Here is a 288,358-nt window from a genome sequence, read left to right as displayed (position 1 = left end):
TAGTGGTCTACGGAGATCCGCACTAAAGTTGTGGGAATATGCTATAAACAACGACCTAATCATCAACCAGGAGAAAACTCAGGTGATGGCTTTTTCAAATAAGAAGATAGCACGACCCAGACTAATTCTGCATGGAATAGAAATTAAATACACCCAACAATATAAATATCTAGGGGTCGAAATAGAGGCCAAACTGGGCTATAACACCTGCATACAAATAAGAAAACACCGGGCAGCACAAGTAACATCGATGATTAGCCAATTCGCAAGGCAGAACTGTGGAATGTCTCTACATGGAATTCGTCAAATCTACACCCAGGTACTTACCCCAATGGTGGTCTATGGACTAGAAGCGCTACTACAGATGGATCTAAGTTGGCTGCAAGTGATAGAGGGGAAATTCTGGAGAAAAATCCTAGGTCTCCCTCAATGTATCCCAATGGCATTGTTAATATTGGAAGTTGGGGTTTCCTCTTTGGGGTCTATCGTCCTAAAAAGGAGAGCAGAACTGTACTTAAAGATGTCTAATCAACCAGAGTCTCAGCTATTAAAAGAATTTAGCATGGAAAGTACAAAGGAAACCACCAGATGCCATCTGAAAAAGGAGATTGAAGCCCTCTTGAGGACAATATGTTGGACCATGAGTGGAAAGAAACTTACTGATCCTCAAAAAAAAGCACTATCAAAAAAAATCGACCTTTGGGACTGGCTAGAAAATTATGCACATCTTGACAAGCTTTCAAAATATAAATGTATTCATTACGTGCTCTATACATTCAAACAAATGCAGCCATACCTGTCCCTCAGTCCCTCTAGCAGACTTAGACGATTTCTACTCCTACTGAGGATCGATAATCTACCGCTACTGACTAACAAAAGCAAATACAACGGTTTAACCCCTATAGAGAGATATTGTAGACTTTGTAAGAATAAAGGTTGCAAAGAAACAGCTTGTCATGTATTATCCAGATGTGTAAATATGATGGATACTTATTCAGTAAATTTTGGCAACTTTGTCCATGAAATGGAGTTCATTAGAGAACCTGCCTTCTGGCAACGTCTCATGAATACTCAGAGTATGCAGCTGCAGATCGCCACCTTCAGAATATGGTTGGTAATTGAAAGAACTTTGAAGATCTCAATATGAATTACTTAAACAGTAGGACATTGATTATGGTAGTGGTTTATGATCTCTGCCACATGTGTTTTAGTACTCTCAGTGTGTGCAATCAGTATTAAGTTTGAATGATTTGAAGAATTGTAAGGGTAATAAGTTTAAATTATGTTGTGCCTAATGGTAACAATTGATTAGTTGTTTTAGCTGATTAGAACTAATATGTAATATGCAATAAGCAATAGGATGATTTTATATGATTTATCAACATGTGTAAAGTTTAAATATAAACTGTAACACATTATTAATAATATATATTTTTTTTTTTATGTTACACTGCACAGGTACGTAACTCACCCAATTATTACCAGAAGAAAGGTTGCATTCAGTCAAGGCTTGCTTTACTATCCCATTGGCTCTCTCTATAACATCATTAGCTTGTGTGTAATAAAGATATAGAGAACCGCCGAGTACAACCCAGCTTGGCACGGCCTATCTTAAGGCTTTGCCTGAAAATGCTGGCCCATTGTCATCTTGGAGTGATTTCAGTGCTGTCATAGCTACCAAGGACAATTAGCCCAGGGACCGTGTTGCCCAGCAAGGGCACAGTCCTGTAAAAAGGGCCCTGCAAGGCATGACTTCTGCCTACAATGCAGCACGAGGATCGCGCTGCGGCAAGAAAAGCACGGCAGGTAGGAGTCCGTTGGTATCGACTGATGAGCCGAAAACTGCTCATACCTTTAATTGAGTGAGTCACATGGTCACAGTATGTGACATTAGCACGAGCCCTGGGACGGATCACTATCCCAAAAGGGGTGTCCCACCATGCTCCTCCTTTTCCATAACAAAACAAAACAACCAACATCAACGTACATCACAATAAACCAAAAGTCACGAACAGTAATACTTTCTCCATTTGGGAGTCATTGGTTGGAACAAAAACAGAGAATCAGACACTTAGACTCAGGTAGTTACAAACATGAAAGATACACTGAGCATTCTGTACATGTTGAGGGTGATAGTAAGGGTTGGTGGACTGCTGGTGGCACGTTGGTAGTTCTTCCCCTATTAGAGACCCTTTATTTAATCTGGGGGTGAGTGGAACATCAGCCACTGAATGACACCATTGTCAGCTACTGGCACCATATAGAAAGGACTCCTTTCAGCATATCCATGACACGCAGGCGAACTACATCAAAAGGCACTTTACTGAGTCCACTTTAAGCATTATCAGAGCTGCAGAAGACCAGTTCATCGTTGCACCAGCATCAGTTCCGGACAGTCAAACTCACCGTTCGAGGGCCGGCCAAGCCGCACCTGGGGGCACCAGGGGACACATTAGCCTAGTCCATTGACCTGAGGGGGCTAAATAGGAATTTGTTACCAGACAGGTGTCCATTGCAAAAGATTGATTGTCTGTTGTCAGAAATTGAAGGGGGAAAGGAATTTTCAACAGTAGATTTAAAAGCGGCTTACCATCAGGTCAAGCTACACCCTTCTTCTATGGATCTTACAGGATTTATAATGCCCTTTGGTTTGTGTAGGTGCAGGAGGATGCCATTTGGTCCGATTTCTGCATGTAGCGTATTCCAAAGAGTAATGAATATATTGCTCAAGGGAATAGAAGGTGTAAGGTGTTATCAAGAGGATATCTTAGTGTGGGGAAGGGATGTAGAGGAACAAGACGAACAATTGAAAAGTGTGTTGGAGAGGATGGACAAAGCTAATTTGACTATATGAATGGAAAAATGCAGATTCAGAGTGAAGAATGTACAATATTTGGCACATGAGATATCCACGGAAGGAATAAAGCCCAAAGTTTCTACGGTAGAGGCGATTAGAATGATGAAACACCCAAGAGACACGAAGAAGTTATCTTCATATTTAGATCTAGTGGAGTATTATGGTAAAGTTGTTAAAAACCTGGCAGAAAGAACAAAAGCAATGGGAATGATGGTGAAGAAAGGAGCAACATGTATTTGGTGTGAGGAATGTGAAAGGGAGTTTGAAGATGTAAGACGTTGTTTGCTGCAGGCACCCATCTTAAAGGGATTTAAAGAGGATTGGGATGTGAAATTGTTTACAGATGCCAGTGAGAATGGTTTAGGGTGTGTGCTTATGCAGCAAAATGCAAAAGAATTGGAGACCGTAGTATTTGCGGCAAGAGTATTGAAGGATGCAGAACAGAGATATTCCATCATAGAACAGGAGGCGTTGGCTTGTGTGTGGGGAGTGAAAAATGTAACCAGTTTTTATGGGGGAGAAAATTTGTACTGGTTACGAATCATAAACCGTTTGTGGGTGTTTTTGGAAAAAAAGGTTTTGATGGCATCTCGAGGAGAATTGCTCGATGGATCAGGGAGCTGCACGGTCTGAATATGGAAACACATGAAGGGTGAACTTAATGTGATTGCAGAGGGTTTATCGCGAAATGCAGTAGAGGATGAGGAATGGAAAGGGGGTGAGGAGGATGGAGAAGTGTTCACAAATTGCAGAGTGGTGGACGAAAAGGAATGGAGAGAACAGTGTGTGAGGGACGATGTGTATACTGCGGATGTAAAGTATATGCAGGAGGGTGGCCGAAGGAAGACGCTGAAGAAGGACATTAAAAAGAATATAGAAGAGTAAAAAATGAGTTGCGTGTTGAGAAAGGGATTTTGACCTCAGGAGATAGAATGGTGGTACCAGAAGGAATGCGGGGAGTGGTACTTGGCATAGCCCATGAAGGGCATGTGGGTTTGTGTAAGAATAAGGAATTGATTCAGCAAGATTTTTGGTGGGCCGGATTGGATAGGGAGGTGGAGAATTTTTTGAAAGAATGTGAGGGTTGTAAAAATAGTGACAAGATTTTGGTTTGCAGGATGCCACCAATGACTGATTGAACCACCCAATTCTGTCTGGGGAGTGGTTGCTGTAGATATTCTGGGTCCAATGTCGGCAAGAGGACAACAAAGTGTTCATGTAATAGTGGTTATGGATTTAATGTCCAAATGGCTGAATGTGTGCGAGGTAAAGGACATAAGTGCGCGCAAGGTTGTGAGTTTTTTGGAAGTAGTATTTTGGAGTAAGGGCTTTCCCAGGAAATTGGTATCAGATAATGGACCACAATTTGTGGCTAGAGAAATGGAAGAATTTAAAAAATAGAATGGAGTGGGGCATACCACAACAGAGCTATATAATCCCAAGAAAAATGCCACTGTGGAGAGATTCAACAGGACTTTCATGGAAGCTATACAAATTGCTATAGGGACAGGCGGAGATTGGTCACGGGCTGTGATGGAGAGGGTCATGCAATACAGAATGGCACCCCAACAAGTCATGGGAGTTTTTCCATTTGAGGTATTGAGAAGGAGATTACCTAATACTAGGTTGAAGCCAGGATGGATGGGGAAATTAGGTGGTGATCGCAACATAGTGCCTCAAGAGGTGATACGAGAGAGGGTGATACATGACCAAATAATATCTAAAAGGCGGTATGATGCTATAATGTGGAAATCGAAATAATATTATACCTCCAATCGCATTGTTTTGAATGTATGTTGGCCTACGTCAAGTTGTCTAAAAACATCGTGTAAATAGATTCCGCGGCAAGGTCTTGACCTTAATGTATTGTGTAAATCGCCATCTTGGATTTAGCCGCCATTTTAGGTTCTCTTGTAGTGTGGAAGTCACCCTGAGCAACAAAATGGAGGCTGAATGACATTTTGAGTGGGATTCTGGCCGTTGTGACCTCCGCACACATGAATAAGTAATATGCCCGCAGGCCACTTGTTGGGGTCGCAAACTGAGATCTTGTCCTATCCCTCACCTATGTGTAAATGAACAACTGTATCAGCAGAACTGATCAAATGCATACAATATGGGATTGACCTGGCAACAAACCCTAGGCCTGGTTCTAAGAATGGTTAACCCGCGATAGGGTTGGCCAGAGCAGGATAAAAAGTATAAAAACCCGAGTTTTTACCCCAATGTACGGTCTCTCACACTAACACGGCGAACTACCGTTGATAGTGCGTTCTGTTACTCTGAGGGCCGAATAGCTATCCGCTTGTCAATTGACTTTTGGTAATTGTTGTATCTTTGAATAAAGCGCTTTGTATGTCCTTTGTAACCTGTGTTGGTGTGTTTCCTTTGGGCTTCCCGGCCTCATATCAATTTTTCTGTTTCCACAATAAGGGAGCGTTCAATGTAAGAGGGTGAAGGTGAAGAGTGGAGGGAGAGTTCAAAAATGATATATGAGGTATTCCAGCCCTCTAAAGGTGGTGAGAAATTTTGGAACTACAGTACTTTAGAGCAATGGTAAAAAAATGGAGTAAGGAGAGGGTTGCAAAATGTGGAATGAGGAAATCACATTAAGGAAAGGTCCTTATGCATATCATTACATGAAGGGAAGGAGGTGTGTTTTATCAGGTAAATCTGTACATATGTAAATACATTGTTCTCCCATTACAAACATGTGTAAATATGCTATTTTGCCATTTTAACCTTGAATGTGTGTAGCCCATGGAGTGTGCAGTATAACACATTCCATTCTGGAATGGAACATTGGGGCACTGTTGTTGGAGAGAGATGTTATGTCTTGAAGGAAGAAGGAAGACTGATGAAATGGCAGGTTGGGGCTGCTTGCTATGTAGCCTGATGAGAATTTGTTGGACGTAATACATGCTTACAATTATTTCAATGTGCTTCAAGTGTGCATCTCATTACTAACTCTTTGTATACAAAAAGGTACCTTAAGAGTGTGTTGGTGTCAGCCTCTTTGAGCTTCTTTTTGGTCACCCTGTTAGGGGACCACTGGCATAGTGAAGGAAGGGCGGGAGTTCCCTACTCCTCCTGTCACTACCAAGAGAACCTTGCTGAGGCAGTTATCCCCCTTGTTCTCACTAACTCCTGGTTTGACACCTTGGTGCAAACATGAAATTAACACAGGGGATAGTGTACCTACCAAATGTAGGAGATACAGGATATCAGACAAGGTGAGATCCTACATCAAAACTGGGGTCCACAAGATGTTGGATCTTGGGGTGATTGAGCCCTCCAATAGTCCATGGTCCAGCCCTGTGGTTATGATATGATAAGTCATTTATAACGTACCTGCACACAAGTGTTTCTAGATCTGACAAGACAAGAAAGGGAAGACCGAAGGAGGACAAAACAACGATTTAATTAGGTATTGTGTCATACAGATCACGCAAGTGTGGAAGGAGGAAGGGAGGAAGAGAAGTGCCAAAGGGGCCAGGGGGAGGGGAGAGTGCAGAGGAACTCGTAAGTGCTGTCAGGGAGGTAGCTCATAAGTGCAGAGAGTCAGTGAAGGCCGATTCATGGAATTAATGTGCGCTGAAATTTTCGGCGCAAGCGTGCAAAAGTGTGTGAATCGCAGTGCAAAATCGCAGCGAAACCTGCGTACAGCGATTCATGGAAGTCTGTGCGTGTGTAAATCCCTGGATGTGCGCTAAAACTCTGCGTGGCGCACGCTGGCGCACACTTCTCCAAACAGTGTGCGCTAAGCACACAGCGAAAGCACATATAGCACAGTGCACACAACAACAGTAGGCGGAACAGGGTGCGTAACACGCGGAATGGGGAACAACGCATGAAAATGTGGGCGTCACGGGGGAAGTACAGGAGGCAAATGCGTGGAACGCCCACACGCACGTCCACAACACGTATTCATGGAATCGAACGGGGCTAATGCGTGCGCCAAAAAAGACGCGCTAATCCGGAAACACGTACGCCAGCAGGAAGCAGGCGTACGTGGACCCGCGCAGCATAAAAGTGTGCGCAAACAACAAACAAGCTCAGACGCCAAGATCAATATACCATTCCTAGCAGCAGTGGTCGTGGGATACCGCAGGAGGCGGAGGAGGATAGTCAGGCCCAGAATTTTTACACCCAGAACCAGCCTTTTTGGGATGCCTGATGACCAGGTGTATGGGAGGTACAGGTTTCCACCTCACATAATACTCGACCTGGTGAGTGAGTGGGAGGATGACCTCACATCACCCACCCTGTGCTCCCAAGCACTCAGCCCCCTGGAGAAGGTCCTCAATGTACTGCACTTTTTGGCCACTGGATAATTTCAGCGGACAAGTGCTATAGTGGGGGGGTGTCACAGGCCACGCAGTCCCGCTGCCTACACCAGGTGTTGGTCATCATGACTGCACGCCCATCAGTCCGCAGGCACATATACCTGCCCAGAACACCTGCAGAAAGGCAGACTGCCGTCCAGGATTTCTGTGGGGTGGCACAATTCTCCAAAGTGCTAGGTGCCATTGATTGCACCCATGTGGCTCTACGTCCCCCCAGGGCATCTGAGCACATCTATAGAAACCGCAAGCACTGGCATTCCATCAACGTGCAGATAGTATGGGATGCCAAGGGAATCATCACCTCAGTATATCCCAACTATCCAGGGTCCACCCACGACAGTTTCATTTACAGAATGTCAACCCTAAACCAGGACCTAGAAGCTGGGCGGCATGGCGATACATGGCTGCTTGGTGAGTATAAATGCCACTGCACATGCATGCATGTCAGATACTGAGTAATGTCACAACCCCACTAATGATACCCATCACTACCTCCCCAGGGAACAGTGCCTACCCTCTGAGCACCCACATGATGACGCCAATTCGGAACCCCACCACGCCACCCGAGGTAAGATACAACACAGCCCATATTGCAACCCGGGGCATAGTGGATCGCACATTCGGAGTGCTCAAGTCACGCTTTCGCTCCCTTGACCACTCTGGTGGGCAGCTATTATATGTTCCCCGAGTAGTGTGCAGGATCATAGTGGCAGCATGTGTCCTGCACAACGTTGCAACACGCCGGGCCTGCCGGTGGACATGGTGGTGCCCCCACATCCCCAACCACATGCCTGCCCGTTGCGCATGGGAGGGGAAAGGGCACGTGGTGAGGCAGCCCGTACGCAGCTGGTGGCTAATTACTTCACATAAAATCACACCCCTGTGGAGTGCACACAGCCCTGGCACATACCAGCTGACAATCAATGATGATGACATAAGGGACACTCAACTGTCACAACCATACCAGCCTGAGATTGGTAACCTGGAAGTGTTACATTGTGTGCATCTCTACCTACCCAAACACCACCAATGCTGTGTCATCAAAAGACATACCTCTATGCTGATAAATTCATTAACCCCTTGCTAAATACAACATGACAACAGCGCCATGTCACCCAACCCCTCCCCAGCTCCACCACCAAACACACCATGGCATGTCATGCAATGTGAAAGCAGAAAAGCAATGCATAAGACCTGACACAAGTGTCACATAGTACACTGTCCCTAATGGAAACTGCCCACACACAATGTGCTCCCAGTAATGTATAACTAACAGCACACATTACTAAATACTTACCACCAACACAATGCTGCAACACACCATGGAAAAATGCAAAAACATGACAGTACTAAGTTCAAGTAGTGGTAGTCTTACAACCTGAATTCGCCAGCACACCGACCACTTACAACTGTAGAGTGTTGCTGCCACGCAAATGTCTCAGTGTACTGCATACAACATGAACTGCATCTGCAAAGTAGACGGCCTTGTGAAGACATGAGGAAGGAACCTGCAGATTAGGAGGAAGACATGGATGCACAAGCACATATCAATACACCATGCAGTGTACAATACAACAACAATATCCACTAGGGATGTCTAAACAGTATTGACTACAGACTGCCCACACAGCTCATGGGAGCCCAACGTCACTGTGTAATTCACTGTCACTTGGTCACACCCTTTGCAAGCCCATGGAAATGGGAAGCAGGAGGGGTGTATGTCTCACGAACCCAAGCATCTAACCCAAACTCAGGACAAGTCTGCATGTGCCCAGCTGGAATACATTGGATGCCCACGGGAGCCACACAAGGCAACACACTGTAAAAAAAAAATCAAAAATGGCCATGTGGGGGCCAGAGGGGCTGGGGGAGGCCACCCAGGAGGTTCAAGGACAGGGTGCACACCAACACCCACCTGCGTGGATGTTGCGGAAAAATAAATACCTCCTTGGGCTCATGGCCTGCACGGCTATGCCATTGTGGGAGAACTGCTGTCGCTCTGCTCATCCTCTGCTGCTGCATCAGGAGGCGTTGGCACTATGGGAGGCAGCCCACACAAAGCACTGGTATGGTCCTCCATGGCAGCAAGCATGCAGGTCTGGAAGGTCTGATTCTGGAGGATTAAAGTGCGGAGATCCCCATGCAGCACATCATGGGTTGCCTGCATTTCTGCACGCATGCCCTGATCTCCTCACGTGTTGCATGCAGCTCAGCTGAGAGTGAACGTGTGAGCTGCTCCAGCTGCTGTTCTGCCCTTAAATTACTGGAAGCCTCAAGTGCAACCAGAGTTCCCTGTGGCCCTGGGACTCTATTGATATGGATTTGTGCAGAGTCTCCAGTGCTGTCCATCTGTCCCTGTTGGACGCCAACATGTCTTCCCTGTTTGATTGGCAAATGGAGTCTGTTGCCTGCTGTTGTTGCTCCATCTGCCTTTCAGGGGGGATAATGGAAGTGGCCTCCCTCTCCATTGCTTGAGCCATCATTTCTACTGATGCTGCCTGTTGGGTTGCCATACTGTACATGGAGTTTTCCCATACAGTATTGCCTGGTGGGGCACGGCCAACGCATCGACGGGCACCACACATGTTTGGGGCAAGGCGATCTGCACCTTGCTGTGCTGGCACTGCCTCAGGCTGCAGGACTGCATTCCCCCTCTGATCTGCTGGCCCAGGAACAGGATCAGATGCTGTGGAGTGTGACCCTGCATCCGTAACCGCCAAAGGCGGACCTACCAACACTGACATCCCCATAGAGGGTTCTCCCCCTGGTCCAGGTGGGTTGGACAGAACAGAATCCCTGCCAGAAACACTTACCTGCAACTGCACATAAGTCTCATCATCCGACTCAGCACCTGAATAGAGGTCTGGGGAGGTGCACCCAGAGGCACCCCTGGACAGTATGGTCTGCAGTAACATTGGGTTTTCACCCACCACCACACCACGTCCCCCACTGGTGCCCGGTCGTGCCTGAGATTCCTCCTCGGTCTGCACCATCTCCTCAACCTCAACAGCACCAAGTGCGTCATCACCTGCAAAAAAATGAAAGACAACAAATGGAAACAGGCATGAGCACCATAGCACACACATAGGCCGTGACAAGCCAGAGATCCAGTACATGAATTACACATGTCCCAAATTACTATAACCCTGCCATGCATGCACTGTCAATGAGTTGGAAGTGGAGTCAAAAAGGCAGACACTGGGGAGAGCAAGATGGATATGCAACACATTTGCAGCATGTTGGGTAGCACTGGCATCACACATCAGGCTGTGAGTGGCATGTCCAATACACATACATGACACATGCCACCACACAGATGTCATGTAGCATAGCCACGGTAAATTACAAAACTACAGCAATATGTCAGTGAATGAGTACTGTCACACATCCAAGTCACATCGATATGATGCGAAGATTGATGCTGAATAGTGTTTCAAAATATGCATGTGCCACACACTGAAACACATCCAGTGTCCAATAACACAGTCATTGTGGGCTGATCAATGGTTGGTCACTTTAACATTACAGGAAACATCTGTCATCTTCCACATGCAAACAGGCCCTAATAAAAAGTTTCTGCAGCCCAATACTCCATCGGCCTGAATGGTGTAATCATTAACATAACCAGGTAAAAGTAGTGGCCCAGTGTGGGCAGTAAACAATGACTAAAGCATATTACATATGTTGCAATAGGGCAGAATAATACGTAGTAAAAATGGGAGAGTGGAAACAATCAGCCTGAATGAACACTTACAAAATCTGAACAATGTAGTTGCAAGATGACAGTTCAAGGTAAAGTGCACTAATGTGGTCGTAATTGGCAACTGTGGGCAGAAGGGATACAGTCATACCCAAATCCAAGGCACGTGAATGTATGGGAGGAAGCAAATGGGTGACCCATAACACTCAGGAGTACACACCCTCACCCGGCACTCAATCAGAACCCGTCACCCAAACAGCATACACATGGATTACACACACACGCATGGGAACTCACCGGACAATGCGTCGTAATCAAGTAGTTCTCCCACACCTTCGATCTGTGACGAAGGTCCCAGCAACAGACTCATGTTCAGTGAGTTTGTTGTCCTCTTGTGGAGACCCACCGCCAGACACCAGAGTAGCGGCATGATTTGAGGCCAGCTTGTTCTTTGCTCTGTGTTTCAGGTCATTCCACCTCTTGTAGCAATCATCAGCTGTGCGCCTCACAAATCCAAGGGCACTTATGCGGTCCGCAATGGTCTGCCAGTGTGCCCTACATTGACCAGGTGTGGTCTTGCACCCTGCAGTCACCAACATTTCACGGATATGTGCCGACACATAGCTCACAAGTGCATCAAGTTCGGGGTCATTTAAGCTAGGCTTCCTTGATGTGCCGGACTGTGTAGCATTGTCTGGGGTCTCAGCCTGTAGTGCCAGAGCATCCTTCTTCCTCTTCTTCAAATGTGGAGCTGAGCCTGAGTGGCTTGCGCCACTCTGGTCAGTAGGGGCAGAAGCGCAGGTAGACTGGGTACTGGGAGTGTGCGAAGGCACAATGACCATGGGTCTTGGTGCAAGCATTGGCTGAAGTGTGATGTTGGCAGGGGCAACGTCAGTTTGATGGACCAGGACCAACACTGTCCCGGCTGGGAGACTCAGAGCTGGGGTGGATAGATCTGCAGCCGCCCCAGATCCACGTGGCCTGGTGAGACCATCTTGCACCAACACACGTGGCTTAGACTTGCTGACCTGGAAGTCAGCCTGGGAGTCATCCTGTGCTGGCTCAGGTGCCACAATGGGCTGGTCCAACAAGGGCTGAGCTGGGATGGTGTCAGCCACGTTTCCCTCAACCGGGGGGGGGCATGGGTGTCCCTGATTGGTCCTCCACACATGGGGGTCTAGGAGCACCCTTCAAATCCTGGCCACGTCCCTTACCGCGCCCACCACGCCCACCTTTTGGAGGTCGGCCACCTTTGCCTCCCTTACCGCTAGGTCGCCTCCCAACCATGGCACTGAAGTTGTTGTGCGTATGGGAGTTGCAGTAAACAATTGTCCTGGGCAATTGGGGGTGAAAGGGGTAGGGTACTAGATGGAATTCGTACCCTAGTGCTCTAGCAAGGCTGTCTGTGACCCCTGGGGGAAGATGACGGGTCACACAACGCACCGGCACCCCAAAAACAAAACGTAACGTGCATGCAACCCCTCGTAGACCACGTGCGTGGAAAAATGAACCCGCACTACGGTGTGGCACCCAGAAACACAAAAACAAGCATATGCGTGTTACACGCAGCCTACAATGACCTCTGAAGGGGTACGCGACATACGGGGAAAGCACAGTTGGTAAATGCGTGTGCGACTCACCGTCTGCCTGGAAAAATAACATGAAAAAAACGCGCGTGTGCGCGTAGGCAACACCCCCGCCAAAAGAAGAACTGTACGCTGTCTGAGGAGACAGGACAAAAGAAGAAGTGAACGCTGTTTGAGGAAACAGGCCCAAAAAGAAATAAAGAACGCTGTCAGAGGTAACAGGGAGTACGAACTTGAAACGCTGTGAAGTAATCGCGTGTGAACCGACAAGAAGTACAGAATTCACCCACTCGCTCTCCACGAAAAGCACGTACAAGGGAATGGGGTCCTACACGAACCTTTTAAAGCGGCCCACACATACAGCATCACTTACGCGTGTACGCGCTAAGGCCCTTTCCTCCAATTACACGAGCTGACACTCAGACGTGCAGTTTTTGGACGTGTACGATGAACATGCACCCGTGTTGATGGAAACGCCCATGCGCGTCACGTCACTTACGCACGTAGGCCCTTTCCTCGGATTACACGCAGCCACACGCGGATGTGCAGTTTTTCCATGTGTGCTGAACCACTATGCCCATGTCACGAGGGAAACGGCCGCGCGAGTCACTTCAAAGAAGCGCTTACGCACTAAGGGCCTTTGGTCCAATGAAACCACGTACGTGTGCTGACGCACTTACGCGCGAAGGGCCTTTCCTCGAATTACACGCTGACATACAAGATTTTCACGTGCCAAATCACTCCGTATCAAGCTGGCCACGCAACAACACACGGAAGACCACGCTCCTGCCCAGAAGGCCAAATTACTGCCCCCCAGAGCCCCGAGCACGCTCCAACCTGCCATATGCTGCTGCCTGACTGCCTGCTGCCCACGTGTCCTGCTATTTGCTGCCTGCACGTCAGCCAGGGGTGCAGTTGCTGTGTCCACCTCTGCTGGAACCGAAGACTCCCGACTGGGATACCATCGCTCCACAGCCCAGCTCCAGGACCCAGTTGCCCACCCACTCCTGCCTCTGGGGTTGTCATGTCGGGCAGAACACCATCTGGCACCACTGGCAACCCCCAGCCAGAGAGGCAGAGGGCCACCAGCTTCAGTGCCAGGGAAGTTGGTGTCCTGGTGGAACAAGACCTGGGGCAGTATGATGCCCTCTTTGGAAGTTTGCGCGCCGACAGGACGGACCAGGATCTGGATGGACATCATGACTGCCATCAACGAGGAGGGGGTGGCAGTCCGCGACTTACACCATGTCAAGAAGCGCTGAGAGGACTTCAGGTCCAGGACCTCAACAAGGCCCGGCACCTCTTGAAGGCAGCGGAGGCCAAGGGGCGCCGGGGCCACCTGTCCGACCACCAAATGAGGCTCCTGGAACACATATGTCCAGCTCTCCATGTCCAGGTCCTTGAGACGCAGACCCGTCTGGAGTCGAGCGGTAAGTGTACATGCATACTAATTGGACGCTGTGCGTGTGGTGGTGTGCCAGTAGTGTGCAGGTTGCACATGTGTTTTCGAAGGGCCATGTAGGGGTGTGTATGAACAGGGGCGTGAGGCTGCCACATGTGAGTCCTCTTAGGTGTGAGACACATCGATGGTGTATGTGTTGGTAAGCATGCTGTGCAAATGCAGGTGTGGTAGCACACATGTTTGAATTTCTGTGTATGTACGTTGGCATGGTTGTGGTGTCACACATGGATGGTGGTTCCTGCTGCATGTATCTGCACTGTGTAGATGTGCATGTGTGTGTATTTGACAAGTGTGCAACTGTGATGCAACATGGATGCACGTGACACTGATATGTAGAAGGCTGAATGCCAGATGTGAAATGTATGGCGATCGCATCACTGCGACAGTTGGAGGAGATGTAGACATGCATGTAAGTGTGGTGGTGTGTGTGCGTGTCTAGTGCACTCCCTGTGTTTCATGTGATGTCAGGCTCACCTTCGGCTGTTCATGCTGTTGTATGTGTATGGATGTTGCTGCCTGGTGCAATATTGCTGTGGAAATGCTCATCTGTGTGAGTTGAAATGACATGTGTGTCGTGGAGTGTGATGCCATGTCTGAAGTTTGACACTGCCACTCATGTGCAACTGTCATGTGTGTATCAGTCCATTGTACAGTGCCCTGATGTCTGTGTTTTATCTCTCCCTGTCTGCAGCTTCAACTGATGAAGAGGGCAGAGAGGGTGCTGTGGAGCACAGCGGCATCTGCAGCTTCAACTGATGAAGAGGGCAGAGAGGGTGCTGTGGAGCACAGCGGCAGGGATCTCACCACCAGCCGGTGACGCAAGGCCCGGCTCCCCTCCCAGATTGTCATCTTGTCGGGGAATGAGGAGTCTGGTGCTGCGTCCCAGGCCGCAGCTGCTGAGGGTAGGTCCAAGAGGCAGAGTTCGGAGGTGGACGCCTCGGCAGCAGAAGGGGCAGCTGAGACCCCACAGGGTCCAACGGAGGAAGATAGCACGGAGTCATCCAGGTTGGTGGGGGGTTTGGTGGAGGAGGAGGCCGCAGAAGGGACACACATGGGGTCTGGAGGTGGGGATTCCAATGGTGCTAGTGGTGCAGTGCAAGGACAGGAGGCAGCAAAGGCCGCAGCAAGGGTGCCTGTGTGTAATCCTGTCCCTGATCCTGTCACTGCATCATCTGGCACCAGCAGGGATGCCTACATCCAGACCCGTTTTCAGGGAGGGTATGAGCGCACAACAACTGGCCTTCCTCTCCCTGCGGACGTGGCTATCCGGGACCGTGTTGAGCCTGTCCTGAGTGGGATAGTGTTGCGTCAATGGGGCATGTGAGGTGACCTGCAGTCTTTTCGTGGAGAGACTGCACGTTGTCTTGCATGCCTCTTTGACCACGTTGACCTACTGGGACGGGTCACCGGTGCTGGATTCCTGCGTGTGCTGGACCTTCTTGTGACCCCCTCCTCACCTGAACCCCCTACGTGCCGGTCATCCTCCATGCCATCTTCCCACCCATGTGTCACCTGGGTACCCTGTGGAGCTGCCCCTGACCCAGCGGCCAGGCTGGTGGAGGACACATCCCTGCCACAGTCGGGAGTCGGACATCCAGCAGGGGTCGCCACCACGACAACTGCACACCAGCCGGAGGAGGACGTGCAGGCAGCAAGAGCCAGGGTGCAGGCACAGGCGCAGCAACATGGTGGGAGCAATGATGACTCGGGCCATCAACATCGGAGGGGCAGGCATTGGCCATAGGGCAAGCGGACCCCAGATTTCAAGTGTCTTCCGTGTGGCAGCAGTTGGACCATGCCATAGATGCGGAGCGGCAGCGGGCCGAAGAGGCACGGCTCACAATGGTCAGGGCTGAGAACTCCACGCGGAAGGCCCTGAGGCGGGCCGAGTGCCTCGAGGCAATTCGCAGGGAGTTGGAGGTGAACATGTCGTCGTCCCTGCGAACCCTCGGGCCATGGAAGAGGACCGCCTCCAGGACATTGAGCGGGAGTTCGATGATGCCCTGGCCCGGGACATCAATAAGTGAGCCGTCGGACTAGCCCGCTGCCATTGTAAATAGTTAGATAGTGTTAGGTTTCCTTTCTGTTTTTTTTTAATTTTCGGCCGCTTGGACAATGCACCACATTTTTGTATATAGTTCATTATTAGGTAGGTCTTTTTTGTAGGTTTCATTTCATTTGTTGGGCTCATGGACACTGGATTGGTGATTTGTATATAGTTGAACAGTGGATGTTTCTTGTTTTTATTTTAATTTCACCATGGCGCAATGGATTTCATATATTTTTTCCCCTTGGATTTGCTTTGTTGGACTGAGACTTTGGACAAATTTTCATTTGGAGTTTTTTGGATTCTGATTTCATATTTTTTATTTTTTTCCGGACATGCTGCATTTTATTTCTTATTTCCATTATTGATTTTTCTTTTTCATTACATTCATGTTGTGTTCAATACATTTTTGTTTCATACTTCGATGTGTGGTATTCTCTCATTGGTTTCATGCATGTCATGATATGGGTTTTCACATTCACTTGCACACATTGTGTGTGTGTAACGGACATGTGTTCATGTACATACTTGCCATTCGGGTTGTATCATGTAATGGCCATTTCTCTGTGGGTGAATGCAATACTTGTTTGGGTCTTTGGGCTGGGGTGGCGTGGGGTGTGGTGCGGCCCATGAGGCCCATGATTGAGGATCGTAATGACGTGGGTGCTGGGGGACATGAGTGGGGGCCTGCTGGCAGGTGCCCCTGACTGCTGGGGGGTGGGGGTGCTGGGGAACATGAGTGGGACATGAGTGGGGGCCTGCTGGCAGGTGCCCCTGACTGCTGGGGGGTGGGGGTGCTGTGGGACATGAGTGGGGGCCTGCTGGCAGGTGCCCCTGACTGCTGGGGGGTGGGGGTTCTGTGGGACATGAGTGGGGGCTTGCTGGCTGGTACCCCTGACTGCTGGTGAGTGGTGGTGCTGGGGGACATGAGTGGGGGCCTGCTGGCAGGTGCCACTGACTGCTGGGGGGTGGGGGTGCTGGGGGACATGAGTGGGGGCCTGCTGGCAGGTGCCCCTGACTGCTGGGGGCTGGAGGTGCTGGGGGACATGTGTGGGACATGAGTGGGGGCCTGCTGGCAGGTGCCCCTGACTGCTGGGGGGTGGGGGTGCTGGTGCTGGTGAACATGAGTTGGTGATCACCAGTGCAAGGAGACATGTGGCTTGGCTGGGGGGCATGCCTATGGTGGATGGGCTGTCTGTGGGACATGACCAGGGGTACAGGGTAGTCCCCTGTGGTGTGGGCTGCCTGCAGGGGCCATGGAGGGTGTAGAGGGAACACCTGGGAGGACCCACACTGCCAATTCACGTGTAGGACTCCCAGCGAACCCCCGAAAATCACGTACCCCGCTCTGACACCAAAATCGCATGTGAAACTTCCTGCGCACCCCAGGAATTCGCGTACCCCACTCGCACAGGGCATTTCGCATGTGAAACTTCCCGCGAACCCCTGTTATACACGTTCCCCTCTCCAATCGCGTGTGAAACTTCCCACGCACCCCAGGAATACACGTACCCCACTCGCACAGGGCATATCGCGTGTGAAACTTCCCACGCACCCCAGGAATACACGTACCCCACTCGCACAGGGCATTTTGCGTGTAAACTTCCCGCAAACCCCTGTTATACACGTTCCCCTCCCCAATTGCGTGTGAAACTTCCCACACACCTCAGGAATACACGTACCCCACTTGCACAGGGCATTTCGCGTGTGAAACTTCACGCGCACCCCAGGAATACACGTACCCCACTGGCACAGGGCCTATCACGTGTGAAACTTCCCACGCACCCCAGGAATACACGTACCCCACTCGCACAGGGCATTTCGCGTGTGAAACTTCCCGCGAACCCCTGTTATACACGTTCCCCTCTCCAATCACGTGTGAAACTTCCCGCGCATGCCAGGAATACACGTACCCCACTCGCACAGGGCATTTCACGTTTGAAACTTCACGCACACCCCATGAATACATGTACCCCACTGGCACAGGGCCTATTGCGTGTGAAACTTCCCACGCACCCCAGGAATACACGTACCCCACTCGCACAGGGCATTTCGCGTGTGAAACTTCCCACGAACCCTTGTTATACACGTACCCTGCTCCAATCGCATGTGACACTCCCCGTGCAGCGGGGTACATGTATTCGGAGGGGTGCGCGGGGAGTTTTACAGGCATTTTCGTGGTTGGGGGCCTGTGCGCCATGTACGGGATTTGTGCGCTGTGCATGGCGCACGGGGAGGGGTTGGGGCGTAACTGGCGCTGCTGCAGGGTCGCTGCACCAGTCTGCGCCACGGCTGGTTTTGGAAACTAAAATCCATGAATACGCTGTGCGGGGAAATGGATTTTAGCGCATGCGGCTGGCGCAGAAATTCGCACGCGCACACTGTGCGCCAGCCGCATGCGCCACTTGTGCGCTGAATTCTATGAATTACCCTCTGGACTGTAGGGTTGCAGATATAGTCCATAAATAGTTGGGAGGCCCGGAGGTAGTGCAAAAGCCACTGGCCGTCCAGAAGCCTGGTCCCGTAGGTTCAGTGGGTTGCCAGGCAGCCAGTATGCATTGCACAACAGGGACATCAGCAAGGGAGAGCAAGAGAAAAAGTGGAAGTGAAAAGGAAGGTCTTGAGTTGCTTCCGGAACCTTAGGTGGCCCTGCTCAAATTTGAGAGAGGCAGGGAGTCTATTCCAGGGGGAGGCCCAGCCAAGGACCGTGATCTACCCCCCACTCTCTGCCTGGAGAATTTCTGAACCTCATAGAGTTGGAGGTGGATGAGCAGAGAGCTCAAGAAGGAAGATGCTTAGGAAGAGAAATTTGGATGTAGTGTGGTCCCCAATCCCAGAAAGCCGTGTGGGCGATGCAGAGGGTCTTGAAGTTGATCCTTGCAGCCACAGGGAGCCAAAGGGGAGATTTCAGGGCTGGAGAGATACGATCCCTGTGTTTGAGGCCAAGGACAAGTCTCACAGTCCTGTTCTGGATTAGTTGTAAAGGGCGAAGAGTAGAGGCAGCCAGATTTAGAAAGAGGCCCCGACCGTAGACCAGCCTAGAGAGGACCAGGGCTCTGGAGACAGTGAGCTACTGGGGGAAAGTGAGAAAAAGGAAGAATACATCTGAGGAGGTACAGCTGATAGTGAGACTTCATAGAGAAGTCAGAGATGTGAGGAGAGAAGGAGAGGGTGGAGTCGAAGATGACACCAAGGTTCTTAGCCTCACACGAGGTGCAGGTAGAGGGCCCAGGGCTCTGGTGCTAAAGTCAGGTACTTCTGAACTGAGGCTTGGTGTGGACCACAGGGCTCTGAATGTTAACACCGGGACAGATGCCTAGAACTGATGAGCTGGTGGATACCTTGGGTGCCTCCAAGTACCTCAAAATATTTGACCTCACTGGCGAGTATTGGTAAATAGCCCTAGCAGAACATGTCAAGGAGAAGACAACATTCACAACCACTGAGGGCCTTTACCAGTTCAGGGTAATGCCTTTGGATTAGAAAATGCACCTGACACTTTTCAGAGCCTTTTGAATCATGTACTAAATGTGTTGGATGAATTCTGCTTAGCATATCTGGATGATATACCAGTTTTCAGTGCCACCTGGGAGGATCATGTAAAACACCTTAGAATTGTGTTGCAGGCTCTTCAGAAGGCCCACTTGACCATAACGGCCAGTAAGTGGCAGATTGGTCAAGGTTCAGTGCTCTACCTTGGACATAAAGTAGGTGGAGGGAGGATTCAGCCTCTACCCAGTAAAGTACAAGCAGTTCAAGACTGGCCTACCCCCACTGCTCAAACCCAAGTGAGAGCCTTCTTAGGTCTCACTGGGTATTACTGAAATTTCATGGCAGACTATGGCACCATAGCTGCCCCTCTGACTGCGCTTACTACTCCGAAGAAACTCAAGAAGGTATCTCGGTCTGACAAGTGTGAGAAAGCCTTCAATGGCTTAAACAACTCCATGTGCCAGGCCCCTTTTCTCAGGGCCTCTGACTACAAACGTGCTTTTATTGTTCAGACAGATACCTCTGACACTGGGATAGGTGCTCTACTATCACAGGTAGATGAAAAAGGCATGGTACACCCGATCGGATTAATTAGTCACCAGCTTAATAACAAAGAACGCAGGTGGTCCACTGTAGAGAAAGAATGTTTCTCTGTCGTGTAAGCCCTAAGGAAGCTGAGGCCCTACCTCTGTGGGACCCACTTCACTGTGCAAACTGACCATAAGCCCTTAAAGTGGTTGATGAACATGAAGGGAGAGAATCTGAAGTTGCTCACGTGGTCCATAAGCCTGCAAGGGATTGACCTCACCATTAAGCACCGGCCATGTGTCCAACATAGCAACACTGATGGGTTGTCCAGAATGTTTAGTCGACCTGAACATGAGACTCATCCAGGGGTGGATCAATTCTCCCTCTCCTTGGTCTGGGAGGGGTGAGCGTTGGGAAAGATTTCCCTTAGGTGCAATATTCCCTCCATTTATGCACCCCCCAATCCTTTTGCTTTTGTTTGGCTAACCTAACCTGACTTTAACCAGTGGAGCACAGCCTTCAGTTGCACTCCTCTGTGCTTTTGCCCATCTGTTATGGGGAAACTGACACATCCTTCAGACTTTGAGTACTGGGAAACTATATTTCCCTTATTATTTGACTATGTTGCCTCTTCTTGGTAACTTTCTATCTATGTGCGTGGAACCACCGTGGTCCACGATTGGCCCACGCTTGGCGTGAATGCAAGAGAGCAGATCTTTGATTGGTTATCCCAGATTTGAGCGTGAAATGAATCTTGTATAAGAGAAGGTGCTCTGCATCCATTCCAGGTCGATAGCCTGACGTTCACACCGAACTACAGAAAGAGCCAAGTATCCTGAAATTCTAAAGCAGACCAATAGAACCGCCAGAGATGTGCTGGAAGGTTTGGCACCCTGAACCCGCTGTTGTCACGCTGGACCCCTGTTTTTGCATCCATCACTGCAGGCCTACAGGGGCGCTTTGACCCTTTGGAGTAGTGGGAACAACTACTCTCGGCATCTCCTGATAACCCTCCAATAGACCCACTTTGGAAGTGTTCCTGGGCCATCCAGTGAACTGACCAGCTTGAACCCGGGGTATCACCTAGATGCGCTGCCGTCCTGAGTTGACACTCGAGACTTAAGGAATTTCCAGCTTGCAATCCTGGGCCCTCCTCTGCCAAATTTTCGGTCCCTGTGTCACCTTGCTGTGGTGACGGTCATTGTAGGAGCTTTACGTACCTGCCCCCGTGCCCTGAGACATGCTGCACTGGAACTGTCCTCTTTTCTTCATGAGAGCTGAGAAAGGCTACTGTCCCGCCACAGATGATCGTCCTGTCCCACGGCCTCTGAGAAACAGAGCGATGTGCAACTGCAGGGGTTGAACCTACAAGCGACTTGGCCCAGACTGGCAAAGGTTTGCCCCGACTGTGCCCAAGGGTCAGTGAGTACTTGCATCACTTACTGGTGGCCCCCTGGCACAGCAAAAACAAAGAGGTGATGGCTGGAAGGTTTAGAATGAATCTTAACCACTGGCATTGCTCTGGGCAACCCTCCAGACCATCTTTCTTCGCCTGCCAAGCCATTACAGAAAGGGAAAGACCATATGCAAATCAGGCTTGGCCCCACCCCAAAAGGGGCAATCCAGCCCGAACTGCTAGGTCACATCCCTCTGCACGAGACCACAGGCATCCCCAACCATGTTTCAGCCTTGTTGGGCCTCATCAGTGAGGAGTAGCTTGGGTCTCTAGGCCCAGCAGGCACGGGACCCACGTCTGGGCGTACCCGTCCCACTCAGGGTGACAAAGCAAAAACAAAGAGGTGATGGCTGGAAGGTTTAGAATGAATCTTAACCACTGGCATTGCTCTGGGTAACCCTCCAGACCATCTTTCTTCACCTGCCAAGCCATTACAAAAGGGGAAAGACCATGCACAGCCATTGTTCTTTATGCCTGAGAATCCCATAAAAAGATACTCACCTTAGCTGGGCTAGCCTGCGCACCCTCGCTATTGCCGAAACTCGAAAGTTGCTCTGCCTGCAAGGTTAGACCTTCCACGACAATGTTTTTCATCACCTCAAACCCCTTCCTGAACTACTACAGCTCCCTGAAGAGGACACGCTTTCACTCTTAATGTACAACTGCACATTTTCAATGCGCTACTGTACTTTTGAGCCTAAGGCTCCCCCCTTTGTAGGGCTGGACTGCTCAAGTTAGGGATGGACTCTGAAGAACTGCCTAATGCGATATTTGTGTTTACTTACCCTTCTGGTGCAGGTTGTGGTTGTGTTTTCCCCATTACCACATTAGGTGAAACATAATTGTATATATGGTAAATGGTGAAAGGCGTGTGTGGTAACTGTTTGATATTACTTTGGTATGTTCGTGTTTATTTATTAAGGCCTATAACAAATGTATATGTATTTTTGTATACACTTGTCTAAGTGTATTCTGTGTTGTTTTACTGTGTGTGCTCATTGTGGGCATTCGATCGCTCTCACCCCTCCTGAGACTTAGGCCCGGATTCATGGAATTATTTGCGTTTAAAATTGGGATTTGCGTGCCATTCTGCACACAAATCTCTGCTTGATGAATGGGGATTTGTGGGCAGAATGGCACGCAAATCCCTGTTTTACACGCAAATGATTCCATGAATCAGGGCCATAGTCTTGCCCGCCTGCCAAGCTACCGTAGATTGGTCTTGTTTGTCCAGAGGTTTCCCCTGTTGCACTAAACTAGAGTGGCCTCCTAAACTTCTGCCAACCAGGTCAGAGATTAGAAATCCATTTTAACACCAGACCTTATCAACTCATTAGTCTCAGCTACCTCGGGGAGGATTACAAGATGCAGAGATCTAGGGAGAGCCTCAATAATCAAGTCCTGCAAGCATGCAACATTCGTAAGAGACCGTACAGGCTTAACTAAGTCCAACAATTCTGAGAGAGCTCGTTAGACACTTTGCAGATGGTGTTACATTTGGCAAGTATTACATTTAACAATTGTTCTAAAGGTAGGAATTGAGTGAATAATGTAGAAGAAAACTTAGAGGATGAACCATGAGTGGACAGGTGTGCAGTGGCAGGAGCAACAACAGCAGCAACAATAGCCACCTCCATCTGCCCAGAAGGCATCTACTTAATCAGAGGCTGTGCACTAGATGGTCTTCCAGGGATTTGAAATAATGGGTCAATAAAGTTGGCTCAGGGCTATGCAGCAAACTTTTGTTTATATTAACCCAGTGGCCACCATGCACTTACATTTCATCACCAGCCACCGTGCGAGCCGGCTTACATAAAAAGGGGCTGCCGGATGAGACCGCTGCTGCGGCAATGTCCGTCGTCTATATGCAGAGGCCGGGATAAGTTTGATCAATGTTAAATCCAAAAGGCTGTCAGTAGGATCCATAACCACTTCACACAATTTAAACACAGAGTCCACCAGTTTGGAACCAAGATAGCTTAAAGAAGCAGACTTTTGATGGATCAGGATGGAGGAGAAAGCGCAGAGTCACTTGAAGGACTTTCAGGAACAAATTTATGTATTTTTCACGTGGTCCACAACTAGCTTCACTGTAGGGGCCTTCATGTTTTGAGTGCACCCTCTGTATTGTCACAATGCATATGAGTGGGAAGCGCCAGCACCATCTCCAACCGCAGCGTCACAAACCAGTAAAGTTAAGTAGCAGATCACAGGTGAGGTGCTAAGGAGTCAGATCACTGGGGTGATCGTCACAAAAGGATATACCTGCCTTTAGTCCCAGTCCATTGAGAGAGAGGTTAAAGGATCCATGATCTCTGCGGAACGCCAGGGTCATGCTTTTACTAGAAACTCTTGGTTTTTCAGGAAAGTAACGTCTGCCACGGAGGATAGTAGCTCCAACAACATGGATGGAGATGTTGTTTCTGTGGACAGCAGTTGTGATTAAGGGCAAGAACCCGTCATCTGAAGAAATCGGTCTCAAGGTGTTGTCAAGAAACCATCCAGATGCAGTAAAGAGATGGGATAATACCTGTTTGTGTTCATTTATCTAAGGGAGAGATGTAATGTCCTGTCCTGTTTTCAGATCCACTGCACTGTTGCAGGCAACACATGTGACAGGAGGAGGAGGAGGAGTCAGTATGATATAGAGAAGGAGTACAGGTAGGTGTATTACCTTACTCCTACGTTGCGTACTTATTATATCTGTGATGATGTCCACTATAGTCCAGAGAGAGGGGTAAAATACCCTGGACATCCTAGGGCGAGCCAACCCCTAGGTGCGGGGCCCAGAGACAATATTATTAATCAAGGGGGAGCTCGGTATGAAAAGGTTTGAAAACCACTGCCTTACAGTAAGGGGCCAAAATATATGGCCTATTTATATGGCCACGAGTCGCTCTCTCAAAAAGCGCCTATTTATTTATTTATTTATTTATTTATGTTTCAGTTAATAAAAACTTGACACATACATTTACACGGTATAATACAAGGAAAAGGAAACTAAAGACATTACACATGCATTGCATTACAAAAGTACAAACTATACATCTTATATAATAACATAATTTGAAAGAAACATTGTTCATAATCATATTCTCATCCAGTTCATCAAATTCATAACATTCATAAAACCATTACATTTCAATCATCCTGATTAAAACTGCATACATTAATTTACATTTAAAATATCACTTTCAAATCACTCATCGCCTAGCTTCTGTGTAAACGTTAACCAAACCCTGTAGAGCGCCTTCTTCAAAGATAAACTGGGCGAGTTTAGGCAACGTGAGCAGAACACTGTACCTTTAATAAAGTCCGAGTCAGGCCTCATTACGACTCAGGCGGTAAGGGGTTTACGGCGGCGTAAACAGCGCCGACCCTTACCGCCTGATTCCGAGGTCCCTTAGCGCCATGGAGGTTTTAACATCTGCTTTTAGCAGGTGTTAAAATCCATGGCGCTAAGGGACCTTGATGTTAATTACACCACCGTAATTTACGGTGGCGTAATTAACGCCTTCCCCACTCCCATTATGCCCTATGGGGCAAAAATGGGAATGGGGAAGGGTAAATGGGGATTGGGGACTTACCGCCCCGCCAACCTCGGAATGGGGCGGTAAGTCTGCCAACCACCATGGCGTAAACATAGTTTACGCCATGGTGGTAAAGGTACGACCCAGGCGGTAACTTACCGCCTGGGTCGTAATGACCCCCCAAGTGGCCCAATAAACAACGTATTCAGTGCCCATTACTTTGCACTCAGTTCACACATATCCACGCGTTTCAAGCATAGCGGTGTTCAACACAGTCTGACGAATCTTTCACTTTCTGGTAACTTTATGGCATGCCCCATAGTCGTTTTTTATGTTTTTATTTTATTGGTCATTTGTATAGCGCCTATACACAGAAGCAGAGTTTCAAAGCACTTCAAGGCAGGTGAGGGAACAAGGGACCATGCAGTAAACAAGCATTCCTACTAGGCCCCGAGTCGTTCAGACGCTCACTTGGTGAAGTGATTACGCGATTTAAGCGCAACAATAAGTTACATCTTTGCAGGTTTTTTGACAGACATCATTTCAAATACAATCGGGATTGTTTATATGAATAACTTAGGTCAGAAACAAACCCATATGTGTTTAGTGTAGTGAAATGAGAGAAATGACATCTCCAATCCCAGTGTTCCAACCTCTTTTCTAGAGTTCTTTTGCTGTCATAGTAGTTCTCTACCCAATTGGGGGACCACTCATCCCCTCAAAAAGAGCACTCATGTTGCCCATATACTTAGGGCCTGATTCATGGAAGTGTTTTATAATGGTGCAATCCCATAGGAAAACGTTCCATGAATCAGGTTAGCCTCCTGGCGGCCGACATCATGTCACCCAGTGAGTGTTGGAGTTACCCGTATTCTGCATTTCTAGCTTTTAAATATAGCATGGTCCGTCTTCTCAGCGCAATAGCCTCCAGGGTGATGAAGCCCAGCTCTAATCGAATAATTGCCACAGCCAATATTTTGCCTCCAGTTTCTGTAGCCGATCCCCAGTATCACGAGTAATACAATATAGTCCATATATCACTGCTGGAACCGAACATGGATCATACAGGGCCCGAACCCCCACCTCTGCATATCCACCCGCAGGATTAGCAAACTCAAACTGTGTGAGCAGTGCAGTCATCTGTCTTGCCTTACTCTTCGTTGTACTAATATAATCCGTAGAACCCCCTTTTGGGCTCCAGTCAACTCCAAGGAATCCACATATCTGATTGGCAGGGGCCTCTCTCTGGAACAGCCTCCCACCCTCCCTGAAACTTGAGGAGAGCCATCTCCGGTTCCGGAAGCACCTCAAAACCTTCCTCTTTGCTTCTGCTTTCTCTCCCCCTCCCCCCTGCTGAATTCCTGACCAAAACTGCACTGGTTACCTGCCCACTCTTTCTGATCTCTGGCCCAGGCCCAGCCAATTGCCCACCTGCACTGCCTCCCTGGCAACCCCTGCACCTGGGGACCGTTTTTCTGTATCCCTACAGTCCCCCTACCAGCACTTATGTCTGCACTTCCTTGCACTTTCCACCAGCTGGCCATTTTATTTATCTTATTTATTCCACTTTCCCATGCACTGCACTTTCCCCTCTCCCTTCCCCCCCACACTTTTCCTTTTTCCCCCCTTTCCATGCACTTGCGCGATCTGAATGACACCTGGCCTAGTAGGATCATTGTCTGTCTTCCCTTTGTTCCCCCCATTACCTCGTCGTGCCTTGAAACACTTGTGTATAGGTGCGTTATGAATGCCATATCATATCATATCATTGTTACTTCATCAAAATGTATACTCTGTCTCGCAACTTTTCCTCTGCTAATTAATATTGCTTGAGTTTTATTCATGTTTATCTTCAAATAATTATCGTCAGAACATTTCCACCATAACTTGGCGGATCTAGTTAGGCCCATTACAGTGTGGCCGAGGAGGGAATGCGGTTGGAATCCAGTGGCTGAAATGTTCATAAATATAAAAGATCTAAAGTAATTTTTCCAAAAATAACTTTCGTTCGTCTCTCACCTGAACATTTCAGACTTTGTCCCGGCCGCCATCCACACCCACACACCCCCACCTCCCTACTTACCTTGCGGTGACACACTTCGCTGCCGCTGTCTCGCTGTGTCCCTGCAACGCCTGTTCCTTTTCACTTCCGTGATCAGGAACCAGCGCCACAGGATCCTTTCCTTTAATTAATTTTTTTAATTTCTTTGAACTTTTTATAGGATTGGCTGCGGGGGAAACCCTGCAACCCCTACTCACAGTACAGCGAACAAGGGTGCAGGGACATCCTTCCACAACCCCTGCAGCCCTTGCCACCGAATGGGGGATTTGGTCGTTCTTTTTCCTGCTGTTCGGAATTTTCGAATGGCCGAAAACTTCGGCCAAATCTACCATTTAGTCTTTTATTTTTGTTCTTTCTGGACGTTTCCGTCAAGGAGTACTAGATCATCAGCGTAGCCAAGGCATGGACAATGCTGATCATCTATTTTAGGAGCACAGCCTTTTACCTCTGTTAACATGAGACCCAAATCATCCCGGTCTATGTTAAATAGTAAAGGGGCCAAGACACAGCCTTGTTTGACAGCCCTTTCAATATTCATCGGGCCGGTCCCAGCCCATTCACCATGCATCCTAACCTGTGCAGAATTATTCAGATGCAAAACTCTCCAAAAATGCAGAATACATCCTGAACAATTTAATGCTCCAACTTTGCCCACAATCTTTCTCGGCTCACTGAGTCAAATGCAACTTGAAAGTAATTGAAAATGGCATATAAAACTGGGTTACCCCTTATTCGCGCTTTCTCCATCAACATGTCCATCATTCTCATATTGACCATAGTGCTGCCCCCCGGCCGAAAACCCGCTTGAAACCGATTTAACAGTCCTATTGACTGCACCCATTTCTGTAAGTGCTTCAGAATAAAGGAAGCAAAGATCTCACCAGTGTTGTTTAACATGGACAACAGGCAGTAATTTCCAGGATTGAACACATCGGGCCTCATTACACGTTATGCGGTAAGGGATTACCCCTTACCGCCCTACTACGAGGTCCCTCAGCGGGTCCCGTCCTTAACGTGTGGTCAGACCACACATTAAGCACGGGACCCGCTGAGGGACTTCAGAGCAAATAACGGTACCGCTAATAGCGGTACCGGTATTTGCTCCTTCCCATTCCCATTAAGCCCTATTCCCATTGAGCCCTATGGGGGCTCAAATGGGAATGGGGAATGGTAATTGGCATGGGGACTTACCGGGTCCTCCAGGGTCGGAATGACCCGGTAAGTCCCCATACCGCCTACCCGGACCCAGAAGGCGGTCGGGGGTAGCCATGGCACTAATAGCGCCATGGTTACCTCCTACCGTGTAATGAGGCCCATCCCCTCTTTTAGAAATTGGAATCAATATCGCCATTCTCCAGGAGGTTGGGATAAGCCCAAAATGGAGGCCCATTGCTAAGGCGCTTGCTTTAGTATGACATTTGCAAGTCCATTCGTACCAGGCGCATTACAAGCCTTTCATTTCCTTATTACATAACTATATAGGGCCTCATTACGAGTCTGGCGGTAAGGCGTTAACGGCACCGCTAAGGATTCCGGTGACGTTAACCCCCTACCGCTGCATTACGAGGTCCCTTAGCGGGTCTCACTAAGGCCGGCTGGTTTTAGCAGCCGCCCTTAGCGGGAGCCGCTAAGGGCCCAGGGTGCTAATGACGGGCCTGCTATTTGCTGGCCCGTTAATAGCTCCTTCCCCATTCCCATTGAGCCCTATGGGGGCTCGAATGGAAATGGGGAATGGTTTTTAGATGGGGACTTACCGGTTCCTCCAAGGTTGGAATGACCCGGTAAATCCCCATTTCGACTACCCGGACACGACTTTGGCTAATAGCACCATGGCTATCTCCAAACTCGTAATGAGGCCCATTATATCTTTGCCTTCCATTTTTAATGCTGAATTGTAGTTCTATTGGACGTCACTCTGTCCAGTACTCATTTTAAAGTCCCAGTTTCCAAATGACCTGGATATGTGTTCACTCCACTGGGCCTCACTAACAGGGAAAACTGTGCTCCTGCTGCTGGAGCTTTTAGCTACCCCCAATACATTCCATATGTTCAGAGTATTTCTAGAACTTGAAGCTAGTATCATACGCTACCACTCATTATTCCTCCCTTTAAACTTCCACCATCGTATCCAGTTCCTATATTTAGTTTGTATTGTTCTAAAGAATTTAAGCTTATCCGTAGGGGGTAAATGGCTGGTTTTAATCTCTCGTATCCCTCACCCTTTTGCCCTTTTTTGATTCATTATCCCTCTGTCATCCCGTACAGCTATACTATCCTCCTTGATTATTATTCCAGATTTATGAAATCCACATTTTACTGAAAAATCTAAAAAAACTATTTTCAATTTCCTCAACATTCGTCATCTTAAGATCTTTAAGTAATAGTAGACCGTGCTCTTCCATAAACGTCTTCGACTCCTCTCCAAATTCTTCACAGACCCTTTAACTCGATTACCCGCATGGTTAGAGCTCAGACTACCAATGTTAGCTTCTCTCTCTATAAGATACATAGCATGGTATTTCAATGTAACAGGGCCTCATTACACGGATGGCGGTAAGGGTTTACCGGTACCGGTATTTTACCGGTACCGGTAAATCCTTACCGCCTTACTACGAGGTCCCTTTGCGGGTTGGGGAATTTAACGCCTGCTTTTTGCAGGTGTTAAAAACCAACCCGCAAAGGGACCAGTGGAGCTAATTAAGGTACCGCAATTTGCGGTACCATAATTAGCGCCTTCCCCATTCCCATAGAGCCCTATGGGGCAAAAAGGGGAATGGGGAAGGGCAATGGTGGAAGGGGGAATTACCGCCCCGCCAACCTTGGAATAGGGCGGTAATTCCCCTTTCCACCAAGGCGGTGCCGGTATTTTACCGGCATGAACCATGGCGCTAATAGCGCCATGGTTCACCGCCATCCGTGTAATGAGGCCCACAGTCGCATGAGCACTTAATAATTTCTGCCGACTTTCAAACTAACAACATCTTTACAAATTGCAGAGTTGACAAAAAAGTAGTCTACTGTTGCCTTTTTCTTACCCAGAAACCAGGTATAAGTCCGGTCTTCCTTAACCCTACCGTTCATCATATACAAGTGCCATTACCTCCGGAAACTCACCCGGTTTCAGCCCGCAGGGCGAGATTCATGGAAAAATGCATAGAAATCCTACAATGCCTGTGCGCCAAGAACATCACTGCGTGAGCCTGCGCGTAGAAGTTATTCTGCGTGCTCTGAGTATTTATGGATTTGTTTGCGCAAAATAACTGTATACACAAGTCGCGGCCGGAACGCCCCCAAGCAAATCAAAAAACAGCCAGAACCAGCTACTTTTGCGCGCTCCCCAGTTAAAAATGCATGCACCATTTAAATAGTGCATGGTTCTCCCACAAGCAGGCTTGCATCTCGGGGACCCTGTGCGGGGTCCCTCGTACCTGAAACAGGCACCCCGACAACCTCCGTATGACTAAGCGTGAGATGTGTAATATTAGGAATATCTGCATGTGAACCCCTGTAAAAGGGCCGAGCACCCCACTATGCTGCATATGTGCATCCCTAATCCATTCGGAACTCCATCTGCGTGCGCACACCAATAAATCCAACATGTGAACTCACCTCCGCGCTGCGATTCCTATGCTCAAGTGTCCTTACGCCTGCCATCAGGTGGCGGAGAGATTGAGGGATTTGCGTGGGCATTTCGCAGGTGAGAGTTTGAGCAGTCACATCCATGAATATGCTTTGATGTGCACATTTGTGGGCGTGCTATGGACCGTCCCTTGTAATGCTCACTTCTTCCTTTGTTCTTCCTCATTTTCGTGTTCTAACCCCCCTCGCCCTACACCGACTCCGACCAGGCCTCTCTCACGCTCTGCAGGGTGTATCTTCTGCAAGGCACTCGCACGCTTGCAGAGACATGCAAACTCTGCACGCAACTCCTGGCGAAGTCGAAAAGGGTTTTGCGCGCAGTTTTCCACACAAATCCCGATTTCCCCGATTTCCCCGATTTTCCATCCAAATTATTCAGTGTTGTTTATATTTATTTTGTTGTTTATTTATAACGCGCCTAATACCATACCTGAGTTTGGTTTCTAAGCACGGATGCGGACTCGAACCTCTGTTGCTCTGCGTGGTCTTGCTTCCAAGACCAGCGCATTGCTCCTGTGCTATCCTATGGTTACTTTGTTCTACCTCATTTTACTCCAACCATCCACGTGACTAGCACCCTCTAGTAACAGAAGATGGAATTGCGCACTCTCCATTTAATTCCATGTGCTGGCACAGGAGCATTTTCATACCCACTTTGAAATGCGATTATCTTCCAAACTTATCAAATGATGCCACAGAGGCAATGGGGATGCAGGCTTGAGGGGGAGCTGCCCCCTGTGAATCAATTGCATAATGTGGCCACTGCAATTCAAGATGCATTTGCTTTGTTTAAACCATTCTAAAATAGGATAGCATGAGGCAATATGCCCAGAAGCAGCAGACCGACCCTGACGGTAATGGCCCGCCGCCCAAGTTAAGAGTCATATCACCAATAGCACCCGTGTAGTTATCTACATGTGTGCTAATGGTGTATTATTATTTTGTTTTAAAGAAACCTTTTTACTGTGCGCCACCACCCTGCACAGTGCTGTCATCCCTGAAGTCCATTTTCAATTTTGTTGACTGATGTCATCAACAATGACATAGGAATACGGAGACAACAGCACTGCACAATGCCAGGCCACGCAGCAAAGGTATATTACTTATTTTATTTAAAATAACACATTCTTAGCACCCCTGTAAAAAACTGTGCTGGTGCTAAGAAGTGATGGTTTAGGGGGAGAGAGGAAGGGAAACAGCGCTAGGTGCCCAGGCTGCTGGGAACACAGGCTTTTACCATACAATTTAGCCCGCATTCGGCCAATTGTTGTATCTGCCCCTCATTGTCTTGGATTCCACTTACAGGTTTGGACTCAAATATATAGGGCCCGATTTATGGAATTGTTTGCATGGTTCAAAGTTTGTACTGCAAAAAATGACCATGCCTTGACTTTGCACGGACTTTGGACTGCAAAAATAGATTTTGCACAGTTCCATGAATCAGGGTTTGTGTTGGCAGTGCAAAGTCACTTTTTTTTTATTGTTTATGGTTTAACAGGAAAACCTTTACAAAATGGCAAATACAAAACAAATAAAAGAAAAAAAATGTTTTACGTTTCAGAAAGGAATAAATACAATTTCTTTAAAAAACACATATAAAATAAATTTCTATCAACATTACACATGACAACACATAATACACAGAAATACATAGAAATCAATTCCTTATCCTTATAAACAACTAAATATAAGAACAAATAAAATGTTTCGAGCGTTGAGTTGGCCATTCAAAATACAATAGAACCCATTGCAATACAGAACATAAAAACCTTGCTCACAAAAGCTTAATACACAACTCACAACCTCACATACAGTATAAGCTGCCAGGAATATCTTTCAAAGAGACGAACACCCCCCCCCAATCTTGAGGATTGTCTTGATTATTCAAACAAACAGACATCAGCTGTCGTCGCATCTTTAAACACCTTATATTTCAAAGACAAAACAGACTCAAGAGGAACCAAAAAGTTAATCAGACACAGTGTCAATCATTGGCTTGAACCCCACATCAACCTTTCCCATAAAGACTCTTTCCAGGTAACAGAATCATTATACAGGTAGGACCCAAATGCAAACTTTCGTCACTTTTCAGTAGTGCAAAGTCACTTTGAACTGTGCACAAAATTCCATGAATCGGGCCCTAAAAATTCCATAAATCAGACACTCTGGGGCTGATTCATGAAATGTGTGCGCCGAAAAAACGGGGATTTGTGCGCCATTCTGCCCGCAAATCCCTATTTGTTAAACAGGGATTTGCGGGCAGAATGGCGCACAAATCCCCGTTTCTCGGCGCACAAATTCCATGAATCAGCCCCTGTGTGGAGGGCAGCCTTGGTCGGAAGAGGAGCTGGAGGCGCCTGCAGGCATATTGCTGTTACTAGAGGGCAGTGTCTACACTAAAGAAGCAAATGTGCAGTACTTTCTCTCTTTACTAGAGGGCGCCTCCTCAGTAGAGGAGCTGAGGGTGCAGTGCTCTTTCTAGTTACTAGAGGGCGCCTCCTCAGTAGAGGAGCTGAAGGTGCAGTACTTTCTCTCGTTACTAGAGGGCACCTCCTCAGTAGAGGAGCTGAGGGTGCAGTGCTCTTTCTAGTTACTAGAGGTCGCCTCCTCAGTAGAAGAGCTGAAGGTGCAGTACTTTCATTACTAGAGGGCGCCTCGTCAGTAGAGGAGCTGAAGGTGCAGTACTTTCTCTCGTTACTAGAGGGCGCCTCCTCAGTAGAGGAGCTGAAGGTGCAGTACTTTCTCTCGTTACTAGAGGGCGCCTCCTCAGTAGAGGAGCTGAAGGTGCAGTACTTTCTCTCTTTACTAGAGGGCGCCTCCTCAGTAGAGGAGCTGAAGGTGCAGTACTTTCTCTCGTTACTAGAGGGCGCCTCCTCAGTAGAGGAGCTGAAGGTGCAGTACTTTCTCTCTTTACTAGAGGGCGCCACCTCAGTAGAGGAGCTGAAGGTGCAGCAGCGCTCTTTCTCTTTACTAGAGGGCGCCTCCTCAGTAGAGGATCTCAAGGTGCAGTACTTTCTCTCGTTACTAGAGGGCGCCTCCTCAGTAGAGGAGCTCAAGGTGCAGTACTTTCTCTCGTTACTAGAGGGCGCCTCCTCAGTAGAGGAGCTCAAGGTGCAGTACTTTCTCTCGTTACTAGAGGGCGCCTCCTCAGGAGAGGAGCTGAAGGTGCAGCGCTCTTTCTCATTACTAGAGGGTGCCTCCTCAGTAGAGGAGCTGAAGGTGCACTGCTCTTTCTCGTTACTAGAGGGCGCCTCCTCAGGAGAGGAGCTGAAGGTGCAGCGCTCTTTCTCATTACTAGAGGGTGCCTCCTCAGGAGAGGAGCTGAAGGTGCAGTATTTTCTCTCGTTACTAGATGGCGCCTCCTCAGGAGAGGGGCTGAAGGTGCAGTACTTTCTCTCATTACTAGATGGCGCCTCCTCAGGAGAGTAGCTGAAGGTGCATCGCTCTTTCTCGTTACTAGAGGGCGCCTCCTCAGGAGAGGAGCTGAAGGTGCAGCGCTCTTTCTCATTACTAGAGGGTGCCTCCTCAGGAGAGGAGCTGAAGGTGCAGTATTTTCTCTCGTTACTAGATGGCGCCTCCTTAGGAGAGTAGCTGAAGGTGCATCGCTCTTTTTCGTTACTAGAGGGTGCCTCCTCAGTAGAGGAGCTGAAGGTGCACTGCTCTTTCTCATTACTAGAGGGCGCCCTCCTCAGGAGAGGGGCTGAAGGTGCAGTACTTTCTCTCATTACTAGATGGCGCCTCCTCAGGAGAGTAGCTGAAGGTGCATCGCTCTTTCTCGTTACTAGAGGGCGCCTCCTCAGGAGAGGAGCTGAAGGTGCAGCGCTCTTTCTCATTACTAGAGGGTGCCTCCTCAGGAGAGGAGCTGAAGGTGCAGTGCTCTTTCTCATTACTAGAGGGCGCCCTCCTCAGGAGAGGGGCTGAAGGTGCAGTACTTTCTCTCATTACTAGATGGCGCCTCCTCAGGAGAGTAGCTGAAGGTGCATCGCTCTTTCTCGTTACTAGAGGGCGCCTCCTCAGGAGAGGAGCTGAAGGTGCAGCGCTCTTTCTCGTTACTAGAGGGTGTCTCCTCAGGAGAGTAGCTGAAGGTGCATCGCTCTTTCTCGTTACTAGAGGGCGCCTCCTCAGGAGAGGAGCTGAAGGTGCAGCACTTTCTCTCGTTACTAGATGGCGCCTCCTCAGGAGAGGAGCTGAAGGTGCAGCGCTCTTTCTCATTACTAGAGGGTGCCTCCTCAGGAGAGGAGCTGAAGGTGCAGTGCTCTTTCTCATTACTAGAGGGCGCCCTCCTCAGGAGAGGGGCTGAAGGTGCAGTACTTTCTCTCATTACTAGATGGCGCCTCCTCAGGAGAGTAGCTGAAGGTGCATCGCTCTTTCTCGTTACTAGAGGCGCCTCCTCAGGATAGGAGCTGAAGGTGCAGCGCTCTTTCTCGTTACTAGATGGCGCCTCCTCAGGAGAGTAGCTGAAGGTGCATCGCTCTTTCTCGTTACTAGAGGGCGCCTCCTCAGGAGAGGAGCTGAAGGTGCAGCGCTCTTTCTCATTACTAGAGGGTGCCTCCTCAGGAGAGGAGCTGAAGGTGCAGTATTTTCTCTCGTTACTAGATGGCGCCTCCTTAGGAGAGTAGCTGAAGGTGCATCGCTCTTTTTCGTTACTAGAGGGTGCCTCCTCAGTAGAGGAGCTGAAGGTGCACTGCTCTTTCTCATTACTAGAGGGCGCCCTCCTCAGGAGAGGGGCTGAAGGTGCAGTACTTTCTCTCATTACTAGATGGCGCCTCCTCAGGAGAGTAGCTGAAGGTGCATCGCTCTTTCTCATTACTAGAGGGCGCCTCCTCAGGAGAGGAGCTGAAGGTGCAGCGCTCTTTCTCATTACTAGAGGGTGCCTCCTCAGGAGAGGAGCTGAAGGTGCAGTGCTCTTTCTCATTACTAGAGGGCGCCCTCCTCAGGAGAGGGGCTGAAGGTGCAGTACTTTCTCTCATTACTAGATGGCGCCTCCTCAGGAGAGGAGCTGAAGGTGCATCGCTCTTTCTCGTTACTAGAGGGCGCCTCCTCAGGAGAGGAGCTGAAGGTGCAGCGCTCTTTCTCGTTACTAGAGGGTGCCTCCTCAGGAGAGTAGCTGAAGGTGCATCGCTCTTTCTCATTACTAGAGGGTGCCTCCTCAGGAGAGGAGCTGAAGGTGCAGTATTTTCTCTCGTTACTAGATGGCGCCTCCTTAGGAGAGTAGCTGAAGGTGCATCGCTCTTTTTCGTTACTAGAGGGTGCCTCCTCAGTAGAGGAGCTGAAGGTGCACTGCTCTTTCTCATTACTAGAGGGCGCCCTCCTCAGGAGAGGGGCTGAAGGTGCAGTACTTTCTCTCATTACTAGATGGCGCCTCCTCAGGAGAGTAGCTGAAGGTGCATCGCTCTTTCTCGTTACTAGAGGGTGCCTCCTCAGGAGAGGAGCTGAAGGTGCAGCGCTCTTTCTCATTACTAGAGGGTGCCTCCTCAGGAGAGGAGCTGAAGGTGCAGTGCTCTTTCTCATTACTAGAGGGCGCCCTCCTCAGGAGAGGGGCTGAAGGTGCAGTACTTTCTCTCATTACTAGATGGCGCCTCCTCAGGAGAGGAGCTGAAGGTGCATCGCTCTTTCTCGTTACTAGGGGGCGCCTCCTCAGGAGAGGAGCTGAAGGTGCAGCGCTCTTTCTCGTTACTAGAGGGTGCCTCCTCAGGAGAGTAGCTGAAGGTGCATCGCTCTTTCTCGTTAGGTGCTGAAGGGGCAGAACTTTTTCTCGTTACTAGATGGCGCCTCCTCAGGAGAGGAGCTGAAGGTGCAGTACTTTCTCTCGTTACTAGATGGCGCCTCCTCAGGAGAGGAGCTGAAGGTGCAGCGCTCTTTCTCGTTACTAGAGGGCGCCTCCTCAGGAGAGTAGCTGAAGGTGCATCGCTCTTTCTCGTTACTAGAGGGCGCCTCCTCAGGAGAGGAGCTGAAGGTGCAGTACTTTCTCTCGTTACTAGAGGGCGCCTCCTCAGGAGAGGAGCTGAAGGTGCAGTACTTTCTCTCGTTACTAGAGGGCGCCTCCTCAGGAGAGGAGCTGAAGGTGCAGCGCTCTTTCTCATTACTAGAGGGCGCCTCCTCAGGAGAGTAGCTGAAGGTGCATCGCTCTTTCTCGTTACTAGAGGGCGCCTCCTCAGGAGAGGAGCTGAAGGTGCAGCACTTTCTCTCGTTACTAGATGGCGCCTCCTCAGGAGAGGAGCTGAAGGTGCAGCACTTTCTCTCGTTACTAGATGGCGCCTCTTCAGGAGAGGAGCTGAAGGTGCAGCACTTTCTCTCGTTACTAGAGGGCGCCTCCTCAGGAGAGGAGCTGAAGGTGCAGCACTTTCTCTCGTTACTAGATGGCGCCTCCTCAGGAGAGGAGCTGAAGGTGCAGTACTTTCTCTCGTTACTAGATGGCGCCTCCTCAAGAGAGGAGCTGAAGGTGCAGCACTCTTTCTCGTTACTAGAGGGCGCCTGCTCAGGAGAGGTGCTGAAGGGGCAGTACTTTTTCTCGTTACTAGATGGCGCCTCCTCAGGAGAGGAGCTGAAGGTGCAGTACTTTCTCTCGTTACTAGATGGCGCCTCCTCAGGAGAGGAGCTGAAGGTGCAGCGCTCTTTCTCATTACTAGAGGGTGCCTCCTCAGGAGAGTAGCTGAAGGTGCATCGCTCTTTCTCGTTACTAGAGGGCGCCTCCTCAGGAGAGGAGCTGAGGGTGCCTCCTCAGGAGAGTAGCTGAAGGTGCATCGCTCTTTCTCATTACTAGAGGGCGCCTCCTCAGGAGAGGAGCTGAAGCTGCAGCACTTTCTCTCGTTACTAGATGGCGTCTCCTCAGGAGAGGGGCTGAAGGTGCAGCACTCTTTCTCATTACTAGAGGGCGCCTGCTCAGGAGAGGTGCTGAAGGGGCAGTACTTTTTCTCGTTACTAGATGGCGCCTCCTCAGGAGAGGAGCTGAAGGTGCAGTACTTTCTCTCGTTACTAGATGGCGCCTCCTCAGGAGAGGACCTGAAGGTGCAGTACTTTCTCTCGTTACTAGAGGGCGCCTCCTCAGGAGAGGGGCTGAAGGTGCAGCACTCTTTCTCATTACTAGAGGGCGCCTGCTCAGGAGAGGTGCTGAAGGGGCAGTACTTTTTTTCGTTACTAGATGGCGCCTCCTCAGGAGAGGAGCTGAAGGTGCAGTACTTTCTCTCGTTACTAGATGGCGCCTCCTCAGGAGAGGAGCTGAAGGTGCAGTACTTTCTCTCGTTACTAGATGGCGCCTCCTCAGGAGAGGAGCTGAGGGTGCAGTGCTCTGTCTCATTGCTAGAGGGCGCCTCCTCAGGAGAGGAGTAGAAGGTGCTGCACTCTTTCTTGTTACTAGAGGGTGCCTCCTCAGGAACTAGAGGGCGCCTCCTCAGGAGAGGAGCTGGAGGTGCAGCGCTCTTTCTCATTACTAGAGGGCGCCTCCTCAGGAGAGGAGTAGAAGGTGCTGCATTCTTTCTTGTTACTAGAGGGTGCCTCCTCAGGAACTAGATGGCGCCTCCTCAGGAGAGGAGCTGAAGGTGCAGTACTTTCTCTCGTTACTAGATGGCTCCTCCTCAGGAGAGGAGCTGAAGGTGCAGTACTTTCTCTCGTTACTAGATGGCTCCTCCTCGGGAGAGGAGTTGAAGGTGCAGTACTTTCTCTCGTTACTAGAGGGCTCCTCCTCAGGAGAGGAGCTGAAGGTGCAGTACTTTCTCTCGTTACTAGAGGGCTCCTCCTCAGGAGAGGAGCTGAAGGTGCAGTACTTTCTCTCGTTACTAGATGGCGCCTCCTCAGGAGAGGACCTGAAGGTGCAGTACTTTCTCTCGTTACTAGAGGGCTCCTCCTCAGGAGAGGAGCTGAAGGTGCAGTACTTTCTCTCGTTACTAGAGGGTACCTCCTCAGGAACTAGAGGGTGTCTTCTCAGGAGAGGAGCTGAAGGTGCAGTACTTTCTCTCGTTACTAGATGGCGCCTCCTCAGGAGAGTAGCTGAAGGTGCAGTGCTCTTTCTCGTTACTAGAGGACGCCTCCTCAGGAGAGGAGCTGGAGGTGCAGTGCTCTTTCTCATTACTAGAGGGCGCCTCCTCAGGAGAGGAGTAGAAGGTGCAGTACTTTCTCTCGTTACTAGATGGCGCCTCCTCAAGAGACGAGCTGAAGGTGCAGTACTTTCTCTCGTTACTAGAGGGCGCCTCCTCAGGAGAGGAGCTGAAGGTGCAGTGCTCTTTCTCGTTACTAGAGGTCGCCTCCTCAGGAGAGGAGCTGAAGGTGCAGCGCTCTTTCATGTTCCTACAGGCAGCCTCCAGGAGGTGAAATAATATCACGCTTGGTTGCAATAACTATAGAATACTATTCACAAATCTGAAAACTAATAATATCTCATACGTCCGCGGAGTGGTGTGTGTATATAGAGGGACAGTGTCTCGTGTACTCGCTTTATATGAGGGGCCTGCATCACAGCGTCCTCTCGGTGTTAAGCAGCGCTCGCCGGCTACAGAGCTCAGAAATAGAAGAGGGACTGGTGACTACGGAGGAGAATATTTGCATACCCATAATTCTTTGTCAGAATAGTGTTACCCGTGATCTTTTGAGGCTACAACCCTTATCAGTCATTCTTAAAGTGCACAGTCATTTCACTGTATGGAATTATTATGATCGTATGGATATTCTAATTAGTATGTAATAATAATTTTCGAAAATTACCAAGTCACCCTTCGACTTTTAGGTTACTGTAATTGATGCTTGTGTGTGTCACTCTCCTTGTGTCACCACATAGTACTGTATATAGGCTGGGAGTCACTTGCACTTCGTGTGGCAGGTGATGAAAGGTCTGTTACAGATAATTTTTGGAGGACTCTTTCGGAGTCTAATCATTAAGTGCAAAAGTCAGAAAACAGTAGTGGTGTGCAGGGACGTTATTGAAGATCCACTTTATAAAGGTTAGAAATTAGTAACGTTATATCATTTATACGTTTTATAATGGTTTAAACAAAGTAAAGGCAGCACAGCAAAAGTACATTGCTTCTTTTTTAAAAGATAACAGAATGAGCACCCGTGTAGGAAACTGCGCTGGTACTAAGAAGTGAGGGTTTAGGGGGAGAGGGGAATGGAAATGGCGCTGAGTACCCAGGCTGCTCAGAACTCAGGCTTTTATCATACAATTCAGCCCACATTCCTAGCATCCTGATTGGCCATCGCCCCCACGGCTGCTAATAGTTTATATGGTTTAAAGCAACCATTTATAGATTAAATAGAAAAGGTCATCAGTATGCAAACGATTGGAGCAAGCGTTATGGGTATGTATTGGACTTAGAGCCCGGCATACGGTTATGAAGGGCTTCAAAGTACAGAGTTACTGTTTAGACTTTCAAATTGTTACAAAAAAGTTCTATTGGAAGTGACCTGGGCATGTTTAAGAGCATTTAAATGGCCACATTTCAGCACCATCCAGTTGTCAAGGTGTCAGTTTAAATGTAAGCACCTCATTGGGTTGCTTTAGACTGTACCACCTATACATTGGGATAAACCTTTTTAATGCACTCATCTGCTGCAATACTCTACTTATAGACGTACAATGATCATCCCAGTGTAACTGATTTAATATCACTATTTATTTATTTATTGTGCATTTGTAAGGCGCTTACCCATCAAGTAAATTGTGTTTCATAGTGCCCACAGGGCAACAGGGAGTGAAGATGGGAATGAAAACAAATATATCATTGAGAGATAAAGGCGGACCTACTAGGTCTTGGGAACATTCAGAACGTGCAAGTGCAGAGAGAGAAGGGATGAATGAGTGGGGATAAGTGCCAGGTGAACCCAGAGGGAAGTACTTGGGAGTGAGCAGCTCCCCAAAATGCCTAAATCTGTTACCAACACCCCGGGGAGGCCAATTGTGTCACTGTGCATCTCCATCCTTGAACCAATTGGTCAGTACATAGATACATTCTTGCAACCATTGGATTGACAACCCGCATGGAACATCAACTGTTGAATCCCTATATCTCTTTTTTAATCCAAATTTTATCCCACACACTGCTACCGGCAGTGACTACTCGCGGGCGCCGGTACGCCCGCCAGGTCAGAACTGTCGGGGGCGGAAAGGCAACCGCGAGCAGAACTCGTAGTTTGCTGGTCCGGGAACTACGGTACCAGCAAGCTTACGGGTACCGTAGTTCCCGGACCGGCAAACTTGTAATGAGGCCCATTGTTTCTCACATTGGGCCTCATTACGACCCTGGCGCTAAGGGGTCTGCGCCAGCGTTAGCTGCGCGGACCCCTTACCGCCAACTACGAGTTCCCGGAGCGCCATGGTCATTTTTCCGCCCGCTTTTTGCGGGCGGAAAAATCCATGGCGCTCTGGGACCTTGGTGTTAATTACGCCACCGTACTTTACGGTGGCGTAATTAACTCCTTCCCCACTCCCATTGAGCCCTATGGGGCCGAAATGGGAATGGGGAAGGGTAAATGGGTCAATGGGGACTTACCGCCCCGCCGACCTCGGAATGGGGCGGTAAGTCCGCCATCCGCCATGGCGTAAAGGGACTTTGCGCCATGGCGGAAAAGTCCGCCAGGGTCGTAATGAGGGCCATTATGTTTTATATCTGGCAGACTTTGTGACTGCGTTTTCGACCATCTTCTATGCTCCCATCTCCTTTCCCTGAAGAAGGCCTCATGAGCCCCCAACTTTTCATTGTCACAACTACGGACGAAAGTGACTTTTTTGTGATCAATTCTCTGTAACTGTCTGAGGTCAAATGACTGCGATGTAGGTGTAAAACCCTCTTAATCGGCACTTCTTACAGAGTAACAGCACAGACTGCTCATTATTGACAGCGCTTGCTGGATTTGTATAACAGATGGGGGAGGTGACCAAAATGTTCAGCCCCCAATTGAGTTATCCTGTTTTTGGCTTTTTGCTTTTGTAATGGTTACTTTTCAACTTTCTGCCTTTTACATGTGACCTTTGCGGTAGTATTTGTTAGTATGAATGATAGGGTGGTTGTATGAAAGTTGGATAGTTGTAGTATCTCTCGCTAGATAAACAATACATCCTGGGAGGGACAGGCGAAGGAGAACATAATGTGTCACCTTCTGTCAACTAAACAAAAAAAGGGGAGACTCAGGGCATAGTGCTACATGTTCTTCCCTGGTGACTTTAGAGACAACTGCATGATCTCTAACACACAATTCAAAGAATTTCATAAACTGCTTTGTAATAGGTGTAATAAACAACCCAACATGTTTCTTTTCTCTTAAAATGTAAAGAAATAACCGGAAATTCTTCAGGGCGAAAAAAGCCTTCTCTGTTGTCCACAACAACCCCATTTTCAATTATGTATAGTGGTCTCCATCACGCTAGATAATCTGGAATTGCAAGGTGTCACTTCCTGTATCATGAAAACACACAAGAACAGCTATCAATAATGCTGTCTAAGTAACATGATAAGCACTGAATATAGAGACCCCATTCTGGTCTAAAATGAGTCCTTACCTCAGGCCAATTAATGTATTGGTCAATCACGTAACTAATGAAGAGTACATGCTTTCTATAAATACTCGTAAGAAAACACAAACCAAAAAAGCACCAATTGAAGCCTATCAACACCAAGGTCAGAGGTGTAACACAAGCCAACATCACTCTCTAAATGACAGATCTTCGTCCACTCACTTACTTGTGCAATTGAGTGCAGGTTCAGTCATTCAGTGCCGCAGTACAGGGATGAAGGGTACACGTGTGATAATCATTGTGCGTTCCACATAGTCTGACCCATTATTATACGGCAACAGGAAACACTGTATTAATCCAATTTAACGTGTCCCACATATTAAGCTGATAAACAGTTATGGATAACTTAACTATCTCATAGTATGGCCATTCAGTTTAAAGCATTACATTTGCTTCTAATTTATAATGAGTGACACATATATAGTAACATAGAACTGTCTGTTAGGTGCATATTAATCTAAGTCGTTCTATGCTACAACGTGAGGCACAATCTTCAAACAGGAGTTATACATTGGCAAAGAAAGTATCTCAATTCACTAGTCGTGGACTTCTCAACTTTAGGCTACATCAATAGTGCAAATAATAAAACCGGGGCTTATCAGGAGTAAACGGTAAAGCTCATTGAAGTAAATAGATCAAAGGCGCTGACACCCTTATTGCGCAGTGCACGGCGTTCTGGTTTGCTGTTAAGAGCCTGGCCATTAAAGACGTAGTGAAACAAATCATTAAGCTGACTGTAAATGGAACACAACTTGAGAAAGTAACAAGTTTTAAATACTTGGGAATCATTTTGAATAATAGCCGGGTAGAATCCCCAATGCACAAACACCTATTTGAGAATCTCAAATCACTGATCATCCAGTCGAAATGATAAACCGAAGGTTTGGACGATTTTCATTTCTCCCTATTGTGAACTTCTACAGGGCCAAAGTTGTGCCAACATTAACTTATGGCGTAGAAGCAATGCCGGGACTGCCTTCAAACTTATGGCCAAAACTCGAAGGGCGCTTCTGGCGAGATGTTTTAAACCTGCCTCACTCTACTCCAATGGTGGCGATAAGAAGAGAACTAAGTTTAAGTTCATTGAAAGTCCTGGTGACCATCTTGAAAACAATTAGAAAAAAAAGGAGAACGAAAAAAACAGAATGTTACTTGATTGGAGGTCCAGGAATTGCCTCCTAGAGAAAATTGGAAGTACGGAAAAGGTCTTGTTATTTAACCATACAAAGATAAACGTAAGACTCCTAAAAATGGACTGGATTGAGACTGGCGATTTAGGAGATCAATGTAAACTGTGCGCCGACCTTCCAAGGAACCCAAAAAAACTGAATGAAGTGATTCCCTATTTAGTAAAATGGCTCGACCAACATACACGACAAGATTTCCTTTGGATTAGACTGAATTTAGTTAATACGAAGGAAATCTTAGCAATCAGAGGAAAAGCAGCATCGAATAAATGTAGATTTTGCCATTCGCCCACTCAAGTAGACAAGAAGACATTTACTACTTGAATGCTGGGCCTGGAAGAAAAAAGACTTACCTGGTTGGGCCACTTCTTCAGGGATCTCCACTTCTACAGTGAGGATGACTGGTGGGCGTGCCTAATGAGTGGGGAAAAAACTAGTTGGGTGATCACTGTGGTGGGATTTTTTGGCCAACTGGGCCTGGAGGAGAAATCAGGGTCATTGGTGGAGCAATTATGAAAATCAACAGGAAAACCTCGGCCTTTTGAAATAGAGATCTTGGAAATGAGAATGGCCAAATTGATGGACTTTTCTTTCCACTTTCCTCTGCTTTTCATTTTCCACTCCTCCAGTTCCTCATTTGCCCTCGTCCTAGCCGTCTTCCTGCATCTTTTTGTTCATCTTCTTTCTTTCTACGTGCACAACTTGTTTGACAGAAGAGTACCATTTTCAATTTGTAAAAATTGTTTTGTACAATTAAACTAAACAAAAAAATGTTTTAAAAAAGAAACAAATTTGTCCCTATTTGCCTTATTCATTAGTTGTGTGTAGATGTGGTCGAATCGATCCATGTCTCTCGCACCCCTGCTACGCAGTATGTGTCATGTGACTCGAAATATTCATCAACTGGCAAGAGCATCACGTGGGTATGAACAAACAGCATTTGATATGCGAAGCAGACGGCCATTTTAACTTAGTCAAATAATGGACCACAAAAAGGAGTTACAATCATTACAATTACTAAACGGCTAAAATCAATAAATTATATTGATCAGGTTGTAATTGCTTTCACGTGTCTTAATGTCCCATAGTGTTAGTATAATGTAGTGGATCAAGTACTACCTTAGCAACTATCTTTAAGTAATAGAATACCAATCAATGTTCTCATTTAGCCCACGTATGGAGCTTCTAGTTAGAAAAATCAAGAGAGTTTCTATCCTGGATAATGCCATTTTATTATGTACAGAATTAAGTTTCACCAAGTTCGTCCATTTCAAATCATCACAAATATTTTTAGTACTTGTGAAGTGTCTAACCATGGGATCTGTTAGTGCGTTCCTGATACAGCTTTTATGTTCAGTGACCCTGATCTTTATTTTACGTTCAATTTTTCCTATGTAGATCTTACTACATGGGCACCAGATAGCATAAATCACCCAGCTACTATTGCAATTCGTCAAATTAAATTGTTGCCAAGGTTTAGTCAGGCCTATCTCAACCTCATGAGGTCTGAAAATTTGGGCACAGCACTTGCATATCCCACATGGGCTATATCCTGTTGGTCGTGACATGCCCCATGTTTCTGTTAGTGTCAATTGTGTAGTCGGAGCTTCATATCCATCATTTCTAGTAACCATTTCCTTCCGATGTTTACATCTTTTGAAAGCACATATAGGTTATTTTAGTGTTTTTTCTACTTTTGCTAAAAGGTGCCAGTTGTTAAGAATTATCGTTTGCATCTGGTTCGACAACGTATTGTAAGTATTGACAAAAGTGATGGTATCATTGTCAGACTGTTTTGCTCGGTATTCAAGTAGTTCTCCTCTGATTGTTGTATGCTCTTTCACAAACCTTCTTGATTATTTTGTTTGAATAAGGTCTTGCCAATAAATTCAGGCTCAACTTGACAGCCTCTTTATTTAATTCCTCTTTATTAGTGCTGACCCGTTTAAAAGGCAAAAATTGTCCCACAGGTAAATTTTGTCTTGTGTGCTTAGGATGGAAACTGCTGAAACACAATAAGGAGTTCTTATCAGTCTTCTCATGGAATGGTTTAACCTTCAATTTGTTATTTAACTGATCAACAAAAATCGCAAGATCTAGAAAATAAATTTTGCTATTGTTTTGGTTCTTAGTACATTTTAGATATGGATTCTATTGATAACGCCACGTAAAGAATTCTTCAAACTTACTGACATCACCCAGCCAGATCATCAAAACATCATCGATGTACCTTTTCCATAGACTGATGTCTTTTGTCTCTCTAGGCTTTCAACATATAGATTTGCAAGTGTAGGTGCTACTGCTGAACCCATAGCTGTGCCCTGTATTTGGTGGTCAAAAGTATTATTAAACATAAGTCAATAAGTGACTTTGTGTTTAGTTATTGCAATCAAGCATCATATTATTTCACCTCCTGGAGGGTGCCTATGCGGCTTTGTGTACGGTACGCACACAAAGTCAAGCCGCCACACGAGATGCACCCGCCATTGAGTCTGGCAAGCTGACAGAAGTGCCAGCCAGCCACAGTGTGGCTGGCTGGCACTTCTGTCAGTCACTGTAACTTCCCCTGGTGACCCCTTGCGTGAGGGGTCACCAGAGGAAGTTACTGTCCTTTTGTTTCCCCTCCCCAGGTCACTGAGGCGTCTTTAACCCTCAGCGAACCTAGGGACTTTGTGACGTATTTCGAGGTTTATAAAAGATGGCTTTAAAAGTACGCAATTCAAGCCATCTTTTCCAAAGCTTTGCCAACGGACAAAGACTCCTTTGGCCCTGATTCATGGATTATTTGCGTCGAAAAAAATGGGAATTGTGCGCCATTCTGCCCGCAAATCTCCATTTGTTAAACAGGGATTTGCGGGTAGAATGGCGCACAAACCCTGTTTTTTTTCGGCGCAATTAATCCATGAATTAGGGCCTCTGTCTGTAGTCAAAGCTTTATAAAAGATGGATCGAATTGTGTACTTTTCAAGCCATATTTTATAAAGCACAACATATGTTACATATTTCTATTTAAAAAGGAAGGCTTGAAAAGTGCACAAACCATAGTAAGGCACGGAAACACATGTATAAATGTAAGCATTTATATATTCATGTGCGCACCTAACTATGGTTTGTGTACTATGCAAGCCATCTTTTATAAACATAGAAACATGCAACATATTTGGATGTAACTTTGTAGATTAGTTAGTTGGTGTTGCAGCCCTATTGGAGTATGGTCCAGCAGGACTAGATCATCCACATAGAGTAACATCGTAATCGCTGCTTTACATAATTTAGGTGGAAATGCTCTTATTTCTGCATCTGAACCCTTGATGTCACCAATGAATGCCAGGAAGAGGGCCGGAGCCAACGGGCGCCCTTGCTTTACGCCTCGTGATGTTGGAATCGAGGCTGACAGTAATCCATTTTGGTCCAGGCGAATACGCATGCTAGTGTCGGTGTACAAGGCCTTGATTGGATCCAGCAGGGCTAGGGACAATCCCAAGCCTCAAGTTTTGACCAGAGTCTCAATCTTTCTACTCGATCAAAGGCCTGTGTAAGGTCGATGAAAGCGATGAAAATTCTCGTTCCACCTTCCAAAACTTTATTCTTCAGGACACTAAGTAACAGGATTTTAGCTGCTTTGCCTACATTTTTCTTAAATCCTGTTTGGAAAGGGCCTTCATAGGGAGCATTTTGTGCCCAGCTCTTAAATCGATCTAGTAGCAGAGAACCAAAGACTTTCCCCATTACGTCAAGCCATGCGGTCAGTAGTTCGCCAGGTCCTTTTTATTTCCTTTCTTGAATATCAGGACCACTGTTTCTGATTTCCATGAGGGCGGAATAGTTTTCAAATCCGCACATCTCCCGAAGATTTTGGTCTTGTCTTTAGGTCAACGTTAGTGACCCCATCTGGTCCTGGAGCTCTGGAGTTCTTCAGTGATTTGATCCGATCTAGGATCTCGCTTGGATCGTCCACTCTTACCCATGGTGCAGATTTCACCCCTGTCTGTATAATTGTAGTAGTTGCTGGAACTAAATACATGGTTTCAAAATGTTTTATCCAGGTGTGTTCACCAATGTCGTTTGTTATAGAGTTTTCTTGGCCCTTAAAAGATGTTCTCAAAATGCTCCAAAATTCTCTTGTATTGTTGCTGCTTATGGTGTTTAGGATATTTTCGGAGTCCTGTTGGTAAAGGTGTAGCCGATATGTTTTGACCCAAGATTTGTAATGCTTTGATGCTACTTCTGCTTCTTTCAGTGCCAACGGTGTTGCAATGAGTTTTGCCCTGCGTTGGATTTTTCTCAGCTCTCGTCGGTTATCGACCAAGATTTTGTTGAACACATGTCTTGGTTGCTCTCCGCCGGTCTTTTTCGAGGTCGAGGTTTTCCTGTGCGTTATTAATAATGGTGTATAGTCTGTTTAGTTTGAGCAGTTTGTGTAGGTCATGATGTTGAATCTATTTTCCAGCTCTATGATTGACTCCGCTGACAATTGTACTTGTTTACCCTGGGCATTGCTGTCTATCTGGGCTTCCATGTGATCAGTTGGTGGAACTATTGCCTCCCAAGTGGTAGAAAGGGGGTTATGATGGCTGGCATTGACTGGCTGGCATTGACTCTGGTTATTTCAAAGGATTTAGTCACTGACAAAATTGATTCTGATACCAATATGTATTTAAGTGTAGCCTTTGCGTCATTACTTTCCCACGACGGTGGACGATTTGAGTCCGGGAAGGCCTCATGCAAATTGTATAAGTTTCTTGAGTCCATCAGCTGCATCCACAATTTTATTGGCTTGCCCTTGATCAGCTCCTGTTGTTGTTGGACAAATGGCGTTTAGGTCGCTGCATATCAGGAAATGTTTTGACAGATGTCCTGCGCGGGCCTCATCTATTGATTCCTCTACCATTTCCAAGTAGGCTGTTGTATCCATGGTGGCCGGCTTGCAGTAGGTATTTACTATCGTTAGTGTTGTTTTTTTCACACACTGCCTTCTTGTTTCCTTCGTGTGTCCATGATGTTTTGGCCATCACTACAGCTAGAATGCTAATCAGTGGGCCTCATTCCGAGATTGGAGGTAGTCATGGCGCTATTTGCGCCATGACTGCCTCCAATAACGGTACCGGCACCGGTCTCGTTCAATGGGGACTTGCCGGTGTAGTCTGACCTTTGCCGGACCGGTAAGTCCCATTGAAAAAGCCATTCCCCATTCCCATTTGAGCCCCCATAGGGATCAATGGGAATGGGGAAGTAGCTACTAACGGTACCGCAATTTGCGGTACCGTTAATAGCTCTGAAGTCCCTTAACGGGTCCCGTCCATAATGCCTGGTCAGACCAGGCTTAAAGGAGGGACCCGCTAAGGGACCTCGTAGTAGGGCGGTAAGGGATTACCGGCACCAGTCTCATTAACGGTGCCCGGTATCCCTTACCGCCCCACTCGGAATGAGGCCCAGCGTCTATTCTAGTCAGATCCCGTATCCCTTCTTACAAGCAATCAACAGCCCAGATGATGGCCTTCCTAGTCGACCTTGTTTTGCTGGTGCCAGGACTAGCTCATATCCTCGCATTGAGGACTGGTCTGTCAATCAGGTCTCCTGGAGGCATATTAGATCATAAGACCCAATGTCCATGTCGCCAGCGGTTTGCAGGTGAGAATGTCCTCTCATATTCCATGAGCACATCTTTATCGTTTGGTTTAGATGGTTTAAGCAATGACTTTTTTGATAGGTGTACTCAAGGTCGATGGATTGCTGTTTTTGTTTCTGTAACATTAGGGCTTTTGGCAACCATGACCACATCCCTTTCATTGGCACACATTTCTTTATTGTTTCACTCTCTGTTTTTTTATTAGGGCCCACTTGTGAAATGGATCTTGTGATGGTAAAGTCTCTTTTTGTGTCGCTAGCTTTCCCCGGCCTAATGTTGTTGCTACGTTGTTTAGTTGTCGACCGGTCTGACACGACTGGCTCTTGTACCTCACGTTCCTTGTTTTTTAACGCGGTACATTTGGTGTTTTTCTTCATGTGATCTGATAAACTGTTACTTTCTTTCTCCCCATTCCTGTGGTTATCAGTTTGCCTGTCGCCCCGGCGACTAGCTATCTCGTAGAAGGTTTTGTTAGAGCTGTTGTTGGACAGCCTCTGCCGCTTCTTTTCATCTTAACTTAGTGATCTTTTGGTCGTGTTGTTTGCTGGGTATACATTTAACTCGTATCCCATCTCTAATAATTCATTCATATTGTCTCTGATGGTGTTCTTTAACATCTTTGAGGCGATATGTAGAAAAGTTCTAGCTTTCGTGTATTTATGACTGGGCTCCACCACTAGAAGGTCTTCTGTCTTAATGTGGTCCAGGTTTCGAAATATATTTAAAGAGTGTTAACACTGAACTCCTATTCAGTGTTATCTTATCGTTGTTTCCTTCAGCTTGCGTCAGTTTGATTAACCATTTTGCTTGCTCCCATTTTCTTGGTTGTTCGTTGTAAATTTGTGTCCTGGATCTGTAGTGTAGGCCCGTTATTCCCGATTCCGTTGGTGTCTGATGGGGCTTCCACTCATTGTGTCTGCTCTTGTCGGTCTTGGTTTTACTGCAATATCGGGTAGGCAATAGATAGTCTGAACTGTCTCTTTTTCCTTGTCGCCCTTTCTGGTTTGGAGAGGTTTCATGTCGCTGTCTCTTCATGGTTTTTTCTTTTGAGTAATCATGAGGCCTTGGGGAATTCCAATGATCTGTTCTTCACGAGATCTCTACGTGTCCCTTTCCGTTTCTTTTCCAGTTACTTTCATCCAATGTTTTGGGTTTGCTTGCCTCTGAGTTTCTTGATTCCAGTTTACTTTTTTGTTTGTTCTTTTACACCTATCCTCAAATGTTTGAGGGAGGCTATCCCAGTTCTCCTCCTTTTTACCTGAGTTAACCTCTGGTATGTTGGTGGTTTGTATGGTCGATGTCTTGCAGGTTTTCTTCGTGCTTGGTTGTATCAGAGATTGATCTGATAGGTGTTGGCTCAAGTTCATCAGCGCCTCGTTTTCGAGGAAGTCGTTGGTGGTTATAGGTGATGGAACCTCGTTGTTTTTAGAAGTTCCTAATGATTTGTTTTGCTGAACATTTGCATCACGCGCCTGAGTCTGTTGCTGTTCTTTGTGACTTCCTGGACATGTAAAGAACTGAAAAATTGCTTCTACCATTTGAATACCAGTTTTTTCCGGTATAAGCATAGTTGTTTTCTTCCCAGTGGTTTTGGACATTGTCCGTCGCTTTGACAGCCCACTCTGGGGATCTGTCGTATTTTCCGCTCTGCACGGGTTCCCTATGTTTCCACTTGGTCCCCTTGTGATCTCTGTGGTCAATTGCTCAGTAATTCCATCGTTTACTGTTTAGTTTGTTGTTAAGTCAATCATTGTGATAGTTTACGTACCTATCGTATTACAGACCGCCCCCTACTCTTTAGCCTGTTGGGGCTCTTGGGGATTGGTGGGAGGCTGTTCCTGGCAGGACACAGAAGTATTTTGCTTGATTCCAATGCCATAATATAAGCTTCTAAGAAGATGACCTTGCTGTGAATCATTGCTTATAAAGTTGTGTCGTCCTTGAGAGAGTCTGCTACAGATTCATAAAGCTTCATGAATGGTGCTAGCGCTATCGTCACAGCTGACATAATTGAAAGCAAGTCTATCTTTTTATTGGAAGTGTCCAATGGACTTGGCGACTGTTGATGCGCTGAGAGTCTCCTTATTAGAGAGTCAATTGTAGATGTTGCCAGTTTTGATCGATTGCTTTTTGCAGGCCAGTTTGTATCAAGAGAACTCCTTCTGTTCCTAGTCATGTTCGGGGTAGACAGATGGTTTTCACTCCCTCAGGAGCTTTGATGATAATGCTGAGGACGCCTCGAACTTTCTGTCGGGCGTTTTGCGACCTGGTTCAGCGGGGTTTGTAAGTCCTCTAAATTTGTCTCATCCAACAGCTCGCTCGGCAGGGATGCGATCAGAGGCAAGCCTCTTTTCTTGGACTCAATCGTATAAGCGATGTTTTTAGATGCGCCGTTTTCTCCTTCATGCGGTACATCCTGCTCTCCCTGTGGAGACAGTGGGGTTTCTTCGGATGTGATCAGTGCGCTAGGTTTCCCAAGAGCAGTCCCCCCATTTAGGTCTAACTGAGTGTTTTGCATGGGCAGGGTGTTTTTGGATGTATTTTCTCCCGTCACTGGCGACGGGTCCTTGTCCCTCTGCTGTGGGAACGTGTTTTTTTCCATAGATGCCAGTGAGTCAGGCTTCCCCAGATCGTGTCCCTCATTTGTATCTGGGTGCTTGTTTGGGGTAAAATGTAAGTCAGTCTGTTCTTGTGGAGCCGTTAGCAGGGGCGGAGGCTGCTTTAGCACCTGATCCCCCCTCTCTTCAAGATCTTGTTGTTTTGTTGTGCAGACGCTCTCTTCTAAGATCAGAAGTGATGTGAGATTCTGCGGGTTAGTTACACTAAAGTCCAGCCTTCGTTGTTTAGAGAAAGGTAAACATTCTCTAATAGCCTCAAGAATTTCCATATCAGAGAACTCCAGAGGGAGATGCCTGTTTTCAGGTCTGGCACTTACTCATGCAGGAAAGTAGTTTGTCACCGGGTTCCTCGCTGGTAGCTCCTCAGGTCTTTTTACCTGTTTCTCTGTTGCCATATGCGTGGTAGAGTTTGTTGGCTGCAATCTTTTGGCGCGTTGAACATTTGACTTGAGGTTGCTCGTTCGCAAATTTTTCATATTATTTCTCGATGTTTTCTTTGTTTTTGTATAAGCTGAATCCGGCAATCTTGGTCCTTTCCTCAGATTTGGTGCAGTAGTAACTACCCCAAAAGCCGCTGTACTGTCCTGCCCTTCCTCATTAGCAGAGGCCCCCTCTGCATCCATGTGGATTAGCGTCTTCACCCGGATTGGGGCTTGCCTGGGAGGAGGAGGTGTGGCCAATTCTTGCACGGCTGCCAGAGCTCGCCCATCACTCCTGGGCGTTTTCTCCTCCGAAGCTGCCTGGACAGCTTTCTCCCCATCTTCTGTGCTCCGCACCCCCTCTATATCCCCCTGTTTCCCACACAGACGGGGGCCCTCCTCCGATAGCCGCTGGCGAGTGGCACGGGGTGCACAAGTGCTCTGTGCAGGGTGTGTCCAGGTCGGGCAACAGGGCCGGAACTTGCTGCCATTGTCCTGCAGGCGAAGTAAGTAACGGCTGATGGTTTTCTTGTTCTCTATTATCTTCCAATGGCGGCGGCTGGTTTTGGGCGCCGCTCACTGCTAATAGTGGCGATGGTGCAGCTGGGTCTGCCTCGTTAGGGCTACCAACGGTAGGACTTGGATTTTGCATGTTTGCATATGCCTCAGGGTGGCCCGTAAGAGTCTTCACACGCGGCCGAGAACTCCTTAAACTCTGGCCTTCCTCCTCTTCTTTACTGGTCATATTTAAGTCCACTGGCCTGGTGGTCCTGGCAGTCCTGACAGCCATGACTGCAAGACTGCCACTCGTCGTCCACACCGCAGCCGCTCCACGGGTGGAAGGTGGTTTTATGCTGTGGGTCCTCCCACAGCACACAGCTCACAGGCACGATAGAAAGGAGAGACAGACTCTCAGGGCAGCGTCTCGTGCACAGATCAGGACTGCCACTCGTTGTCCACTCCGCGGCCGCTCCGCGGGTGGAAGGTGGTTTTATGCTGTGGGTCCTCCCACAGCACACAGCTCACAGGCACGATATAAAGGAGAGGCAGACTCTCAGGGCAGCGACTCGTGCACAGATCAGGACAGCCACTTGTCGTCCACTCCGCGGCAGCTCCGCAGGTGGAAGGTGGTTTTATAATGTGGGTCCTCCCACAGTACACAGCTCACAGGCACGATAGAAAGGAGAGGCAGACTCTCAGGGCAGCAACTCGTGCACAGATCAGGACAGCCACTTGTCGTCCACTCCTCGGCCACTCTACGGGTGGAAGGTGGTTTTATGCTGTGGGTCCTCCCACAGCACACAGCTCACAGGCACGATAGAAAGGAGAGACAGACTCTAAGGGCAGCGGCTCGTGCACAGATCAGGACTGCCACTCGTTGTCCACTCTGCGGCCGCTCCGCGGGTGGAATGTGGTTTTATGCTGCGGGTCCTCCCAGAGCACACAGCTCACAGGCACGATAGAAAGGAGAGACAGACTCTCAGGGCAGCATCTCGTGCACAGATCAGGACTGCCACTCGTCGTCCACTCTGCCTGCATTAACTCTTTCCACCCTTCCCTCTTCCTCTGTCATTTTGTCAACCTTGTACACTGAGTCCTTTGCCTTAAATCCTCCACTGCCTGACTGCCCGGCATAAACCAAGACTAGGGGGAAAGGGTTGAAGGCTTTGCACTGAGTGCAGCACATATGAAGCGAAAACCCGCTGTGATCAGGTTTAACACATGCTGCGTGTCAGTGGCTCCAGCAATACATGTGTTACAGACGCACGTATTATTATTATTTCTATGTTATTTATAAAAGATGGGTTGCAAACTACACAAAGCAAAGTAAGGTACACATACAAATATATAAATGTTTACATACATTTATATATTTGTTTGCATACCTTACTCTGGTTTGTGTACTTTTCAGGCCACGCCCATCATGCAAGACATGCCCCCAAATGAGGGCCCCCCTCAATTTCTTACCCCACTTAAAGCCCTGGATCTTACTTCAGAAGAGGAGCTACAGGTGCATTGCTTTTAGTAGAGGGCGGTGGGCCTCATTATGACTCTGGCGGTAGCCGTGCCTGTTATACAGGCACGGCTGCCGCCAAAGTCGTCCTTATTCTGGCATCCGGGAATGGGGAAAGCGGATGCACCAGCACCATTTGTGAATGTGCCGGTGCATCCGACGTGCTCTGCTCGCGGGTGCCTTTGCAGCCACCAGGTCAGCGGCTGCAAAGGCAACCACGAGCAGAACTCGTAGTTTGCTGGTACAGGAACTATGGTACCGGCATGCTTACCGGTACTCTAGTTCCTGGACCGGCAAACATGTAATTTACGAGGCTGGCGGTAGCCTTGCCTGTAATACAGGCACCACTGCAGCCGGAATGCATTTTTTTCCAGCACCCCGAAATAGATAATTACTGGGTCATTAGGCCTTGCCGGACCCGTTGTTTGCCCATTCCTGGCCACTGGAAAAATTCTTCCCCATGGCCATTTGAGCCCCATAGGGCTCAATGTGAATGGGGTAGCCGGATGCACAGGCACTGTTTATAATGGTGCCTGTGCATCCGACATGCGGTTCTCGTGGGTGCCTTTCATTCCGCCAGGTCAGACCAGGTGGAATGAAAGGCACCCGCGAGCACAGCTCAGAGTTTGCCGGTCCGGTTGTATCCGGACCAGCAAGCTCGTAATGAGGCCCAGTGTCTGTGCTAAATAAGCGAAGGGGCAGTGCTCTTTCTCGTTACTAGAGGGCGCCTCCTCAGGAGAGGAGCTGAAGGTGCATCGCTCTTTCTCGTTAATAGAGGACGTCTCCTCAGGAGAGGAGCTGAAGGTGCAGCGCTCTTTCTCGTTACTAGAGGGCGCCTCCTCAGGAGAGGAGCTGAAGGTGCAGCGCTCTTTCTCGTTACTAGAGGTCACCGCCTCAGGAGAGGAGCTGAAGGTGCAGCGCTCTTTCTCATTACTAGAGGGCGCCTCCTCAGGAGAGGAGCTGAAGGTGCAGCGCTCTTTCTCGTTACTAGAGGGCGCCTCCTCAGGAGAGGAGCTGAAGGTGCAGCGCTCTTTCTCGTTAATAGAGGACGTCTCCTCAGGAGAGGAGCTGAAGGTGCAGCGCTCTTTCTCGTTAATAGAGGACGTCTCCTCAGGAGAGGAGCTGAAGGTGCAGCGCTCTTTCTCGTTACTAGAGGGCGCCTCCTCAGGAAAGGAGCTGAAGGTGCAGCGCTCTTTCTCGTTACTAGAGGGCGCCTCCTCAGGAGAGGAGCTGAAGGTGCATCGCTCTTTCTCGTTACTAGATGGCGCCTCCTCTGGAGAGGAGCTGAAGGTGCAGTGTTCTTTCTCGTTACTAGAGGGCGCCTCCTCAGGAGAGGAGCTGAAGGTGCAGCACTCTTTCTCGTTACTAGAGGGCGCCTCCTCAGGAGAGGTGCAGCGCTCTTTCTCGTTACTAGAGGGCGCCTCCTCAGGAGAGGAGCTGAAGGTGTAGCGCTCTTTCTCGTTACTAGAGGGCGCCTCCTCAGGAGAGGAGCTGAAGGTGCATCGCTCTTTCTCGTTACTAGATGGCGCCTCCTCTGGAGAGGAGCTGAAGGTGCAGTGTTCTTTCTCGTTACTAGAGGTCACCGCCTCAGGAGAGGAGCTGAAGGTGCAGCGCTCTTTCTCGTTACTAGAGGGCGCCTCCTCAGGAGAGGAGCTGAAGGTGCAGCGTTCTTTCTCGTTACTAGAGGGCGCCTCCTCAGGAGAGGAGCTGAAGGTGCAGCGTTCTTTCTCGTTACTAGAGGGAGCCTCCTCAGGAGAGGAGCTGTAGGTGCAGCGCTCTTTCTCGTTACTAGATAGCGCCTCCTCAGGGGAGGAGCTGAAGGTGCAGCGCTCTTTCTCGTTACTAGATGGCGCCTCCTCAGGAGAGGAGCTGAAGGTGCAGCGCTCTTTCTCGTTACTAGATAGCGCCTCCTCAGGGGAGGAGCTGAAGGTGCAGTGCTCTTTCTCGTTACTAGAGGGAGCCTGCTCAGGAGAGGAGCTGAAGGTGCAGTGCTCTTTCTCATTACTAGAGGACGCCTCCTCAGGAGAGGAGCTGAAGGTGCAGCGGTCTTTCTCGTTACTAGAGGTCACCTCCTCAGGAGAGGAGCTGAAGGTGCATCGCTCTTTCTCGTTACTAGATGGCGCCTCCTCTGGAGAGGAGCTGAAGGTGCAGTGTTCTTTCTCGTTACTAGAGGTCACCGCCTCAGGAGAGGAGCTGAAGGTGCAGCGCTCTTTCTCGATACTAGAGGGCGCCTCCTCAGGAGAGGAGCTGAAGGTGCAGTGTTCTTTCTCGTTACTAGAGGGAGCCTCCTCAGGAGAGGAGCTGAAGTTGCAGCGCTCTTTCTCATTACTATAGGGCACCTCCTCAGGAGAGGAGCTGAAGGTGCAGCGCTCTTTCTCGTTACTAGATAGCGCCTCCTCAGGGGAGGAGCTGAAGGTGCAGTGCTCTTTCTCGTTACTAGATGGCGCCTCCTCAGGAGAGGAGCTGAAGGTGCATCGCTCTTTCTCGTTACTAGATGGCGCCTCCTCTGGAGAGGAGCTGAAGGTGCAGTGTTCTTTCTCGTTACTAGAGGTCACCGCCTCAGGAGAGGAGCTGAAGGTGCAGCGCTCTTTCTCGTTACTAGAGGGCGCCTCCTCAGGAGAGGAGCTGAAGGTGCAGCGTTCTTTCTCGTTACTAGAGGGCGCCTCCTCAGGAGAGGAGCTGAAGGTGCAGCGTTCTTTCTCGTTACTAGAGGGAGCCTCCTCAGGAGAGGAGCTGTAGGTGCAGCGCTCTTTCTCGTTACTAGATAGCGCCTCCTCAGGGGAGGAGCTGAAGGTGCAGCGCTCTTTCTCGTTACTAGATGGCGCCTCCTCAGGAGAGGAGCTGAAGGTGCAGCGCTCTTTCTCGTTACTAGATAGCGCCTCCTCAGGGGAGGAGCTGAAGGTGCAGTGCTCTTTCTCGTTACTAGAGGGAGCCTGCTCAGGAGAGGAGCTGAAGGTGCAGTGCTCTTTCTCATTACTAGAGGACGCCTCCTCAGGAGAGGAGCTGAAGGTGCAGCGGTCTTTCTCGTTACTAGAGGTCACCTCCTCAGGAGAGGAGCTGAAGGTGCATCGCTCTTTCTCGTTACTAGATGGCGCCTCCTCTGGAGAGGAGCTGAAGGTGCAGTGTTCTTTCTCGTTACTAGAGGTCACCGCCTCAGGAGAGGAGCTGAAGGTGCAGCGCTCTTTCTCGATACTAGAGGGCGCCTCCTCAGGAGAGGAGCTGAAGGTGCAGTGTTCTTTCTCGTTACTAGAGGGAGCCTCCTCAGGAGAGGAGCTGAAGTTGCAGTGCTCTTTCTCATTACTAGAGGGCACCTCCTCGGGGAAGAGCTGAAGGTGCAGTGCTCTTTCTCGTTACTAGATAGCGCCTCCTCAGGGGAGGAGCTGAAGGTGCAGTGCTCTTTCTCGTTACTAGAGGGAGCCTGCTCAGGAGAGGAGCTGAAGGTGCAGTGCTCTTTCTCATTACTAGAGGACGCCTCCTCAGGAGAGGAGCTGATGGTGCCATGCTCTTTCTCATTACTATAGGGCACCTCCTCAGGAGAGGAGCTGAAGGTGCAGCGCTCTTTCTCGTTACTAGATAGCGCCTCCTCAGGGGAGGAGCTGAAGGTGCAGTGCTCTTTCTCGTTACTAGAGGGAGCCAGCTCAGGAGAGGAGCTGAAGGTGCAGTGCTCTTTCTCATTACTAGAGGACGCCTCCTCAGGAGAGGAGCTGAAGGTGCAGTGCTCTTTCTCATTACTAGAGGGCGCCTCCTCGGGGAAGAGCTGAAGGTGCAGTGCTCTTTCTCGTTACTAGAGGGAGCCGGCTCAGGAGAGGAGCGGAAAGTGCAGTGCTCTTTCTCATTGCTAGAGGGAGCCTGTTCAGGAGAGGAGCTGATGGTGCAGCGCTCTTTCTCGTAACTAGACGGCGCCTCCTCAGGAGAGGAGCTCAAGGTGCAGTGCTCTTTCTCGTTACTAGAGGGTGCCTGCTCAGGAGAGGAGCTGAAGGGGCAGCGCTTTTTCTCATTAATAGAGGTCGTCTCCTCAGGAGAGGAGCTGAAGGGGCAGCACTCTTTCTCGTTACTAGATGGCGCCTCCTCAGGAGAGGAGCTGATGGTGCAGCACTCTTTCTCGTTACTAGAGGGCGCCTCCTCAGGAGAGGAGCTCAAGGTGCAGTGCTCTTTCTCGTTACTAGAGGGTGTCTGCTCAGGAGAGGAGCTGAAGGGGCAGCGCTCTTTCTCATTAATAGAAGTCGTCTCCTCAGGAGAGGAGCTGAAGGGGCACCGCTCTTTCTCGTTACTAGATGGCGCCTCCTCAGGAAAGGACCTGATGGTGCAGCGCTCTTTCCCGTTACTAGAGGGCACCTCCTCAGTAGAGGAGCTGAGGGTGCAGTACTTTCTCTCATTACTAGAGGATGCCTTCTCAGGAGAGGAGCTGAGGGTGCAGCGCTCTTTCGCGTTACTATAGGGCGCCTCCTCAGTAAAGGAGCTGAGGGTGCAGTACTTTCTCTCATTACTAGAGGGCGCCTCCTCAGTAGAGGAGATAGGGGTCCAGGACTTTCTCTCGTTACTAGAGGACGCCTTCTCAGTAGAGGAGCTGAGGTTGCAGCGCTCTTTCACATTACTAGAGGGCGACTCCTAATTGGAGGAGCTGAAGGTGCAGTGCTCTTTCTCGTTACTAGAGGGCGCCTGCTCAGGAGAGGAGATGAAGGTGCAGCGCTCTTTCTCGTTACTAGAGGGCGCCTGCTCAGGAGAGGAGCTGAAGGTGCAGTGCTCTTTCTCGTTACTAGAGGGCGCCTGCTCAGGAGAGGAGCTGAAGGTGCAGCGCTCTTTCTCGTTACTAGAGGGCGCCTGCTCAGGAGAGGAGCTGAAGGTGCAGTGCTCTTTCTCGTTACTAGAGGGCGCCTCCTCAGGAGAGGAGCTGAAGGTGCAGCGCTCTTTCTCGTTACTAGAGGGTGCCTCCCCAGGAGAGGAGCTGAAGGTGCAGTGCTCTTTCTCGTTACTAGAGGGCGCCTGCTCAGGAAGGGAGCTAAAGGGGCAGCGCTCTTTCTCATTAATAGAGGTCGTCTCCTCAGGAGAGGAGCTGAAGGGGCAGCGCTCTTTCTTGCTACTAGATGGGGCCTCCGCAGGAGAGGAGCTGAGGTTGCAGTGCTCTTTCGCGTTACTAGAGGGCGCCTCCTCAGTAGAGGAGCTGAAGGTGCAGTGCTCTTTCTCGTTACTAGAGGGCGCATGCTCAGGAGAGGAGCTGAAGGTGCAGCGCTCTTTCTCGTTACTAGAGGGCGCCTCCTCAGGAGAGGAGCTGAAGCTGCAGCGCTCTTTCTCGTTACTAGAGGGCGCCTCCACAGGAGAGGAGCTGAAGGTGCAGCGCTCTTTCTCGTTACTAGAGGGCACCTCCTCAGGAGAGGAGCTGAAGGTGCAGTGCTCTTTCTCGTTACTAGAGGGCGCCTGCTCAGGAGAGGAGCAGAAGGTGCAGCGCTCTTTCTCGTTACTAGAGGGCGCCTGCTCAGGAGAGGAGCTCAAGGTGCAGTGCTCTTTCTCGTTACTAGAGGGTGTCTGCTCAGGAGAGGAGCTGAAGGGGCAGCGCTCTTTCTCATTAATAGAAGTCGTCTCCTCAGGAGAGGAGCTGAAGGGGCACCGCTCTTTCTCGTTACTAGATGGCGCCTCCTCAGGAAAGGACCTGATGGTGCAGCGCTCTTTCCCATTACTAGAGGGCACCTCCTCAGTAGAGGAGCTGAGGGTGCAGTACTTTCTCTCACTACTAGAGGATGCCTTCTCAGGAGAGGAGCTGAGGGTGCAGCGCTCTTTCGCGTTACTATAGGGCGCCTGCTCAGTAAAGGAGCTGAGGGTGCAGTACTTTCTCTCATTACTAGAGGGCGCCTCCTCAGTAGAGGAGCTAGGGGTCCAGGACTTTCTCTCGTTACTAGAGGACGCCTTCTCAGTAGAGGAGCTGAGGTTGCAGCGCTCTTTCACATTACTAGAGGGCGACTCCTAATTGGAGGAGCTGAAGGTGCAGTGCTCTTTCTCGTTACTAGAGGGCGCCTGCTCAGGAGAGGAGATGAAGGTGCAGCGCTCTTTCTCGTTACTAGAGGGCGCCTGCTCAGGAGAGGAGCTGAAGGTGCAGTACTCTTTCTCGTTACTAGAGGGCGCCTGCTCAGGAGAGGAGCTGAAGGTGCAGCGCTCTTTCTCATTACTAGAGGGCGCCTGCTCAGGAGAGGAGCTGAAGGTGCAGTGCTCTTTCTCGTTACTAGAGGGCGCCTCCTCAGGAGAGGAGCTGAAGGTGCAGCGCTCTTTCTCGTTACTAGAGGGTGCCTCCCCAGGAGAGGAGCTGAAGGTGCAGTGCTCTTTCTCGTTACTAGAGGGCGCCTGCTCAGGAAGGGAGCTAAAGGGGCAGCGCTCTTTCTCATTAATAGAGGTCGTCTCCACAGGAGAGGAGCTGAAGGGGCAGCGCTCTTTCTTGCTAGTAGATGGGGCCTCAGCAGGAGAGGAGCTGAGGTTGCAGCGCTCTTTCGCGTTACTAGAGGGCGCCTCCTCAGTAGAGGAGCTGAAGGTGCAGTGCTCTTTCTCGTTACTAGAGGGCGCATGCTCAGGAGAGGAGCTGAAGGTGCAGCGCTCTTTCTCGTTACTAGAGGGCGCCTGCTCAGGAGAGGAGCTGAAGGTGCAGTACTCTTTCTCGTTACTAGAGGGCGCCTGCTCAGGAGAGGAGCTGAAGGTGCAGCGCTCTTTCTCGTTACTAGAGGGCGCCTGCTCAGGAGAGGAGCTGAAGGTGCAGTGCTCTTTCTCGTTACTAGAGGGCGCCTGCTCAGGAGAGGAGATGAAGGTGCAGCGCTCTTTCTCGTTACTAGAGGGCGCCTGCTCAGGAGAGGAGCTGAAGGTGCAGCACTCTTTCTCGTTACTAGAGGGCGCCCTCCTCAGGAGAGGGGCTGAAGGTGCAGTACTTTCTCTTGTTACTAGATGGCGCCTCCCCAGGAGAGGAGCTGAAGGTGCAGTACTCTTTCTCGTTACTAGAGGGCGCCTCCTCAGGAGAGGAGCTGAAGCTGCAGCGCTCTTTCTCGTTACTAGAGGGCGCCTCCACAGGAGAGGAGCTGAAGGTGCAGTGCTCTTTCTCGTTACTAGAGGACACCTCCTCAGGAGAGGAGCTGAAGGTGCAGCGCTCTTTCTCGTTACTAGAGGGCGCCTGCTCAGGAGAGGAGCAGAAGGTGCAGCGCTCTTTCTCGTTACTAGAGGGCGCCTGCTCAGGAGAGGAGCTCAAGGTGCAGTGCTCTTTCTCGTTACTAGAGGGTGTCTGCTCAGGAGAGGAGCTGAAGGGGCAGCGCTCTTTCTCATTAATAGAAGTCGTCTCCTCAGGAGAGGAGCTGAAGGGGCACCGCTCTTTCTCGTTACTAGATGGCGCCTCCTCAGGAAAGGACCTGATGGTGCAGCGCTCTTTCCCGTTACTAGAGGGCACCTCCTCAGTAGAGGAGCTGAGGGTGCAGTACTTTCTCTCATTACTAGAGGATGCCTTCTCAGGAGAGGAGCTGAGGGTGCAGCGCTCTTTCGCGTTACTATAGGGCGCCTCCTCAGTAAAGGAGCTGAGGGTGCAGTACTTTCTCTCATTACTAGAGGACGCCTCCTCAGTAGGGGAGCTAGGGGTCCAGTACTTTCTCTCGTTACTAGAGGGCGACTCCTAATTGGAGGAGCTGAAGGTGCAGTGCTCTTTCTCGTTACTAGAGGGCGCCTGCTCAGGAGAGGAGATGAGGGTGCAGTGCTCTTTCTCATTACTAGAGGGCGCCTGCTCAGGAGAGGAGCTGAAGGTGCAGTACTCTTTCTCGTTACTAGAGGGCGCCTGCTCAGGAGAGGTGCTGAAGGTGCAGCGCTCTTTCTCGTTACTAGAGGGCGTCTGCTCAAGAGAGGAGCTGAAGGTGCAGTGCTCTTTCTCGTTACTAGAGGGCGCCTCCTCAGGAGAGGAGCTGAAGGTGCAGCGCTCTTTCTCGTGACTAGAGGGTGCCTCCCCAGGAGAGGAGCTGAAGGTGCAGGTGTCTTTCTCGTTACTAGAGGGCTCCTGCTCAGGAGAGGAGCTGAAGGTGCAGTGCTTTTTCTCATTAATAGAGGTCGTCTCCTCAGGAGAGGAGCTGAAGGTGCAGCGCTCTTTCTCGTGACTAGAGGGCGCCTGCTCAGGAGAGGAGCAGAAGGTGCAGCGCTCTTTCTCGTTACTAGAGGGCGCCTGCTCAGTAGAGGAGCTGAAGGTGCAGTGCTCTTTCTCGTTACTTAAGGGCGCCTGCTCAGTAGAGGAGCTGAAGGTGCAGCGCTCGTTCTCGTTACTAGAGAGCGCCTCCTCAGGAGAGGAGCTGAAGGTGCAGTGCTCTTTCTCATTACTAGAGGGTGCCTGCTCATGAGAGGAGCTGAAGGTGCAGTGCTCTTTCTCATTACTAGAGGGAGCCTGCTCATTAGAGGAGCTGAAGGTGCAGTGCTCTTTCTCATTACTAGGGGACTCCTGCTCAGGAGAGGAGTAGAAAGTGCAGTGCTCTTTCTCATTACTAGAGGGAGCCTGCTCATGAGGGGAGCTGAAGGTGCAGTGCTCTTTCTCATTACTAGAGGACGCCTCCTCAGGAGAGGAGCAGAAGGTGCCGCGCTCTTTCTCATTACTAGAGGGCACCTCCTCAGGGAAGAGCTGAAGGTGCAGTGCTCTTTCTCGTTACTAGAGGGAGCCAGCTCAGGAGAGGAGCGGAAAGTGCAGTGCTCTTTCTCATTACTAGAGGTAGCCTGTTCAGGAGAGGAGCTGATGTTGCAGCGCTCTTTCTCGTTACTAGACGGCGCCTCCTCAGGAGAGGAGCTCAAGGTGCAGTGCTCTTTCTCGTTACTAGAGGGTGCCTGCTCAGGAGAGGAGCTGAAGGGGCAGCACTCTTTCTCATTAATAGAGGTCGTCTCCTCAGGAGAGGAGCTGAAGGGGCAGCGCTCTTTCTCGTTACTAGATGGCGCCTTCTCAGGAGAGGAGCTGATGGTGCAGCGCTCTTTCGCGTTACTAGAGGGCACCTCCTCAGTAGAGGAGCTGAGGGTGCAGTGCTTTCTCTCATTACTAGAGGACGCCTTCTCAGGAGAGGAGCTGAGGGTGCAGCGCTCTTTTGCGTTACTATAGGGCACCTCCTCAGTAAAGGAGCTGAGGGTGCAGTACTTTCTCTCATTACTAGAGGGTGCCTCCTCAGTAGAGGAGCTGAGGGTGCAGCGCTCTTTCGCATTACTAGAGGGCTCCTCCTCAGTAGAGGAGCTGAAGGTGCAGTGCTCTTTCTCGTTACTAGAGGGCGCCTGCTCAGCAGAGGAGCTGAAGGTGCAGGGCTCTTTCTCGTTACTAGCGGGCGCCTGCTCAGAAGAGGAGATGAAGGTGCAGCGCTCTTTCTCGTTACTAGAGGGCGCCTGCTCAGGAGAGGAGCTGATGGTGCAGGGCTCTTTCTCGTTACTAGAGGGTGCCTGCTCAGTAAAGGAGCTGAAGGTGCAGCGCTCTTTCTCATTACTAGAGGGCGCCTGCTCAGTAGAGTAGCTGAAGGTGCAGCACTCTTTCATGTTACTAGAGGGCGCCTTCTCAGGAGAGGAGCGGAAAGTGCAGTGCTCTTTCTCATTACTAGAGGGAGCCTGCTCAGGAGAGGAGCTGATGGTGCAGCGCTCTTTCTTGTTACTAGAGGGCGCCTCCTCAGGAGAGGAGCTGAAGGTGCAGTACTCTTTTTCGTTACTAGAGTACACCTCCTCAGGAGAGGAGCTGAAGGTGCAGCACTCTTTCTCATTACTAGAGGGCACCTCCTCGGGGAGGAGCTGAAGGTGCAGTGCTCTTTCTCGTTACTAGAGGGCACCTCCTCAGGAGAGGAGCTGAAGGTGCAGTGCTCTTTCTCGTTACTAGAGGGTGCACGCTCAGGAGAGGAGCTGGAGGTGCAGCGCTTTTTGTCATTACTAGAGGGTGCCTCCTCAGTAGAGGAGCTGAAGGTGCAGCGCTCTTTTTCATTACTAGAAGGCGCCTCCTCAGGAGAGGAGCTGAAGGTGCAGCGCTCTTTTTCATTACTAGAGGGCGCCTCCTCAGGAGAGGAGCTAAAGGTGCAGTGCTCTTTCTCTCCTTACTAGAGGGCGCCTCCTCAGTAGAGGAGCTGAAGGTGCAGCGCTCTTTCTTGTTTCTAGAGGGCGCCTCATCAGGAGAGGAGCTGAAGGTGCAGCTCTCTTTCTCTCGTTACTAGAGGGTGCCTCCTCAAGAGAGGAGCTGAGGGTGCAGTGCTCTTTCTCGTTACTAGAGGGCGCCTCCTCAGGAGATGAGCTGAAGGTGCAGTGCTCTTTCTTGTTTCTAGAGGGCGCCTCATCAGGAGATGAGCAGGAGGTGCAGTGCTCTTTCTTGTTTCTAGAGGGTGCCTCATCAAGAGAGGAGCTGAAGGTGCAGCGCTCTTTCTCTCGTTACTAGAGGGCGCCTCCCTAGTAGAGGAGCTGAGGGTGCAGCGCTCTTTCTCATTACTAGAGGGCACCTTCTCAGGAGAGGAGCTGAAGGGGCAGCACTCTTTCTCATTAATAGAGGTAATCTCCTCAGGAGAGGAGTTGAAGGGGCAGCGCTCTTTCTCGTTACTAGATGGCGCCTCCTCAGGAGAGGAGCTGATGGTGCAGCGCTCTTTTGCGTTACTAGAGGGTGCCTCCTCAGTAGAGGAGCTAAGGGTGCAGTACTTTCTCTCGTTACTAGATGACGCCTTCTCAGTAGAGGAGCTGAGGTTGCAGCGCTCTTTCGCGTTACTAGAGGGCGCCTCCTCAGTAGAGGAGCTGAAGGTGCAGTACTCTTTCTCCTTACTAGAGGGCGCCTGCTCAGGAGAGGAGCTGAAGGTCCAGTGCTCTTTCTCGTTACTAGAGGGCGCCTGCTCATGAGAGGAGCTGAAGGTGCAGTGCTCTTTCTTGTTACTAGAGGGCACCTGCTCAAGAGAGGAGCTGAAGGTGCAGCACTCTTTCTCGTTACTAAATGGCACCGTGCAGCGCTCTTTCTCGTTTCTAGAGGGTGCCTGCTCAGGAGAGGAGCTGAAGGGGCAGCACTCATTTTCATTAATAGAGGTTGTCTCCTCAGGAGAGGAGCTGAAGGGGCAGCACTCTTTCTCGTTACTAGATGGCGCCTCCTCAGGAGAGGAGCTGAAGGTGCAGTGCTCTTTCTCGTTACTAGAGGGTGCCACCTCAGGAGAGGACCTGATGGTGCAGCGCTCTTTCGTGTTACTAGAGGGCGCCTCCTCAGTAGAGGAGCTGAGGGTGCAGTACTTTCTCTCATTACTAGAGGATGCCTTCTCAGGAGAGGAGCTGAGGGTGCAGCGCTCTTTCGCGTTACTATAGGGCGCCTCCTCAGTAAAGGAGCTGAGGGTGCAGTACTTTCTCTCATTACTAGAGGACGCCTCCTCAGTAGAGGAGCTAGGGGTCCAGTACTTTCTCTCGTTACTAGAGGGCGACTCCTAATTGGAGGAGCTGAAGGTGCAGTGCTCTTTCTCGTTACTAGAGGGCGCCTGCTCAGGAGAGGAGATGAGGGTGCAGCGCTCTTTCGCGTTACTAGAGGGCGCCTCCTCAGTAGAGGAGCTGAAGGTGCAGTACTCTTCCTCCTTACTAGAGGGCGCCTGCTCAGGAGAGGAGCTGAAGGTCCAGTGCTCTTTCTCGTTACTAGAGGGCGCCTGCTCATGAGAGGAGCTGAAGGTGCAGTGCTCTTTCTTGTTACTAGAGGGCACCTGCTCAAGAGAGGAGCTGAAGGTGCAGCACTCTTTCTCGTTACTAAATGGCACCGTGCAGCGCTCTTTCTCGTTTCTAGAGGGTGCCTGCTCAGGAGAGGAGCTGAAGGGGCAGCACTCATTTTCATTAATAGAGGTTGTCTCCTCAGGAGAGGAGCTGAAGGGGCAGCGCTCTTTCTCATTAATAGAAGTCGTCTCCTCAGGAGAGGAGCTGAAGGGGCACCGCTCTTTCTCGTTACTAGATGGCGCCTCCTCAGGAAAGGACCTGATGGTGCAGCGCTCTTTCCCGTTACTAGAGGGCACCTCCTCAGTAGAGGAGCTGAGGGTGCAGTACTTTCTCTCATTACTAGAGGATGCCTTCTCAGGAGAGGAGCTGAGGGTGCAGCGCTCTTTCGCGTTACTATAGGGCGCCTCCTCAGTAAAGGAGCTGAGGGTGCAGTACTTTCTCTCATTACTAGAGGACGCCTCCTCAGTAGAGGAGCTAGGGGTCCAGTACTTTCTCTCGTTACTAGAGGGCGACTCCTAATTGGAGGAGCTGAAGGTGCAGTGCTCTTTCTCGTTACTAGAGGGCGCCTGCTCAGGAGAGGAGATGAGGGTGCAGTGCTCTTTCTCATTACTAGAGGGCGCCTGCTCAGGAGAGGAGCTGAAGGTGCAGTACTCTTTCTCGTTACTAGAGGGCGCCTGCTCAGGAGAGGTGCTGAAGGTGCAGCGCTCTTTCTCGTTACTAGAGGGCGTCTGCTCAAGAGAGGAGCTGAAGGTGCAGTGCTCTTTCTCGTTACTAGAGGGCGCCTCCTCAGGAGAGGAGCTGAAGGTGCAGCGCTCTTTCTCGTGACTAGAGGGTGCCTCCCCAGGAGAGGAGCTGAAGGTGCAGGTGTCTTTCTCGTTACTAGAGGGCTCCTGCTCAGGAGAGGAGCTGAAGGTGCAGTGCTTTTTCTCATTAATAGAGGTCGTCTCCTCAGGAGAGGAGCTGAAGGTGCAGCGCTCTTTCTCGTGACTAGAGGGCGCCTGCTCAGGAGAGGAGCAGAAGGTGCAGCGCTCTTTCTCGTTACTAGAGGGCGCCTGCTCAGTAGAGGAGCTGAAGGTGCAGTGCTCTTTCTCGTTACTTAAGGGCGCCTGCTCAGTAGAGGAGCTGAAGGTGCAGCGCTCGTTCTCGTTACTAGAGAGCGCCTCCTCAGGAGAGGAGCTGAAGGTGCAGTGCTCTTTCTCATTACTAGAGGGTGCCTGCTCATGAGAGGAGCTGAAGGTGCAGTGCTCTTTCTCATTACTAGAGGGAGCCTGCTCATTAGAGGAGCTGAAGGTGCAGTGCTCTTTCTCATTACTAGGGGACTCCTGCTCAGGAGAGGAGTAGAAAGTGCAGTGCTCTTTCTCATTACTAGAGGGAGCCTGCTCATGAGGGGAGCTGAAGGTGCAGTGCTCTTTCTCATTACTAGAGGACGCCTCCTCAGGAGAGGAGCAGAAGGTGCCGCGCTCTTTCTCATTACTAGAGGGCACCTCCTCAGGGAAGAGCTGAAGGTGCAGTGCTCTTTCTCGTTACTAGAGGGAGCCAGCTCAGGAGAGGAGCGGAAAGTGCAGTGCTCTTTCTCATTACTAGAGGTAGCCTGTTCAGGAGAGGAGCTGATGTTGCAGCGCTCTTTCTCGTTACTAGACGGCGCCTCCTCAGGAGAGGAGCTCAAGGTGCAGTGCTCTTTCTCGTTACTAGAGGGTGCCTGCTCAGGAGAGGAGCTGAAGGGGCAGCACTCTTTCTCATTAATAGAGGTCGTCTCCTCAGGAGAGGAGCTGAAGGGGCAGCGCTCTTTCTCGTTACTAGATGGCGCCTTCTCAGGAGAGGAGCTGATGGTGCAGCGCTCTTTCGCGTTACTAGAGGGCACCTCCTCAGTAGAGGAGCTGAGGGTGCAGTGCTTTCTCTCATTACTAGAGGACGCCTTCTCAGGAGAGGAGCTGAGGGTGCAGCGCTCTTTTGCGTTACTATAGGGCACCTCCTCAGTAAAGGAGCTGAGGGTGCAGTACTTTCTCTCATTACTAGAGGGTGCCTCCTCAGTAGAGGAGCTGAGGGTGCAGCGCTCTTTCGCATTACTAGAGGGCTCCTCCTCAGTAGAGGAGCTGAAGGTGCAGTGCTCTTTCTCGTTACTAGAGGGCGCCTGCTCAGCAGAGGAGCTGAAGGTGCAGGGCTCTTTCTCGTTACTAGCGGGCGCCTGCTCAGAAGAGGAGATGAAGGTGCAGCGCTCTTTCTCGTTACTAGAGGGCGCCTGCTCAGGAGAGGAGCTGATGGTGCAGGGCTCTTTCTCGTTACTAGAGGGTGCCTGCTCAGTAAAGGAGCTGAAGGTGCAGCGCTCTTTCTCATTACTAGAGGGCGCCTGCTCAGTAGAGTAGCTGAAGGTGCAGCACTCTTTCATGTTACTAGAGGGCGCCTTCTCAGGAGAGGAGCGGAAAGTGCAGTGCTCTTTCTCATTACTAGAGGGAGCCTGCTCAGGAGAGGAGCTGATGGTGCAGCGCTCTTTCTTGTTACTAGAGGGCGCCTCCTCAGGAGAGGAGCTGAAGGTGCAGTACTCTTTTTCGTTACTAGAGTACACCTCCTCAGGAGAGGAGCTGAAGGTGCAGCACTCTTTCTCATTACTAGAGGGCACCTCCTCGGGGAGGAGCTGAAGGTGCAGTGCTCTTTCTCGTTACTAGAGGGCACCTCCTCAGGAGAGGAGCTGAAGGTGCAGTGCTCTTTCTCGTTACTAGAGGGTGCACGCTCAGGAGAGGAGCTGGAGGTGCAGCGCTTTTTGTCATTACTAGAGGGTGCCTCCTCAGTAGAGGAGCTGAAGGTGCAGCGCTCTTTTTCATTACTAGAAGGCGCCTCCTCAGGAGAGGAGCTGAAGGTGCAGCGCTCTTTTTCATTACTAGAGGGCGCCTCCTCAGGAGAGGAGCTAAAGGTGCAGTGCTCTTTCTCTCCTTACTAGAGGGCGCCTCCTCAGTAGAGGAGCTGAAGGTGCAGCGCTCTTTCTTGTTTCTAGAGGGCGCCTCATCAGGAGAGGAGCTGAAGGTGCAGCTCTCTTTCTCTCGTTACTAGAGGGTGCCTCCTCAAGAGAGGAGCTGAGGGTGCAGTGCTCTTTCTCGTTACTAGAGGGCGCCTCCTCAGGAGATGAGCTGAAGGTGCAGTGCTCTTTCTTGTTTCTAGAGGGCGCCTCATCAGGAGATGAGCAGGAGGTGCAGTGCTCTTTCTTGTTTCTAGAGGGTGCCTCATCAAGAGAGGAGCTGAAGGTGCAGCGCTCTTTCTCTCGTTACTAGAGGGCGCCTCCCTAGTAGAGGAGCTGAGGGTGCAGCGCTCTTTCTCATTACTAGAGGGCACCTTCTCAGGAGAGGAGCTGAAGGGGCAGCACTCTTTCTCATTAATAGAGGTAATCTCCTCAGGAGAGGAGTTGAAGGGGCAGCGCTCTTTCTCGTTACTAGATGGCGCCTCCTCAGGAGAGGAGCTGATGGTGCAGCGCTCTTTTGCGTTACTAGAGGGTGCCTCCTCAGTAGAGGAGCTAAGGGTGCAGTACTTTCTCTCGTTACTAGATGACGCCTTCTCAGTAGAGGAGCTGAGGTTGCAGCGCTCTTTCGCGTTACTAGAGGGCGCCTCCTCAGTAGAGGAGCTGAAGGTGCAGTACTCTTTCTCCTTACTAGAGGGCGCCTGCTCAGGAGAGGAGCTGAAGGTCCAGTGCTCTTTCTCGTTACTAGAGGGCGCCTGCTCATGAGAGGAGCTGAAGGTGCAGTGCTCTTTCTTGTTACTAGAGGGCACCTGCTCAAGAGAGGAGCTGAAGGTGCAGCACTCTTTCTCGTTACTAAATGGCACCGTGCAGCGCTCTTTCTCGTTTCTAGAGGGTGCCTGCTCAGGAGAGGAGCTGAAGGGGCAGCACTCATTTTCATTAATAGAGGTTGTCTCCTCAGGAGAGGAGCTGAAGGGGCAGCACTCTTTCTCGTTACTAGATGGCGCCTCCTCAGGAGAGGAGCTGAAGGTGCAGTGCTCTTTCTCGTTACTAGAGGGTGCCACCTCAGGAGAGGACCTGATGGTGCAGCGCTCTTTCGTGTTACTAGAGGGCGCCTCCTCAGTAGAGGAGCTGAGGGTGCAGTACATTCTCTCATTACTAGAGGGCGCCTCCTCAGTAGAGGAGCTGAGGGTGCAGTACTTTGTCTCGTTACTAGAGGGCGCCTCCTCAGTAGAGGAGCTGAGGGTGCAGTACATTCTCTCATTACTAGAGGGCGCCTCCTCAGTAGAGAAGCTGAAGGTGCAGTGCTCTTTCTCATTAATAGAGGGCGTCTCATCAGGAGAGGAGCTGAAGGGGCAGCGCTCTTTCGTGTTACTAGAGGGCGCCTCCTCAGTAGAGGAGCTGAGGGTGCAGTACTTTCTCTCATTACTAGAGGGCGCCTTCTCAGGAGAGGAGCTGAGGGTGCATCGCTCTTTCTCGTTACTAGAGGGCGCCTCCTCAGGAGAGGAGCTGAAGGTGCATCGCTCTTTCTCGTTACTAGAGGGCGCCTCCTCAGGAGAGGAGCTGAGGGTGCAGTACTTTCTCTCATTACTAGAGGACGCCTTCTCAGGAGAGGAGCTGAGGGTGCATCGCTCTTTCTCGTTACTAGAGGGCGCCTCCTCAGGAGAGGAGCTGAAGGTGCATCGCTCTTTCTCGTTACTAGAGGGCGCCTCCTCAGGAGAGGAGCTGAAGGTGCAGCGCTCTTTCTCATTACTAGATGGCGCCTGCTCAGGAGTGGAGCAGAAGGTGCAGCGCTCTTTCTCGTTACTAGAGGGTGCCTGCTCAGGAGAGGAGCTGAAGGTGCAGTGCTCTTTCTCATTACTAGAGGGCGCCTCCTCAGGGAAGAGCTGAAGGTGCAGTGCTCTTTCTCGTTACTAGAGGGCGCCGGCTCAGGAGAGGAGCGAAAAGTGCAGTGCTCTTTTTCATTACTAGAGGGAGCCTGTTCAGGAGAGGAGCTAATGGTGCATCGCTCTTTCTCGTTACTAGAGGGCGCCTGCTCAGGAGAGGAGATGAAGGTGCAGCGCTCTTTCTCGTTACTAGAGGGCGCCTGCTCAGGAGAGGAGCTGAAGGTGCAGTACTCTTTCTCGTTACTAGAGGGCGCCTGCTCAGGAGAGGAGCTGAAGGTGCAGCGCTCTTTCTCATTACTAGAGGGCGCCTGCTCAGGAGAGGAGCTGAAGGTGCAGTGCTCTTTCTCGTTACTAGAGGGCGCCTCCTCAGGAGAGGAGCTGAAGGTGCATCGCTCTTTCTCGTTACTAGAGGGCGCCTCCTCAGGAGAGGAGCTGAAGGTGCAGCGCTCTTTCTCGTTACTAGATGGCGCCTGCTCAGGAGTGGAGCAGAAAGTGCAGCGCTCTTTCTCGTTACTAGAGGGTGCCTCCTCAGGGAAGAGCTGAAGGTGCAGTGCTCTTTCTCGTTACTAGAGGGCGCCGGCTCAGGAGAGGAGCGAAAAGTGCAGTGCTCTTTTTCATTACTAGAGGGAGCCTGTTCAGGAGAGGAGCTAATGGTGCAGTGCTCTTTCTCGTTACTAGAGGGAGCCTGCTCAGGAGAGGAGCTGAAGGTGCAGTGCTCTTTCTCGTTACTAGAGGGAGCCTGCTCAGGGGAGGAGCTGAAGGTGCAGTGCTCTTTCTCGTTACTAGAGGGAGCCTGCTCAGGGGAGGAGCTGAAGGTGCAGTGCTCTTTCTCATTACTAGAGGACGCCTCCTCAGAAGAGGAGCTGAAGGTGCAGTGCTCTTTCTCATTACTAGAGGGCACCTCCTCGGGGAAGAGCTGAAGGTGCAGTGCTCTTTCTCGTTACTAGATAGCGCCTCCTCAGGGGAGGAGCTGAAGGTGCAGTGCTCTTTCTCGTTACTAGAGGGAGCCTGCTCAGGAGAGGAGCTGAAGGTGCAGTGCTCTTTCTCATTACTAGAGGACGCCTCCTCAAGAGAGGAGCTGATGGTGCCATGCTCTTTCTCATTACTATAGGGCACCTCCTCAGGAGAGGAGCTGAAGGTGCAGCGCTCTTTCTCGTTACTAGATAGCGCCTCCTCAGGGGAGGAGCTGAAGGTGCAGTGCTCTTTCTCGTTACTAGAGGGAGCCTGCTCAGGAGAGGAGCTGAAGGTGCAGTGCTCTTTCTCATTACTAGAGGAAGCCTCCTCAGGAGAGGAGCAGAAGGTGCAGCGCTCTTTCTCGTTACTAGAGGGCGCCTGCTCAGTAGAGGAGCTGAAGGTGCAGTGCTCTTTCTCGTTACTTATGGGCGCCTGCTCAGTAGAGGAGCTGAAGGTGCAGCGCTCGTTCTCGTTACTAGAGAGCGCCTCCTCAGGAGAGGAGCTGAAGGTGCAGTGCTCTTTCTCGTTACTAGGGGACTCCTGCTCAGGAGAGGAGCAGAAGGTGCAGCGCTCTTTCTCGTTACTAGAGGGCGCCTGCTCAGGAGAGGAGCTGAAGGGGCAGCGCTCTTTCTCATTAATAGAAGTCGTCTCCTCAGGAGAGGAGCTGAAGGGGCACCGCTCTTTCTCGTTACTAGATGGCGCCTCCTCAGGAGAGGAGCTGAAGGGGCAGCGCTCTTTCTCATTAATAGAAGTCGTCTCCTCAGGAGAGGAGCTGAGGGTGCAGCGCTCTTTCACATTACTAGAGGGCGACTCCTAATTGGAGGAGCTGAAGGTGCAGCGCTCTTTCCCGTTACTAGAGGGCCCTCCTCAGTAGAGGAGCTGCGGGTGCAGTACTTTCTCTCATTACTAGAGGATGCCTTCTCAGGAGAGGACCTGATGGTGCATGGCTCTTTCGTGTTACTAGAGGGCGCCTCCTCAGGAGAGGAGCTGAAGCTGCAGCGCTCTTTCTCGTTACTAGAGGGCGCCTCCACAGGAGAGGAGCTGAAGCTGCAGCGCTCTTTCTCGTTACTAGAGGGCGCCTCCACAGGAGAGGAGCTGAAGGTGCAGCGCTCTTTCCCGTTACTAGAGGGCACCTCCTCAGTAGAGGAGCTACGGGTGCAGTACTTTCTCTCATTACTAGAGGATGCCTTCTCAGGAGAGGACCTGATGGTGCATGGCTCTTTCTCGTTACTAGAGGGCGCCTCCTCAGGAGAGGAGCTGAAGCTGCAGCGCTCTTTCTCGTTACTAGAGGGCGCCTCCACAGGAGAGGAGCTGAAGGTGCAGCGCTCTTTCCCGTTACTAGAGGGCACCTCCTCAGTAGAGGAGCTGCGGGTGCAGTACTTTCTCTCATTACTAGAGGATGCCTTCTCAGGAGAGGACCTGATGGTGCATGGCTCTTTCGTGTTACTAGAGGGCGCCTCGTCAGTAGAGGAGCTGAGGGTGCAGTACTTTCTCTCATTACTAGAGGACGCCTCCTCAGTAGAGGAGCTGAAGATGCAGCGCTCTTTCTCGTTACTAGAGGGCACCTCCTCAGGAGAGGAGCTGAAGGTGCAGCGCTCTTTCTCGTTACTAGATGGCACCTCCTCAGGAGAGGAGCTGAAGCTGCAGCGCTCTTTCTCGTTACTAGAGGGCGCCTGCTCAGGAAGGGAGCTAAAGGGGCAGCGCTCTTTCTCATTAATAGAGGGCCCCTGCTCAGTAGAGGAGCTGAAGGTGCAGTGCTCTTTCTCGTTACTAGAGGGCGCCTCCTCAGGAGAGGAGCTGAAGGTGCAGTGCTCTTTCTCGTTACTAGGGGACTCCTGCTCAGGAGAGGAGCAGAAAGTGCAGTGCTCTTTCTCATTACTAGAGGGAGCCTGCTCATGAGAAGAGCTGAAGGTGCAGTGCTCTTTCTCATTACTAGAGGACGCCTCCTCAGGAGAGGAGCTCAAGGTGCAGCGCTCTTTCTCGTTACTAGAGGGCACCTCCTCAGGAGAGGAGCTGAAGGTGCAGCGCTCTTTCTCGTTACTAGAGGGTGCCTCCCCAGGAGAGGAGCTGAAGGTGCAGCGCTCTTTCTCGTTACTAGAGGGCGCCTGCTCAGGAAGGGAGCTAAAGGGGCAGCGCTCTTTCTCATTAATAGAGGGCGCCTGCTCAGTAGAGGAGCTGAAGGTGCAGTGCTCTTTCTCGTTACTTATGGGCGCCTGCTCAGTAGAGGAGCTGAAGGTGCAGCGCTCGTTCTCGTTACTAGAGAGCGCCTCCTCAGGAGAGGAGCTGAAGGTGCAGTGCTCTTTCTCGTTACTAGGGGACTCCTGCTCAGGAGAGGAGCAGAAAGTGCAGTGCTCTTTCTCATTACTAGAGGGAGCCTGCTCATGAGAAGAGCTGAAGGTGCAGTGCTCTTTCTCATTACTAGAGGACGCCTCCTCAGGAGAGGAGCAGAAGGTGCCGCGCTCTTTCTCATTACTAGAGGGCACCTCCTCAGGGAAGAGCTGAAGGTGCAGTGCTCTTTCTCGTTACTAGAGGGAGCCAGCTCAGGAGAGGAGCGGAAAGTGCAGTGCTCTTTCTCATTACTAGAGGTAGCCTGTTCAGGAGAGGAGCTGATGTTGCAGCGCTCTTTCTCGTTACTAGACGGCGCCTCCTCAGGAGAGGAGCTCAAGGTGCAGTGCTCTCTTTCGTTACTAGAGGGTGCCTGCTCAGGAGAGGAGCTGAAGGGGCAGCACTCTTTCTCATTAATAGAGGTCGTCTCCTCAGGAGAGGAGCTGAAGGGGCAGCGCTCTTTCTCGTTACTAGATGGCGCCTTCTCAGGAGAGGAGCTGATGGTGCAGCGCTCTTTCGCGTTACTAGAGGGCACCTCCTCAGTAGAGGAGCTGAGGGTGCAGTGCTTTCTCTCATTACTAGAGGACGCCTTCTCAGGAGAGGAGCTTAGGGTGCAGCGCTCTTTCGCGTTACTATAGGGCACCTCCTCAGTAAAGGAGCTGAGGGTGCAGTACTTTCTCTCATTACTAGAGGGTGCCTCCTCAGTAGAGGAGCTGAGGGTGCAGCGCTCTTTCGCATTACTAGAGGGCGCCTCCTCAGTAGAGGAGCTGAAGGTGCAGTGCTCTTTCTCGTTACTAGAGGGCGCCTGCTCAGCAGAGGAGCTGAAGGTGCAGTGCTCTTTCTCGTTACTAGCGGGTGCCTGCTCAGAAGAGGAGATGAAGGTGCAGCGCTCTTTCTCGTTACTAGAGGGCGCCTGCTCAGGAGAGGAGCTGATGGTGCAGGGCTCTTTCTCGTTACTAGAGGGCGCCTGCTCAGTAGAGTAGCTGAAGGTGCAGCACTCTTTCATGTTACTAGAGGGCGCCTTCTCAGGAGAGGAGCGGAAAGTGCAGTGCTCTTTCTTGTTACTAGAGGGAGCCTGCTCAGGAGAGGAGCTGATGGTGCCGCGCTCTTTCTCGTTACTAGAGGGCGCCTCCTCAGGAGAGGAGCTGAAGGTGCAGTACTCTCTTTCGTTACTAGAGTACACCTCCTCAGGAGAGGAGCTGAAGGTGCAGCACTCTTTCTCATTACTAGAGGGCGCCTCCTCGGGGAGGAGCTGAAGGTGCAGTGCTCTTTCTCATTACTAGAGGGCACCTCCTCAGGAGAGGAGCTGAAGGTGCAGCGCTCTTTTTCATTACTAGAAGGCGCCTCCTCAGGAGAGGAGCTGAAGGTGCAGCGCTCTTTTTCATTACTAGAGGGCGCCTCCTCAGGAGAGGAGCTAAAGGTGCAGTGCTCTTTCTCTCCTTACTAGAGGGCGCCTCCTCAGTAGAGGAGCTGAAGGTGCAGTGCTCTTTCTTGTTTCTAGAGGGCGCCTCATCAGGAGAGGAGCTGAAGGTGCAGCTCTCTTTCTCTCGTTACTAGAGGGTGCCTCCTCAAGAGAGGAGCTGAGGGTGCAGTGCTCTTTCTCGTTACTAGAGGGTGCCTCCTCAGGAGATGAGCTGAAGGTGCAGTGCTCTTTCTTGTTTCTAGAGGGCGCCTCATCAGGAGATGAGCAGGAGGTGCAGTGCTCTTTCTTGTTTCTAGAGGGTGCCTCATCAAGAGAGGAGCTGAAGGTGCAGCGCTCTTTCTCTCGTTACTAGAGGGCGCCTCCCTAGTAGAGGAGCTGAGGGTGCAGTGCTCTTTCTCGTTACTAGAGGGCGCCTCCTCAGGAGAGGAGCTGCAGGTGCAGCGCTCTTTCTCATTACTAGAGGGCACCTTCTCAGGAGAGGAGCTGAAGGGGCAGCACTCTTTCTCATTAATAGAGGTAATCTCCTCAGGAGAGGAGTTGAAGGGGCAGCACTCTTTCTCGTTACTAGATGGCGCCTCCTCAGGAGAGGAGCTGATGGTGCAGCGCTCTTTTGCGTTACTAGAGGGCGCCTTCTCAGTAGAGGAGCTAAGGGTGCAGTACTTTCTCTCGTTGTCCTTCTTCCCCCACCCACTCCCTCCTATTCTATGGTGCTCTCTATCTCACCAATCTTTTCTAACTGCTTCTCCATTGACTATCCTGCTCTCCTCACTAAATCTGGTAGGAAAAAGTTTAAAAAGGACATCCTGGTCTCCAACCCAGGCCTCCCTATCGCTGACACCTACACTAGTGCCTCCTCCAAGGAAATTCTCACTGACATCCTCTTTTTCGTGCCTTCTCCTGACCTATGGACCCTTCATATGGTCTCTGTGCTCTCTCCTTTCTCCTCTTCCCCCATTAATGGTGGCACCCGTTGGGATGTCCTCTTGGCTTCCTTCCACTCCTCTAAGGCCATCATTAATGTCTATGCTAATGGGACCGTCTTGGTCCAAGGCCCTCAGGCCAACCTTCACCTCTTCGATAGACGCTTCCCACGCCTCATCAACTTCCTCTCCTCTCCTGCTGTGCCCCCTCCTCTGTCCTCGACTAACTTGCCTCTTCCCTCCCTCCCCACCCCCTCTCATGCTCCTTCTTCACCTCCGCAGTGCGTACCTCTGATCTGTACCCCTCCCCGGAAGTCCTTCAAAGATGGCAAACTTCTCCACATTGCCACTCTTAACTCTCGCTCTGCCGTCAAACATTCCTCTGATACCTGCCGCCTTCTTGAGGAACTTGACCTTGACGTACTCGGTCTCACTGAGACATGGTTCACGGCCAGCTCTGTCACCAGCTTTGACACACTCCTACCCGACGGTTACAAGATCCTCTCTGTGCCCAGGCCCAACCGTGCGGGCGGGGGGAGGTGTGGCCCTTATCTTCCCTGAGTGGATTCCTGCCACTGTTACTCCCATGCAGACCTACTCCTCTTTTGAATGTCTTGTCTGCCGACTCTCTCTCTCTCCTAGCCATTCCCTTACCGTGGCTACTATCTATCGGCCACCTGGTCAAATTTCCTCCTTCCTCTCCGAGTGGGCGGACCTCTCCTCCTCACTCCTGACCTCAACTACTCAACTCCTCTTTCTTGGAGACTTCAACATCCACCTGGATGCCTCCTGTCCCCCCTCTGGACTCTTTCGCAACCTCTGCGACTCTCTCTCACTCTCTATTCTCCCGTCTGGGCCGACTCATTCTGCAGGGCACACTCTTGATGCCCTGATCTCCTCTGACCTTCCCCTCTCTGTCCCTCTCTCCACTCCTCTCTCCTGGAGCGATCACTTTCTCCTCTCCTCCCACCTCACCCTCCCTACCCCACAGGCAAAGCCACCCCCATCACTGCCACCTTCCTTCTCGGTCATCCGACCCATGAAGCGCGTGTCAGTTGAGGCTTTCGCCGCCACCTTCTCGCCCCCCCAACCCCTTCGGCTGACTCCCACCCTGACACAGCCCTCTCCACTCTCCACTCCGCTATATCTGATACTCTTGATATCCTTGCCCCTGTCATGAGAATCCGCCTGAAGCCCAAAGCCAAATGTAACTCCTGGTATGACTCGGATCTCGTCACCCTTAAGCGCAAGTGCAGGGTGGCAGAGAGGAAATGGCGTGCTTCATGTTCATCCTCTGACAAACTGGCCTGTCGCCTGCTCCAAAGGCAATACCGGCTCTCCGTTCTCACCAAGAAGAGAGCCCTTATCCAAGCCCGCATCTCTGCGGCATCTAACAATTCGGCCGAACTCTTTAAAATCTGCAAGGAGCTGGCCAACCCTGCTGCAGTCTCTACCTCTCCTGTCCCCTCCCAGGCCCTCTTCACGGCACTGGCCTCTCACTTCATTTCAAAAACTCAGGACATCCTGTCCTCACTCTCCTCCTATAACCTCCCCCCCTCTATTCCCTGCCCTTCCTCTGGCTCTTCTGCAGCCACCCCTACTCTCTCCTTCTCTTCCTTTCCCCTTTTTTCTGCTGACGAGGTTTCAAGACAAGTCCGATCTATGAAAGTCTCATCAAAACAGGTCCACCCCTGTTCCTCCAAAACTATCAAGGACCACATTGACTCCTTGGCTCCTGCCCTTGCTGACTTCTGCAATCACTCCTTCGCCTCTGGAGTCTTCCCATCCCCTCTCAAGCACTCCCTTGTGCACCCCATTCTTAAGAAACCCTCTTCCGACCCTTCCTGCCCGGCCAACTATCGCCCAATCTCTATCACTCCCTTCCTGGGCAAGCTCCTGGAGAAACTGGCCATCTCCCAGCTTAATCTCCATGCTGAATGTGTTGGTAGTCTTCATGACCATCAGTCTGGCTTCAGAGCTGCCAGAAGCACGGAAACTGCTCTCCTGAACATCTGTGAGGACCTGCTCTCGAACCTTGACTCTAACATTCCATGTGTTCTCATTTTGCTTGATCTCTCTTCTGCCTTTGATACTGTCAACCATACCATCCTGCTCAACAGTCTCCGTGATAACCTCGGTATCACTGGTCAGGCTCTGGCGTGGCTGACCTCTTTCCTCTCAAATCGACCCTCCCAGGTCCAACTGGGGTCTTTCCTCTCTGACATCTTCTTCTCTACCTGTGGTGTCCCCCAGGGATCTAACCTCTCTCCCTGGCTGTTCAACCAGTATCTGGCACTTCTCGCCCACCACATCGCCGCTCTCTGCCCCTACTTTCAGTGCTATGCTGATGATACCCAACTCATTTTCAGGCTACCCTCGGCCTCCTCTTCTCCTTCCCTCATCTCTGACTGTCTTTCTGCTATCCAGGAATGGTGTGCCGCCAACGACCTCTGCCTTAATGCCAGTAAGACTGAGATTCTACTCATCGGCACTCCCACTCCCTCCTTCCCTGCTGCTCTCTGGCCGGCCTCTCTGGGCCCTCTTCCTACTCCTACCTGCAAGGCAAAAAACCTTGGGGTCATCTTCGACTCCACACTCTCCTTCTCTCCTCACATATCCGACGTATCTAAGAAGTCACACTACCAGCTACACCTCCTCAGAGGTATCCTTCCTTTCCTCTCCTTCCCCCAGAAGCTCACTGTCTCTAGAGCCCTGGTTCTCTCTAAGCTGGACTACTGTAACAGCCTCTATCTTAATCTGCCCGCCTCTACTCTCCGCCCTTTGCAACTCATCCAGAACAGGACTGCAAGACTTGTCCTTGGCCTCAAGCCCAGGGACCGTATCTCTCCAGGACTGAAATCACTACACTGGCTCCCAGTGACTGCGAGGATCAAGTTCAAAACCCTCTGCATTGTCCTCAAGGCCGTCTGGGGCCTTGGGCCAAAATACCTTCAACTCTCTCTTCCTAAATATCTTCCTTCTCGAGCTCTTCGCTCATCCGCCTCCAACTCCCTCAGGGTCAGCCGCTTCTCCAAACAACGAGTTGGGGGCAGATCCGTTTCCACTGCAGGGGCCTCCCTCTGGAACAGCCTTCCTACCTCCCTGAAACTTGAGGAGAACCACCTCCGGTTCCGGAAGCACCTCAAAACCTTCCTCTTTGCCTCCGCTTTCTCTCCCCCTCTCCCCTGCTAATACTACTGAAACTGCACTGAATCTGCAACTGGGCCATTCACCGTTCTCGGCCCAGCCACTCTCCCCTGCACTGCCTCCACGGCAACCCCTGCACTACGGGACTGTGTCTGTATCCATACAGCCCCTCTTCCCAGCACTTGTCTGCACTTACCTCGCACTTGCCACCAGCTGGCCCTTGTTATTTATCCTGTATGCTGTATGCTTATAACCCTGTACTGCACTTTCCCCTCTCCCTTTCCCCCATGCACTTTTCCCTTCCCCTCTACCCTTGCACTTGCGCGATCTGAATGACACCTGGCCTAGTAAGATCGTTGTCTGTCTCCCCTTGTTCCCCCCCCCTGCCTCGTCGCGCCATGAAACACTTGTGTATAGGCGCGTTACAAATGCCTTATCATATCATATCATATCATATATCACTAGATGACGCCTTCTCAGTAGAGGAGCTGAGGTTGCAGCGCTCTTTCGCGTTACTAAAGGGCGCCTCCTCAGTAGAGGAGCTGATGGTGCAGTACTCTTTCTCGTTACTAGAGGGCGCCTGCTCAGGAGAGGAGCTGAAGGTCCAGTGCTCTTTCTCGTTACTAGAGGGCGCCTGCTCATAAGAGGAGCTGAAGGTGCAGTGCTCTTTCTTGTTACTAGAGGGCACCTGCTCAAGAGAGGAGCTGAAGGTGCAGCACTCTTTCTCGTTACTAAATGGCACCGTGCAGCGCTCTTTCTCGTTACTAGACGGCGCCTCCCCAGGAGAGGAGCTGAGGTTGCAGCGCTCTTTCCCGTTACTAGACGGCGCCTCCCCAGGAGAGGAGCTGAAGGTGCAGTGCTCTTTCTCGTTACTAGAGGGTGCCTGCTCAGGAGAGGAGCTGAAGGGGCAGCACTCATTTTCATTAATAGAGGTTGTCTCCTCAGGAGAGGAGCTGAAGGGGCAGCACTCTTTCTCGTTACTAGATGGCGCCTCCTCAGGAGAGGAGCTGAAGGTGCAGTGCTCTTTCTCGTTACTAGAGGGTGCCACCTCAGGAGAGGACCTGATGGTGCAGCGCTCTTTCGTGTTACTAGAGGGCGCCTCCTCAGTAGAGGAGCTGAGGGTGCAGTACATTCTCTCATTACTAGAGGATGCCTTCTCAGGAGAGGAGCTGAGGGTGCAGCGCTCTTTCGCGTTACTAGAGGGCGCCTCCTCAGTAGAGGAGCTGAGGGTGCAGTACTTTCTCTCATTACTAGAGGTTGCCTCCTCAGTAGAGGAGCTGAGGGTGCAGTACTTTGTCTCGTTACTAGAGGACGCCTCCTCAGTAGAGGAGCTGAAGGTGCAGTACTCTTTCTCGTTACTAGAAGGCACCTGCTCAGGAGAGGAGCTGAAGGTGCAGCGCTCTTTCTCGTTACTAGAGGGCGCCTGCTCAGGAGAGGAGCTGAAGGTTCAGTGCTTTTTCTCGTTACTAGAGGGTGCCACCTCAGGAGAGGAGCTGAAGGGGCAGCACTCTTTCTCGTTACTAGATGGCGCCTCCTCAGGAGAGGAGCTGAAGGTGCAGTGCTCTTTCTCGTTACTAGAGGGTGCCACCTCAGGAGAGGACCTGATGGTGCAGCGCTCTTTCGTGTTACTAGAGGGCGCCTCCTCAGTAGAGGAGCTGAGGGTGCAGTACATTCTCTCATTACTAGAGGATGCCTTCTCAGGAGAGGAGCTGAGGGTGCAGCGCTCTTTCGCGTTACTAGAGGGCGCCTCCTCAGTAGAGGAGCTGAGGGTGCCGTACTTTCTCTCATTACTAGAGGTTGCCTCCTCAGTAGAGGAGCTGAGGGTGCAGTACTTTGTCTCGTTACTAGAGGACGCCTCCTCAGTAGAGGAGCTGAAGGTGCAGTACTCTTTCTCGTTACTAGAAGGCACCTGCTCAGGAGAGGAGCTGAAGGTGCAGCGCTCTTTCTCGTTACTAGAGGGCGCCTGCTCAGGAGAGGAGCTGAAGGTTCAGTGCTTTTTCTCGTTACTAGAGGGCGCCTGCTCAAGAGAGGAGCTGAAGTTGCAGCACTCTTTCTCGTTACTAGATGGCACCTCCTCAGGAGAGGAGCTGAAGGTGCAGCGCTCTTTCTCGTTACTAGAGGGTTCCTCCCCAGTAGAGGAGCTGAAGGTGCAGTGCTCTTTCTCATTAATAGAGGCCGTCTCATCAGGAGAGGAGCTGAAGGGGCAGCGCTCTTTCTCGCTACTAGATGGGGCCTTCGCAGGAGAGGAGCTGATGGTGCAGGGCTCTTTCGTGTTACTAGAGGGCACCTCCTCAGTAGAGGAGCTGAGGGTGCAGTACTTTCTCTCATTACTAGAGGACGCCTTCTCAGGAGAGGAGCTGAGGGTGCAGCGCTCTTTCGCGTTACTAGAGGGCGCCCCCTCAGTAGAGGAGCTGAGGGTGCAGTACTTTCTCTCATTACTAGAGGACGCCTTCTCAGGAGAGGAGCTGAGGGTGCAGCGCTCTTTCGCGTTACTAGAGGGCGCCCCCTCAGTAGAGGAGCTGAGGGTGCAGTACTTTCTCTCATTACTAGAGGACGCCTTCTCAGGAGAGGAGCTGAGGTTGCAGCGCTCTTTCGCGTTACTAGAGGGCGCCTCCTCAGGTAAGGAGCTGAAGCTGCAGCGCTCTTTCTCGTTACTAGAGGGCGCCTCCTCAGGAGAGGAGCTGAAGGTGCATCGCTCTTTCTCGTTACTAGAGGGCGCCTCCTCAGGAGAGGAGCTGAAGGTGCAGCGCTCTTTCTCGTTACTAGATGGCGCCTGCTCAGGAGTGGAGCAGAAGGTGCAGCGCTCTTTCTCGTTACTAGAGGGCGCCTCCTCAGGGGAGGAGCTGAAGGTGCAGTGCTCTTTCTCGTTACTTAAGGGCGCCGGCTCAGGAGAGGAGCGGAAAGTGCAGTGCTCTTTCTCGTTACTAGAACGCACCTCCTCAGGAGAGGAGCTCAAGGTGCAGTGCTCTTTCTCGTTACTAAAGGGTGCCTGCTCAGGAGAGGAGCTGAAGGGGCAGCGCTCTTTCTCATTACTAGATGGCGCCTCCTCAGGAGAGGAGCTGATGGTGCAGCGCTCTTTCTCGTTACTAGAGGGCGCCTCCTCAGGAGAGGAGCTCAAGGTGCAGCGCTCTTTCTCACTAATAGAGGTCTCCTCAGGAAAGGAGCTGATGGTGCAGCGCTCTTTCTCGTTACTAGAACGCACCTCCTCAGGAGAGGAGCTCAAGGTGCAGTGCTCTTTCTCGTTACTAAAGGGTGCCTGCTCAGGAGAGGAGCTGAAGGTGCAGCGCTCTTTCTCGTTACTAGAGGTCGTCTCCTCAGGAGAGGAGATGAAGGGGCAACGTTCTTTCTCGTTACTAGATGGCGCCTCCTCAGGAGAGGACCTGATGGTGCAGCGCTCTCTCTTGTTACTATAGGGCACCTCCTCAGGGAAGAGCTGAAGGTGCAGTGCTCTTTCTCGTTACTAGAGGGAGCCGTCTCAGGAGAGGAGCGGAAAGTGCAGTCCTCTTTCTCATTACTAGAGGGAGCCTGTTCAGGAGAGGAGCTAATGGTGCAGCGCTCTTTCTCGTTACTAGACAGCGCCTCCTCAGGAGAGGAGCTCAAGGTGCAGTGCTCTTTCTCGTTACTAAAGGGTGCCTGCTCAGGAGAGGAGCTGAAGGGGCAGCGCTCTTTCTCATTACTAGATGGCGCCTCCTCAGGAGAGGAGCTGATGGTGCAGCGCTCTTTCTCGTTACTAGAGGGCGCCTCCTCAGGAGAGGAGCTGAAGGTGCAGTGCTCTTTCTCGTTACTAGAGGGTGCCTGCTCAGGAGAAGAGCTGAAGGTGCAACACTCTTTCTCGTTACTAGAGGGTGGCTGCTCAGGAGAGGAGTTGAAGGTGCAGTGCTCTTTCTCGTTACTAGACGGCGCCTCCTCAGGAGAGGAGCTGAGGTTGCAGCGCTCTTTCGCGTTACTAGAGGGCGCCTCCTCAGTAAAGGAGCTGAGGATGCAGTACTTTCTCTCGTTACTAGCGGGCGCCTGCTCAGAAGAGGAGATGAAGGTGCAGCGCTCTTTCTCGTTACTAGAGGGCGCCTGCTCAGGAGAGGAGCTTAAGGTGCAGTGCTCTTTCTCGTTACTAGAGGGTGCCTGCTCAGTAAAGGAGCTGAAGGTGCAGCGCTCTTTCTCATTACTAGAGGGCGCCTGCTCAGTAGAGGAGCTGAAGGTGCAGCACTCTTTCACGTTACTAGAGGGCGCCTTCTCAGGAGAGGAGCGGAAAGTGCAGTGCTCTTTCTCATTACTAAAGGGAGCCTGCTGAGGAGATGAGCTGATGGTGCAGCGCTCTTTCTCGTTACTAGAGGGCGCCTCCTCAGGAGAGGAGCTGATGGTGCAGTGCTCTTTTTCGTTACTAGAGTACACCTCCTCAGGAGAGGAGCTGAAGGTGCAGCACTCTTTCTCATTACTAGAGGTCGCCTCCTCGGGGAGGAGCTGAAGGTGCAGTGCTCTTTCTCATTACTAGAGGGCACCTCCCCAGGAGAGGATTTGAAGGTGCAGTGCTCTTTCTCGTTACTAGAGGGTGCACGCTCAGGAGAGGAGCTGGAGGTGCAGCGCTCTTTCTCATTACTAGAGGGTGCCTCCTCAGTAGAGGAGCTGATGGTGCAGCGCTCTTTTTCATCACTAGAGGGCGCCTCCTCAGGAGAGGAGCTGAAGGTGCAGCGCTCTTTTTCATTACTAGAAGTCGCCTCCTCAGGAGAGGAGCTAAAGGTGCAGTGCTCTTTCTCTCCTTAATAGAGGGCGCCTCCTCAGTAGAGGAGCTGAAGGTGCAGTACTCTTTCTTGTTACTAGAGGGCGCCTCCTCGGGAGATGAGCTGGAGGAGCAGTGCTCTTTCTTGATTCTAGAGGGCGCCTCATCAGGAGAGGAGCTGAAGGTGCAGCTCTCTTTCTCTCGTTACTAGAGGGCGCCTCCTCAGGAGAGGAGCTGAGGGTGCAGTGCTCTTTCTCGTTACTAGAGGGCGGCTCCTCAGGAGATGAGCTGAAGGTGCAGTGCTCTTTCTTGTTTCTAGAGGGCGCCTCATCAGGAGATGAGCAGGAGGTGCAGTTCTCTTTCTTGTTTCTAGATGGTGCCTCATCAGGAGAGGAGCTGAAGGTGCAGCGCTCTTTCTCTCGTTACTAGAGGGCGCCTCCTTAGTAGAGGAGCTGAGGGTGCAGTGCTCTTTCTCGTTACTAGAGGGTGACTCCTCAGGAGAGGAGCTGGAGGTGCAGCGCTCTTTCTCATTACTAGAGGGCACGAGCTGAAGGGGCAGCGCTCTTTCTCATTAATAGAGGTAATCTCCTCAGGAGAGGAGCTGAAGGTGCAGCGCTCTTTCTCGTTACTAGATGGCGCCTCCTCAGGAGAGGAGCTAATGGTGCAGCGCTCTTTCGCGTTACTAGAGGGCGCCTCCTCAGTAGAGGAGCTGAGGGTGCAGTACTTTCTCTCGTTACTAGAGGGCGCCTCCTCAGTAGAGGAGCTGAGGTTGCAGCACTCTTTCGCGTAACTAGAGGGCGCCTCCTCAGTAGAGGAGCTGAAGGTGCAGTACTCTTTCTCGTTACTAGAGGGCGCCTGCTCAGGAGAGGAGCTGAAGGTCCAGCGCTCTTTCTCGTTACTAGAGGGCGCCTGCTCAGGAGAGGAGCTGAAGGTGCAGTGCTCTTTCGCGTAACTAGAGGGCGCCTCCTCAGTAGAGGAATGAAGGTGCAGTACTTTCTATCGTTACTAGAGGGTGCCTCCCCAGGAGAGGCGCTGAAGGTGCAGTGCTCTTTCTCGTTACTAGAGGGTGCCTGCTCAGGAGAGGAGCTGAAGGGGCAGCGCTCTTTCTCGCTACTAGATGGCGCCTCCTCAGGAGAGGAGCTGAAGGTGCAGTGCTCCTTCTCGTTACTAGAGGGTGCCACCTCAGGAGAGGACGTGATGGTGCAGCGCTCTTTCGTGTTACTAGATGGCGCCTACTCAGTAGAGGAGCTGAGGATGCAGTACTTTCTCTCATTACTAGAGGTCCCCTCCTCAGTAGAGGAGCTGAGGGTGCAGTACTTTGTCTCGTTACTAGAGGACGCCTCCTCAGTAGAGGAGCTGTGGGTGCAGTACTTTCTCTCGTTACTAGAGGACGCCTTCTCAGGAGAGGAGCTGAAGGTGCAGTACTTGCTCTCATTACTAGAGGGCGCCTCCTCAGTAGAGGAGCTGAAGGTGCAGTACTTGCTCTCGTTACTAGAGGACGCCTCCTCAGTAGAGGAGCTTGAGCTGCAGTGCTCTTTCTCGTTACTAGAGGGCGCCTCCTCAGTAGAGGAGCTGAAGGTGCAGTACTTGCTCTCGTTACTAGAGGGCGCCTCCTCAGTAGAGGAGCTGAAGGTGCAGTACTTGCTCTCGTTACTAGAGGGCGCCTCCTCAGTAGAGGAGCTGAAGGTGCAGTGCTCTTTCTCGTTACTAGAGGACGCCTCCTCAGTAGAGGAGCTGTGGGTGCAGTACTTTCTCTCGTTACTAGAGGGCGCCTCCTCAGGAGAGGAGCTGAAGGTGCAGCGCTCTTTCTCGTTACTAGAGGGCGCCTGCTTAGGAGAGGAGCTGAAGGTGCAGTACTCTTTCTCGTTACTAGAGGGCGCCTTCTCAGGAGAGGAGCTGAAGGTGCAGCGCTCTTTCTCGTTACTAGAGGGCGCCTGCTCAGGAGAGGAGATGAAGGTGCAGCGCTCTTTCTCGTTACTAGATAGCGCCTCCTCAGGAGAAGAGCTGAAGCTGCAGCGCTCTTTCTCGTTACTAGAGGGTGTGATGTATCTTGGTGTGGTATGACACAGGCAGGAATACTCAGGAACCACACCAGAGCCAGTATTATAGAAAAGGTAAGTCTTCTTTAATGTTACAGGTTACAGTGGGAAAGTAAGATAGGAGATGAGGTGATGTGCTTCTGCTTCCCTTGGCTCTCTCCCTGCCAGTCACCAACCGTCCTCTCTGGAATCCTTACACTAACACCATTCCAGGCCTCGCACCAACACTCCGAGCTCCACTACTCAATCACATAGTCACACAGCACAACATAGCATATATGATGCTAGGATACTACACATCCCCCTCCTTTGAAGAAAAGGAAAAGTATAAACATACATGTGTCAACAGGAAACAACCCTCGAGAAAACATTTCACCTTATGTCCTGGTCTGCCCCCCAGGACCTCAGGGCTGCCACCCCCAAGCACAACCTGCCGTCATGAGCAAATCACATCTAACTAACCTAACCAAACTATACAATAGCTTTTCTCCTTCTGTAAGGGCCTGCCACACCCAAACCCTGGACCTGCCACGTCCGGCACAACCTCACCCTAATACAGGACACTCCCGTCGCTGTAATTAAAGCATACTCACTACTTCCAACATCCTATAAAATTTCAAAGATAAAACACATGAAGAATAACTATGGTCTAGATGACACTAACCTTGCTAGTAACCAACTATCAACATCACCACCCCTCTCTTCACATATAAAAGAAAGGAAAAATAAAGGATAGCCACTCACAACACAAAGATCACAAAAACACGACACAACCACAAAAGGCGTGGTGCGAAAAAAGTGCACAGACACTACCGTGCACAACAAACCTTCAGCTAAAACTCCAACAAATTGTAAATATGTGGCACCTGCTAAAAGTTTCACCTACTGAAAAAAAATTCAGTGCAAGCACAACAAGGTGGAAAATGTAGTGCTTCTCCGATGTTAAATAAAAATATTTTATGATAGTAATAATTTATCAACACATTGTGTCCCCTATGACACTCAAAACTTAAATTCTACTGTCTGTGTGCCCAACTCGCAGTAACTCCAACCTATCTAGGCTTTAAACAGAAAAAAATTCTAACATTTCTGCCAACATTAACTATCAATATCTGACACCACAGACTTTAGGAGTCTAAACTACTCACTCCTAAACCCAACACTATAGCATTCTACAGGAGACAAAAACCCAAAACACTAAAAATTTTGTTTAGTGTAACCTAACTCCCAAAACTTCACGCGTACTACTTATGCCCATAGTCTCCTACTATAGTGTCCTACTATAGGAACTTCTTTCCTATCTCACAAAATTAACCTGAAACACAACTCCCCTGTTGCGTTCAACCTCCAATTACCGGTCTCCCTAGGGTCTCAAATAAGGTATCACACCTGGCCAGCATATGATCCTCACCCTCTACTTCATGCGTGCTACCTCTCACACGCTACTACCTCTTAAAGTACTTGCTCCCGATTGCACACTCCCAATGCAATCACTCCACTTCAAACGTGCTACTTCTCACACGTTCTCAACATACACATGTATGTCACTTCATACTTCCATATGCACGCTCCAATGCACACTCCTCTCCCAAAGCATAATAACATTTAAACTTCAACGTGCATTGTAACTTCTCCAAATTACATTAAACTTCACATATGCACTCAATATTTGTCCACTAACTCCAACTGTAAGAACGGATGATAAACACTAACAGACATGGTGTTGATCAGGCACCATTCTGGAAGTGTGTCCTCTAAAACAAATAATTTTAATTTTTTGAAAACAACTCTCAAATTGTAATTATATGTAAAAATTAAGTTTCACTTCTCCTGTAATTGCATCAGTAACTTCTGTGGACATTAACATCTTCCTAGAAATCAAAACATTATGGGCCTGATTCATGGAACATTTTCCTATGGGACTGCTCCATTATAAAACACTTCCATGAATCAGTCTGAACATTGCTAAAGCTTCATTTGAACCTCATATAAGAAAATCTTCTAAACCCTTTCAAACCTGCGCATATTCATTAACATTTTCTCCATAATTATGCCGTACAGAATGAATTGAAAACGTTGTGCATACTTTTCCTAAAATGCATTTGTCACTTCACTCCAACTTCATACACAAACTGCATTCCAACTAGCATTCCTTTTCTCAGATTGCTCACTTCACTTGATGAGTACACAATTATTAAATTGTCACCATTGCATCATTATTAACTACATTAGTCACAAACGCCCTCCTGAAAACAAAATGTTGATGAAAGTCCTCCTTAGAAAAAAAAAACATGTTCAACGTACATTTCAGAAACGCTTCATTTATAGTACAACCCTGTGCTCTGCAACACTGTGCCTTATGCCCCCAGGCACAGTCTACATGTGAGCACAAACTACATTTCACTTCAGGAACAATTCGTAAATCCCCTTGGACATGCGCTCCTTCCACGAACTCCAACCGCTCCTGAAATGTCAGCGATGCAAAATAAAATCACAGTACCTCGATCAATCCATCACTGTCTCATTTCCTTGCAGCAAGCTTTCATTCCTTAAGCGTTTACCCGAACACGATCCTTTTAACACTGCAAGAAATGTAGAATCCATGTCTCCGGACGAGAAAAAACGAAAGAATACCATACTGATGGGAATCACTCCACTTCTCCAACAACACGCACGTTCACTTGCTTTCCGTCTGTTGCAGGAAACGAAATAACAACGTGCGGAATGACATCGGACGTGCGCACGTTGAAAAGGGGCCTTTCTTCTAATAGTTTTCTCCGGACACGGAGACGGGAACTATGGTGCCGGGCCCATTCTCCTGCGTTCCATGCCAACGGACAAGCTGGAACGCACACTACGGGAGGGCCTGCTGGGCGCGCGCACCACCCACAGCCCTCCTGGACCCTGTCCATGGCCCAAACTCTGGCGCCGCGCACCTTTCCCCACAGTACCTCTTGTGCTGCTCATATGCAGCATGGACAGGCTGCTTCAAACGCCTGCATTTTCCTCACTGCCGTCTGGCGCCGCATCGCTCCAAGCGACCTGCTGCCACTTTTTCTCCAAACAGCATGAAAGTTCAAAGCCACATGTGGCTGCCCGCGAGGATGTTCTGCCACTGCTTCCAGCGCCCTGCAGGACTCACTCCGCTCCACGTCCTCAACACATTTCCAGGTAGCATGGACTCCTCTGCTTCCAACATGCTACGGCCTCCGCCTCACTTATATGGACTCTGCTTCCCACATGGTCCGACATCACCTCTGAGGCCTCTTTTCTCCGTCTCATCTGGATCTCCTTCTCCAGTTTTCTACTGCTTCCCCACCTTCCTCCAGGTTCTCAAGATCCTCGTCGCCAAATGATGTATCTTGGTGTGGTATGGAGGAGAGGACCTGATGGTGCAGGAGAGGACCTGATGGTGCAGCGCTCTTTCTCGTTACTTAAGGGCGCCTGCTCAGGAGAGGAGCTGAAGGTGCAGTGCTCTTTCTCATTACTAGAGGACTCCTCCTCAGGAGAGGAGCTGAAGGTGCTGCGCTCTTTCTCATTACTAGAGGGCACCTCCTCAGGGAAGAGCTGAAGGTGCAGTGCTCTTTCTCGTTACTAGAGGGAGCCAGCTCAGGAGAGGAGCGGAAAGTGCAGTGCTCTTTCTCATTACTAGAGGGAGCCGGCTCAGGAGAGGAGCGGAAAGTGCAGTGCTCTTTCTCATTACTAGAGGGCGCCTGCTCAGTAGAGGAGCATAAAGTGCAGTGCTCTTTCTCGTTACTAGAGGGAGGCTGCTCAGGAGAGGAGCTGAAGGTGCAGTGCTCTTTCTCATTACTAGAGGACTCCTCCTCAGGAGAGGAGCTGAAGGTGCTGCGCTCTTTCTCATTACTAGAGGGCACCTCCTCAGGGAAGAGCTGAAGGTGCAGTGCTCTTTCTCGTTACTAGAGGGAGCCAGCTCAGGAGAGGAGCGGAAAGTGCAGTGCTCTTTCTGATTGCTAGAGGGCGCCAGCTCAGGAGAGGAGCTGAGGTGGCAGCGCTCTTTCGCGTTACTAGAGGGAGGCTGCTCAGGAGAGGAGCTGAAGGTGCAGTGCTCTTTCTCATTACTAGAGGACTCCTCCTCAGGAGAGGAGCTGAAGGTGCTGCGCTCTTTCTCATTACTAGAGGACTCCTCCTCAGGAGAGGAGCTGAAGGTGCAGTGCTCTTTCTCGTTACTAGAGGGAGCCGGCTCAGGAGAGGAGCGGAAAGTGCAGTGCTCTTTCTCATTACTAGAGGGCGCCTCCTCAGGACTCAGGAGAGGAGCTCAAGGTGCAGTGCTCTTTCTCGTTACTAGAGGGAGCCGGCTCAGGAGATGAGCTGATGGTGCAGTGCTCTTTCTCGTTACTAGAGGGCGCCTCCTCAGGAGAGGAGCTCAAGGTGCAGTGCTCTTTCTCGTTACTAGAGGGTGCCTGCTCAGGAGAGGAGCTGAAGGGGCAGCGCTCTTTCTCATTAATAGAGGTCGTCTCCTCAGGAGAGGAGCTGAAGGGGCAGTGCTCTTTCTCATTACTAGATAGTGCCTCCTCAGGAGAGGAGCTGATGGTGCAGCGCTCTTTCTCGTTACTAGAGGGCGCCTCAGGAGAGGAGCTCAAGTTGCAGTGCTCTTTCTCGTTACTAGAGGGTGCCTGCTCAGGAGAGGAGCTGAAGGGGCAGCGCTCTTTCTCATTAATAGATGTCGTCTCCTCAGGAGAGGAGCTGAAGGGCAGCGCTCTTTCTCGTTACTAGAAGGCGCCTCCTCAGGAGAGGACCTGATGGTGCAGCGGTCTTTCGCGTTACTAGAGGGCACCTCCTCAGTAGAGGAGCTGAGGGTACAGTACTTTCTCTCATTACTAGAGGACGCCTTCTCAGGAGAGGAGCTGAGGGTGCAGCGCTCTTTCGCGTTACTATAGGGCGCCTCCTCAGTGAAGGAGCTGAGGGTGCAGTACTTTCTCTCATTACTAGAGGGGGCCTCCTCAGGAGAGGAGATGAAGGTGCAGCGCTCTTTCTCGTTACTAGAGGGCGCCTGCTCAGGAGAGGAGCTTAAGGTGCAGTGCTCTTTCTCATTACTAGGGGGTGCCTGCTCAGTAAAGGAGCTGAAGGTGCAGCGCTCTTTCTCATTACTAGGAGGCGCCTGCTCAGTAGAGGAGCTGAAGGTGCAGCACTCTTTCACGTTACTATAGGGCGCCTCCTCAGGAGAGGAGCGGAAGTGCAGTGCTCTTTCTCATTACTAGAGGGAGCCTGCTCAGGAGAGGAGCTGAAGGTGCAGTGCTCTTTCTCGTTACTTAAGGGCGCCTGCTCAGTAGAGGAGCTGAAGGTGCAGGGCTCTTTCTCGTTACTAGAGAGCGCCAGCCCAGGAGAGGAGCTGAAGGTGCAGCGCTCTTTCTCGTTACTAGAGGGCGCCTCCTCAGGAGAGGAGCTGAAGGTGCAGCACTCTTTCTCATTACTAGAGGGCGCCTCCTCATGGAGGAGCTGAAGGTGCAGGGCTCTTTCTCGTTACTAGAGAGCGCCAGCCCAGGAGAGGAGCTGAAGGTGCAGTGCTCTTTCTCGTTACTAGAGGGCACCTCCTCAGGGGAGGAGCTGAAGGTGCAGTGCTCTTTCTCGTTACTAGCGAGTGCACGCTCAGGAGAGGAGCTGGAGGTGCAGCGCTCTTTGTCATTACTAGAGGGCGCCTCCTCAGTAGAGGAGCTGAAGGTGCAGCGCTCTTTTTCATTACTAGAGGGCGCCTCCTCAGAAAAGGAGCTGAAGGTGCAGCGCTCTTTTTCATTACTAGAGGGCGCCTCCTCAGGAGAGGAGCTGACGGTGCAGTGCTCTTTCTCTCCTTACTAGAGGGCGCCTCCTCAGTAGAGGAGCTGAAGGTGCAGTACTCTTTCTCGTTACTAGAGGGCGCCTCCTCACGAGATGAGCTGGAGGTGCAGTGCCCTTTCTTGTTTCTAGAGGGCGCCTCATCAGGAGAGGAGCTGAAGGTGCAGCTCTCTTTCTCTCGTTACTAGAGGGCGCCTCCTCAGGAGAGGAGCTGAGGTTGCAGTGCTCTTTCTCGTTACTAGAGGGCGACTCCTCAGGAGAGGAGCTGAAGGTGCAGCGCTCTTTCTTGTTTCTAGAGGGCGCCTCATCAGGTGATGAGCAGGAGGTGCAGTGCTCTTTCTTGTTTCTAGAGGGCGTCTCATCAGGAGAGGAGCTGAAGGTGCAGTGCTCTTTCTCCTTACTAGAGGGCGCCTCCTCAGGAGAGGAGCTGAGGGTGCAGTGCTCTTTCTCGTTACTAGAGGGTGCCTCATCAGGAGAGGAGCTTGAGCTGCAGTGCTCTTTCTCGTTACTTGAGGGCGCCTCCTCAGTAGAGGAGCTGAAGGTGCAGTACTTGCTCTCGTTACTAGAGGGCGCCTCCTCAGTAGAGGAGCTGAAGGTGCAGTACTTGCTCTCGTTACCTCAGTAGAGGAGCTGAAGGTGCAGTGCTCTTTCTCGTTACTAGAGGGCTCCTCCTCAGTAGAGGAGCTGAAGGTGCAGTGCTCTTTCTCGTTACTTGAGGGCGCCTCCTCAGTAGAGGAGCTGAAGGTGCAGTACTTGCTCTCGTTACTAGAGGGCGCCTCCTCAGTAGAGGAGCTGAAGGTGCAGTACTTGCTCTCGTTACCTCAGTAGAGGAGCTGAAGGTGCAGTGCTCTTTCTCGTTACTAGAGGGCTCCTCCTCAGTAGAGGAGCTGAAGGTGCAGTACTTGCTCTCGTTACTAGAGGGCGCCTCCTCAGTAGAGGAGCTGAAGGTGCAGTACTTGCTCTCGTTACCTCAGTAGAGGAGCTGAAGGTGCAGTGCTCTTTCTCGTTACTAGAGGGCTCCTCCTCAGTAGAGGAGCTGAAGGTGCAGTGCTATTTCTTTTTACTAGAGGGTGCCTCCCCAGGAGAGGAGCTGAAGGTGCAGTACTTGCTCTCGTTACTAGAGGGCGCCTCCTCAGTAGAGGAGCTGAAGGTGCAGTACTTGCTCTCGTTACCTCAGTAGAGGAGCTGAAGGTGCAGTGCTCTTTCTTGTTACTAGAGGGCTCCTCCTCAGTAGAGGAGCTGAAGGTGCAGTACTTGCTCTCGTTACCTCAGTAGAGGAGCTGAAGGTGCAGTGCTCTTTCTTGTTACTAGAGGGCTCCTCCTCAGTAGAGGAGTTGAAGGTGCAGTGCTATTTCTTTTTACTAGAGGGTGCCTCCCCAGTAGAGGAGCTGAAGGCGCAGTGCTCTTTCTCGTTACTAGAGGGCGCCTCCTCAGTAGAGGAGCTGAAGGTGCAGTGCTCTTTCTTGTTACTAGAGGGCTCCTCCTCAGTAGAGGAGCTGAAGGTGCAGTACTTGCTCTCGTTACCTCAGTAGAGGAGCTGAAGGTGCAGTGCTCTTTCTTGTTACTAGAGGGCTCCTCCTCAGTAGAGGAGTTGAAGGTGCAGTGCTATTTCTTTTTACTAGAGGGTGCCTCCCCAGTAGAGGAGCTGAAGGCGCAGTGCTCTTTCTCGTTACTAGAGGACGCCTCCTCAGTAGAGGAGTTGAAGGTGCAGTGCTATTTCTTTTTACTAGAGGGTGCCTCCCCAGTAGAGGAGCTGAAGGTGCAGTACTTGCTCTCGTTACTAGAGGGCGGACAAATAATATCACGCTTGGTTGCAATAACTAAAGAATACTATTGGCAACGCTGAAAACTAATAATATCTCTCATACGTCCGCGGAGTGGTGTGTGCATATAGAGGGACAGTGTCTCGTGTACTCGCTTTATATGAGGGGCCTGCATCACAGCGTCCTCTCGGTGTTAAGCAGCGCTCGCCGGCTACAGAGCTCAGAAATAGAAGAGGGACTGGTGACTACGGAGGAGAATATTTGCATACCCATAATTCTTTGTCAGAATAGTGTTACCCGTGATCTTTTGAGGCTACAACCCTTATCAGTCATTCTTAAAGTGCACAGTCATTTCAGTGTATGGAATTATTATGATCGTATGGATTGTCTTACTCTTATGTGATCATAATTTTGTAATTTGACCAAGTCGCTCTTCAATGATTAGGTTACCGTCATGTATTATTGTGTGTCTCGCTGCTACATAGACTGCGAGTCACGTGCACTTTGTGTGGCAGGTGATGAAGTGTCTTACGATTCGTTTTTGGAGCACTCCCTTCTTTAAGTACCAAAGTCAGAAAAAAAATGTAAAACGTACTTTAATTATAAAGTCTTGAGTTTAGTAACCGTTATAAATATACGTTTTATTATTGTTTTAAACACAGCAAAGGCAGCGTGTCGTGTAATAGACGGGGACGCTCTACTTCAAGTCTGCGCCTCTTGCCTCTGGGACCCCATTTGATAAGTTTGGGGATAATTTAATTTTAAAGTGGCAATGAAAATGATGCTGTGCAGCCAATTGAGGTAAATGAGAGAGGGTGCAGTTCCATCTTCTGTTACTAGAGGTCGCTTTTAAATGCAGGAGGAAAGCTCTTCTCATTGCCTTAAGGGATAAGGTTTTTCTTCTTCTTCTTCTTAATTATTGGATGCGGGGGCAGACCCACGCAGGCGCTTCCCCATCCTATAGGATGATGTGCAGCAGACGCACCAATCAATACTTAGCTCACATAAACTCACAACTCCTCCCACCGCTCCGTTTGACTCACAAAATCCAACATCACACCGCTCCTCCTCCTGCCTCTCACCCCGTCACCTCGCAGCAAAGCCCTCCCACTCAGCTCAGCCACACCCAGAGCAGTCAACCAAACCCTCATCAATTCTCTCTCTTCAACATGTCTCTCACACCTAAGCAGAAAATGTCCCACAGTCTCAGGTACCCCACACACTGCACAATCCCTCGACTCACGCTTCCCCACTTGAAACAATCATTCAGTCCCGCATGTCCTATCCTCAACCGATTCAGCATCACCTTCTCCCCCCTCCTCCATTCCAGACTCCCCGCATCCACCTTCACCGACACTTTGCCACGAACACCAAACATCCACCTGCCCTTCACCTCACTCACCCACCTCTCCTGCCACTCATCCATTACCCGTCTCACCAGCACCGCCTTCACCTCATCCACACTCAAAGGTAATCTCACATCACCCGCTCCCCTTCTAAATTGCTTCTCTATATCATACTGGCTCCTCCTCTTCCTGTCACATGTGTTGCCTGTCATCATCCCTGCAACAGTGCAGTGGACCTAGAAACAGGACAGGACATTACATCTCCCCCTTACATAAATGAACACAAACAGGTATTATTATCCCATCTCTTCACTTCCTCTGGATGGTTTCTTGACCACTCCTTGAGACAGGTTTTTGTCAGATGACGGGTTCTTGCCCTTAATCTCAACTGCTGTCCACGGTATTAATATCTCCATGGATGTAGTCAGAGCTACTGTCTTGATAGTCCGATTGTTCATCTGTTATCAGCGTGTTAACCGTTACTTTCCTGAAAAATAAAGAGTTTCTAGAAAAATCATGACCCTGGCGTCCCGCCGAGATCATGGATCCTTTAACCTCCTCCACTGTCAATGGACTGGGACTGAAGGCCGGCATAGCCTTAGGTGACGATCACGCCATCACTAACCCAGAGATCTGACTCCTTAGCACTCCTCGCCTGGGATCTGCATCTGTTTTCATCTTTGATTTGTTAGCTTCATTTGTTTGTGCGGCTCTCCTGGCCGCCTCCCCATCTAGCTGATCCTCTGGCACCTGAGGTAGCTGGGTGCAGTCCTCACAATGGAACTTAAGCTCTGCTGGACAGACTCCTGTGATGCTGTGATTTATTCATGCCGTCCATCAATAAATTGCAGATGGCCTGCATCAATTACCTATTTGCATGTTCGCAGGATTCTCTTGATGTTGGCCATGAACCTCTCCACGGTTAAATTTGTCTGCTGCCACAGGGGGGACATCTTCCTATGATGGAACCCCAAGTATTCAGCGAATAGCGTAAACGTATATCCACTGAAAGGAGGGCCATTGTTAGATTTTACAATAGCCAGGGAGATTGCGTAGTCTGCAAACAGTTTATCTAATATTTTCCGCTCTTTTTCAGATAGTGCATCCTCGGATCTGGTCGATAGTCGCCACCCATTGGTCAGCACCCTTTGAGTTGACCAGAAATAAGCTACTGTCACACATAAAACAGTCACAATGGTGGATATGTCGAGAGACCTCGGAAGGGCATTATGGACGATGGAGTTAATATATTGATCGGCCTTCGTCGTCTGGGCACTTTCCAATGCCTGAAGGTGATACCTGGGCAGAATATCATCAGGATTATTATCCTTACCTGGTGCGTGCGCAATGTCAAACGGCATCTTGGCATTTGATTTGCCATAGATCGTCATGAGTACTTAATGATCTGTGACGAATGTGAATCGCTTTCCATACAGAAACAGATGGTAATGCTTGCATGTTGATACCACAGCCAAGCTTTCTTTCTTTGCCTTTTAGTACACACATTCTGTGGCTGACAAGCTGTGTCTGGCATACAACACTATGTTACGTGGTGAAGAGGATCCAGGTTTGAACTGTACCAGGATAGCCCTCAGGCCCACTGGACTGCCGTCACCATGAGATTGGTTTCCAGGTCCGGATCATAATAGGCCATGCACGCCACACACTATATGTGATTTATGATTGCTTGAAAGGCCCTGTCACATTCCGGCGACCACTGAAATTCCTGTCCGGTCACAGTGAGTAGATGTAGCGGTGTGCTGATGGACATAAAATCTTGACTATACCTGGTAAAGTAGCTGGCTATCCCTAGGAATGACTGTACAGCAGACGTGGAGGTTGGAACAGGCGTTGAGACCAGAGTCTGTACTTTTTATGGATTGGGTTGAAGGCCACTGTTGGAGAATATATGTCTGAAAAAGTTCAGTGTGGATTTTCTTAACACACACTTGTCTGCATTCAAAGTTAAATGGGCATCTTCCAATGGGCATATTCCAATGTAACCATATCCATAAGCTTGTAACAGCGCCTAGCTGCCTCTGGGCTTTGCTCCTAACAAATTTAACCATATCCTTAAGCTTGTAACAGCGACTAGCTGCCGCTGGGCTTTGCTCCTAACAAATGTAACCATATCCTTAAGCTTGTAACAGCGCCTAGCTGCCGCTGGGCTTTGCTCCTAACAAATGTAACCATATCCTTAAGCTTGTAACAGCGCCTAGCTGCCTCTGGGCTTTGCTCCTAACAAATGTAACCATATCCTTAAGCTTGTAACAGCGCCTAGCTGCCGCTGGGCTTTTCTCCTAACAAATGTAACCATATCCTTAAGCTTGTAACAGCGCCTAGCTGCCTCTGGGCTTTGCTCCTAACAAATGTAACCATATCCTTAAGCTTGTAACAGTGCCTAGCTGCCGCTGGGCTTTGTGCACTTTATAAATGGATACAAAAAAAAAAAAGAAATGCCATACAGACAGTCTCAGAGTATCGTCATGAGCTTGATTTACCCTGGACAGTGCAGGATGTGACATATGACCTTGTGGATTTTGTTTTGGAATATCTCAGCCACTGATGAAACCCCGAAGCTGAGTCTCTTATATCTGAATAACCCCAGATGTGTCGTGAAGGTTATGAAATACCGAGAATCTGGATGTTAATCTAGCTTTGTTCAAATCCAGAGAATACTGTGGCTCCATGCAATAGATGCATCATATCTGTCATCCTGGGTGATAAATGCCATTCTCTCTCTATTGCCTGGTTCGTAGTGCGCATGTCTAACCAAAGGAAAATGTGTCCACTGGCCTCCTTGTATGATACCGGCACTATTAGGGACCCCCATGATGTTGGTCCCTTTGCATTTACAATTATATCCTGTTCCAATAATGATTTTGTTTCATCTTCCACCTGAAACTGTATATTCTGCCAAATACCTCTGTACTATTGTGTCTCTGGTTTGGCAGTCACATTTATGTGTAATTTGACCTGTTTGTCCTTTAGTTTGCCAAGACCTTGAAACAGTGAGGGATTTAGCTCCATCAACATGTCCTTTGCGCTAGATGTGTATGCTGACATCATTTGACACAGGGTGTGGATTAGCCCCATCTGCATTTCTGTCTCTCCCTGTCTGCAGCGTCAACTGATGAAGAGGGCGGAGACAGTGCTGTGGAGCACAGCGGCAAGGATCCCACTGGCAGCCAGAGACGCAAGGCCCAGCTCCCCTCCCATGTCATCTCGTCGGGGAGTGAGGGGTCTTGTGCCGTGTCCGCAGTCGCATCTGCCGAGGGTAGGTCCAAGAGGCGGAGGTTGGAGGTGGACTCCTCGGCAGCAGAAGGGGCAGCTGAGACCCCACAGGGGCCTATGGAGGAAGATGGCACTGAGTCATTTAGGTTGGTGGAGGGTTTAGTTGAGGAGGAGGCCATGGAAGGGCCACACAGGGGCCTGGAGGGGGGATTCCACTGGCGTTAGTGGTGCAATCCAGGGGCAGGGACAGGAGGCAGCACAGGCAGCCGCGGAGGTGCCTGTGTGTAATCCTGTCCCCGATCCTGTGACTGCATCATCCCGCACCAGCAGGGATGCCTTCGTCCAGACCCGACTTCAGCTAGGGGATCTGCTAGCAACAACTGGCCTTCCTCTCCCTGCGGACGTGGCAATCCGGGACTGTGTTGAGCCTGTCCTGGCTGGGGTGGCGTTGCGTCAACTTGGCATCCGGGATAACGTGCAGGGTTCTCGTGAGGACACTTCACGTTATTTCGGATACCTCATTGACCACATCGACCTACTAGGATGGGTCACCAGTGCTGGGTTCCTCCGTGTGCTGGACCTTGTACCGACCCCCTCCTCAACTGAACCCCCTATGCACCAGTCGTCCTCCGTGCCATCTTCCTGGCCATGTATCACCTGGCCACCCTGTGGAGCTGCCCCTGACCCAGCGGCCAGGCTGGTGGAGGACACATCCCTTCCACAGTCGGGAGTTGGAGGTCCAGCAGGGGTGGCCACCCCTACAACTGGACCCCAGCAGGAGGAGTACGTGCAGGCATCAACAGGCAGGCCACATGCACGGCAGCAGCAGGCTCAAGGTGGGAGCGATGATGGCTTGGGGCCATCAACATCAGAGGGGCAGGCATCGGCCGGAGGGCAGGAGGACCCTGGATTGGGAGTGTCTTCCGTGTGGCAGCGGTTGGGCCAGCAAATAGATGCGGAGCAGCGGCGGGCGGAAGAGGCACGACTCACTATGGTCAGGGCGGAGAACTCCATGCGCAGGGCGTTGAGGCGGGCTGAGTGCCTCGAGGAAATTCGTAGGGAGTTGGAGGTGGACATGGCTTTATCACTGCACTGAAACAGGCCCGCCTCCAGGACGTTGAACAGGAGTTCGATGATGCCCTGGGCTGGGAAATCAACAGATGAGCCGTAGGACTTGCCTTCTGCCATTGTATATAGTTCATTAGTGTTAGGTTTCGTTTCTATTTTTCTTTCATTTGGGGCGCATGGACTATGCCCCACCTTTTTGTGTATAGTTATTCATTAGGTAGGGTTTTTTGTAGATTTCCTTTGGATTGTTGGGCTCATGGACCCTTGGATGTTCTTTTGTAAATAGTTTTCAATGTGGATTTCATTTTCTTGGACCCATGGTGGAATACTTTGCTTTTTTTTGAACTGTGATTTTCTTTTTATGGACAGACCCTTAGGAGCCATTTTACTTTGGATTTTATTGGTTGCAGCATTTATTTATTTTAAAAAATTTTGGAGTTCCGGACTTGGATTATTTCTTTTCATTATTGTGTGCTTTGGTTTTATTCATTTGGTTGATTCTTTAATATACTTTTTTTCTTAACTTTAATTGTGTGGTCTTCTATCATTTGTTTTGTGCATGTCACAATGTTGTTTTTCACAGTCATGTGTCATCATTGTGTGGGTCTGAGGGACATGTATTCATGGGCATGCTGGTTATGTATTTTCTGTCATGACTTTGTGAATTCAATGTGGGGTGTTTGGATTGGGGTGGCCTGGGGTGGGATTTGGGTGTCCATAAGGCCCATGGGTCTGGAGTGTGTTGACGTGTCGGGTGTAGGGACATGAGTCGGGGCCTGCTGGCAGGTGCCCGTCACTGCTGGGTGGGAGGGGGTGCAGGGGGACATGAGTCTGGGCCTGCTGGCAGGTGCCTGTCAGTGCTGGGTGGGTGGGGTTGCATGGGGACATGAGTCGGGGCCTGCTGGCAGGTGCCCGTCACTGCTGGGTGGGTGGGGGTGCAGGGGGACATGAGTCAGGTCCTGCTGGCAGGTGCCTGTCACTGCTGGGTGGGTGGGGGTGCAGGGGGACATGAGTCGGGGCCTACTAGCAGGTGCCCGTCAATGGTGGGTGGGTGAGTGGGAGATGAGTCGGGGCCTGCTGGCAGATGCCCGTCACTGGGGGTGGGTGGGTGGATGGGTGGGGGACATGAGTTGGGGCTCACAAGTGTGCTCACAAGTGCATGGTGTCATGTGGGATGCATGCAGGGCATGGTGAGGGTTGTAGGGTAGTCCCCTGTGGTGTGGGCTGCCTCAGGGCATGGGGAGAGGGGAAACCGCACACCCGGGAAAGCACACAATGCCACATCGCGTGTGAAACTCCCCACGTACACCCCAAATACACGTACCCCGCTCTCGCCTGGAGTATCGCGTGTGAAACTCCCCGCGTACACCTCAAATACACATACCTCGCTCTTGCCTGGAGTATCGCGTGTGAAATGTCCCGCGCACCCCCGAAATACACGTACCCCTCTTGCACAGGGCCTATCACGTGTGCAACTCCCTGCATACCCCCCAAATACACGTACCCCATTCGCACCGGGCCTATCGCGTGTGCAACTCCCCGCGTACCCCCCAAATACACATACCCCCCTCGCACACGGCCTATCGCATGTGAAACTCCCCGCGTACACCCCAAATACAATTACCCCATTCGCACAGGGCCTATCGCATGTGCAACTCCCCGCGTACCCCCCAAATACACGTACCACGCTCGCACAGGGCCTATCGCATGTGAAACTCCCCGCGTACAACCTAAATACTCGAACCCCACTCGCACAGGGCCTATCGCGTGTGCAACTCCCCACGTATCCCCCAAATACACGTACCCCGCTCGCACTGGGCCTATCACATGTGCAACTCCCCGCGTACCCCCCAAATACACGTTCCCCGCTCGCTCAGGGCCTATCGCGTGTGTAACTTCCTGTGCACCCCCAAAATTCACGCAGGCTGCCCATCCACCCACCCCATGCCCCACAGGCAGCCCATTCACCCGGGCCATGCCCCACAGGCAGCCCGCACCACAGGGGAGACTTTTTCCACGCTATTTACCTGGCACGAGCAGGGTACGTGTATTCCGAGGGGTGCGCGGGGAGTTTTACATGCGATAGGCCTGGCGCGAGCTGGGTACGTGTATTCCGAGGGTTGAGCTGGGAGTTTTACACGCGATAGGCCTGGTGCGAGCGAGATACGTGTATTCCGAGGGGTGCGCGGGGAGTTTTACATGCGATGGGCCTAGCGCGAGAGGGGTACGTGTATTCTGGGGTGTGCGAGGGGAGTTTTACATGCGTTTTCGTGGTTGGGGGGCTGTATGCTGGTCCACTGGTCTTTGCGCCATGTACTGGATTTGTGCGATGTTTTTGCGCAACTGGCGCTGCTGCAGGGTCGCTGCGCCACTGCGCCACAGTTGCTTATGATGTATAAATCCATGAATACGCTGTGTGCCTAGATGGGATTTGGCGAACACGGCTGGCGCAGACTGCCGCACGCGCACTCTGTGCGCCAGCCGCGTGCGCCACTTGTGCGCCAAATTCTATGAATTACCCCATTATTTCACTGGAGCAAAGTGCTCTACTTGGATTATAGCTCTGTGGCATGTTTTCAAGAGGTGTGACCATGCCCAAACCATGGCTTGTGGGATGGCATCCAGTGAGGTTTCCATGGGGTATCACCATGGGGATGGTGGCATTGGACCATTGAACCATTGAGCATTTAATGATTGATAGTGTTGTTTGAACACGTGAATTGTCAAGGCCAAACCCAATTAAATGCTCAAGTAGAGGTCTACAGCTTGGCGTTAAAACCAACATACATTAAAGGAAGTGGAATCCAAAGCTGCCTCAAACAAGCCCTGAAGGGATGTTACACTCACCACTAGTGGTGTGAGTAATACATTATGTATGCTAAATGTATATGTTCCTCCATCCACATAACTATACAATGCATGTAGAGCCAGCTGTAAGTCTAACACAACCCATCGAAATTGTTGGTGACTTTAAAGTGAGATGTTCTTCGGATGTTGAAGAGTAAGAGGATGATAGTAATCCTATATAAGTTGGCTAAGTTAACTCCCCCTTCCCCCGCCCGCCACGTTACAAACAATTTAAATGGCATATATTGTGTGCAAGACATTATTTGTTTAAAAATGGGAAGACTTAATAGAAGAGTACATGTTGATGATTTCCTGCAAATTATAACCGAATATCAGTAGCCATTATTGAGAACATATTTGTGTTAGCATGGGGTGTGTGCCAAACGTCTACTGGTTAAAGAAAGGAATGAACGTGAGCATTACTAATTGTCTATAAAATGGCATCTTATTGACCATCTAATTCTACCTATGGTATTAGCATAATTGACCTAAAAACATTTGACCTAAATCATTTGATCGAATTATTTTCCCTTTTTTCGGTCAAATGTAATTAAATATATATTTGTGTTGGGTAGGGTAGATTCGGTTGAGGGGAAGTGGGGCGGTTGCGGGGGGCCCCCCACCGCATTTTAGACCAAAATAAAGGTCAAATAAATTCGATCAAATGTGGTTAGGTCAAATGTTTTAGGTCAAATAGACCCAAACCTCTACCTATACCACTCCTGATAACTTTTGGACACGGGAACAGACACAAATAGGCAAATCTGGTGTGAGTATACATTATGAAAACTGAGTTGCCAGAAATGTGCCAAATGGCATTAATAGGTAAGCAACACAAGAGATAGACTGGCATGTCAGGTCTTGACCTGGTTCTTTAAAGGTGAATTTGTTATGTAGTAGTAAAGTTACAATAAGGTCAAAGGCAGGCAAAAGGCAACAATCAGGTGGGATTGGTACATAAAAGACGAGAGTTGTGAGCAGAATTGAGGTATTTAAATTTGCAGGGTAATTCAAGGATTCAAGCGCAGATGTGGCACACGCGGCTGGTGCACAGAGGGAGCGTGCGCCAGCCGCATGTGTCAAAACCCATTTTGACGCACCGCTTATTCATGGATTTAAACATCCACAACCAGCCGTGGCGCAGTGACCCTGCAGCAGTGCCAGTTACTCCCCAAACCCCGCCCGGTGCGCCAAACACATCCGGACAAATCCCCTACATGGCACAAAGGCCAGTGGACCAGCATACAGCACCCCAACAACTAAATTGCGCTAGAAACGCCACTCAGCCCTCACGCGACAACCCAATCGCGTGTAAAACTCCCTGTGCACCCCTTGGAATACGCGTACCCCGCTCGCCCCAGGCCAATCGCATGTAAAACTCCCCGCGCACCCCGCGGAATACACATAACCCGCTCGCGCCAGGTCAATCGTGTGTAAAACTCCCTGTGCACCCCTCGGAATACGCGTACCCCGCTCGCGCCGGGCCAATCGCGTATAAAACTCCCCGTGCACGCCTCGGAATACGCGTACCACGCTCCCGCCAGGCCAATCGCATGTAAAACTCCCTGCACACCCTTCGGAATACGCGTACCCCGCTCGCCCAAGGCCAATCGTGTGTAAAACTCCCTGCGCACCCTGCGGAATACGCGTACCCCGCTCGCGCCAGTCAAGTTGCGTGGAAAAGTCACCCCTATGGCGTGGGCTGGCTGCGGGGCATGGCCATGGGTGATGGGCTGCCTGCAGGGCATGGTCAGGGTGGATGGGCTGCCTGCGGTGCATGGTCAGAGTGGATGGGCAGTCTGCGGGGCATGTGCATGGGTGATGGGCTGCCTGGGGGGCATGATCAGGGTGGATGGGCTGCCAGTGGGGTATGGGGAGGTTGGATGGTCTGCCTGCGTGGCATGGTCAGGGTGGATGGGCTGCCTGCGGGGTAGGGGGAGGGTGGATGGGCTGCCTGCGGGGCATGGTCAGGGTGGATGGACTGTCTGCGGGGCATGTCCAGGGGTGATGGACTGCCTGCAGGGCATGGTCAGGGTGGATGGGCTGCCTGCGGGCATGTCCAGGGGTGATGGGCTGCCTGCGGGGCATGGTCAGGGTGGATGGGCTGCCTGCGGGGCATGGGGAGGGTGAATGGTCTGCCTGCGGGGCATGGTCAGGGTGGATGGGCAGTCTGCGGGGCATGTCCAGGGGTGATGGGCTGCCTGCGGGGCATGGTCAGGGTGGATGGGCTGCCTGCGGGGAATGGGGAGGGTTGATGGTCTGCCTGCGGGGCATGGTAAGGGTGGATGGGCTGCCTGCGGGGCATGGGGAGGGTGGATGTCTGCCTGCGGGGCATGGTCAGGGTAGATGGGCTGCCTGCGGGGCCTGGTCAGGGGTGATGGGCTACCTGCGAGGCATGGGGAGGGTGGATGGACTGCCTGCGGGGCATTTCCAGGGGTGATGGGCTGCCTGCGGGGCATGGTCAGGGTGGATGGGCTGCCTGCGGAGCATGGTCAGGGTGGATGGGCTGCCTGCGGTGCATGGTCAGGGTGGATGGGCTGCCTGTGGGGCATGGTCAGGGGTGATGGGCTGCCTGCGGGGCATGGGGAGGGTGGATGGTCTGCCTGCAGGGCATGGGGAGGGTGCATGCTCTGTCTGCGGGGCATGGACAGGGTGGATGGGCTGTCTGTGGGGCATGTCCAGGGTTGTAGGGGGCTCCACTGTGGTGTGGGCTGGCTGCAGGGGGTGCATGTGGCTCCTCACCACACGGGTGCACGAATATGGGGGTACGCGAGTGCACTTTTCACGCGATTCTGCTGGCGCAGGCGGGTACGCGTTTTCCGGGGGTGCGCGACAAATATTACACGCGATTGGGCTGGCACGAGCGGGGTACACGTATTCCAGGGGGTGCGCGAGGAGTTTCACACGCGATTGGGCTGGTGCAAGCAGGGTACGTGTATTCCAGGGGTGCGCGAGGAGTTTCACACATGATTGGGCAGGCACGAGTGGGTTACGTGTATTCCGAGGGTTGCGCGGGGAGTTTCACACGCGATTGGGCTGGCGCGAGAGGGGTAGGCGTATTCCAGGGGGTGCGTGAGGAGTTTCACATGCGATTGGGCAGGCGTGAGCCGGGTACGCGTTACTGGCGCACCCCCAGAATACGCGTACCCCACTCACGCCAGCCCAATTGCGTGAAAAAGCACACGCATGCTTGGATCACCCGCAAACGCATCTCGCTAGCAGGCCACGCCACAACGGAGCCCCCCATCACCCGTGAGCATGCCAACAGGCAGGCCATGCCACACCAGAGCCCTCCATCCCCCGTGAGCATGCCAGCAGGCAGCCCACACCACAATGGTGCCCCCATCACCTGTGAGCATGCCATCAGGCAGCCCACACAACAACAGAGCCCTCCATCACCCGTGAGCATGCCAGCAGGCAGCCCACACCACAACAGATCACCCATCACCCGTGAGCATGCCAACAAGCAGCCCACACAACAACAGAGGCCCCATCACCCATGAGCATGCCATTAGGCATGTCTCCAATCATGTTCACCCCCAGTGATGGCAACCTGTCAGCAGACACGACTCATGTCCATCCCACACCACCCCCACTGATGTCAACCTGCCAGCGGGTCCCGACGCATGTCCCACCACACCACCCCCAGTGACGGGCACCTGCCAGCAGGCCCTGACTCATGTCCACCCAACCAACACATTGTCACAACATACAGGCATGTAGCAAATGTCCACCCAAATCCCACCCACGCTGGATCCCCACAGTGCAACTCCACACCCATCCATTGTCCCCACTTCCCAGTAGAGGACCCATGGCATTTCATGCACCGAAGCACACATGCATGCACCCAAAGACATGTTATGTTATGTTATTTTGCATTTATATAGCGCCTTATATACCATTGGTATGGTCTCAAGGCACTGGTAGGTTGAACGCCCTCGGGAACCGAAGTTCAGGTCAGTAGAGAGAGTGAAAAGGTGCATGTGAGCACCGGATATGTGTGCAGCTGGTGTGGCATTCATGTGATAGCTGCTTCTTAGCGGTAGGTGTGGAGGTTGAGAGATCAAGAGTATGTGTTCGTTTTGGCAGGTTGTTTTCCAGACCGATTTTGGCTGTGTTAGGCCTGAGGAGAAACACCTAGGCTGAAGGGTGTGTGACCAGCAGTATTTAGTTAGAGTGATGGGGAGTATGTGGCAAATGATGGTATGAGAACAGCTATACCGAATGGTGTCATAGTATCGCTGTGTTCTATTTGAGTGGTGGTGTAAAGAAGAGAGTAAGCGTGGAGATGAGAATATGATGGTTTACATTTGGTGCTTCACACCAATAGTCCATGTACCCCATCCGTTTCAAGTACCCCATCCGTTTCAAGTACTCTGATCGTTTCGAGCAATTCAAACCGTTCCTTTCAATGCTCTTTCAAACGTTCCATGTTCTCCAAACATCCCATGTGCGCTCCAATCCGTTTCATGTATTCCAGTCCATTCCATGCACTCACATCCGTTCCATGCACTCGCATCCATTCCGTGCACTCGGATCCATTCCGTGCACTCCACTTAGTTTCAAGTACACCAACCCGTTCCAAGCACTTCAACTGTTTCATGCACTCCAACCAATGTATTCACTGCTCCTTTCATTCATTCTGGCCATGTTATCCTTCTCCATGCATCATTCGTCCACATACATCATCTTCATAGGTTCCATTCACTTAACTGTCTCCACCCAATTCATACGTTCTATCCACTTCACCCGTTTCACCCACTTCCCTGGTTCCACCCACTTCATCGGTTCCGTAACACATCACCCGTCCATCCACCCATTTCATCCGTTCTACCATTTCGCCCGTTCCAACATGCCCAACATGGCCACACAGCAGCGACAATGACGACTGACACATGCACCAAACTAATGAGAGCAGACAACACAAATATGTGAACTTATGAAAATGTATTAAAAAATAAAATCAACCGAACAAAAAGAAACCATGCCAAGGAAAAATAAATGAATGTGAACATAACTGAAATCCTCAAAGGGGTCCATGTCCAGAAACAAAAATTCTGAATCCAAAGGGTAAATAAAAGAAAACCATTCCATCATGGGTGTGAAAAACATAAAAGAAAATAATCCACAGGTCCAGCACGATTCATAATTAAAGTTGTTAGGGTCCATCATCCCAAAACCAAATGAAACATAGTAAAAACCCTACAAAATACAACTATGTACAAAAAGTGGAGCAATGTCCATCGATAAAACGAAAGGAAACCTAAGCCTAATAAACTATATACAATGGCGATGGGCTAGTCCTACGGCTCACCGTTCTTACCAAGAAACTTGGCCAGGGCATCATCGAACTCCGAGTTTATGTCCCGGAGGCGGGACTGGGCTCTGTCCTCGAGGGCTCGCAGGGACATCGACATGCTCTCCACCAACTCCCTGCGAGTCTCCTCGAGAAACTGTGCCCGGCTCAATGCCCGCCTCATGGAGTTCTCTGCCCTGACCATGGTGAGCCGTGCCCTCTCTGCCTACCGCCACTCTGCATCCATTTGCTGGCACATCTGCTGCCACACGGAAGACACACATAGTCCAGGGTCCTCCTGCCCTTCGGCCAATGCCTGCCCCCGTGATGTTCTATTCCCAAGTCCAGATGCCTCCTACGTCGAGCCTGCTGCTGCTGCTTTGATGTAATCTGTCTATGCGACCACGACTGGCTCTGGTATGCTGACGACCCCCGGGGCTGTCGTGGACATGCCCTGCTGGAAGTTGCCTGCACATCCTCCATTGCCAGGGATCCTGTTGCTTGGGTGACCACCTCTGCTGAACCTCCGACTCCCGACTGTGGCAGGGATGGGATCTTCACCAGCCGGGCCGCGGTGGATGAGGCAGGTCCACAGGGTGCCCTGGTGGCATCTGGGCCGGAAGACGGCATGGAGGACGACAGGCGCATAGTGGGTGCAGAGGAGGACTGCAACAGCAGGTATTGGAACTTTCAAGTTCACAGAGATCAACAACAGCGAAATGATCAAAGTACTGGCGACCATGAATCCCACTACCTGTGCAGAGAATATCATTCCACCTAAGATAATATTGGACAACATAGACATTTTCGCCCCCATCCTGACAAAGATCATTAATGCCTCTTTTAGAGATCAGGAAGTCCCTAATGCCATCAAAAAAGTCACAGTAACCCCTCTGGTAAAAAAACCCAATCTCGACCAACGCGATCCGAATAATCTCAGACCCATAACAAACTGCAACTTCATCCTCAAAATCATGGATAAGATCGCCACCATGCAGCTCCAGGCACACGTAGAGGAATCTAATTCCCTCCACCCACAGCAGTCTGGTTTTCGCCCCGCACACAGTACCGAGACGGCCATGTTAGATCTGCAGACCAAAATGCTCGGTATTATTGACAAGGGTAAGACAGGCCTCCTTGTTCTACTCGACCTCAGCGCCGCATTTGATCTCCTCGACCATAACCTACTCCAGAACGCGCTAAAAAAGACCACCAACTGCTCTGATGAAGCCATCAGACGGATAATGTCCTTTCTAAAAAACAGAATATCCAGAGTGCACTGGGGGGACAAGTTCTCCCTTGAAAAAGAAATCCTCTGTGGAGTTCCCCAAGGGGCCAGTATGTCACCCCTACTGTTCAATCTTTACTTAAAATACCTATGCCTTGTTCTAGACCACATAAACACCTATTTCACTAACTATGCTGACGACACACAGCTTGTATTCGAACTAAGTGGCAATTATCAGAAAGACAGCGAGCAACTTACCACGATATACAACCACGTGGAGCAATGGATGGACACCAATTGGATGTGCCTAAACGGAAAAAAAACAGAACTCATGATTTTCGGCTCATCCTCTGCTCGTGCTAAGCTACCCGCATCCTACACATCCTTCCACATTAAAGATACCCGCATTCCGGTCCTAAGCAAGGTTAAAACCCTAGGTATGCTGCTAGAAGCATCGTTGGGTGCGGACGCCCAAGTACAGTTCATCAAAAAAAACTGTGCCTACCACCTCCGTCTAATAAAAGCCATCAGACCTTTCATATCTGAGGAAAATTGTGCGACCATAGCAAGAGCCACCATCTTATCGCGCCTTGACTATGGCAACGCTCTAGTCCTGGGTGCCTCCAAGCAATGCCTACAAAGCTACCAAATTGTACAGAACAACGCGGTAAGAATTGTCAAGCTCAAAACTAAAACAGAACATATCAGCAACTCCAGAAGAGAGCTTCATTGGCTGAAAATCGAAGATAGGGTGCATTTCAAAACCTTAACCATCGTTCACAGATGCATCTACGGAAAGGCACCAACCTACTTAAAAACTAGGATCAAACCATACATTCCTAATAGAACACTGAGATCATCCCAACTTGTTAAAATTGCTACGTCACCTCACAAACTCAAAAGTGGCTTAGGTAGAGCCTTTCCAACCCTTGCAGCCAACCTTTGGAACAACCTACCAGACCACCTTAGACTGGAAACCAACTACTCGCGTTTTCGCAAACAGGTAAAAACCCATATCTTCAAATAAACGGCCATCACGGCATATGCCTCAGTTAGCTTAATTCTATGTGACTGTCCCGTCTGCTCTGTCTAATCACTATCTGTTCCGTCCGTTCTCGTGTCCTTGTTTCTGCGCCCCGAGGCTCGCGAGCTACCGGCGCAATATAAATATTAAATAAGAATAAGAAATAAGAATAAGAGGAGGGGGTCGCAAGAGCGGCCAGCACATTGAGGAACCCTGCAACAGTGAGCCGTCCTAGCCAGTTCAAGATGGCACACAGCTGTTCGTGATGATATGCGTTGTCCTTCCTGGAATCACGCACATCATCACGAATCACGCGTGTGCGCATTGAGACATCGACTAGGAAGGGCTCAACCCTGTCACGGATTGCCTCGTCCGCGGGTAGGGGAAGGTCAGTTGATGTGGACACATCCACTACCTGCAGACGGGCATGGAATGGGGCATCCCTGTTGGTGCAGAGATGCAGTCGCAGAATCAGGGACAGTATTACATACCAGCACCTCCGCGGCGACCTGTGCAGCCTCCTGGCCCTGTCCCTGGACTGTACCACTTGCACCAGTGGAATCACCCCCACCAAGCCCCACGTGTGGATCTAATACGGCCTCCTCCTCCTCCTCCTCACCCACCACCAACCTGGATGCCTCCGCAATGTCTTCCGCATTGTCCTGCCCCTGTGGGTTCACACCTGCCCCTTTCGCTGCCGAGGTGCCCACTACCAACCCTGGCCTCTTGGGCCACCCCTCAGCAGCTGCGGCCGTAGTGGCAGACGCAGCACCAGTCCCCTCGCTCCCAGAAGATGGCATAACCTGGGAGGGTGACTGGGCCTTGCGACTCCGGCCGGTGGAGGCATCCCCGCCACTCTGCTCCACAGCGCCGTCTCCGCCCTCTTCTTCACTTGCCGCTGTGGAAATGGAGACATTGAACACAAGCATCAGGTTACTAAGTCTGCTACACACAAAGCAAATGCACATGAGTGACACTGTCGTATGTCATAGCCATCATCACCTTCCACAACACACGGGTCTTTGCAAGGAACACACATGCACATACACCACCGCACAGTCATGCATCCGTCCGTGTCCACCTCCCATCACAGTGCAATCATGGACAGCTAGGCCACAACAGTCAATGCACGCATCGAGATGTGCATGTGTCATGCATCCATGACGTTTCCCAGTCACACTTTCACCACTCAGTAACATGCACATGTACACCATGCATGTCCATGAGGGTGACATCAGCATCCATGATTCACACAAAAGACATGGCCAGGTACAGACACGGGCATGCAATCATGTGTGTGTCATCACATGCAGGTGCACATCATGCATAGCAACACACACACCATTGTCGTTGCAGGCGCTTGACCGGACTCACATGCTGCACTGTCATGTCCCTGCACACAGACATCCATACATGGGGCATGCTATACATACGTCCAAGGTGCACGCACCTGACACACCTCATCATGCACTATGCTGGAGATGAACACACGGACACTTACCACTCGACTCCGGATGGGTCTGCATCTCGAGGACCTGGTGATGAAGCGCTGGGTTAATGCGCTCCAGGACCCTCATCTGGGTGGTCAGCTGGTCCCGAGGATCAACTAGGGCCGGGCCTTCCTGAGGGCCCTGGACCTGAAGTCCTCCGAGCGCTTCAGGACACAGTCGTAGTCGCGGGATGCCACCTCCTTCGCATTGATGGCACCCACAATGTCCTTCCAGATCCTCCTCCGTCCATCTCTGTCGAGGCGCAAACTTGAGAAGATGGCATCATAATTCCCCAGGACATGCTCCATCAGGATGCCAACTTCATTTTCAGTGAAGCTGGCAGCCCTCTGCCTGGGGGTTGCCACTGGGCCTAGATGGTGTTGAGTCGGACATTGAAACCGAGTGCGCTCTGCCCAAACATCAGAAAATGCACATTATATTTCCAAAATCACGTCATCTATGACATGTGCTATAGGGGATACATTGAATTGCGGTCATTGGACGAAGGGGACAGGACTGTATCCATGCTGTAGGGGTGGTGCTCCCAGATTGGCTAGCATAGAGCTGGTTACTTCGTGGAGCATGTGGATCAGCTGGGCTCATCGGGGTGGGGTGCAAGGTCAGGCGATGTCCAAATTGTGAAGATATAGACTAGCTAACATTTGTCCTTGAACATTATTTATACATTTTGAAATATAAAGATTATATTACTAGATATTTGACCTAGATGATAAAAGTGAGACTACATGGGTCCAGGAGCCTAACCTATTCACAATAATTCACTGATATATTCATCAAACATTTCCTTAGATCCCATAGAGAATGGTTTATTGTTTGTTAGTGTTTGTTAGTGTGAAGAGAATATATTGCCACACATGGGATTAGTGGTCTGGGGTGAGCTGGGGTGGCATACAGATGGGGGCATGCAACTGTTACATCAAAAGGCGGTGGGGTTAGGGGGCTTGTAGCCTATATTTCTTTAAATGGAGTCTAGGGGTGCGAGGCAGGTTTGCAGAGACATCATATATCAGGGGGGTAGGGGTTGGATACCCGGTGCATGCTCAGCAGAAGGTTGAGAAGTTACATTTGTTGCCTTAAGGCATCAGTAAGACACGGGCCTCTGGCCATCATACCATCATGAGGGGGAGAATGCTGGGGTCTGAGTGCGCGCTGTTGTGCGCTGTGCTGTTGGAGAGGGGAGGGAAGGCCCCGTGGCTCGTTGAGCTTGGCCCAGTTCAATTAGTGGGATACGGAAACCATTAGATAGAGTAAAAACATGTTATCGCCACTTCATTTACAACAAATAATAAGCAGGCTCTGATTACATTGTGGGCTATGCCTTGGCATTTACTGTGGTCATCGTGCTGCAGAATGGTTCTATTTACATTAGCCTCGTGGCCTCGCCGTTTATATTGTAGGCATGAGAGTCTTATAAAAATCAGTGAGCATGCAGATCATACATTTTGAGCATAACAAACGAGTCACCTTGCATGTCAAACATTTGCGAGAATCTTTGGTAGAGAACAATGTGTTGTCATCATTATAGGACACTAGCATATGGATCATAATTTCATGTTCATTGCAATTGATTTAGACATGTTAATAAATTATTATTCTGTTATAACTCATAGAATCATCCCCCTTATACACAACCACAGGAGGGGTTTTATAGCTATCACCCACAATGCTAATCCCCATTGTGGGTGAAACAGGCAGGGTGGCACACAGTCGTGGGGTGTGTATCTGCTACATCAAAAGAGGTGTGAGGTTGGGGGTTATCCACAGTACATGTCTTAAAGTTAGGGTCTGCTCTTGCCCAGTCATTCGCAGGTCAGTGATGGAAGGAGGAAGGCGAGAGATACAGTGTTTAACTTGTAGCTTGTTCGTGTCTAGTCTTCCGTGAGAACAATGCTGCTGCAGGGACACAGAGGGGAGGAGGTGGGAGTGGGGGAATAGCTGGCTAACTGTGCGCGGTGTCAGGGGAGAGCTGCAGGCCTGCAGGCTGGCTTATTATTCGGCCTGCTTTAGCATGTACAAAAATGGAGTCGGGGCTTAGTACAAACAAAATGTAGTTGATAATCAGCCCTCTGTTTGAGTGTTGCATCCGTATGTGTCATTCTGCGGGTGTCCGGTACCTCTGGCCACAGGCGTATGGGCAGCCACGGGATGAGCATCGCAAGCAAGTGGGTAGGAATGGCGGGGAGGGGGCCTAAAAGACCTCTCCTCCCATGCATTCCCCCCTTTGGTTAATTAATTAACAAATATTGTAATTCACTCAATCGTTTACCCTCTGCCTCCTCGGCTACTGCCTCATCCCATGCGGGTGTTCCCTTTCGTGGCATCCATGCTCTGCACACTGCCCTGAGGCTTTGCCCAGCCCTAGCATACTCATCTGGGGTGCAAGTCATGTAAATACATCCCCCATCCCCTTCCAGGTTGACCCATACCTCATTGTACCATACTAGTTCACAGGGTTATTTTATTGTTGTGTGATATAACCTGTCTACAATGAACCCATTGTTGTATATGGCCGTCAGCCTATATTTTTCTCTGAGTCGTCTCCAGTTTGTACTTGTGCCTCGTGCGTCATCTGTACCAGTCCTTTTGCACTGCCCATTGTCACCATCATCATTGCACTGTTAGGTACAGCATTTGCGCAGCATCTAAGGCCTAATTGGCACACACTAAAAATCAAAAGCAGGAACACGATGGTTGGTATTAATAGTTTGACAGTCATTCCGAGCCAGGAAGGTACCTACGAAAACATGTCGTCGAACGAAGTGCTGGGCTGTACCCCTCCTTCTTCCTTTATACGCTCGCCAAGGTTGTGCACGGCTGCTAAGACATGCAAAAGAGTTCCATTGTCCGTGACTGCAGAAGGTACGAAAGTGCAACATGCACTCCCGATTTTTTTGGCAAACAACTCCATCCATGGCTGTCAACAGGTCTAGAACATACTTGTTCTGCATCGTCATCAACCGCAGAGCCCTTAGCTCCACCTTGATTACATTAAACCCATCTTCTGTGTCATTGGCCAATTGGATCAGCTTCCAGCGGGTTATCTGGAGCCATTTTGCATTGGCCCACACCTGGATGCTTGGAACGAGGGAGGCAAAGAACGTTTCAGTGGAGTTAAACAGTCGGAACCAATCTGGAATCTGTGCCAAAAGTTCGGAGGATGCCTTGGAGATATAGTTTGACGATCTTCTTTTTCTCCAGACTGTGCTCTGTAGTTGTTTCTCGGATAGGGCATATACAGAGGTGTCTTCAGTTGCTGCCAGTGGCTCTGGATCTTTGAGTGCTGACAGCCCCTTCCCCCCTTGGATATGGCTTTCGGGTATCACCATCAGGGCGGAATGCAGCATTACCAGAGAGCACGTGCCCCTCCATGACTGTGGAAGGTGCAGGTACGCCTGTTTGCCGCAAACACAGTAAGTGTCCATCAAGGCAGCCGTCCCTTTCTTCGTGTCTGGAATTATAAGTGTTTTTCTACAGTTCTTATTAGTGCCCATATTCACTTTTCCTTCCCCATGGAAGCACAGCTCATAGGATATCTCCTTCTGCAATTTGAAAGGCTTTTCAAGTGCTATAACCCACATTAGCTTTGTGATGTTTTCAGTCCATATTGGGGCGCCTGTTCTCTGGATCCATTTTAATTTTTTGTCTGACAATCCTTGCAGTGCCTCTGCTTTGCATGTTATTTGCTCATTTTGCCACTTGCTTTAAGAATATAATGTTCCTTTAATCACTAAGAAAGGTTCTTTCTGGCATAATACTCCTGCGGGTTTCGCGTAACACGTCTTTTCATTCTGCAGCATTTCAAATGAGACAATGTGCACTTGAAAAGTATTTTTTATTCTGCATAGTGTAAGATGAAGGAGGCACTGTGCCTCTGCAACAGGTGACTCTTGTGGTAACAGCACTTTAGGAGTACCTGAGGCATGGGGTATCAGAGAGCACATATAACAGCTCTCATTAATTGTTTGTTTTGTGGTGGTGCTCATGTCTGCGTACCATTGGTTAGACTGGTGTGGGTGTTGCGGGTCTTCTATTGCATCCAGTCCCAGCTCATGATACTCATCATACCTTTTCCGTTCCGCCCCCCTTTTCCTCCTTCTATTCCCTCCCGGGTGCCCCAGAGCTTTCCTTGCGTCATGCTGAGTTGAGAATGTTCCACCTGCCCCCCTTTCTCCCATTCGTTATATAGGGCAATGTACCTCTCGATAGTAGTTTCATCATCTCATTTCGCACCCTCAGAGTATTGTGTGTATTGCCCATCTGCGTTTGGTACAACTGATACAGTTGGATCAAGATCATCATATAACCAGGGTCATTCAGAGGGGTCTGGGTCGTTCATATCATAGATACTGAACTCAGATTCTTTATAGCGGGTAGTGGGATATACTGGTACAAGAGTGCTGGTTGTGTGGTTCTCATCATGCGTGCCATTTCTCTGTGACCCGTGCGCCCAGATCACTTTGCACCCATCCCATTTGAGGTAGGCGCCCTGTTTTACCAAGTTTGCCCCCCCCCCCCTCATTTAGATCGACAGACATAAATGCTATGGCTCAGTACACCACTAGGCCAAACATCATTGAAAAGGAAATTACTGCACAGAAAAACAAACCGCATTCGTACGAATATTGTCTTAAATTAAATCCACTATTCCTATTACTATCTAATCTACTGTCGTTCACATTGGGAGCCCTACAGAATGAGACATAAAGGCCTGTTAAGCATACACAGATTTCTTTTTATATATATATATCTGTTACTCGCATTTCTGTATATATATTTTGTTCCACTTAATATTCTTGTGTCTATTCATAAACATTACTATTTATTCTACACCAACAATATGAAAAAAGAGAGAGAGGGAGAGCGAGAAAAAGAAAAAGAGAGAAACAGAGAGAGACACTTCCCATCATCAATGTTATTGCAATGTGATAACTTTTTCAATACATATTACTTCTACTTTTTTCATTTGTTATAATACAAAACTTACACCTCATTTAATTATTTTTCATTTCCCTTTTCCTTCTTTTTATCCATTGTGTCTGTTTTTTCTTTTTACGTCTGTGTTTCTTCTTCTAACCTATTTGCTTCTTCATTTTGTCCTACACTGTCATATGCTTTGCGTACGTCGGACAAATGTATCCAATATCTCAGGCCCTTCACCTTTACTGCTGTGGGTGTGCAATACACTACTTCATATGGACCATGGAATATGGGTACATTCTGCCGATGTATGAAGCTTCTTACATACACCATCTCCCCGGGCATGAGCTGGTAGTTTGGGCTATCTGTGGCTTGTTTCACCGTGTCACTCGCTGTTTCTTGTGTGACGGTGGTGCTAGTTGTTTTGCAATCATACGCGATGCTTTTGTAAGTTGCTTCAAATAATCGTGAAACTCTTCCCCCAGCACTGTTGTACTTCTGTGTGCATCTGATTGTCTTCGTATTGGGGAGTGTGCTGTGTGCATGTGTCTACCTGTCACTATCTTTTGGGGGGGGCAAGTGGTGGTCCTTAATGGGTTGGTTTCTCAATTCAAACAAGGCCAATGTTAAACAGTATACCCAATTCTTCTTCAATGTGTAACACAGTTTTGAAAACCTATTTTTAAGGAGTCTGTTTATTTTCTCAACAACATCATTGGATTGCGAGTGGTAAATCGTGAATAATTTGTGAGTAATGCCGAGCATGGTTGTTACTGCTTTGAACAGATCATTGACAAAATGCGTTCCATTGTTGGAACGTATGACATCGCATATTCCCCAGCAGGAGAACACCTCCCTCACTAGGAACTTGGCTGCACACTTCACGTTTTGGTGGGCGCAGGGGCCCGCTTCCACCCACCTTGAAAAGGGGCATACTACCACTATCATGTATCGGGATACATTACATCGTTCCCCCATATATGGATAATCTATGTGTAATTCTCGAAATGGTCCAATTGGCTTAGGCAATGTTCCTTGTAGTGTTCTCAATGTCATTCCCGAATTATATGTTTGGCATGTGGTACACTATAACCATTTTGGATATCTGTTCCTGTAGGCCTGGCACGAACCAATTCTCCTGAATTTCTGCTGCAATGTGTTGTTTGGCATTATGGGCCGGATAGTGAAGCTACTGGAATGCTATTTCTAGTAGTTTCTGTGTCATTACTACTTTACCTGTGTTGTTCTGTCTCCAGAGAAGGTCACTGGCTGATTCACTACACCCTCTTTTTTCCCATAGTTCTTTTTCCTCAGCAGGCGCATCCTGCTGTAATTCTAATATCTGAGAAATTGGCATGAAATTGTATCCCTCTCTTTGCTCTTCTTCGACATGCTTTTGTAATACATACTCACCTGTTGTTTCCTTAGGTAGGTAAGACGCTTCTTTGGCAGCAGGGTCCGCTGCCGCATTCCCTAATGAGATGACGTCATCCTTGTTCGTTTGGGCCTGGCATTTCACCAATGCTACAACTGTTGGCTCTCTTAATGCCTCTATTAATTCTGCAAGTAATTGAGCATGCTGCACAGGGGACCCATCTGCTCTTCTAAATCCTCTCCTTCCCCAGCGAGCTAATCCTCCATGCACCGTTGTGATCATGTATGCAGAGTCAGTGCATATTGTCACCGCACTTCCTTTTGCTGTGTACAGCGCTTCAATTAGGGCCACTAGTACGGCTGCTTGTACTGAAAAATGGGCGGGCAATCTTTTTTGGACAATCACTTCAAACTCTCCTTCCTCCAATCGTACCACTGCAGCCCCTATGTGTTTTTCTCCTGTTTCACAATTTATTGATGCTGATCCATCTACAAAATATATCTCTCCTTCAGTCAGTGCATCTTCATTGGCTGTGGGTGTACCGTCATCTTCCCCTCTGTATGTAGCACGAACGTGAATTTGCATATCTTCCACCGGGCATGCTTCTGTGTGAAATGTGGCTGGGTTCACTGTTTTATACCTCACTATGTGTATGTTTGCACTTGATAGCATTATTTCATAGGCTGTGTTGTTAGTGTACCTTTTGACCTTTCGAGTATGGCAAATAATGAATGCTCCACGTATAAAGTTACGGAGCATCCCATCACGATTGATGCACTTTTATTCAATGGCAAACGCCTGCATTCTGCGTCTAGTGTACCACTGTAGTATGCCAGAGGCTTGTGGCCCAATTATGTTTTTTGTGTCAGTACTGCTGTCATGAGTGTCCCATCACTATGTGAAAATAAATAGAATTTGCACTCATAATCTGGTGTGGCTAGGACAGGTGCCATTGATATCAGTTCTTTCAGTGTGTTGAAGGCAGTATGCATTTCTTGTATCCATTGTATTGCTACGTATTCCCTTTGTGCTTCTTTTAAGGCTTGTAGGAGAGGTTTTGTGTATGCTGCATATTCTTATATTCATGCATGGCAATAATTGCACATGCCGAGAAATTTCTGCATCTATTTCACTGTTTCAGGCTCGCTCACAGCTTGCACTGCAGCTACTTTGTCAGGTATTATTCTTTTGCCATCTTTTGATATCAGCTGGCCCAAATACAACACCTCTGTCAAACAGTATAGTAACGCTTCCGGGTCTACTTTGTAGCCATTGTGTGCCAATAATCTCAGTAGTGTTACGGAATCCTGTCTGCATTCATCCTCATTCTTTCCACAAATCAAGAGGTCATCTACATACTGAATGATTGTGCTCTTCGTGTCAATATTTCCAAGATCTTCATGTAAAATTCTGTTAAATATACTTGGGCTCTCACAGTATCCCTGGGGCAATCTACAGTGTTCATATATTTCCCCCCAGGGTGAAAGCTGTCAGGTACTGTGACTCGGGATCCAGTGGTACTGAGAAAAACGCATCCTTCAGATCCACCACGGTGAAACATGACGCATCCTTGGGTATACTGCACAAGATCGATGCAGGGTTTGGTACAAGTGGGAACTTTTTTCCAAGCCCCTCCCTTTGCCTTCTTGATGGGGTAGATACAAGTGTTACAGGAAGAATTTGAAGGTTCTATAATCCCTTGGTGTAGTAAGGCATCTATTGTTTCCTTTATCCCTTCTTCAGCCTCTCGTGACAGGGGCCCCTGGCTTGAGTTTTATTTTTACAGGTGTTACTTCACGCAACAATCCCACGTCATGTGGGCCAGTTGTCCACAAGTCTGCTGGTACATGTTGCATGTCTTCGTTGAAAAATGCTGGTGGTGCACTCACTATGGCCAGCGGAAGTGGCACTTGTCTGTTCTGAATCACTATGTCACATGGGATTGCTATCTCCATTATTATTTCCCCATCACTGTCTGAGTCAGTGAAAAGCTACTCATCAGACAAATCTTGCAAGGTTACATTTGCATTTATGCACAACACTGTTCGCCATTCACATCCATGTATATCTTTCGTCCAATTACTGCTATCCTTTGTGATGACACCTGCACCCCATGTAAATCTAGGGACACCACCAACCCTGGAATTATCTCGGTGCGTGCTATGGGCCGAAACACAAACTCTGTTGGTACTCTCCATTCTTGGCGTTTCAATTCGGGTACAACTCGCACCAAGATCTTAACCCTTGGATGAACATGTCTGGATCTACAGGTATGCCACGCACCTGCTGTGCCGTGGCTTGTGTGTGTATTACTAGCATGGCTCGCATAGCACATATCCCAGGAGTTGAGCGCACTATACCTCTCTCTGTAAATATTGAGCTTACTAAGGAGATCCCTCCCCAGTAAGTTTATGGGCAGCCTTCGTAATAAAGTAGGGGTGCTCGCACTGTTTCCCCCCCACTGTTACCTCCAATTCTTCTGTGTATGGAACCTCGACCACCACCCCAGAAAACCCATGCGTCTCCATTTTATGATTAGATAGCGGAAACCTGCTTTCTTGTAGGTATGATTTTTCTGCTCCTGAGTCTACCACATAAACAAACTGTTTGTTCCCTATCTCTGCCTCCACCAGTGGTTCCTCTGCTGAATTGAGGATCATTGATAGTATTGGACACGCAAGCGCTCCCTGTGGGCTGTCCTATGCGGAATACCTTGTGTCTTACCCACTGTCAAAAACGTTACCTGATATTACTGCTGTTCCTCTGAAAAGTGCGGTGGCACCGTTTGCTGTTGTGACTAAGGGATTTCCGCGAACCGGGGCCATGTGCTCTCGGAACTGTGGGTGTTGTTGTGCGTTTTATGGAGGCGCTCTGTGTTTATATACATACCTGGGATCAGCCTGCTCTTCTCTCCTAATGCCACCCATAGACAGCCCGTACGGGCTTCCTGGGTGTGGGTGGCCGTACTGTTGTTCGTTCTGATATGAGTTCATGGGACGGCTTAGACACTCTCTCAAAAAATATCCCCACCTCCCACAGTTCCAACATGCACCTTGTCCTCCTCCCCTGGGGCCTTGTCCTCCATGCCCTCCGTACCTGTCTCCGCCGCGAAGTGTACCCACTTCTTCCTCTGCAGGCGCTCTTTGCTTGCTATTGTGGGCCTCCATATTGTTCCTCACCATTCCACTGTTCCTCTCCATTCCCAGCACAATGTGCGGCCATACTTGCTTGTATGGCTATCTGCCCTTGCTCCTCCTCTCATTCTCTTTCTGCTGGGAGGGTGGCTACAGCTGCCATGACCTTCACTAGTTTTGTCTGAATTAATTTTGCCTCGTCTGCTAGTCTCTTTTAGGCTATCTCCCTTTCTCTTTCTTTTATTCTTTTGCAATGGTGTACTACAATACTCTGTATTTCGTGCCAGCCCTGGGCTTCTATCCCGGCTATTTTGTCAAGGGCCTTCTGAACTTCTTTTGGGAGCCTTCTTTTGATAATGAAATAGAACAGGGATATTGATTGATCCCAAACCGTGCCCGTCTCCGCCCTCCACATCTCCTGCACCCGGAGAATGAAGGCCTCCGCATCCTCCTCCTCTCCCATTGTGCACTGCATTACATACTGTAAATCTGGTGTATCTTGAAAAGTTTCTCTTAGTGCATCCCATACTCTTGCTCTTACTGTGTTAAAGGATGCCCCATCATGGCGATCGCAGTCCAGTGTTATTCCAGGGAAACCTGCCTTTGCCCACACCCTGTTAGCTTGATCACCTACTGTGGACACTAATAAAATGTTGACATCACCCACTGCCAAGGGAACTCCGGCAGTGTTTTTCTCGAATGCATATATCCACTTACTTGCCCCTCCCAAGAGCGGGGTTAGCAATTTTACTAGGTTAGCTTTATCCATCTGGGCCCAGGGTATATAATTGGGTCTTCCTCCCCCTCTGTGTATAAATGGTAATTGTAACTTCCTTTGTTTTGATTTCCCTGTACTTACCTTCGCTCCCTTTTCCCCCCAACACCGCCATCTGTCCCATCCTGTTCCTCAACCTTCCATACCACTCTTCTTCCATCACCCTCCCCAAGGGAGTCTGTTCTATTCCTGCTGCCACCCCACCTGTTGCACACCCTGTTAGGAAATATTTCATAATTGTAGGTAATTTTCCTTCCATGTGGCAACCCCCAAACCTTTTGCTGTTGTTTTACACCCTGATCTAGACTTTGCCAGAGAAGCGCAGAATTCCGCCGCACTCCTCTGGGCTTTCGCTCAATTCTTCTGGGGAAACTGACATGCCCTTAAAACAGTCAGTACTGGGAGACTTTGCTTCCCTTAGTCCTTTCCTCATGTTGCAGATTTTGAGCAACATGTTAATGTTAATGTTAATTTTAATGTTAAAGGACATTTGTACCGCGCACTATCACCACCGAAGTGGTCCCCTGATGCTCTGGCGGCTCTGAAAAAGGGGAGGAGAGGGGGTGGGTTAGTGGGAATAAGCTGGAAAAGTGCAAAAGAGCAGTGATGTGCTGTTGGCAGTGATGTAACTTACATTACCGCGCTCTTGGGTCTCTAGTCATTCCAAAGGCCCTAGAAACTCTCGCTGGACTTATTATGAAATGTGCAAGTGTGTCACGGATGTGACTGGTGGCAGCTATCCTTTCTTTGTGTTTTGAACCCCTTTTTGCCATGTTAACCGTGCTCCCGCCTTTGGCCCAAATGGGTGGCCTGGCCTCCAAAATGGCCATGCCACGAGGTTCTTTGTCCTGTCCACTGACGGTTTTGCCCCTTCACCTTCACCCAGGTCGAGCCAACCCAGGGCAGTCCTTATTTGGTCATGCACTTTCCAGCGAAACATGCCTTGTGTGTGCCTCCAGGATGTGGGCTGGGATGTCTGTTCCCAATACACATCCTGGGTGCCAGAGAGTCTAGAGTGTCCTGAATGCCTGGGACCACCGTGGTCCATGATAGGTCCACATATGGTGTGAGTGTTTGTGAGCGGATCTCCCATTGGGCCCTCTCTGTTTTAGCGCGAAGGGAACTTTGGATAAGAGGAGGCTGATAACACCACTACCATGTAGGTCTCCTGAGTTCTCACGAACAAAGGATAAGGAGCCAAGTATCCTGCAACTATGAAGCTGAGTCGATGAATCGCTGGTGACCCGCTGAAGGTTTGGCACCCTGCACTGCTGTTGTCCTGCGAGACCACTCGGCCTCTGATCGTACGAGAAGGTCTGCAAAGGCACTTCGACCCTTTAGAATAGTGGGAACAACTATTCTCGGCATCTTCACCAAATCCTGTACGTAAGCCTTCGGAAGCGTCCCTAGGCCATCCAGTGGACTGACCAGCCTACACAGGAACCTTGCTCTGTCACCGCCGTCTGGCTTACTGCTAATCCCGTGTCCTCGGCACTCTCACACGATTCGTACACTTGGTGTTCCCAGGTCTGAAGTGAGACGTTTGCTTTGGGATCGGAATACACGCGGTTTCCGAGTTGCCATGCTGTGGTAACAAACCTGTGCATGTTCGCTGCATCTGGGACACCCTCGACCCTGACTCCTGCTGTCGCGGAATCTACACGGCGTCGAGACATCCCTCTGATCGCATCTGAACCTGCCAGTACCGTAACTGAACCAGAGAAGCCTGGGTCTGCCTGCATCGGGGACCGGTGAGTAGTCAATACCCTAACCGGTAGCCCTCCCACAGGAGCCTGTGGCTTTCCATCGCTGTTGTAAACCGCAAACCCTTTCCCGCACTCACGCCCTGCTTCTGCCCCCAAGTGGAGGCCTTGCCTGAGTCACGGGGATTTGTTCACCATCTTTTCGCCCAGCTTTCTGAACTGCCTGATTTCCCTGAAGAGACTCTCCTTTGCCCGTTGGTACCCCCGTGTGCAGGTACTTTTGAGCACAAGGCTCCACTCTTCGTAGGGCTCGGACTTCCTTCGAGTTAGGTGGCCTCTGATGTCTAATTGGGTCTAAATGATTACTTGCACTGCCTGTTTTCCTCCCCATCTAGGTGGTCTGCATATTTCATGCTTCTAACTCTTTAGACCCCTCGGTCGTGTATATATATTGTATTGATTGTGATGTGTTGGTTTACTGGAGTTTTACCGTGATTCTTTACTATGGTCGATGTTACAAAGGTCTTGTAATAAATGTGTCTATATTTTTAATATAACACCTCTCTGGAGTAATTTGTAAGTGTCCTTGCTTTGTGTGCTCATTGCGGGCTTTCAGTCACTCTCACCCCTCTTGAGATCTAGTCTTGACCGCCGCCATTGCTACCCTGATTGGTCTTGCTTGTCCAGAGGTTACCCTGTTCCAGGAAACTAGGCTGGCCTTCTGAACCTCTGCCCCTCCAGGACAGAGTTCAGAAATCCATCTTAACACACACCCCAACCTTCTCTCTTATTCTTCTTGCTCTTCTATGTCGCACCAATATTCCTCCTCTCTGTGTGAGGCATGTCCCTCATTCTGCGCCCATCTCACTGGCAGCCTGATCTATTTCTATTATTCTCGTGGGTGTATCATTAATTCGGAACAATATTTCTCCCTTCTTCCACTCCTCCTCTGTTGACCTCTCAAGTCGTTGTGACATCTGCGTTTGTTCTGCTCTGGAGGTACTGGGTCCTCCTTGTTCACATATATCTCTTAATTGTGATAATTCAGTTTGGGCCATGGTTAATCGTGAGTCTAAATCTTGAGTGAATTGTTCAATGTCTATCGCTGGGGTACTCACCTGTCCATGTCCACTTGCTCTCTGACACTTATATGGGGGTGGGGGTTGGGCTGATGGTTGGGGTGTTGAAGGGGACATGGGTTTTGACACATACACTGGATCACTATACCCTTCTGCTGGCACTGGCTTTGGCAGGAGGGGATATAATCGTGTGACCTCTATCTTACCCTCCTTCTCTTCCCCCTCCCTTCCACTACTGTTTGCTGCCAGGGGAGATGTGTTCTGTTCCTTGCTCTGTTATTTTACCTTGCTTGGAGGTTCTTCCTCGAAGAGCCTCCATAAGTCTAATATTTCTCATCTATTCTGCAATTGTTTACCTTTGTACTTTACAAACAAGCAGGTGGCTACCAAGTTCAGGGCATTCTTATTGAACGACCCTCCTTTGGGCCATACCGGGATAAACCTTCCCCTTTCAATTCTGTCATCCATTGATCGTGATACTATGTGATCCGATCAGCGTATCCTGGCAAACTCTGACAAATATGTGACAAAGGTGTCTCTGCACCCATCCTTTCTTAATACTGCCTTCCCACTTCCCAACCTTGTGAGTCAGTATAACAATGCAATTCACAATACTTCAATTCTTTACTTCTTCGTGTGTAACCTCTGTGACACTTTATTTGACAATCTACAATCTGTCACACTTACTATCACAGTGTCTAAGAACAATTATTCAATACTGCTTTTTTGTCATTGCTTATCCATGTATATTATACACAACACACATAACAAGACAAGATTACACAACATTAGCCATTAAACATATCACATGTAACACTTAACATAAATCCTCCCTACCTGTCCCCTTTACTCTTACAATTTTTACCCTTAATATGCCGACACATTCCCTATCTTAATCCCTTACACACTACCCCCTCACCAAAGATGAAGTGTTTCTAAATACTATTCCGAGTCTTCCCCTTACATAAGACTCCTACTGTTTCCATTTATTCTCCTTGTTATATCCAGCACTAGTCGAGATAGCACTATGCGGCGCCGCCTTCCACCCCCTTACGGAGTTAGGTTCCCGTATCCCTTTTCACCTTGCAGTCTCCTTAACCGTCCTAATGGCCATATGCAGAAAGAAAAAAGAATAGATTAAGCCCACAAATTCTCCCTTTAAGCCCACAAATTCTCCCTTTATTATATGAACGTTTTCTCCCCTCTAGCTTCCCTCCAGTCTATCTGACTCCTTACACTACCTTTCCAGCCCTTCCCTAGTTCCTTTTAAAGTACTGGGCTGTACCCCTCCTTCTTCCTTCATACGCTCGCCAAGGTTGTGCACGGCTGCTATGACATGCAAAGAGTTCCATTGTCCGCGTCTGCAGATGGTACGAAAGTGCAACATGCACTCCCGATAATCGGCCCTCTGATTGAGTGTTGCATCCGTATGTGTCAATCCGCGGCTGTCCGGCACCTCTGGCCGCAGGCGCATTGGCAGCCAAGGGATGAGCATTGCATGCAAGTGGGTAGGAATGGAGGGGAGGGGGCCTAAAAGACCTCTCCTCCCATACACCAACTACAGCCCCCAATCATGGGATACAAGGATCCAGTAGCCAAAGTGGCCAGTGTTAGGTGTTTTAAGAAAATCAAAAAGAGAGAGCTAAAACCCACATTTTCAGGCTGTGGTGGCTTGCAGCAATGCTGTGGGGATATTATGGATACTTCTGTGGGTTGGGGGAGGGGTCGAGGTTAGGTTTTTTTGTTTTCATTCATTTTATTTACTCATTTATATACAGGAGGAACAATGCTCTTTTGATCACAAAAGAGCATACAATAGATGAGAAATCAGATTTGGCGGTAAGTAGTGAGCTTCTTACAATGGGGTGCGGTTGATGGGCATTCCTACGTGGTTGTGGATGGGAGTAAATGGAGCGGTCAACGGGGACAATGCATGTGTATACTTAGATAGATTAATGGAATAGTGCGTTCAGAAATATTATTGGCTAAAAAGATGGGCAATAATCAAAAATATATCTAAAAAATATATTTTTTAAAGTTCCTATGTAAAGTATTGAGCAAACTTAAAAATGGAAAGCAGTAGGAGGCATCCATTTTGTGAAATGGATGCGTCCTGTGCTTGCCCTTGTGGCACTAATGAAGCAAAAGCCAGCAAGCTGTAATAAACAAAAGCTACCACTGGGTGGCTTTTGCTTCATTGGTGCCGGAGGACGGAGACCAGACACTGCAGGCAGGAAAGGCAAGTTTTCCGAGCCGGAGGAGCCCGAGAAACTTAGCAAAAAAAACTGCAGCGTTTTTGAAACGCAACCGCGTTCTGTTTCTGCCTGCCGTGGCTTTCACTTTGAGTCTCCCGGGCTCCGCCAGGGGAGCCCGGGAGACTCAAAGTGAAAGTTGCTGCATGCAGAAACACAACGCGGGTGTGTTTTGAAATGCCGCAGTGCTTCTCACTACGGCGGCTTTTGCGTGGAGTCTCCTGGGCTCCCCCAGCCCTGAGGGAGTCCAGGAGACTCCAAGCGAAAGCTGCCGCAGTGAGAAATACAAAGTTGTTGTATTTGAAAATGCCGCGGTATTTACAAATTTACAAATCCTCCCTCAGGGATGGGGAGCCCAGGAGACTCCACGCGAAAGCCGCTGCAGTCAGAATAACAACAGTGTTGTATTTATGATTTTCGTGGTTTTCCAACCACGGCAATCACAAATACAACAACATTGTATTTTTAATTGCTGCGCCTCTGCTTTCTGCCTTCATTTTACGTTTTCCGTGCTTCCCTGGGCTTGGGGAGCACCGAAAACATAAAATGAAAGTGAAGGCAGCCTCCTCAGCTCTGCTCTGGCTGCAGTAAGCAAAAGCTCCCAGTAGTGCTTGTTTAGTGCCGCCAGGGCAGAGCTGAGGAGGCTGCCTGAAATGGAAAAATGGATGCTCCCATGTAAATGCTTTGAGCCTCGTTTGCTCAAAGTGTTTACATAGGAACTTTCATTCAAAATATGTTTAAACTATGTTTTAGACTATTGGCCATCTTTTTAGCCAATAATATTTCTGAGCGCACTATTCCTTTAAGGTCAACCAACATTGGACATTTATAAGTTATGTTGATCAATACCACACACCACTACTGTTAGGCAGGATCACCTGCAGTACCCTTTGGGAACACTACAGGCAATTAGGACTACAAGTGTAGGCACAATTTCACCTTTGGTACAAGCCTGTACTACACAGTAAAGTGGTAGCGATGGCTGAGCAGCCAGATGTATCTCAAGAGTTTAAGTGAGCAGTAGAACAAGTTACACAAAGGACCAACCAATACAGTGATTCAAGTAAACACTTACTCAAGGTTTCTTAGTAAAAGAATATACATTTATTTACTCAATCATTTATTAAATATTACACTAGCACAAGCAGCTCAATATCCCACACTAATACACCACAAAGATCGAACCGGTAAGTAATTAAACAAGTTTAGCTAAAAAAATGAAGTGTGAGTAAAATGGCAGTTTAGATACTTAGAAAGGGGGGGGAAAGAACAAGGTTATACAAATAGACACCCCAAATACAATCATAGGCAGGGCAAAGGGTTTAAGTTAAATACAACCAGCAATTCTTCTCAATAGTCCTGGGCCAAAGTCAATGGTTCAGGGTCTTTTGTATAGGATAGCACAGTTCTGGTATGTAACGGTTAAGTCTTTGCCACGGATTTCTAAAGGATTTGGCTAGGTGAAAAGTTTGACGAATGTTTAGGGAAGGACAAGCCTTCGTAGTTGAGGAAAGTTTCACGCACTTTCTCAATGGCCGAAAAGATTTCCGGACCGCGTTTGCACAGTACCTTTTAAATGAAGAAAGCTGTAGCTCAGGCAGTTGTTCCTGGCAGTTCGAGCATAATTCGCTGTTCATGAGCTTCAGTCGTGGGGACAAGAAGGAGGACGTCGGGAGGTTCCTGCACTGCCCAGGGAAGAGGCCAAAAGCTGTACCAGGACGTCGGTTTAAGGTGCGAGTGCCTTAAAGTCCCCCTGGTTTCCTTCCCTCTGGCTATCCGGTTTACAACTGCACTCTGAAGAAAATTCGACCAGAATTGGTTGGTGTCCAGGTGGCTTGCGAGTTGGTTGTTCCCACCAAACTCAAGGGAAGAAGTTAACCTTGAAGGGCTTCTCTGTCTTCTGAGTTTCAGGTAATTCAGACCTGCAGCAGGGCTTCACTGGTCGTCCAGGAGTTGCAGCAGTCTCTTCCTTCCTCTCCTCTTAGGTTCTTTCGTTCTAGTGGCCGACCTTGCTTTCCAAGTCCCAGAGACCTGCTTTTAAACAGTTATCCCCCCATTCATTCAGCCTGGCTGCCACTCACACAGCAGGGTGGCTGTCCTTGCCGGAGAGCCAGCCGGCCAATCACACCAGAGTGCATTCAGGTCTCCTAGGAGATTAAGCACAGGGAGTTTCGGGCACCTCCCTCACATCCTATCCACCCCAGACACTCTGGCACCAGAGGAGGGCTTCAGCACAGAAGCCCACCAAAGGGCACGATCAAAGGGACCAAACCTGGTTTAGGGTGCACAGAGACAAACACAAGAAGGACTTTTCCTAAAAGAAATGGCGAAAAAAGATGACCGGAGTCTGTTTTTACAGATAGGTCTGGGGCGCCATATTGAAAAACATGGCTACCCCTGATTTTGAGCTACCGTTGTGAGCGGTCGCGAAACATCACGGTAGTTGATCTAAACCACTGCCACCAGCCATTTAAAACAGGAAAAGGTATCATTTTACTGTTACATGAGTGTTTTGACTCAGGGGAAGCTAAGCAACCCCTCCAGCACTCTATAGTAAGATAGGGTGTGCTGGGTCAGTAAATTTAAAGAGACTAGTAAAGTCAATTTAACTTGCCCTGAGAGACAGTAGTCATTCTCAGGGAAGGTAGTTAAACCTTTGGGGAGTCTGAAATACACCCCTGTGCCACTGCACTGAAGGTGCTGTGTGACACACAGAAAAAGATGATGCCTATGGAGTTGTTTTAAAACTCCATAACCAAAGAACACAAAAGTAAAACACATTGAAAATGAAAACTTCAAAGCCCCAAAATATAGCAAAAGAGCTGGAGGACTCTAAGGTAGAGGGAATTAAGCACTTGTGTGAGAAATCTCCCCAACAGCTACCACCCAAAGGCAGTCTCCAGGCACTCAAGTGTAGGTAGGCGGTACGGCCAGCTGCGCTCAGGACACGACCATGATGGGTGAAGTGCTAGAGTAGAGGAAGAGAGGGACAGAGGCAGGTTAAGGGTGAGGCGAAAACGTTTGCTTGAAGCAGATAAAAGGTAGGTTAAGAGGATAACTTGGAGGCAAGTATGAGGGTCAGAAATGTGAGGCAAACAACTTTGTGAAGGTTTTTAAAAGATGCCATTTTATTAACTCAAATGGTTCCATAAATGCCGCACTATCCATAACCGAATGAGGATTTCCCTGCCTAAAATAAACTAAAGGAAACCCTCTAACAAAAGGATTCTATCCCTCACACGTGAACATGCGTAACTTAACAAGGCAATATTTGGCGGTTAAACAGCATCAAATATACCCGATACATTCACATCATAACAAATGTTTCTCCTTCTAATCTGGGTGAATCCCACTTTCCTAAATTCAAGCAGGCTTTTGACAAACAGTTCCAAAAAAGGTTAAGGAAATCCTGTCTCCTAACAAAGTTCTCCTTTTGGTTGAAATTGAAAACAAAGTTCCAATATGTATTCATCTAACAATTCACAAGCGTTCAACAAAAAGGTCTTTGTCAGGATATTTCTGTACCAGTTCAAACACTTGTTTGACAATATTAAATACTTCTGTAGCAGTTCACACAACACTTGCTTCAGTGAAATTAATTTGTCATGATGTTTCACCGTTACTCCACAAAACAACACTTTAGTGGTTTCTTCAACTATTTCAAGATGTATAACCACACAATAGTACTTTAGTGGCTTCCACCTTGTCCACTCACCTGCCAGGTGTGAGAAACCGGAGGGTATTCTCCCAGTAAGACCTCGAGAATCCCTTATTCAGGTGGCCAGGACATGGCCATCGCTGTTGAATCCAGTACCTGGGGGTGGATCATTGAGGTAGGATCACCTGGGTAGGAGAACCTGAGGTTATGTTAGGGGGAATACCCAAGGTGAGATGTGGTATTCTACCAAGGAGGAAGAAGAGGGGAATGAACCACCTGCAGTTTTCTTTGGTTATTCCATTTCTACCTCCCATCCACCCACAGAAGATCCCTTAGTAAAGTCCTATCAATCCTACACCTCTTGTAAACTAACTAGAAGTCCAGACCCAATGGCATCTCAAAACGACATCTCCCAGAATCTCTGTTTCCCTGTTTGATACCTGCATACTCCCGGCCATTCTTTTCCACGCCCTTCTAGTCAGTATTCCCTGCGCTTCCCATTTGCGCAGAAAAAACACTAGTGTTCCCAAAACTCCCCTTGTTTATTTTGTGAACTATATCAATCCCATCCCTTTGATTGTCATCTTCCGAACACCTAATCTGCTCAGAGAAAATGCTACCATTCCCACAAGCCCCTATGTTCTATCCTCCATACCAGTCATTCTCGCGCATTTCACAAATCCTACCCATTCCGTTCTTCTCAGACTACCCCTCAACCCCCATCTTACAATAGCACCATTTCCCAATCCTATCCCGTAGGACATTCCGAGATGTATACTGTTTTACTGACTGGTAATAAAGCTGTTTTACCTGACATGTCCCAACAAGGTCAGGCAATTACTTCTAATCCCACTCACATGGTGGCCCTTCCTTTTCTCCACAGGAATAAAAGGTGGAACAAGAAGGCACAAGACGAGCAAGGTAAGTACGGAAGAAAGCACAACGAGACGGCTAACACTCAGCGGTTCAAGAGAAGGAGAAAGACTGCAGGGAGCGAGAGGGTGGCAAGGAGAGAAGTGACCTTACCCTTTTCAACCCAGGCCTGCGGAACCGTCGTGGAAGAGAGCCTAAGACCTGCGAACAATAGTGCAAGTGTCCTGCACCAGATGTCACTGGTACATGAGGAAAGCCTATGCCGATAGGCAGCAGCGAGGGAAGCTCCTGCGGCTGCGGTACCGGCCTTGACTCCAGAGAGAAAAGCCAAATGGTTCATTACAACCAGTGAGTCGAAGAGGGAACCAAGAAGAACCGGGCTGTGTTGAGTGAGAACCGCAGGAGTGGCTAATTTGAATTGTTTTCCAAGAAACTTTGAGTGAAATGTAAAGTGTTAAGGGGAGACCAGCTACATAGTGAAACCTGCACCACGTGGGTGCTCAATCAAGAGACTCTGTTCGATATCCCCATGTGAAAGAACTACAGAAACCAGAAGGCCATAGAAAGGCCACCAAGGCAATCAACGTGGTCATACGTGAGGGTCAAGCAAAATCCTTGTACAAGCGAAAGACTTTGATCTAAAAGTTGGTTGAATGCAAGGAAAGTGAATCCTGTAACTATTGACGTGTGTAAAAAGTAAAGAGGGGTGAACCACTATCACCCTGCCCGAGAGCCACAGAAGATACAGTGAGGAGAGGCTAAAAATCAAGAAGGGTCGAAGCCCGGCAGAGGGGGATCTAAGGGTTAAAGGTTGTTGCCCCGACATAAAAGAAGAGTAAAAGCTTTCATGTAAAGAAACGGCAAGAGTGAACCCTAGGGAGGGATGCTGCAGATGGAGCCATCACCCAAGTACTTATTGTCAAGAGGGGTCCAAGCCCGAACGAGGGAGATCCAGGAGGGGTGGAGCTAGCATCCATATTTCAAGTTAAAAAGAAACTGAAATATATAAAATCCAAGAAAACAATATATTAAGGGTCAGCCCAGGAGAGGGGGACCCCACAGGTGAAGCTGTCACCCTATCTGAACTGTGAATTACAATTGAGAAGGGTCAGCCCAGAGGAGGGGGATCCGAAGGGTGAATCAATATCACCCTGCAGAACTTTCATTTGGTTAAAGGAACTTTTGTTTTATTGTTTGAACACTTCAGGCCCGAAGGGAAGAGACTTTCTAAGGAAATAAGACTTGGCCATCAATGGTCCCGAGAACTACCATTGGAACTGTCTTGTGCTAGAGAAGCCCGAGACTGTACTGTGCTCCAAGCTCCCATACTACCCCGTGCTAAAATGTGGGGAAGGGAAACCCAGGATACCGCCTCCTGACGTATCATTTGAGAACACTTCTTTCTTTCTTAAAACTCATCCCACACCCTTTGTATTTAGCGTAAGAAATTGGCAATAGGCTTTTCTTAGTATAGGCTCTCTTGTTTGACACAACACCACAAGGACCGTCTTATTTTTCATTTGATGGTCCCCATTTTAGGTTCATATTTTCTTTGTTCAATAAACACCCTTGAACTGTGATCATTTGTATCTGTCTTACTTGTTACCATGATTTGCTTTCATAGTCCTACCAGGTAAAACGCTCTGCTCTGGTGTACTCTCCTGTCAGAACAGATCCAAAATACTACAATGTTTTCCGACCTGGTGTATTCCCCTGCCAGGCCAGAATAAACTACTATTGCAAGTACTTCTGGGGTAAAGGTTAAGCTTAAACAGGTTATCAATGTCTTTTGCTCCACAACATCAAAAACAAGAAACTATTCAAGGGAAACAAGAACCACACTGGTGCTATTTGTTATACCTTTGTGATTGTCACACTGTCTGCAGGTCATGCGCCACTTCGTCTGAATGTCCTCTTCCAGAAGGGCAGGCTTCCTGCCACTCTGGTTTTTCCCCTTCCACACTAATCAATTGCTGATAAGGATTCTGTTTCACTTTCACACTTCTCTGGCTTTGGCAATGTGGGGTTTAAGACCGCCTTTTCATAGTTTTTACCAACATTGTAATTCTGAAAGACCTTCCTTTGGCAATGATGTTTTGCATTTTCTTATACATATATTGCCCTTTTGTTTGCTGGTTCTCGTTATGCCTCACAACGTCATAATCAAACTCTTCTCATATGATGATCAAGTTATTCTTCTGCCCTCTGAACCTTTTTAAATCAACTTGGTTCACAACAGAAGAATGCTTTACATTATTGCGGTATTCAAAATTATTCTTCCTCTTTAATGCTACTGTGTTTATGTCGTTTTTGTGGTTCAAATCGATGGACTTGGCCAGAGGGCAGTTACAGATCGCTCTGGGGTCACAATGTAACAGTGAACTCGCCAGGTCTGGCATGCACATTGGTTTGCCTAGCTGCCTCCAGGTGTTCTGCTTTAGTTTCCCTGCACGGTCCAGCAATATTTCCTTTGCAGTTTCTTCAGCTCCACGTCTGCCAACCTCAGAGCTCTCCTAGCTCCCACTGCTTACCGGCCCTCGTCTGCCAACGGTGCTCATCTGACAGAGGGGAAAACTGCTAAATGGAGCGCTTTCCGCTGCGCGATCTCTGCAGTTGAAAACTTGAGCATAGGAGATCCTCTGAGGACCAGCATTCAAATTACACACCACGGTGGACCCGGCATCTCGACCACACATTCTGCTACTGCTCTTCTCCACCTTTTCCCTTATGGCCTGCACCTGAGGGGGCTTTTTATGCCTCCCAGTTTCCATCAGGTGTGGATAATTTTTCCTAATTGCCTGAAACTTGCAGTCTTGTTTCTCTGCAGTCCTCTTCTTCATCCCAGGATTTTGGGAATGATGAGGCTTAAAGAGCACGTCAAATTCAGCTTTTTCAATGAATGTATCACCAGGTTCATAACTCTCCTTATATATGTATACTCCCCAAAGGAGCACCATAACGGTCCCATGAAGTATTACTCTCCTTATATATGTATACCCCACCCAATGTAGTACCATAAGGAGCTCATAAAATATTTGGCTTTACAGAAAAATTGGGTTTTGCCGTTTAACTTGGTAACATTTAAAGACTCCTCTTCCTTATTACCCTGGGACTCATACAGCTTTTCATTTCTATGAATGTCAGTAACTTTAAAAGTTTTTTTTTTCTCCTAATACATGACGGTTTATGACTGTCCTCACCCACATTCTGACAGTCCAAATAAAAGCTCTCCGACAGCATAAATTACATATTTTGGTGTCAGGGATATTTTCTTCCTTGAGGAAGACTAATCCTGCAAAATCCTCCTGTTCCCCTGGGGCCCTTCTCCTCCCAGTGATCTTCTGGGCTAATTCTGGTTCACATGGGGCCCTTCTCCCAGTGATCCTCTGGGCCAATACTAATCCTGCAAAATCCTCCTGTTCCCCTGGGGCCCTTCTCCTCCCAGTGATCTTCTGGGCTAATTCTGGTTCACATGGGGCCCTTCTCCCAGTGATCCTCTGGGCCAATACTAATCCTGCAAAATCCTCCTGTTCCCCTGGGGCCCTTCTCCTCCCAGTGATCTTCTGGGCTAATTCTGGTTCACATGGGGCCCTTCTCCCAGTGATCCTCTGGGCCAATACTAATCCTGCAAAATCCTCCACTTCCCCTGGGGCCCTTCTCCTCCCAGTGATCTTCTGGGCTAATTCTGGTTCACATGGGGCCCTTCTCCCAGTGATCCTCTGGGCCAATACTAATCCTGCAAAATCCTCCTGTTCCCCTGGGGCCCTTCTCCTCCCAGTGATCTTCTGGGCTAATTCTGGTTCACATGGGGCCCTTCTCCCAGTGATCCTCTGGGCCAATACTAATCCTGTGAAATCCTCCTGTTCCCCTGGGGCCCTTCCCCTCCTAGTGATCCTCCGGGCTAATACTAATCCTGTGAAATCCTCCTGTTCCCAGTGATCCTCCGGGATAATACCACCCCAGGGTCAGGAAGCAGCTGCCTTTCCCTCGCCCCCTGGGAGGATATTTTAGGTAGGGTTTTGGGAGGACTCTGCAGGATTCATCACATGAGGAGGTAGGCTTTTAAATTGCTTTTGAACAAATCCGTGTGGGCTGTTTCTCAGATGTCCTGGGGAAGAGAATTCCATGCAAGTGAAGCAAGAAAAGAGAGGGGAAGCAAAAGGTGGGTGACGAGCCTCAAGGTTAGTCGTGGATGCAGAACAGAAACTGGAAGAAGGCTTGTAGAGTTGGATAGATACAGTGTTGCTTTACTGTGGATAGATTTGTGAACCAGGAGAAGAAATGTAAATCTGGTCCTGTTTTGCATCAACAGCCATACAGCCTGGTGGCGGTATGAGGAAGTAGGTCTGAAGTAGTTTAAAGAGAGTCCTGGTAGCAAAGTTAATGATCTTGTCGAGTGGAGAAAAAGCATAGTTGAGGAGACACAAGAGGATGCTAGCACAGTTGTCCACTTTACAGAATGCACTCTCCCCAGCACCCTTACACGCCCCCTTCTCATTTACGCCAAGCTCTTTTTTAACCCCACTACCTTAGCAGGAACAGCACTGCTGGCTCTTCCCATGCTTCTTTCGATCCATTGTCACCCAGGATCATTTAAGGTGCTGACACCCCTGCCTTGCACCTACTGCTCTCACATGTTCAACATCTTCTGGTTCACTGCAATCTTCCTAACCTACAATAGGTTGCCTGCTGTTCTACTCTGTCACTACTTCTGATGGGGGGGTGTTGAGGGGTAGGGGTATAAGGGTAAATACATAACAGCTGATGCCATGAACTCTGCTTAACACATCATGTCTCACTTCTCAACTATTTCAGATATCAGGAGCACATGGTGCCCAGTTGCATTGTCATAAATTGGGATGCATGGACTCAGCATCACCCTCACATCAACATATTAACACCCAAATCCCATTTGAATTCCTCAATGAAACAGCACTCGCCCATGCTTCAAACTCCCTCACCACTCCCACCAGTCTCTCCGATTTCTGATGCCTTCTGCACTGTTGCCAACTATCAATCTTCACGTCGGCCGATTATTCTTCACCCTTGGATCCCCCTCAGCTGGGCTCCGATCCTTTTCTCAATGTTAGCCTCCCTCGATCTGGCTCAAACCATCAAGTCACTGTGGACATCCCTCAGTAGGGTTCATGCTTGTCATCACAATGTTCACGGGTATCTTACTATTTACCCCAATTCGCAGGCATCCCTCAGTCAGGTTCACGTTTGCCAATTATAACAGTTCACTTCGTTTTCACAACATGTCGAAGACTTTCAACTGTACGAGGGGTTTGGCTTGACCCTCGTATGACCACTTTGACACTTCACGCTGACCTCCGCTAGGCCTCTTGGTCTCTGTAGTTTCACTAGCCAAAAGGTTCTTAGTTCAATACTTCCTTTCTTTCAGGCGAGGGGTACCAGCGTAAGTCTTTCGAATGAGCACCCATGTGACACCGGACCACTCTATTAGCGGTACCGATTTCACTCACAAAATACTTCTATTATCTTCACATACAATGTTGCCACTGCAACCTAGAGCCGAACACAGTCTCGTCTACTATCCGCTTCTTCCGACTGTCATGACTCACTCCTGGAAGTTAACGAACATAGTAAGGAGGTACTAGGCGTCCCATCACGTTCAGTAGTGAGCGTGTGGTAACGCTCTAGCCTTTCCAGAGTTCCCTGCAGCACTTTAATTGGACACCAGGTGTTCAAGCCGGTGCGTTGCAACTCCACTGTGCAGTTACGCTTGGCAAGACAGCACTCCTGTTTCATGTGGTGTTAATTCTTCCTGTGCCTTCCTTGCCTCTGTGTGTGTTCCCCGCTGATTACTCTCCCTCCTTGCCTTTGCTGCTTGAATTTCCCCCCACGCCCTGTACAGCGCCTTATCTTGGACATTCCCTTGTTCCTGGCTCGGCACGCCTCAGCTTCTGATATATACCTGTGCAGCTTTTCTTTTTATCGGTGCCGCCGCGTATGCAGAAACGCTTTTGCTTGGACTAAGACTTCTCACAGCTACTCTTTCATTGCTGTCACCACATTACAAAGAAACGCTTTTGTTTGGATTAATCTTCCCACAGCTGCCCTGTCTTACCCATTTCTGCGCTCTGTTCTTACACTCTCTGTTCCTCCTGAACACTCCACATCTCCTGGCTGTTTTTGGGTTTCCTTGGATATTCTATTCATACTATTGCATGCTGGAACCTGTAGTCAAATAAGGAAATCAACTACAACTCTGCACTACCTTCAAGCCTACAACAGCATCAAGCTACGGCCACCTCGGCAACATCATTCCAGGTTTTTTTTTAAGCCAAAGCTTTTTTCCCTGGTTGGGATGGGCTCCCCGGAGTCCCCGCTGCCAGGCAGATAGTATTATTGACAAAGTGACCTCCAGGGGAGCCCGTCCATATCTCTTCAAGAAGAAAGGCAAGACAGTAAAGAAGAAGACTACGAGCGCCTGTAGAGAAAAGAGAGAGGAGACCAACTCGGACTACTCCAAATTCAACACAGAAACCTCAGGTGAGGAGTGGGCTAGTAACCAGGGTACAAAACCAAGAATAAAACAGACTGAATCTAAGAGATTGCAATGCCCTGATAACATGGTCAGCTTAGAGCAATACCAGGAACTGGTTAACGCAATCCAAACCCTCACAGTTGAGGTACAAAATTTAAGAGTGGATAACACTGCTCTAAAACAAGTAGAGAGACTAGCACAGAGGTGATTTGCCTCCACTGGCTTTACTATGCGGAAAGTTTGACGGTAACCCCAGAAAGATGAAAGAATTTTTGGAGGCTTGTACGATCCATTTCACCTTTCGCCCCAAGGCTTATGAGTCTGATCGGGCAAAGGTGGGATTTTTGATTTCAAACTTAGTGGGTAATGCATTAGCATGGCCCACCCCACTAGTGACCAACACAGACCCAACCCTCACCCATTACGGCACTTTTGTTCAATGCTTTAGGCACAGATTTGAAAGACCGAGGTATTACATTCCACCTATGAAACTCTTCTGGATATACAACAAGGATCAGCTGATAAACAAACGTATGTATCAAGCTTCCAAAGGGTGGCTACTGAAGCAGGCTGGCCGGAGACCGCACAACAAACTATATTTAGACACGGTCTCCATGAAGATTTGTACACCAGCACCACCTCCTCTTTACCCCACCTCCGCCCTCACTACCACCTCCCACCACGTTCACCTCTTTCCCACCCATTCACTGAACCCATTACCACCTCCTTCACGCTACCCCACCTCCTCAGTCATGACCAGCTCCCTACATGTTCACCTCTTTCCCACCCCCTTACCCCACCGCCTCTGTCACTACCCTGGTCATGACAAGAAAGTTTAAAATGTGGACAAAAACATTCATTCCAGCATAAATCTGGAATAGAGTTGGTCACCCCACTAATTAAAACAAATGAATCGCCTCTGTTCCAGGATGCAGTTTACACAAAAAGTCAGGGAAAAAGATTTAAGACAAATGGAGTCACTAACAATTTATTTTTAATGTTAACACAGTGACAAATTGGCTGAAGCTCAATATTCATTTCAGCAGCCTTTCACTCAGTGTATGAATCCCGGTGGAGACTTTTACATCAGACATGTCAGTTTATCCAAAACCAGCTTTATTTTATAAACATTTATGTCCACTATTGCTTCTTGGAATTTAGAGAACAGCTGTGATATCATTACACCCAAAACTCTCATTTCAGCCAGAAAGGCACCATTTCATTTCCAAATCTGCATGACTTTTACTGTCTCACAACACAGCAGATATTTCTATTCCATTTGCCCTTTCTACTCTGTTCACAAAATGTCACTTTTCTAAAATACATGTCCACATTATTTAACGGAACACTCGACATCTTCTCTGGGCACTTCTCATCAAACCAATTTCTTATAAGATAATGCTTTAATAGTGGGCATGCACCCTCCTTTGTGTAACCATAATCACACCTCCACATGTCGATCCCAGGCTAGGGAACCATTTACTAATCCTAAATGCTCCGGCAATAGTGTAATACAGTACAGGGGATCCTGTAGAGAAAAGAAAACTGTAGTGGTGTAGAGCATGCTACAAAAAATGGAAACACTGCAGCATTCAGCGAGGATGGCACTCCTGGTGAGGCATGCATTTCTTAGAAACGGGCTTCTACAGCAATATTGGAGATTCCAGTTTTATGGCTGCCATTCTCCATGTTTTCCCTTTGCAGAACAGTCTTTACACATGTGTTGTGTCAAGCTTCGTGTAACTGCCATATGAGAATATAGCTTGCGTAATTTTTATTATTCAGGAGGGCTCAAAATAATTTAAATTTGCGGTATTTTAATCCCCATGTGTTGATGTTGGAAGTAAAATTACTTTAAGGGGGTGTACAAATGTAATTCCCAGTAGAGGCATTTCTAATGGATTCCTTCCTGCCACAGATTATTCATTTATGATATCCATATCCCAGGGCAAATGTTCTCTAGAAACATTTCTGCCATCAGGGGGCTTGACATGGCTATGTGCCTAGTCCTTCCAAAGCCTCTATGCGAATTTTGCACCAGAAAAGACACTGAGGCCAGTGTAAGTAGTGGAGCCACGCCCCCATGACCTCCGTCCCTTTTTCCTCATTCATCACTAAAGGTAAGCACGCCAGCGACCAGATATCCAGTTCCATTCATAGTAATTAGTATGTATTGGTAAGCACATGAGCAATTTTCTAAGTTAAAGAGACACACCCATTTATTTATTTTAGAATCAAGACTATCCACTACACAGCAGAGTTACCAAGCGTTTGCATGAAAGAGAAAAGTTGAAGAGGAGCCATTAAGAATCACTGTAAAAAGGGAGTATAAAAATGTGAAAATGTTTGATTCAGTGCTGGTAAATAAGACCTACCTTATAACTAAACCAGTGCCCATACTCAACGCAGTTATGCATTTTTATTTTTACCTGCATGTATTCTCTGGTGGCTAATAAGATGTCCCTTCCAAGCAAACCCTTTCCCACATTCAATGCACTCATAAGGTTTCTCACCTGTATGTGTTCTATGGTGCTTTCTAAGAATGCCCTTTGTAACAAACCCTTTACCACATTCAGTGCATTCATAAGGCTTCCCACCTGGATGCGTTCGCATGTGGGTAGTAAGCTCTCCCTTTGTAGCAAACCCTTTCCCACATTCAATGCACTCATAAGGTTTCTCACCTGTATGTGTTCTCTGGTGGATAGTAAGCTTTCGCTTTATAGCAAACCCTTTCCAACATTCAGTGCACTCATAAGGTTTCTCACCTGTATGTGTTCTCTGGTGGCTACTAAGATCTTCATTCCGAGCAAACCCTTGTCCACATTCGGTGCACTCATAAGGTTTCACACCTGTATGTGTTCTCTGGTGCCTACTAAGATCTCCCTTTGTAGCAAACCCTTTCCCACATTCAGTGCACTCATAAGGCTTCTCTCCTGTATGTGTTCTCTTGTGGGTAGTAAGCTCTCCCTTCTGAACAAATCCTTTCCCACATTCAGTGCACTCATAAGGTTTCACACCTGTATGTGTTCTCTGGTGGATAGTAAGATATCCCTTTGTAGCAAACCCTTTCCCACATTCAGCGCACTCATAAGGTTTCTCACCTGTATGTGTTCTCTGGTGGATAGAAAGGTCTCGCTTTGTAGCAAACCCATTCCCACATTCAGTGCACTCATAAGGCTTCTCTCCTGTATGTGTTCTCTTGTGGGTAGTAAGCTCTCCCTTCTGAGAAAACGCTTTCCCACATTCAGTGCACTCATAAGGTTTCTCACCTGTATGAGTTCTCTGGTGTATAGTAAGCGCTCCCTTCTGAGCAAACCCTTTCCCACATTCAGTGCACTCATAAGGTTTCTCACCTGTATGTGTTCTCTGGTGGCTACTAAGATGTTCTTTCCGAGCAAACCCTTGTCCGCATTCGGTGCACTCATAAGGTTTCTCACCTGTATGTGTTCTCTGGTGCTTACCAAGATCTCCCTTTGTAGCAAACCCTTTCCCACATTCAATGCACTCATAAGGTTTCTCACCTGTATGTATTCTCTGGTGCTTACTAAGAGCTCCATTTGTAGCAAACCCTTTCCCACATTCAATGCACTCATAAGGCTTCTCGCCTGTATGTGTTCTCTGGTGGATAGCAAGCTTCCCCTTTGTAGCAAACCCTTTCCGACATTGAATGCACTCATAAGGTTTATCACCTTTATTCATTTGCTGGTGGCTTATAACTGTATCATGCAAATGGACGTCATTATCAAATTCAGTGCACCAATTAGGTTTTTCACCTATGCCCTCATGTGGGCAGTAAGTATGTTCTTGAGATGGCAATTGTTCCCACATTTTGTGCACGTGTAACGTGTCTTGCCAGTTTATTTTGTCAGGTGCCTTTACAATTAACCTTTTCAAAAATAAAGAGTACAAATGAAAAATGCTTTTCTTACTGAACATACCACATTGTCATTTTCATGCTAGATATACCTCTCACCCAGGATTAACAGAATGAACACACATGGTTACTGGATGTTACCACAAAGGGTTTGCATGGATGGAAGCCATCATGTATCAACAGGCTTTGCAATCCCAGTTCCTAAATACTCTGAAAAGGCAACCTGACCCCAAATGTGCGCACTTCTAAGATCCTTGGAAATTGCATGTTCCGAGAATGAAGCTTTTCACCGCGATAGTCCAGAGAATCGAACAATCACTGTTGTTGCATTTCTGGGGAAATGACCTATTAACATAAAAGAAGATGCACATTAATAGTTTCAATACGTTCACAATCGCAGGCGGCACATGTAATAAGACTCTACTCAGTAGTAGTGATGTTAACTCCTCACTGGCATCTATTGGGGAAAAGCACCCTAATAGGGGGCAGAGAAGTGGTGCTCCAATGGGAACATTTAGTGGAACAGAGTTAACATGCAGCTGGAATAATGCGATTCATTTTTATTTAGAAATGTTTTGCATTCAAAACACTAGGAAAAAAAAACAGGCTTGTTAAACAAACATTTTAAATGCATATTTTATATATTTATTCAGAAACGACTAAACACATGGAAGCTCTCAATTTCCATTCACAAATGATAAAGGCAGGCGTTTGCCACCAATCAGATGCCTGCTTGACTAGTCCATTGATGACTTGTGTATTAGCCCAAACATGAATACTATAAGCCAACAGCACAATCGAGGGAACAAGGACAGAATTGTGATTTAAAGGGAAAGCGCCAATCTCTTACCATGATGAGCACAGGCCATGCTGCCACTACATCCAAACATTGACTTTAAACCTAGATTAGCTTGTTTTTTCTGTCAATCCTGGAGATGAGGGATGGATTTGGCGTGTGTGTCATAAACCAAAAGAATAAAGTGTGTGAGAGACTCTGCGAACTCCACAATATCATCCCATGTGCTTTCCTAATTTTTTATATAAGTGCCCCGTTGCCAGGTACTAAATTTAATTGGCCAGATGGATCCCACTTCCGTTTCCCTGTTCAAAATACCAGTGTCATTTTCAGGAGGTGGTACACACTCTGTTTTACTGTTAAGGAGTGGGTGTAAATGAGTCTGTTACTTACCAGGCTCCCCTAACCTGACCCAGACCCCTTTTTGTGGATTCTGATCCTTGCATCTTAGGTTCAATCCCAGCATGCCCTTGCACCCTTTGTGCTGTGACCAAGAACTGCTTTCATCACATCCCTAGTAACCAATGGGGATGTTGCCCCATCACTGTTGATCTCCACAAATTGATGCCACCATGTGACTACACACATTATTCCTGTTGATCTACTGTGGAGATTCTACTCAACCTACTCAGGGGAATCTGCTGAACATAATCCCACAGATCCATGATCTGAAAGGGACGAGAATCCCAAAGCCAGCAACTCTTGCAACCCATATGGCAGTGACCATGGAATAAGATGCATATACGTGTGAATAGTATGCATAGCCACCCCACAATGCACGAGACACCAACTGTCCACCTGTCTGTCTGTCTGTCTGTCCGTTCTACATTTATTGTGTGTGTAGAGTAGGTATTGTGTGTCTGGTGTAGGTATATTTCACAACAGTATATGCAAGAACTTTTGAGCGTTCCAGTATGGGGGACAAACACTAGTTTGAGGTGACACAATGAAATCATTTTTTTGGAGTGTTCTATGCTCGGAGTGGATAATCCTTAAACAAGCTCCCCCCTAATCTGTTCACAGGTGCGTCGTCTGTGCAGCCACCACCTTAGGCTGTGTGAGCTTACCCACCCTCCAGAAGCCACACCTCTTTTTTTAGGATGTCATGGCCCACAATATTTAACAATCTTGACCTAACCATATCCTTGTGTGGCGCATATCAATCTCGAGTTCACTTTAAATCCAATTTCCATGCTCCCCGAATGTTGATCCATTTATCTGACCACAATGTACTATAATAAGCGATTACAATAAAAAGTAGAATGCCCTGCTGCACCTCAACACCCTCCCTCCTAGTCTCTATGCGTGCTTCTGAACTCGCTTAGTGAAAACTAATTAAAAACTCCATCATTCAGGTTCTTTACTAGGAAGCAGAATGAGCCAGATTCCTGCCCTTGACCCAGTACCCCTCCCAACATAGCAAAGATGGTGGGCTATTTATAGCGCGCTTAATACCCAGTGGTTTCTAAGCGTGGACTCGGGGATCGAACCTCTGTTGCTCCGTGTCATCTTGCTTCCAAGGCGAGCATGTTGCCCCTGTGCTATCATCCCGAGACAAAGACCATTGATTCTTTCATGAGACATATCTTTATCATCTTCCTCTAACACAAATGTAATGCACAGGTTTTCCCAGATCCTTGCATTGTTTCACAAGTTGGTGAACTGCTTTCAGCTGGGCTGTCAGGAATCTACAGCTGAACACTCCCACAAGTTGGCAATGTAATTCTAGCAGGAGTAAAGGCTGAGCATAGCCCAGGCCATCTGCCTCCCTGCATCTTAATATCGCATCAGCCCGCCGTGATACTGTGAATAACTTTGCCTGCCAGTGCTTGGTCTATTAAACCCCACCTTCCTGCTGCCTTCAGCCGTTCCACAATCTCTGTAATCTAGTGCCTGGCTATTATCGTCAATGCTTCCCTTTCCCAGGACGTCTGCCCAACGGACCATCCCGCCATGGTAGGGGCAAACCCGCAGGAAGCCTGAGCAACTGGTTGGTGGGAGATCTCTGGAAAGTCTAGATATGGATTGCTCATTCGTTCTCTCTTCGGCCTCACAGGTGTTGTGTTGTGCTGTTGCCTTCCACAGCCCTCCTCCTCTGTATGGGGTATTTATGAGGAACGAGGAATACCATATGATCCAGGTCCACTTGCCTTTCCGACATTCCCCTGCTGGGTAGTGTTGGAAGGTGTGGGAGTCTGTGTAGGCTCTCATGAGATGCCATTTTGGCAAGCATATAGTCTAAGAGACGGTGTACATGCAAAGCTATAATAGAATACAATAAGTGGCGAGCACTAACGTTACTTGGGAAACTAAAAACCAAACTGGGGTGACATCTGGGACGCAAATCACGTTAATGTTGGTCTCAAATTAATGTATTCTTATGCAAATTATATGGACTCCATACATTTGTTATGAGCAAATCTTTCCCCGTTGGCTAAGCCCACATTGGCTGGTTATTACTTACAATCTATTACTGTTGTGTGTTTACATTAGAAGTACGCAAGATAATGAATACAAATATTTCCTATAACCTAAAAACCCACATTACCTCAGTGTTTGGTTTAAATCATCCATTTTAATTGATACGCACTAGAAAAGGTAAAAGGTAAAGGTAAGCTCAGAACAAAGATCGAAGTACCTCGACACCACAGGTCCACCAACCACTTGTAAAACACAAAGTCAAGACACCTGCATTTTCACTGAATGATTCAATGATCTTTCAGTAATACAGCAGGCCCGAAAGCCTCAATTAATCCATAATTCTGGGATGAGCTAGATCAACCCTAACTTTCTCAAAAACACACAAACATAAGGCTAATCAAATAATGCCTAATATGTCAGCAAACCTCTATTACAAAATTACATATTTTATTTAGAACAAAACAATGTAAACAAACAAAATCTCGACAATTCAATATCATTCAAATACCATGGGAACCTATGTGTGCATCATCGTGCCAACTGTATAGCATAATAGACTTCACTGCAAATCAATGGACACATTTGGAGGACACTAATGAGATTGTTATATTTAATGTGACATTGATATCTAATCGGTTGTCTGTCGACACGCTGTGTTTCGGTCCACTTCGAGCTTAGTGTCTTATGGCTCTGGCTAGTAGGGGACCTTCATCAGGACAAAAACAAGCATTGGCAAAACCATTTATTTTGGCTTTTGTATGGACAAGGGCTCAGCATTTACCAGGCCCTTCCATAAGACTAGTACCTGGCAATAAAATGATAACAGCTGGGAAATGGTGTGACTAACTGGCCATATGATGTCAGTGTGTGGTGTGTGCCAAATGTCTATCCTATACTCAAGGCAAAAGTGCTGGCTTTGCCAGTGCTTTTTCTTAACAGAAACAGATGTGAAGAGATGTATTGCTTATAAATCAAGCATCTGAAGGCACACTCAGTGATATCTTTATTACACCAAAGGTTCCTTTACAGCTGCAATTGAGCCATTCTCAGATGAAAAAAACACTGGAAGGCCCAATATACACAGCCTAATGTTTGATGTTGCTGCTAGACAGAGCCATCTCAAATAGGTTTCAGAAGGATGTGTTTTGGGTGGGTAAAAAATATGCTAATTCCCTTCACCTTAGAGACCCCCAGCAACTTTGCTGGATTTCGAGGACTTTTACCGGGAGAGAGAGTGAGCCTTTTTTCCCACTCTCTCATGTATTTTGATGTGTGTTTTACTTGTGTTCTTTATTTATTTATTTATTTATTTATTCATATTTATAGAGCGCACGTCAGCCCGGAGGCATCGTGGCGCTTGTTACAGACAATATCTTAGATACATAGGATACAGTAATTACATAAAATACAGAATTTACAGTGGATATGTATACATTAGCAATGCAGTATATTTACATGGATTCCTGAGAGTTTCACAGATATTTCGCAAGGAATGAGGTTTTCAGTTTCCTGCGAAAAGTGGGGAGTGCGTTTTCCGCTCTAATGTCAGCAGGGAGAGCGTTCCAGGTCTTGGCTGCAATGTAGGGGAAACTTAGACCTCCGGCTTTGGCTCTTTTGATGCGTGGGATGCAGATTAGGTTGGAGTATTGCGTCCTGGTGGGACGGGAGGAGGAGGGTTTGAGGATGGTTTCTGATAGATAGGACGGGGCGGAGAGAGAGAGGCATTTGTGAGTGAGGGTGAGGATTTTGAGAGTGATCCGTTCTTTCACCGGGAGCCATTGGGCTGAGTGCCTGGCCTGGGTGATATGCTCTCTTCTTGGGATACTAAGAGCGGCCCGGAGAGCATTGTTCTGGGTGATTTGTAGTCTGTTTATGTTTTTGGCTGATGTGCCTGCTAGGAGTGCATTGCAGTAGTCCAGTTTGGCTCCAATGGTTGCCCTTGCTATAGAGAGGCAATTTGGTTTAGAGAGGTAGGGCTTGATGGCGTTTATGAGTTTGGTGGTGTGTGCGGATGCGGATGTGATTGCGCTGACTTGTCTAGTCATGGATAGTGAGGAGTCAAGGTATACTCCCAGAGTCTTTACGGCTGTGGAAACAGGGATGATGGAGTTGTCAATGGAGAAGTTGGCGTACAGTTTGTCAAGTTTGTCTAGGGTGTTCTGTTGACCTAATATCATGATTTCCGTTTTGTCACCATTGAGGCAGAGGCCATTGACAGCCATCCAGGCCTTGATGACGGCGTAGATTGTGTGGAGTGCCTTGGCGTCTTTGTTGTATGATCCTGAAAGGGGTAGAAGTACTTGTGTGTCGTCCGCGTAGTTTGTGTATGTGGTGCCGTATGAGTCAAGTTTGTCAAAGAGGGGCTTGGTGAACAAGTTGTAGAGTGTGGGTGCAGTGCAAGATCCTTGAGGGACCCTGCAGTGGATTGTTGTGGGAGTGGCGTTGGCGATGTCTGAGAAGACTTTCATGGCTCTTCCCTCGAGGAAGGAAGTGATCCAGAGGGCTGCTTCTTTGGAGAAGTTGGCTGAGTGTGTGAGGTGTGAAGTGAGAGTCTTGTGATCAACCAGATCAAACGCGGCTGAGAGATCTAAAAGGAGCAAAAGAGCAGGCTTGCCTTTGTCCATGATTTGGGTGATCTGATTCTTCAGATCTACCAGGGCTGTTTCCGTGCCATGTCCTTTCCGGAAGCCTGATTGCCTAGTCCTGAGGATGGAATGGGTTTCCAGAAAGTGTTGGATTTGGCAGTGTGCAGCTTTGTCCAGTAGTTTCAGCAGAAATGGCACCGTGGTTATGGGTCTGAAGTTGTTTGGTTGTAAGGGGTCGAGAGTGGGTTTTTTTAAAAGAGGCCGGACCCAGGCCTCTTTGAGGTTGGCTGGGATGATGCCTGTTTTAAAAGACGTGTTGATGAATGCGTGAAGAGCGGCGCAAAGCAGTCTGCGCAGTCTTTGACGAGTTTTGGTGGGCAAATGTCTCCTTTACAGGGGGAGGGTTTGAGATTTTTTAGTAGGTTAATAACTTCTGATTCAGTGACGTCTCTGAAGGAGAAGACGGGTATGGTGGGCTTGGGCGAGGTGGGTGTGGTGCTGGTGGGTTTAGTTTCTGTCTGTTGGGGAAGTGCTTTGCAGTGGTCTTTGATTTTTTTTTGGAGAAGGTCAATTTTGTGTAGCATGGCAGTTTGAATGCTGGTACACCAAGCTTCGTCTTTGATTATTTCGTCCGGTGTATTAGGGGGGGAGATAAGCTCATTAAAGATGGCGAAGATCTCTTTGGAGTGTGATTTGGCATTGGAGATACGCGTGTTGAAAGCGTTGGCTTTGGCATCGGTGATAGCTATCTTGTATTGGTGGGAGATTGAATTGAATTTGTTCTTAGTATTGGTGCAGGGGTCCGATTGCCAGTTTTTTAGTGCTGCTCTTTTGTGGGATCGCATTGAGTGCAGTTCTTCAGTAAACCATGAGTTGGTGTGTAGGGATTTCTTCTCTTTTTTCCATTCAAGTGGTGCTATTTCATTGATAGCTTTGGTGATGACATCTTTGTAGATGTCTGCTAGGATATTGGGGTCATTAGCGAATGGGGGAGCTAACTCAGGGGTATTGAGGTATGGGCGCAGGTTCTCCTCTATGAGTTTTATAGAGCTTCTGACTTGTGCAGCGCTGGCTGGGGTCAGAATATTGTGGTTTTTGGTGATGGGAATAGAGAACTCGATGCAGTTGTGGTCAGTCCAGGGCAGTGAGGAGTTAGAGGTGACAGTGGTGAGGCAGTTATGGTCTGCAATCCAGTCAAGAATGCGGCCTTTGATGTGAGTAGGACTTTCAACTTTTTGGGTGAAGCCCAAGTCATTGAGTTCCTTGGTGAGAGTGGCTGCAGGTTTGTCCTTTGGATCGTTGAATCCAAGATTGATGTCTCCTAATAGTAGGGTTTTGGTGGAGCTTTTAATATTATTGCTGAGGATGTGAATGATGTTTTCCTGGGAGTCTGTGGTGATGCCTGGGGGACGGTATAGTAGGTGAATGTTGATGGTGCTGTTGGGTGATAGTGTGAGTTTGGCCGATAGGCGGTCAGAGTTGTTCGTCGAGGCTTGACTGACAGGTCGGAGCTGAAGGTTCTCCTTGTAGATGAGGGCTACTCCTCCTCCTATTCGATCTGGCTTATCTTGTCTGAGTATGGTGAAGCCAGGTGGTAGTGCAAGTGCAACGGCGGGGCCTGAAGCTTCATGTAACCATGTTTCAGTAATAGCTAATAGGTCAATGTTATTGTTGGTTATGAGGTCATGGATATCAGGTGCATGAGCTGGGAGAGATCTGACATTGAGGAGGGCACACTTGATGTGAGGTGTGAGAGGTTTGTTTGTGGAGGTGCGAGTGGTGGTCGTGACCGATGTGTTATGTGAGGTGGTATTGTGAGGTGTGGTGAGGTTAGTGGGTGGTGGACTGTGGGGGAGTGGGTATCCCGTGCGGGGGCAGCATTTGGAAGTGGTGCGAGAACTCAGTCTATAGTTTCTGTATTCTGTGGGAAGGGGTAGTGTGCTAAGTTCTGTGGTCTGTGTGCGAGCCCTAAGTCTTTCTAGTCTGTGCATAGTTACGACACCTGGTGTGTGATGTGGCATGGTTCGTGTGGTATCTGGGGTAGCGAGATGCTTGTGGTAGGGGAGTGGGCTTGGTGGTGTGGGTATGAGGGGATGGATGGAAATATAGAGTTTGAGAGCAGTGAAAGTTGCGAGGAGAGTGAGCAGCGTGGTGGTGGCCACGTTGAGCTTGCAGGACGCTATGGGCATGGTTGTACGCTGGGCGGGGCTGTGTGAGGAGGAGGGCACAGTCGGATAGGGTGGACCTAGCCTGAGGTGGAGTTGAATTTGGAGCTTTAGACAACGCCTTAGGCATCATCTTTTCATGTGCGTCATACAGCACCTTCAGTGCAGTGGTAGAGGGATGTCTTTTAGACTTCCCAAGGTTTAAATACCTTCTCTGGGATAAACTACACCGCTAGCGTTAAATCGCAGGAGCCATGTTTTTTCAAGATGGCGTCTGAGCTCCCTCTGTAAAAAAACGGTCTTCTTTTTTCACGGTTTCTTTTTGGAAAGGTCCTTCTAGTGTTTGTCTCTGCACGCCAATCTAGGTGTGGTCCCTTTGTTTCATGGCCTTTGGCAGGCTTCAGGACTGAAGACCGCCTCTGGCGCCTGAAACTCCCTGTGCTTAGTCTCCTAGGAAACCCAAATGCACTCTGGCGTGATTGGCTGGCTGACTGTCCGGTCTGTCCGGCAAGGACAGCCACCCTGCTAGGTGAGTGACAGCTAGGCTGGAATGAATGGGAGAGAACTAAATAAAAGGTGAGTCTCTTGGCTTGGAAGGCAGAGTCGACCACTGGAACGAAAGAACCGAAGACGATCTGGAAGAGGACGGCTGCTGCAACTCCTGGACCGTTGGTTTGCCCGGTGGAGCCCTGCTGCAGGTCCCAATCGCCACGTACATCTCGACAAAGAAGCCCTTCAAGGACGACTTCTCCCTTTGAGTTGGTGGGACCAATCAACTCAACACTAAGCCACCTGGATACCATTCTCAGAGCTGGTTAATGTTAACCAGGGAGGATACCAGTTTGTGTGCTTGTCTACAGCTACCAGAATCGAAGGAGTGCCTTTTGCCAGCTTTGTGACCAGTCCCCGTGCAGTGCAGGAGTCCCCCGACGTCCTCTCTCTTGTCCCCACGACTGAGGCTCAGGAACAGCGAGATCTGCAGGAACTGGTAGGAACAAACGTCTTCAGCTGCATCTTTTCTTCAATGTAAGATACTGTGAAAACTCGATCGAGAGAATTTAACTCTGACTGCGAAAGTGCTTGAAACTTTGGCAACGTGCAGGTCTAATCAGCTTGTGACCCAACATATGATCCTTTCTTTCATAAACTACTTCTGAGAACTTTGGCAAAGACCGTTTAACTACCAGAACCATTTATCCTATACAGAACGCTAGCCCATTGATTTGGCCTGTCCTATTGCATTGAACCAACTCCTCTGGTGAACTGAAACTATTTGCACCATCTTATAAGTATTTTTACTAACTTATGCCTATTTTCTCACTTCTAAGTAACTGAAATGCCATTTTGCTCCTACTTCAGGGGAGCTTAAACTGTCTCAGAATCTTAGTGATTTGTACTGAAGTATATCTGTGTAGAATATTCATTTGCCTCCTTCTAGTGAATGTTTTATAACTGACTGTTAAATAAATGTATGTGTTTAACCAAGAAACCTTGAGAGTGTTTACTTAAACCACTGTCATTGAAAGACCTTTGTGTAACATCATTTACTGCTCACATTCCCTCTTGAGATAAGCCTGGCTGCTCAGCTCGCTACCAGAAACTGTGTGGTACCGACTTATACCAAAGGTTTGTTTGGCTTACACCTGCCGTCCTAATTGTGTGTGGTGGTCCCAGAGGGTACTTCAGACAATTCTGCCTAACAGTAGTGAATGGGAATGGCCATAGAGATTGGCCTGGCAATAGGCAGTCAATTGAGTCGGTAAAATGCCAAACAACACAGACAAGCTGTGTGTCCCTCACTCCTATTTGATCTCCCTCTTATCGATATTCTAAGGCAAAACATTTGGCTTCTAGCACCAGCTAATACCCAAAACTAAGAAGTGGTGTACAGATAACATGCAATCATCTGGTCAATCTCCTTTAGTTATAAAAGGGAAATAAAATGGTCGGTTTTTACAAAATGATTGTTCAATGTAGGTAAAGAAAGAGAAATGATTTTTCTTAGAGGAGAGAGCTAGTCAATAATTCAAGTGGTATCCATAGGAAATGAGGTGCTAAACATTTACGGTTTTGTTCAGTTGGTTGTACAACTATTGAATAGTCAAAGATGATCGTTGCACGAGACGCAACGGAGGGTGTGCTATAAAAGGGAAGGGTGGCATTCTTGGTGTTCCAACCGCATAGGGAGAAGTACAGAAAAGCCAACAGCTTTTGCGTAGTACAATTCTTTTTACAGGTATTGGTATCAAACGCAAAGTTAAAGACATCAGGTGGTCTATTCAAATGGAAGGCACTCAAATCATTATCAGGTAATGCTATTATGTGCGAGTTACTTGAACAATTTGGCACGAGTTTTCCTCGCTAGTGCACTCCTTCCCACATTTGGACACCTCTCACCCTTAACTTGTCATAGTCGCCAGTGCTCAGAGACGGGGCAGGATGCGAAAATGGGATGGCCCTGATGGGTCAGGAATAAGCAATTATTTCTCGCGGCAACCCAAGAACTTCCACTGGCTCGCGGGTGCTGCAAGGATTAAATTCAAGACCCTCTGCTTTTTCCACAAGGCTTTCTGGGACCCCACTACATCCAACTCCCTCTCACGAAATACCTACCTGCTAGAGCCCGTCGGTCACTGAGCTCCAACTCTCTGCAGATCAGCTGTTTCTCCAAGCGGACAGTAAGGTGGGGGTAGAGCTCTCCTCCAGAGGTGGCTTACGCTGGAATGGCCTTGTTGCCCCCCCTCATGTGTGAGCCGGATCTCCTTAAGTTCCGCAAGATTCTCAAGCCCCTCCTTTTCTTCTTCCCTCACTCTCCTACTCCCCTGCTACAGTGACTCAAGACCTTTCCTTTTATCCTCTTCCTTCCCTCTCCCCTGTCAATGTTACCCCTCTGCCCTGGTTCCTTCAGAGTCTTACAGGGCACCAGCCCCCCACCACCATGTCCAGTCCACCCATGCACTTGTTCTCCCCTGACCCACCACTTCCACCCTCTCTCCCACCCACCCCCGCCGCCTGCACCTGACTGGATGGCCATTCCTTCCCTCTCCATTGCACTTAGCTTTGTTCCCCTTCTCCTCCCCGCCCCTGTCCTTATCACAGGCCCAACTGCCCTGTTCCAGCACTGTGCCCCTCCTCTTGCACTTCTGGTTACTGCACTTGTACAATCTCAATGTCACATGACCTAGTAAGATCCCTTTATTCGTCTCCCCTATTTATCCCCGCCCCCCAGCCTTGTTGCACCTCGAAACACTTGTGTATTCAAATAAGGCGCATTACAAATAAACAATATCCAGAACTGCCGATTTGCTACTGCTATACTTACAGTTACATGAAACTACATTGGGAAATATGGTACCCCGACGTCACCAGAACAGCCAGGTCTGTGGCTCCGTGGACTAATGCATCCCCTAAAGGGGTCTTTGTTTGACCTCATGGTCACAGATTCGAATCCTGTCAGGTTCACTCAGCCCTTCTTCCTTCCAAGTTCGATAAAAGAAGTACCATTAGGTTGGGTAACAATAAACAACTGCTATTAGCCCCAAGATGCCCCTTCGCGGTGAACGTGCACTTTGTAAAATAACCGGTTTATTTATAGAGTTGCTAGCGCTATACTTAAGGTTACTTGGCACTACATAGTGAAATATGGTACTCCGCATAACCAGAACTACCGAGTTGTGTGGTGGGTCGGAAGAAGGAGTCGTGCACATTGAGGACATTATTCAATATCTTTAATGAAATTATAAATAAAAGGCCCATCTTTCCCCTGTACTAGAGGGAATACTCGTCAGTTGTCAGGAAGTCCAAAGTAAATGTGTCCTCTTTCCAAACTAACTCTCTGACCCTATCACTATATCCAACGATATAAATAGGCCAGGAGAGTTTCATATTTGCCTGGTCTTCTCTTCAAATAGTCTCTTTATTAATAACTTTTCTCTGTGGTACAGATATTTCTTAACATAGTCTCCTTGAATCATCTCTGAGATCAGTTCTTAGTTTTCATGCTTTCTTTGGTCCTATATTTAGAATGTTTTCTCTGGCGGTGGTTTCTCACATTCTTGTTGTCCCTTGTAGACACTTCCCAGTCTCTAATGTCAGGCTTTGGCGAGTTGGGGTATCTTGACCCCTTATCAGGCTTTCCTAGTTATGAATTGACTGTCTAAAAATCCCCCCTCTTTTATCCTGTTCATACAGTGTCTTCCCTACCTCCTAGGGGACTCGTTTCCACTCTCTGCATGTTCCCCTACTGGTTTGGGAAATGCCTTTTTATATATTCTTTTCACTTCTCTTGTTAACTGGCTTTTTACTATTTTGTCCTCAGGACTGGGACAAGGTCCTCTCATCTAATAATAACCCTCTTTCCTAAACGCAAACTATAAATTAGTTTTAAATAATTGATTAGCAGAGCAGACTTTTCTAATATGAGTCATTTATAGCGCAAATGTACACAAAAGTTTCTATGCACGAAAAGACAAGAAATGCAGGACAAAACAATCTTACTAGGCCTTGTGTCATTCAGAACATGCAAGTGCTGGGGATAGGGAGCATGAGAAGTGCAAATGTGGGTGGGGGGCTGGGGGAAGAAGAGTGCAAGTAACTAGTAAGTGCTGCCAAGAAGTGGCCCATATGTGCAGGTGGTCAGGAGACTGCATGGTTGCAGACACAGTCCCTTAAGTGGCTGGGTAGCCCGGAGGCAGTGCAGGGGCAACTGATCATGCAGGAGCCTGGACCCGTAATATCAGTGGGTGGCCAGATAGACAGTATGCGCAGTAGTTGGGGACATCAGCAAGGGAGAGGTAGAGAGAAAGCCGAAGTGAAGAGGAAGGTCTTGAGTTGCTTACAGAACCTTAGGTGGTCCTGTTCAAGTTTGAGAGAGGCAGGGAGGCTGTTCCAGAGGGAGGCCCCAGCCAAGGACAGAGATCTACCCCCAACTCTCTGCTTGGAGAAGCATCTGACCCTCAGAGAGTTGGAGGTGGATGAGCGGAGGGCTTAAGAAGGAAGATGTTCAAGAAAACGTTGGATGTAGTGTGGTTCCTGGCCCCAGAAAGCCTTCTGGACAATGGAAAGGGCCTCGAACTTGACCCTCTCAGCCACAGAGAGCCAGTAGAGAGATTTCACATATAATGTATGGTATATATTTTCCTGTGCTACACTTGGTTGTATTGTACCACATGTTTTTTTTTAAACTTCACGTTTACGGTTTCCAATATGGTAAATTAAATGTAAAAATAAATAAAAAAAGAAAGAAAAAATACAAAGATAATCGGGGTCGCCCTGATCCCTTCTCTGTTACATATAGGCTTGTTTACCTGGACAAGTCAGGGAAGTGCCAGGTGCCCCATAACATATCCCAAGAGGAAGTACATTGAATTGAAAATGATGGTTTGATACATTGAGCAGCAGATGTTGGCAGTAGCCTGGAAAAGTCAGCATCATGTTGCCATGACAGCACACTTCTTTTGCAGAGGGATATCTTGGAAGGTAACCATCCTGAATTTCTTGGATTTTACACATTTTCTTGCTAGCTGTTAGGTCCAACACTGGCCTTTTGGTTTGTCTTTATTGGGTACACGTAAATCGTGAGAAAGTACCCACTACTTACCAAGTGCTGGGACTGGTTCTATTGCTCCTTTTTGTAGCAGTGCCTTGACCTCTTTATAGAGATGTGAGAAAGGATTGTGTGGAGGCAGGTCAAGTAATTTTCTGACCGCGCTTAACATCCACTTGTCTGACAATCCCCTCCCATGCGTGGGTGAATGTTGTTAATCGGTCCTAGGAACCACCACTTCGCGGGACCCAAACCAGGGACTGAAAGTGACCACTGCATCCACGACACCTGGACCCTCTGCAACCGAATTAAGGGATCCCAGTGAATTTAGGAACCCTAGTGGTGGTTCTGAGCTTAATAGAAATAAGGGGGGACAAGCTTGCATAGGAATTATACTGCGCACACACCCAAAACAGGGATTAAGGTGTGGAAGGTAGTCACCCTACCTCTTCCTTGCCCTATCATGATTGGTGTAGTTCTATAGCCAATGCCCCAGATGCTTTTTTTTTTTTAAAGGATTAAGGTGACTGCTTTTAATGTAAAATATAAGCAGTAGAAACTCTGCTTACATTTTAAAGAGCCTGGGCCCCCCTGGTCATCTTTTAGGCCCCACCAAAGAGGAGGGGGTGACCAACTCATTTGAAGACCACTGTACTAGAGTGATTGGATTGGGAAAGGACGCCTATTCTCCCACACTTTACTGGAACAATATACTCATCTGTTGGCCACTGGGTTTGCGTAACTTAACAGGGAAAGGCTCCACGCTAGAGGGCTTATTTGTATGATTGGAGGATTTACCATGATGAATGGCTGAGCCCACAGGGTCTGCCCTGGTGACACATGATTCATCTGAAAAACTGTGACACTCTACTGGGTCTTCGTTAGTCACAATGTATTGCCTCTTGTATAAGGTTTAACGATCACCAAGAGCGAGCAAAGTGACCATTGTATCCTCAATCTTATTGAGGGTTGGGGGGAGTCTAGTACACAGGAGATGGTTGGCGACTGTTAGGAAAGATTTCTCTGTACGGCACCTTTCCTTACATCTTTATGGAACCCCCAAGCCTTTTGCTTTTATTTTTGATGCTGACTTACTCTTTTTGCAGTGCAGTGATGCCTTAAGCTTCACTGCACTGGCTTTCGCTCATATGTCATGGAGAAACCGGCAGGTCTTTCAGGCTGTTGGTACTGGAAAAGATTGTTTCCCTTAGTCGTGTTACAGTGTTACTACTGCTTTTGGTTACTTTTTTTATCACTTGTGGTTAACTTATGTACAATTCAGCTTACACTGCAGTACAATGGGGTACACTTTTTGGTTTTGCCCTAAACTAACACTCAGAGGATTTTTGGTTACTCTAGGTGTGCTAAAATGAATGGTGGCAGCAGTGACTTTTTCCCACTTTTTGGGACTTTTCGTTTTAGCCTTACCGTGTTTTTGCTACTAACTGTGGGTAGTGTCCAAACATGGCTGTGCCACATGGTTTTTCGCTTGTCCTTTGGCCATCTAGTTATTTAGCCATCTTCCTGGTCCGTGACGCCAGGAAAATCCTAAGGACTTCCAATGCCCGGGAAGGCGGCAGCTTTTGGCAGGCTACTGGAGGGCTGTGTGTGTTTGCTGGCAGGATGTGGGCTGGGACTGTCTGGCCCCAATCCACAAACTGGTTTCAATGTGTCCGAGAGCGGAGTTGTGAGGAGAGTTGTGGAGTCAGCAGGAGTCTCTACAGTTTACAGTCTTTCTACTCTGCTTACTACCACCAGAGTGTGGGAGGACTTAAAAACTCCACACCTGAGCGAAGCGGTGAGCGGAGTTGTGAGGAGAGTTGTGGAGTCTGCAGGAGTCTCTACAGTTTACAGTCTTTCTACTCTGCCTACTACCACCAGAGTGTGGGAGGACTTAAAAACTCCACACCTGAGCGAAGCGGTGAGCGGAGTTGTGAGGAGAGTTGTGGAGTCTGCAGGAGTCTCTACAGTTTACAGTCTTTCTACTCTGCCTACTACCACCAGAGTGTGGGAGGACTTAAAAACTCCACACCTGAGCGAAGCGGTGAGCGGAGTTGTGAGGAGAGTTGTGGAGTCTGCAGGAGTCCGCGGGATCCGCGAGGATAAAGTGAGGAATGGACTCAAACGAAAAATCGTCAAGGCAAGCTCAGCTCTTACAGACGCAAATGGTAAGAAAGGACCGACCACAAGCACAGTCTGAGGCTACTGTGATAGCTACAGCTTCAGACGCAGCTACAGACGGAGACATGGACACGGACTTAGATATGGACCATGACCTGAGTCCCTGTCGTCTCAGGAGCACCAAACACACCGAAAGCACCCAAAACATCAAAAACGCAAATGCAACCGTGAGATGGAAGGCGCGCACCTCGAAGGACTGCCACAGCGAACTCAGCGGCTTAGGGGAGCCGCTAAAGAATCTGCTTAAGAATCCACCTTCGGGAATGCTAACGGCGGACGAGGACGAAATCAAAACACAACAACAAAGAAACCAAAGCCTCGTCCAGCGAAACAACACAGAAAGCCACAAAGGAAGCGCCGGGGCTCAAACCAACTCACCTGACCTGACACGTGAGGCGAACGACCTGGCGTGCAGCGCGCAGCTAACCGCCGGCACGGCGAGCGGGTTTCCAACAGCGGCGGCCGGAGGGCGGCTCCTGTCGGTCCCTGAGCGGCACGGCACGCCGGTCTGGGATGCCAGCGGGAGGCCAGGTGCAGCGGTCCTCGCGGCATAGGCAGCACCAACTACCCCGAGAGGTGCGTCGACGCTGGTGCCGTCGGCTGCCAGCTCAGCTCCCAGGTGGGCAGAGCCGGCCCCTTGCGAAGGCGTCAGCCCCCTTGACGCTGCGCTGCAGGAAGGTGGAGGACGAAGCGAAAGCTGGCGAGAGAGTGCGACACGGCCCGGGGAGCTGGCCAAAGCAGACCCGACCACTGACGGGTTCCAGCAAAGTGAGAGGACCAGGACGAGCACCATCGCAATAGTGCATGGGGACCCTGGCCTGTGCTATGAGCCACTCAAGTCCCTACCTGAAAAATGCAGTAAAACAGCAAGGCAAAAGCCGGCTAGTGGAACAGAAGTAAATAATAAAGGGTCACAAGCCGCAATAATCGAGGAAAGTGATGATGCCTTTGTAACTGACGAGGACGCATCGAACGAGGAGAAAAACTCAGAGGCGGGTTCAGACCCGGAAGCCAAACAGTTGCTGACAAATGAGAAAACAAAAAATATAGACAAACCCATGAAAAAAAGAAAGGTACAAGCAGCCACGATAACGTCAAAATCACAAAAAAATAAAAAACTAACCGCAATCAGGCAGCAAAAACCTTTGAAAAGAAGCGCGGTGCACCCAAAATGGCTCCCCACACCGCTAATGTCGGGCACCTTTAGGCCTTCTTTTGTGGACATCAGAAAAGAAAGCTAGACACGGAAGCAGAACTGTCCGACGCTGAAATTTTAGAAGCTGTGCAAGACATCAAGCCAGTCAGCTAAGCCCGCAAAACTGACCTGCCATCTGGAAAAGTAGTGTCCCCATCGACAAGCAAACCCCACCTACCCCAAAAACCTCCAGGTATTGGGGACAATAACCAAGCACAAAAAGACATCACTTTGCTAGAGGCACCGGTAGGAAAGCAAAGGTATGGGGGGAAACAAGCTGAAGAGAACATTGCGACAAAAAACACAACACACACAGAACAGGATCAGTCAAGAGAAAGCAACAAGTCCACACAAGAGGAGGAAAGAGATAGACAAGGCAATTCATCAATCATAGAGAGGCACCCAGCAACACAGGCGGACCGCCCAAAAGCCCGCCAGAGAGAGGACCATCGGCTGGAATGGACCAAAATTCATATGAACAAGCGCCAAGACTCTTTGACCCCGGCTAGACGAGGAGCTGAGGACATAAACAACCATCTAGGGCAAAGCAATAGAGGACCCGCGAAAACGAATAACTCAGAAAATGACCAACCTGGAATGCATCCAAAGGACTATATACCGATGGAGGGGTCCCGAAACGCCGGAAGAGTAGAGTCATCGATTCCATCATCGAAATCCAGACGCCTCAGAGAAACACCTTCACTAATCTCAAAAGAAGCAACATCCAAAAACCCGGACAGGGTTACTGTCATGTCAGCTATTACGATTGCCCTAGCCCCCTTCTGTAAACTGTATGAGGCGATAAAAGAAGGAGTACACGACAACACTGCTATCTTAGCAAACCTAACAACAAAAATGACTTACATTGAAGGTTATATCACTGCCCTTGAAGAAAGAAACAACAACCAACAAAAATGCAGGGAGAATAAGGTAGAAGATTTGAAAAAAGAACTTAAGAAACTAGTAGACTCACTGCAAGCGGAAAAGAAAAGGCAAACGGGAACAGACCAAATGCAACGGAACCAAATTGAGATTAGATAAAGGTTGAAAGAATTGTATCTGCTACAGGAGGCAAAAGGAAACGCCAATGAGAAATCCAGGGACACTCCAACTACCAGTGCCCCGTCGATAGTAAAACCGGGAGAACTAAGTCTCCTAGATACAAGCAACCCAAGGGCACTTAGAACAGCAGTCAAGGACCCGGAGTGTACACCTTCACGAACACTGAGCGGAGGCATCCATAAATCGAAGAAGCTTCACCCAAAGATCGCGACCCAAGACAAGGAACGCCTTGAATTTGTGGGACCAATGAAAAGGAAACCCAACAGCACGGCCTCCCCAAAATCAACGGAAGAGTTTTGGAAAGATTCGCTCTTGATGAACCTCTCGCAACACTGGGATGATAACCCTGGGGACACAGATCAGGAGGCGTTCATTGTTGAAGAGGTGGAGGAAAAAAAAACCTCAGTCCTAGAACACCGGGTAAGCAGAAAAGAAGCGGGGGAAGAGCACGAAAACATGGAAGATACAAGCCCTAAAAAGTGTAAATAGCAAACCGCTAAGGCAAAGGAAAATAAGACACACTACGGTAGTATAACACACGGCATAGAGGAGAAGTACAGATCGAGAAGAAAAGAAACTCCAGAGCTCAGAAGAGCGGTCAAAACCGTAAGCAGGCATCAGAGCAAAGACATAAGAACTGACGAAGTGGAACGCGTCTTTAAAATTGAACAAACAAAAAGAATTAAAGACTACATAATCTTGAACAGGAGAACTATTCTAGAAATAATAAGCAAAACAACGACGTTAAAAAGCATCAAGTCGGAAGACATCAAACTAGTGGAGCCTTACCACAGAGGTAACACAGCAAAGACATATCTCCACATAAAGGCGGTTGGAATTCAATACATAAACCCCATAGCAGTCAGTGAACTGGAAAAAAGCGGTTTCACATAATCAGAAATAAAAACCATAACCAATACCGAAGAAAAAAGGAGCAAGGAAAAACACAGAGGAGAACAAACACAGCGATACTTATCTAGAACAGAAGAGCGATATAAATCAAACCGCCTGGGAAAAGAGTGGCGGGAAAAGAGGTATCCCAGCCCATCAAGACACAGGTATCAGGAAGACCTGGAGCAACGGCATCGCCACCGTACCAGCAAAATTGAAAACAGGAAGATCGGCGAATTTAGCGAAAAAACAGAGAAATAAAGAGTCATGAAGGACCAGCAAAAGTTCAATACACAGTCTAACCCAGAGGAGACGAAAAGGGTAAGAAACCGAAGCCCAAGAAGATCCACACGCAGGAAAGCATCAGAGGCAAACGAAGAGAGAAACTGGGATCCAAACAAAGGTCTCCTCAAAACCACAAGGTCCACGGGCATGGTTAAAATCAACTCTGAACCCGAACTCTCGGAGATAGCAGCGAACTACAAGCCCGGCACAATCGCACACAGGATCGGTGAACATAATGATCGATGCAGGTGCTGAACGATTAACCTTAGGCTCATGGAACACACGAGGGCACGCTCACCTGACAACGGTGAGTGACGTAGACCTAACCAGTATGGACATTGTGTGTCTCCAAGAGAAATGGCTGCTAGAGACACCGACCCTAGATGGATTTGAAGTAGAAATATCACCTGCCATAAAAGGCCTTCTGGGTCGCCCATCTTCGGGGTTGTTGACAGCCATAAAAATGAGCTCCGGCTTCTCCTCGCCAAAGAAACTAATGGAATCCTATGAGATGCTGGTGATACTGGAGCAAACAAACCACAGTGGGGGAACAGGAAGAAATTAGCCAACTAGTAACTAGTAATAATAAATACATATTGGAACCCCCAACGGACCAACACAAAAACATACTGTGAGAAAATGGGGGAAACAATAGACTGGATTTACACTGAGTTTGAAAGAACTGACATCATCCTGTGTGGCGATTTGAACGCGGATTGTGGTGAATCCCATCCGATCAGAAAAGACAAGGCCCCACAAGGAAACGCAGCTAAACGGGGCAAGGCCTGGAAGTCGGTGACCAAGCCGAGAAATGTATACATCGAATCTCTATTCCCCAACCAAGCAAACATCCCTACATGAGAAAATGTGAACGCCAAAACCACCTTGGATTACATCTACGCTTCCCAAGGCCTCCTGACAAGGATCCTGGAATTTAAAGTCCAAAGAACCTCGCACAGTGACCATAACCTCCTGAGGTGCGCATGGAAAGGTAATCACCCGGTTAATCCAACATAAAAGTTTCAAGTGGAGGTAAATAACCAGCAAACGCGTATACGTCTAACGGAAGCAGACATCATAAAGATAACCAGGGACTATGGCAAGACCACGGAAGAAGACGACCCAGTGGGGGGGGGGCTGAACGTCCACATTATCTACCAATGCTGCTCCCTTTCAGAAGACCAGTCGCTGGAAAACAAAGACAGGCAGTTTGTCCCAAACACATCTACGACAAACAGATAGTCGAAAAGAGGAAAGCAGTCCGGAAATTGAAGAGATTTGCAAAGAAAAGTAACACCAAAGAAGCATGGGAGCAGTGGCAAAAGGAACTAAAATCCTACAAACACTGGCTAAAACATCACAAATTCCAACTCTATCAGCAAGACGCCGAGCAAATGATGAGCGCTCTTAAAGGCATGGTCTAGTAAAAATGTTTATTGTCCCTACGGGTCGGCCATGTTTTTTTAAGCCTAAGTGGCTCGATTTTAGAAAACTTTCCTATGGACCTTACCCGAGTTTTCGTCCATTGAACGCACGCGAAAACAAGCACCAGGGAGCCGCCATTTTCTGATAATCCTATCTTTTCCCCGATCGCCCTAGCTGACCTGCTTTTGCGGCACTAAATCAATTCCCCCGCCCCTGAGCCTGACATTATCAAAACATTCATATTCCCCACCTCTCCCCGTGACGTTACTGTGCTGCGTAGGCAAACGCGCCCAGTCGTCTTCTGCGCGACTCCACACAGAACCCGGAAACCAACACAGATCAACTCACAACACAGCGTGCCACAATTCGGAATATGAAACTGTACTTTAAAATGAAACAGCAACACGGTACTTTTGGTAAAGTACATTTATTTGACATTAAATGTTTAGAGAATATTCAGCAATTGACATATGAACTCCGGAAGCCATTTATTTTCTTTTATCTGTATCCGCAATAACTGTTCCGTTTCATCTTGAGTCACGCGCTGTTCCTTTATTGTACACAGGGTGTTCATTTTCGTAAAAAGAATCACTTTGGAAGCACGGTGAACCGCAAGGCTGTTCCATCAACTAGGCACTAGTCCAGCCTAAAGGTTGATATGTTGCTTCTAGCCACTAGTACAGCGTAAGGGCATGTGGGCCCTTGGCGACCGTTCCATAATATGGTGATCGTGCTCCAGTTGTTGACACGAAGCTGCAGGTGTCTGCTGAAAAATCCATCCGCCGGTGTCTCAAACAGGTGGCAGTGGCAGAAAGGGATCAAATACCTGTTATGAAAACAAAAAAATGATAATTAGTCTCGCTAGCCGAACTTCATTAATATTACTCATTTTATTTATTACGGCCGATCAGAAACTATTTGCTTGCAAGGATAGTTCAATGGAGTATGTTCGTCTCTAAAATCAATGCGAAAAGTAACGAGATAAATCGAGGCCAACACACAATGATAAACGACAGTCTACATGTGTGAGGAATGATATGATATATGATATGCCATTTGTAACGCGCCTATACTCAAGTGTTTCTAGGCGTGACGAGGCAGGTGGGGAACAAGGGCAGACAGACAACGATCCTACTAGGCCAGGTGTCTTTCTAATCGCGCATGGGGAAAGGCTGAACATGGTTAGTTGAATACAAATTAAATAATAGGGCCAGCTGGTGGCAAGTGCAAGGTAAATGCCGGGAGAAGTGGCTGAAGGATACAGAGGAAGTGGCTGAAGGATACAGAGACAGTCCCGAGGTGCAGGGAAAAGTGGCTGGGCCAAGGACCGAGATCGGTGAGACCAGTGGACCTGCATGCCCATGTGCCCACTACGAACAGTTTTACTTGCTTTTCCTAGCTCTTCATTCATTCATTTATTCATGCATCCATTCATTAAATCTTCATCCCGGTATAAAAGCGTGTAAAGATGTACTTACAATATATTTGAAATTTCCATTGTGTCTCTTCGTAATGCAGTCTGTAAAACGGACCGTGCCCTTGACAATGATTTTTCGTATACTGACCTAAAACTGAAACTCAGTCTAGTTTCTGAATTTTCTACCTTATCGTCTCTTACGTTATTGCGCACTCCCTTCAAATGTAGTTCTTTCGGCATGGTCCCTGTCTCAAGATCAAAAAACAATAGACCCTTATACTTCCAGTGCGACTTGTGGGCCTCATCTGGGCGCTGTCCTTCGCATTCTTTATTTGCAACATCACGTAGTATAGGCATCTGTGAGAACTTGAAGTTTAGAATCCGTCTATGTAGTGCGCCTCAATGTGCAAATGCGAACTGGCTTCTCTCCCAAATGCCACGGGCCGCTTGGCTGGCGCGTTCTAAGTGCCCCAATTTTGTGCCCGTTGTCTGCGAGCTTTGCAGCCCAAATTGAGACATTTAATTTTTGGCGGAAGGTCAGGGAAAGTATAAAGTACCACAGGAGTTGAGTTAAAAGTGAGATTTATTGTTTGTTTGTTTTATTATTTGGAATACGCAAGCCTCCACTCCGTTAACAGTGCGCAGCATTTACATTTACATGAGATGAGACATGAGAAAAATATATACATACACATATATGAGGTGAATAGAGAGAATTCAAAGATGACACCCAGCTTGTTCGCCACCCATGATGGTAAAGGTAGGGGTTAGGGTTACAGGTACACTGTACAATAACATTTATTTACAAAAAGACAATCGTATTGCAATTATTTAAACCGGGATTTGTACTTCACAATCAGCTGTGCTTCCGGTGGGCATGGCACAGTCGCAATGTTCGGTGGCAATGGATCACTGCTCTGCACAGAAACGTCCAAAATTCCATATCTGTGCTTCTCTAACACAGCAACAATCAGGCCTTTCACAAAGTCGAACTGCATTTCATCATAGACTGGTTTGATCACCCATTGCTTACTTCGTTTTGAAAACACCTTAGTGTAGCGAGGCATCCTTACTTTACCTCTAGTCCTAGATTGTTCACGTCCGACATTGCTGTTATGGGCCAAGACCGCTAGTAGGGTGCGATGTATCATGCCCCGAAAGCTAAAATGCAAGCGCTTTGGCCTGTACTTTAGGCACATATTGTGGAACACCTCCAAATCTCCTGTGTGACAGAATTCTGTCAGTCCTCTCAAATCTCTTGATAGAGTTTTGTCGAAAACAATCTTCTCAATGGCTTTGTGTGTCGGTGAAGATGGAATCAACCACTTCTTCTTCCGTGCCTCCTCTGGGGACAAAGGGCCATGTTCACATTGGTGGAAATGTTCATTTGCTGTCCAGCGGTGAACGTTGGTACAGTGGTGCATCAGTGACCGCCATTTTCCACTGACCCCTCACAAGTTTTTGAGCTCCACCAAAGATGGTTGGTGATAGAATGTGACCACTGCAAAATACTTTCAAAACCTTTTTTTTTCCCTGCAGCCGAGATTTTCTTATTGATTGATTTAGCAAGATGCCATACGCAAATTGATATTTAATATGTGGGAACTGCTCTCTCATTGTCTTGGCAATTGAAACGTGTCTATCCGTGGCTATGAGGTCGATGTGCATTCCCCTCGATTGTAGATATTCCACTGATTTTATAAAACCTAGTTTCTCTATGGCCACTGAGGATGTACATTGGGTTACCTGCACGACCACCAAACTCACAATTTTCTTACTAACCATGTCCTGAAAGTGGTAGGTGCAGTACTTGGCAGAAAATGCAGGGCTGTCGCACTGTCCATCGCCGGCTAGCCTGAATCGTTTGCCTTCGAATGTACTTGCTAGAGACAATTGTTCAATTTTCCAAGCATCACTAATGGCCGCAAACAGATAATCACGTTGGTATGTGTAGTACAGCGCTTTAGAAATGAAATGAAATGGAGTCCCACAAACTGAAAGAAAGCCTCTAACTTTCTAAAACTGGAGCAACTAAAAAGTGATGCAGCTGCACACAGTAGATTGCCTGCTGGCAGTTAAAACCTAGTTTCTCCATGGCCACTGAGGATGTACATTGGGTTACCTGCACGACCACCGAACATGTTTTTTTAAGCCTAAGTGGCTTGATTTTAGAAAAATTTCCTATGGACCTTACCCGAGTTTTCGTCCATTGAACGCACGCGAAAACAAGCACCAGGGAGCCGCCATTTTCTGATAATCCTATCTTTTCCCCCATCTCCCTGGCTGACCTGCTTTTGCGGCACTAAATCAATTCCCCCGCCCCTGAGCCTGTCATCAGCAGACTCGTACCGCCCATTTCCCAACGCCAAAGCACGTCTCGTGTCAACATTCGCTGCGCTTCAGCTAATGACGTGTCGCCATGGAAATGGCAGGACGCCTCTCTCCTCAATAAGTATAAACAGACCGTTTCACAACACACAGCAGCCGATTTTCGATTCCATTCCTCTCTCTGTGTTACTTTGAGTATTCTGTGACTCGTTTCAGTGCTCTGGTCAGCTACCTTCGCCGCTTGTAGCCCGTGTGAACAGATACCAGTACCACCGCTATAAATTATTTTAGTTTGTTTAACACACAATGGCTACAATAATGCCCTACATGTACGAGCCCGAGTATACCGAGGAGGAACTACTGGAAAGGGAAGCACGCGAAAACGATGGGGTTTCGGACGGCAGTTGGCAGGACGAATCAACAGATGAAGAGCCTGGGCCTAGTCAAATGGACGGCGTCTCCACCTGGTGCACATGCAATCGGTGCGAGCTAATGCCAACCGAGGACGAGAACTGCTGCTGCCGAGAAAACTCGGGATGCCTGGCCTACATTTCGGAAGGGGAGCCACGACCGCAATGCATCACCGGGCTGCCAGACTTCAGGGCAGCCTGCCTCACACGGGCCGTGTTGAGAATAATGATGGTGCTTATGTACGAACTTCGAGCAACTGTTCGTCCTCGTAATCCGAGTAATGAGTAAGTATACTCTGCTTGTCATGCCACTCCCATTTTATGTTCTTCTACTATATCCAAAATTACATCTACATATCATTGTAACGCATGTAAGTCGTTGAATAGTATGCATTGTCTAGATAGCATTTGTCTGTGTAAAATGCCATTAGTTACAAGAATTGTCATTGACAACAAACGTTTATTAAACTTATCTTGGTAATTTAAAAACAGTTTGTTTCATTCCTTTTCACAGGTGGTACAGGCTGGTGGCCTATCGTTCCTTTACATGGTGGCTTCACGGGAGGCTTGGACACCGCGTTCGAAGAGTGATACCCGCCTGTGCCGTTCGTGCCATTAGAGAAACGTTCCCGAGTGACAGCGGTCAGAACAGGGGATTTTCTCTCGCTGTGCTGCAACCTGACCTGTATAATCTTTAAAGTCTTGTATTTTTGTGTCATGAAAATAAGATACAAAATAAAACACCACATATATTTTAACAACGGTTGTCTCGATTTTTTTAAATGAATCAAGTGTGTCTCCATTCAAGGATGGACGTCAGACATCTGTGCTCCGAATGGGTGAAGGTCTGGTTGCTGTGAAGCAGGGAGGTCACTATCTATCTAAGCTAACATAACATATTCTCGATAATGCATGCACTAAAACACACTTGTTCAAAGTCCTTCAGTAGGTTATGTCTCTATAAAAGTCACACATATATCTATACTAACATTTACCATTGGATTATACAGTCTTGACCACTATAATACACCGGTTGAAGTGTGGGTCTGTGCTCACAAGAATCTCCGGTATGTGTCATTTGTTAATGATAAGCAACGATATACTATCATTGATATACTGTATATTGATATAAAGGCGGTTCGCGCCGGTGGATGCGCGCTGGCATGGGGGGCTGTGACGGGCGCAAACGGCCAAGGTGCCAAACTACATGTACACTTCAAAAGGTGTCCCACGCCAAGGGGCCATTGTTCACATGGCCTCCTCAGAGCCCGTGTCTCCAGGCAGGCCTCCCCTGAGGCAGGCCGCCCCCATGCAATCCACATAAGTGTGTCTCCATTCAGCAGTCTTCCTGTGCCTTATCTGCACGCCCCATGCCCATCCATCCCACCCCCCTCTATCAAAGGCGGTTCACACCCAGGGATGAGCGCTGGCATGGGGGGCTGTCAGGGGCGCGAAAGGCCAAGGTGCCAAACTGCATGTACACTTCAAAAGATGTCCCACGCAAAGGGGCCATCGGTCACATGGCCTCCTCAGACCCCGTGTCTCCAGGCAGGCCTCCCCTTCAAGCAGGCCGCCCCCCTAATACCACGACATACATACGTCATTTATTCACAAACACACCCCAATTTCTAATACTTTAAAAACCACTCGATATGTCTCATGAGAACATCTTTGTGCTTTGCAAGTCAACTCTTGAACGTGCTACCTGGGAACCACTGAGATCTATGCTAATCTGCTCGTCGTCGTGCTATCTGTGACCGCTTCGAGCAAACTCGTCAGTGTGCTACCTGTGGCCATCTACCTGTTCTCCTGCAACATACTGTTCGGCCTGCTGAATCCAACTGTTTGTTGGTCAAGGTAAGGCCATGTATCCTGGTCATATTTCGCAGATTTTTAAATTTCTATCTATTTTCGAGTAGAGTACACAATAGTGCTATGTTCATTGGTCTCATTGGTATTGACTTGAGTTTCCATTGCTATGCTATCAATAGATCTATTTATTTTCATCTGTGACTATTGTGATTGAATTGCATCCTTCGGGGGTCCAGTCAATAATGTAAGCATGTTTCCTTCTCGTGCAAGACAGAACATCCAAGGGACGAGTCACATGTTCAGATTTCATTCACATCAATTATACATTTCTGCAACTTATGCAAATACTAAGCAGCACATAATGAACTGGTATAGTTCCTGCGACCAAAACAAACCTTGCATTGATCATTGTATGATTCATTTATTTTTGTATCAAATCTTTACTCTTGAAGATTGTATAATAATGTCGATATTTACTTTTCAGATTTATCAACAATGCCTGCGTGTTCGATTAGCGGTTGCCCTTCAAAGACCCATGCGAAATCTGAAGGAACTACAATGCATGTATTCCCAAAAACTGTTGATCGAATAAGAGAATGGGTCAGACATTGCGGATATCCACTGGATGAGCTGGAAAGTAGAGTCCAACAAGTCTTAGAGGACAAGAGGGGTGATCGATACCGCATCTGCAGCCGGCACTTTTCCTTGGACATGTATACAACTTCTTGGGTAACAAAGAGGAATAAACGGCGAACGACACGGAAATTGCGCGAAAACGCTATTCCCACTCTATTCGTCCACATTCCGCCACCGGTGAGTCAAGTGTCCGGATTTAGCTTTCGGCCTTGCGGTAGTGTGTAGCCGAATGGATTAATAGATATTGTAGGTGTTCTATCCCTTGTAATAATTTCGATATTGATATGAGTGTATAGTTTTTTGAATAATGACATTTATCAATATATTCTTTTTCGATTTCATAACCCACAAACGCAATGTATATATATATGGGGACAGGGAACTGTGCTGTATTGAGCATTTTTCAAGTATTCTGTCGGCTTACATGGCTATTTTTAATATTGGCATTTCATTATCAATAATTAATTCACCTTTACAACTTCTTCACTATCCCTTGAATCTGAAGCAAGAACATTCTACATCCTTGACGTGGTCGCAGTTATCAACCACTTCTAGCGCGTATCAGGTAATCTTACTAGGCTAATCCGCTACATACTTGTTTTATGCATGTCAAGTAATAGTTTTATTCTATCGTGTAATTATTTTACCGAATGTTTGGTTACTGCTTTCCAATTGATATACACCTTAGTTATTGTCCACTGGTGTTTGTTTTCAGTTATAATTAGTGTTATCCATACTAATGCAAGTACTGTCTTTCAGGGAGATGCAGAAGCGTCCGCCACATCTACAACATTTCTAGATGTTTTTCAACATCAGGAGGTATGGATACTGACAGCTCCATCGAGGTGTCATCATCAGAGCTGGAATTCTTGTCGTTTGATTGTTCTACACAATGTTTCATTCGTGGTTAGCCATTGATATGTACCTGTGCTGTCGACCCCAGGTGTGTTATGTTTTCACAATTGTAATCCTCACTAATGCAAGTACTATGTTTCAGGCAGTTGATGGAGTGTCAACCCCTGCACTTGATGCAGAGCCTGACATTCAAGTTTACGAATCGGCGCAACAGCTTTCGGAAGTGCACACTACATTTGCAACATCCATAGATATTCTTCAGCAGCACGAGGTATGGATAATGACAGCTCCATCATGCGTGATCATATAACGTGATTCCATTAGCTATTTGTATTTGTATTTATTTATTTATAAAGTGCAGCCAGGCCCAGGGGCATACGGGCGCATAAGTTAGATCTGGTTACAGTTGCAATTGAAAGCAGTCAATAAGGATTACGTTACATTGCAGTTACAGGTGGGTACAAACTTAGTCATGCAAATGCATATATACATAGTCTAGTATAAGTACATTAATTACAAAAGTGTGCCAGTGACAGTCGATCATGCTGGGATCAGGCGGTTAGGCTGTCATAGAGTCCATGTTGTGAAGCCAACACTTTGTGTTATGTTTAAATAGGTTAAATGAAGGTTCTCCTCGCAAAAGCGCAGGTATTGTGTTCCATAATTTAGAGGCTTGTACAGGGAAGCTAGCACCACCCGAGTTATGAAGTTTAAATCTCGGTTTGGACATAGTGTTAGCTTGTGCTGCTCTAAGTGGTCTTGAAGAAGTGTGAGGTGTAAGTTGCTTGGTGAGGTAGGCTGGTGCAAGGTTGGCCCTGGCTTTATGTGTAAGGGCCAGAGTTTTAAGGGATATTCTGTGCTTGACTGGAAGCCAACGTAGTTTGCGTCTGGTCTCCGAGATGTGCATCTTTTTGGGGATGTTGAGGGCAGCTCTGACGGCATTATTTTGAATTACTTGCAGTTTGTTGATATTTTGTAGCTAGTGCCTAAGTAAAGGGCATTACAATAGTCTATCTTGGATAGGACTAATGCTCTAGCAAGAGTAATGCAATTGGGTGAGGAGATGAACGGCCTACATGCAGTGATCAGCTTACAGGTGTAAGCGGCTGATGATGCTACTGCATTAGTTTGTTTGGAGAAGGATAAGGTGGCATCGATGTAAACCCCAAGGGTTTTGGTGTTATTTGACACGGGGATGAGATTGCCATCTATGGTGAAGGATTTAAATGCGGGATTGAGATTTTTGAGTTGGCGTGAGTGCCAAGGATGATCAACTCGGTTTTTTCGTCATTGAGTCCATGATGTGCCATCCATGCTTGAATTACTGAGTAGATTTCATTAAGGGTTTTGCTGTCTGTTTCATAGTTCCCCGAGATAGGAATGAGTATCTGAGTGTCGTCCGCGTAATTGGTATACGTGACACCCAGATAGTCAAGGATATCAAAGAGGGGCTTTGTGAATATATTATAGAGTGTCGGGGACACGCAAGAGCCTTGCGGGACTCCACAGGGTACTGGTGAAGGTTCAGCAGAATCAGTGGGAGAGAAGACCCTCATGGTTCTGTTCGCCAAGAAGGAGCTGATACAGGCTATGGCTGCGTCTGAGAAGTGTGCTGCAGTTTTCAAGTGGTGACAGAGTGTTTGATGGTTGACCAGGTCAAAAGCTGCTGACAGATCAAGCAATAAGAGGAGTGCAAGTTTACCATTGTCTTTCAGGATTTGGATCTGGGTAGTGAGATCTATTAATACAGTTTCCGTACTGTATCTCGGTCGGAAACCTGACTGCCTAAGTCCTAGGAGATTGTTTGATTCTAAGTAGGCCTGTATTTGTAAATAGGCTGCTCTATCCAGTATTTTTAATAAGAAAGGTACAGTTGTTATCGGTCTATAGTTAGACGGGTTGGCTGGATCAAGAGTAGGTTTTTTAAGGAGTGGGATGACCCATGCATCTTTTAGGTTATCAGGCACTACTCCAGTTTTGAAGGAGGCATTGATGAGGTTGGTTATGAATGGTGCCAGGTCGTGCGCAGCAGCTTTGATGATCGGGGCAGGGCAGGCATCACCTTGGCAATTTGAAGGTTTAGGTTTGTATGTATACTTTCTTCCCTATTAACGCAAGTGCTGTGTTTCAGGGAGACGACGAAGCTTCCACCACAATCACAACATCTCATTTAGATGATGCAGATGTAAAGGAATCGTTGAAATAAGTCGATGAAATGTGATCATATTTGGATTTTCCTTGATTCTTCTGGACAAAGCATCTTTCACGGTTATCTCTTTATATGTACCTGTGCGTTCAATCCCAATTGTGTGTTATGTTTCCAATATTGAAAACCATACTAATCCAAGTACTGTGTTTCAGGGAGACGACGGAGCTTCCACCACAATCACAACATCTCATTTAGATGATGCAGATGTAAAGGAATCGTTGAAATAAGTCGATGAAATGTGATCATATTTGTATTTTCCTTGATTCTTTTGGACAATGCATCATTTGCGGTTATCTCTTTATATGTACCTGTGCCGTCGACCCCAAGTGTGTGTTGTGTTTCCAATATTGAAAAGCATACTAATGCAAGTACTGTGTTTCAGGGAGATGCGGATGCCTCCTCTCCAATACAACCATTCATGGCAGTCCATGCAGAGCCAGAGGTATGGATACTGACAGTTCCTGAAAATCTGAAATCTGAAATAGATCATCACTGGTCGAATACTTGTCGTTTGATTGTTGCACACAATGTTTAAATCGTATTTGGCTATTGAAATGTACCTGTGTGTTCGTCCTCACGTGTGTTTTATGCTAACAATATTTTGATACATAGTAATGAAAGTACTATGTTTCAGGGAGACGATGGAGCCTCATTCTGTGCTGTCTATGCGGATACAGAAAATATAGTCGTTGCAGCGCAAGAGGAAGGGAGGACATGCGGAAACGAATCGGAGCAACAGCATGCAGATGTTGAAGGTCCAGTCAAAAAAGTTGCAAAGAAAAAAAAACAAAAAAAGGTTAGTTACAAACAGTTCATAACTTTAAAAAAATGTTTGTGCTGGGGAATATTTTATGTTTTTTTCCAGTCAATTCTACTACACTCCATCTTGTGTTTAAACTGAACATCCCTTTTCCAATCTCTCCTCCAGTTACCCGTGGGTGTCAGAACTATACACACACAGACAGTGAAGCTAATGAGAGATGTGGCTTGCCAGACCGTGTACACTATGGAGAAACTATTAATTCAGGCGAGGCGTGTTCAGGCTCGAGATGCTCATGTCCAATGGCCAGAACATGAATTAATTGTGTTTGGAGACTACAGCAAAGTTGCATTGGACCATAGCTACAGTGCGACCGCACCACCACAAGAACTTACCAATGTGTTGAAATCTCCACAACGTCAAAAGCCGAAACAACGTTGACGCAGGATGACAGTCTAACGAAAGAGAGCAAATACATTTTATTCCACAGTTGTTTGATGGAAATTATAAGTATGCTGAAATGTGTGCATTCCATTAGAGGGAAAGTATGTGGGAAGCCATTGATTAATGTGACTCGTCGAATAAAAGGCAGTAACGTCAAAATAAATGCCGCCTGTAGATTAAATCATAGGTTCTCATGGTCTGCACAACCAATGCTGGGGAAACTGCCAGCAGGCAATCTACTGTGTGCAGCTGCATCACTTTTTAGTGGCTCCAGTTTTAGAAAGTTAGAGGCTTTCTTTCAGTTTGTGGGACTCCATTTCATTTCATTTCATTTCTAAAGCGCTGTACTACACATACCAACGTGATTATCTGTTTCCGGCCATTAGTGATGCTTGGAAAATTGAACAATTGTCTCTAGCAAGTACATTCGAAGGCAAACGATTCAGGATAGCCGGCGATGGACAGTGGGACAGCCCTGCATTTTCTGCCAAGTACTGCACCTACCACTTTCAGGACATGGATAGTAAGAAAATTGTGAGTTCGGTGGTCGTGCAGGTAACACAATGTACATCATCAGTGGCCATAGAGAAACTAGGTTTTATAAAATCAGTGGAATATCTACAATCGAGGGGAATGCACATCGACCTCATAGCCACGGATAGACACGTTTCAATTGCCAAGACAATGAGAGAGCAGTTCCCACATATTAAACATCAATTTGCGTATGGCATCTTGCTAAATCAATCAATAAGAAAATCTCGGCTGCAGGGAAAAAAAAGGTTTTGAAAGTATTTTGCAGTGGTCACATTCTATCACCAACCATCTTTGGTGGAGCTCAAAAACTTGTGAGTGGTCAGTGTAAATACTACTTGAAAAATGGCGGTCACTGATGCACCACTGTACCAACGTTCACCGCTGGACAGCAAATGAACATTTCCACCAATGTGAACATGGCCCTTTGTCCCCAGAGGAGGCACGGAAGAAGAAGTGGTTGATTCCATCTTCACCGACACACAAAGCCATTGAGAAGATTGTTTTCGACAAAACTCTATCAAGAGATTTGAGAGGACTGACAGAATTCTGTCACACAGGAGATTTGGAGGTGTTCCACAATATGTGCCTAAAGTACAGGCCAAAGCGCTTGCATTTTAGCTTTCGGGGCATGAAACATCGCACCCTACTAGTGGTCTTGGCCCATAACAGCAATGTCGGACGTGAACAATCTAGGACTAGGGGTAAAGTAAGGATGCCTCGCTACACTAAGGTGTTTTCAAAACGAAGTAAGCAATGGGTGATCAAACCAGTCTATGATGAAATGCAGTTCGACTTTGTGAAAGGCCTTATTGTTGCTGTGTTAGAGAAGCACAGATATGGAATTTTGGACGTTTCTGTGCAGAGCAGTGATCCATTGCCACCGAACATTGCGACTGTGCCATGCCCACCCGAAGCACAGCTGATTGTGAAGTACAAATCCCGGTTCAAATAATTGCAATAGGATTGTCTTTTTGTAAATAAATGTTATTGTACAGTGTACCTGTAACTCTAACCCCTACCTTCACCATCATGGGTGGCGAACAAGCTGGGTGTCATCTTTGAATTCTCTCTATTCACCTCATATATGTGTATGTATATATTTTTCTCATGTCTCATCTCATGTAAATGTAAATGCTGCGCACTGTTAACGGAGTGGAGGCTTGCGTATTCCAAATAATAAAACAAACAAACAATAAATCTCACTTTTAACTCAACTCCTGTGGTACTTTATACTTTCCCTGACCTTCCGCCAAAAATTAAATGTCTCAATTTGGGCTGCAAAGCTCGCAGACAACGGGGACAAAATTGGGGCACTTAGAATGCGCCAGCCAAGCGGCCCGTGGCATTTGGGAGAGAAGCCAGTTCGCATTTGCACATTGAGGCGCACTACATAGACGGATTCTAAACTTCAAGTTCTCACAGATGCCTATACTACGTGATGTTGCAAATAAAGAATGCGAAAGACAGCGCCCAGATGAGGCCCACAAGTCGCACTGGAAGTATAAGGGTCTATTATTTTTTTGATCTTGAGACAGGGACCATGCCGAAAGAACTACATTTGAAGGGAGTGCGCAATAACGTAAGAGACGATAAGGTAGAAAATTCAGAAACTAGACTGAGGTTCAGTTTTAGGTCAGTATACGAAAAATCATTGTCAAGAGCACGGTCCGTTTTACAGACTGCATTACGAAGAGACACAATGGAAATTTCAAATATAATGTAAGTAAATCTTTACACGCTTTTATACCGCAATGAAGATTTAATGAATGGATGCATGAGTAAATGAATGAATGAAGAGCTAGGAAAAGCAAGTAAAACTGTTCGTAGTGGGCACATGGGCATGCAGGTCCACTGGTCTCACCGATCTCGGTCCTTGGCCCAGCCACTTTTCCCTGCACTTCGGGACTGTCTCTGTATCCTTCAGCCACTTCTCCCGGCATTTACCTTGCACTTGCCACCAGCTGGACCTATTATTTAATTTGTATTCAACTAACCATGTTCAGCCTTTCCCCATGCGCGATTAGAAAGACACCTGGCCTAGTAGGATCGTTGTCTGTCTGCCCTTGTTCCCCACCTGCCTCGTCACGCCTAGAAACACTTGAGTATAGGCGCGTTACAAATGGCATATCATATATCATATCATTCCTAACGCATGTAGACTGTCGTTTATCATTGTGTGTTGGCCTCGATTTATCTCGTTACTTTTCGCATTGATTTTAGAGACGAACATACTCCATTGAACTATCCTTGCAAGCAAATAGTTTCTGATCGGCCGTAATAAATAAAATGAGTAATATTAATGAAGTTCGGCTAGCGAGACTAATTATCATTTTTTTGTTTTCATAACAGGTATTTGATCCCTTTCTGCCACTGCCACCTGTTTGAGACACCGGCGGATGGATTCTTCAGCAGACACCTGCAGCTTCGTGTCAACAACTGGAGCACGATCACCATATTATGGGACGATCGCCAAGGGCCCACATGCCCTTACGCTGCACTAGTGGCTAGAAGCAACGTATCAACCTTTAGGCTGGACTAGTGCCTAGTTGATGGAACAGCCTTGCGGTTCACCGTGCTTCCAAAGTGATTCTTTTTACGAAAATGAACACCCTGTGTACCATAAAGGAACAGCGCGTGACTCAAGATGAAACGGAAAAGTTATTGCGGTTACAGATTAAAGAAAATAAATGGCTTCCGGAGTTCATATGTCAATTGCTGAATATTCTCTAAACATTTAATGTCAAATAAATGTACTTTACCAAAAGTAGCGTGTTGCTGTTTCATTTTAAAGTACAGTTTCATATTCCGAATTGTGGCGCGCTGTGTTGTGAGTTGATCTGTGTTGGTTTCCGGGTTCTGTGTGGAGTCGCGCAGAAGACGACTGGGCGCGTTTGCCTACGCAGCACAGTAACGTCACGGGGAGAGGCGGGGAATATGAATGTTTTGATAATGTCAGGCTCAGGGGCGGGGGAATTGATTTAGTGCCGCAAAAGCAGGTCAGCCAGGGCGATCGGGGAAAAGATAGGATTATCAGAAAATGGCGGCTCCCTGGTGCTTGTTTTCGCGTGCGTTCAATGGACGAAAACTCGGGTAAGGTCCATAGAAAAGTTTTCTAAAATCGAGCCACTTAGGCTTAAAAAAACATGGCCGACCCGTAGGGACAATAAACATTTTTACTAGACCATGCCAATAACACAAAAAATGCTAGCGATTTTTGGGCACTGATTAAAACAACGAACTCGAACATGGCTACAGAAATGGCAAACTCAGTGTCAGAGGAAAAATGGATGTCGTACCTAACGGCCCAATTTGACCTACCGCAAGAGGAAGTACCGGAGGAGGGAAAAGAGGCCACGACAGAATGGGTTGAAGTATCAAATGCAGAGGAAATCGAAAACGCCATTCTTAAATTAAAAACTTCAAGAGCCCTGGGTCCGGATGGGCTGACCAATGTCGTGATCAGCAAAATTTTCACCCATTGTAAGAACACTAAGATGATTCCCAAAACTTGGCAGAAGGCGATAATCGTCCCCATCTACAAGAAAGGGGGCAGAGACGACCCAGAAAGTTACAGGCCGATAGCTTTGCTCGACATCGTGGGGAAGATATTCGCAAAGAGGGAGATGAGAAAGGCCATTCAGGGCATTAAGCGCAACACTCCTATAAAGTACACAAAGGTCAAGGTGATCAGGTTGAATAAAAACAAGTATAGCAGATTGATTAAGTCATCAACATAAATGCTTTATTTTGACATACAACCTCATAAAAGCACATACATACAATACAAATTGTAAAAATAATAAAATAAAAATACAAGAATCTCAACATTCATAACTATTACACCCTATTGCACAGCATTAATTTATTTTTTATTTATTGTGCATTTGCTAGGCACTTGTACAACAAGTAAAGTGTGTTTCAAAGCGCCCACAGGGCAACAGGGAGGGAACATGGGGTAGTAAATGATACACTGGAGAATAAAGACAAAACTACTAGACCCTGTGAGCATTCAGAGCGTGCAAGTGTAGAGAGGAGGGGGGAAGAGTGGGGTGGGGGGGTAAGTGCTGAAGTGCTCGTGAGTGAGCAGTTGGTGTAAAAGTGCAGGCCTAAAGTGGCGAAGGCCGGTAAGTGTCAAGGCAAGTGCAGCGCGCAGGCAGTGGCGGAGGCGATTGGGTGTGGATGGCCAGGGCCCCGAAGGACACATAAGGGCCCCGAACACCAATCACAGCGGCTGAGATTGGCAGAGGAGGGAAGAAGGGATGGATGAGGTGAAAGGGGATGGAGGAGGTGAAAAGGAAAGTCTTGAGGAGCTTCCGGAATTTGAGGCAATCCAGCTCAAGAGGAAGGGGGAGGCTATTAAATAAGAGGGAGCCAACTAAGGAAAGAGATTTGCCTCCAGCCCTCTATTAAGCGAAACGATTGACACGCATATAGTTGGTACCAGAGGAATGTAGAGGTCTAGATGGGGTCGAGTATTTAGTAAGAGCAAGTTGTAGATTGCGTGGACCCCAGACAGCCGTATTGGATGATGCAGAGGGATTTGAACTTGATCTTTGCAGCAACTGGGAGCCAGTGAAGTGTTTTTAGGGAAGGAGAGATGCAGGTCCTGGGCATTAGGCCAAGGATAAGGCTTGCTGCGCTATTCTGGATTAGCTGGAGAGGTCATAGAGAGGAAGAGGGTAGATTCAAGAGAAGAGATATGGCTGTTGCAATAGTCTAGCCTAGAGAGAACCAGAACGTTGGTAACATTGAGCTTGTGTGGGAAAGTGAGAAATGGGAGAATTCCTTTGAGAAGGATGAGTTGAAAGTTGAACTTCTTGGCAATGTCCAGAATGTGAGGGAGGAAGGAAAGAGATAACTCCAAGGTGTGTGGCTTCAGATGAAGAAGGGGGGAAAGCCCATACAGGATGGCCAGTCTTGCTGTCATTGTGGCAGAGATTGTAGCGTAATGAGGTCCACCGTCTCAGGCACCAATGAAAAAGTGGCCCGCAGTTGTAAATGGATATTCATTCACAGACTGTTTGAATAGTACCCAAGGGGGTGCTTTGTGTTAAAATGTAAGTAGATTGTGTTATTTATAGAATATTTATTCAGCAACAATGGTCAATATTACTAACTGCATAGTGAAGTAACTCATCAAACTGTCCACATTGGTACATGCATTGCCCTATAGGCCAGTCCGAGCCTGGCGGCTCATCCATAATGGCGAGGGGGCGCCCACCCAGTGGCCCCCTCACCCATTATGGAGGGGCTAAGGAGCCAGCCCAGTGAAACAATGAGCACTCCCTCAGCTGCATTTTCCAGCTGAGGGAGTGCTCCTGGGCTGGCTGAACTGTCAAAGGGAAACCCTATTTCCCTTTGACAGTACAGTTCATTCCCCAGCCGCACATGCTCACTGAGCCATGCAAGGCTGGGGCAGTTTGCTTTGCCAGCATTGCATAGCTCATTGGAAATGCTGGCTGGGGCAATGCATGTCTGTATGTGCAAGGGGGAGCTCCTACGCCTCCTCGCACATACGGACAGAGCAGCCTGCAACAGGGCATTTCAGCACCCACATGCAGGCCAATGCAGAAGGTATGTTTATGTTCATTCATTTTATTGAAACATGCGTATGGATGCGTGAATGCTTGTGTTGTGTGAGTGTATGGTGATGGATGCTTGTGTGAATGATAGAGTGAATGCTGTATGAATGTGTGTGTGTGTGTTCATTTGTTTTGGTTTGTTGAGCTGATTTTGGCAAGTGGTGGATAGAGGTGGGTTGTACAACAATTTTAAAAATGCCTGAATGCCTTTGTTGCACAATCTCCCTACCCACCTGCCAAAATCAGCTATCCTTCTCAGGTGCTGTGGAGCCCAGGGGACAGGGATGGTATTTTTTTTACTGGATTTCTATCATAGATGTCCAGTCAAAAATACCATGCTTTCCCCCTTGGCACCCCAGTGCCTTGCATACATACATAACCATGTTGATTGTGTTGGGCCTAGTGGGGCACAGGGGACAGGGATGGTATATTTTTGCTGGACATCTATCATGGAAGTCCAGTAAAACATGTCATGCCTGCCCCCTGGGCGCCGCCAGCAGAAATGACAAACTATTTGGATATTTACCCATTTTTAAAAAAAGGAATTCTCTACAATGCAACATTTTAAACCTTTATTTATTTTTTTTTTTAAATCACAGGGGGGAAACCCCCAAACCCGTCTTGATTGGTTCGGACTCCCTCACTGCGCTTGGTCGCTATGGCATTTTTGGGGGAAATAGTTATGCCCCTCCACTTAAAAAATTCACCAGCCGCCACTGGCCCTCGGACTGTGTTGGGAACGGGATGGGTGAGCACAGGGACTGTGGTGGGAGAAGGATGGGCGGGAACCATGGGATAGTGGTCGGAGCAGGGTGGGGAAGAGCCCAGGGTGTGTGATGGTGTGGGGAGAACCCAGGGACTGGGTAGGAGGGGGATGAGGGAGCCAAGCCACTGTGATGGGAGCAGGTGGGAGAGCCCAGGGACTATACTGGGAGTAGGGTGCAGTGACGGTGCGCAATAAATACTATCCATTTGGCATTTTTTGGGGGGGCCCGGCCTGCCCAAAGTTTGCTCAGTGGGCGCCCAGGACAAAAAATGTTGAAGACCAATGGCCTAGTGGATTAACAATGTGGAGCTACTTCTTTGATTGGCATGCTCGTCAGAGTCTCATATACAAAACAATCCAGTGTGCTTGTGTATGGACATCACACATTTCACAGCTATAGCTATACAAAAAAATAACACCAACTCAGAGGGGCGGGGCAGGGTGGGTCCTGAACAATGTATTGTTTGCTCTGGGGGCCTTGGCATAAAAAGTTTGAAGAACACTGCTCTAGAGGGCCCCACTGTATGTAGCCAATGAGACCCTCGCCATGGCCATGTGCAGATCCCAAGAGCAGGGCGACGCCACCTTCAAGCCTAGATAATCATAGTGGTCAACCCGATCTATGCAACCCTCTTCCAGTTCTAACCTTAGGGGTTTCAGTTTCTTCTTTTCCCCCAACACTGAAGACCATGCTCCTAGTTTTTGCGGCATAGATGGCTAGGCCATTTCCCCCAAGGAAATCCCTGAATAGCTCAAATTGTTACTTGGCGCCTATCGGTTTAAGAGAGAGAAGGACTGTTATCACCAGTCAGTTTTGGGGCATCATTACATGCAGACACCAAATAAGCAATAATCCCATTGATGAAAGTGCACAAGAGGTTGGGACCCAGCACAGACCGTGGCGGACTCCCTTCTCAATGCAAGTCAGTTGCGTTGTGCTCCCATCAGTGCCCCAGCGTACCACAGCCGCGTTGCCTGAAGAAAGTATTTGAATGGCTGCAAGCAAATGTGATGGGCTCTCTAAACTACGTAAAACTTCCCACGGCTGCTCCTTGGCATAGTATCAAAAGCTGTACGAAGGACTACAAAGATGGCATACACATTGCTGTTCCTTAATACAGGTACTTGTCAAATATTAACCGCAACCTCAAGCTTTGATCCACAGTGCTTAGGGTACTGCAAAAACCTGCCTGACGGTGACCAATAAGATTATCACTAATCCAGGCTTCCAGGTGGCTCAATACTACTTCAGCATATATTTTGCCTCCTGAGTCGAGCAAAGATATGGGATGGTAGATTCCTCAAGCCCTCTAAAAAGATTTTTTTTTAAAATCAGCACAATCTTTGCCTGTGTCAGAGAGACAGAAACAACATTAGTTTGTACAACAGAGTTGAACAGCCTAGTCAAATATGGAACCCATATCCCAAGTTCTGACATGCAAAAAATCAATAGGGACCCTTTCCGGCCCTGGGGCCATGCCTAATTTCTGCTTCTGTAGAGCTCTACGAACCTCCTCATAAGAGATGAGGAAGGATGCATCAGTGAGGTCAATCACGCATGGAGTGCGGGTCAGGGACCGTGTGTATCCCAGACAAGAGACCTATTCTCCTTGTATAGTTCAGAAAAATGATTGACCCACATAGATTCAGGAACACAACCCTGCTGATTACTACTGGTATTCTCGAAGCATAAACCCACGATTCTCCAGAAACCTTGTGAACCAGCCCCTGGCAATAGCTGTCAGCAGTTGGCTCTAAATTTCTTCAGTGCATGCTCATTTTTTTCTCTTTCAGGAGAAAACGGTATGCTTTCCTGGTCTCTTGGATAATCAAAATACCCACAGTGCGTTGGAGCCTAGCTTCTAGAATGAAATCCCTTTTTGCTGCTCTACAGTAAGCATCATAACAAGGGCTTAGGGCAATCGCAAGGAAAGGAACCACTTTAAGATTTAGAAAAAAAAGGGGTCAAGTTTCCTCATCAGGTCTGCATGGACCTTCTGTACTGTTAGATGTGCAGTGCTCTCTAAAGTCGTCATATGTTCTAAAAGAGGAAGAATGTCCCCATAAACCAATGGAGGTACCAGTGGTAGATGGCCATTAATCCACTTGATATTACACTGGGCATGTCCCACTAAAGCCAGCGGATCACTTATGCCAGTAGAATCAGTCCCTTTCAATGCCCAGAACGGCTCTTAGGACTGACACCAGCGGATGATGGCCACTTTCGCTTCTCTTGTGCATGTAGAAATGAGCTCAGACCCTTTCCTCTCCATCCCCCTGTTGCATACATTCTTACTGCTTCTTGGCACAAAGAGGTTACCAGTGCCGACCGTAATAGGACCTGAAAGAGGTAGCCTGAAATCAAAAGGAACATGTGGATTGTTTAAACTATTGATTATGGAGGAAACAGTTCGACATGTACTGGCAGAATGTAGAGAAAAGGTATCATTATACAGGTCTGTCCTGGGAGGCTTCGTTAATCGGTCTGACAGCATCAGAGACAACAGTTTCTGGCACAACTGCTTGAAAACCGAGCATAAGGCCCTGCACATTACTTTACACTGTGTATGGAAGGTGATGATTTAGTAAGAGAACAGAATGACTTATTGTCTTGCTCAGAATTAGCCTGAATCAATGGAAAACAAATGGTAAGGTCAAAATGTTATTTTCGGAGCTCAAGTAGGAGCCATTTTGAATATTGCAGAAAGGTATACTACATCATTAGTGATGAATTGCTATTTGGATTCGATGGAAATTAATGTATACATTAGTGATTTGTAGTTTTATGATGAATTGTATCACATATGTTTTGTAATTACATGGCCTGCGGTAGCGGCCATGTAGTTATGGTTGGTTATAGGTCATAGTACTGAATCAAAAGGATCGAATGACAAAAGGATCGAGTCAATTCGACAGACAAAAGGATCGAATATTTTTTTTTGGGGGGGGGTCCCCCCCGAAACCCCTGTTATTGGTGTAAAATCATCCTTTTAAAGCTAAACTAGAGCCACTAAAAAAAAAAAATACATTTAAAAAATGTTTTCGATCCTTTGGTTTTCGGTCGAATGCACTCTCACCTTTTGCATTCGATCCTTTTGTTTTCGAAACTTTAACTGGACACCGTTATGGTTAAGTTGCTAAACCCATAGGAAGAGCACTTTTTGGTTGGCTTATAACTTCGCTCCCCCTGGACGAATCCTCACCAAACTTTGCAAAAAAAGTATATGGCCTACTCTGAATTTTATTGCGAGAGGTTTGGTCTGGGGAGGGCAAAGTTATAGGGGGGGTCCCAAAATTATTTTTTCCCATAGACATAATGGAATAAAACTTTGCTCACGCCTACAGCCCAAACCGCAGGACGGATTTTCATCAAATTTGCGGCAGGAGCGGCGGCTTGGTCCCGAAAGCGTGCTTTTGTTAATTTGGTGTAAATCCGTCAAGTATTTAAACGACCAAAATGTAAGTCAAAAAAATGTGTGATATCTATGTCCGCTCAGCGGACACGCTTCCCTGTTCGCTCTGCGGACAGGACACCGATGGGATAATCGGCTTGCATCATGTCCGCGGACAGCAATGTGTCATCTGATTGGCTGGGACGAAGTGTGAGGTGCGCCAGATTTTTGGAAACGCCCGCCATCTTGGATTCGCCGACAGCGGCTGGTATCCGCAGACATCGCAGTAAAAACATATTAAAAACACAACATTGCCCTTGTCAAACTTATCAAATAATCTCTGGGGAGTTGAGGAGGGATGAGGATGGGATGGGCTATGGCTGAAAGAAGCAAAGAAACGGGTGGTTTTTGCCGCAAAAGTCTGCGAACAGTTCGGAGGACACTTCAGATGTTTGGGGGCAGTTTTGGGATGGCATATAACTTTGGCAATACTCAATGAAACTGCATTACATTTTGCAATTATTTTCCCGTCCTGATTCCGAATGTGTTTGCAATGTTTGGTGGGATTTTGTCAAGGGGGGGCAAAATTAGAGGGGGGGTTCCAATATAATGTAAAGGTTTACAGATGAGGTGCAATTTGACAAATCTACACTTATTTTGGCAAACTGATAATAGATCTAGATATAAATGTTTTTTGTGAATGTTTGGTGGGATTTTGTCAAGAAGGGGCAAAATTAGAGGAGGGACCCAAAATATTGTAAAGGCTTATAAATGTGGTGCTATTTGACAAATCTACACAAAGGTTTGCAAAAAGATTATAGATCTAGATATAAATGTTTTCGTAAAGTCTGACTGGATTTTGTTTTTTGGCAAGTGTCATAATATAGATACAAAAAATAGTAATTTACCTTTGGTGACTGTGGTATAGCCTGTGGCCATGGGCAGTGGCCAGATTGTCCGGGTCATGGAATAAGGTCATGATCCGGACAATCAGGCTACTGGCCAAGACCACGAGGGACAACACATGCGATTAAAGTGGCCATGTCCACCTGGAACTGGCTTTGTGGTAAAGTTATTCAAAATTAGGATAGGTTTGAAAAGGAAAAGAAATGTGCTTGTGGTAATATGGTCATAGGGTTCTCTTTTCACCTTCTGCATGCTGCCATGAAAAGCGAAGAGGGGCTCTGTACGGAACCCCGCCTTCCCTTTCCATGGTGGCCATCTTGGAAAAGGATTTTCCTTATTACACCGGGATGCCGCAGGCGTTCTGGTGTAGGAAGAAAAATCCTTTTCTTAGCACCCTGGGTTCCCACTTTGGGAACCTAGGGTGCTGATGGCCTTCATCCCCTATTACAAAGGCTGGAATGGGGGGATAATGTTCCGGAGACCTCATTATCCTCCCTAGCTTCACTTGGGTTGATAACTTGGGCTGCCAGGTCGGTATCCACCATTCCATCCCTGGAACGGGGGATAAACGCCACAATATCGCCATTAGTATAACACAAAATGCAAATGGAAATGTTGGAAAATCTTATTGAGTCTATGTACTTTACTGAGAAATATAAAGTAGATGGAGTTTAAACTGGTTTTTTTTGTTCTATTTTTTAACTCTGAAAGGTGGTTCCTAAAAGAACATTTCTTTTATTGTTTTTGGATGGATTTTTCTTTGGCAGGAGAGCTTAGAACAAAAGGTGGAGAGGGAAATGAGGGAAGAGGCACCAAACACTAATATGGAGGGGCAGGTGGACGGGGAAAAATGTTGCGTGTGTGTTATTTCTAAGGTAGGGGGCAGTGTTTCTCATGCTCCTTGATTACAGCAGTGGTGGTGTCTCTTGGGGAGGAGGAATGGCATTAGCCGATTCCATTTTAAGATAAATAGCAGTTTTGCTAAAAGTATGTACTGTGTACTAGATTGTTAATGGATGAGTAGGAATAGGTGTTGGAGCTGTGCAAGGGAAATTTTGAAGTTGAAAGTTCCTAGACCAGTGGAAAGGAACAAGTTACTTACCTGTAACTGTTGTTCTCCAGCATGGGTCTGGCATGGATTCACATGCTCATGAATATTCCCCGTCGTCAGGCTGGGAATCCTCGGTAAAGAAAAAACCAGTATCAGTTTCGTTTCTGATCTGTCTTTCGTAGTAGTAACCAATCACTGGTCTCTGCGTCATGCTGACCACAGCCAATGACTGCCCTCTACCTAAGCACCGCCTCTGGCAGCCATCTTCAGATTTGGAAGCACGTGAAGTGGCAGTATGACCAAGTGAAGAGCCGCAGAGGGGTAGGCGGGAGGGTTCGCATGTGAATCCATGCCAGATCCATGCTGGAGAACAACAGTTACAGGTAAGTAACTTGTTCCTTCTCCAGCATGGGGTCTGGCATGGATTCACATGCTCATGAATAAAGAATACATAGCAGTACACACATGCACAACCACGGGAGGTGGCAAAGGCTCAACATTAAGCATTACCTCAAACTCAACATTAAGCATCTTACCTCCTCACCAGGCTCACCTCAGGCGAACAGGTTGCGCAGCACTGCTTGGCCGACCCTGGACTCCTCCCTGGAATCCCGATCGACGCAGGTGTGCGTCGACCTCCACGTAGCAGCCCTGCATATGTCCAGCAGGTGCACACCAGAAAGGAACGCCGTGGTAGCTGCGATCGCTCTGGTGGAATGGGCTCTCGGACGGCCAGGCAGCGGTCGGTTTGCCAACCGATGACAGTACATGATACAGCCGGAGAGCCATCTGGAAATGGAAGCCTTCGAGAGAGCCTTCCCCTGATTGACAGGTCCAAAGTTCACAAAGAGTTGCGACGTCTTCCGAAAACACTTCGTGCGGTCCACGTAGAACTTCAGCGCTCTAGCCACATCCAGCGAGTGCAAAGTCCTCTCAGCCGGCGACGAAGGCGACGGGAAGAACACAGGCAACACCAAGGGTTCGTTGAGATGGAAGTCCGACGGTACCTTGGGCATGAAGGAGGGGTGCGTCCTGAGCACTACCCTCGTGTCGTGAAAAGTCAAGTACGGGGCCTTGCAGGAAAGGGCCTGGATCTCTCCCACCCGTCGTGCGGAGGTGATGGCCACAAGAAACGCTGTTTTCCACGACAGAAACTTCAACGGGGCCGAGTGCAGAGGCTCGAACGGAGGTCCCATGAGCTTGGTCAGCACCACGTTGAGCTCCCACGCCGGGGCCGGAGCCTTCACCGGCGGGAACGATCTGAACAGTCCCTTCATAAACTCTTTCACCAGACGATGAGACCACAAGGACGTCCGCCCCGTGGTTCTGGTGTATCGGGAGATCGCAGCAAGATGAATCTTGATGGACGCGTGTGCCAGTCCAGCTTTGGCCAGCGTCAGCAGGTACGGCAGTACCTGGGGGGCCGTAATCCGTAGAGGGTTAATCTTCTGTGCGTGGCACCAGACAGAGAACCTCTTCCATTTGTGAGCATTTAAGAGTCGAGGACGCCCTGCCCTTTGCAAGAACCTCTCTGCAGTCGGCCGGTATGTCGTATCCTCCAAACTCTAGCGCTGCAGGAGCCAGGCCTGCAAGTCCAGCGATTTCGGATCGTGGTGGAGGATGGCGCCTCCTTCCCTGGAGAGTAGATCGGCGTCCACCGGCAGCTTGATTGGCGGGGACGTTGACAAGTCCAGAAGGTCCGGGAACCATATCTGCCTCGGCCACGCAGGTGCGACGAGGATCATCCTGCACCGTGACCTCTTGGGCTGGTTGACGAGCCGGATTAGCAGTGGCAAAGGAGGGAACGCGTAGAGGAACAGGCCCTCCCAGGGGAACGAGAAAGCATAGCCCATGCTCCTCGCCTGGGGAAACCTGCTGGCGAACCTCCGGCACTTGGAGTTCGTCGCCGTCGCGAACAGGTCGATCTGGGGTGTGCCCCACCGTCGGAAGAGGCGATCCACTAGATCCTGCCGTAGTTCCCACTCGTGGCACGAGCGCAGCTCCCTGCTGAGTGAGTCGGCGATGGTGTTTTTTATCCCTGCCAGATGAAACGGCACCAGAAACATCCTTTGGGCGACGGCCCAATGCCACAGGTCCTGCGCCTCCTTGGACAGTGCTGGGGACCTGGTTCCGCCCTGTTTCCTGATGTAAAACATGGTGGTGGTGTTGTCGGTGAAGATCCTCACCACCTTGCCTTTGAGGGACGGAAGGAAGGACCTGAGGGCCCAGAACACTGCACGGAGCTCCAGGACGTTGATATGGAGGGACTTCTCCGTCGGGAGCCAAAGGTCTCTCGCATGCAGATTTTCAGTGTGCGCTCCCCACCCTTCCAGGGAGGCATCCGGGGTCACCGTCTCCTGGTGGTCTGGGGTCCGGAAGTCCATGCCCGCCGTCAGATGCGCGCGGGTGCCCCACCACCGGACCTCTCGGTGAAAACTCTCGTCGAGTGTGATCCTCTCCTCGAAGCCGCCCGTCGTTTGGATCCAGCGCGCGTCCAGGAACTCCTGCAATGGGCGCATCCGGAGCCTGCACATGGGAATGAGGTAGATGCAAGAAGACATCATTCCGAGGAGGGACTTGATGGACCTCACCTTGGCCGCGTCGGAAGCCAACATCCGCTGTACCTTGCCCAGAATGGACCTGGTCCTTTCCTCCGACGGGGAGGCCAGAAGGGACACTGTGTCGAGCTTCGCTCCCAGAAACAGTGCGTTTTGCGCGGGTACCAGGTGGGACTTGGCGTAGTTCACGGAGAATCCCAGGTCCGTGAGAAGTTGGACGGTCCTTGCCGTGTGCTCCACGGCGAGCTCCCTCGTCTTGGCTCGGATGAGCCAGTCGTCCAGGTAGGGGTAGACGTGGATCCCCTCGCGGCGCAGCTGAGCCGCCACCGGTGCAAGGCACTTGGTGAATACCCTGGGTGCCGACCGTAGTCCGAAGGGGAGGGCTTTGAACTGGTAGTGACGCCCTTGGACCACAAACCTGAGGAATTTTCGGTGCCCCTTTAGGATGGGAATATGGAAGTAGGCATCCTCCAAATCCAACGACGACAGGAAGTCTCCTTCCTCCAGCTGACCCAGGACGTGCTGGAGGGTGACCATCCGGAACTTCTGCGCCTTGATGAACTTGTTCAGACGTCGCAGGTCTAGGATGGGGCGCCATCCTCCCGTCTTCTTCTTCACGAGGAAGTATCTCGAGTAAACTCCGGAGCCCCGAAGCCTCTTTGGGACGAGTTCGATGGCGCCCTTCCTGAGCATCTCCCTTACCTCCAGGAGAAGCTGAGGGACGTGAAGCTCTTTCCTGGCCACGGGTGGGGGACGCGCAGGCACCTTCTTTGAAACTCGAGCGCGTGGCCCCGGGCTAAGGTGTCCAGCACCCAACGGTCGGTGGAGATGGACTCCCACACGCTGACGAAGCTCGCCAGCCGGCCTCCCACCGGGGTGCTTCGGTGGGGTCCAACCCCACGGCCGGTTCAATCCTGTTTCGACGAGGCTTTGCCGCCTTGACCTCCTTGGCGACGACGGCGGGGTCCGCCAGACTTGCCTCGTCCTCTGTAGGCCTCCTGAGACGACGAGCGGGCCGCTTGACGGTAGGTGGAGAAACCGCCGCCGGAACCTTTGGAGGCGCCCTTGCCTCCGCTGCTCCGAAAGGGCGTCCGTCGTTGCTGCAGAACCCCAAGGGCCCGGGCCGTCTCAGTGTCCGCTTTAATGGCCTGAAGGGAGTCGTCCACTGTTTTCCCAAACAGGTTGTTCCCATCGAACGGCAGGTCCAGGACTCTGGTCTGTACGTCTTGACGGAAGTCCGTAGCCTTGAGCCATCCACGCCGCCTAAGGCACACGCCGTTGCCCAACTGGCGAAACCCAGTGTCGGCGATGTCCGTCGCAATAGTGATGGCGTGGTCCGACGCCACCTCATCTTCCTGTAGGATCTCCAGGGCATCCGCCCTCTTGTCGTCCGGTAGGAAGTCCAGCAGGGGAGCCAGTTTGTACCATAGCTCCCTGTCGTAGCGGGCCACGATAGCCAAGGCGTTGGCCGCTTTAATCGTCGTCGCTGCAGACGAGATGACCCTGCGTCCCATAGCGGTCAATTTCTTTCCCTCGCCGTCCGGTGGGGAAGTCGATGTGGAGGCCGCACCCCCCCCGCGCTTTCTTCCTGGCCGCCGCGGAGACGACGGAGTACGGGGTAGGCTGCGCCCGGAGGCACAGGGGGGCCGCGTCCGGGACCCGGTACTTCTTCTCGTACCGGTCTCTTCTAGCTGTCGTCGTGGAAGGGTTCTTGAGGAGGGCGAGGCCCTCATCCCAAATGTCGTCCAGTAGAGGCACCGCGAGGACCGTCTTCCTCTTGGCCTCGCGCCGTTGATAAAGGAATCCTTCCTTTTTCTTCTCCTCAGGGCAGAGTTGGAAAAGCTCGGATGCCCTGGCGATCATGGAGTGGAACGATCCAATCTCGTCGGGCGGAGAGCCCTGGTGGGAGGTGACGAGGGTAGATCCTCGTCGTATACCTCGTCGTCCGTGCCCGTCGCTGCCCTGTCAGTCCCCGTATCATCCCCTCGGGTGGACGGGGAGGAGGGCTGGACGGGGCGCGACGGCTGAAAAGGAGGTGGAGGGTGAATCCTTCTTTTCTTGGGCGGGGGAACACCAGAAGGTCCCGGTTCAGGATCCCCCGACGGGAGAGGTTCCTCCGTCGGCAACGGTAGTCTCGTCCTTATCTCTGAGCATAAGGACTGTATAGCCAACAAAATGGCTGCCGAGTTGTCTTGCGGCGCTGGCAGAGGGGAATCTGACGGGCGATCAGGGGCCCCGTCGGCACCCTCGACGATGTCGTCGTCACCCGCGTCGGGATCCATCCCGACGGGCCGGTCTTCTTCCACGCCAAGGCCGTGGCTTAAGACCTCGATCAGCTCCTCCTCCGAGGTTGAAGCCGAATCTACCACGACGCCCTGCCCCCCCTTTTTCTTCCCCGCCGGGGATTTCACGGGGGTCCTATCGATGGGCACAAAAGAGGACTCCCTCCGAGGTGGCAGGGAGACTCTGAGCCCCGAGGTCGCCACCACTGGTGTAGCCTCCACAGGCTGAGCCAGGGTCGCCGCGACAGTATCGATAGAGGGCTTGGCCGGATGGATTAAGGCCTTCACCACCTTAGGTGCGCTCACCGCCTTATCCTTGAGGGGGGGGACACTGCCTCGCTCCCCCTCCGATGGGGCCTTCGAGCTCGACCGGGGCCTCTCCAGGAGCTTTGCCGGGTGCTCGCCCTTCCTCTTACCCGACCCAGAGCGTTGGCTCGTGGCTGAAGGTGCCGGGGAGGGTGCGCCCTGCCTGGCGCCCGTAGAGCCCGACCGTTCGGCACTCCCGGTGCCAGCGGACTCGCGGTGCATGGCCTTGTGTTGGACCCCCGTCGCCGGGGCGTCCTCAAAGGTCTTAGAAGACCGCTCGGATTTCTTCCTCTTCTTCTCGCCTGATGGGCTCTTCCCTTCCAGCCAGTTGGCGAGACGTTGATGGCGGTCCTTCATGGTCCGCTCCGACATGTTGCCGCAAAACGCACAGTCCTTCTCCACGTGCGTCTTGTCCTCATGTAAGCAGTAGAGACAAAAGGAGTGTTCGTCCTCCTTAAAGACGTTCTGCAGCTGGCATCCAGGGCAGACCCTGAACAGCTTTCCGGGCGTCGAGCTTCCCTTCTCCTGGGCCATGTCCGGGCCTGAGAAGCTTCTGGAGTCCTCCAAAGCGTAGCTCGACGAAATCTTCACCCTTGAGGGGCGCAGACGAATCCAACACGGGTCCCCGTTGATCGGATGGAGAGTCGGTGGAGCTTGAGGCTCTTTTGACCGAAAAAAACGAAGTTTTTGAGCAAAAAACGTGAAAAAATGAGCATTAACGCTCGAGAGCAATAGCACGAGGATCCCAACACATGAACGTGCGGTAAAAATCTGAAGATGGCTGCCAGAGGCGGTGCTTAGGTAGAGGGCAGTCATTGGCTGTGGTCAGTATGACGCAGAGACCAGTGATTGGTTACTACTACGAAAGACAAATCGGAAACGAAACTGATACTGGTTTTTTCTTTACCGAGGATTCCCAGCCTGATGACGGGGAATATTCATGAGCATGTGAATCCGTGCCAGACCCCATGCTGGAGAAATGCAGTTCCTTACTGTCCCCGCAGCATATGGTCATGTGGCACTGTCTGGAAGGTCCGCAATGAAGTCAGATGTTCGTAGCCGTTATGGTTAAGTTGCTCTAATAAAAACCTATGAAAGTCAATGAAAACACTTTGTTAAGGGGACGTTATGGTCAAGCTGCACTAATAAAAACCTATGAAATTCAATGAAAACTTTGTTAAGGGGACGTTATGGTTAAGTTGCACTATAACATGAAATTCACTGAAAAAACAAACTTTGTTAAAGGGACGTTATGGTTAAGTTGGACTCATAAAAGCCTATGAAATTCAATGAAAAAATGTTGTTAAGGGGACGTTATGGTTAAGTTGCACTAATAAAAACCTATGAAATTCAATGAAAAAACTTTGTTAAGGTACCATTATGGTTACGTTTCGCTACTAAAAACCAAACTTTGTTAAAGGGACGTTATGGTTACAGGTAAAACCAAAAAAAACCTGAAATTCGCCAGTTATGGTAAGCTAAGCAACCATAACTCGCGCCACCACCGTGCACTGCTAAGAATAACACCCATGACATCAAAGATGACATCACAAATATCATTGATGACATCACATGTGCATTGAATTTTCATAGGAAGTCCCTAGAAGGGGTTGTGAATGTAATGTTGGTAAAAAAGTGTCAGGTGTCATCTGGAGATGTGTGATGAACTACATACTTGATTATGCAATGTATTGCTCCAAAGAACATTCCATTGCAGTGTTGTTTCTAGAACAGGAACCTACTTATACAGAAACATAGACATTGGCTGCAGCATACACCATAGAGATGTAATATTTCTAATTTTACCATGTTGGATAGTAAAACAGTGAATGCTTCTGTATCACACTTTTGCATACTGTGAAACATACTAAGTAGGTAATAATGCATCACTTACTTCATGCTTGTACTACTACACACAAAACATTAAGAGACCACAATGTATACAAATATGGGGTTTATACAGGGAGAGTAAAGTGAAGTAAACAAGAGGCAGTATCATGAGCCACTGCGTATAACCAACATGATTATCTTTACGCCTAGAAATGATTGCTGTGTTTCAGGCCTGCTTATTCCCCTATGTATGTGCATCATAAGATGCGATTGAATTCTAATGAAGTGGGTCGTCATCAGGAATGCACACGGGATGCTAGCCAATAGGGGATCCCAACACCTAACAATGCCTGTTGGTCATTTTATCCCATAACTGACGACAATAAATGAATAAATAAGGGATGCAGATGATTTCAGGAGCCTGCAATACTCGGAGCACCTGACCTGCTAACAGTTCACAGACGTGTGACTCACCTTCCTTCACAATCACGAGGGCGTCCTTTTCAATCACCTCATGTTGTGACCGCTCTAGCGGGTGGGCAGGCAAGGGGAGTGTGTGTGTCTGTGATACTTCTGCACTCCATCCCATCCTTTCCATTGACTCTACCGCATGCCCTCAATTCCCCTCCAGAACGATCACTCATTCCTGCCTAGAAACAAAACAACACCCACCAAAGTGCAGATCTGGTGTTTCGCTTCATTCTGCCCATCCCGATTAAGGTTTTACCATCAATCCCTTTCTCCCCAGGTTATCAGCAAAGAGAAAAACCAACACTAGGTGTAGCTACCATGTGCCTATTTAATTGACTTTTACAACTCCACTCCTACGCCCCCTATAGAAAAGTGCTGAGATCCACCATCCAGGTCCAATAGCGAATTACCAATTGAGTTTAATAGGACGGCATAGAGGAATGGATTAACATTACATACTATGTGTATTTATAGAGTGCACCGTGCCCCCTGCCACCCACACACACACACTGATGTATTTTGGTGTTCTAGACAGAAGGTAACAGATGTTAATTGTTACAAAACTCTGAGGCTCATTCTGTCAATCTTGGATGGAGGACTGGGTGGACCTGCAGGATTCAAACTAGTGACTAAGATATCACACAACCATGGCACTAGAGAATGCACTGGTCCACTGAGCCACAGACCTGGATGCTAAACCTGGATCTGGACACCAGTCTCAGGAAGAGGCAGTAATGGAGACAGGAGAGAAGGGGACATGAAGGGTCCAGGAACACAGGGTGGGAGACCGGCTATCTCAGAAGCATAGAACAACCTTTTCAGACAAAAACTACAGCCGTTATTTACCTTTTGGTGCCTGTGCTTCTTGCGTTTTGCAGAGTAGAATGACGCAAAATTGTGTTCAGATCTAGAAATGGAAGGCATTATTACGTTATTAAATACTACAAATGCAAGACATCCTAGAATGATATATAATCGAAAAAAATCCCAAGAGGAGCTTCCGTTCTCTCCCCATCCAGGAATGCACCCTCCATTACATACACAGAAGACAGGTTTATGAAGAACAAGCAGAGACAGCATAAATCACACTTGTCCAAAACAGATGATCACTTTCTCACTAAAAGAGGAGTGAATAGTCGCTGGTCTCTCACCCACAGCAAATGATTCCCCAATGATTCCTTAAGACATATTTCACATTTAAAAACGTAGCATTTGAGGTCCCAGGGAGATAAAAAGGAGCCCAACCACCCAGGGCAGTTACTAGACCAGTTGGTGCCCAGGGCGAAACACTACAATGCGATCCCTGCGCGCCACTCCCAAACTACACCCCACAGTTTAGTAACTCCTACCCAATATCAATAAATCACTGCTATACAAATGAAACCGGTTTTATTACATTGTGAGTCAAGAATTTAGCAAAAGTGCAAAATGCTAGTGTGGGAGTTTTATCAGTCAAAATGTGCCACTTTGAACTAGTAGTTTTGAACATTGTTGCTGAATAAATATCATTTAAATTGCACACTTTGCATTACATTTTATCAAGCACCCCACCCTCCACAAATGGGTACTATTCAAACAGCCTGCCGCAAAAGTAATGAATTGCATTTTGCAACTATGGTGCACTTTGTCATTGATATTTTATTTGTATTGCGCTCGTACACCAGTGTTTCAGAGCGTGGCAAGGGAGGGTGACAATGGAAAACCAAAACACCACCACTCATCATCCTATGTACATAAGGATGTACATAGGATGATGCACTGGTAGGATGATTACACTGCTTGTAACCTGTCCGATTTCGACTAACACTCAGCCGCCATATTAATAGTTGCGATAATAAAACACAACAAATCTGCCCTTCTGATAGTGACACCCCCTGCAATCACCCCATCAACCGCCAAAGACTGAACCTCCCCCACCTCCAGTCGCTTCACCACTACAGCAGGACTACCCACCACAACCACCTGCTCCTCCCACACCTTCTGAACTGCTGCAGCATAACTGATGTTATGGCTCAAGTTCATACTGACAACTTTACAGGCCTCCACCTGTGCAAAACACCCCCTAAAGGAAGCAACATGATCCCCACCACAATTGCAACACTTCAGTGTACATACCGAGACACTCCGTAATATCATGTGGACCACCACACTTGCCACTCCTCCTCTCCCTCCTACAAGATCGCGCCACGTGATCACACTCCTGACACTTATAGCACCAAAAAGGAGCTGGAACATAAGGACTCACCCAAAAATGCTGAAACCGCAAAAACACATGCTCCAGCACCTCACTACCCCTAAACCTAATAGCCACAGTTGTAGAAACTAGACCCCATTGGGATCTTTCCTACCCAAATGCCACACCTGCAAAAACCCCAACTCCTGCAAGGAACTCACAAAATCCTTGTCATGCACGCACAGAGGTACCCCATAAATCACCCCCTTACACACCACACCGCCCTGTTCTGACACGGAAACAGGATGTCTCCCAAGACATCCCAAATCCAACACCTTGTTCCTGGTCACCTTTCCCACACCCTTAACCAACAAATGCCCCCCACAGATTACCTGGACAGACTGCACAGCACCAATCCCTTTCCAGACCCACTCTGATACCACAAAAGGGCTAAACCCACTAAGATGCTGATCATTTTTTAAACAATTGAAGATATAATACACTTTGAAAATATTTGTGTTGTTTGTATTCACCTTGGATAGTAGGTAGATAAAGTATATCTGTTTGGTAACTGGGACTACAGGTTTGTTTCTCTTCCGGAAAAGAACATTCATTAATCATCTAAAGAAAGAGCATAGAGAAATGTTCCAAGATTGTTTTTTGTGTCCTAGAGATGAAGAGTATTTCTCTGATGGAAAATACATTGTTTGGTTATATATTGGTAAAATAACACAAAGGCTCTTTTAAGAGTCACCCAGAGAACCTTTTAAGTATATTGGAAAAGGGAAATACCTTTGATGCCTTTAAAAAAAAAATAGCTGCAGTTATGACAACAGACAATAAAACGTTGTTCCCTGTCAGACGTATTATAGCCGCGGGTACCACTAAGCCAATAAGACATTGGGCCTCATTATGACTGTTGCGGTAAGGGAACAACAGCACCGGTAGTGCTACCGGCGCCGTTGTTGCCATGCCGCAACATTACGCGTTTGCTCGTGGGTGCCACTCTTGACGCCTGGTCAGACCAGGCGTGCAGAGCGGCTCCCACGAGCAGACCAGGATGGTAGCAACGGTACCGTTATGAACGGTACCGTTGCTACCATCCTCCCCATTCCCATTGAGCCCTATGGGGGCTCAAATGGGAATGGGGACATACCGGATCCGGGTCCTGCGAAAGGGAAATTACCGGGCCCTCCAAGGTCGGAATGGCCCGGCAATACCCCTTTCGTGGGACCCGGAAACGGACCAGTGTTTGGGGGTAGCCATGCCCTTTTTAAGGGCATGGCTACCTCCAACCTTGTAATATGGCCGATTGTGTATTTGTGTAGCCGCGACTATGATTATCGCATTAGCCGCGGGTATAGCGATTACAATTTCTGTGCATTAATCATGTTGTTGCATTGATTTTACACTACACAATTTCACATGTGTTTCTAATTCTATGCCCTCATGTGTACCTTTGGGTTGTTTCAATTGATACACCTTGTCAATATGTCTTTTTGAATCTGTAAAAATTTGACAGGTAGCCACGACTACTGGCGGTCAACTCGATCCGTGGCTATGAACGCTCCAATTGTACATCATACTTTATTGCGGGCTTTGGTAGCCGCAGGCATGAACCCGTTGTTTTTTTCCTGCGGTTATATCTGACTGTATTTTGGTGCAGTGATCATGTTATATTATGGATCATTCAGCACAGATTTGTACATGTGTTTCTGTTTGGATGTTCTTACCTGAAGGCTAGTATGAGTTAATTTGATTTTGAAACCTTTGTGATATATGTGTTTTTCAGCATGTTTGAAAATGTACGTGTAACCGCATCTGTAGGTGGGTTTTAGTCATGTAACCAGGGTTGTAGACGTGGTGAGTAATTTGGAAAAATATGGAGGAACAATGTTTTTTCTTTCATATAGTTTGCAAATGTTGTATATAGTATTCTTTGGAAGGATTGTTTTGGGGTTTATGGATTGATATGTGTTGCAATAAAAATGTGTTGGACATTTTACTAGTTTGCTTTCTACAGTCCTCTTTTTGTGCTATTGGTTCATGAAAGCTATGAAAGTGGACTTTTCACATCTGGTTCCAGAACTGAGAGTGTGCACATGTCATGCTGTTAGCTGTTGTGAAGATCGTGATAGTGTTTTTTGTATATTTTATGGAAATTCTGAATTGTTGTATTTCTAAGATAAATTACCTATGTTTAGGTGTCTGATTTAGTCAAGTTTATAAGTATTGTTTGGCAGGTTAGGTTTTCCATATTTTACTTCAGTGTGATAGGAGAGTGATGGAGTCATATGACATGTTATGCTATGCTTATGTGTGACTAAAAATAGATTTACTAATAAAGGTTGTTTCTCATTGACATTGGAAGATGTGATATGAATGTGAGTGTAAAGGAAACCCTAGTGTGAACCAAGGAGTATAACTCTACCCTTGACCAATATTGTGGCTGTGCTTTGTAGTTGGATTTTAAGCTGTTTTTCTGTGACTGTATATTGTTGATTTTGTACTGTCTTCAAATAGTGGAAGTGTTTTAATGTGGCTTTAACAGTGAGAAGTGTGGCTTTAACAGTGAGAAGTGTCATGAGGCAGTGCACCGGGTGAATGTGAACGTGTGTGTCTTTTAGAAATAATAATTAACAACTTTATTTGGCAGTTTCACAATTCACTTGGAAATGTGCATTGGAAGGGCAGGATTCTATTTGAGTTCCATGCTATATAATGCAATATGTTGTTGCGCAACGCATTGACATAGGGAGATGTAAAATGAATGGGGGTGCAAAGTGGGTTGGGGAGACAGTATTATTGATGAGGTTTGTTAAGTTAGCTTTCTGGGGCTGCCAGGACACTTGAATATTCAAACTCTAGTGGAGTGGGGATGGGCGGTGAAGGGAGGACATACTGCTGATATCTTTTGTTAAGTAGTAGTGATTAGTTTGTAGGTGAAATGTAGGATAGTGGGTCAGGCTTTTGGACCTATGATCATGATGGCTGAATAGGCAAGGTGCTTGACTTTACATGTTATTTGATGAGGATGACTAAGAAGAACTGATGGGGGGTAGGAGAAGCATGGGTGTGACGGGGTACAGTTATGTGACTAGATGTATAGTTAATGCTGTGTGTGTGTGTGTGTGGAGTTGATGTTCAGTTCTTAAGGAGAGGCTTGTAAGGTGTGAACACTGGAGCTGGGTGGAGCGAGTAAGTGACAGTGCATTATCCTGCAGCTATTTTCTGTAAATATCTTTCTCATGAATTGAGGACACACTAGACATGCATGAATGGTTGGTTGGTTGGTTGGTTGGTTGGTTGGTTGGTTGGTTGGTACATCAAAGCAAAGATGTGTTAGAAATTATCATGCAAACCTCTTCATGAATTTGAATGTAGAAATGATGCAAATGTATATCATTGTTTTAAGTGACCATTTCTTCTCTTTAGATGTTGTTTGGGAATAGTAGCGAAGTTATTGTTAAAGTATGTGAGGTGTTACTGAAGAAATGTGCAGTGGTATGGGGGAAACAGTATTATTAATGAGGTTTGCAAGGCTAGATTTGTAGGGTTGCCCAGGTCACTTGGCCATGAAATCCCTAGCCAGAGTAGGGGTGGGCAGTGGAGGGAAGAAATACATGCTGATATGTTTTGTTGAGTATCAGTAGTAATAATTGGTTTGTAGGTGAAAGGCGGATAGTGGGTCAGGCCATTGGAGTATGATGCTTAACTAGGTGGAAACGGGTGAGGTGGTTCATTTTGCATGTTTTTTATGAGTTTGGCTAAGGAAGACAAATTAAGTGGGTCTTGGGAGAAGCAAGGGTGTGGCAAGGCACAGTCATGTGACTAGGAATATACCTAATGGTGTGGCCAACAGTTGTTAAGTAGAGTATTTTAAGGTGCAAAAACTGGAGCTGAGTGGAGGTACTAAGTGGCAGTGTGTTATGCTGGAGCTATATGGTCTTATCACATTACTTATGAATTAAAGACACACCAGAGATGAATGAATAGTTTGCTGTTATATGAAAGGAAAGATGTGTTACATATTATTGTGCAACACCTGTATGAACGTGAATGAACAAATGCTGGTAATTTTTGTCATGTTGTTTCCTGGAAGCATTTATTCTATGTAGAAGTTGTTTGGGATTGTACTCTGAAGTTATGTGTATAGTATGCAAGGTATTATGAAAGTCTTTTTGGTGTTTTAGGGAAGAAAATACTCCAGGTAAATGGTTTCTGAGAAATTATGAAGTAAAGTGAAGGTGAATTCATAGTGGCTAATTGGGAAGGGTTTGGTCATTTGTATTTCAGCTTTTGTGCAGTAATATATAAAATGTGTCTGAACATGTGTATATAGGTATGAAGTTGCAAATAACATAGTTTATGCATATATTTCTTTTAATATGTGTATGTTTTATTATGAATTGCTATGTTATGTAAGAAATGGGTACTGTGGCGTATACCATTAGGTCACTTTTCATTTAGGCTCATCATTCCAAAATGTACTGTTCCCAGCACAGATATATTACAACTTGGCAGACTTAATTCTTGGAAATGGTGTGGTTTCGAAGGGCAGGAATCTGTTTGGGTTTCATAGTATGTAATGCAATACGTTGTTACACAATGCAATGACACAGGAGATGTAAACTGAATGGGGGTGCATAGTGGGTTGGGGGAGACAGTATTGATGAGGTTTGCTAGGGTAGCTTTGTGGGGCTGGCCAGGGCACTTGGCCAGTGAAACCCTAGTCCAGTGGGAAGGGAGGACATACTGCTGATATCTTTTCTTGAGTAGTAGTAGTAGCGTGATCGGGTAGGCTCTGGAACTTCCTGAAGACCATCCTGTACTAGGTCCCACTGAACATCACTGTTGCTCACAAGGAGCGTGATGTTCTTGGCAATCCTCATGGAGTTGGCTGCAGAGGGGGTGACACTCTTACCAAGGGCATAATGTTTTTTGCAGTCCTCCTCTCGAGGGGATTCTGCTGAGGACAGTGGTACCCCTGCCCTTTTGTGAGTGCTCGTTACGACTAAGGAGTCTGGTGTGGTGTGACCCCTAATGTAGAGGGGGGCCAGAGGGGGCTGGACGAAACCATTTTTCCACACAGGGATTAACTGCCTGTGCAAGGGACGGAGACAGTAACAGTAAAGAAAGAGCCAGGCATCTTTTAATATAAATTAATAAGGCAATGGCTTGGCTAACCAGAGCCTTTTCCATGAGGATGTCCTCCACGAAGTCAGAGTCAGGGGCGACTTCGTGCGTAGCAATTTTAAAATGGTTGTCTGCTCTTTTTAAGAGGGAGTTGAAGAGAATTTGATCGTCAACTGGTGACGAACTCTCCGCAGAGAGTAGTGGGATCTAGACAGATGACGTCTGGGTCAGTGGTATGTGGTATGTGGTGGTGTGTGCCACGAGCTCTGGTCCTCCACCTGAACCCAGTCTGGGTCTTGATAGACTGGGTCCTGGTCATAATGGTTAACCCCATTTGGTAGAAACATCCTGGGTCGGGTCCTCGGGGTCATTCCCAAAGATATTATCGTGGTATCCCTGTGGTTCCTCCAAGAGGGACCTGGGCAATCAATCGAATTCCAAAATATATCCTCATACAATTTCCCACTGTCTTTTGTTTGGGTGATGGCTTCACCCCTGGATCCCGCTCGGCCAGACTCAGACCCTTCTTGACTTTTAACAGGATTCAACTCCCTTGGTTTCTCAGTGTGGACTTCACTGTGAGATTCACTTCCCTTTTTCTCACACTGCTTGTAGATCAAAGTCTTTCGATTGTACAGGGAGTATGCTTGACCCTCTGAATGACCATTTTGACCTATTTTGCTGGCCCTCCTACAGCCTTCTGGTACTTTTAGTTTCTCGAGTTAGAACCCAGGTGGTACCGCTTTCCCTCTGCTGGTGGTCTTCACTTAACACTTTTACAGTTCATTCAAAGGTCATCAGCTTTGGTTAAAAAACGTGCCACTTTGCGATTCTCACTCAACACAGCCTGGCTCTTATCGGTTCTCCCCTCAACTCACCGGCTGTGATGAACTGCCTGGCTTTTGGCTTCTCTGGAGTCAAGGGAGCTTCCCTCGCGCCTGCTTATCAGGATAGGCTTGCCCCGTGTACCGTTGACATCTGCTGCAGGACACTTGTGCAATTGTTTGTGGTCTTAGGCTCTCTTCAACAAAGGTTCTGCAGGCCTGGGACGAAAAGGGCATCCTGACCCATTTTAACTCCTTTACCCTACTACCCTTTATTTATTTAATGTGTGCATTGTTTTTCTGTATTATGATCCACTCTGAAATGTACCACTGTAATGTTTTAGATAGACTGACTGGATACTGTAATTTTGTGGATGGCTAAAAACCAACTTCAGCTTAACGCTTAAAAATAGGGGCGCGCCTTGTTTGGACCTAAACATCATGTTAAGGATGTCAAAGAATCGTTTGTTTCATGCATCCTAGGTGAACATATGTATTTTGCCTCCAAGATGAAGAACTGAGTTCTAGGGCTCAGGCGGTCTTCTATTCACAACGCATACCTTGTCAAGTGCTACCAATTATTCCTAATGAGGACCAGGCAATGGTGGTGTGTGCCCTAAGCAATGCCTACTTAGACTATGGTAATCGTCTTCTGATGGGAATCACTGCAAAACAAATGCACAGGCTTAAGAAAGCCCAAAATGCAGCCATCCGACTGATTGGCCGTCTAAAGAAAACAGATCAAGTTTCTTCCTCTGGCAGATCACTACACTGGCTAGCGGTAGAAGAGCGCATTACATTCAAGGTGGCATGTTTGATTTTTAAATGTCTGAATATTTTGGCTCTGGGGTATCTGAGAGTAAAGATCCACCATTAGTTACCACCTAAGTCCACTAGATCTAAAGATCAGCTGCTTCTAACCGTTCCTCGGATGGCATGTGTTACTAGAGGAGATAGGATTGCTGTATTCAGCCCTAGACTCTGGAACAGCTTGCCTATTAAGATTAGGACTAGCAGCAAGATCCACCATTACTGACCTCCCAAGTCCGTTAGATCTAAAGATCAGCGGCTTCTAACCGTTCCTCGGACGGCATGTGTTACTAGAGGAGATAGAAGGATTGCTGCATTTGGCCCTAGACTCTGGAACAGCTTGCCTATTAAGTTTAGGACTAGCAAGACACTTCACTAGTTTCGCAAGACCTTTAAGACTTTTCTTTTTATCGAAAGAATTACATTATCCATTCTGTGTCAGGAACACGATTATCCATATTCTTAGGCACTTGGTTCACTATGTTTGGTGGTTAGATCTGCACCTTTATACGGTTAAGGCTGTCCTGAGCATGTTACCCCAAATCAAAATAAAAAAAATCAATTGGTAGCTGATTTGTTCAGATTTATAATTCTTTATTCATGACTCGACATCATAATCTATAAATAGTTTTTCTAACACTAGAACCATTTCAAGTCTGAGAGGTGTGTAAGAGGTGTGTAAGAGGTTTCCCTTTTTATGATATGATATGATATGGCATTTATAACGTGCCTATACACAAGTTTTTTAAAGGCGGACGAGTCAAGGGAAGAGGAACAAAGGGAGGACAGACAGCGATCCTAATAGGCCAGGTGTCAATCAGATCGCGCAAGTGCATGGGAAGGGGGAGGTAATTGGGCCCGAGAACAGAGGGTGGCCAGGTAACCAGTGCAGATTCAGTTTCAGCCAGGAGGTGAGCAGGGGAGAGGAGGAGAAAAGGCAGAAGCAAAGAGGAAGGTAGTGAGGTGCTTCCGGAACTGGAGATGGTTCTCCTCAAGTTTCAGGGAGGCAGGGAGGCTGTTCCAGAGGGAGGCCCCAGCTGAAGAAAGAGATCTACCACCAACTCGTTGCTTGGAGAAGCAACTGACCCTAAGGGAGTTGAAGGCGGAAGATCTTATTTCTTATTCTGCCTATAGATCTTGTACATGTTTGACAAACTGTTTCATAGGGAGAGGGACATATCCCAAGCGACCACCCAGTGTCCTTGACTAGGTCTGAACTGGCACCACCCCACGACACCCAGAGGCGGTGCCCATCAGTGAAATAATCCCATTTTGGGTCCAGTCCTGGAGGCACGCGGGAGTGTTCCAATGTAGGTACACAAGCAGTCCCAGAGTTTGCAGTGTGTCATGTATTTGCAAGGCCGAAGGATTTGGCTCGGTCACGAAGCCATCAGCACCAAAGCCTTGGAAGGGTTAAATGTCTTCCATTCCTCCAGGTTGGAGGATTGGGTGGGAAACGTATAAGAGTTAACACTCTCGGGAATTTCTAGGAATGGCGACTCCTTTTCTTCAGTGCCAGTGTGAAGATCCACTCAGAAAGAGACCTTTTCTGGTGCTTCTTCTCTTTCTACCTTTCCCTGATCAGGGTAGCGTGTCAAGCTTCGAAACCTTGAACAAGACCGCGTGACTTCACCTTTAGCCTTGAAGACATAGGTGAAGATCTTCGCTCCATCCTCTAAACAATCCTATCCAGTATTTACTTGGACCACCTGGGCACTCAAAGATCTATACAGCCATCCAGCAGTACTCAGACAATACTCAGTTACACAGGAGAGTAAACAGCCCACAGGACATCAGTCGTCTCCGCGAATACATAGACATCAACCAATCCTGGATGTCGACTGCCTACCTCAAACTTAAACAACTTACCCATAAATTGTTCAATAATATGCATCTAGAAGGATGTGATCCACAACTTTTGGATTCAGCAAAATCGTTCTGCTTCACCATTGACAGCAGCCTGCGCTTCAAGAAACATAGCCAAGAAGGCACAAACGGCATGGCTCCAAATCTCCACCCTTTGCTAAATCAATCTCTTCAGCCCACCGCAGGCCCTTTTAGTCTCTCACATCGATGGAGGCAATGCCCTCCTGATGGGGCTCCCAGCTGCTCACTTGGCTCACCTAAAAGCAGTCCACTACGTTTTATTACGGGTGCACGTAAATTTGACCAAAAGACTCCGTCCTATGCAAACTACATTGCTACCTCTCCAGGCCAGGATACTGTTCAGGACTGCATCCATCATCTACAAAGCACGAGTAGAACATTAGCGTACCTGGTGGCTGAACTCCATATAGCTGGTGGTACACACTCAGGCAGCAAATCGACCAACCTGCTTGAATCACAACTCGTCTGCAAACAGAGTATACACAGACAATGCATCTCTTGTCACACACCCACTCTCTGGAACTCGATTCCAGTATCGGCTCGGAATGACCCTACGATTCTCCAAATTTGCAAATCTCTCAAAACGTGGCTTTTTCAACACCACCTGGCCAAAGACTAATCCCAATGGATGCACATAGCGATGCACAGACCTTACATGACAGTGCTGTTAAAAGATAGCAGCCCAAATGCTGGATACCCACACTCTATACATTGCTGAGCTGCTCTCGAGCTAGGTCCGTGCTTAAAACAATAAAATATGGTTCTTGAAGAGGCAAGGTAGAAGCCACAGGACAGCTGGTGTGGACGCTGGTGCTGGAGAGGTGGGGCAAATGGTAAACAGTAGGGAGGTTGTGTGTGCAGGTTTGGGAAAAAATATACCTGTGGTGCATCTCAAGGTTCCTGGCTTTCTCTCATGATTTTTAATATATATACCAAGACACTGCTTGATCTGCTTGACGGCATGAGGGTCAGCTATACCAACTAGCCAGATGAAACCCAGGTATTGTTGAATTGTCTGGTGACTACAGCCAGGTATCTATTCTGCCATCTGATATAGAGATATGTACTCTACTCAAAGAGACTCTTTAGGGGTATATGTAGGAGCATGTGCCCTTCCTCCTGACAGTCCCCCTCCCCACACTACACTACTTTTCCTCACTCCAAACCTTTCCTGAAGCCACCCCTTTAGGACACCCAAGCATTGTTTATTCCTTCTCCTTTAATCCTTTTCTTCTTGACTCAGAGATACAGGAATGCTTCCTATCTGGATAGATTTTCCCTCACTCGGTTTTCGCATACTGTATATACCTTATCCAACCTTATACATGCAGTCATCTCCTTCCTCCGTTTCCCTTTTATTTCCATGAACCGATAGTCTAACCTTAAAGTCAGGTGATCCAAATCAGTACAGGAATGGGGTTGCGGATCTACCAGAGACACCGCATCCTTCAGATAATCCTCAGTCCTTGGTAAAGCACTTGCCTTTTCACTGCTGGCCAATCTCCTTCCATTACTAACCCATTTAACTTTGTAACATGCATTATTAAATCTTTCAAACCTGTTCCTAAAGTCAACAATAAAGTCAAGCAGTGGACAGAGCCAAATGTTCCAAATGAAACCATAGCCACCTTTGTGTGTTCCGGAAACACCCTGGAATTAATCCCTGGAATTCTCTGCAAAACCTCTCAGGAACAACAAAGCCAGTTGATACATAAGGTTGCGTGGAAGTTGTGGAAACTTTCAGTGATCAAAACATCCCAAAGTAAGTTGTCATCCCAGTGTTATGGAGGTGGAATAAGGGGTACCTGAGAGTAGGCCCCAAATGAGGAGAGCTGGTATGGGCCCGAACTGGTATGGGGCAAAAGCAGAGGAGGGTCGGAAGTTTAGAAAGGAATACAAAGAGCACAACAATTCTAGAAAATGGTGAGAGTCCAACGGGCGCAACTGAAAGTTGGTCTGAAAGTTGGTCTGAAGAAGAAGGCCTGAAGTGGGGCACGGTGGGGGCTAACTGAAGTCAGAGATCTCATTAGAGGGTTCTCGAAAGGGTAAGTCTGAGACCACTGCAGAGAGCTCTGATGGGGGCAACACCTAAGAGGTTCGGGCGGGGGGGCACAACTGAATGTGATTCTGGGGGAGGAGTCAGATATGGTGGCTAATGGAGAGGAAGTATGATTAAGAGGGATCAGATACGAATATGAAGAGGCCTAATGATGCAGGGGGTAGAGGGCACATTTGGAAAGGGGTTTAGCCCTAGCACCCCACTGAAAACCCCAGGGTGGCTAATGCCTAGCCGCAACATTGTAGCCCTGGAGCATAAAATGAGCAATGAAAATCGGCTGGGATGAAGTGTGGTATGGAATGTGCCCCTGGCATCTGAGTTGCCTGCAGTGAGTGGCGCAAGGGATTTGGATAGTGGAATAGTGGGCACCAGTGCTACAGCCTTCCCCATCAGTTCCCCACTTACAGAGGGGTCGGAATTAACATTGCAAAAGCAAAAGCTAAAAGCAGCTCCTGGGTTTCCATCATAAACCATTGACCAGGAGCTATCAATGGGGAATGAGGAGCTAGATCTGCAAATCTAACATACACATACGATGCAAAACGTAACCTTTTGGCTTTTATGTATTACCTTTATGCTTTAAATGTTGTATAAATGTATAATAACGTGAATATATCAACTGTCCCAAACGCAGAGAGTTAAACATAGATGTTGTTTGTTCGGCATCAGTTGGCTTGGGGACCTAAAAGTAGCTCCCGTTAGCTGTCGGTATCAAGTTAATCTCTTGTAGGGTACATGCAGGAGATAAAAAGCTCCCAGCTCCCCTCGATTTGAAACCCTACAGTGTGTGCTTTTGCATCCATCCCTCAGTGCTCCTGCGCTGTGGCATTTGTAGTAGCCAACTCTCGCTATTGAGAGTAGGAGTGAAGATCCCAGGCATATTGGCCTCCCTCTTTACACCAGATTGCCTTCAATGCAGCAATCAAGTAGGTGCAAGAGGAGGGGTGTGCTGCCCACTGCCTATCAGCTTGATTTCCCCCTCCCCCTGCTCGTCAGCAGTATTTCTGGCAATCCTGCTGCAAGACCCTTAACTCCCCCAATCCCTATCTACCATTTATGTGGTGACAAGGTGTCGGGTGGAAGCCAGAGAGAGTAGTGAGCAGAGATCAGGTCAGAGAATGAAAGCAAGACTTCACATTTGGGATAAGGGAAGTCGCTCGGCTTTAAGTAGAGTCCATATGGTCATCTGTTTGCTTGACCTTGTGTTGAACTGCCACACATCTCCTCTAAACTTTGCTATTGTTCCCTCAGATCTCTGTGGCCTTTATTATTGGCGCCACCTGATGTTTGTTAATACGCCATCTTCTGCCTCCACAAATTGTGCAGTGTGACAGGAATCATGGGATGATGTCACTTCTCCCCAGGGGGGAGCCCTTCCCTGTGGGGATATGGGGGCAAGGCTGCTAACCGATATCCCCTCCCCAAGGGGTGGAGAGAGTCCCCTATTTTAAATAGGCACTCCTGCTCCGTAGTGGAACCCCCTTACCCTTTGAGACCCTAAAATCTCTCCAACCTATTTCTACCATCATGAATTGTAATGTTCCTACTTGTACTTCTGTAAACTTTGACAAAACCAAGGTGACAAACAGCCAGGGTCACTCTCAAGCACTTTTCCAAAGTACTGAAAAGAGGAGGACCCGAGGAGGCATAAAGATCACACCATTAACAGCAAGAACAAACTTTGACAATCCGCCAGGGAGGAACCAGCTACACAGTATAAAAAGAGACGAAAGACTAGAATCAGGGAGAGACCAGCTTTACAAAGACTGAAGAGAGCATTAGGAGTAATCTCTCCTGTCCTAGTGGCCCCATCAAAACTACTGGCTTTAAAGACATTGAAGAGAGCATCAGGAATAATCTCCATCATTCCAGTAGCCCCATCAAAGCTACTGGCATTGAAGAAGGCATCAGGAGTAATCTCCCTCGTCCCAGTATCCCCATTCACGCTACTGGCTTTCAAGGAACTGAAGAGTACATCAGGAGTAGTCTCCCTCGTCACAGTAGCTCCATCAAAGATGCTGACTGTGAGAAGTACATCAGGAGTGATCTCCCTCAGAACGATTGTAAAATACAACAAAAGCCCAAGGGTATGGATGTCGGATGGGAGAAGATCAAGTTAGGAGTGGCGTTCCTAGTTTCAATGGATTAACCAGGTGTTATTGCTGCTGTTGTTTGAAAGACATTGAACTGTCAAAAGAGAACAGGATTAAATCTTCTAAGAGGGTGGCAAGAAGGGCAGAGAAGTCCAAGTTCACCCTGATGGAAGTTTGGAAAGAGCTACAGGTGTTCCTAATAAATGTTGTGTGATCTCGGAGTAATACTACTTGGACCAGGAAAAGGGAGTCATTCTCCTGGTTAGTGAATCAACTCTAAAGTAACAGAACAAAGTTCTAAAGTAAAAAGCACTAAAAGAAGATACATTTTGTTGATTTCAAGTTTGTCAACAGTGGAATGAAGACCGTTATCCTTAGTGGAAATGGTGGTACCAGGAGAAGTGAGTCATTCTCATGGCCCCTCCCCCTTCATGAACTTGAACTGTTTATTAATTGAGCATTTGTAGAGCCCCTACACAGCAAAAGGTGCAACAAGACAGGGTGGCCACAGGTGAAAAACAACAATAACGGTCATACTAGGACTTGTGTTGTTCGGATCCTGCAGATGCAGTAACAGGAAGTGCAAGGGGAGCAGGCAGGTCAGGGAGAAAGGATGGGATAAGGGAAGGGGAGAAGGGGAAGTGCAGGAGGGAGGATGCCCAAGGTACTTGGCAAGTGCTAAAAGGGGCCCAAGATGATAAGTGCCCAGGGAATGAGAGGTGAGGGTCAACTAGTGCAAAGATGGGGCTGGACCAGACTAGGCTAGTCAGGCAAGAATGCCCGAGGGCAAGTGCAGATTTATAGGGGAAGACTGGTCGAGGAGGGCCTGGCCCGTGTAAAACTCATTAGGGGCCAAGCACCAATCGCAGCAACAGCTGGGGAATTAGCAAGGGAGGGGGAGAGGGAAGGAGGAGGAGAAAAGAAAAGACTTAAGAAGCTTCCGCAAAAGTCAGAGAGGGGCAGGGAGGCTATTCCAGAGGGAGGCTCCAGCTGAAGAAAAATCTACCTCCCACTCTCTGCTTGGAGAAACATCTGATCTGCAGAGAGTTGGAGCTAGAGGTCCGAAGGACACTAGAAGGGAGGTATTTAAGGAGAGAGAGTTGGATGTAGCGAGGTCCCAGTCCCCAGAAAGCTTTGCAGAGGGTCTTGAATTTGAAGCCATCGGTAGCCAATGGAGAGATTTTAGGGCTTGAGGGATTCAGTCCCTGGGCTTGAGGCCAAGGATAAATCTTGCAGTCGTATTCTGGATTAGTTGAAGAGGGTGGAGGGAGGAGAAAGGTAGATTGGGGAAAAGGCTGGAGGCTGTTGCAATAGTCCAGCTTGGAGAGAACCAGCGCTCTGGAGCCATTGAGTTTCTGGGGGAAGGTGAGGAAAGGGAGATAGCCTCTGAGGAGGTGAAGCTGAAAGTGGGCCTTCTTGGCAAGGTCCACAATATGAGGCGAGAATACTTCATTACCTGAAATTAGTCTTTCCCAGAACATGCAGGATTCTAAAAAGCCAATATTATGTACAAATCTACTCAGTCTGCTAACTCTTAAAGCCCAAGTACCCGGGCAATCAATCAATACATGATGGATCGAGTGCTTGACATTCATATCACAACCCTGGCAAGTATCCGTTGGATAAAATGCCCTGTCCCTAACGTGCTGGATCTCCAGAGTTGGAAGAATATTCAGCCTAAGTCTGAGGAAATCCGCCCTCACACTAGGATCCGGGGACCTCCTCAGATAGGTAGGCAGAAATGATCTGGGTTCATCCAGCATCGATAGGGAAGAGGAGATCTTTAACGTCCTCATTCAGACGATGGTTCTAATCCAGTCAAATTTTTTCATGTTTTCTTTAGGTGTTAGCGGATTCTGCACCCGGGTGGTTACATCTGTATCCATTTTAGTTACAATCTCAGTAGATTTTTCCCTTAACAAGTTCTCTTTTTTTTCGAGCTGGGCTGCCATGTCCTCAGAGAGGGATAAAGGGGGGGAGCAAGGATAGGTCTATAGGCAGAGACCCACCTCCACTCCATCCAAGCCAAAAGGTATGTCAGATCCAACTCATACCGAATGGCCACCATAGGGACCAAGTTTGGCAAATGAAGCCCTGTCTTCCACAGTTTGGATTCCAGTTTTTCCCATTCAATATCAAAACTCTGGGAGTTGCATTCCAAACCGAATAGTAAGGAGGGGACTACCTTTCCTACATAATATTTAATTAGGGGAGAGATGGAAAACAGAATTGATTATGTATTTTAATCATCTGTGCCCCCAAATTCAGAATCTTAATATCCAATTTATGTAGGAGGGCCCCTTTAGTTGGATATGCACTAATTTGAGTACCAAGATAAGTAATCTACTGGAGATTGGGACTACTTGGATATCCAGTTGCCATCCGAAGGACTTAATCTTCTTCGGAGGTCTTTTAAAGATTACGATGTTAGATTTAAGGAGATTTATCAACAATGGTTAACTTTGGCATAATCAGCGAGAGCGTTTCAAAGGCGCTGAAGGTCAATTTGCATATCATCCAGGATGGAGATATCGTCCGCATATGCTAGCCACGATATCTTTGTTGTTCCCAATTTAGGGCTGGCCAAGAGCAAATTATGAAACCAATCGAAAAGATCAGCCAAAAACAAGTTGAATAGAAAGGGGGCAACTAGACAACCCTGACGCACACATCGTTTTATCTCGATTTCTTTGGATCCCCAGATTTATAGAGTCTCACCCGAAGAGTCGAGTTATGGTGTAGTTTGATCAGTATTGCCAGCAGGCTGTCAGGAAAACCCCAGCTTTTCAATTTTGCCCAGAGTCGATCTCTGTTGATGGTATCAAGTGCCTGGGTTAAATCCACCCAGGCTCCAAACAGCGGTTTCCCATCCTTCACAAAACAGCCTGCTGTTACACTGCTCAAGACCAGACCGTTGAGAGAAGTAGAAAGGCATTTCCTGAATCCTGTTTGGAATTTGGAGATGATCCCATTTTCTTTAGCCCAGCCTTCTGGGTCTCTCAACATGCGGCCTGCAAATATTCTGACGTCCGCATCCAAAAAAGAAATTGGACGGTAATTGGATGCAGCTAGGCGATCACCTCGCTTGTAAATCGGGACAGTGATCGAACTTTTCAACGATTAAGGGATGGTTCTGGTTTCAACTACATGGTCGAAAAGGCCCTTCAACAATCTCGATCAAACTCTGGGATTTGACTTTAAAATGGCATTAGTTAGGCCATTGGGCCCAGCAGCTCGAGACGCTGAGGATTTAGTGATTAGATTTAAAATTTCATCCAAGGAGGAGCTAAGGGCCCAAGGAACTACTGGATTAAAATTTGAACCTGTGTACTCTGAAATAGCATATACTTTGGCGAAATGATCGACCCAGGCCTGTTCTTGGATTATCGTATCCTGTGATTGATTAGCCTTGGGGTTAAGCAATGCCCAGAAATTCCGAGAATTCTTAAGGCATACTGCCCTTAGCATTTCCTCTCCATCTTTCTGAAGTCTCAAGGCCCAATGAGAGCGCATACAATTTCTATATGAGTTGTTGATTTCTCTGATCGGATTCCTACAATGGATCTCTTAACTGTTACTTTTTTTCTTTATGAGCCTCAATAGTTTTCTCCTCTCTCTCTCTTTTCTCCAGGATTTGTAAGTCTAAGTAATGTCTGTGAAGAGGGCTACACTTCAGGGGGACGGAACTCAGAGGGTTAAGATTCCACAACAATTCCACAAAAGTATCAGGAGCACATGTAAGAACAGTTCCTGGTCAGAGAAATTTCTAACATAGTTCTCCAAATTATCGTTTAGAATTCATCCCCCATTGATAAATCTTATTAGTCTGTTTCCTGCTGAGTTAAGGACTAATTTATCGGAAGAACATTGAGGCTGCTGCTTCTGCGCAACTCCAAAAGTGGCCTCCAAAATGTCGTGATCACTCAGGCCACCCTTCACGATATTAAAGTTATAACAGTTCTCAAACAGGAATGTGGAGACAAAAACATAATCGTCGAGTGAAGGGAGCCCCGCCTCCAAATAGGAGCAGCAGGGATATCTCCACTCACATTACCATTGAGGGCCCTAAGGTCCCACTCCTCCATGAATTGCCGCCAAACACAACCATCCCGAATCTTTTGATTATCCCTACCCCCGCTCCTAAGAAAAATTTCCAGGCAATATGACTTAAAATCTCCCATGATGATAATGTCATCCATTGAGTACTGAGCTGTAACCATAATCAGCAGGTCTCCAAGATTCTGCACAAACATCATCAGAGGCACCATAGCAGGGTTCCAATAGACATTGACCATCAACCATCCCTGTGTGCAAGAATTACTCTTCAGCCCAGCTCTGACTATCATAATGCCCGAATTCGCTTCATGAAAGTGACACGTGTGATTCTATTATCAAAAAATACGACCAGCAGATGCTCTTGTTAACCAGAAAGCACCGAATAGAGAAAAAACTGTTAGGCCCAACTCCAACCACAAACAATGGTTCACACCTGAACTCACCTCTCTCAAGAAAGAAAAAAACGTAGTGAAGCTGAATAGCTTAAAAAACAAACAGAAGATCAAAAAACAAGTTGGAAATTAGTTGAGAAAGCCTATAAAACCAAAATCATTGAAGCGAAAAAGAACTATTTCAATAGTCAAATTGAAGCCTCTGCTAATTCAGCCAGCAAGCTCTTTGATATTCTCAAATCCATAGAGAAGCCCAAAGCGTTGGCCAAGGCATTTACACCATCACAATCTGAATGCGAAAACACCCAGGTAGCATTTGCTAACAAAATAACTAAAGCCAGAGAATGCATTGCACTAGCACAAGCTAATACACCTTCATGTAGCCTCAATTCCAACCTATCTCTCCAGAAGCCATGTTAAAAACCCTAGCTTCCATGAAACCATCCTCATGCGCCGAAAACATCCTCCCTCCCAAGATTATCCTACAAAATCCTGAAATCTTTCCCCTCTCTTCACTAAAATTGTTAACACCTCCTTTCGGGACCAAACAGTGCCTAGTAACATAAAGAAAGTCACCATAACACCACTACTAAAAAAACCTACGCTGGACCCTCGAGACCCCAACAATCTAAGACCTATTACTAATTGTAATTTTACTCTCAAAATACTGGATAAAATAGCAACAGCCCAACTCCAGGAGTATGTGGAATGCCACGAGATCTTACAACCCCAACAATCTGGCTTTAGAGCAGCTCACAGCACCGAGACTGCTATGCTGGACTTACAGTCCAGAATGCTGGAATTTATGGACAATGGTAAGGCCGGCCTATTGGTCTTGTTAGATCTAAGTGCTGCATTCGATCTTATAGACCATCAGCTCCTACAGAATGCACTTGAGAAAATTGCAAACTGTTCTAAAGAGTCCATATGTTGGTTGTCATCATTCCTGGAAAAGAGAATATCCAGAGTACACTGGGGCGACAAGTTGTCATCCGAGTTTAACATCTTTTGTGGGGTACCACAGGGAGCTAGTCTGTCCCCAGTGCTCTTTAACCTATACATTCGCTTCTTATGTGAGCTACTACAAAAACTCCAGGTTTATTTTACCAACTATGCTGACGATACTCAGCTGGTTCGAGAACTGAGTGGGGAGCATACTAAAGATAGTATGACACTAAACACACTATACGAAAACATCGAAGATTGGATGGACAATAATTGGATGTGCCTGAACTGCAACAAGACCAAATTAATGGTTTTTGGTTCCACTCAGGCCCGTGCCAAACTTTCTGATGATTATAAGAACTTTCAAATTAAAGAAACCCAAATTCCAGTGGCAGACAAAGTCAAAACATTAGGCATGACACTGGAAGCCTCCCTAAACTCAGATGCACAGGCTATGTACGTTAGCAAAAATTGCAACTATTACATTAGGCTTCTTAAAGCAATTAGACCCCTTTTGAGCGAGAAAAACTGTGCAACAATAGCAAGAGCTACCATCATGTCGCGTTTGGACTACGGTAATGCCCTCCTGGCAGGAGCTAGCAAGCAAAGTATCCGTAAACTCCAGCTGGTCCAAAATAATGCGATTAGAATGGTAAAAAAGAAAGCAAGAAGTGAACACATTAGTGATGCTAGATGAGACTTTTCACTGGCTGAGAATAGAGGATCGCATTCAATTCAAGTCCATGTGTCTAGCCCACAAGTGCTTACATGGTAAGGCTCCGGCCTATCTGAAATCCAAACTTTCCTTCTACCATCCCCCTAGGACATTAAGATCAGAAGTAAACAGACTTATGACTCCCCAGAAATATAAGAAGGAACTCGGCTTGGGTAGAGCTTTCCCCAACCGAGAGGCAGCCAATTGGAACAAACTGCCGAAGTACATAAGATTGGAGCCAAACCTTATGGCTTTTCGTAAAAAGCTTAAAACTGAGCTATTTAAGTAACCCTCGACCTAGAACCACTTAATTAGATCTCTGTATCTGTCCTGTTGCACCTTCTAGGCTCTTCGGAGTCTTGTGCTTGTCTCTATGTAAGCGCCCCCATGCCTGCGGGCAGTCGGCGCTATACAAATAAATCAAATAAATAAATAAAGAGAGTAGGGCTGAGTCATCAAAAATAGCATTTCTACATAGAATATTTATACCACCAAAAGGCCGCCCCACTCCTCCACTGGTGTCCAGCTGGTGATAGGAGGAGAAACCATTGATATCAAAAGCCGATCTCACCCAGGATTCCTGTAGAAATATTAAATCAAAATATCCAAACAAATAAGATTTCATGGGTTCAGTACAAAAAGAATTATAGCCTCTCGGGTTCCAAGACAGGCCCTGTAGTTAGAGGTTCTTCTCCGCCAACCCAAGTTTCAGGAAGATCTAAGCAACTAAATCTGGGAGCATATCTAATTCTGTTGAGGACGTTGACAGATTCTTGGCTTGCACATGGGATGAGGTTGAGAGGGATGGAGCAAGCATAGAACTAAGTGTTGGATCGTTCATGAATTCGTGGCTCTTTCATTATGGACAAGCCCCTCTTATCCCCTTCTGAACTGGCCTCTAATATCGATTCATACCCTAATCTGGATGTCAATAGCAATTCTGCGGAGTCAGTATTGGGTAAGTACGGGAAGCCAACCTGCTGAATATCCGCCGTAGAGATGTACTATAAGGTAGGAATGGTTTTCATCTCAACCAGGATTGCAGAACGGTTCAGAGGGTGAGTATATCTGTCATTCGGAGTAGAACATGATAAATATAAAGTTAACCCTTGCAATGGTGCTTTTGCTTTTCCTGAAGTGAGAGATGAATTTGCAATCGTGTTGTTAGTTTTATTGGTAGAAGTTTCTCTTCTTGGTACAATGCTTTGATTCTTTTCATAGCTTGTATATTAAACTCTCCCCAACTGAGTAGATATCAACTGGGCCGCTGAGCTATCCGAGCTGCACAACTGATACTCACGGCCCAGTGCAGGAGGATTTACGACCCCCAACAGATCTGGGTTGCTAGTAATTTCCTGCACCTCGTTAGTTTTTGATTTGAAATAAATCGGGCCAGTCGGCCACCACGGGGCGCAAGGATGGGATTATTTTCCGTGCAGGCTCCGCGCAATGGTCCCGAAAAGTGGATTGAGCCCCCACCACGAGACCCCCCCCCGGCTACAATTTCGATGGAAATAAGCGTCGGAAGTGTTCAGGACATACTGGGAGAAAACCCAGACTGAAACTGAGCTTTTTTCGTGGAGAAACCCACTCTGCAAGATTGGGCCCGCGAAGGTAGAGCAGGCCTGCGAGATCCCGCCGTGCCCTCCAGCGATCGCAGAGCCGTGATACGCGTGGAACCAGGGGGAATTCAGTGACGCACACCGCTGCCAGGGCCCACCGACAAGTACAAGCACACAGGTACGCACTTCCCCACCTCTGTGAGCCGGGGACCCGGAGGGGGCCCGATTGGGCACCGGGTGTGCCCGTGGGGGGACTGCTGTGGAGCGGGCCCAGTTTACGCGGTCTCCGCTGTCGCTTCATGTACGAGCGCGTGTCCCGGTCACTTTAGAAGGAGACGACCGGCTTCATCCGCTCAAGTTGTCCCTGATTTTCACGTGTGGACTCTCCTCCCGCATCACGAACAGGGAAGGCGGCGGGCCCTCTCCCGAGTCGCAACTTGGCTGGGGGGCTGCACGGAGCACCTGGACCCCAGAGAGAATGAGCAAGCCAATGCGCCTCGGGTCCTATTAAGGGCGCTAGAAGAGCTTAACCAGGCCACAAAAGTTTGAGGGTTGTGCCCCTGTCTGTCAGGGCGTGTGCCCTGCCGTCATGATGCCCGCTCCCGGGGAGCCGGTTTCAAGCCCTGCGTCCCCGAAAGCGGACATCCAGTCCCCAAGGAAGGACCCAGCAACCCCATATAGGGGCCCTTTGGACAGTGTCCTGGCGCCTATGGCGCCAGGCTCATTATGAATGTGCTTGGGTGCACTTACCTGATGCAGACCATGCTGCAGGATCCCGGCCTCCTTGAGGCCTGAAAGGAACTACTTTACCTGTGGGACTAATTTACCATCCGGGCGTGGTCGGGGAAGGATACATACCTGATTGGAGGAAAGATACATACCTGGAACTCCTTCCAAGGCTATTTAAACCCCACCCGAACAGCCACACGTGCTTCGCGTTGTTCTGCATCTAGCAGCTGGACACTCACCGTGTCTGCTCCTGCATCCTGACTTCTGCCACGCCTGCCAGCATCCTGGATCACCTGCAAAGGAAGAGAAGAAGAGAACAGAAGAAGGAAAAGTCCTTACCTGCTAAATCCGCATCCCGGAGACATCTCGCCGACAATCCTGAAAAGGAAGACTCATTTAAAAGCTCATCGCGTTGATCGCTGCAGCGCCGCTTTCCACTCACCTTTACTGGGCACCTCCATGTTCAGCAGCGATCATCCAGATTCGCAGTCACGCCCCAGCGCCTAGGGAGAAAAAGACCAGAACAAAAGGTGAGATAGAGAAGGGAATAAGGAAAGCTAAATCTCCATGTTAAGACTTACCTGTTGATTCATTCCCTCTTCATTTCGGGTCCGCGCTGCATCCTGGCATTTCCGGACCCCGGCCCCTAAGGGGAAAAAGAGACATCAGCGTTAATGAGCGAATGAAAAGACATTACCAAAAAACGCTCATTAAAGACTTACCTGATTTCTACAAGGATTTCACCTCTCATCTCGGGTCGGTGCCTGTTCCCCGGCATTCCGTACCCCGGCCCCTATGGGGAAAAAGACACTAGCATTAGTACATTAATGCATGGACACAAGGGGAACATCTTATCAAAAAAAACTTACCTGGAAGCCAAGCAAGTTTGGTTCTCACCAATCCGAAAATCCAGTGAAGTAACTGGATACCAACGCGCCCCTGCATCAGAAGCAGGATGGAGAGCTCGTCCTTCCAGACCCTAAGGTGAGACGCTATGAGGAATCACAGAAGGGTTTCGAGGAGGGTGAGAGGGGAAAGTGGGAGGCTGATTGCATTACCCCGCAGACAGTTAATCCCCTATTTTCGCCTACAGAAGGATACTTCTGCGAGCCAGACAAGCCAGATTTGGGGGTCCAGTCCGTCTTCTGAACCCTGCGCATCACCTTAGAAGAGGTCACAGCAGCGCAAACCAGGTTAGCGCCTCCGTGGGAGTCAGGTGAGCGTTACACCTCCTCGAAACCCAAGCATACTCCTGAACTTACCAGACCCAGGAACAGTACCCCGGCACCCTGCCTGGCGTGGGCTGCGCAGTCCTCAAACTGATATCTCTCTTCCTTGGGAACTGTCCCGGAGACTCATGATGTCCTACACCACGGGAAGCTCCCCAGTTGGATAAAGCAGGAAGTTAATTACATAAGAGAGGCTATCTGTTATCGGAGCTTTTAATAACATCCCCCCGTCACGCTTCGCTACTGGAGGACAAAGCCCGTATACACATGCCTATACTTTTCAATAGACCATTCTGGCTGGGCCATCTGTGTATAGCTGAGACCCACACACCTCGCCACTGAGGTCCCGCCACCCATGGACCTTAAGGGCAAATTGGCGAAATATAGGTTTACACCATCCCACGAATCCCTGAGGCCACCCACCGAGTCCAAGATGTCGACTGCAGGATCTGATGCCGCTGCCACCAAGGGGGATGTTGCTGACCTGCTTACCGATATGAGAAGCATGAGAGCAGACATAGGCAGCAAAATCGATAAAATCACACAAAGAATGGACAAAATGGATGACAGGCTGGAACAAGTCGAGCACAACCAAACCTCTCTGAACACGTTGGAGGCACAAATGGACCACCGCATTGCAGAAATAGAACACAGGGAAGAGGAAATGCACCTAAAGGTTGATGATCTCGAAAACAGGGAGCGCCGTAACAACATTCGTGTGATCGGCGTGCCCGAAAAGGAAGGCGACACCAGCCTTGACCTAAAACAGACCCTACACACCATTCTGAAGCTCCTATTTAGGGATGAATTAGTGGATGAGCCCAAAATTGACCGCATCCATAGGGCTGGAGGCAGACCAGGAGGCCCGAGATCAGTACTGGCTCGTTTTCACAATTACGCAGACAGAGCTAGGATCCTAGAAAAGGCCAGACACGCACCACAACTTTCACTGGGCGAAGCGAACATCTCAATCTACCAAGACTTATCATCGCTCACGTTGGCAATGAGGAAGAAATGCTCCCCAATTACAAAGATGCTGAAGGACAAAGGTATCCGGTACCGGTGGGGTTATCCGTTCTCACTCACCTTTGATTGGGAGGCCTCGACAATGAAATTTGTTTTGGAAAAGGACATTGCGGACTGTATAGCGGACCTGTTGGGTCCCCAGGGAGAAGGATCCTCCCTTGCTGAATCGAAAGGAGGTGAAGGTGAGTGGCGCACTAAGGGCCCCTCGGTGCAGGAGGATTCAGGGATCCAGAAAATTCCGAAGAATGAACAATTCAAGACATGGAACATTAACCCGGATTCCAGGCTGTCACGTTAAGCCGCACGTGGCAAAGGAACAATGGGGTGAGTGGTATGGATGAAGCTGAGCGCTCGGGCGCTGCCCGCGAGAAAGTGGAGGGTTTTCGGTATGACAGAGGGGGGAGCTCACGCTCAGCATGCGCCAACGGTGCACCCGACCCCAGGGTCAGACTTTAGACCTAATTGTTTAATTTTTGTTACACAATCGACAAACTGGGGCCTGCATGTTTAGGGTGCCTTGGTGGAAATGTGGGGTAAAACGGACACTGGAACGATGCCTAAGAAGGGGGTCAGAATTAATACTTGTAAGTTGCTTTTGCAGTGTTAATAATACACGGTTGGGGGCTCACTGTTAAATATGTTTAAATTAGGATAAGACCGCTTGTTTAGCGGTTTCCATTGGTGGTCCGAGGCCGACTGGGTGATGTCAACCTGGACGGGTCGGACGCTGAATGTTGGGGGGGTGGGGAGGGAGGAAAGGATGGGCTGGGAAGAAGACATATGATCCATGAGAAGACAGACCTGCGGGGGAAGAACACAAAATGAGACCATGAAGGGTCAAAGCTCGAATTGGAAGGGTCATTCCTTGGCCTCTTCAGGACTCGCGGAGACCAGACTCACGTGAAATGAACCATACATTGCATTATCGAACACAACCGGACCATGATGCAGACGACATGATCGCTTAAGCACCCACACGACGCTCAAGATGGCACCTATATTCTCTAACGACACACTACAAATATGCACACTTAATGTGAAGGGATTAAACTCCCTTACGAAACGATCCATGGTTGTCAGTCTAGAAATACGGATACCTCTAATTTGAGACAGCAAATGCATTTTGGTGGCCGTGGACCAACCGTCTCATGAATGATACGACAGAATATAGGTTTTCGAGTTTGCCAATGAACGGCCATTTTGATGTAACAAGAATCGCCATTTTGTTTTCTAACCATTGCTCATTGCTTTCTGTTCCTATTGCTTCGCAGTATATTTTCCACTTACACAGCTCGACTGTGGAACATTGTTGTCTGTATGTGAAAAGGACAAGGCCGCAGGGCCGAGAGGATAACAAGAGTTCGCTGAAACACAAACGTGGGCAGCGCCAGGAAGAATGCCCGGCTCCCTCCTTAATGTAGTCTTGAAGCAGAGCTGCAGGGCATTTAATCATTTCACAGCTGCCAGCCAGTCTCGTTATATGGTAGAATATGTTAGAATAATACCGCTAAAGGCTTGAATTATGCTTTTCTAACGGCCCCCCTTTGCTGAGCCCGCTAAGAGTATGTCGGCTCCCAGGACGCGAATAGCACCTGATAGATAGCAAGGTCCGGAATGCAACTCCCCCCGTATGTAGTTCACTTCCAAGAACAGAAACGCTGTGTTCTATTCAATAACCGAAAGATGCCTACGCACTCACAAATTGCAAATTGTTACTAGAATAGATGTTTGAAGGTGTCATAATAGTCGGAGATGTCCATCATCACACCAAGTTCAAAGAAACCCAATAAAGAGGGGTGTTATACATGTCATAGCTGATTGTTTGATATGCATTTTGTATATATGTAACTGATGTACGTAATTCGCTCTCTTGCGTCCCTCGAGGTCTAGAGATACACGTCGCGGGGCGTGAGACCGAATTGGCCAACTGAGACTTTTGCTTTGCAATAAAACCCTAGCTTTGGGAATACAACCTCGTGTCTGGCGTCTCTATCGTGTGTGGTGACCCGCCTTGTTTCCATAGACGTCAGGGTCTCCTAAGGGCCCCTTTCAAGATGGCGCCCGAATAGGGTCCCTCCCCCACTTGTTCCTTTGCGTAACGTTGTAATTGAGAAAGGCAGAGAACGGCGAGGACGGGACGATTGAGCCGGGATCAAGAGGTTTTCGGGGCGCCCTGTAAAAGTGATGAGACTCCTTTGCAGATCTGCACACATCTGACCCCTGATCGACATGCCTGGCTAGAAAACAAGGAGGCGAGGGTCCCGAAACGAGGCGGAAGCCAAGAAACGCAGACACGACGTCCTTTGGTGACTCAGTATACAGACGACTTGATTTATCAGGTGAGTCATACCCCAATTCAAAGTATCCTGATATTTGTTGAGAGTTGACTTTGCAAAGTCAAACGCCCTAGGTAAGGTTGATTAACCAGGGGGAAGGTTGAAACATGCCTGGGGTATTGTCCACCTTAGCAGTGTTTTTACGCTGTGGTAGACAATCTTTGGAAAATGGCCAAATTGTACCACCTGGGGGAACGCCGGTGTATGAGATGTATGTGAAGTATGGAGTGGGTGCGATAATATTCTGTGAGACTTGGCATAGGCAAACCAGAAAGCAATAAGACCATCAGTGGCCGATTAATGGTAGTTTTGAGATGGCGAGGATAGATAACTTGGAAAGGGTGTTGATAAGAAAGAAAGCGCATCCTGCAGCATTTGAAACTATTAAAGACTGGAGAAAGGAAGCAATGCTCCGATTTAAAAGCAGTGCAAAGCATGCGCGCAGGCATAAATCAAAAGGTGAGGTAGCGGAAGAAAAAGAAGAGGAGGAGTGGACTGAGAGTCTAAGAAGGGCAGGCAGGCGTGACCAGTTGAATATAGAAAAGATATACCCACAACGAGAATTACACATGACAGATGAATTGATAGAAAATATATTGACCCATACAAAACAAGGCCCAAGATCAGAAGTAAGACCAGATACGTCAGTAGCTATTGCCCAGACCCCGCCCGTAGCCCAAGCTCCCCCTCCGGTAGCTCAAGCCCTCCCACAGCCACAGACCGCGCACTTAACACTTCCTACTAGCCAACCAGGCCCACAACAGACACTCGCTGTTCCCATTGTCCCATCCGCACCTCCCGCCTTAGACACAGACTGGGTACCGTCCGTTCCTCCCGGGGTTGAAGTTGAAACCACGGGGGCAAGAGGCGGGACTGACCAACGGGAGTGCACGAGGGTAACCCGCAGCGCAATCAGGAAGGAAAGGAAGGTGGAACTGCAGCAACAGGCAGAGATGTATATAGATGGGAATGATGGGACAGCAACATTGGCTTCGATATATGACTTTCGTAGAAGCAACGAAAGACAGGTAGTGTTGGAATGCATGGGTGAATATTTGGTGGAGAGATGGAAACAGCTAATTGGGAAATGACCACCGCAGAGATTGTTAGATTTGAATGCATTAGCATGCTGTAGGGGGAGGGATGCAGAAGTGAGAGAACATGTATCTAGACTTTTTGAGCTTAAAGATGAATTAGATAATGACTATGTCGAAATGTTTACTACACCTGGGTACAGGAGTAGGGAAGTCGAGAGACCTGGGAAGGGTAAAAAAGGGGCCGCATAATAAACGGCAGCAGTTACCATCGCCGGAGCAGAAGAAGATGGTGAACAAATTATCGTTGCTAAAACAGGTGGGGGCAGACTTGAAGGAATGTCTAATTAGAACACAGGTATTAATGCAGCAAGTAGTAGGACATAATGGAGGGCGAGGGAACGCACAAGGAAGGAGTAGTTCGAATATGCATGGGGGAACAGTGGGGCCGAATCAGTGTGCATATTGTAAAGAGGAAGGACATTGGCGAGCGCAATGCCCCCATCTACAGAATAGAAATGGGTCTGGTCAGAGGAGACAGCATAGAGGACACCCAGGAGCAAATGGACCAAATAGGAATAGTATGCAGCAGCATCATAATAACAGAGGTGATCAAAACCAAGGCCAATACCAAAATGCCCCAAACCAGAGTCAGGGACAGCAAAATCAACAATATGGAAATCAGAGTGGGGGAAATGGAGGGAAGAGTGGAAATGTTTTCGATACACAGCCAAACACGTATTACAGTAATAGTAATGATTACACATCGGACGATGTGTTATTTCCCCAATAGGACAGCCCAGGACAGGGGTCGGAACCAGTGTCTATTCCCGTGAATCAGAGAGGACCCTACGTAGAAATGAGAGTCGGGAATGAGGAGCACCGCTTTCTTGTAGATACAGGAGCACAGAAGTGTTCAATAGACCATCACTTGGTTCCGAATATACCACTGTCAGGGCAAAAGGAATATTTCCATAGGGTTCGCAGGTACACAAGTCTTAAACCCAGTGTCCAAACCAGTCCCAGTTACCATAGGACCATTTACCGAACATTGTCCTTTCCTTCTAACAGAAAATTGTGGAGAAAATTTGTTGGGATTAAATTTGTTGAAAAAACTAGGTTCTGTTATACATTGCACGGCAGACGGAGTGTTTCTAACGATATGGCCACACGATGCCCCTGTGTCAGAATTCATGTCCGAAGCGTAAACAGGGGAACTAACTCACCTTATAAATCAAGTCGTCTGTATACTGACGCACCAAAGGACGTCGTGTCTGCGTTTCTTGGCTTCCGCCTCGTTTCGGGACCCTCGCCTCCTTGTTCTCTAGCCAGGCACGTCGATCAGGGATCAGTTGTGTGCAGACCTGCAAAGGAGTCTCTCATCACTTTTACAGGGCGCCCCGAACACCTCTTGATCCCGGCTCGATCGTCCCATCCTCGCCGTTCTCTGCCTTTCTCAATTACAATGTTACGCGAAGGAACAAGTGGGGGAGGGTCCCTATTCGGGGGCCGTCTTGAAGAATGGACACAATGGACGACAGGCTGGAACAAGTCAAGCACAACAAACCTCTCTGAACACGTTGGAGGCACAAATGGACCACCGCATTGCAGAAATAGAACACAGGGAAGAGGATAATACACCTAAAGGTTGATGATCTCGAAAACAGGGAGCGCCGTAACAACATTCGTGTGTTCGGCGTGCCCGAAAAGGAAGGCAACACCAGCCTTGATCTAAAACAGACCCTACACACCATTCTGAAGCTCCTATTTAGGGATGAATTAGTGGATGAACCCAAAATTGACCGCATCCATAGGGCTGGAGGCAGACCAGGAGGCCCGAGATCAGTACTGGCTCGTTTTCACAATTACGCGGACAGAGCTAGGATCCTAGAAAAGGCCAGACACGCACCACAACTTTCACTGGGCGAAGCGAGCATCTCAATCTACCAAGACTTATCATCGCTCACGTTGGCAATGAGGAAGAAATGCTCCCCAATTACAAGGATGCTGAAGGACAAAGGTATCAGGTACCGGTGGGGTTATCCGTTCTCACTCACCTTTGATTGGGAGGCCTCGACGCTGAAACTTGTTTCGGAAAAGGACATTGCGGACTGTATAGCGGGCCTGTTGGGACCCCAGGGAGAATGATCCTCCCTTGCTGAATCGAAAGGAGGTCAGGGTGAGTGGCGCACTAAGGGCCCCTCGGCGCAGGAGGATTCAGGGATCCAGAAAATTCCGAAGAATGAACAATTCACAAGACATGGAACATTAACCCGGATTCCAGGCTGTCACGTTAAGCCGCACGTGGCAAAGGAACAATGGGGTGAGTGGTATGGATGAAGCTGAGCGCTCGGGCGCCGCCCGCGAGAAAGTGGAGGGTTTTCGGTATGACGGAGGGGGGAGCTCACGCTCAGCATGCACCAACGGTGCACCCGACCCCAAGGTCAGACTTTAGACCTAATTGTTTAATTTTTGTTACACAATCGACAAACTGGGGCCTGCATGTTTAGGGTGACTTGGTGGAAATGTGGGGTAAAACGGACACTGGAACGATGCCTAAGAAGGGGGTCAGAATTAATACTTGTAAGTTGCTTTTGCGGTGTTAAGAATACACGGTTGGGGGCTCACTGTTAAATATGTTTACATTTGGATAGGACCGCTTGTTTAGCGGTTTCCATTGGTGGTCCGAGGCCGACTGGGTGATGTCAACCTGGACGGGTCGGACGCTGAATGTTGGGGGGGGAGGGAAGAAAGGGTGGGCTTGGAAGAAGACATATGATCCATGAGAGGACGGCCCTGGGGGGGAAGAACACAAAATGAGACCATGAAGGGTCAAAGCACGAATTGGAAGGGTCATTCCCTGGCCTCTTCAGGACTCGCGGAGACCAGACTCACGTGAAATGAACCATACATTGCATTATCGAACACAACACGGACCATGATGCACACGACATGATCGCTTAAGCACTCACACAACGCTCAAGATGGCACCTATATTCTCTAATGACACACTACAAATATGCACACTTAATGTGCACGGATTAAACTCCCCCACGAAACGATCCATGGTGGCCAGAGAATTCAAGAGGTCAAGCGTAGATATTCTTTTTCTGCAGAAGACACGATACCAAAGGGGGGAGGAGAGGGTGATTCCATGACATGAGGAAGGCCCTTCCTACTGGAGCTCTGGTATCTCAAAAAAGGCGGGAGTGGGGATTCTAATTCGCAGAGGCCTTCGGATGTCGACTCTTGAGACTTGGTCAGACAAGGAAGGAAGGGCTCTCGTGGTTGTGGGAAACATTCGAGGCACAATTGTCACCCTCGCCACGCTCTACGCACCTAACCAAGGGCAGAATAGGTTCCTCCATAAAATCACTGAGAAGGTTTTTAGCATGGCCAAGGGACACATAGCTCTACGTGGAGATTTTAATAGATGGATGGACAGCTCTGTGGATAGACAGACTAGATCCGATGCACACGACCCACCCACCTCCCGAGATGAAGCTGAAATCAAATTAACCCTGGACCTTTATGGCCTCACTGACAGTTGGCGCCATTTGCACCCAGCGGATAGGGGCTTCACTTTTCACTCCCAACCTCATGACACGTTCACACGTATTGACTACATTTTCCTCTCCGATGGCCTCCTGCGAATACTTCGCGCCGCGAATATACACTCCACGGCATGGTCGGATCACGACATGGTTACGGTGGATATATGCTGGAACGTCCTGGCCCCTCGGAATACTAAATGGAGATGTAATGACTCCTTATGGGCAGACTCGGTTTTCAAAGAAACTCTTGAAACTGAGATCGAACAATTCTTTTCCACAAATGACACGGGTGAGATCGGGAAGACGTCCATATGGGAAGCAGCCAAGGCCACTTGGAGGGGTGTGCTCATTAGGGAAGGGGCACGAAAAAAAAGAGAACGTGCCCTGATAGAAAAGAACATTAGGGAGAAGCTCTCTACAGCCCAAAAGTTGGCACAGTCCTCCCCATGTGAGAGACCCAAGTATCTTGCCGAAGCTAAACAGCTCAGAGAGGAGCTGAAAATACTTATCGTGGGCAAAACAGCTCAGACCCTACAATACCTCAAACAAAAATATTATGAAAAAGGCGACAAGGCAGACGCCCTCCTGGCGGCTCGTCTACGTACACAGAAGGCAGAGAGATGGGTCGATCTCATTGAGAGGACTGACGGCACCCTCACAGACACGATAGTAACATCCCCCGAAGGAATACAAGAAGCATTTGCCTTCTTTTACGAAGACTTATATACATGTGACCCCCTCCTCCTCCTGAAAGGATTGACACATACCTCAAAGAAGTGCAGATCCCCACGCTCACATCCATGGAGGCCGAATCCTTAGACACACCAGTCACAGAAGAGGAAGTTACGGAAGCCATAAAACGCCTGAAGACGGGAAAGGCCCCTGGGGATGATGGTTTCACGCCTGGTTTTTATAAGACATTCTCCGCATTCATTGCCCCCTTCCTTGCATCCTTGTTCAATCACATCTTTGACACAGGCCAAGCCCCCCCATCCTTCTCTCAGGCCCTGCTCGCTGTCATTCTAAAGGAGGGTAGAGACCCCAAATATTGTAGCTCCTATCGCCGTGTCTCTCTTCTCAACATTGATGCGGAGGTATATGCTAGAGTCATTGCGGCCCGGCTTGAACTGCACTTACCTCGGCTAATACACTCCGATCAAGTTGGCTTCGTTATTGGGAGACAGGTTGCGGATACCATGAGGAAAACACTTCACTTAATTCATGAAGCACAGGGAATGGGAGGGGATACGTCTCTTCTGTCATTGGATGCCGAGAAGGCCTTTGATAGGGTATCATGGGACTTCTTAGAAAGGGTTTTGGTCTGGAACGGGCTCGGGCCGAAGCTCCGCCGTGCCATCAAAGCACTGTACACATCCCCTACAACATCAGTGGCAGTGAACGGAGGCTACTCACACTGGTTTCCCTTGGAAAGGGGAACAAGGCAAGGCTGCCCACTGTCAGCAATACTATTTGCACTGTCCCTTGAGCCGCTGGCTCAGAGGTTAAGGAATGATGGAAAAGTTAAGGGAATCATAGTGGGTGATCGTGAGTATAAACTAGGCCTCTACGCTGACGACATTTTACTACATCTAACTGATCCCCTAAATTCTGTCCCAGCTGCGATCAATATAATCGAAGAATATGGCGAACTGGCCGGCCTGAAAATCAATACTGGAAAGTCTATCTTCCTCCCAATTGATAAAAGTAGAGACTCTGAGACGGAACACTTTGCCCCTCTAGGAGTAAAGGTCAGCCTCTCCACACTCCGATACCTAGGCATCAATGTTACACGCAACTTGGATTCCCTATACGAGGCTAACTTCCCACCTCTATCACTTGTCTTTCAAAACGATATCCAAAGATGGTCCAGACTCACCATCTCCTGGCTGGGCCGTTTAAATGCGATAAAAATGGTGATTCTTCCCAAAATACTCTACTTGTTCCAAATGCTCCCCATCAAAATTCCCTTTTAACCTTCCTGTGGCAAAATCAAAAGCCAAGCGTCCCCAGATCTTTGCTCCAGCAGATCTTTGCTCCAGCTTCGAAAAGACAATGCAGGGGTCGGCCTCCCGGACATAGAAACATATTATATGGCAGCCCAGCTGCATGTACTTGTTCCGCGTGTCAGGCAGCAGTCAGAACCGCAATGGATAGCCTTGGACAATTACCATCTCCGCCCTTTCATTCTGGGTGAATGGCTATGGGTTCCGGGTCCCCAGCTACGCAATAGTGTCAAAAATCACCCCATCATTGGAACAATATGGGCAATATGGAAGCCAGGCAAGAGAATGGTGGGAGTTACAACATGGCCCTCCCCGTTAGGACACCTCTGGTTGCCAGGGATCCGGGATGCAATCCCGGACCCAGGGAGCTTTGAGACCTGGTATGACGCGGGATTGGAGAGGGCTGGTCAACTCTGGAGGAATGGCACCTTCATTACTATTCAGGAGCTTCAGGAGGCACTTGGCATAGGCCCGCTATCGGTCTTCCTCTACCTTAGACTCAAGGGGATGATGACAAGGGCGATATGGAAAGATCAGCTACAAAGGAACCTCACCCCGTTCGAGAGAATTCTCGACACCTGTACGACCTCTACAGGTTTAATTAGTGCAATGTACTTAGCGCTGATTGAGGTCGATATTACACCATCCCTCACACTCAAGAACAGATGGGAATCAGATATGGGCAGGCAGATCTCACAAAACTTATGGCTACAAATTTGTAGACGAACGGCGAAATCATCTATATCCTGCCAATACAAATTGCATGCCATCAAGTTGATGTATAGATGGCAGTATGATCCGATCCGGCTGGCTAAAATGTATCAAGGGGTAAGCCCACACTGCTGGAGGGGTGGTGGGAAGTGAGCAGACTATTGGCATATGTGGTGGGGATGTGAGGTGGTCCAAGCTTACTGGTCAGAGGTTCTCAGATGGATCAAGGAATTAGATGAGGATGTATGGAAGAAACAACCACTGTTGATTCTGTTTGGCCTGGTTGAAACGGATGACACAACCTTGAAAGCACCCAAAATGATACAAGGCCTTCTTATGGCCGCAAGAGCCTGTCTCACCATGGCCATAAGAAGGCCCAAGCTCCCTAGCAAAACTGAGTGGTTGGGTGTTGCACTGAACATATACAGAATGGACAATCTGACTGCGGCCCTACATGGGGATCGCACCACAGTTGAGAACGCATGGTCTGAATTTCGTGCTAAATATGTCACAAACAGAATGTGTGCAAAGCGTTACTACACTCATGGACAATCTATGCGATGGTTCACGTTGTCTGCTATGTCGAATTCACAGGTCATTTTGTGCTCATGTGTCCTATGTTATGTATATGAAAATGGTTCTAATGTAACATCTGGTTTCTTCTAGCCCGTCAGTCGGCGATATGGGAATAGGGGGCATGGGGGTGGGGTGTAGGCAATTGGTTTGGACGTTGCTATTGGAAATTTATGTTTTCTGAAAAGACTTTATATGTTCTATACACGGTTGCTCTTTTTGTAATAATTTTTATCTGTCTTGTTGGTGGAAACTGCTTGTAAATGATTACCAAACTTCTACCTTTTGAAAACTAAGAAAACTGAAATTTGAAAAAATAAAATAAAAATCGGGGCAATATTTAGCGGGGTTTAATGGTTACGGTTTTATTCCCTTTCAAAAATGGGGGCAATCTTTAAGATCTAATTAACTGGTTTGGTTTGGCTCCCCACCGTACCTTTCAATGTTGGATTTTACTTTTAATCAAGCTTGGAACAGATCCACCATTTTTTGGTTGTTGAAAGGGCCTTCCTCCCATTGCCCGTTGGCCCCTTCTTTTTATTCTTACCACAGTGGGTCTCTGGGATCCAAGAAGATTACGAATGAAGCAATTAGTGCTCCCTGTCGAGTTAGACTTCTTAGACCTAGAGCTGCCCTTGGAGTTTTCTTGGGTAGCCGCTGTTGGATCGGCCACATTTGCCGACCTAGAGAGTTCTTGGTCTCTCTGTTTCTTTTTTGACTTCCCATTCGTCTTCTTCCTTGGGTTTCTCTCTTGTTGGTCGTTCAGGGTTTCAGGTACCAAGTCCAAATTCACATCTGGAAGCTCTAGCGATCCTTGAGCTGCAACCTCTGAGTCCACCAATTGGGCCAGTCTAATAAATTCTTCCATGGTGGATGCAGATAACAGCGTGTCGTCCAAGCCCCTAGTTCCAAGCTCACATAAAGGAATCTGAAAACAACTGCAACGATTCCCATGGGGGTTGCTTCCGAAAGCTTTGCACTCAGAGAGGCAATTTCTATTTTCATGGCTTCCCACTGCACTGCCAGTTGGTCCAGTTTTGTTCCTTGCTTTGATGACGATAGGTGAATTTCCGCTAGAGTTTCTTTAGCAAAATCATTTACAGCGGAGTGCAAAGCCACATAGGCAATGTCATTTAATTCTAGGTCTTTATTGATCTCTAACAGGGAACTTGAATGCAGATGAACTTCGGTTTTTAAGTTTTCGAAAACCTTAACCAAGAAACTTAGGACACAATTTTGTGCAATCACTGAGGCAGAACTTAGGGCCTGGTCTGGCAACTCCCCCACCCTAGTTTCATCCTGATTGGAATTAGGTTGCTGCGATGAATTCCTATGCCGAGAGACATCTGCTTCTCTTGACACCTCCAGTAGCTACGAAATTGCATTAAGCTCAAAGGAGGCCTCAAAATTGGGAGGAATATTGATGTTATCACCTCTTCCACTAGATCCAAATCCAAAGCACCATGAACATTGCTTAACTCGGGGGCTGGGTGGATTTAGATAATACACTGTTAAAAGATTCCAAACATGATTTACTCCACCTCAATTGTGAGGCCTTGTGATTGGTCCTGCCTTCAACTGGAAAGTAATTTAAGATAGTATAATGTTATTGATGTTGCCGTCAGAGTATAATCCCGCCTGGGTGTCAGGCAGTTATTTAGCAGGAAGGCATTAGGTGTTGATACTCCAACATCTTTGGTATTTACTATTGGGGGAAAAGTTAGATCAGAACCAGGCACCTGTTGGCTGTAGGAAAGATGCTCTCTTTGCCTTAAAAGCAGCCTTTTTCTATTGGAAGAGATTTGAATATGGATCGGTCCACTAAAGGGGAGGCTGGGTCATGGTTGTATGGTCCCTCCCATTCTGGTTCATGATTTGCTGCAGCTGACGACATACTTCGAAGGTTGTAGGATGTATGTTTCTTCATAGCAATATGATTGTCAAAATAAGTGTCACACGTATGGTATATGCCTCCAGAGACGCTCTTGCACCTCTATAGTGAGCTGAGAGAAAAAAGAAAGAAAGCAAAAAAAATAAAAAATAAAAAATAAAAAGGGGAGCTCCCTTACAGCAAGGTCCTCTGCACGCTAATTGGGTCAAAGGCCAAAACCCACAGTCCCCAAAGTAGCTTACCTAAACAATACAATATCAGACCAGTATCAGTCCCAATGTTCAGAATCAAATCTGATTAATAAACAATGCTGCCACCAGACACAGCACTGTCTCCTTCCCACGTAGCTTTTATTCCGTTCTACAATCACTTGTCTGCACAATATCTGACATCTAAATCTACGATGAAGGTGGCGTGGACACACCTAGAGGACCTTCCCGCCATGTATGATTATTGGTAAGATAGATTTCTGAACTCTGACCTGGGAGGGCAGAGGTTCAGAAGGCCATCCTAGTTTCTTGGAACAGGGTAACCTCTGGACAAGCCAGCCCAATCAGGGTAGCTATGGCAGGCGGTCAAGACTATGGGGGGTAATTACAAGGTAGGAGGTAGCCATGGCGCTATTAGTGGCATGGCTACCCCTTACCGTATACCGGGTTCGGGTTCCTCGAATGAGGAATTACAGGGCCATTCCGACCTTGGAGGGCCCGGTAATTCCTCATTCGAGGAACCATACCCCATTCCCATTCGAGCCCCCATAGGGCTCAATGGGAATGGGGAGGGTGCTAACAACGGGCCCGTTAATAACAGGCCCGTTGTTAGCACTCTGGTCTGCTCGCGGGACCCGCTAAGGGCACCTGGTAAAACCAGGCACCCTTAGCTTGTTCCCGCCAGCAGACTCATAATGAGGCGATAAGGGGTTGACGGCTCTGGCACCATTACCAGCGCCGTTAACCCCTTACCGCCTCACTCGGAATTACCCCCTAGGTCTCAGGAGGGGTGAGGGTGACTGAAGGACCTCAATGAGCACACACAGCAAGGACACTTACAAATTACTCCAGACAGGTGTTATATTAAAAATATAGACACATTTATTAGAAGGCCTTTGTAACATAGACCATAGCAGAAGAATCACAGTAACACTAAGTAAACCAACACAATACTATCAATACAATGTATATACAAGACCATCGGGGTCTAAAGGGGTTAAATGCACAAAATATGTCGACAACCTAAATGGGAAGGAAACAGGCAGTGCAGATAGTCTTTAGGCCCCTTCGACATCGACAACGACAACACACCTAACTAAGAGGCAGTCCAAGCCCTAAGAAGAGAGGAGGCTTGTGCTCAATAGTACATGCAATGCAAGTGCATGCGGTTGTTCCAATGGGCAATATAGGGTCTCTTCAGGGGTCTCTAGCAGCTCGGGAAGAGGAGATGAAGAACAAGTTCCCACTATTCAGGGAGGACCTCCTCTTGAAGGCAGAGGCAGTTCCAGAGTGTGGGATGGAGTCACTAGCAGTGGAAAGGAGAGGGACACCCAGGGGCAACTTGTGCATAAAACGGGCACTTGGTGCCAGGGGCCACTGGTTAGTGTTGAAAGTACTCACCGGTCCCACGCGCACTTGGACCCAAACTTTGCCCATTCAGTCCACTCGGGTTGCAGGTTTAAATGCGACAAAAAGGACGTCAGTGCGGCGTTCAGTTCCTGAGTTTCAGCGATGATTCTGAAACAGGACAGTGGCAATTTCTCCGCTCCGGATGGATGAATCGACCCAGTTTCACTGCAGCAGGCTTCAGGAGCAAGAGGGTCACAATTGCAGCGTAATTGCAAAAGACGTTGCCGCGGCAAGGAAACACGGTAACCGCGTTTACTCCGGTCCTGGCGCACTCATCTCACTTCAGACCTGGGAATGCCAAGTGTCCAAAATTCGGTGTGAGGGTGCCGTGGAGAAAGAGCTAGCAGTATACCAAGTTTCGAGGGCCTCCTCAAAACGACGGCAGAGACAGAACAAAAGTTCTGCGTAAGCTGGTCAGCCCACTGGTTGGCCCAGGGACACTTCCGAGAATGTTTACTTGCAGGTTTTGGTGAAGGTGCCGAGATTAGTTGGTCCCACTATTCCAATGGGTCGAAGTGTCTTCGCAGACCTTCTAGGACGACCAGATGCAGAGGGGTCCCACGGGACGACAGCGGGCTCAGTGTGCCAAACCTTCCAGCGGGTCACCAGCGGTTCCTCGACTCAGCTTCGTAGTTGCAGGATACTTGGACCCTATCCTTTGTTCAGTGAGAACTCTGGAGATCGACCTGGTAGTGGTGTTTTCGGCCTCCTCTTATCCAAAGTTCCCTTCGTGCCAAAACGGAGAGGACCCAATGGGAGATCTGCCCACAAACACACACTCCATATGTGGACCAATCACGGACCACGGTGGTCCCAGTCATTCATGGCACTCCAGACTCTCTGGCACCCAGGATGTGTATTGGACTCAGACGTTCCAGCCCACATCCTGGAGGCACACACACACAAGGCATGCAGAAGCCTGTGAAAGCAGTGGTTTTCGTGGGAAAGTGCATGACCAAATAAGGACTGACCCGCGTCGACTCGACCTGGGGAAGGTGAAGGGGCAAGAGGGCCAAAGGACAGGACAAAGAACTTTGTGGCATTGCCATTTTGGAGCCAGGCCACCTATTCGTCCAAAACGCGGTTAACGCGGTTAACATGGCAGGGTTAAAACGAATGCGAAAAGATAGCTGCCATCAGTGCTGTCCATGATACATCTGCACAGTTCATAAAAAGTCCAACGAGAGTATCTAGGGCCTTTGGAAAATGACTGTAGACCCAAGTGTGCAGCATGTTAAGTTACATTGCACACTTGTTACATGTTGCACAAAAGTTGCAACATGGGAGAAGGACTAAGGGAAACAAAGTCTCCCAGTACTGACTTATTTAAGGGCATGTCAGTTTCCCCATAAAAAGTAAGCAAAAGCCCAGAGGAGTGCAGCTGAAGGCTGTGCTTCTCTGGCAAAGTCAGTCAAGGGTGTCTAAACAGCAGCAAAATGTTTGGGGGTGTTCACATGGAGAGAGAATTACATACAATTATGAAATCTTTCTTAACACTCGCTCCTCCCAGACTAAGGACAGGGGGAAGGAATCCACCCCTGGATGAGTTTCTTGTTCAAGTCGGTTAAACATTCTGGACAACCCATCAGCATTGCTATGTTGGACACCTGGCCTATGCTCAATAGTGAAGTCAAAGCCTTGCAGACCTATGGACCACCTAAGCAACTTTGGATTCTCTCCCTTCATGTTCATTAGCCACTTTAAGGGCTTATGGTCAGTTTGCACAGTGACGTGGGTCCCATTGAGGTAGGGCCTCAGCTTCCTTAGGGCCCACACAACAGAGAAACACTCTTTCTCTACTGTGGACCATCTGAGCTCTCTCTCCTTAAGCTGGAGACTAATGAAGCCAGTAGGGTGTTCCTTACCCTTCTCATCTGTCTGCACAATAAAAGGTCTTTGGTAATCAGGGGCCTAGAGAACAGGGGCCTGGCACACTTGTGATAGTACAACTCCTATCCCAGTGTCAGAGGCATCTGTCCGCACAATAAAAGGTCTTTGGTAATCAGGGGAGGAGTCTTTTAAGCCATTGAAGGCCTTCCCACACTCTTCAGGCCAAGTTACCTTCTTGGGTTTCTTTGGAGTGGTGAGAGCAGTCAGAGTGGCAGAGAGCAGTCAGAGTGGCAGCTATGGTACCATAGTCTGCCACGAAATGTCTGTAGTACCCAGTGAGTACCCAGTGAATCGCAAAAAGTCGCAAAAAGGCTCTCACTTGGGTTTGAGTAGTGGGGGAAGGCCAGTCTCCTCCCTCCACCTACTTCATATCCAAGGTAGACCACTGGTCCTTGTCCAATCTGGCATTTACTGGCCTTTATGGTCAAGTGGGTCTTCTGAAGAGCCTGTAACAGAATCCTAAGGTGTTTCACATGGTCTTCCCAGGTGGCACTGAAAACTGCTATATCATCGAGATATGCAAGGCAGAATTCATCCAACCCATTCAACACATGATTCACAAGCCTCTGGAAAGTGGCAGGTGCATTCTTCAACCCAAAAGGCATTACCCTGAACTGGTAAAGACCCTCTGGTGTTGAGAAAGCGGTCTTTTCCTTGGCATGTTCTGCAAGGGCTATTTGCCAATAGCCTGCAGTGAGGTCAAATGTGCTGAGGTACATGGAGGAACCCAAAGTATCCACCAGCTCATCTGTTCTAGGCAAGGGGTGTGCATCTGTCTTGGTGACAGCATCCAGAGCCCTGTAATCCACACAGAACCTCAATTCAGAAGTACCTGCCTTTGGAACCAAAACCACTGGGCTGGACCAAGGACTACAGGAGGGTTCAATCACCCCAAGATCCAACATTTTGTTGACCTCTGTCTTAATGTAAGACCTTACTTTGTCTGGCATTCTGTATCCCCTACTTTTGGTAGGTACACTGTCTCCTGTGTCAATGTTATGTTTGCACCAAGGTGTCAAACCAGGGGACTGTGAAAACAGTGGGGAAAACTGCCTAAGCAAACTTTTCACCTCAGCCTGTTGATCAGAAGTCAGGTGAGGGGCCACTTTGGAACAGGTCAGGGAGAGGTTCTGACTCCTCTTCCTCAACATCTGAAGCCAGCAGCAGTGCAGCGATTTCAACTCTTGGGATGAAAGCCTTCAGTCTATTTACATGGAACACTTTTGGAGCCTGTCCAACCCTTCCAAGGTCCACTAAATAGTTGACTTCACCCAGTGACTCCACCACTGTGTAAGGGCCTGACCATTTGTCCTGTAAAGCTCTAGGCCTTATATGATTCATGATCAGGACTTGCTGACCAGGTGTGAAATTGATGAAGGAAGCTTCTGGTCATATCAATGTTTCACCAGAGCTTGCCCTGCCTTCAACTTTTCACTAGCCAGACCCATCAGGAGTATCATCCTTTTCCTGACCCCTAGCAGATAGTCTACTACATTGGTAGTAATGGGGGGAGTGGGCATCTCCCATCCCTCCTTGACTATGGCTAACGGTCCCTTTACAGGATGACCAAACAGAAGTTCAAAGGGGCTGAAGCCAACACCCTCTTGTGGTACTTCTCCGTAGGCAAACAGTAAGCATGGTAACAGAAGATCCCAAGTTCTTCTTTGGGGTTCTTCCAGAGCCCCAATCATACTTTTCAAGGTCTGTTAAACCTTTCAACCAGACCATTGGTTTGTGGATGAAATGTGGAGGAAAACGTATAAGTGACACCACATTCTTTCCACGTGGCCTGCATATACTTTGACATAAAGTCGCTGCCTCTATCAGACACAACTTCTTTAGGGAAGCCAACCCTAGTAAATATGCCAAGTAAAGCTTTTGCAACTGACTTGGCAGTCACAGTTTTCAATGGCTCTTATTTATGACCCTCATGCTTTAAATGTTGCATAAATGTGTAATAATGTGCATTTATTAATTGTCCCAAACATTAAACATAGATGTGTTTGTTCGGCATCAGTTGGCGTGGGGAGCTAAAAGTAGCTCCTATTAGCTGTCAATATCAAGTTAACCTCTTGTACGATACAAGCAGGAGATAAATAGCTCCCAGCCCATCTCGATTTGGAACCCTACAGTATGTGTCTCTGCATCCATCCCTCAGTAATCCCATGCTGTGGCATTTGTAGGAGCCGACTCTCGCTATGGAGAGTTGGTGTGAAGATCCCAGGCATACTGGCCTCCCTCTGTACACCAGATTACCTTCAATGCAGCAGAGCCCATTTTGTACTATTTACTGTTATCATTAACAAAACCTCATTTCATGTTCTCAATTATTAATGCTGCAATGGAGAAGGTCAAGTTCAGAAGCAGTTGCTGTGGAAGCCCAGCTTGTGGCCATCTTGATGCTGCAGGAGAGGGGCAAACGCAGAAGTAGTTACTGTGGAAGCCTGGCGTGTGCCCTTCTTGATGGCGGGTGCTAGCGTGGTGTGGCAAGGCAAATTGAGGCATGGCGTGCAGCGTTGGGATGCCAGAATCCCAAGCTGAAAAAGCTGCCTCAATCTTCTTCTATTGTATTACAATCTAGATGGCAGCGGTTCTGCTGGTTTATTGGGCGCATGGCTTGTGACCCACTGTGCTCTTGCCACACATCTCACCTGTGCGCCTCAACCCCATCCTGTCCCTGGTTGCATGCTGAGGTGCAACCGATTCTGGACCAGGAAAAGGAGGCTGAAGAATGAGGTATGTGGTACACGTTCTCCACTCTCAACCCTCACACTTATGGCGAGACGAGGGTATGAGTTGGTAAGTCTAAAGTGAATCCAGTGCCCCAAAAAAGTATTCAGAATTTAGTGCAAGCTGTGGCATATCCCCCCTGCTTCTACCAAGTAGGTGCAAGAGGGGAGTGCTGCTCATTGCCTATCGGCTTGAGACCCCACCCCCTCCAGTAAGCATTCTTTCTGGCGATCCTGTTGCCAGACCCTTAACTCGCCCATTTGTGTGGTGACAAGGTGTCGGGTGGAAGCCACAGAAAGAGTAGTGAGCAGAGGCCAGGTCAGAGAAGGAAAGCAAGACTTCACATTTGCATTTGGGGTATAGGGAGTCACTCAGCTTTAAAGTCAGAAAGACGGCTGCCCCCAAGTAGAGTTCATGTGATCATCTCTCCTGACCTTTTGTGGAACTGCCACACATCCTCTAAACGTTGCTATTGTTCCCTCAGATCTCAGTGGCCTTTATTATTGGCGCTGCCTGATGTCTGCTATCACGGCTGTCTACATGAATTGTGCAGGGTGACACAAATAATGGGATGATGTCACTTCTCCCCAGAGGGAAGGCCATCCCTCTGGTGTTAGAGAGGTAGCCCACTAACCGATATTGCCCCTAGGGGTGGTAAAATACGGGAGGACCTCACAGGGAGAGACTCCCCTCTTGGGGATAGGGACTCCCATTCTGTAGTGGAACCCCCTTAACCTTTGAGGCCCTAAGATCTCTACAACCTATTTCTACCATCATGTATTGTAATGTTCCTACTTGTACTCCTGTATACTTTGACACAGCCAAGGTGACAAACAGCCAGGGTCACTCTCAAGCACTTTTCCAAAGTAGTGAGATGACGAGGCCCCAAAGAGGTGTAAAGATCACACCATGAAAAGCAACAAAACACTGACAGTCCACCTGGGAGGCACCAGCTACACAGTATAAAAAGAGACAAGTAACTAGAATCAGGCAGAAACCAGCAAAAACGGTGGTAACTCTTAGACATTCGAACTAGGAACAGGGAAGTGATCTGAAGCAGCAGGTCCTCGTCAGATGTTGTTGCAGTTTTTCCCTGGGTGTTGTTGCTGTCCCCAGCTACTGGACTGTGCTGATGTTTTTCCCTGGGTGTTGTTGATCTCCCCAGCTACTGGATTGTATTGCTGCTGTTCCCCTGGATTTTTTGCTGTGTTTCCCTGGGTTTAATGCAGTGCCCAGCCAGCCACTGGATTGTGTCGCTGTGTTTCCCTGGGTGTTGATGCTGTCCCCAGCCCCTGGATTGTGTTGCTGTTTTTCTTTGGGTCTTGTTGCAGTCCCCAGCCCCTGGATTGTGTTGCTGTTTTTCCCCTCGGTGGTGTTGTTCTCCCCAGCCACTGGATTGTGTTGCTGTTTTTCCCCTCGGTGGTGTTGTTCTCCCCAGCCACTGGATTGTGTTGCTGTGTTTCCCTGGGTGTTGATGCTGTCCCCAGCCCCTGGATTGTGTTGCAGTTTTTCCCCTCGGTGGTGTTGTTCTCCCCAGCCACTGGATTGTGTTGCTGTTTTTCCTTGGGTCTTGTTGCTGTCCCCAGCCCCTGGATTGTGTTGCTGTTTTTCCCGGGGTGTTGTTAATGTCCCCAGTGACTGGATTCTGTTGCTATTTTTCCCTGGACGGTGTTACTGCCCCTTCTGAATTTTCATTGTTTGTTCCTGCAGTGGATGCTTCCTGTTGTTACGGTACATCCACACAAAGGTGAAACATAACCCAGATAGATACCAAGAAAAAAGGGGTAAAAAGTAAAATTATAGGCATTAAGAGCGATGCGAGAATGAATTAATTGGAAAGAAGACAAAGCATTGCTAAGTTACGAATGAAATACAAGAACTGGCTGAAGGGATTTAAGAACAACTTACAGTATGCCAACTGGAATATAGTATTCAAACTTTGTAGGACTTATAATGTAATCTATACAGGCAGTTTATTATAGAATAAGAAAACACTGATGTTAACATAATTTCTGTAGAAGCTTGGACCAAATTCATCTCTTTATTATACTTTGAGGAACAGAGGCTCAAATCTAAAAGTGAGATAAGATGAAACCTGAAGATATGGTATTTCCCTTTGGGTTAGAGGATGTTTTAAAGATATTATAAAAAACTGAAATCCTCTAGGGCTCCAGGGCCTGAAAGATTGGCAAACATGGTTATCAAATGGAACCCAGAAAAATGGGCAGCAATCTTGATGAAACTATATACTGCAATCTGGAGGAGTGGTAAAATACCGGACAGCTGGAGAGAGGCCATATTCATCCCAATTTATAAAGAAAGAGGGAAGATTGCGCCCTAGCAACTATAGGCTATTAGCCATGGCAGACTCCAGCTGTAAGATGTTCTGCTACTTGCTTTTACAAATGATTAATAGTTGGAGCACTGCAAATAAGCCTATCTTGCCCTTGTAATCAGGCTTTAGAGCAGGCTTCAGCACGATAGAATACATGGTGACGTTAAACTATGTTGTGGCTGAAGCTATAAAGAAAGAAACACAATTATATGCAGTCTCGGGAGGATAGCTTAGAGGCAACGTGTTCAACTTGGAAGTAAGACGACACAGAGCAACACTGGTTCGTTCCAGGGTCCGCGCTTAGAAACCTATGGGTATTAAGCACATTATAAATAACCAATCATATCATATATCAAACCTGTTTTATAGATTTTTCCAGAGCGTTCAATTGTGTGGATAGAGAAAGATTTTGGGGGAAATTAGAAAAATGGAAATGTGTTCCATAGTTCTGCACTTCCTCAAAGAAATGTATAGGGAGACAACTGTAACCATAGGTGTGAATAAAGGAAAGGAAAGGTCATCATCCATTAGAACCAATATGGGGCTCAAACAGGGGTGTGTGACATTACTTACTTTATATAATTTATATGTGTCCGATATGGGTGAAAGCTTTGATGGTATAAACAAATTTCCATCAAAAGATTAGAGAATTGGCTATAATGTGGATGTGATATTTGTATGTATTTATTTATTTTTGAATTTATATACCGCACATGCAGCCCAAAGGCATCGCTGCACTGTTACTTGTGGCAGTCTTAGTTACAAAAAGTTACATACATGTGATGAAGACATAGCAGGAGTACAGTTGCATGTTTTTGGGGGTCATTATGAGGTTGTAGGTAATGGAAAAACGATGCCGGTAAAGGATTACCGGCATCGCATACCGCTCCGGGCTATTCCGACCTAAGAACCCGGTATTAAAGGCACCGCTAATAACGGTGCCTCTAATAGCGGCAAGGGCACAGGCACATGGGCCTTGAGGCAGACAATACTGGGATGCCGCTAACAGGAGGACATCACAAGTCATGCGGACATGCAAATACCGGCATCATGAAGGCGCTAATAGGGGATACCGGCATGCCGGCAATACCGGCATCGCAAAGCACCCGTAAACTGCTATGTGCAGTGTTCCCAACTGCCACAGGTGCACACAATCAGCACAGGTGGAGCCAATGGAGTCTGGGCCAGCACAAAAGGAGCACACACACACGCCACATCCCTTCCCACATCAAAATGATTCCACTAGTAGTAGCAATACTGGGGATGGAGGACATGCTTGCATTGCTACATCAGCAACAACAACAACAACAACAGCAGGCACCATAGATGAGACACAGGAGGAGTAGGAGGGTGAGACAGGCCCAGCATGCCCCACCAGTGCAGCCAGTGGTACCATGCAGGCAGCCCCCAATCCCTCGCATCAGAGCCAGTCCATTCAACCTAACCCCTGAGCAGATCCACACCCTGTACCGTCTGGACCGGGACACCATCACCACCATCGTGGACATGATACACAACGACATTGTCAGCCTCATTGAAATACGCACTGCCATCCCCCCTGTACTGAAGGTAGTGTCGGTGCTCCACTTCCTTGCCACAGGCACCTGACAGCACACAGTGGGGCACATGCATGACATATCACAACCCTTACTTTCTCGCATGCTGGACCAAGTGCTGGATGCCCTCCTGAAGCACACAAGGGACTTCATATCCCTACCACGGACTCCCCAGGAGATCCTTGACACAAAAATTGGCTTCCATGCACTGGCAGGCATGCCAAATTGTATTGGTGCCCTCGACTGCACCCACGTGGAGTTGGTGGTCCCGCATGCCATGGAGGTGGTGTACCGCAACCGCAAGCAATACCACTCCATCAATGTGCAGATGGTATGTGACGTCAGCACGATCATCACACATTGTTGTGCACGATATCCTGGATCAACACATGACTCAATGGTCCTGCGGAACTCTGCGCTACCACGCTACATGGAGCGACATGCAGGACGACGTGCCTGGCTGCTTGGTAAGTTGCATGACAGTCACATGGCAGTGTAATGGGGGGATAGATGCACACACCACCATGGTGTCATTGTTGATGTCACAGCACAATGTGCACATCACAAAACACTGTGCCCCAAAGCATCCCAAACTGAACATGACAAACAAATCCCATAGCAATGTAGTAGGCTGGACACCTATCACAACATTCCAAACTTAAAAACACCCCACATCCCACAACACGTCCACCACTCATCATCGTACCTCACCCTCTGTAACACAATCTAGCGACATGCTGTGAATATTCATTATGTAAATGTCTGCAGCAAATCACTACACAGGACAAGCATCCATGGGAGTGCACTGAACAAAATCACCAAGGGAATCCACTGCTTGTCACAGGGCCGCCATCACCACAGAAGTGCACCATGTCACCATCGTAATAATTTGCGCTGAATGCCTAATATTGCAGAGCCTACTGCCAACGCTGCCAGTTAGAAAATCATACAGAACACAACACATCACAAATGTGACACAAACACAGCGGTATGCGTCCACAATGCATGAGCAACATCAAGGCAGTGTACACCGAGTATCATCTTGGAGGTGCAACCCACACCATAAGTCCATGGCACAGAACACATTGAGGGCATTAAAATTGTGTGCATGCAACCAGGGACATATGCATGTGACCAACGATAATCTGCAAGCATGTGTGACTAGTACAGCTGTCCATCATGAATCGACTAACATATACCTTTTATTGCCTCTCATGCAGGTGATAGTAGCTATCCCTTGAAGCCGTGGCTCCTCACCCCTGTCCGAAACCCACAGAACAAGCACGAGGAGGACTACAATCGTTCCCATACCCGTGTGGTCATCGAGCAGACCTTTGGCCTGTTGAAGGCACGGTTTTTCTGCCTTAGCCGGCCAGGTGGGGCACTCCTCTACAGTCATGAGAAGGTGGCCAAGATCATCATGGCATGTGTCATGCTGAACAACATGTGTATCCGACGGAATGTCCCCATGCCCCCTGACATGGAACTGCAACCACCTGGTGATGATGAAGGGAATGAAGAAGATGTGGGTGCACATCATCGTGGTGCAGATGCACAGGAGGGACGTGCTGTGCGTCAGTCAGTAATTGCATAATATTTCTAACAAACATGGGTGCAGAGGCTGACATGAAAGTTGGACAGAGGGCACTGGGTGTGGGAGTACATGTACACTATGCACTGTATATCAATAAATTACACATATGCAATGAGGAATGTCCACACAAGAATTTTTTTTCACACAACGGGTGTATTTAACTGTCCAAAAAATATTAACATGCTCAAATCCTCCACCTCACACACCCTCTCCCTCCTCCCCCTCCCCCCATATCTCCCCCACACACCCTCACTCCCCTACCCCTACAACTCCCCCACACACCCTCTCCCTCCTCCCCCCACAACTCCCCAACACACCCTCACCCCCTCCCCATCCCCCCACAACTCCCCATCCCCCCACAACTCCCCCACACATGGTGTCCAAGCAAATGCTTTACGTGTCAGTGTCTATTGCCTTCATCAGGCTACCCCGTCTACATCCTGCCACTTCCTGCATGGTGCGCGCTGACCTACATAGGGGGCTGGTTTGGGTGGAGCTTGACGAAGAAGGGGTGGCCGCTTGCTCCATTCTGGGGGCTGGAAGCTCAGCCTCCATGGAATCTGCAATGCGGGTGAGGACCTGCCTCAGGGCAGACACCTCCTCACATAATCTATTGGTGCTTTCCACAATGACCTGCCTCAGGGACGCAGTGTTGTCACGCCCCTCCTGCCTTGCTTAGGCACTGTCTGCGATGAACTGCCTCACCAGGGCAGTGAGTTCCTCCTGGCGCTGGGCAGCGTGTCCTGCATGCTGCACGCCCGCCGACAGACCAGTAGAGGTGGAGGGTGCATGTGTGACATAAGCAAATCCATTTGGGTGCTCCGTGGGACTTATGCTCCCTTGTACGGACTCCCCCCCAGACTGCTCCGGGGTGGTCTCGTGGTAGGAGTCGACAGATGTGACATGGGGGGATGGGGCGGGACTTGGTGTTGTAGGTAGGTCGGAGGTGTCGTCCTCGACAGGCACACATACCTGGCCCTGCACGTCATCATCTGTCAGGGGTACCGTAGCTGCCGCCTCCCCAACAGAGCTGTTCTCTGCAGATTGTGCCCCGTCGACTGTATCCTGTGCAGGTGTCACAGGTGTTGTGGGGACTGTGGTGATGGGCCTTAGCGGCACCAGTGCCATGGCACCCTGGGCTGTTTTGGTCTTCGGTGCCGGTCGTGGCTTGTCTGGGCATTTCAAAGTGAAAGGGCTGTTGCCTTCATCCCTGGCCCTCTTCTGGGGTGTAGTCGCCTGTGGGGGTGAGTCCCGGGCCTCGCTGTCATGATCTGAGCCTGTGGGGGACCAAGAGAGGGACGGCATGAGTGATGGTTTGACAAGCATCATGCATACATTTGTATTATTGCTCATCTACACATTAGAGGGGATTAGGCAGTGGAGTTTTGATGAACACGTTGCTTGCTATATGGGTGGATCATGCAGGCATCCGTCGGGGTCACTCAAGTTGGGGCGGGCGTATGCTATGTGACATGCATTACTGTTGTGGGCTGCGTGCAGTGTGAGTTATGCCATTTTCATATTTGTGTGGTGTGTGTCAGGTATGGCATTGCCATGCTGCATGCATGTGCATGTGTCTGTGCCCGGGACGACATCTAGGCAGGAAATGTGTATGTATTGGGCCATGCCTTAACTATTTAGACAGACACATTGGTGGACTATCAACATACTTTGCATTACACTGTTTTCTTAGGACACTCACCTCCCCCCGCCGATGATGTGGCCCCACGCTCCATATCGCCAACACCTTCAAAGGCGTTTATGCCAATTGTGCTGGCACAGATCTCCTCCCACCGGCTTGGTCCTCCACCAGTAGCCATGGCCTGGCTCCTGTTTGCAGACAGGATGTTCCTGACTCGCAGGCGCAGGTCATCCCATCTCTTCCGAACATCCTTTGTTGTGCGGGGGGTGTTGTCTACCGCGCTGACTCTTTGGGCAACAAGTTCCCAGATTTCTTTTTTCTTGATCACTGCCTCCCTCTTGAGGCTGTTTGTGGAAACAACCTTGGCATTGACAGCCAGGGTCTCAGCCAGCATGGTGAGTTCATCCTCATTAAAGCCCTCTTTGCGCTGGCGGGAGGTGCCCTTTTTTTACTGCCTTGGCCATGGTTTAGCTGTTGGAGGTTGATGTATGTAGTCAGCAATATGCTCCAGGTCCTGTGTGCTGAGGATGGCAATGGATTGTGTTTTTCAAGATGGCCGCCGTGCTCTTTCCCGTTCCTGTGCGATGATGCTACTTCTGGTTCCGTTTATTAACGATCACCGCTATCAGCGGTCACCACTGATAGCGGTGCCCGCTATTGCCGTTTCCATTGATGCCGGTAGTGCTGTCTGCGCTTTCCATGATGCCGCTAAGGGCCATTTTTTGGACTTTAAAGGTATGCCGGTAATGTTGTTACCGCCATGGCGCAAAGCTTGTGCACGCGTACTCGTAATAGCCCTCTATTAGCGGGCTCTTTACTACATGGACACAGTATTTGCTCCATGCCGGTAAGGACTGTTACTTACCTCCAGCCTCGTAATGGCCCCCTTAGGGTACATTATCTTTACATTATATACACATTCAGATACAGATATTAGCTAAAACATGAGAATGAGTAGAGTTTCTGTCTTGGATGAGTTTTAGTTGAAGAGCATAGTCTTCAGCGACTTACGGAATGCTAGGTGAGAGACTTCTGCTCTCAAGGGTGGTGGTAGGGCATTCTATTGCAGCGCTGCTAGCTATGGGAAGCTGATCCTGCCTGCTCTGGCTCTTGATCGTGAGCATGTTTGCATACAGAGTTCTGGTCGGTGTGGTGGATCTAGTGAGGTGGATTCTCTCAGAGAGGTAGGGTGGAGCAGTGAGGTGGATGCACTTGTGGGTGAGGGCAAGTGCTTTAAAGAGGACTCTTTCTTTTACCGGGAGCCAGTGTGCCTCTTTCCTAGCTGACGTGATATGCTCTTTCTTGGGTATTCCCGTGGCTGCTCTCAAAGCGCTGTTTTGTATATTCGGAGGTTTGGTCATGTTTTTGGTACAGGTGCCCAAGAACAGTGCATTACAGTAGTCAAGTCTTGATCCTGCAGTGGCTCTGGCAATTGTAATGCAGTTATCCTTAGATAGAAAGGGCCTGGATGCTGTCAGCAGTTTGGCACGGTATGCTGCTGTGGAGGCGATGGAGTTCACTTGCCTAGTCATCGTTATATTAGAGTCTAGATAGACGCCTAATGTTTTTACTGAATTGGCCACTGGGATTTTAATATTATCAATCATAAAGTAGCTGAATTGGGAGTCAAGGTTCTTAAGTGTTTCCTTAGAGCCCACTATGAGTAGCTCGGTTTTGTCTGAGTTGAGGCATAGGCCATTGGCTGCCATCCATGCTTGAATCGTGTTGTATATGTGGTTAAGTGTCTTTGAGTCAGTGTCATAATCTTCAGTGAGTGTGAGGAGGATCTGGGTATCGTCAGCGTAGTTTGTGTACGAGATACCTAGGGAGTCAAGGATGAGGAAGAGGGGTCGTGTGAAAATGTTGTAGAGAGTTGGTGAAATACATGATCATTGCGGGATGCCGCATAGGATGATGAAGGGCGAGGCTGAAGCAAGGTCTGAGAAAACGTGCATAGTCCTCCCTTGCAGGAAGGAGGCGATCCATGCGGTGATATTAGGAGAGAGGTTGGCTGTAGTGGAAAGGTGGTGGCATAGGACTTGGTGGTCAACGAGGTCGAATGCGGCTGATAGATCTAGGAGGAGGAAGAGCGCGGGTTTCCCTTTGTCTCTTGCCTCGTCCATTTGGTTTTTTAAGTCAAGTAGGGCTGTGTGAGTTCCGTGACCTGGACGAAAGCCTGATTGTCGTAATCCAAGAAGTTTGTTTTCCTCAATAAATTGTTGTATCTGTAGATATGCTGCTTTGTCCAGTATTTTGAGAAGGAAGGGGACTGTGGTGATGGGTCGGTAATTATTAGGTGAACAAGAGTATAGGGAAGGTTTTTTCATGAGGGGGCGACCCAGGCTTCCTTGAGACATGAGAGGACTTTACTTACGGCAAAGGAGGCATACACAAATGCTGTGAGGAAGGGGGTAAGGTGGCTGGCACAGTCCTTAATAAGTGTGGCTGGGCATATTTCTCCTTTACAGTTTGATGGCTTGATGGATTTTATGATGTTAATCATGTTGGATTCTTTAATTTCTCTAAATGAGAAGGAGTTTGGTGCTGCTGGGGGGGTGGTAGTGAGGAGGAAGGTGTGGGTGTGGGGATGCTGAGTGCTTGTCTGGTTGTTGGATTGCCAGTTCACCCGAACTTTATGGTTGTTTGCATGGCGAGACCCTGTTGGCCCATGGGAACATGGGCCTGGGGTGCCAGGTGCGGAATGAGCCAACAAGACCGAAAAAGAAAAAACGTATGTCATATTTGACTGAATTTTGGCTATCTGAAAATCTCGTACAGCCTACAAATTTGAACAAATAAACAAAACATTACAGTGAAGAAGGGCAGCGGGGGCTTTGGGGGTGTCCCACGAACCCTTCTTCACTGTAATGTGTGTGTAGGTTGCGGGGGTGTAAATAAAGTATACAAGAAAATAAAGAAAAGCAAACCCTGTGGCGCTGGTTCCCATACACACAAGTGAAGGGAACCGGCGTTGCAGAGGAATGTTTGAGACGGCGTCACGCAAGGGGGTGTGCCGCCCACAGGTAAATAAGGGCAAAGTCTGAAATGTTCAGTGGAGAGAAGTCTTTTCTCCCTCGAACATTTGAGCTACCGTCTGACCAACCAAATCCACCAGGGGCACTAATGATGCCGGGAGCATCATGGATGGAGGGTGTATGGGCGAACCCAGAGCACGATGCTGATCTGGGGGAGCCAGACCAGCGAGGACCTGCAGGACCGTGATCAAGGTCCTCCAGGCCCGTAATTGGACGGACACCGGACTTCCTTTGTTGGAGCCTGCAACCGTTCTGAGGCACATGCATGCAGGAGCTCCTTTTATTAAGCCGGGCCTTAATGCATTTATGGCCCATCTTAAAAGGGCAATACACTTGGGAGGGACACACACATTACACTCCTCCTTTTTCAGAACAAACCAAACAAATGTTACTGAAACATAAATGATTCTCCCTCGTTACAGAACGACAATAGTTATACTACTTGGGAATTGTAGGGTAGACGACTCATAGGATTGACCGATGATAAACACATAGGGACTCAGGTAGTTGCAGACATATAACATGTATTGAACACGCTGTACATATTCAGCGGGTGAAAGTTGGGGTTGGCGAACTGCCGGTGGAGTGTTGGCAGTTCTACCACATTTCACAAGAGCCTTTATTAACCTGGGGTAAGTGGAACTTCAACCACTGAATGACGCCATTGTTAGTTGCTGGCACCATTTAGAACATGCCTACAAACCTGGGAGCACCAGGAACCACAATGGCTTAGTCCCTTGATGTTGGGGCAGGCAGTGAGATGAGACGCGGGTAGCAGGGTGTCAAGGCTGCGCCACGTTCAGGCTCAGTCAGCCTCTTCATGTTGGGTCAGGCAGCGAGACGCGGGTAGCAGGGCGTCTAGGCTGCGCCACATTCAGGCGCAGTCAGTCGGGATGCCTCTAGGTGTTGATAGGGCACGGCGGTGTGGCAGCATGTTACTCACCCCCTTCTTGGCCGCACAAGCACCCTCTTAGAGGGTGGTGCCAAGGTTGAGCCGGCATGGTGATGAGCCGGCTTCGGAGAGGCTACATCGATCTGGTCCATTGATGGTGGGCAGGCAGCAGCACAGTACTGGTGGCAGGATGTCGAAGGCCATCCGCTTCACTCTCCTCAAACAAGAGTCCTTATTTCTTCCTGGAATTGCACCAGACACTCGCCTCCCCACCCCAGGCAGGGGTTGTTGGCAGGACACTGCCAGCATTAGAGGGCGCACAAGCACTTGTGTTGAGCTGCAACCCTCACGTTGTGGTTTGAACCGTCCTTTCTCTTTACTTCTTGCAGCAGGGCATTTTCCCAACTTCTCTCATAGCTCCAATACAGAGCACTTTTCCTCTTCTTTCATTTCATCTACCTCACTGCCAATGGGCCCGGAATCTCACTGAGGCCATTTATATTTTATGGTCATGCCGCTGACATGGAGCGCTTTATCTTATTTCACTGCCCTGTCACGGCCTGGGTCGTTCAAAGAAGGGACACCCTGTTTTCTTCTGCTCCGACGTGGAGCACTTTACTTTTCACCCCCAGGCAGCTGGCGATTAGCTGTCGGCACAGCGAAAGTGCAGGAATGTGCTGTATCGGCGACTCATGAATGGGGCAAGACACTACTGATCCTTCTTTGCTCCGACATGGAGCACTGTGTAACTCACTGCCGGAAGGCCCAGATCACCACATGGACAGCAGGTGTACCTGTCATTGTGGCGGTGTCCAGTGCTCCATTTTGTTCACCTCTGATGGGCCCGGGATCACACAGTTCACCGCCAGAGGCGCGGGATCTTCCAACTGCCCCGGGGACTCACATTGCATTTTTTGTCCTGCTCTGCCAAAGAGTGTATTTGGAACTCACGGCCGATGCGGCCGGGGAATGCAAGTGAGTGCTGGTACGGCAGATAGCAGGCATGTACTGCCAACGGCATCTCCCATATGCACGGGCATCTTCTTTCTTTATTTTGAACCGCTCCGGTAACAGTAGCGTGTATTCTTCACTGCTGATAGCCCCGGGATATGGAAATGGGTTATACATTTTCTTTTCCATGTGCAGGCATGCAGCACTTCATTACTTTCACCACCAGCTGGCTCGGAAACAATATTTACACAGCAGGGCTTGCTCTCCTTACCAGCAGCAATTGCTACTCCTCTCCCCACACATGCCGAAGAACATTACTGGTGCGGCAGAGGTCACGCTTCTTTCCCGAGTGGGAATAGCTCACTTGCTCCAGCAGGCGGAAGGAAACAAAAGCACTTGGCGGCGGAAGCCGCAGGGGCTGCGGGCAGACCCCCACCCTGGAAACACAAGCACCCTCGTCACAGAGGGCTGTGGCCACGGAGGACCTACCAGCAGGGCGTGGGCATGACATTCACTCCTCTCTTTCATGGCGGATGCTGCTTACCTCTCTTCCCGCTCGGGTGGGCGACCACACCGCAGTGGTCCTTCTCACTCGTCGCCATTAGTGTGGGACAGGCAGTGGACGCACAGCCGGCCTCACAGGTGTTATGGGGCCCAGCACCCTATTGGATTGCCAGGGTCACCCAGACTTATGGTTGCTGCAGTTGCAGGGCGGGACTCTGTAGGTCCATGGGATCGTGGTCCTGGGGTGCCAGGGGCACCATGGATGCCGGGAGTATCCTGGATGGAGGGTGGCCTGGGCGGACACAGGCCACCATGCTGATCTTGGGGCTCAGACCAACGAGGACCTGCAATACTGTGATCACGGTCCTGCAGGCCCAAAATGGGACGGACACCAGACTTCCATTGTTGTAATCTGCAGCCGTTCTAAGGCACGTGCATGCAGGAGCTCCTTTTATTAGGTCGGGCAACGACATAGTCATGGCCCATCTTAAAAGGGCAATACACTTGGGAGGGACACACACATAACACCCCCCTATTAGGAAAGATTTCTCTTTACTCTACCTTTCCTTCCATCTTCATGGAACCCCCAAACATTTTACTTTTATTTTTTAATCTGACCTGCACTTTTTACAGTGCAGTGAAGCCTTAAACTTCACTACACTACCTTTTGCTCATATGTCATGAGGAACTGACATGTCCTTCAGGCTGTCAGTACTGGGAAACCTTGTTTCCGTGTTACTGTGTTACTACTTTTGGTTACTTTTGTATCACTTGTGTTAACTTTTTATCATTGTACAAAGCAGTTTACACTGCAGTACAGTGGGGTACATTTTTGTTTTGCCCTAGACTAGCACTCAGAGGATTGGATTTTTGGTTACTCTAGGTGTGCTAAAAGGATAAGCTGGTGGCTGCAGTGACTTTTTCCCCACTTTCGGGGACTTTTACTTTTACCGCGTTTACTGTGTTTGGCTACTAACTGTGGCTACTGATCAAACATGGCCTTGCCACAAGATTTTTTGCTTGTTCTTTTGCCATCTTGATCTTTTAGCCTTCTTCCTGGCCTAAGAGGCCAGGAAATCCTTATAAAGACATCCGGGGCCCGGGAAAGCAGAAGCTTGTGGCGGGCTACTGGAGGGCTGTGTGTGTTTGCTGGCAGGATGTGGCCTGGGACTGTCTGGTCCCAATCCACAAACTGGTTTCAGTGTGTCTGAGTGGTATGCATGAATGTTCCCACCAGTGGTCCTGATTGTACCACTACTGTGGTGTGTGTGTGGGCTAGTCCTGCTATTGGCAAGTCAGGGCAGCAGCTCTTACCTGGATTTTAGGATAAGAGGACCCCTTCACTAATTTTTCAGAGATCCTGGAGAAACCTGAAGGAGCCAAGAATCCTATCCAGCTGCGAGACCCTGCGAAGAAACCGGTAACCCATCGGAAAAAGGCTTGGCTACCAATTTCTGCTGCTGTCCTGGAGGAGCTGTGTCTTGCTCGTGAGCTTTAGCAGTCAAGCGAAGGAGCTGCAACCTCCCCTGGGGGTGGAGGGACCCATCCATTCCTGACGTCTGCTCGGTGCCCTGCAATGAAGAGCCTTCGGAAGTGTCCCGGGATCATCCTGTGGCTGACCAGCTCTGAATTTGGACTACCGTGCTACCTTGCTGCTGGCGTCACTGTTCCGAGTTTTGACCTGGAACTTGGGGGTATCCTCAGCTGGTCCTACGCGACTGACCTCCACAGAATTCCAGCATCCTAGCATCAAGGGGACCCGAGATAGGAGGGGAAGTCCGGCCGTGGCTGTTGAGTACCTTTCATCGCCGTGCTGCTGTGACCACTGTCTGAAATCGCTTACCTGACCCGAGTCCAGTCCTTAGAGGGGTCCTGCATCGAGTTCTGCTGCATTATTCAATCAAGAGTCCTTACAACAGTGAAAGACACCAACCAGAGATCAGCTAGAAACTGCACCCCCTGCAAATCAAGACTGCGACTTTCGGTGGGAAAAATAACCTCGGGCCCTCTTCCTTTGTCCTGCCAAGTCTGGGGAAGAATAGGAGTACAGGGAGGGTAAGTTACAGAGCTTCTTACCTACCCCTATACTCCCATTCTAAGACAAAGGGATTATAATAAACCTTTATTCTAACACTTTTGGCTTTGCCATTGCTTGATTGCACAAGACTTCTGAAAGTTGGGGCTACTTCTGTTAGCTCGTACTCGAACCGTAAGAACCCTTCACTGGACGCCGAGAACCTACCTGCATTTTTTCCTGCTTCAAAGATTCTGTGGAACTTTTACCTGAACTATTGGGCAAAAGGCCCCAGTTAGGGATCATTCTCTGTGGACCTTGAGTGCCTAATGCTAATCTAACCTTTCCTTTGCAGGAGTTTCTGATATGTATTATGCCCTATAACAAGGGAATGTATATATGTATCTATTTTATTCAGTGTTGTGTGATAACACTACTTGCTAGTAGTCATTTTTCTATAGTGTATTTTGGCCAATAAATAACTGTATTTGTATACATCCTGCCTAAGTGTAATTTGTGATTCCCATTGTTTGACCTTGTTGTGGACCCTTTACAAGCTCACCACCTCTGAAGAACTTGGCCTAGACTGCCAGTCTCTGCTACCCGAACTGGTCTGGCTACAGTTCCCCAGAGTTGTCCCTGTCACAATATAGGTTGGCCTTCTATACCTCTGTCCACCAGGCCAGAGTATAGAAAATCAGTCATACCAAACCCCCACTGGTGCATTTTGGGGTTATATTACAGAAGGTAACTGTTGTGCATTGTTACATATACCCCAGGTGGGAGAAGTACGACGAGCACGACCACAGGAAATCATACACAAGGGAGGAGTATAGGCAATTGGAAGGCCCCAGACAGAGTGGCCACTATATTGAAATAAGGTCGCCGTCCAGTAGCGAATCACCATCCTCAGGTGATGGCCAGAGAAAAAAGGGATATGTGTGGGCGCTGAACAACAGCATGGCAACCCAACACAGCCCGGTCCTGACTCTTCAACTGAATGACAAACTGCTACAGTTCTTAATAGACACCGGAGGTACGGTCAACATACTCAGTGAGGACGTATACAACACCCTAACGAAAACAACAAAGCCCAAGAAGTCCACCGTTGACATTTACCCATACGGCTCCACCAACACTGCTGTGCAAGGGCGTCATCTCTGCTAAGTGCACACACAAGACTCACGCAGCAAAGATCCTGCTGCATGTTCTCAAGACGGAAGTGAACAGTGGTTACATCCTCAGTTTTAAAACGGCAGTGGAAATGGGGCTTGTACACATCTTATACCAACTGATGGCCCACAAGTACTTTGAAGACCTGAAGACATTGAAGCGTCATTCCCAAATCTGTTCAAAGGGATGGGAAAGTTGAGAAATCGCAAGGTCCAGCTCCACATCAATCATGACGTCAAACCCGTTGACCAGCACTACAGGAGCATACCCATTAATATCCAAAGACCGGTAGAGGAGGAGATTAATAAACTTCTAAAGCAGCACGTCATCGAGCCAGGCAATCAGGGCCCACCCCATCGGTATCCCTCATAGTACCCATCCAGAAGAAGTCCCGGACGGCTCCATCAGACTATGTGTGGACATGAGGAGGGTGAATGAAGCAATAGAAAGAGAACAGCACCAGGCACCCTGAATAACGGAAATGATACACCTACTGCTTGGTGCCAGGTTTTTTACAAAGTTGGAACTCACAAAAGGGTACCACCAGATTGAAATTGTGCCAAACTTACGATATATCACCACCTTTGTCACTCACATGGGCCTATTCCAATACAAACTGCTCCATTTTGGCATCTCGCCTGCCGCAGAGATCTTTCAGGAGGAAATCCACAAGGTCATTTGCCATGTTCTAAACTGTCTGGTCTTTGGCAAGTCGAAAGAAGAACACGATGCAGCCCTACACAAAGATGTCTGCTCAGCACTGGAGACAGCGGGACTAACACTTACAGAGTGAAATGCGAGTTCAGAAAGGGCTCGCTTAGATTCTTAGGCCACATATTTTCGGAGAAGGGCATGAGGCCAAACCCGGACAAAGCAGCTGCACTAAACATGGCCCAGCCACACCAGAATTCCTCCCAGTTGCGGTCCTTTCTCGATTTAGCGAGTTACAGCTCGAGGTACTTGCAAGACTACGCCACCGTCAGCAATCCCATGCGCCTAGGTGGAAGGACCAGCCTTTCGAATGGTCGCCAGACTGCCACTTTGCTTTTCAGACCATAAGGAACAACATTTCCAAGGCGGAGGACATGGCTTCTTCGACACAGTCAGGAAGATTGAAGTAATCATCGATGCCAGCCCCGGTCGGCCTGGGTGCCTTTCTGACGCAGAGGGACCCCTCGGACCAAAACACCCGGTTCATAGTGGCCTATGCAAGCAGAAGCCTCATGACCACTGAACAGGCGTACTCAAAGGCCACAAAAAGTGGGCCTGCGAGTACTTCCACCTCTTCCTGTATGGGATAGGCATTCACAGTCATCACCGACCATCAGGCCCTCCTTATGATATTCAGCAAACCCCCAGGCGATAATGCCCCCCAGAATAGCCCGGTCGGGACTGCGGCTACAGGACAATAAGTGCATCACCCGGGCCTTGAGCACAACCCTGCCGACTACTTGTCCAGGCACCCCAGGGGCTCCCCACAAGTGAGCCCCTCCATTGCTGATGCTTACATCAATTATGTTATCCACCACCTGCAACCCCAGCCAGTGTGCTGGGCCACTGTGGGAAAAGCATCCGAAAACGACCCGGTTTTGGCAACCATGACCCATTGCATCCGAACAGGCAAGATAGCGCCTATCAATAATCAACCGAGACTGGAGCAAGGGATGACATAAGATCCCTGGAGCTAGTAAAAGATGAACTGACAGTGGTGGATGATCACATAGTCATGAAGAGCTGCAAGGTTGTACTCCCATCAACCCTGCGAGAAAAGACAGTCATGCTGGTGCACGAAAGCCACCGGGGGGTCCACAAAATGCTCTCTGCGTCAAAAGGGGTGGTTCCCCAAGCTGGATGCCCTAGTACAGGAGGTCATCGGCAGGTGTGACATCTGCACGCTGGTGCCACAACCGCCACACCCCAACCCACTGAAGATGTCCCTGCTCCCAGAAGGTGTCTGGGAACAAGTGGCCGTACACTTCTTCTGACCGTTATGCAGCAGTACCTGTGTGTTGGTGATGACTGATGAACATTCTTGCTTCCCAGATACACAGGTGATTGAGTCTACAGCCTCGACATGTGTCATCCCAGCCCTAGACCGCATGTTGTGGACCTATGGTATACCGAAGATCATAAAGTCTGATAACGGTCCATCATTCATGAGCCACGACTACGAGAACTTTTCACACTACATGGGGTTCCAACAGCAAAAGATAACCCTGTGATTGCCCCAAGCCAATGGCATAGTAAAACGGTTTATGGCTAACATCAAGAGAACCCTGCAGACAGCCAACCTCATTAATAAACCGTTTGAACAGGCGCTACACCAACTTCTATGGGAATACCGCCACACGCCACACAGCACCACCAGCGTCAGCCCATCGGACTTCATATTTCATCGAGTCATCTGAATGAGACTGCCTGAAGCCCCTGTGCCCACTCGGACCACATCCCAAGAACAACTGGTAAAGGCTCGAGATCTGGAACAGAAAGAAAGAAAGAAAGAAAGAATGAATGGGATGACACGCGGCAGGGGTCGAAAGACTGCAAAATTTAACCTGGAGACCAAGTAGTGGTATGCCAGCCGAAGTCGAGAAAAGTAGACCCAACATTTGCACCTGAACGGCTGGTAGTAACCAGCCGAAAAAACACCATGATAACTGCCAGTGGAGAACAACAGCACTCCATAACAAGGAACTCATCCCAATTAAGAAAACTGGCAGGCACCGCGCCACAGAGGTGGGGTAATCGCACACCATGACAGATGTTTTTCGATGATCCTTATCAAGGTGATGGCTAGCAGTCAGAAGAAGAAGAGGCCAATTGAGTTGACGGTGTACGCGTCCAGGAACTCCCTCTCCCCACGAGGCCTCAACGTTGCCACATAAAACCCCAGAGACTAATTGAAGAAGTGGGGCGAAGGCAACAGTGACGATGCATGTTAAGAAGGTGGGAGATGTCACGTTGTGACGTGACGAGTCTGCATGCCCTTCCGCATCGTTGTGAGGGCCGCCTCAGGTTTGGGCCCGATTGTTGGGGAAGTGACTTGGGCTAGGGACGGGCGGGTGAGGGAAGTTAAGTCACAGTTACTGAGAGAACGAATAGAGAAGCTTCTCCATATCATGCTGCGTGTGTTGCCTTTGTTGAGGTAGGCGTGTGTTCTGCGGTCAGTGCTTTAAGTGGGGTAAAAAATTGAGGGGGGCCCTCGTGTGGGGGCGTGGCTTCCATTGTTGGCGTGGCCTAAAACGTGCACAAATCATTGTAAGGTGCGCAAACAAATATATATTTGTATGCATACTACTATGGTTTGTGTACTTTTCAAGCCTCATAAACATAGCAATGTTACATATTTCTATGTTTATTAAAAGGGTGGCTTGAAAAGTGCACAAACCATAGTAATTTACGAACACTTGCGTGCTTACCTTACTATGGTTTGTTTACTTTTCAAGCCACCTTTTATAAACATAGACATTTATAACATATTTCTATGTTTATAAAAGACGGCTTGAAACGTAAACAATTCAAGGCATCTTTTATAAAGCGTTGAGGACGGACAAAACCCAAGGTGGCTTTGTCCGTCAACAAAGCTTTATAAAAGATGCCTTGAATTTTGCACGTTTCAAGCCGTCTTTTATAAACATAGAAATATTTCTACGTTTATAAAAGATGACTTGAAACTTATATAATTCAAGGCATCTTTTATAATGCTTTGCCACCGGAGAAAGGTGCCTCGGGCTCAGTGATCTCTGCTCAGAGCACATAGATCACAGAGCCCGAGGCGTCTTTCACCCTCTGCGAACCCGCGGGCTCTGTGATCTAATCTGCATATTAGATCATGGAGCCCGTGTTTGCGGTGGGTCAGTGACCTGGGGAGGGCAAACAAAGGAACAGTAACTTCCTCTGATGATCCCTCATATGAGAGGTCATCAGAGGAAGTTACAGTGACTGACAGAAGTGCCAGCCAGCCTCAGCAACGCTGTGGCTGGCTGACACTTCTGTCAGCTCGCCTGACATTAAAATGGCAGGTGCATCTCCCGTCGTGGCTGCGGCTGCGGCCGGATAATCCGACCCGCAAATGATGTGTGGGACCGGGGGGCCCTGGCATGGCCCCGGCTCAGTCCCACTATTTGGAAACTGACGGGGCCCGGCCCCAAGCCACTTAAAGCACTGTCTGTGGTGGAAGCCCCACTTGCACCACGACAGACCCTAAAATTGGATCTGGACACCACTTCCATGAAGAGGGAGGAATGGAGACAAGACAGGAGAGAAGGAGATATGAAGCGTCCAGGAACTCAGGGTGAGGGGCTGGCGATCTCAGAAGCAAAGAACAACCTGTGCAGACAAAGCAAACTACAGCAGTTATTTACCTTTCAGTGCCTGTGCTTCTTACGTTGTGCAGAGTAGGATGACACAATATTGTGTTTAGATGTAGAAATAGAAGACATTATTATGTTATTAATTAAATACTACTATAAAGATATATAATGAAAATCTCCAGAGGAGCTGCCGTTCTCCTCTCCCCGCACAGTAATGAACGCCCCATCACATACACAGGAGACAGGATTAACAAGACAGGATTAACTGGAGGTTTAGGAAGAACAAGCAGAGACAACTTTACTTGGCCAAAAAAAGATGATCACTTTCTCACCAAGGAGTGAATAGTCGCCGGTCACTCACCCACAGCAAATGATTCCCCAGTTATTCCTTAGAATACTGTGGTGTATTTCACATTTTGAAACGTAGCATTTGAGGTCCCAGGGAGACAGAAAGGAGCGCATTCACCGCTCGGGACCTCGGTGAGTGACTGCAGATTGGCCCGGGCTGAAAATCTGCATCGGCAAAGACGAAGAACAGACATGCGCAATGCTGAGATACTGCTCCCAAGAGCATGCGCAGTAAAAGAATGCCGAGTCGGGCGAATAACTAGGCACAAACTGCGCATGCTCAGTGAATGTCGCCCTACGCCGCGGTATTAAACAGCTCTGAGACACTAATCACCAAAGTATGTGCAAGAAAGGAGGGAAAGTGGGGGTGCTCAGTTGTGACAGCACGGGCAAAGAATGCACATACGACTCATGAACGGCTTAGGGCAGAGCATGCTGGAAGGAAAGGCATGCTCCAACAAGAGACACCCATAATCAGGGGTCAAAGTAGGGGGGAACTAAAGGGTACGACGTTCCCTTGCTTTATGCGACCCAGTACTTTTTTTTATTTTATTCATATTGGGGACAGGAACCTGAGCGTTGCTGATATCAGGCCAGTACAACATCGCGCGGGCCTATCTCGCAGGCGCTGGAAGAGATTTATTTATTTCAATAGGCTGTTGGGATACAAACCTCATTCCCAAAGCAGCCAAAACACCCAGCTTGATCGCGATCTGCGTATGAAGGGCTGTAGGCTCAGCCTTGTTAGCAGGCAATGGGAGGGGTGTGCCTGTGTCTGGCCATGTTCTTTAAGAGGTGCAGGGAATAGGAGGGGTGTGTCTGTGGCTGTCCATGTTCTATAAGAACACCCATCAACACTGTCACTGCATTTGTATTACTGCCTTTGAAATATCCATAATAATCTGTACCAATGCCCCTGTGATATCTGTCTGAACCTGTTAAGTGAATTTACTGTAACAGCGCCATGATGCTCCTGGGCCGCTGGGCGCTTTATAAATCTGAATAAATAAATAAGAGGTGCAGGCAATGGGAGGGCTTTGTCTGTGGCTGGCCATGTCCATTAAAAGGTGCGGGTTATGGGGGTAAGGTGGTGTGTCTGTGGCTGACCATGTTCTTTAAGAGGTTCAGGCAATGAGAGGGGTGTGTCTTTGGCTGGCCATGTTCTTTAAGAGGTGCAGGCAATGGGAGGGGTGTTTCTGTGGCTCGCCATGTTCTTTAAGAGGTGCAGGCAATGGGATGGGTGTGTCTGTAGTTGGCCATGTTCTTTAAGAGGTGCAGGCAATGGGAGGGGTGTGTCTGTGGCTGGCCATGTTCTTTAAAAGGTGCAGGCAATGGGAGAAGTGTGTTTGTAGCTGGCCGCAGGCAATGGGAGGGGTTTGTCTGTAACTGGCCATGTTCTTTAAGAGGTGCAGGCAATGGGAGAGGTGTGTCTGTAGCTGTCCATGTTCTTTAAGAGGTGCAGGCAATGGGAGGGGTGTGTCTGTAGCTAGCCATGTTCTTTAAGAGGTGCAGGCAATGGGAGGGGTGTGTCTGTAGCTTCCCATGTTCTTTAAGAGGTGCAGGCAATGGGAGTGGTGTGTCTGTAGCTAGCCATGTTCTTTAAGAGGTGCAGGCAATGGGAGAGGTGTGTCTGTAGCTGGCCATGTTCCTCAAGAGGTGCAGGCAATGGGAGGGGTGTGTCTGTAGTTTGCCATGTTCTTTAAGAGGTGCAGGCAATGGGAGGGGTGTGTCTGTAGTTTGCCATGTTCTTTAAGAGTTGCAGGAAATGGGAGGGGTGTGTCTTTGGCTGGCCATGTCCTTTAAGAGGTGCAGGGAATGGGAGAGATGTGTCTGTAATTGGCCATGTTCTTTAACAGGTGCAGGCAATGGGAGGGGTGTGTCAGTGGCTGGCCATGTTCTTTAAGAGATGGAGGGAATGGGAGGGGTGTGTCTGTAGTTTGCCATGTTGTTTAAGAGGTGCAGGCAATGGGAACGGTGTGCCTGGCCATGTTCTTTAAGAGGTTCAGGCAATGGGAGGGATGTGCCTGTGGCTGGCCATGTTCTTTAAGGGATGCAGGGAATGAGAGGAGTTTGTCTGTGGCTGGCCATTTTCTTTGAGAGGTGCAGGCAATGGGAGGGGTGTGTCGGTATCTGGCTGCAGGCAATGAGAGGGGTTGGTCTGTAGCTGGCCATGTTCTTTAAGAGGTACAGGCAATGGGATGGGTGTGTCTGTAGCTAGCCATGTTCTTTAAGAGGTGCAGGCAATGGGAGGGGTGGGTCTGTAGCTAGCCATGTTCTTTAAGAGGTGCAGGCAATGGGAGGGGTGTGTCTAGCTGGCCGCAGGCAATGGGAGGGGTGTGCCCGTGGCTGGCCATGTTCTTTAAGAGGTGCAGGCAATGGGAGGGCTGGGTCTGTAGCTGGCCATGTTCTTTAAGAGTTGCAGGCAATGGGATGGGAAGGGTGTGTCTGTATCTTTCCGCAGGCAATGGGAGGGCTGTGTCTATAGCTGGCCATGTTCTTTAAGAGGTGCAGGCAATGGGAGAGGTGTGTCTGTAGCTGTCCATGTTCTTCAAGAGGTGCAGGCAATGGGAGGGGTGTGTCTGTGGCTTGCCATGTTCTCTAAGAGGTGCAGGCAATGGGAAGGGTGTGTCTGTAGCTGGCCATGTTCTTTAAGATGTGCGAACAGGGATGGTGAAGGGGAGGCTGCATAAAGGTGCATGCCGAGTGGGACAATGGCACACTAATGTATGTCATTTAAATGCATTTATTTCATTGTGTTTTCTTCATTTTTACTAGAACTGTTATAAAACACAATGTTGCACGGTGTGGTGGACACAGGTATGGGGTTTGAATGGGGGATAGGGTGACGGTCAGTATGGTGGGAGTGGGCAGAAAAGGAGGCGGGGCAGGTGGAACATAGTTCCACTACTTACACTTACACCACTGCCCATAATAAAACACTTTAATGGCTTCACCTAAAAGAAAGGATTGCAAACTTGAAGGGAATTCACCCATCTGGGTTAGTTGGCCAGGACACATGTGAATGTCGGATCATATATTGTGCCTTGAAAAAGCCTGATGTGGTTGAAACACATGTCAGCATAAGTAGTATTGACCATGGAATACATATTGATGTTTCAGCATATACATGTTGACCAGTTTTGTTATGCAACAATAGTTATCTTGAAATACCATCACATGTTCATGTACCATAGGAGGAACCTGCCGAGGAAAGAGATTGACCATCAGCTCGCTGTTTAGCAAAGTGCTTGACACACAGAGTGTTGGTGCCGGAGGAATGTAGAGATCTGGAGGGAGAGTATTTAGTGAGAGACAGTTGTAGATAGTGTGGTCCCCAGCCCCAGACAGCCTTATGGATGATGCAGAGGGACTTGAATTTGATCCTTGCAGCAACCGGGAACCAGTGGAGAGATTTTAGGACTGCAGAGATGCAATACTTGGGCTTGAGGCCTAGGGTAAGTCTTACATCCCTGGAGCTGGAGGGGTCGTAGAGAAAAAGAGGGTAGATTAAGGACAAGACTTTTGCAGTGGTCTAGCCGAGATAGACATTGAGCTTCTGGGGGAAGCGAGGAAAGGAAGAATTCCTTTGAGGAGGTGGAGTTATTTTTTTTGTTGTTTTTTTTGTTTTGTATTTAATCAGTTTAGATTTTTACAAATGGAGAAAACTTTCTTTGCTGTCTAAAGAAGGAAGTGTCGTTTCCTGTGTACAAGTAGCTTTCACAGACAAGTGTTTGACGAAAGTTCACTTTGCTGAATTTGCAGAGTTTTCTCCAAAGCGATGGTTATTAGCTTGGTAGCCGCTATTAGCCATCTCGTTTTGGCACCGGTGATCAGACGATTCCACCAGATGTTGTTGTCGACAACGTATGAAGATTTGTACACAGGGCCGAGGAAGGCCTCTCTTTCATGATCAATGGACGGACACGCCATCAAAAGATGTTTGATAGTTTCTGTGGCTTGCGGGTCTCTGCAAAGTCTACTATATATTTCTTTAGAAGCTGCCCGAATTGCCAAGACTTCCTGGGTAGGCAGGAGGTTTAAACGGGCTTTCAGCAGAGTTCTCATGAGGCGCTTGTTAGGATATTTCGTGCAGTATTCCATCGGTTGCTTTAGTTTATTGTAGACTGGTGGCAGATGAGATAATAGCTTGTTCGAGACAGAGTTGTCGTTCAAGCCATTCCATTTTTGTTTTTATTCTCATGGGATTCTGGATTAGTTCCTCTTCTGAACAGGCTATTTCTCGCAGCGTAAGCTTTTGTTTATCAGCCCAGTTGTTTAGGGATTTATTGCTTTCCTTAGATATTTCTTCAGAGATCATCTTGTATATTTCCAGGCTATCTTGGTTTCGTATTTTCCTGTAGAGCTGAATCGTACTCTGCACGACAACTGCCTCCCTGGAGAGCAACCCAAGTTCCCGTCTTATGGGTGCCACAGCTGTCGATTTAGGCAAGCCTAAAGTTGCCCTCCAAATGAAACCTTCTAGCTTTGTCCATAGGGTCGTTGGAATTGAGAGATTGGCATCCATGCCATATGTCAATGCTGGAATTATTTTAGACTTGTAAAATTGGATTGCTGAAAGAAGGCTGAATTTGCTGTATTTTCTATCGACTGTGCGTAGTTGGGCTGTTAGGTTTTTTGTTTTAGACCACAGAGATTTCTGCATGCTTAGAGATTTTTTCGAACTGTCAATGACGACTCCCAGATATTTGAATGATGGGACGATTTCAATTTTTGATTGGTTCAAAAACCACTTCAATGATTCTTTTTTTTTCCCCTGCTTTTGCAGAATTAGTATTTTTGTTTTAGAGTTGTTAATCTCCAGATTGTTCTCCTTTGTGTACTTGTGCAGATTGTCCAGCTGGCATTGAAGGCCCACTTGGGTATTGTCCAAAATAATGAGATTGTCTGCATATAGGAGTCTGGTAACCATTGTAGTTCCGATTTTTGGAGGGAACGATCTAATCAGTTCTTGAGAAGTTTGAAAATCGCCAAGAAAGGAGATAAAAAGAGCTGGAGCAAGAGGGCAGCCTTGTTTGACTCCTCGATTAGACGGTATGGGATTGGAGAGTAGACCATTATTGTTTAGCCTGACTGATATATGAGTGTCCGTATGCAGAGCGATGATTGGGTCAAGAATCTGATTTGGGCAATTCCAGTTCTTCAGCTTGGCCCACAGTTTAGATCTGTCTACTCTATCAAAATCCTGGGATAAATCCACAAAGGCGAGGAAGATTCTGGGAGCACCAAGCGAGACCTTTTCTTTTAAGATGTTTAAGATCATTATGTTAGCCGCAGTGCTGGTGTTTTTTTGGAAACCTGATTGGAGAGGATCCCTGGCTGGAGAAGTTATTATCCAGTTCCGGAAGTGGCTCAGGAGAGAGGTAGCAAAGACTTTACCGATAACATCCAGTAGGGCAATAGGGCAGTAGTTGGAGGGATCTTCTCTCGTGCCTTTTTTAAAGATCGGGACGATAATGGCTTGATTCCAGGAGTTCGGAATTATCCTTCGTTCCTTGCAATGTTTGAATATCAGGCTCAAGGCAGCTGACCAGGCCTCCGGATGTTGCTTTAAGTCGGTATTTGCTAGGCCGTCCGGTCCAGGTGCACGTGAAAGTTTCAATTTCATGATGATAGTCTTTATGTCGTCTGTATCAGATAAATCGACCCAATGAGATTTAGTTGGTGACTTTGACCTCTCGGTATCCGTGGGAGGATGATCAAACAATTTAGAGAAGTGACTAAACCAGCATTCTTCAGAAACTGAATTTATCATCGGCGAGTTTGGATGAGATTTCATGTCATTGATCAATTTCCAAAATTCTCGGGGTTTTTTTGTTGGCTATAGTCTTGATCATGTTTTCGGCATCAGCTTGGTAGAGCGCTGATCTGTTGTTTCTTAGCCACTGTTTGTATGATCTGAGCTCCAGACGGTAGAATTCCCATATATTAGTGGAGATCGCAGTGGTTGCCTCTTTTTTTAATTTCCTTAGTTGACGACGTCTGATCACTAGGGTCCGATTGTAGGAATGAGTAAAGTTTCCTCTCTGATTATCAAGCCCTTTCCGAGGTTTTTTGAATTGCAGGAGCATAGGGATGTAGCTAGTCCTGAATGTTGCATCATTAGCTTCTGTATCTGTAATGAGAGTATTATATTCGTCTGTCAAGGATTTGATATCTTTAGCACTCATACGCAAACGAGAGAGCTGAGTGTTCACCTCGACCGCAACGTTGTAGAATTGGTGGTCATATCTCTTTGTTCTGCATGTGAGGTTTAACAAGTTGTGGTCACTGAATTCCGTTCTGATTACTTCAAAAGAAGCTATGCTCGAGTACATTTTTTCTGCAACAAAGATGTAATCCAGCTTTGCTGTAGATTGGTCGCGCTCCCATGTAGGGATAGTGGGATGATTGTTGGATTTTGCGGCGTTTTGAAGGTTCTTAGAGTTCATTAACGAAACCCACAGTTTTCCTCTTTCTGTTGCTGGCGTATTGTCGGTCGACTTCAGGCAGTTACAGTTCAAATCTCCACAGATGAGAATGTTCGAAGTTTTGTGTTTAATCATTATTTCATCGATGATGTTGGCTGCTTCGTCACAGAATTTGCCGGATGAAGTTCTTTGCGGATTCCAGTAAGTTTTAATAATAGCCCAAACTTCAGAGTCATTTTCATTGCTCGCTCTTATGAGCACTGCCAGGAAAGCGTAGGTGGCTACAATTTTCTTGGTGATGAATATATTCAACCCCGTCCGAATGGCTGTCAATAGGCCAGAAGACGGTCTGCCGAACGGACCCTTTAGGGCTGGGGAGATCTCGATGGTATAGCCGTCAAGTGCAGGTTTATTCACTAGCCACGTTTCTTGGAGACATAGAATGTCATGTGTTCCTAGATTGTAGCTGCCGATTTTGGTTAGGTGCGTGTGGCCTCTAGTGTTCCATGACGCTATGGATAGGGTAGTATTTCGTGGAGCTTCCTTTTTAGATTCGGGTCGCTGTGATGGTGAATTGGCCCCCCTCGTTCACTGCTATCTCTTAAGACCCGGAGTAAAGGTATCTCGCAGCCAGGACCATGTATCCTTTGTTTGTTTGGGGTGTAGGTGGGTCGTAGACTGGTCTGTGTTTTGTTTCGGTCGTACACAGTGTACTGGGGATGGAGGTCTTCGTCGTTTCGGCGCACTGATGATGTATGTGATGACGGGGATGTTCTTCTAAAGTTGTTGCAATTTCTTGAATCACTTCTATCTTCATGTCTTTCGTTAACGTCCCAATAGTATTTCGAATGGGCGGTTCGAGATGAAACTTTCCCCGAAGTTCTGGATTCATGGTAGACAGGTTTTTCCCAGCGGGGCGGTGTTCTTCCCCGTCTTCTCAATCTATACAGGTCTTTAGTCTGTGATTTGTATCTGTAGTTCTTTACTGCAGGGAATTTATTGCTTTCCGTCTGACTCTTGCTGTTTTTAGGGGTCTGGATCTCCGTCAGGATGAAGCCCTCATGGGCCACTTTTGCGTAGGCTTCTTGAGGAATCTCTCGAAGCGCCGAATTTTTGATGTGAAGATATGCCTTTGCTTGCTTGTTTCTGTGGTACGGCTCTATGAGCGTAAAGTCGTCAGACTTTAGTGTGTTAAGTATGTCGACCTGTTTGAGGATTTTGAGAACAGTTCTTCTATTCAGGATCATATAATGATCTTTTGACGATTTTTGTTCGATCTTGAATAAGCGCACTGAATCAGAAGTCTTGCCGTTGGATCTTGTAGTGGATTCATGCTGATATTTAGATTTAGCCCCTTTTTCTTCGGTAGGCGAAGATTTGCTCGAGACGATTGGTTTGGTAGATTTTAATTTTTCATACAGTTGTTCAATGCTCAAGTCATCCGCCTGATTTGAGTTAGAGGGTCCCTTACTCGGGTGGGTGGGTGCAGATTTGTTGGCGCCTTCTTTAGGTGTGCGCAATTGAGTTTCAAGTTGGTTTCCAGGGCTGTCTCCCGTTTCAGTGTCAAGTTCAATGATTTCTGCTGAGTCCTCGGGTTGTGATAAATCAATCAGCGAACTTTGGCAGATAAATTCATGGGCAGATCGTGGTGATTGAATGGACTGGTTGGTAGTAGTAGTACCGTTTTCATAATCCGTCGCTTCATTCATGGAGGCTGTTCTAATTTCTTTAGGGTTTTCCTTAGGAGAAGACGGTGGGTCTACTGTGGATTCTTTATTCCTTATGCTTGAATCTTGTTGAGGGCTTCTTGTTAGCTTCAATAGGGGTTGTTTGGGCATAGGAAATGATTTTTTTTTTAAGTGACTTTTGTGAGTGTCATTTTCAGGGGCTCTGTCGTTCGAGAAGGTGATTTATTTTTTCGGTTAACGAAAAGCGGCGCCGTTTTCATGGATTGTGTTTGAGGTATGGTCTGGGTTTCTTTATCATCTGAGATCCTTTTTTCCAGACTTGCGGTTTGTAGCAGTCGTAGCTTTTCTTCCAATACCGATAGCTTCAGGTCCCAGGTTTCTGTGTTTCTTGTTTGTTTGCTCCAAGGCAGTGATGAAACCTTCTACAAATATCAACTTGGTATGCATCATTGCTGTTACTGTGATGCTGTCCTTTAACGAATCGTTGATGTTTTCATAGAGCTTCCCAAATGGTGCTAGGGATATTGTAATTGCCGACATGATGGTGGCTAAATCATTTTTTTTAAAGGAGAGTCCTTTGGGTTAGGAGGAACTATTTCGCTTAGTCTCCTGTTCCTTGGTGGCGAACGTGGACGTGGTGTTGAATTCAACAATTGCTCTGGGAGAAGTAGACTTTTGTCTGTTTGAGTAGGTTGGTCTTGATTTTTAGGTTTCCCAATTTGTTGATCCAGGGGAAGTTGTGTCGATGGTTGCGTCCCGAATAATTGTCGGTTGTTAGGGACTGAAGGAGACAGTGGTGCATTTTCGTCAACAGGTTTTTTTTTAATAGGGGATTTAGTGATTAGTGGCAGCAGTACGCCAGTTTGATCTTCCCCTTGTGGCGGTGTAGGAGATTTGATGTTAATTGCAGCCTCTGTTGTTCCCAAGCTACTCACGCTAGATATAGGTAAGTGCAGGGGATTCAAGGTGGTGGACGTGGAATCTGGAGTGCTTTCTTTCAGGATGGGTGGAGTGTTTCATCTTGGATTTTCGTAGAAAGTCTTCCTTTTTTTAGGGCATCGTTTAAGTCAGGTTCACTTTTGTCGGCACTTGAAGGATCCATTTGTTTATTGACGTACAAAGTTGTTTTTCTTGCTTTGGTGGTGGGTGGGAGAGCCTGGATTGCTTCCAGAATTTCCGCATACGAAAGTTCATTGACCTCGTCCAACTTTCTTTTGCATTGTTTTTTGAAGAAGTCTTTTAACGCTGATGACAGCAATGGGTACGGGAGTTTTTTCTTTTCCTGTGTCTTTTTTCTTATATTTTCTTTTTGTGCTTTGCGATTTTTTGGGTCGAGCGTCTTGTTGTAAATTCTTTGCCAATGTTTGGGGAACAGTTAATTCAGGGACCGGTTCTTCCGGTAGTTCTTCAATGAGTTTGTAGGATGTATTGGCATTGCAGGTTTTATTTGTTCTAGGAATAGAAGGATTTTTGGCACTTGGATGGTTTCCCGCATTTAATTCCAGGGTGTTTTGCCGGACCTGCTCGCCTGTGGGAGAGTTCTCGTTGGTTCGACTACTCGCCGATTTTGTCGTTGATTGTATATTAAACGGGATTTTGGTGTGAACACTGTCATTTTTTTTCCTTTGCGGACTTGTTGAAGCAACTTGCTCCTTGGCTGCGTGGATTTGGGCCAGAGTTGTGGCTGGCGACATCAGTGAATTTTCTGGGTAACAGATGGGCTCCTGAACGGGTGCCGCAAGAGCCGGTCGCACGCTCTTCTGGTACGGAGTAGGTTACTGCCGCAGGTCTCGGAGCCTTGCTTGGAGCGGCATCTGCGCTGCCAAGAGAACAGAGTTCCAGCGTTGGTGCACGAGACTGCGTCTCTACGCTCGTGGGATCTCTTCCTTCGTCGACCGGGAGGTCGTCCACTGTTTCCTCCTCATCCTGGTTTTCCACCCAGGGTACTAGCACAGGGGCAGACGCCGACCGTCCTCCGACCGTCGAATCGTCCGCACCTCTCGCCACCGTGAGGGCCTGGCGGGAAGGGTGAGCAGGCTGAGCGTTGATGCGGGAAGAGGAGGAGGAAGAAGATTCCAGTGCGGCGGACAGCGGGAGTGTCGTGGAAGCCGCCGTGTCTTGAGAGTTCAGTGAATCCAATGGGTCCTCCATGCTCCGACCCCTCCCTACAGGGGAGACAGGAGGCTTCAAGGTAAGAACGTCTATGTTTATTGTAGCACATGAGGGATTAGATGGCACTTCCTCCGCTCCTGTAACGCTCGGTAGCGGCTCCGTGGGAGTCGAGCAGGATATGGAAGGTGAACGCTGGGTCCCGTCAAAAGGATTTTCGAAGTCAAAACGGGTTGCCGGGGTTGACAAGGTACCGCTGGATATATCACAGACCGAAGGGGTCAGGGAAATAAACCTTGGTGCCCCAGTTTTTAGTGTAGATGGTTTCATTGGCATAACGTCTACAGATTTAAAGTTACTTCTTAGAAGTCGTTGCTCCGCAGCGCGTTCTGTTTGAAGTTCTTGCGGACATAAAGAAATCATTGAGCTTTCGTGCAAGTGGGCTTCACAAGGTCCACAAGGTTTCATTTCGAGGGGTCGCGGGCCACGAGAGCCGCGGGGATGCCGCGGACTGCCGGAGACTGCCTCAACCTCGCCTCAAACTCCGCTCACCGATCTGCGGTATACACTGGTTTTAAGTAGTTCAGTGGGATCCTCCCACAATAGACAAGGTAGAGAGACTGCCGAGACTGCCTCAACCTCGCCTCAAGCTCCGCTCACCGCTCCGCGGTATACACTGGTTTTAAGTAGTTCAGTGGGATCCTCCCACAATAGACCAGGTAGAAAGACTGCCGGAGACTGCCTCAACCTCGCCTCAAGCTCCGAGGTGGAGTTATAAGTGGGCCTTCTTGGCAAGATCCTGCATGCGAGGGAGGAAGGAAAGAGAGGAGTCGAAGATGACTCCAATTTTTCTGGCTTCAGAAGAAGGAGAAGGTGTAGAGCCCATAAAAGATGGCCAGAGTGAGAGGAAGAAAGAGGGAGCAGGAGTCCCAATAGGGAGGATCTAAATCATGCTGGCGTTGAAGCAGAGATCATTGGAAGGACACCAGGACTGGATTGTAGATAAGCAGTCAGGAATGATGGAGGAAGTAAGGAGAGGATTAAGAGGGAAGTTTGAAGAAGAGTTGTGTGTCATCTGCATACCACTGGAAGTTAGGGGAGAAGGTGGAAATGAGGTGTGCAAGTGAAGGAATATAGATGTTAAAGAGCCAGGGAGAAAGGGTGGAGCCCTGGAGGACCCGGCAGGTGTAGATAGAGTCGGGGGAGGAGAGAGAGCCCTGTATAACCTGGGACAGACGGTCATTGAGGAAGGAGGTCAGTCAGTTCAGTGCCCGCTCAGAGATACCTAGGGTATCATGGAGCCGTCTTATGAGGACGGAGTGGTTGACCGTATCAAATGCAGTGTAGTGATCAAGTAGAATGAGAACAGCTAGAGAGTTGGAGTCAAGAGATGCAAGCTGTTCGTCACAGGTGTTCAGAAGAGCAGTTTCCGTGCCTCTGGATGCTCAGAATTCAGATCAATTGTCATGTAGGCAACCAACAAGTTCAATGTGCTGGGTCAGTTATGGGAAGACCAGCTTTTCCAAGAGTTTCCCAAGGAAGGAGGTGATAGATATGGGGCGGTAGTTGGCTGGACATGACAGGCTGCAGAATTATTATTCAGGAGGGGGTGCACAAGGGAGTGCTTGAGGGAGGAAGAAGTGCTTGAGAGAGAAGGGAAAAGATCCAGTAGCAAGAGAGTGGTTGCAGAAATCAACTAGTGCAGGGGCAAGAGAACCAATATTGTCCTTAATGGTTCTGGAGGAACAGGGCATGCCTGTTTGGTGGAGACCTTCATGGAGCGGACAATTCTGGTGACCTCATCAGGTGTTATGAGAGAAGGAGGAGAGAAAGGCAGAGGGGGGATGGGAAGCCACAGGAGGCAGCGGGGGGGTTGGGGGGTGGTCGAAGGGGAGGGGAAGAGGGATGCAAGGTTTTTGCAGTGAAGTGTGTGGCCAGTGCATTGTAGAGGGCCTGGCTGGAAAGAAGTGAGGAGGAGACTGTGGAAGGTTTGGCTAGTTCCTTACAGATTTTAAAGAGTTTAGCCATGTTGTTGGATGCACCTGATACACAAGCCTGGATGTGGGCCCTTTTCTTGGAGTCAGTATTGCCTTTGAAGCAGGCGACAGGCCAGTTTGTCAGAAGGTGAAACTGAGGTCTTTCATTTCACAGCTCTGCACTTGCGTTTTTGGGCTGCAAGTCCAGAGCCGTACCAGGTGTTACACTTGGAGGCATGTTTTAATTGGATCCTGATGACTGGGGCAAGGATGTCAAAGATATTAGTGATGGCAAGATGGAGGTTGCTGAGAGCAGAGTCAGAGGTACAATCTGTAGAGGGGGAGAGGGGGATGAAGATAGATGTGAAGGCAGCAGCTGACGCTTGTTTCCTCGGACGGATGTTCGTGAACGGGTTTGGCAGGGCTGGGGGAGGTGTGGTCAGAGGGCCGAGAGGACTCAGATGAGAGGAGAGGAGAGAATGGTCTGACCAGGAGAGTGGGATGATCAGTGGGAGGGAGAGCGAAAGATCAGTGTGGATGTGGGCATCAAGAGTGTGTCCAGACAAGTAGGTAGGACCAGAAGGGAGAATGGAGAGGGAGAGCGAGGTGCAGAGGTCAGAACGGAGAATGGAGAGGGAAAGTGAGGTGCAGAGGTCACAGAAGAGATTGGAAGCCATGATTGAGGAGTCAGGGTGGATGTTGAAGTCCCCCAGGAGAAGGAGTTTAGAGGTGGTTGTGAGGAGAAATCATCCTATTTAGAGAGGAACAGGGTGGTAGAGCCCGGTGGCCTGTAGATAGTGGCAATGGTCAGAGAGGAGGTGGTAGAAATGACAAGCTTGCAAACCCGGCTCTCGAAGGAAGAGTAAGGCTGGGTGGGTATGAGGGAAGAAGGGACCCACTCAGGGAAGATCACCGCCAGCACGGTTATGGCAAGGCTTGGAGATGATCTTATAGCCATCAGGGAGAAGGGAGTCAAAAGCAGTAACTGAGCTGGTTTTGAGTCACGCCTCAGTAAGAGCAAAGATATCGAGGTCAAGGTCTTCAAGGAGTAGGCAGATGTCGACAGACTGTTTGATGGCAGAGCTTGCATTAAACGTGGCTAGGTACAGAGGTCACCACCTTTGATGGTTTTCCGAGGAGGGGTACAGGGCGTGCTACTCCAGTCAGAGGGGGGCACAGAGAGCGTGGAAGAAGGAGTAGCATGGATGGGAAGGAAGTTGTTGAGGGACGGCAGGCGCCGGTTAAAGAGGAGGAGGTTGGGTTGAGGTCCATGAACCAATGAGGAGTCTATAGATCTGGAAACGGGACAGAGAAGATGATATCAGTGAAGATCTGTCTGAAAGTTGTGCTGACATAGGTGTCTGCGATAGGTAGGCCATGGTTAGTGGTCAAGATGTCTTTTTTAAGCTTTTTTCTAACAGACTTCGTGAGAGAGAGAGGGTAGGTGATAATATAGCCATTAGAAAAGATGGGGGAGATGGTGAGTGGCATGGGGCGGCGGAGAATAGGAATACCAAATCCTTCAAATACCACAGTGTGGTGGAGTGTGTTTTCCGTGTTAGCAGGCTGCAGGAGAGTCTGTTTATCCTGTCTACATTGCTGCTGTGATTAACTCCTTCAAATACTGTAGCCGACGCAGAGTGTGGTGGAGTGTGTTTTCCACGTAAGCAGGCTGCAGGAGAGTCTGTTTACCCTTTCTACAATGCTGCTCTGATTCAATCCTTCAAATACCATACACGGACGCAGAGTGTGGTGGGGTATGTTTTCCGTGTTTGCAGGTTGCAGGAGAGTCTGTTTACACTGTCTACATTGCTGCTGTTTAACTCCCTCAAATACCATAGCCGGACGCGGAGTGTGGTGGAGTGTGTTTTCCATGTTAGCATGCTGCAGGAGAGTCTGTTTATCCTGTCTATATTGCTGCTGTGATTCACTCCTTCAAATACTATAGCTGGATGCGGAGTGTGGTGGAGTGTGTTTTCCACGTTAGCAGGCTGCAGGAGAGTCTGTTTATCCTGTCTATATTGCTGCTGTGATTCACTCCTTCAAATACCATAGCTGGACACTGAGTGTGGTGGAGTATGTTTTCTGGGTTCTCTGTGTCTCCACTTGGATTTAGTGATTGTGCTAAGGTGAGACAAGGATATTGCAGGGCCTGGCCCTTACTACTTATTACTGCAAATTGCCCGTATATTTTGTCATTGTGGGAGCAGTTGACAGAACTTTTCCAATTTCCACTCCACTTACCTGAACCATGCCGGACAAAGCGCCCTATAAGCAACGGGCGTACAATCTTCGTAAAATCAAACCCTACGGAAAAATGAATTGATATAAGAGAGCCAAACTGTGGCTCTCATGTGTTGATGCCAGGGGAGGTGACTGGAAAATTGGCCATTGAACAGCATGGCAATCCCCTGGCTGAGTCTACCGGCAACGAGATTCATTATTTTAAACCAAAAATGATTAAGCCTATTCCGGACGCTTTGGTGATGTCCATTCCGGAAGACAAGCTGAATATACCGGCGGGGGGGGGGGCTCTCGTCTGCTGATTCTAACACTACATTTGGCGATATAGATAATAACTCCTTGTTGCAGTTGTGTTACTCATTATGCAATAGTGCTTATGTATCGGACCCAATGGGCTCCATATTTCTTGGGAATGCGAAGCAAGTCGAGATTTGCGTCTTTTCACATACGCGCCCCTTCTGAAGAAGCAACCCCTTCTAAGCGCCTTTCTACATCCCCTAACTTGTTTAATTCCAACCAATCATCTTTAGAGGAGGACATGCACTTAAATAGGGATCAGTCTTCTAAAGAAAAGGAGTCTGTTCCCTTGGCAGACAAATCTAATCTATATAATGATGAGCACATGGCCAACTCAGAGGCTCCGCTGCGACATCAAGCTCAGCCTTTTCAGCAAACAGCTGTTCCGACGGGATTCAAGACACCGGAGTGCCCCAGTGTATGCCTTTTGCATACTGTTTTCCACGCGTTCTCATCGAAATACAAGATGGCCGATGGCATTGCCATGGAAGCCATACACAACCACAAGAACCCAGGAAGTCTCTCAGCCGCGGGCCTGAGCCCGGATTGGTCACCCCACCCTGCCAGCGCCTCCCCTCCTGCCGTAAAGGGAGAGCGCCAGCAGGCGAAGCCGTGCGGAGAAGGCCTGTGGCATAGTCTGACTCTGCTCTCTGCAGTGCTCCACTGCTCCACGCTGCCACGCCATCACCCTGCTGCTGATAAGCAGATGCCCAAAAGTTTGTAAGGTGAGTGCTAGATCCTGTCTATTGATTCACACAATCTATGCTCCCCTCTACCACTTATCCCTCCTTCACCCACAACTAGGCACGCACGCCTCCAAGCATGCACCATCTCTGTGCCTCACCCAGCTTGCAGAGCCCTACTTGTGTTCAGAAATCACCACCTCTGCTGTAGGCTGCTGCCCCATACAGAACGTGCACCATGCCCTAAGGTCCGCTATGTACGCATAATGCTGACTATGCACGAGTCTGGGTACAACCATGTCACCAACACCCAACCGGCAAGAAGAATCAACACCTAGCCCTTTGACCGTCCCTGCTACAGTTAGTACGACTGACCAAATATGAACGCCCACTCGAACGACAATACTGGAGGACACAATTCACACCAATCGCTACCATTTGCTAATCCCACGTCTGAAGGACACCTGAACATCTATGCCCCCCCCCCGCACAGTAGACCAAGCGCCATGCCGCGCTGCCGTAACTTACTAATTCCCCTGGAACTCTCCAGACAATATCCTGGACCCACACCTACCCCTACGACACCGATGTCACCTGTACTACCATACCTCCCTTGGCCAGCATTGTGTACTCTACTGCTTCACCACTCCATGCCATACCAAATTCCTGCAACTGCTGATTGTAATGCGTTGCCATTCCATGCCATAACAAATGCCAGCACTGTTGATTGTGATGCTATGCCCCCTCATGTAAATGCCATGACTAATGCTAGCAATGATGAGGCCCTTGATTTGCCTCCCCTTGTGAATGCCATTACAAACACTAGCGATGCTGATACGACTGATCTGTCCCCTAAAGATGGCACCACCACTATGTCTCCCCAAGGGAACGCCATGCCCTATGTCACCAGGGTGCACACACCTCTTGTGGCCCCCGTGAAGCCACTGCCACCTCCCACAGCTACCCCTCTTAAACCCACTAGCCTTGCTCAGAAGTCCCACCTGAGCTGCGCGCTTATCAATGCCCGCTCCATCAACGCTCATGCCTTAGACATTCACGACCTCATTACCACCCATAACCCTGTCCTCCTTATGATAACAGAAACATGGTTACATGAAGCCTCAGGACTCGCACTATACCTTGCCATTCCAGCAGGCTACTCCATCACCAGACAGGACTGCCCCACTGAAGGAGGTGCCGTATCTCTTATAGCTAAAGACTCACTTTCCAAGAAAGTTAGACAAGGACATGAATAACAACAGCGACTACTTCCCTGTTAAACTTAACCTCTCCCACCACTGCACCATCGCCCGGCACCTTTTCTACTGCCCCCCAAGGCACTTAGGTGACTTCCAAACAGCCCTCCCTCACACCATCTCAGACAACCTGAAAAACACAAAAGCTATCTTACTAGTGGATTTCAATCTGGGCCTCAATGACACCAAAGACCCTGCGGCCAAATCACTCAACACCTTTCTCGTGACCCTAGGGTACAACAATTCCATCACCGACCCAACCCACAATCAAGGCCGCACCTTGGACTTGATAGCCCAACACAACTGTCTGCTTACTATCACGGGCAGCACACCCTCACCCTGGACTGACTAACACATCATCCAATTCAATATTCCTACTACAAGGAACAATCACCACCCTACGCCACCCTTGTCACGAGCTATCTCCAGAAGCTCTCACCAGCTCACAAAGGAAAGGATACTACCCTACCTCCAGTTACCAGCCTTCAGGCCCCTTTCTCCTCCTACCCTGATGCCCTCACTCAGTCCAATGACATTGCTATCAAATCTGCAGTTGATGCCATCGCCCCTCTCAAGCCCCGAAAAAAGTAACCCACCAGCCACACCAATGCCAGGTTCACCAATGACCTCTTGAACTCCGTACTAAGAAACAGGCAGCCTTATCCCTATGGCAAACCACCCACTTGGACGCCACCAAGTTTGACTTCCATAACCGCTCGAAAGAGAACAAAAAAGCAATCATACGTGCCAAAACTAATTCATTCGAAGCCAGGATCTCTGAAGCTAAATCTAACACAAAAGAGATCTTCTCTATCTTCAGCGACCTACAGACCCCTACTCCCTTCCTCTGAACTCCACCAAAGACAAGACTTGGTGCGACGGAATCCAAGCAGCCGCACTGCACAAACTGAGCACACTCCAAACAAAAATCCAAATGACCCATCAAACAACGATGAACACACTCGTAGCCAACACCCCTCACCCACAGCCACTACCACCTCCTTCTATTTCAAGGCAATCGAGGAACAGGAAATGATCAATATCTTGAAATCCATTAAACCCTCCAATTGTAAATGGTAGCTGGCCTGTGCAGTGCGGCGTTCCGTGGTATCGGAGACCCTGCGATGCCATGAGGACCACTCTCCCACAGGCCTAGTAGCTCGGAGTGAAACGACTGTGCGCACTAATAGGTAAGAGCTAACCCCCCCACCGGCGGCAACAAAAACAGCAGAGGGGGAACGGCAGACCTTGGGAGCGGAGAGGTGACTTGGTTCCCATGTCAGCGATAGAAAAGTGACGAGGCGTACACCGCCGCAACTAGGAATATTAGTTATCCGAGACGGCACCTAACGGCTGGCAGCCCCCCGCTGCCCAGGAGGAACATCAGGCCACGTTAACAGGCGTATGCTGCCACACTCATCAAAAGTTGAGAGCTGTGGTCTCCCTCCCTTCCGTCAGGCATCCCTGCTGAGTACAGGCCTTAGCACCAGGGCATTCCCCATGGAAATAACCCAGTGGACCCAGTGGGCACACCGGGTCTTAGTGCACTCAGAAATGAGGACAGCGAGGCGCAGGCAAAGAAGCGAGGCCCACGGTGAGAGACCACAAGCCTGAGAGAACGCCAGAGAAACCCAACAACCTCACGTGCGGGCGGCAGCCACCCCCTCACCGATGAGCTGCCTGTGCCGTGGTACGCATGGGTGGCAGACACCCCCCTTCAACCCCCATTGAGTACAAGAGCCGCGCAACCTCCCTCCTTCTGAGAGACAACTGCGACTGCCACTCCACTCCCCACCAAGTGATCCTGGACCAAGTGAGTCCTGTGCAAATCAACGCACATTGCTGAGTTATCCCCTGGGGTCAGCGGACGCCGGACGGAACAGCGGACCCCCAGGCAGGGATAAAATAAAGCCACAAGATCTGAACATAACGCAGGAGGTGAGGGCCCTACTTCTGAGGGGCGTGTGCCCACCCCACGGACTTGAGATCCCGGGAGGGTAGCTCAGCGGCAACGTGCTCGCCTTGGAAGCAAGACAACACGAAGCAACGCAGGTTCGATCCCCGGGTCCGTGCTTAAAAACCTCTGGGTATTTAAGCGTGTTATAAAAACTAAGACAACAACAACAAAAAAAAACAATTACGCAACTGAAAAACAAAAAACAAAAACAATTTCTGTAACAGCGCCACGATGCCCGCGGGTTGTGTGAGTGCTTTAAAAATGCAAAATAATAATAATAATAGGATGTCTGCCACAACAAGGGGAGTACGAAACTTCAGCCTCGAACGATAAACGGCTGGTGAGTTGTGCCTCTGAAGCAACAAGGCCCACTTGCTCTGTCAGGCCCTTAATGCCACACTACGTGCTGTGCTTCGACTGCAATTCTGAGAGGAGACAGCCCTCGCTGCAGCTCATTGCGGTGCACAATGAGCCAAAGCTCTAGGGAAACAGACAAAGCATGAGTCAGGTCCCTTTAACTGACAGTCCTGAAGACCCTTGACAATCATAGTGGGGCTGCATCCACGAAAAGGGAAAGGGACATTCCTCACATCAAGTGGAGGTGTAGGACAACCACCCACCACCCACCAAACGCAAGGAGGAGACCAAAGGTGTGTGGCCCCCAACACCTGGCGCGTGCCCACCCGCTTCAGACCAACGAGACTGAAGAGACGTGCCCTGAGGTGACCGACCTGGTGAAGACTCGACCCAAGAGTACCCCCACAGCAGTCCTCTTGTGGGAACCACAGATAACCGACTCTGGTCACTTGCACAACCTCTCCCCCACTCGCACAAGTAGGAGGGACCGTCTCAAACCACTCAGGTGGCAACGGACAACAGGATCAGTGCATGGATCCCCAGCACAGGCTGGCAGATTCCGTATACCCAGGTTCGAAAGGAGGATCGCGACCCAAACAAAGATAAAATGATGGAGACTGGAAGCCAAGACTCAATGGCCACCAAAGGAGACGTCACCTCATTTCTAGAGGAAATAAGAGGCATGCGTGCCGATATTGGGGGCAAAGTGGACAAGATTAATACCAGGCTAGACAAGATGGAGGAGAGGCTGCAGGAGGTAGAACATAACCAATCCTCTTTCGACATCATAGAAACGTAAATGGACATACGCTTAGGCGAAATAGAGCGACGAGAAGCAGAGATGGTCCTAAAGATGGATGACTTTGAGAACCGAGAAAGGAGAAATAACCTCAGTTTCTTCGGAATTCCAGGAAGGTGAGACAGAAAGTGACCTCAAGAGCATAATCCATCAGATTTTAAAAGGCCTTTTTGAAGATAACTCGATCGATGTCACCAAGATTGAGAGACTCCACACAGCTGGAGGCCCGGCGGGGGGCCCTAGATCGGTCTTGGTATGCTTTCATAATTACCCTGACAGGCTCAAGGTCCTGGAGAAGGCAAAAGCAAAAGGTACAGTTACAGTGGGGGTGGCCCACATCTCTATATTCCAAGACCTTTCATCCCTATCCCTCATCAAAAGATGTCTATGCCAGCCCCTAACCAAATGGTATAAAGATAAATGCGTGCGGTATAGATGGGGATTTCCTTTCCCAATCACCTTTGATCTGGATGGACAGAAGCACCAACTTGTCACAGAACTAGAGTTAAAGACATGATCCAAGAGATACTCGGTAAAGAAGACTGGAAAACGGGAGAGGAAACGGGAGAGGGGGCGAAGGTGACACAGGGTGGAAGGTGAAGGGACCCAAATGGAGAAGAATTCCAGGCTCAAGGAAATGTATCAAGGCCAACACATCTTCCCCCAATGCACCATAAAGTGGCCCTCGTGTGTGTCAGCAATGCAATTCAAAGAGACGTGTACACACATGATCATACCTGATGAACAATGGTCGTGAGTGGTGCTCGGACCGGTGAGCACTGGACACACAAATTGTTGCCAGGCATCGTCTGGGGCATGGTAAGCCAAGGCAAACTCAGTTGAGTTAAGTAATGTTACAGTTGTTAGAGTTATGCAATAAAGAGTTTTACCATAGGAAAATGGGGGGCACCCTATAGTGTGGTGGTCAGAGCAGGGGTCTGGGTAAAGGACCTCGCTGGTGGCTCGGACTCACCTAGTGATGTTAACTGGGAGGGATTGGGCACCTCAAAGGGAGTGAGGTACGGGGAGGGGTGGAAACTGAGGGGGTGGGGGCAGAGGGTTGCGGCGGGGGGTAGGAGGGAGACTAGGGAAAACTCATTTAGCAGAAAGACTCATGTCATGACCTTTGCCACACTTCAACGCATTGCATCCAAGGGACCTGGCTTCTTGGGGTATTAGGTGTAGACCAGGAGCATTTCACATGGCGACAGCAATGACATCTCAAATTAGCGATCGTCTTAGTGTATGCACATTGAACGTCAAGGGCCTAAATTCACCCACGAAAAGATCCCTAGTTGCAAGACAGTTCAAAGGATCGGACATCGATGTTCTCTTTCTACAAGAAACTAGATATCAGAAGGGCGATGAGCACAGAATCCGAGTAACCTTATAGGTGGCACACATTGGGGCTCTGGGGGCACCAAGAGGGCAGGAGTAGGAATCCTAGTACAAAAAGGATTGCGCATGGAGTTCACAAAGACTTGGTCAGAGACGGAGGGTAGAGCGTTATTAATATCAGGCTCAAACGGAACATACAGGTCTCTTTTGCCACAATGTAGGCTCCCAACCAAGGCCAAAAGAGATTCTTGCAAAGGGCTTTAGAAAAAATAATGGGAGAGACACAGGGTCACCTCATACTGGGGGGCGATTTCAACGTATGGATGGACTTAACACTTGATAGACAAGCTGAAGGGGAAACTCTGCGTGAAGCCACAGGTCAGGGTTCAAGAGAACTTAGGCGCAGCCTCAAACTTTATGGCTTGTGAGACACCTGGAGACACCAGCACCCGCAAGAAAGAGGCTTCACCTTCTATTCAGCACCACATAGTACTCTCACAAGGATCGATTGCCTTTACATGTCAAGAGACCTATGGGAGGTAATGGGGAACTCACACATACACCCAAACGAATGGTCGGACCATGACATGGTGTTCTTAGATATAAATTGGGAGGGTCTGTGCCCCCGAAACTCAAAATGGTGCTGCAACGACACACTTTGGAAAGACCCGATCTTCCAAGAAGAAATGGAAAATGAAATTAGACAATTCTTTGGTACTAATGACAGTGGAGAGGCTGGCAGATTTCGTATACCCAGGTTCCAAAGGAGGATCGCTACCCAAACAAAGATAAGGTGATGGAGACTGGAAGCCAAAACTCAATGGCCACCAAAGGAGACGTCGCCTCATTGCTAGAGGAAATAAGAGGCATGCGTGCCGATATTGGGGGCAAAGTGGACAAGATTAATACCAGGCTAGACAAGATGGAAGAGAGGCTGCAGGAGGTAGAACATAACCAATCCTCCCTCGACACCATAGAAACGTAAATGGACGTACGCTTAGGCGAAATAGAGCGACGAGAAGCAGAGATGTCCTAAAGATGGATGACTTTGAGAACCAAGAAAGGAGAAATAACCTCAGTTTCTTCGGAATTCCAGGAAGGTGAGACAGAAAGTGACCTCAGGAGCATAATCCATCAGATTTTAAAAGGCCTTTTTGAAGATAACTCGATCGATGTCACCAAGATTGAGAGACTCCACACAGCTGGAGGCCCGGCGGGGGGCCCTAGATCGGTCTTGGTATGCTTTCATAATTACCCTGACAGGCTCAAGGTCCTGGAGAAGGCAAAAAAGGTACAGTTACAGTGGGGAACGCCCACATCTCTATATTTCAAGACCTTTCATACCTAACCCTCATCAAAAGACGTCTATGCCAGCCCCTAACCAAATGGTTTAAAGATAAAGGCGTGCGGTATAGATGGGGATTTCCTTTCTCAATCACCTTTGAGCTGGATGGACAGAAGCACCAACTTGTCACAGAACTAGAGATTAAAGACATGATCCAAGAGATACTCAGTAAAGAAGACTGCACCCCAGGAAACGGGAGAGGGGGCAAAGGTGACACAGGGTGGAAGGTGAAGGGACCCAAATGGAGAAGAATTCCAGGCTCAAGGAAATGTATCAAGCTCAATGCATCTTGCCCCAATGCACCATAATGTGGCCCTCGCCTGTGTCAGCAATGCAATTCAAAGAGACGTGCACACACATGATCATACCTGGTGAACAATGGTCGTGAGTGGTGCTAGGACCGGTGAGCACTGGACACACAAATTGTTGCCAGGCATCGTCTGGGGATTGGTAAGCCAAGACGAACTCAGTTGAGTTAAGTAATGTTACAGTTGTTAGAGTTATGCAATAAAGAGTTTTACCATAGGAAAATGGGGGGCACCTTATAGTGTGGTGGTCAGAGCAGGGATCTGGGTAAAGGACCTCGCTTGTGGCTCGGACTCACCTAGTGATGTTAACTGGGAGGGATCGGGCGCCTCAAAGGGAGTGAGGTACGGGGAGGGATGGGAACTGAGGGGGAGGGGGAGGAGGGTTGTGGCGGGGGGTATGAGGGAGACTAGGGAAAACTCATTTAGCAGAAAGACTCATGTCATGACCTTTGCCACACTTGAACACATTGCATCCAAGGGACCTGGCTTGCTTGGGGTATTAGGTGTAGACCATGAGCATTTCACATGGCGACAGCAATGACATCTCGAATGAGCAATCGTCTTCGTGTATGCACATTGAACGTCAAGGGCCTAAATTCACCCACAAAAAGATCCCTAGTTGCAAGACAGTTCAAAGGATCGGACATCGATGTTCTCTTTCTACAAGAAACTAGATATCAGAAGGGCGATGAGCACAGAATCCCAAGTAACCTTATAGGTGTCACACATTGGGGCTCTGGGGGGCAGGAGTAGGAATCCTAGTACGAAAAGGATTGCGCATGGAGATCACAAAGACTTGGTCAGAGACGGAGGGTAGAGCGTTATTAATACCAGGGTTCATACGGAACATACAGGTCTCTTTTGCCACAATGTAGACTCCCAACCAAGGCCAAAAAAGATTCTTGCAAAGGGCTTTATAAAAAATAATGGGAGACCCACAGGGTCACCTCATACTGGGGGGAGATTTCAACGTATGGATGGACGTAACACTTGATAGACAAGCTGAAGGGGAAACGCTGTGTGAAGCCACAGGTCAGGGTTCAACAGAACTAGGTGCAGCCCTCAAACTCTATGGCTTGTGGGACACCTGGAGATACCAGCACCCGCAAGAAAGAGGCTTCACCTTCTATTCAGCCACACATGGTACTCACACGAGGATTGATTACCTTTACATGTCAAGACACCTATGGGAGGTAATGGGGAACTCACACATACACCCAATCGAATGGTCGGACCATGACATGGTGTTCTTAGATATAAATTGGGAGGGTCTGTGCCCCCGAAACTCAAAATGGCGTTGCAACGACACACTAATGAAAGACCCGATCTTCCAAGAAGAAATGGAAAATGAAATTAGACAATTCTTTGTTACTAATGACAGTGGAGAGGTGAGAAGGACCCTGATATGGGACACAGCCAAGGCAACGTGGAGGGGTATCTTTATCAGGGAGAGAGCTCGGAAAAAAAGAAAAGGTACGCTTATAGAGAAAAGACTAAGGGAAAACATAGTGGTGGCAGAGACGCGTGCCCAATCTGAGAAAGGAGTGCCTTATAGAGGCTAGATGCCTGAGGGAGGAATTAAAGCTGCTGGAGGAAGGTAGGATTGTCCGGAACTTACAGTTCCCTAAGCAAAAATTCTATGAGTAAGGTGACAAATCTGACGCCCTCCTGGTGGCGCAATCACGGAAACAATGCGCTGAGAGGTGGGTGACCGGAGTAGAGGGGGTGGATGGTAAAAATGAGAGCATTGCAGAGGGAATTCAGGAAGCCTTTGCTTCATTTTATGAAACCTTATACAAAAGTGAAGGCGCAGCACCTGCAGGGGCCATTGCTCGTTACTTAACAGAATCCCAACTCCCTTCCCTGTCCAAAACAGTAGCGGATGGCCTGGAAACCCCAATCACAGGAGAGGAAATAAAGGCGGGCATCGGTCGCCTAAGCTGGGAAAAGCTCTGGGCAACGACAGCTTCACTCCAGGGTTCTACAAAATATTCTTAGCAACTCTGATCCCCTTCCTAATGACACTTTTCAATGACATCATGGAGACAGGGGGAGCAACCGACAACTTTGCCCAGGCCCTTCTTACAGTGATACCGAAAGGAGGCAGAGACCCTAAATGTTGTGAATCTTATGACCAATATCGCTCCTGAACATCAGTAAGAAAATATATGCAAGGGTCATCGCTGCTAGGCTAGAGGGTCTCTCGCCCACATTGGTACACCCTGATCAGGTGGGTATTGTAATGGGCTGTCGGGGGCAGACACCATGAGGAAGACACTCCATCTAATAAACGGAGCCCAGGGGCTGCAGGGAGACCCCACCCTTCTCTCTATAGACGCCGAAAAGGCATTTGATAGGGTGGCATGGAATTTCTTGGATGGGTTCCTGCTGAAGATAGGTCTAGGACTGAGAATCCTGCAAGGCATTAGTGCAATTCACTCCTCTCCTAGGACCTCTGTAGCAGTCAATGGGGGCCAGTCCAGATGGTTCAACTTGGGGAGAGCAACCAGGCAGGGATGCCCACTCTGGACACTAGCACCGGCTCCAGGGGGGTTAATAGGTGCACTATACCAATCTTCAATAAAAACAGAGCGATCCCCATCTGACAAATGAAGTGAGAAATGGGAAAGGGACTAGGGAGTGAAATATCAATGAATGCTTGGCTCCAAATATGTAGGCGAACCTCACAAACATCGATTGCCTGTCAATATAACCTTCATGGAATAAAACATCTTTACAGATGGTAATATGACCCGGTTAAACTGGCTGGAATGTACCAGGGAGTGAGTCCCCTTTGTTGGCATGGTTGTGGGATGAGAGCCGATTACTGGCACCTGTCATGGGGGTGTACAGCGGTCCAGTCATACTGGGATGAGGTCCTAAATTGGATCAACTATCTAGACGGAGTGACGAGGGAGAAAGTCCCTATATGAATACTGTTTGGCTTAGTAGAGCAAGATGACAAACACACCAAATTGCTGAGTATGACACACAGCCTGCTCCTGGCCACCAGGGCATGTCTTAGCATGTTCTGGAAGAGAGCACATCTCCCAAGCAAATCTGAATGGGTCAATGTGGCGCGGAACCTATCACATGGACTGCCTAACCGTGGCCATTCATGGAGATCGCACCTCCATTGAAACAGGCTGTGCTGATTTTTGTTCACGATACGGTCAATGAAACAATGCATGCAAAAACTCTTAACTACGATGTAACACCTATAAACTGTAATCGATTACCCATGTTTGCGTATAAACTGATGTATAAGTGACTGTCTGCGAATACGACGAAGATCCCTTATGCAATGTCTATGACTATAATAGCAAATGTCTGAGTCTGCAGTGAAATGAAATGAGGGGACAAGGGAGGTGGGATTGGGAAGGGATGGTAGTGAGATAGAGATACACTTGCATAATTGGTTCGCTCATTATTTTTGTATGTTATGGTTAACTCAGATGTGCATCACTTGTTGCTTGAAAAACCAAATAAAAAAAAGAAAATCAGATGGATGACGCAAGAGACTCAGGTAAACCGTCCCTACTCCTTGATCTCCCTGTGGCATTTGATCTTGTTGATCACAGTGTCCTATGCCATCACCTGACATCAACTGCCAAATATTCACCCAATGCCAATGCATGGATCACCTCTTTCTTACAAGGCAGGACCATGCAAGTCTTCTCCGACTCAGCCTCTGCCTCACCCACTATCATACTTTGTGGCGTACCACAAGGGTCATGCATCTTCTCCACCCTCTAAAATATCTTTATATGACCCCTCTTCCCCTTTCTGGACTCTCTAGGTATCTCCTATACCAACTACGCAGATGATACACAGATCCTCCTCACACTTACAGGCGACTACGACACAGACTCTAAAACCCTCAACGACATTTACATCACTATCCAGACCTGGATGGCAGCGGATGGACTGTTCAGAGGAGAATTGCCTGCATTTTGGTGCTGGACTGCCCCTGGGCAGGACAAAGACTGATACGTTTGAGATATTTCTCCTCTATGAAAGATAGTGAGCTAAAGAATCTGGGGAAGGCTAGGGGAATCCAGACGTGGATCCCTTGCTTAGAGAGGCACAGCTCCACCCTACTGATGAGGTCCAACCAGACCGAAACACGTGTCTGGGGTTGTTGTTGGTACTCTTGTTCAGAGGAGAATTGCCTAGCATTTCGGTGCTGGGCTGCCCCTACGCAGGACAAAGACTGATATGTTTGGGATATTTCTCCTCTATGAAGGATAGGGAGCTAAAGAATCTGGGTAAGGCTGCAACCAGGACTAATGTCTGGCAGAGAGACTCCCAGGACCACCCCTTTTTTTTGCATATTTAAGTAACTTTGGGTCTCACCCTGAGTTACTAGGGGAATCCAGGCATGGACCCCTTGCTCACTATTCCTAGAGAGGCACAGCTCCACCCTACTGATGAGGTCCAACAAGACTGAAACAAGTGTCTGGGTTTGCTGTTGGTACTCTTATTCAGAGGAGAATTGCCTAGCATTTCGGATATTTCTCCTCTATGAAAGATAGTGAGCTAAAGAATCTGTGTAAGGCTCTCACAACCAGGACTAATGTCTGGCAGAGAGACTCCCAGGACCCCCCTTGTTTTTTGCATATTTAAGTAACTTTGTGTCTCACCCTAAGTTACTAGGGGAACCCAGAAGTGGAGCCCTTGCTCACTATTCTTAGAGAGGCACAGCTCCACCCTACTGATGAGGTCCAACCAGACAGAATCACGCAAGGCTGGTGAAGGACACCAGGCAAGACCTAAGTGCGGGCACACCGATGAGGTGGCTGATGTGCTGATGAAGGACACCAGGTAAGTGTGGGCATGAGGTGGCTGATGAAGGACACCAGGCAAGACCTAAGGGTGGGCACACCGCTGAGGTGGCTGATGAAGGACACCAGGCAAGACTTAAGTGTGGGCACACCGATGAGGTGGCTGATGAAGGACACCAGGCAAGACCTAAGGGTGGGCACACCGATGAGGTGGCTGATGAAGGTTACCAGCCAAGACCTAAGTGTGGGCACACCGATGAAGTGGCTGATGAAGGACACCAGGCAAGACCTAAGGGTGGGCACACCGATGAAGTGGCTGATGAAGGTTACCAGCCAAGACCTAAGTGTGGGCACACCGATGAAGTGGCTGATGAAGGACACCAGGCAAGACCTAAGGGTGGGCACACCGATGAGGTGGCTGATGAAGGTTACCAGGCAAGACCTAAGGGTGGGCACACCGATGAGGTGGCTGATGAAGGTTACCAGCCAAGACCTAAGTGTGGGCACACCGATGAAGTGGCTGATGAAGGACACCAGGCAAGACCTAAGTGTGGGCACACCGATGAGGTGGCTGATGAAGGACACCAGGCAAGACCTAAGTGTGGGCACACCTATGAGCTGGCTGAATAAGGACACAGATGTGGCTACAACCTGCTGCCGGCGGTACACCTGGGCCCGAAAACACCCAGGTTAATGAGGGGATTTGACCCCTGTGGGCCTGGGGACCGGGACTACTAGCCTGGGGATTCCCGGTCCAGAGGGGCCGTCGGCTGTTTTACAAACCAACTGCATGAATGCCCAGCCCCTAGACACAGGAGCATTTACAATTGGAAAGAAATTGGCCATTGGACATTAATAGAGGTGTACTGTTAAGAACATGTGGGAGAATTCCATCCTTACTCGTCTTAAAGTACATTGAGCCGGTGAAGTCTGGGGTGGGGAGGGGGGCATTACGCAGGTGCACTGCTGCTTACCAATGACAGCCTCCTTAATAAGAGCCCAGTTTGAATCCTTAGAATTTCTCAGTTACGAACTGGATAAAGCTATTCTATCCTCAGAAGTAGAGACCTGCTGTAATCCCTGTAGCCATACGCTGAAAAGTAACGCGTCTGTGGCGACATCTAAGAATAAATTAGTCCCGGAGGCTTTGACTTGTCCAAGGCCTGTTTATGGTTAAAAAGTATGTTACCTGGGATTGAGGGTATGGCAAAGTGAACATTCCCTCTGGCCTCTTGGAACACCAGAGGCCACTCACACCTTTCACAGAAGGGTCCCCCCATTGAGTCTCTACTAGATTACACAGTGTTAAACGCCAGGTGTGGTGATCATCACAGTACTGGCCAACATGGAACTGTCGATCTGGCCAGCTAATAGCGCCATGGTTCATGCCGGTAAAATACTGGCACCGCCTTGGCGGAAAGGGGAATTACCGCCCCATTCCAAGGTTGGCGGGGCGGTAATTTCCCCTTCCACCATTGCCCTTCCCCATTCCCATTTTTGCCCCATAGGGCATAATGGGAATGGGGAAGGTGCTAATTACGGTACCGCAAATTGCGGTACCGTAATTAGCTCCCTGGGTCCCTTTCCGGGTTGGTTTTTAACGCCTGCAAAAAGCAGGCGTTAAATTCCCCAACCCGCAAAGGGACCTCGTAGTAAGGCGGTAAGGATTTACCGGTACCGGTAAAATACCGGTACTGGTAAATCCTTACCGCCATCCGTGTAATGAGGCCCTTTGACTCGTTTTTCACACTCTGGTGCCTTTGGTCCCTGTTTTTCTTCTTCTACTGTCCTTGTTGCAGATCTGTCCGCCCATCTCTCTGGCAGTTATTTCTGCGTACTTGTACGCTGCCCCGGTTTGCCTCGGTACACTTCTGTACCACAGCATCTCTCTCTATCGCTCTCTCTCTTGCTCATCCTGTCTTTCATCTATTCCATCCATACCTTTATGTTGACTTCGGCCTTTTACCAAAGCTATTCAACTGTTCTGGCTCTTAACTTGCTGTCAGCTGTTTCCGGCAATCTCGCATTCACTCTGCCTTTCCAGACTTGTGCTGTCTCTGCCTTTCTTCATTCACTCTATCAAGGATTGATTGGGTTTCAGCTCAACCATCCAGTTGTGCCAGCCTCCTTGGTTATTTTCTACTCAAGTTTCAGCTCTACCCATCAGCTGTGGCATCCTCATTGATTATTGTCTACTCAAGTTCCTACCCATCCTGTTGAACCATTCTACAACTGTGCAACCTTGGAGGTTATTCTATCATTCAGCTTGGACATGTACTTGGCCATATTCTACAACTTCAAGTCATCTACTGGAGACTCTTCCAGGGTTTTTTTGGCACCTTGAGGCTTTTTCCCTGGTTTGGGGGTTTGGCTCCTTGGTGTTCTCTGTGATTTGGTATTTTTACCGGTCAAGAGGGCCTCTGAGGGGGCTAGACCCTATTTACACTAAAGGAAGAACAGGAAAACCAAGGGGAAGGGGGATCCTGAGGCTAGGTAGACTAGAAGGAATAAGCAGACTGACCCCAGAGACAGTTCTTCTGAAGGTCAAGTTGAGGAGGAAATGAGGGAGAGGCTTTCGTTGTCGGACAGTACGCTTGGGCTACAGTAATTGGTCACTGTCTGACATTGTCAATGTGGGGTACTATGTACATGATGTGTTCTGCTTGTCAATGGATGTTCCTGTGTTGGGTTTACTTTTCAGGTGTCAGGGGATTGGTGTGGTTTGACACACGGCGTGTCCACATGGGCAATGTTCACATGTGCACAGACATTTCTACTCATCAATGAGCCATGTGTTGCCATGCTTCCCAGCTTCCAGGTCCTGGCTCAGGGTGGACATTCTGTATATGAAACTGTCATGAGTAGACCCAGGATAGTCTGCATAGACAGAGGTGATGATTCCATGGGCATCGCATGCAACCTGTATGTTTATAGAATGCCAGTGCTTGCGGTTGCGGTGGATGTTCTCAGTGACCCTAGGTGGATGTAGGGCCACATGGGCGCAATCGATGGCACCGAGCACTTTGGGGAAGTGTGCCACCCTGTAAAAGTCCTCGACCTGGACCATGGCCTGCCTTTCTGCAGGTGTTCTGTGCATGTATATGTGCCTGCTGACTGAGGGGTGTGCAGCCATGATTGCCAACACCTGGTGTAGGCAGCGTGACTTCGTGGGCTGTGAGACACCCCCAACTATGACAGTTGTCCGCTGAAATGACCCAGTGGCCAAAAAATGCAGGACATTGAGCACCTTTTCCAAGGGGCTCAGTGCTTGGGAGCACAAGGTGGGTGATGTGAGGTCATCACAAGTCAGGTAAAGGTGGGCACTACTAGGTACATTAAAAAATGACTTTTCTTTTGGATTCAAATGCACTTCATTTGTATGGAGCAACCAGTCTATATGGGTCCTTTTGACACCCGGACCTCAATCTGTCTAGTCACGAAAAAAGCTGGAAAATCAATCCAACAGAGGCCAATGATCTCACTTTAGCTCAGAAATCTGAGTATTCCTGTCTTGATTACTTATACATTCAAAAGAACTACTTGAATAATAATAATCATAATCCATCAAAACTCTTGTGATAAATTGCTACTTCACAATTTATTGCTCTTTAAGAATCTGTGTGTGGAGTTATTCCATTCATATATTCATCCGCATAATGAATAAACACATAGATGTGTACATAAAGGAACCATCTTAGTTGACTGAATTGGGTTGTGGTCATGTGTGCCAATGCATTTCGGAGACAAGATCCTTCTTCAGGGCCTAAACCACATTCTGTTAAGTCATTTTAATTTTGACGAAACATTTTAAATGATAGGAAAAAATGTATAATAGTTCAACAATGATCAGATAACAACAACAATTAAATAAATACATGCCGTATTTCACATCGAGGTAAATTGCAATGAGAGAAAGACATAACAAAACGTAATGTAAGTTCAGAAGCCTGCTTAGTTGATCTCATAGTTAAATTATATCAGAAAGGTAAATTAAATTCAT

The 288,358-nt window shown here is 48.4% G+C and overlaps 5 protein-coding genes across 8 annotated transcripts; all 5 read right to left on the bottom strand.

Moving 5' to 3' along the window:
- Positions 1 to 33,101: 33,101 nt before the first annotated feature.
- LOC138562975 (putative surface protein SACOL0050) lies at positions 33,102 to 34,430 on the bottom strand. Its single transcript, XM_069642815.1, has one exon. It carries the CDS (start codon positions 34,428 to 34,430, stop codon positions 33,102 to 33,104), a length of 1,329 nt encoding a protein of 442 aa, XP_069498916.1.
- Positions 34,431 to 51,959: 17,529 nt separating this feature from the next.
- On the bottom strand, positions 51,960 to 74,860 carry LOC138562959 (serine-rich adhesin for platelets-like). Its single transcript, XM_069642814.1, has 16 exons — positions 74,003 to 74,860; positions 72,694 to 73,904; positions 71,908 to 72,301; positions 71,467 to 71,799; positions 68,842 to 70,506; positions 67,220 to 68,377; positions 66,420 to 67,121; positions 65,523 to 66,260; positions 64,290 to 65,471; positions 62,668 to 63,825; positions 61,868 to 62,569; positions 57,808 to 58,683; positions 57,117 to 57,401; positions 56,145 to 56,687; positions 54,726 to 55,235; positions 51,960 to 52,556 (listed from the first exon to the last, which is right to left on the bottom strand). The coding sequence occupies exons 1-16, from the start codon at positions 74,858 to 74,860 to the stop codon at positions 51,960 to 51,962; spliced, it is 12,912 nt and encodes a 4,303-aa protein (XP_069498915.1).
- Positions 74,861 to 79,795: 4,935 nt separating this feature from the next.
- On the bottom strand, positions 79,796 to 80,476 carry LOC138562943 (uncharacterized). Its single transcript, XM_069642813.1, has one exon. It carries the CDS (start codon positions 80,474 to 80,476, stop codon positions 79,796 to 79,798), a length of 681 nt encoding a protein of 226 aa, XP_069498914.1.
- Positions 80,477 to 80,791: 315 nt separating this feature from the next.
- On the bottom strand, positions 80,792 to 83,935 carry LOC138562927 (uncharacterized). Its single transcript, XM_069642812.1, has 4 exons — positions 83,885 to 83,935; positions 82,753 to 83,802; positions 81,416 to 82,657; positions 80,792 to 81,307 (listed from the first exon to the last, which is right to left on the bottom strand). Exons 1-4 carry the CDS (start codon positions 83,933 to 83,935, stop codon positions 80,792 to 80,794), a joined length of 2,859 nt encoding a protein of 952 aa, XP_069498913.1.
- A 54,518-nt stretch (positions 83,936 to 138,453) lies between these two features.
- LOC138550260 (zinc finger protein 268-like) lies at positions 138,454 to 256,983 on the bottom strand. Of its 4 annotated transcripts, none has more exons than XM_069642397.1 (3): positions 256,774 to 256,983; positions 193,302 to 193,362; positions 138,454 to 141,700 (listed from the first exon to the last, which is right to left on the bottom strand). In XM_069642397.1, the coding sequence occupies exon 3, from the start codon at positions 141,415 to 141,417 to the stop codon at positions 139,891 to 139,893; it is 1,527 nt and encodes a 508-aa protein (XP_069498498.1). In that variant the 5' UTR covers positions 141,418 to 141,700; positions 193,302 to 193,362; positions 256,774 to 256,983; the 3' UTR covers positions 138,454 to 139,890. The 4 variants fall into 4 exon arrangements, with proteins under 4 accessions (XP_069498498.1, XP_069498497.1, XP_069498500.1 ...); XM_069642396.1 differs by having other exon boundaries at positions 256,803 to 256,982; XM_069642399.1 differs by lacking the exon at positions 256,774 to 256,983 and adding an exon at positions 256,493 to 256,553.
- Between the last annotated feature and the right edge of the window lie 31,375 nt (positions 256,984 to 288,358).

The sequence above is a fragment of the Ambystoma mexicanum genome, chromosome 1q (assembly GCF_040938575.1).
Source record: "Ambystoma mexicanum isolate Mex_15411 chromosome 1q, UKY_AmexF1_1, whole genome shotgun sequence".
Lineage (NCBI taxonomy): Eukaryota > Metazoa > Chordata > Amphibia > Caudata > Ambystomatidae > Ambystoma > Ambystoma mexicanum.
Note: the sequence above shows the minus strand (reverse complement) of the source record. Positions and strands in the feature narration are given on the sequence as shown.

Coding starts and splice junctions, on each gene's coding strand:
- LOC138562975 (XM_069642815.1), bottom strand. CDS start 34,430: ATGAGAGAAAGTACTGCACCTTCAGCCCCTCTCCTGAGGAGGGCGCCC.
- LOC138550260 (XM_069642397.1), bottom strand. CDS start 141,417: ATGTTCAGTAAGAAAAGCATTTTTCATTTGTACTCTTTATTTTTGAAA.
- LOC138562959 (XM_069642814.1), bottom strand. CDS start 74,860: ATGAAAGAGTGCTGCACCTTCAGCTACTCTACTGAGCAGGCGCCCTCT. Junction 58,684..61,867: donor TCAGCACCTCTCCTGAGCAG/GCGCCCTCTAGT, acceptor TCCTCCAATTAG/GAGTCGCCCTCTAGTAATGT. Junction 57,402..57,807: donor CCCCGAGGAGGCGCCCTCTA/GTAATGAGAAAG, acceptor CTGCACCTTCAG/CTCTTCCCCGAGGAGGTGCC.
- LOC138562927 (XM_069642812.1), bottom strand. CDS start 83,935: ATGAGAAAGAGCGCTGCACCTCCAGCTCCTCTCCTGAGCGTGCACCCT. Junction 83,803..83,884: donor TCCTGAGCGTGCACCCTCTA/GTAACGAGAAAG, acceptor CTGCACCTTCAG/CTCCTCCCCGAGGAGGCGAC. Junction 81,308..81,415: donor TCAGCTCCTCTCCTGAGGAG/GTGCCATCTAGT, acceptor TCTCCTGAGCAG/GCGCCCTCTAGTAACGAGAA.
- LOC138562943 (XM_069642813.1), bottom strand. CDS start 80,476: ATGTACTGCACCCTCAGCTCCTCTACTGAGGAGGCGCCCTCTAGTAAC.